The 269,862-nt window shown below is 42.8% G+C and overlaps 9 protein-coding genes and 2 non-coding genes across 17 annotated transcripts; 6 read left to right on the forward strand and 5 right to left on the reverse strand.

Annotated features, from left to right (window-relative positions):
- Window positions 1–314: 314 nt before the first annotated feature.
- Window positions 315–25,118, forward strand: swt1 (SWT1 RNA endoribonuclease homolog). 5 transcript variants are annotated; one of them, XM_026146061.2, is made up of 17 exons: window positions 315–386; window positions 770–842; window positions 2,818–2,891; window positions 3,019–3,676; window positions 5,854–5,974; window positions 6,509–6,610; window positions 7,010–7,201; window positions 7,910–8,003; window positions 8,446–8,687; window positions 8,941–9,089; window positions 9,308–9,446; window positions 11,629–11,768; window positions 11,962–12,092; window positions 12,401–12,547; window positions 15,138–15,204; window positions 15,320–15,387; window positions 24,608–25,118. In XM_026146061.2, the coding sequence occupies exons 2-17, from the start codon at window positions 774–776 to the stop codon at window positions 24,705–24,707; spliced, it is 2,493 nt and encodes an 830-aa protein (XP_026001846.1). In that variant the 5' UTR covers window positions 315–386; window positions 770–773; the 3' UTR covers window positions 24,708–25,118. The 5 variants fall into 5 exon arrangements, with proteins under 5 accessions (XP_026001846.1, XP_026001844.1, XP_026001843.1 ...); XM_026146059.2 differs by having other exon boundaries at window positions 341–477; XM_026146058.2 differs by having other exon boundaries at window positions 358–554.
- Window positions 25,119–26,443: 1,325 nt separating this feature from the next.
- ivns1abpa (influenza virus NS1A binding protein a) lies at window positions 26,444–38,287 on the reverse strand. 2 transcript variants are annotated; one of them, XM_026146062.2, is made up of 15 exons: window positions 38,102–38,287; window positions 33,320–33,609; window positions 32,983–33,117; window positions 32,533–32,702; window positions 32,364–32,439; window positions 32,087–32,260; window positions 31,367–31,492; window positions 29,833–29,943; window positions 29,169–29,310; window positions 28,832–29,056; window positions 28,549–28,670; window positions 28,198–28,324; window positions 27,973–28,104; window positions 27,716–27,889; window positions 26,444–27,621 (listed from the first exon to the last, which is right to left on the reverse strand). In XM_026146062.2, the coding sequence occupies exons 3-15, from the start codon at window positions 33,091–33,093 to the stop codon at window positions 27,359–27,361; spliced, it is 1,953 nt and encodes a 650-aa protein (XP_026001847.1). In that variant the 5' UTR covers window positions 33,094–33,117; window positions 33,320–33,609; window positions 38,102–38,287; the 3' UTR covers window positions 26,444–27,358. The 2 variants fall into 2 exon arrangements, with proteins under 2 accessions (XP_026001847.1, XP_080147823.1); XM_080291697.1 differs by having other exon boundaries at window positions 32,364–32,702; window positions 38,102–38,286.
- Window positions 38,288–59,539: 21,252 nt separating this feature from the next.
- On the forward strand, window positions 59,540–159,472 carry hmcn1 (hemicentin 1). Its single transcript, XM_026146195.2, has 107 exons — window positions 59,540–61,666; window positions 85,366–85,436; window positions 86,766–86,924; window positions 87,011–87,133; window positions 88,710–88,881; window positions 90,805–90,911; window positions 94,825–94,945; window positions 95,086–95,349; window positions 95,458–95,602; window positions 96,189–96,310; window positions 100,627–100,896; window positions 103,496–103,637; window positions 103,741–103,868; window positions 103,999–104,112; window positions 104,279–104,437; window positions 105,176–105,367; window positions 105,455–105,550; window positions 107,239–107,366; window positions 107,473–107,617; window positions 108,503–108,615; window positions 109,686–109,845; window positions 110,158–110,323; window positions 110,832–110,959; window positions 111,315–111,566; window positions 111,683–111,778; window positions 112,237–112,431; window positions 112,527–112,657; window positions 113,391–113,538; window positions 113,907–114,033; window positions 114,127–114,281; window positions 114,830–115,108; window positions 115,419–115,700; window positions 116,795–116,903; window positions 116,986–117,155; window positions 117,347–117,501; window positions 118,659–118,782; window positions 118,911–119,012; window positions 119,476–119,652; window positions 119,845–119,996; window positions 120,236–120,359; window positions 122,188–122,363; window positions 122,518–122,614; window positions 122,835–122,957; window positions 123,059–123,214; window positions 123,405–123,686; window positions 123,791–123,958; window positions 124,580–124,693; window positions 124,965–125,051; window positions 125,166–125,357; window positions 125,463–125,636; window positions 125,734–125,847; window positions 126,941–127,086; window positions 127,164–127,314; window positions 127,476–127,673; window positions 127,760–127,873; window positions 127,963–128,150; window positions 128,339–128,435; window positions 129,588–129,749; window positions 129,863–129,976; window positions 130,064–130,266; window positions 130,395–130,476; window positions 130,598–130,729; window positions 130,835–130,984; window positions 131,187–131,346; window positions 131,429–131,553; window positions 131,640–131,823; window positions 132,037–132,134; window positions 132,286–132,564; window positions 132,654–132,850; window positions 133,391–133,472; window positions 133,691–133,827; window positions 133,907–134,048; window positions 134,139–134,283; window positions 134,388–134,515; window positions 143,470–143,626; window positions 143,746–143,867; window positions 144,008–144,172; window positions 145,337–145,444; window positions 145,595–145,732; window positions 145,806–145,940; window positions 146,090–146,359; window positions 146,769–146,959; window positions 147,070–147,283; window positions 147,375–147,509; window positions 147,596–147,786; window positions 147,869–147,950; window positions 148,042–148,311; window positions 148,444–148,614; window positions 148,707–148,877; window positions 149,304–149,474; window positions 149,578–149,748; window positions 149,842–150,012; window positions 150,142–150,312; window positions 150,388–150,531; window positions 150,673–150,810; window positions 150,900–151,021; window positions 151,490–151,727; window positions 151,824–151,886; window positions 152,026–152,145; window positions 152,222–152,356; window positions 152,443–152,556; window positions 152,658–152,783; window positions 153,499–153,627; window positions 154,606–154,974; window positions 155,122–155,241; window positions 155,367–155,493; window positions 155,738–159,472. Exons 1-107 carry the CDS (start codon window positions 61,372–61,374, stop codon window positions 156,102–156,104), a joined length of 16,911 nt encoding a protein of 5,636 aa, XP_026001980.2. The 5' UTR covers window positions 59,540–61,371; the 3' UTR covers window positions 156,105–159,472.
- Window positions 90,007–90,088, forward strand: trnas-aga (transfer RNA serine (anticodon AGA)). Its single transcript has one exon. It is a non-coding gene; the product is annotated as a tRNA-Ser (tRNA).
- Window positions 116,533–116,614, reverse strand: trnas-aga (transfer RNA serine (anticodon AGA)). The gene has a single exon. It is a non-coding gene; the product is annotated as a tRNA-Ser (tRNA).
- On the reverse strand, window positions 158,881–163,297 carry arpc5b (actin related protein 2/3 complex, subunit 5B). Its single transcript, XM_080291698.1, has 4 exons — window positions 162,988–163,297; window positions 161,869–161,950; window positions 161,396–161,572; window positions 158,881–160,878 (listed from the first exon to the last, which is right to left on the reverse strand). Exons 1-4 carry the CDS (start codon window positions 163,125–163,127, stop codon window positions 160,816–160,818), a joined length of 462 nt encoding a protein of 153 aa, XP_080147824.1. The 5' UTR covers window positions 163,128–163,297; the 3' UTR covers window positions 158,881–160,815.
- A 6,120-nt stretch (window positions 163,298–169,417) lies between these two features.
- On the reverse strand, window positions 169,418–191,643 carry pla2g4ab (phospholipase A2, group IVAb (cytosolic, calcium-dependent)). The gene is made up of 19 exons (XM_026147326.2): window positions 191,316–191,643; window positions 189,383–189,496; window positions 188,139–188,220; window positions 187,812–187,960; window positions 187,161–187,274; window positions 186,264–186,301; window positions 185,629–185,761; window positions 181,977–182,113; window positions 181,395–181,617; window positions 181,010–181,124; window positions 178,828–178,965; window positions 178,507–178,596; window positions 176,620–176,682; window positions 175,304–175,434; window positions 175,072–175,180; window positions 174,497–174,681; window positions 174,235–174,424; window positions 173,535–173,692; window positions 169,418–172,153 (listed from the first exon to the last, which is right to left on the reverse strand). Exons 2-19 carry the CDS (start codon window positions 189,404–189,406, stop codon window positions 171,995–171,997), a joined length of 2,238 nt encoding a protein of 745 aa, XP_026003111.2. The 5' UTR covers window positions 189,407–189,496; window positions 191,316–191,643; the 3' UTR covers window positions 169,418–171,994.
- Window positions 191,644–192,732: 1,089 nt separating this feature from the next.
- On the forward strand, window positions 192,733–197,233 carry ptgs2b (prostaglandin-endoperoxide synthase 2b). Its single transcript, XM_026147501.2, has 10 exons — window positions 192,733–192,893; window positions 193,093–193,209; window positions 193,302–193,445; window positions 193,584–193,727; window positions 194,008–194,189; window positions 194,276–194,359; window positions 194,455–194,701; window positions 195,043–195,329; window positions 195,432–195,579; window positions 196,162–197,233. The coding sequence occupies exons 1-10, from the start codon at window positions 192,797–192,799 to the stop codon at window positions 196,572–196,574; spliced, it is 1,863 nt and encodes a 620-aa protein (XP_026003286.2). The 5' UTR covers window positions 192,733–192,796; the 3' UTR covers window positions 196,575–197,233.
- Window positions 197,234–223,423: 26,190 nt separating this feature from the next.
- pdcb (phosducin b) lies at window positions 223,424–227,661 on the forward strand. Its single transcript, XM_026147502.2, has 5 exons — window positions 223,424–223,575; window positions 224,467–224,539; window positions 224,698–224,759; window positions 225,956–226,104; window positions 226,288–227,661. Exons 3-5 carry the CDS (start codon window positions 224,714–224,716, stop codon window positions 226,801–226,803), a joined length of 711 nt encoding a protein of 236 aa, XP_026003287.1. The 5' UTR covers window positions 223,424–223,575; window positions 224,467–224,539; window positions 224,698–224,713; the 3' UTR covers window positions 226,804–227,661.
- Window positions 227,662–235,441: 7,780 nt separating this feature from the next.
- Window positions 235,442–257,573, forward strand: tprb (translocated promoter region b, nuclear basket protein). Its single transcript, XM_026146500.2, has 50 exons — window positions 235,442–235,630; window positions 235,995–236,099; window positions 236,210–236,283; window positions 236,840–236,936; window positions 237,040–237,143; window positions 237,259–237,423; window positions 237,622–237,714; window positions 237,834–237,914; window positions 238,344–238,431; window positions 238,556–238,696; window positions 238,865–238,968; window positions 239,097–239,294; window positions 239,424–239,531; window positions 239,646–239,872; window positions 239,982–240,145; window positions 240,497–240,639; window positions 241,737–241,885; window positions 242,047–242,209; window positions 242,327–242,461; window positions 242,551–242,691; window positions 242,786–242,954; window positions 243,331–243,497; window positions 243,864–244,016; window positions 244,105–244,221; window positions 244,404–244,607; window positions 244,694–244,881; window positions 244,976–245,123; window positions 245,228–245,365; window positions 246,835–246,966; window positions 247,095–247,225; window positions 247,325–247,535; window positions 247,698–247,844; window positions 247,962–248,160; window positions 248,284–248,477; window positions 248,722–248,795; window positions 249,105–249,301; window positions 249,426–249,710; window positions 249,811–249,965; window positions 250,060–250,140; window positions 250,399–250,587; window positions 250,675–250,824; window positions 252,343–252,436; window positions 252,802–252,965; window positions 253,064–253,155; window positions 256,001–256,110; window positions 256,192–256,290; window positions 256,471–256,612; window positions 256,764–256,885; window positions 256,975–257,070; window positions 257,347–257,573. The coding sequence occupies exons 1-50, from the start codon at window positions 235,480–235,482 to the stop codon at window positions 257,391–257,393; spliced, it is 7,026 nt and encodes a 2,341-aa protein (XP_026002285.2). The 5' UTR covers window positions 235,442–235,479; the 3' UTR covers window positions 257,394–257,573.
- Window positions 257,184–263,910, reverse strand: prg4b (proteoglycan 4b). 2 transcript variants are annotated; one of them, XM_026146502.2, is made up of 14 exons: window positions 263,826–263,910; window positions 263,640–263,719; window positions 263,191–263,307; window positions 262,917–263,039; window positions 261,880–261,939; window positions 261,372–261,431; window positions 261,069–261,287; window positions 260,354–260,866; window positions 259,884–259,970; window positions 259,527–259,663; window positions 259,284–259,440; window positions 259,023–259,130; window positions 258,149–258,277; window positions 257,184–257,690 (listed from the first exon to the last, which is right to left on the reverse strand). In XM_026146502.2, the coding sequence occupies exons 2-14, from the start codon at window positions 263,704–263,706 to the stop codon at window positions 257,587–257,589; spliced, it is 1,881 nt and encodes a 626-aa protein (XP_026002287.2). In that variant the 5' UTR covers window positions 263,707–263,719; window positions 263,826–263,910; the 3' UTR covers window positions 257,184–257,586. The 2 variants fall into 2 exon arrangements, with proteins under 2 accessions (XP_026002287.2, XP_026002286.2); XM_026146501.2 differs by having other exon boundaries at window positions 260,354–260,869.
- Window positions 263,911–269,862: the final 5,952 nt, after the last annotated feature.

Consider the following 269,862-nt stretch of genomic DNA (forward strand, 5'->3'; position numbering starts at 1 on the left):
CTCCTTAAAAAAATCGTGGAGGGGCAGGATCATTTGGTCTCAGATGGCCAACCACATCCTCTAAATAAGAAAGAGTCACAAGCTCAAACTAGTCAAAAACAACAGAGCAGGGGATGGAGACAGAGGGGGCAGAGATGAGAGCTTTTTCAATAAAAAAGAAAAAGAAAGACACATAAAACATTAGGTCGTTTATGAGAGGCCTCCAAACAGCCAATTTGTGGAGCATGGCATTAATCTTTTCACGAAACGCTCCAGGAGCAACAAACGCACGCGCAGCTCTCCCGTCCAGTCTGTGGCAGTCACGTAGCAACTGAGAAAAAATGTTCGCAGTAGAAGAAGAAAAGCCGGAAGCGCTGCGGATGTTTTGGAAAACAGTCGGCTCTGGGGTAGGGAAACTGAGCTGTGTAGGAATGTGACGTTTGCTCACATTTGACTTACTTTATGTCCCTGAAACAACGAAAGCGACCTCTTCAGACAGTAAGGACGACATGTAGCGTGTACGGCTGCAGTTTGCTGCTGCTTCTTCTTCGTGTACGAGATTTAACGAGCTAACGGTAACATTTAACTTTAGACTGCTGTGAGTTACGAGTTTAACACTCGGCTTAACGCGGCAATATTTTATAGTATTAGGACGCGTTTAAGAGAGTAAAATGCGTCTTTTAGTTTAGTTTCGTTTTATGTCAGGGTGACGTGTTGCTTTAAATCAAGCTTGATTTTTGTGTTTATATTAACCGGAAACGTTATTTCCTCTTTAACATCGCCTTCCCAGGAAAATGCCTAAAAAGGCCAAAAAGAGAAAGCACAAGAAGTCGTCTTCGTCCTCAAGTGAAGAAGACGAGAGGGTAAGGTTACAGCGTTTGTGTACTGTAGTTGACTTTGCTGCTACATGACATGAATACTGTCCAGTCACAACAATGATTTATTGAACACACGCGTGGGAGATGTATACAGTGTCATCCTCTGCATAGATCTCAACTAGGTAGCACACAGCATACTGTTTTTATATATCAGGGTTCAGCCCCTTCATAAGCATATATCCTAACATGCATCAGTTGCACTTAGATACACTTCCTTTATTGACAAGCTTCTGTAAGACTTAAAGAGCTGTCTCAGCTGTCTTACACTTCAGGTGTTTCCCGCTGTGCTGTTCTCTTCATACTCATCTGTGGCACATCCTGAGTACATACTGTACTAACCTTTGCTGAGCAGGCACGTATGCAAGTTACAAGCAGAACGTTTCTTCTAAGGCCCTAAGCTTTGCACGTTCAATAGCTTCTAGGTTAATATGTCACTAATAAAAGCCCTGTTGTATAAAAATATATTTTCCACAATACGTGTGTGTTAGTGAGAGGGATGTAAGAGTGACGCTGGATGAGTTTACATGCCTGGGTTAACCATCCAAATCGAGGGATAACGCACAAGAGAGGTGAAGAGAGAGTGCAGAGAGAGTAAGTTTGAGTAAGAAATAAGATAAATAAAAGTAGTCCAAACTCATTTTGATTTAAAAGCCAAGGAAGCCATAAAAGTGGGTTTTCAAAGGGTTTTGAAAGTGTCCAATGTTGGGGAGGTCCTGATGTGAGGGGCAGTTTGTTCCACAGTTCAGGAGCAGTCACAGCAAAGGCTCGATCTCCTCTGTGCTTTAATCTGGACCTTGGGACAGCTAGGAGCATTTGATCTAACCCTGATGACAGACTGACGCCAGAGTAAAGACTATTACAAAAGTCAAGGCGAGATGAAATGAAGGCATTAAGGAGGGGAGAAAAAATAACTTCACCCAGACTGAGCTCCTGATGGGAGAGCAGTTTGAGAACATGTGTGTGGAGCATGTATTCAACTCGAGAAAGAGAGAGTGCCCTTTCACCTCTTTTTAAGAAAAAGTCAACAATCCTGAAGTCGACGCAGGTGACCTTGAGGAAGTAAGATGATGAGGCAGAGCCGTCTTGTAATCTGGGAGAATTTGTTGTTCCAACTTTGGCCCTGAAGCTTCCAGCTGGTGAGGGGAGGCAGCATGAAGATAGTGGGTGTTTGGGTTTGGTTTAGGGCGACGAAAACTGCATCCCAATTCCCAGTGGCACTAGGACAAGACAGGAGGCGTGGCTGGAGGTGCCAGAGTTAAAGGTTCCTAAGATTTTCATCGGAAGGGATAAGAATTGGAACTTCAACATTATGCACTACATACTGTACATTAATGCCACTGTTTTGCACATGTCTCAACTCTGTATATATTTTATTTATTGTTGACTCTATTTAATTTGTAAAATATGTGTATACACACACACACACACACACACACACGTAGAAAAACATTTAGTATACACATCCAGAAAAAAATTTTTTTGCATATACTATTATATATTGTACATATATTTATTAGTTTCAGATTTAGCCATTCGTATATTTTGCCTGTTTATGTTATTGTATTTTGCACAACTCTGTTGCTTGTGAAGCTCGCACACAAGAATTTCACTCGCATGTGCTGTACCAATGTACCTGCACATGTGATGTGACAATAAAAGTGATTTGATTTGATTTGATTTGAATTGGGAAGAGTATATCAGAGAAACGGCTCAGGTTGAGCAGTTTGGAGACAAAATTGGTTTCGACATGTGCAGCATAACTAAGCACTATCATGACAAAAACGTTCAGAATAGGAGTGACAGGGCACTGGAATATTACAAAGTTTTCCTAAAAACAAGAAGTCCCTCATGTAAAAAATATCAAGAAAAAATAAAAATTTCTTTTATTGCTTTTATTTCAGCTGTAGTCTGCCTTAATTGTTGCATTTCACAAAATGTTTCATGTTTTTTATGTTATCAGATATCCAGAGGACAATATGCAAGCAACAGTTACAAAACCGCCAAGAGGAAAGAAGTTTTAAAGAGTCAGAAAAGGTTTGATGGAATTTACATAACCATTTATTTATTTCTGCATTTTTTTAACTGGAAATTAATCGTGTTTTTATATTATTAAAAAAAAAAGTTCTTACAGCATCGTTTCTTTTTATTCTTCAAAATCTAGCTGTAAAAAGGACAAGGAAAAATCCGTTTCTTCTTCTGTTAAAGATGACTCCCAAAGCACCCGGCAGATCAAAAAACCTGTCTACAGACTGGCAAAAACACAAGCAACAGAGCAGAAACCCATTAATAAGGACAGACAATATGCAAAATCCAAACCAGACTTTGTGGCATTCCATGGGGATCATTGCTCCAGTAAAGCAAAGAATTATGTTTCAGGGAAAGATAAAACTGTCACTGGAAGCGACATTGTGGAAAGAGGATACTCAAAACTCAGTGCAGGTGCAGTCCCTCAGAGAACAGAAACGAAGTCTAAAGGTGGGTTCGATGAAAAGTCTTCCCAGAGGAGCCAGTCCAAATTAAACAAGCCTCGAGTGGGTCCCAGTTTAGTTTCTGCTGAAGTGAAAGAACCAAGGCAGGATGTGCAGAAGAGGAACTGCAGAACTGAGGACCCACCGAGGACTGGAAATCACAGCAGGTATATCAAGACCAGCAAACCTACCTCCTCCACCTCTGCTATAGAGATGTGTCAAAAGCATGAAAAAAAGGAGTTAAAGCCCCAAAGAAGTTTCTATAAAGATGATGCAAACACGTCTTCTGCCTCCATCTTAAAGAAGTCTTCCACTTCAGCCAAACACAGTGCCTCGGAAAGCAGCTCAAAGGTAAATTTCACATCAGTGTCCCGTGGTAAAGTTCAGTCATCATCAATTCCAAAGCAAATCCTGGCACATTATCGAGAACCATTAGAATGTTTTATTAGGCTCAGATATAAATACACCATCATCTGCATATAGGGCCACTTCGTGGTCTTCTCCACTTATATGAATACCTTTAATACTTTCTCTCTGTCTTAACCATTGTGCAAGTGGCTCTATATATAAGAAGAGGAGCAGACATTACAAATGCTTATCACTACACTGTTGATCTTCCCTGAGATTACTATATGCCTCCCTTCTTAATAGGCCTCAGAAATGTACTCAAATTGTACTTTTTGTGATGTTAATATCACAACTACCCTCATCAGTCCATTTTTAGAAGACGAGTAGTATGCCCTTTTGTAACCCATTCTTTTCAGCTTCTCACGTTCTGATGCTGCACGTTTTATTTTCGATAATATCTTACTTCTTTAACCAGACTTGAGCCCCTTTTACATTAAATGAGACCATCTTGATGTCCTGCATGATCGTATGGTGAAAATGTGCTAAATGCTTTTCTTTAAACTTGTGCATGGACAGTTTCTCTCCCTCAGAAAAAATAATGAACTCAAACATTGAATAAAAACAGAGATTAGGAAAAATACAATAAAAACAAAAATAGTCCTTCCAAGAAGAAACGAGCCTTCTACACCCTAACAAGTTTGTGTCTAACATCCTGACTCAGGATCTAATTTTTGAACATAGTTATATATTTTTAAAAAACTCCACAGTTATTACAAATAGAGAGAGAGAAAAGAGAAGTAAGAAGCCGAGTTAACGACTCTACTAAGTAATGTGACCATAACCATGATGTAATATCAGATTTGTAAAACAATCTGAACTCTTCAGTCGTCAGTATCTCTCCTGAACATCCGAAGCTTCTCTGCAGCGGATGCGTTGGCTTTCTTGCGTATGATCAGGCGTCACTCCGGCTTGGTGACCGTGCGCCAAGCGGACGGCAACTGAATCTCTTCCTGCTGTCGGGTTGCTGTGGGGTTTTCGCGCGGTGATATTCGTTGCGTCTTTTGAAGACCTCATTAGGGTAGTCGTGGTCCGCAAAAATCGTACCCTTCATAGAGCACCTCCTTCTTCTGCCATGCGCTCCAAAGAACATCTTCTTTCGTATGGGAGTCCCCAAACTTCACAATGGATCGGGGCTTTTCGCGGTCAAAGCGCAATGTGCTGTCTGGTCACTGGGAAAGCCCAGCGTGTTTTTCAATTAATTGTCCAAACATGTAATTATGTCGGCCCTTTCTTAATCTTCACATATTCCATATATCCAAAGGTTGTCTCTGCGCGCTGCTTCTAGGCTAGCTTGACGTCCCGTCTCTTATTTAATGACGATGCCGCCGGTAGCGCCGTCTCAGTCTCTTCATTCGTCCCTCTGCCTCTTCCACTCTAGCATCAACTCCTCTTAACTTACGTTTAATATCCGCCTGTTGTTGGTTGTTGTCTTTTCTGAAGTCGCGTAGCTCTTTCAGGATATTCAGGAGGGTGGGCTCAGCTGTATCCATGCCCTCCGTGGCTAACCTTGGGTCAGGAGAGTAGCTCCAATCCACGTGGCTTTTCTGTTTCCTCATCTGTCGGAGTTGTGACTCTCTTACTTCTTGTGACTACCCCCGTTTCCATATTTAAAAGCAGTCTCCACTATTATAAGAAGATTAGCCTCGTTTAAACCATACAGGGACAAAACAAAACAAAGCCTGTCGTTAAGAACCGGAAGTTCTTAACGATTAATTCTAGCTATGCAACGAACCCAAAGTTGCTCAGATCTTAAACCAAGGTTAAAATTTGATGGCAGGCCTTCTGGGTATGGGCAGCTCCCGCAGACACCTGATACCAACACTGACCAGGTAACATCACTCATTTAATGTTGATCCATGCTCAGTCATCTGGACCTAGCGTCTTCAGTGGGAGTCATCCAAGTGACTTCTTCAGTCTCAGCCGACTGCAGGTTTTCCCAACCTTATCAACAGTACATTTCCACAATAAACCAGCCCACCGAATGAACAATCGTTCAGTGGGCTGGTTTCAGTTCATATTGTCCACATGAACAGAATCAGCCTTTTGGGATCACTCATTTAAAACAGTAAGAAAGAACTGAAGGATAGATGTTTGTTTTTAAATGGATGGCTTTTCCACAGATACAGGTGGTTGAAGAGCTTCATCTTGCCCGCTCTGAGAAGAGATTGGAGGTGAATGTCCTGAAGAGCTACGGGGAACTCACCGCTATGGACATAGATTGTCCCGAAGAAGGACCTGCAGGTACGTAAGCGTCGTCTCTTTCCTAAAGACGTCCCAATTTTGTACACTCATCATGTGTTAAATTTTAAATCACACTTTGAGGAGTTTTTGGTTATTGTTTCAAAATTTCAATTAAGTATGTCAACTTTCAACTCACTAATTCAAACATCTGTAAGTGACAAAACTGAAATAAAAGCCCAAACTTTCAACTTGTGGCAGAAGCAATTTAACACATCTAACCCACTCGTAACTTGATCCATGGTTTGACTTTTTTTAATTAATCCTTGTGTGACACATAAAGATTACGATATAAGCATCTGATTTATATATTTTAACATCTGACTTATGGATTTAGTTATTAATCTAACAAAATGGATAACTGATAAGACAACTGAGATGCTCAGCTCAAGTTAGTCTTAAGTAGTTTCTGAAATCGAGTTTCCACAAAACAATTATGTGGAAAGTAATATTATTTTTTGTGTTATTTATTGTTTTGATCATTTAAAAATAACCAAGAAATTACTTGATTCAATCCAATGTTTTTTTTCTTCACAGGCAGAAACTCGTCTCAGCAGGACCTAATCCTTGTTCTCGACACAAACATTCTCCTCAGTCACCTGGATTATGTGAAAAAGATCCGCTGTCATGGCCTCGGAGGTGTTTCACGCTATAATTTGCTATTAAAGCAGTAACTAATACTAACGGTGTTTTGTAGAATGATTTATAATATTTCATGTTGTTAAGATTTTTTCAGTCATGAGTTAAATGCTTACGTTATCTTCAAGCAGTGTATTTAGCCTTTTATCTTGAAAATTGTCTCCATAGAACAGCGTATTGCATTTTTGCTTTCCCTAACATAACATAATTTAGTTTTTAGACTCTATGATCACGCATCTGCTCCAAAAGAATGATTTCATTCCAGGATCAATACAGTTGCAAGAGAAAATTTTAATTTAAAAAAACGTTATGATCGCTTCCACATTGTCAGATTGTATTTTTATGGATAAACTAATCAGTACTGTCTGCTTGCTCTGTGTTTACTTCATGTTCTGTTAGGCCTGGGCTTCCCCATTATCGTCATCCCCTGGGTGGTGCTTCAGGAGATGGACTCCCTAAAAATGGGAAGAGGCCTGTCAGGCTCCGTGGCCCACCTGGCGACTCCAGCCATCTCTTACATTTACAAGTGTTTGAAGAGCCGGGAACCTCGGCTGTGGGGCCAATCTATGCAGCAGGCCGCAGAGAGCAGCAGTGAGTGGAAACTTTGTCTCTATTACACATCCATTAGCCCATGTGAGAGCTGCCTGATAGGCTGTTGGGTGAATTGTTGACTTGATAAATAAATAAATGTCACCGTCACCCTCAACAACAGCGAGCACATGAAAACCTTCTATCCATTACAAAGGAACGTAACCGTTCCAATGTTACCAGCATGACAAGCAGATCCCACCTGAGATGTTTTCCACGTGCCACAGTGGAGGAGGTGCCCTAACTTCTTCTTGTTGCATGATGAAACTCCACTTGGAACCTTGTTAACATCCAACCATGCAAAATATGATTTTTTTGCCATTTTTCAAGTGGTCTGAAACTTTTGGTCGGGACTGTGTTTTGTCATTGCTTGACTCCTCTGCACAGACACTAGGTGGCACTAATGCTGAACTCTTTCTCAAGAAATTAGTCACCATAATATACATTGTAAATATCTCAAGGGCACATTGTATCCGTGCATTCATTGCTGTGTCGATATTTTGTTACATTTTAAACAAGATCTGACAAAGGAGATGAGGAAGAAATGTTTTGGGTTTATTTTGGAGCCTCTACGCCTTCAGTATCTCTTTTAAAACAGGCATGAATTCTCCATCTTGTGTTTTCATTGTTGAGTCCTCCTGGTGTTTAACAGCGTCATGTCTTGTCCTTCTGTCCCTCTCTCTCTTCCTGTCTGTCTCCCCTTGTATGCAGATGGTCTGACTGCTGAGAATAACGATGACAGAGTGCTGCAGTGCTGCCTGCAGTACCAGAGGCTGTACCCAGAGTGTGCTCTCACCTTATGCACGTGAGTTATCCCTCCTCCCCCCCTACAGTAAACTGCTGCTGCTGCAGAGTGTGTCCTCTGCTGATAATGCACATGCATGTGACTGTGAGTGGGTCCAGCCAGATAGTTCCAGTTGGGATGAGAGAAAGAAAGCGAGGGCCAGACAGCTATTGGCAAAGAATAGATGTGCTGAGCACGGGAATGTGAGTTTAGTTTAGCAACTTATTGGCTCCGATTTTATGACGCAGCTATTTTGTTTTGTTTTCATCATTTTGACCTATTTCACGGCGCTGTTTCCTGCTGTAGTCATCGATTGTTTTGCTAAATCAAATTAGCGGGCAGACAGCGCTTCAGTGTCGCACAGTGAATTGATAATGAGTGTGGATGTCTGTGAAAATAAATAGTCTTAATGCCTTATCACTGCCCCCTGATTAAAAACATGCTTCTATTCTGTCATCTTCAGCAATGATAAGAATCTGTGCAGTAAAGCCCTCCTGAGTGGGGTGAAGGCACTCTGCAAGACTGACTTGGAGGCAGAGGTTGGGAGATCCAGACATGGCCTTCAGATCACTGGAGGCATTCAGGCTTCTGTGCCACCGAGCAATAACCCTCAGGTCTTATCACCAACGCTGAGCACGAGGTGCCCACCGGTTCAGCCACATGGTCAAAAGAAAGCGGGCTTTTATGTGGGAGTCCTACACAAAGGTGAGCTGGAGGTTAATGTGTTGCTTCATCATCATGCAGTAGTTAATGGCACATACTATCTATGTACTAGGAATCCCCCGCAACACATGCACTTCCTGTTTTCCTTCCCTCCCTTCTTATATTAACTGTACACAAGAAGTACACAGAGTTAGTATTACAGATGTTCATTTCTAGTCATTTACTCGTATGTGCTCTGTATCTACTGCCTAAAATCACTCAAACATATAAAATACTTGTATGTAACTGATCACAGAAAGCAAGCAGCTCAGTGAAGGAGACGAGGAGAGGACACTAAGGGACCTCAGCGGATGCATTTCTGCATTAGAAGACTGTCTGAGGGAGGTGCTGTCTGACGTTTTGCAAGTGGAGATGAAGGCTGCTTATGATGACCTCTGGCTTGAGGTAAAATAAATAAATATGGGGAATTTCACATCACTGACACTAAAAACACAGGTTCATTAGTTAAATGTTAGGTTGTATCAATATGCTGTTATAATATAAGAAGTTACTTTAGATATGGGTACGGTGATTGATGAGCTCCTCATAAGTGACACGTTCATTCTGTAAATAAAACTGTAATGTAAGTAATTGGTTCATGATATCATTCTTTGCATTAACAGATCGTTTATTTAAAGCCACCGTGGACACTTCAGGATGTCTTACAGTGTATAAAAAAGCACTGGATTGCTGTTTTTGGCCACCTCACCCATCGGAGGAAGGAGCAAACTGTTTTAAAGCTCATCAAATTTTTCAACTCCGGTAAGCACAAATATAGGTGAAAATATACTCTTATATACTCAGTGGTTACGAATAGTGAGTCTGTTATTAGCCTTATTTTGGAGTCTTGTGTGGTGATTTGAAGATTTAACAGGCAGCATTGTTGTGAAGGACATCACGTCTGTTTCTTGGATCTCGCAGGCTTGATAGAATCAGACATTCTAGATGAAAACATGATGACGACAGTTTCCTAGGAGCTTGTGTCCATATTCCCCTGAGAGTAAACAGCAGAATTTAATGTGTATAAAGGCAAATACTATATAATTATTGTAGCTCTGTAGTCATTTCAATGTTATAAACTGAAGCTTCTGATAGTCAGTTTGCCATATAAGCAATGTTTGAAACTGACGAGCTGATTATTAGCTCATCAGTTATGCAAAAAGTTACATTGTTAGGCGATGAAATGTCCAATTTCCGATACTCTGCATTATTTGTATAGAAAACGGTGCTTTCCCTGCACCTTGGCAGAGAGCGGTGGTGAAATACTGAGTCATCCCTCGAATGTAAGCCGTCCACCGTGGGGGTGTGATGTTGTCCGCCCTGCACTGTGCTAGAACCCTAAAGAACTGCGTGCAGAATCAGGTCATTTGCTAAAGTAGGAGACGGAAATGTGGGTCAGAAAGATGCTGAGTCGCCCACTGCAGCACTTCTGGGTCTTACTGCTGGATCCCCTTTGTGTATTCTCACAGTGCTGAATGTGTGTGTGTGTCTGTGTGTGTGTGTGTGTGTCTCTGTTTCTCATGCTCTGTGTCCACCTGTGTTTAGCTGCCCAATAATTTTTAATCCAGGCAAGAATGTTAATAGATTAAACAGTGTGGTTTTGTCCTTGCTGTGTGTTTTTGTGCGTGTTTGTGTATCCTTGGTTCACATGCTTGATTTCTTGGTACCACGCAGCCTGGCTCTGTGCCAGGAAGCTGAGAGAAGGGCGAGCAGAAGGAGGAAGTGAAGGCTGGATGGACTGTATCTGAGGCTAAGAACAAATCTGGGAGTGGAAAAGTACTGCATGTGATTTTGTGGTATCCCCTAAGAAGGCTGTGTGTGTGTGTGTGTGTGTGTGTGTGTGTGTGTGTGTGTGTGTGTGTGTGTGTGTGTGTGTGTGTGTGTGTGTGTGAGCGTGTATTCATATCTTTGTGGGGACCAAAAATTGGAAGTTTAGTATACTTGGGGGGACCAACAGCTGTTATGGAGACCAAAATCCTGGTCCCCAAAATGTGGTTTTAGTGTCAGGGTTACAATTGGGTTGTGGTCAGGTTTAGGGAAAGCATTATGGTGATTAGATGTTTGTTTTTTAAAAACAGCTGTGTTTGTGAGGACAGACTGTCTTCATACACATCTGTAAGGTAACAATATTCTCACTGTTAGGGCTACAGCTGGAAATGGAAGGATAAGCGTCCTGATAGATGTGTAGCTGTTGCTGTAAAGAATTTACTTTGTTTGTTTCCTTTGCTGTCCATACACAAATGCCAAGTTAGGTAAAGGATTTTTAAAAGAACAAGATAAATAAAGATAAAAAATAATGGAAGATAAATAAATGAGTACAAAATAAGTCAGGGAAGACAAGTGTGGAGATGTTGATGTAGATGGATGTACACGGAGCTTAATGTGCAAAGTGTCTGATATGCAAATTGCAGTTGAGGTAGGTCAGCTGTTCAGGAGTCTGACAGCAGGGGGGAAGAAGGAGCTGTTGAGTCGGGACGTTCTGGGTTTCACACTCCTAAACCTTCGTCTGGAGGGCAGAAGTGTGAACAGTCCGTGTTGGGGGTGTGTGGGGTCTTTGAGGATGGAGGCGACGCTCTGCTCTGCAGAGAGGGCAGCGGAGTCTCTGACTCTGACCTTCATATTTATAGAAAATAATGTGTTTATTGTGTAAAATGTTGACGTGCTGTAAACCTTCTTCTATGTGTGGATGTATGTTTTCTTGCACAGTATGTGCACATGCAAGCTCCCTGTCAGTCTGCGCGTCTATAGGTTTCCACCTGACTATAACAGGAACACAGCAGCTCTGCAGCAGAGCTCACTTTCATAATAGTTCAGTTTTTGTTACGTGACGTAAAACAGAGTTCATTTAGCTTCATTCATTTAGCACATTTTAGTTAGGTGAGATTAACCTTTATGTGCAGTCAGCTGATGGGCAGACTGCATGCATGCGTGCGTGTTTTCTCAGGTGAAACGGTGGAGCGTGAAGCCATCTCAGAGGTCGTTCAAGATGCCAAAGAGCTTGTGAACGCTTTTTCGAGAAGTTCAAAGCGCGTTCCACGAGCAGTCGCTGTACTGGACGACATTTTGAACAAGCTACGACCTCAGGTCAGCTCGAGCGCATTTGAAGACTTAATGGGTTTTTGTGTATGTTGTATCGTGGTTGTGTCTGTTTGTGTCACATATATTGTAAGGGAAGTATTTTTAAAGTCTGATAACGAGCTAAGCATTACCATTTTCTTATTAAACATAGCAATTTGAGTTTTTTTGTTTGAAACGTATTTTTCGTATTGTTTCTCAGCCAAATCCTCCTACGGGGGGAGAATCTCCCGCCTGCGACGTTGTCATGAATGACGATGACGATAACGGAGACTCTCACCAGGAAGTGTGGGCCGTCTTTGAGAGGATCTGGTCTCACGTGTGTCAACTAAGGTGGGCATGTTTGTTATTGGAGTGTTGGGATTATACTGCAGGTGCCATATTAGGATTACTTACTAGCACATATGCTTGGATTTATTTAAATAACTATGTCACCATCAGTTCAGAAGTTAGCGTATTCTGCAGCAGCACCGTACTATGATGATAGTGTGAGAGCCAAGTGGTTCCAATTGTGGAGGAATTACAAAAAGTGTGATTTTGCCAGGACAAAAACACACTTTGGAGTTTATTTTGAAGTGTGTCTTGTTTTTCTTTCCGTTCTGCCGACCCCCTGAAATCTTTTGCTTTCTGTTTTGTTTTAGCTTGGAGGTGTTCAAAGCTCTGGGCTTTGACCCTCACACCAGGCAGTGCCTTCAGCCAGAGGGAGCTGCTCCACCACCACAGGATGCCTTGGCCTGCTTGCACAAACTGTCCTCCATGGTCTCGCAGCTGCTCCAAGCTTTCAGCAGGTATGTCACGTCAGTTAAAAAAATACCGCTGGAGGCCCCTTCCTGTTGCTTCTTTAGATTTTAGGTGTGTGCGTCACAGTCACCGTTTCACAAATCTTACAGGTACATCTGGATCCGTGTCTTTCGGTAACCTCCACAGAGGAGTGTGATCTTGCTTAACCTGTCACGCTTTCCTCATGTTTTCACAGGTGTGTCTCACCTTTGCCTCAACAAGTAGCTTTTCGAAGAAGTCCTTTAAACGGCCACCCCTCTCCTTCCTGTGCGCATGTGTTTTATGCTGTCATTGCTCTCGGGCTTCATTCGGCACCGTAGCGCAGGCTGTAATCTCCGTGACCTTGTAGCTTTGCCTTATCGCCTTTCCCATGACGCAGCAGCCTGTGCTTCAGTGTAGCGGGAAGTTTCTGGTACGAACTCTAAGAAAAATGTCTAGAATGCACTTCTTGTGCCTGCATTGTCAGCGTGTGGTATGTTCACATGTAAGAAGCGTGTTCTTATCGCACTGGGAACGACCCGAGTCAGTCTTTAGTTTGTTCTCACGTTTACATAACACGAATCATCACAGTCGTCTGCAGCGATGCGGCTGCAGTCACGTGCTTTTAATTTGTTTTCCATTCACTCGGTTCCACTCGGAAAATTCAACAACAGCGCTTTTTCACGGAAGACATTTCACGCTGTGCAGTAGGAAGAGCTTGTGGACATAACAAAGTTAAGAATCGCCGATTTCCATTTGACCGCTTCCGTTTCCCAGAGTTGTGACTCGTAGCTCGGTGTCAACCTCGTTAATCCCACCTCGCTTCTGTGCGTGGGACACAAAAAGTGACAATTATTTGTTATCTATTTCCCGGACAGCATTCAGTGTGACATTTGGGTCTCTTTGAGGGAAGGTAACAATAAACCGCTGCCATCCAAAGGTCGAGGTGTCTCCTGATGTTCAGCCTGGTGTCAGATACAAAAACAGTGTAGAAAAGCTTTTGCTCTGGTAGTGACGCGGTGTTTGTGGTGACATAAAACAATCTGCTGTTTTAAAGTATATGAAACTTCTCACAGTGCGATATCCTGAAAGCCCCTCAAACCATTTAACCCTCCGAGCTCGTCTGTTTTTATTGTTTTTGAATGGTGGGACTTCGTTACCAGATATTACATCACGTCTAATATATGATCTGGTGAAGCTGCAGATAACATTGTACAAAAGCCTCCTGACACGTTGTGCCACAGCGGCGTCCTTTTCGAACACTCCGATAATCCTGCTTTCTCTCGAGTTTGCAGCTGCGGCGTCCGTGCGTACCCATGGGCGTGTGCGAGGCTAATAAGAGCCACTTTAAATAGATAGTAAAGTAAACACACAGTGAATTCATCAGATGGGATACTGTCTGTAAACATCTAAGAAGGACATACCAGAATATGCATAATGGCCGAATAACACGAGTGCTTTCAGTCCAGAGAAAAGCTGGAAACAAAAATGGGAACTTCTGTCACACTGAGTGATATTGCTGTGAATGCATTTCCACATTAGTGTGAAGCATGTCGAGTCAGGTCACGATTAAACAATCTTAAACTTGATGTCTGCCAGCATGACAAATATTATAAATATGAATCACTGCAGGATTTGCATTCCTGTGGATTATTATTAGCAGGAATCTGCGTGTTTGTGTGTAAATCTGCGCCAGTCCGTACGCATGCATGTGTGTATTGGGCTGCACGAACATGGTTGCCTAGGAGACAGCCGGGCTCATTTTCATGTGTTTGAGCAGAGCTATGAGTCATTCCATGCACGCTATCGCGCCGTCTTCCTCTTTTTCATTTTTCTCATTCTGCAGACACTAGATATGGATAATTTAGGACACTGTCATTTCCTATCATTTTCTCCTATTTCCTATCCTTCCACCCTCGTTGCTCTGCTGCCGTTCCTTGCTGTCTTCTTGTTTCTCGCTCTGCATTATCCCCGTGTGCGTCAGAGTAATGCACTTAATGACAGTGCGGGTTTGCATTTTATGCAGATGCACGGTTGTGGATGAATGCGCGGATAATACATGGAACTGCAAACTCATTTTGTCTGGCACAGTTTTAATCTGAGCAAATTCGTGCAATCGCAGAAGAACATTACACACCGGTTAAAACCATCCTCCAAATATTTGGTGGTCGTCTCCCTTTGGCCATAAAATCAGTTCAAACCTGTCAGAGACGAGCGCTGGGCCTTTGGGTTGCGCACACAGTGTTTCTGGGGGGCTTTTTGTGATGGTTCATGAACCCGAGCGTTTGTTTTTCCTTTTGATATTTAGCCTTTATTCAGATATTACTTTGTTGAAATCATGTAACGCGCTGTACAGGTCCAGGGACTCACTGCTGTGTGTGCTTTATAGGCTGCCGTCGTGAAATAGGGGTGTGTGCTGTGGTTTCCTTTCACAGCCATGTGAACGCATGGACGGTTAACTCGTGACACTAAATTGTGACAGCGCTGCTGCCTCTGTGTTAGAGGACAGACTCCAGGGCCCCAACCCTGAGCTGGCTAATCAAAACTGAAACGTATCGATCCCAGTGGGACTTTCTTGTAACAGAGATCAGTTCTAACATTGTGTTTTTCTGTTTTCAGTGTCTTGTTATCAGCTCCCGGCTTAGAAGAAGTCCAGACACTGCTCAGCATCATCAACTCCAACAATGTCAGTGGCATATGACAATTATTGGTACACAATTAGATGCACTGGACTTTGCCATGCTAAGCGCTTCTTAATGTGCTGTTTTCTTTTAGCTCAGATAAACTGCTTTCTGTTTCAGATAGTAACTGAGAATTCCAGGTTAACCGCCAAAAGCCTGCTCGACTGTTTTTCACAGCCGGACTACAGGTAGGGAATATTCATCTACATAACATAACTGTATTTTTATTGTTAAATGTAAATGGCTGCTTTGGAGCTTGGTAAAAGCGTGACGTGGCTGCGCACATACTCAGTGATGCGTGCCATTAGCTATAACTTTCTTCTTACCAGGTATTGTATTCAAGCATGTTCTCGAAATTCTTGCGCTCTTTGTTGCAGCGTGTCCAGGCGAGTAGCTGTTACAATGACTGTGTCATGCCAACATTTCCAAACAGTCGTGCAACTCATTGTTAATATATTTCCTTGGGGAAAAATCTGTTAGCCATACCTTAGCAACCACTAAGCTGCTAGCTTATCGGTGCAGTTAGCGTGTCCTTGTCAGTTGCAGAGCCATAACTACACGCGTCTCACAGGGTGAAGCCTTAACAGGAGATCAGTGTTTAGTAACCCGGCGGCTTCATTTGAATCTTGGAGATGTAGCAGTGCTCCTGTGCAGTCTCATAGAGTAAAAGAAGGGTCACAAGTGAATTGAGTTTTGTGTCACCTCATTAAGCTGCCTTTGGATTCAAGAGCTTATTTTAACCTGAGCTCTATCTCACTGTTATCTGTTGAGATGTAAATTTGAAGTAGGTCGGACTTTCAAGGAGCCTGATGAAGTGCTGAGCAAAGGGCTAAGTTCAGGACTACGCACAGAGCAACCTCTGCCCTCCTTTTATATCGTGTAACGTGACACATGAGCTTTACATTTACGCTTTCTCTGAGATTATCTCATCAATCTTAAATGCCCATCATAAACTGTTATAAAGGGAACATATTATAGGATATAAATGTCATCATTACGTCACAGATTTTGGACCGTTTTTGTCTGCTTGTAACCTTCAACGTGGTTGAGAGTGTTTAAGCTGTGAGGTGTCTTATACACACGTACATTATTTTATCACTATGTCAGATGGATTTATTCAACTTCTGCTTGTATTTTTAAAGTTTTAATAAACAGACTTTAATCTTACGTGAAAACTCAGCCACAGAAACAAGCAGAATCACTACACCCGTCAGTCCATTGTGATGTCAGCTACCATGGAAACAAGCCACAGTTTTACGTATTCAACCGTCAGTTATTTGTTTAACACTGCTGCCTGACTCTCAAAAGGTTTCTCAGATCGTGACATCACTCCAGCCGTCACTGTTATTAGGATTGGTTTTGTTTGTCTTCAGTCTATTGAACATTTATGGATCAGGGGAGGGCCGGTGTCCTGCAGGATCTCACCCTGGGTCAGCACACCTGAATGAGATGATTAGTTCATTAACAGGCCTCTAGAGAACTGCAAGACATGGGGGGGTCATTTAGCCATTTAAATCAGCTGTGTTGGATCAAGGACACGTCTAAAAGCTGCAGGACACCGGCACAGAGTCCTGGAGTTCCCCACCCCTCATATAGATAATAATAATAATAATAATAACAGGGCTCTAGACTAACTTTTTGCCATGGGCGTACCGGTACGCCTAACTTTAAAAAGTTAGGCGTACCGGCACAAAAGTTAGGCGCACACAAATGTTATAATAATTTATATAATATAATGTGTTTTTCTGGATACACTGTGCTTTTTCAGCATTCAAAGATTGATGACACCGTGTCAGAGCACTGGCTATGAATTTCAGACGGATCAGGCCTTAACTTAACAGAAAAGTTAGCAATAGTTCTTTTCCTATTACAGCTACATCCACTTCTGTCGTGCCTAGGCGGCTCACTAGGGCTGCGTATCATCACTGATTTCTATAATCCATTCGATTCCGGTTTTCAAAGTCCCGATTCGATTCAACTTAGCCTCAGACAGTCAGAAATATTATAATTCTGATCATTTATCAGCACTGACTTCATCAGAATTGTGAACATCACAGCAGATGCCTTTGTGTGAAAGTAACTGAGAATAAAACACAGAAAAACATGAAGGAGATTTTCCTCGTCTGGCTTTTTATAGCAGATAACCTTAAAAACATTCTACAATGTTCTGCATATAAAGTTTAAATTTCTTCAGTATTGAACAACAGAAAAAATAGGCTTTCTTGTCCGAGGTCATTTAAGTGAAAAAGAAAAAGAAAAGAAAAAGACAGCAGCCGACAGCGCTGTAAACAACGGTAGACTGGTGGGTAATAAGCGAATGAATAATACAGAAAACAGATTGGAGACGAGAAACTGTTCTTGAAGTACAGAGAGAGATCGAGAGAGAGCTAGCTGTGCATGAAGTGTGATTTTAATAGTCGTGGAAGCAAACCAGCAAAATTCATGATGACATTGATCAAATGTGAAGCGCAGTTTGCTGCTTCTTTTGCTGCTGGCTCGGTGGATTTTGGTTGGAGAGACAAAACCTGCAGCTCAGAATCAGCGCAAAAAGACGTAATCACAGCGCGGACCGGACGCATCAGAATCGCTGAGCTCCGACAGCGTGTCCGTCTGCGGGCCGGCGGGTGAGAAAGCCGAGAAAGACAAAGTTGATTCTGATGCGTCGGGTCTGTGTTTACGTCTTTGTGTGGAGTCCGTGTACCTGCTCTCATCTGCTGTTTGGTTGTTGTTGAAATAGTTTTGTGAGCTTTAATCTGAGAATCTGGCGTTTCTGGCAAAACACAGTAATATTTAAAAGTCAGGATTTAATGAATTGATATCGCTTTATTCAAGCTACTCACCTCCCACTTCCACCTGCACTTTCAACTGGACCACGGCCAATCAGAGAGGTCCCGCCCCTTACTATCTCTGATTGGTTTAGTCCACGATAGGGGCAAAATGTGTGTCTGTTGTTGACCACAGGGAAGGTTGCAGATTTTTTTTATTTTTTTTTTTTTGCTACCTGAACATTTGGTCGCACAGGTGCAACCAAATTTTTTTTTTTTAGTAGCACCACTGAAAAATTTGGTCGCATTTGCGACCAAATTGGTCGCACTCTAGAGCCCTGAATAATAATAATAATAATAACTTTATTTATAAAGCACTTTCAAACAGTGCTGTACAACTATTTGAAACTACAGAGATAAATAAAATAAAAGCGATACACGGCAATACAAGTAAAAAACAGTAAAAATTTAAAAACTAAAAGCCATAGAATTAAGACGTAAGATAGGGTGAACAAATGTGTCTTCAACTTAGTTTTAAAAACCTCCACACAGCATGCCTGCCTAATATCTTGAGGGAGGTTGTTCCATAGAAACGGGCATGAAAAGAAAAAGCACGCTCTCAGATTTTCTGGCTCTAGGAACCTTTAGAAGGCCAGAGTCCTGAGATCGGAGAGCGAGAGAGGGAGAACATTATATATAATATATACATTAGGTGAATGTGCAGTAGTAGCATGTATGCAGCAAGCAGGTGATTTCTGTACATCATCTGGATGGCTTGGGGATAGAAGCTCCTCTTGAGTCTCTCTGTCCTTGCCCGGAAGATGCGGAACCTTCTACCAGATTGCAGAAGTTGGAACAGTTTGTTGCCTGGATGGGACGGGTCCTTCAGTATCTGCGCTGCTCTAGTCCGGCATCTCCTGGTGTAGGTGTCCTGAAGCGGGGGGAGAGCAATCCTGCAGCAGCGTTCTGCTGTACGGATCACTCTCTGGAGAGCTTTTTGGTCCTTCACACAGCTGTTCCCAAACCACGATGTCATGTTCTGTGTGAGGATGCTCTCCACAGCGCCTGTATAGAAGATCCTGAGGATCTCTGGAGAGACCCTGAACTTCCTCAGTTGTCGTAGGTGATACAGGCGCTGCCTAGCCTTTTTGGTCTGGACCTGAATGTGGGCAGCCCATGTCAGGTCTGAGGAGATGTGGACACCAAGATACTTGAAGGATTCGTCTGATTCTGGCTATGTTCCTCAATCTTTGTTATCTCTTTTACACGAGACTCAATTTATGACACTATCATCAATTTTCAAGATGAGATTTTGGGACAAGTGCTGAAATTTTTGAGGCCGAGATGACTCGAGGTTTTTTCGTTTGGTTTTTTTGATGTTTGGTTTTTTTGCCGTCAGAATTGTTGTCTGAAGGCCAACAAGGAGACCCAATGGATTTACTTTACCAAGTGGATCATCACGGCCTTACTGTATTGATCCATTTGATCGACCTTTGTTGTTATTATTTATTTTATTTTATTTTCAGTTGTTACAGACGGGACAGACATGACTGAGGGATAGGAAAGGGAGAAAGAAAGATGAAGGAACAGAAAAACAGAGGGGAAGTGGGACAGTGAGAAAGGAAACTTAAAAAAAAGAAAAAAAACCTCCTGGATCACCTGTTGAGAGAGAAAAATGGCTCGTTTTGTGATCTTGCTTATTGTGTCATCAGAGCTGAGAGCATTATCAGATGACTTTCCTGTATTTCAGTGACTTTCTTGCCTGGAATAATCATGTGAAGTCAGATGTTTTATTTAGTGTTTAAAGGCAGCTTGTGCCGTGTCACTTCCCAGAAGAGCTCTGCAGGCACTTGGCAGTCGCATCGTTCTGGCTTTTGTTGCCACAGATCGTCACTGACAGGCTCTTTGTTTTGATCCTAAATGTTTTATTTGTTACATTCGCCGTGAACCAATCTAGGACTTCACTTAGCGAGCGCAGTGTTAAATATTTGATTTCTTTGTTGAGTGCAGTGGTATTATGTCACGAGTTATATAAGGCCTTGGGAGGCGCTGGTTTCAGCTGATAAGATTTTACTGTGTCAGGTTAAATAAAACGTGTTCTGTGTTGCTTATCGTTCTCGATAACATACTTTTTATAACACTATAAAACACATTTAAAAATAATCAGTGATAGGTCTGTTACTCTGCACTGGCACAGAAGCACCAGGAATAAGGGTACTGCTTTCTGTTATGTGATATAGGAATGCCATTGTGTGTTTAGTAAGAAAGGATATTGTGCAAATCGAGCACAGAGCTTGTGGGCAGTCACATGTGCTTCTGAAAGACATCTAGATTTTGAACAAAGAGGCAAATGTTTGGCAGATTTTGAGCTGCTGGTAGCGTGGGAGGATGCAATTGAGGAAGCATTTGAGTGCTAGTTGACCGATGCAGCTGTCTCAGGGCCTTAACACAAACCAGTGACGCACTCTGGGGCCTGATCAACCCTGGCAGGGCCTCCTTGGATGAGGGTGTCTGGCGATAATGGCCGAAACACCCGATGAATCCAAGGTCCGCTACTGACGATGTGTCCCACATTTTAATATGATAATCTAGATCAGATCTCTAATCCCTAAAGCTAACCAAGGAAGGTAAAAATGGCAGATTATTTTGGGTGAAAGACCGAAACACCCTGTGAAGTTGAGGCACACGACGATGTGTCTCGCTGGTAACGTTTCTGGGCTGCATTTCCTCATAACAGCAATACCTGAAGACCTTCTCCAATTATCAGGGATTGTAACTTCCAGTCCTGTTACTGAATGAATGTGATGTCCTGCGACTCAGCTCAGTTTGCCTTCTGTTGAAATCCACTCAGCTCCAAGAAATATTCAAATCCACACAGCCCTGCTTCTGCTCTTGTTTGAAAACATCTGTTTTGTTTTCATGGAGTCATCGGTCTGATGATGACACCACACCTGGATAATTTTTCACTCGCAGACGTGCCGTCAGGTTGATGCCCGATGGCTTTTAGTGCAGAGCAGCGTGCCTGTTGGTTACCGCAGCTGATAATCGAATGACTCTGTTATCACAGAGTGCTTGTTCACACATTAGCCACGTCCATGTTTAACTTTCATATCGTTTCTGGCATAATACGCTGACTCACTCGACAGATTTAGCGGTGGCTCCTTCTGGCGTCGTCTCATGTCATGAAATTTACACATTAGTTTTATGTAACTCGGTCACACGGAGCATCCAGAGGGAAACGCCGCTCTGCCGTTTCGTAAGCCTGTGGGGAACAGCACATCGTTCAGCACAAGAAAGCCTCGGGCGTTCCATTAGTTAACTTTCTGTTCATTATACTCGAGTGCTGCTGTGTGTCTGATAAGGCAGATCGGTCTCCTTCAGTAATAGAAGCTTTTATTTCGCCCTCTCGTGCCTGATGTTAGTGAAATATGAATCTTTGTTTTCATGTGTTGCATTAATTTGAACGCACCGCCTTCGCTTGCTCTTTATGTTCATCGGACACTTTAAAAAATCTTCTTATTGATCAGTAATTAGAATTCTTTGTCCGCATCACAGTGACAAAGAAAGATTTCTCTGTGCTTGTTGGCAGGACCGGTGAGGGGAAAAGGGAAACATGGATATAAATGCAACCATTTTCGTCTTTATTGTTACTGTTGTGATGCTTTTTGCTCAGATGCAAGATCCTAAATGTTCTTAGCGCCATCAGAGGGGATGGAATACAATCGGAGGCTTTCTGCTCCTGCTAATCACATGATGCTCTGCTTTAGAATATCACATCATCACGTGGTCCTATTTTCAGTTGAGTGCAAATCATTAGTGTCTCCCGGGGACATGCATTAACTACCTGTCAAACACATGTAGGCCGTTATGTAACACAGCAGCCCTTCCCTGTGTACACACTGTCGATGTGACAAACGTGTCGCAGTAGTTTGTCAGTGGAAACACTTTGAGGGAAGCTTGTCTGTCCATGGCGCGCTCTGGAATGCAAAACCAGCCCAGTTGCCACCAATCAGCACATCCTGGGAGCAGCCTGTACCCATTTCCACAGGCTCCAAAAACACACAGCTGCACCCTGGGGTGAGGGACGGGAAGTGGATGGATAGCAGTCAGCAGATTCCTCTCCTTCCTGCAGTTGCACAATCATCTAGTGAAAACAAAGAAAAAAGGCCAACGAGCAACAAGCTCCCTCAGCGTCTCCGCTGCTAAGCAGCTGTTGCCAAGATTTCAGCAGCCAGTTTGCATGTCTGTGCATGCCGAACCCTCGTTATGTGCGTTTGCAACTGCCTGGATGTGCTGTACTGTAGCAGTGTTACCAAAAAAAATTAGCTCAGCTGAGGGAAATGTGCTTAAATAGCTGCCAGTGAAATCCAGAGCTTCTGGAAGCTGCCGTGTACACAGAAGCAGGATTGTCTGTTGTGAGTGGCGAGTGCGATCAGCACATCCAAAGTTCAGTGATCAAACTGTTAGCGTAGAAAAGTCTGGATTCATCCACACGGTGCCATGTTCGGTTTCATTTTCAGGCATCAATTCAAGACGACGTGTTGATTATTTCTAACTTCAACTTTCACAGTTTCAAAATTACAAATAGGAAAAAGAGCCTTAAGCAAACGTTGGGGCACCTCGTGGTGTGTGCACGGCACCACTCTGTTAGGTGACTGTCAGCTTTTAAAGGTTTTGAGTGCCTTTGGGTTATTTAGGGGTTTTTTGGGGGGTGGAGGGCTGCAGTGCAAAGACTGAAACTAACCCACTGAAGGAGCAATGTGAATGGTACTCATGGCCATTGATCAGTGGTCTTTGATCAATGGTTGCTGATCAATGATCATGACAATTTGCATATTAATAATCAAGGAACTGACCTCAGAGCCCATTGTTCATTCAGTGGTGCTGGTGTCAGTCAGTGTGCAAATGTCCTGTTTATAAGGTTGGAAACCTGCAGTCAGCTGAGACTGAAGACGTCACCTGATGATGATGAAACGTTCTGCTGGTGGACGGCGAGGACGTGTCTAAACCTTTAGCTTGTGTTTCTAGAGACAACACCTTGTGAATTATCAGGTTTGGTAGGATCATCCGTAGTGTTGTGATCAGAAGTGTTTAACTGTCGTTGTTTACCTACAAACCATTCTTCATCTCACCACTGAAATGTTCCCTGTGCCACTTGCTGCAACGTCTTTACTCAGGGCCCTTAGAGACTCCTGTTGTTTAGTTCATCAGTCCACAGGCTTGTTTCGATGCTCATTTGCAGACTTTTATGGGGAGGTCACAGGAACAGACTTTTCCCAATGACTCTTCCATGAAGGTCATATTTATGCCGCAGATAAGAACGGTGCAGCGCCATGCCCGACTGTGCTTCCAGGTCTTTTTAAGTGAAACAGGTTTTCCTTTCTTGCTGTCCTGTGAGCAGTTTTCTTGAAAAGTGCTGCGATCTTCCAGATCTCAACTTGACCTCCATTCCCATTGACACGATCAGGCTTAAAACATTTCATTAGCCACAGGCTTTTTGGAGATTAGATCGTTGTCCGCTCTCAACTCCTTGTCGCACACTAAGAGACATTTCTGGAGCGGGGTTCTCAGGGTTTTATGTTTAAGTTGTTTGTTGCTGATTTTTAGTTTGGTTTTTTTGTCTTTTTGAGAGCTGACGCAGTCTCTAAGGGGATGGGTTTAGGGGATAACAGGAGGAGGGAAGCTGCAGAGAGGCATTGAAGACTGCAACTCTGCTTTCTGCTCCCAGCTCTGGATAGTCACATTTCGGGGGTTTTAATAAATTTGGCCAGATTTCTAGAAATGAGAGCTGCTCCATCCAGAGTGGGATGGATGGCATCTCTCCTGAGAGAAAAAGTGTCACACACAAGGTTCCTTTTGTAAAGCTTAGCCCATCTTAAACACTGTGTACTGGTGGAGAGTGCATTCCTGTGACCAAAGTGCCGTACGTTTGACACCTTTCTGTTGAAATGTTCAATTCAATTTTATTTATACAGGCGCTTTATATTGTAAGGTCGACCCTACAATAATACATACAGAAAAAAACCCATCAATCATATCACCCCTATGAGCAGCACTTTGGCGACAGTGGGAAGGAAAAACTCCCTTTTAACAGGAAGAAACCTCCAGCTCAACCAGGCTCAGGGAGGGGCGGGGCCATCTGCTGTGATTGGTTGGTGTGAGAGAAGAAAGACATGCTGTGGAAGAGATACAGAGGTTAATAACAAGTATGATTCAGTGCAGAGAGGTCTGTTGACACATAGTGAGTGAAGAAGAAACACCCAGTGCATCATGGGACTCCCCCAGTAGCCTACACCTGTTGCAGCATAACTAAGGGAGGATTCAGGGTCACCTGATCCTGGTGGATGTTCTGCACATCCTCCAGTTTCACAACACTGAATGCTTATCTTATAACTCAAAATTCACTCATCGATCTGTTTTCCATCCCAGCCTTTCAGTCTCCGTGTACTTTGTGTAAAAGCCGAACGACAGGAAAGTGTAGTTGAAGGGTTAATATCTGCCTCTGGATTATAAAGTGAACAAGTCCGCTTTAGTGGCTCTATTAGTGGATCTAATTAAACCATACAGGCAAAGCTGTGTGAGAGAGGTGGATGCCACTCCCTTCTCTGTACTCATGTCTTTCTCTGTTTTCTCGTATTCCCAGGGAGAAGCTCAGGGTGGGAGGGACCAAGTTAATGGAGCTTCAAGAGGCCTTGGAACACTGTGTTCAAGCTGCAGGTCAATACACGACGTTCCCCACGTAGCACCGTCAGGAACGTTGCTCATCAACCAAACTGATTCCTCGACGTGACAGATTCTTAACTTGAACTCAAAGCTGTCGAGTTAAAGGCGCATCTGCTCGTGCTGTGCCCGTTTCTGCCTTTGTTCTCCATCCATAAAGCTCATGTTACAGAGATAACGCTGTTTTCTGAAGGTTTGTTTAATGCTGTAACAGCTGGTTTGTATAATTCAGCAAGTACAGATTTCATTATTCTCTAATAGCTTTGCACTTGTGTCCTGAATGAGTTTTGGTGAGTTAAGGTGAAATTTAGTTTATAAATATTTAAATCTATTTTAAAAAAGCATATTATTTTGTTTAGAGTGATTAGTTAAATGACAAAACATTTTTACTTGAAATATTTTTTTAATAAAAATAAAACATGTACCATTTGTTATTTAAAGGCCTGCATTTATTTAGGTTTGTTTTTAAATCATTTCTGATTACCTGACAGCTTCTTACAGAGCTTAATCTGTTGACGTTGTTTAACTCACATCGATGTCGCTCTCATTCAGTATGAAGCTGACGCCTGAACATAATTCTTTAATGTAGATCAGGACAAAAACCCTTTCATGATAAACCAGCAGGTCAGTGAACAGAAAAGGACCGTTTTCACCACGAGGCTCAGGTTACATCCATAAAACACTATTTTTCTTATGAATGTTGAGATTGTTCAGTGCATTTTTTTAAGAGCCCATTTTGACATCTAAACTTATTGTTGGCTAAATTGTCAAGTAAAGAACTTTTTTTTTTTACTGTTGCTTGGTTTTGAATCACTAAAGAGACGCGTCACGTTTTCTTTCCCGAGGTAGCGTTCGCATGTGCAGAGCGCTGCTGTGATCGTCAGCCCGAGCGTGGTCATGCGTGTGTGTGAAGGGTGACTAAGGGGATTATATGCCTGTGATGCCAGCAGACAGGCTTAGAATACACCTGCTGGTAGTGTGACACAAGCAGAGGCTGAAGCATCAGACACCATGCAGGGAGAGGTGGAAGATGGTGAAAGGACAGGTAATGAGGACCCCAACTTCCTGTCTCAGCTTAGTCATTTAGAAAAATGTACAGAGCCTTTCTTTTAAACTTGTAGCTGTCGAGGGACCTCGCTGTGACGTAATTAGAAAATGACTGGAAGAAAAACTATCAAAGTTATAATTGTAAATGATCAGGTAAGAGTTTAAAATGCTTCAACACATGTCGATGCTCTCAGCTCTTTAGTCATGATCCCACTTTACAATGCAAGAGAAAAGTGTACAGCCACACATACTTATACTAGCCCATTTACCCCACCATACAGGTTACCAGTGACCAAGTTGTGAATTGAGTGCAGGGCAGGGATTAAACCAGCTCCAGCAGGCAGGCAGTGATACGAGGTCAGGCAGTCCTCTTTCAACACTTCCACTATCCAGAATGACTGTCGTCATCCCTTCCTGCTGATGTCTGTTAGCCAGCTTAGCATAATCTCCACTAAAAGACACTTGGGAGGGGGGAAAAAAAAAAAAAGGCTTAGTGTGGTAGTCACTGTGGAAAATGGTGGCAGTGAAAGCTTAGCAGTGAACAGGACACAGCAATTACTCAGGAGCAGAACTAGAGGAAGATGAGGTGGCAGCAAAAGTTAGGGTCACGATACAGTCTGTTATCGAGCGATACTTTGTTAATTACTTGATTAATGTCAGAATTTGCAAACTGATGATTCATCTCAAATTATGACACATCACGCCAAAAGAATCTGGTTTAAATGATTTATTAAGAAATGTTACAAATGTGGTCATTTTCTTGCTCTAACAATCCTTCCAGAAGAATCTGCCAATGCCTGACACTTTAAACCCAAGACGGGAAAAAAAAGAAAAGATTTTTAGTAAACTGCATGTCTACATACATCAATTTCTTAAGTCACAAAAACAAAAATGTAGTTAGCAGAAGCATGGTTTGTGCGTGTGTGTGCACGTGAATGCAACTAAATCTGGCACTGGTTAGAGTCAATGACTGAAGCTCTCTGCTACTACTATTTTTTTTATTTTTAAACTGGTAAATCAGCAGTGTATAAAAAAATATAAAAAAAAAGGCCATCATTTAAGATCCAAAAAGCAATCCAGCTGGTTTAAAATGACACAAAAAGCCATGATAGGTGTTTATCTACTCGCACTTTTGAGTAAGGCTTCAAACTACTGACCTTTAAATGTGTGAGCAAACTTACATTTCCCCCAACAGAAATATTCTTAAATGAAAACAAAACCACTCCATACAGCCACCTTTTAAGTAACCAAAAGTCGAACGTTTCTGTGAAAACCTCAAAGGTGACAAACCTTTGAAATGTAAGGGGGGAAAAGAAGCACTAAATGTGTTGGCATATGACAGAAATGAGGAAGAAACTAAATATATACAGCACAAAAACCATTGTATGCAATATGCAAAGGCGTCATGTTGCTTTGGGCAACAACCCCCCCCACCCCCCTACATATAAGTCGATCTTCACTGAAGACCCCTCGCCCGTCCCCCCACCCCCACACGTATCCGCTCATACACACAGATCATCACGAAACACGATTACGTCACTAAGCCTGTTAGTTTGGGGGGAAAATAAAAATAGGTGAAGCACTGAAACGCCAATCCCCTGCTCTCCCTCCTCCCGGTCTTCCCTCTTCAGTCAGAGAGGGGAGACGGGGCTTTGGCGCAGTCGTACCACTCGTCCATCTCGGGGTTGTATACCTCCACCGTGTTAAGGAACTCGTTTCCGTCGAAGCCGCCCACGGCGTAGATTGTGTCGCCCAGCATGGCCACGCCCGCATTGCTGCGAGACGATGTCATGCTGCCCAGCATCTTCCAATCGTTGCGGGCGGGGTCGTACATCTCCACACAGCGAAGAGCGTGGGTGCCGTCGAAGCCGCCGACAACAAACAGTTTGCCTATCGAGAGCCAGAGATGCCAACATCAGGGAAGTCTGACCGAGAACGGATCAGTCTGAAAGGCAGGTCTAGCTTTTCGTATCTGTGGACTCACCTGCATGAACGGCGACGGCGGCCCCTCTGCGAGCCACATTCATGGGAGCTATCAGAGTCCAGGTGTTGTTCTCGGGGTTGTAGCGCTCCACGGTGTTCAGGCAATTCCACGACTCTGCCCCTCCGATCGCGTACATGAAGCCGTCCAACTCGCACACTGCTGCCTGGTGCCTCCCTGAAATCATATTCGCTTAATGAATACAGCTTTTCATCTCACCTCAGGCTGCAAAAAAGTCAAAATCCACTGTGGATACACACTGATGTTGAGGGAGGCACAGTTGGTCCAGGTTTTGGCCACAGGGTCAAAAGCGTCACAGTTCTTCAGACCCTTCTGCCCGCAGGGATCCGACCCTCCCACAACATAGAGTTTGTTGTTCAAGGAGCAGACGCCTTTAAGAGAGATGAAAGCGACGAGTTGAAGACTTCAGACACTTTTTTTCCTAGACATGGAAAAAAAGTTACATGCATGCACAGTGGACCGACCTGCGTTGCAGCGATTAGTCCTCAGCTCTGGTACTTGAGTCCACTCATCAGTGCGAGGATCGTATTTCTCCCCACAGCTCAGCTCATCAGAATGTCCGTTTGAACCTCCAATCACGTAAAGCTGACCCTGCAAGAGGTCATTAGACCCTTTCACACTTCCAATTTTTGCAACATCAAGTGCCAACTAACAGAAATGTAACAAACATATTTGAACACGAGGAGTAGAGAAATACTTAAACAGGACAACTAATCCTGTTTGAACAGGTGCAGCTACGCTCCCGGGCGGATATTAAAATGTCTCTGTAATCCAGAACAAATGAACCTGAGATAAGATAAATGCTAAAACTCTACCATGAGCACGGCCATCTGGAAACGAGCCCTCGGAGTCCGCATGGGTGCGATGAAAGTCCAGCGGTCCTCCTTGGGGTCGTAACACTCGACAGTCCTCAGACACTCCTCTCTGTTGTAGCCCCCTGCAGGAACACAAAGAGGCACCACAGTCAATAACTCCCTTATATAAACTCAAAATATTAATCAGTGCAAAACCTACATGTCTGTCCGTGCTGCACTATAACCTACAAATACACACCCCACCGACAGAGAAAGCAGTAAGGCTAATGGATGATTTGCCAACCTGCTGCAATGAATTTTCCATTCAAGGCTGCGGTGCCCAGGCCGGAGCGAGCATAATGCATGGGTGAGAGCGGTTGCTCTTCGAGCTCTTCTGGCTGGGCCTCGAAGCTGAGGCTCTTCATCAAGCAGGGAGTGGCAGAGGGAGATGTCTGAGGGCTGTTGCGACCGTGCAAGAAGATCACACACAGCACACCGTCCAGCACAGCCAGACACAAGTAGTTGTTGCCTAGGAGTAAGATTAGAGATGGTTAGGCAACAAAAAGTTTGCTTTTCATGTACAGCATGTGGCGTTTATTCCACCCAAAGGCAAGTTCTGATCGCACAGTTAATGGACTTACTTGCGGTCTTCTCAGAGGCGATGTATTTCCACTCTCTCCTGGCGGTCTGCTTTGGGGCGTTTGCTGCTTGGTTGGAGGGAGACAGGCTTCCTGAAGAGCTGCAGCTCATCTGTCGCTGGTCGCTCTCCCGTACAGGTTTCTTCTGCAAGAGTATATTGCAGCTACAGAAACCAAGCTTGCACCACAGGCCCCAACAGTGGCCAACGCCAACCAATTCCATCCCAGCCTACTCTTTGATCCAGCTGCTCTAACGTAGACGTAGCATGATCTTGCCGGAGCAAGTACCAAAATCTCACCTCCCCATATCTGAAGCCAGCTACAGCAGCTACTACAGCAGTGTCAGACCACCACACAATTTAAAGGAGGCCGATAAAAACCTGAAACAGCAACTGTCCACGCTCAGCTGGCTGAGATTAGCTTAATAAACACAGAGAGCTTTTAACATATGCTCAACAGCACTGCCAGGCCGGCATCATTGGTCATGTTCTACGTTACATTAGCTCTTACATTGTGGCTAAATTATGGTACAAATGAGCCATATAGACTTTTAGCCAGAAAGGGACCATGTAGTTCTTTGATGCATGGTCAGGCACAAGCTGTATGCCGCACGCTGCCAAGCAAAGTGTGGTAGAGGCGGTGAAGCCAGGCACAAGCTGTTGAGTACCTGCACAAACTGAAGGTGGTCCTCCTCGCCACCAAACACCTCACTGTGCCCCTCAATCACCAGCCCTCCATCCACCAGCTTATGGTCAGGTGAGTAGTACAGCGTTTGCACCTGAAAGACAAACAGGAACAACACACCCATGTGGCTGTCTCCATGGCAACACACTGAGAGCCCCTTATAAGGGGGGAGGGGGAAAAAAAAAAAGGGGGGGGGGGGGGAGGAGAGGCAGTGCTGTAAAGAGGAGAGGGGGGAGGGACAGAGACCTGGATCTTCTGCTGTTTGAATAGAAAGGCTTCCTTTACAGACACACATACCACCAGCACTGCACAGAGTGTGTTAGGCGTTCAAGCGCAAGAAGATATCGGCCGAATGTGACAGAGCATCTCCTTAATTTCCATCTATGAACAGAGGGAGTTGGTAAAAAAAAGAAATAATAAAATGCGAAGCTCCATCTGGAAAGATCTTCTGTGAAGAATGAAGAAGAGGAGCTGCGTGTGGCACACTTCCCACATCAGCTGCTTCAAAATTCAGCCTCTAGTTGAAGTTGTTACTGTGACAGCAGCCACAACGAGCAGGCAAGTCCAGATGCCTAACAACAGTGCAGGTAAAACAACTTTGCTGGGACATAACAGATTAAATCCACCAGGAGACGCGAGCAGTCAGATGTATTCTGTCGGAGCTGCTGGAGTCACTCAGCTGCCCATCTTTAGGGCATATAAAAATAAAATAAAAGGCAAAGGACTGATGTGTGTGTATTTTAGAAAAGTTTAACATGAATTTATGTGCAGTAACGGGGTATTCAATTGCATGTATCGCTTGCGAGGGAGATGATGAACCATGTGTTCTGATAAATGTGGAAATGGGATTCATGTGCATGTATGCCATGGACAGATGGGGACACAGTGTTGTTTGGCTGCAAAGAGAAGCTGCTGAGGGGCAGTTGTGCTCCTCTCCTCCCTCCCTTTTCTCTGACTCATTACCCTGGTGGCTCAGTCCTGGCTCCTCAGTCTGGTCTCCTGCTGCTGCTAATAAACCTACAGGAGATATAAATCAACGGGGAGGAGTGCCTGTTAGTGCTGCAGCAACAAACGTGCACCTGTTCAGATAGCAAAAAGTGAAAAATCAGAATCAAGGGTCAGACCTTTGAGTGTGTGTGTGTTCATAGGAGGAGAGGAGCACCGTAATACTCAGATGGGGTTGCATGTAATCCAACCACATACCCAAAAGAGAATATTGGAAAAAACAAACAAACCAAAAATATAAAGACAAGAGCAGACAGCAGCTCTTTTGGGCTCACCTCTAATTTGTAGTAGGGTTCAGGGGTACAGAGTTTCTTACTGCAAACACTCCAACAAATCAGAGGGAACAAAAAAAGAACAATGCTGATAGAACAGCATGAAAATGGCATGCCATTTCTACTTCAGCCTCCTAATGACTTCTTAATGTCAAAAACAGGAGGAGTTAAGAGGGAGGGGAAGGGGGAAGGCAAGAATGCAGATTAGTATGAGCCGAGACGGCACACCCGGATACTGACCTCCTCCATCAGTCGTTCCAGATGGTCACCGTTCTCCCACAGGCTACGCTGCACCCAGTTGAGAACCTTCGAGTAGAGCTTGCCATTGCTGGGCAGGGTGAGGTTGTCTTCTAGCATTACCTCCAACTGTAAACACAGAGTGAGGAGGTGAAACAGGAGGCGTGCACGGCAGAAATGAAGTGAGCACGTAACAGAAAATGAATACCACGAGCTTTACTGGGTAGCTGGGAACCTCATCTTACTGAATGATTAGCATTTTGCCATTAGTTTGTTTAAAATGCCAATTTCAGCTCTTCTCTCAGCATAATGCAATCCTACAATAAAGGAAATCACATGCAGGTTTATATTCCAGCCTTACAAAACTGGAGAGGCTCACTTTGACTCAACCACGGGGTTAATTCAGTCCAGTGTGAACAAAAGCCTCATGTTAGCCTGCTGCGCTTCACGTCCCCCACACTCAACAGGATTTGAGTGTAATGATTAAAGGGCGCACGTTCATACTGTAAGTATCGTTAATCTTGCGTTAGAGTCAGAAAGGTATAAATGTAAAGCTTAATCCTGAGTTATTTCACTAAACACTAACTGTAGCTACAGAGACATAAGACTGTTAACGGAGGCTTACAATGTATCACTTCTTCATTACAGAATGGCTCAAATGCACTTAAACAGTCAATAAATACTTAAATATTTAACTACATGTGTGATCCTTTATGCCAGTACCTTAAGGCGGGGAAGTTTAAGGAAGTCCTCCTGTTCAGACACTTCCAGTAGATGGTCTTGGATGAAGGCATCTACCTGGGACAAAAATCTAGCATCTCCCATAGAGCTGGCAAAGTTTCGAAAGGAGATGGCATTCTGGGAATCCAATTTAGACAGCAGGTAGTCGCCACAAATCTGAAGTGAGCGGAACACACTGGGATTAACTGAGGAAATAACCTTTAAGGATGATGGGGGAGAAAATTGTGACGAATGGGGCCGATGAGGAAAAAAAACATACCTGTTTGACTCGCTCCATTTTGAACCTTTTGGCTGCAGAGTAAACTTCCTTGACCAGCTCCTTGTCTGCCTTGAGTCTATCACACAGAAAATGCATAGTCGTTATCAACCAAAGGTTAAGAATCATAAAGAGATGGGCGTAAGGGTCAAAGGTCAGAGTTGCTACTGACTGGGCAGTATAGGCGTAGTTTAGCAAGATCTCCACAGCCTCTGGGTCCAAGTCCTCAAAAGTGACATGTGAGACTCCATGAGACTCAATGTCACTGTTAAAGATCTCAAACAGGTAGGGACTGCAGCAAGCCAGAACTGCACGGTGGGCCATGAGTTCGTGACCACACACCTGGGCAATAAAGAGAAAGAAGGGTCACTCAATCAGGATCGGGGGGGAAATGCATAAAAGATCACAGTGGGTAAAACTAATAAAGTTAAAATGAAAAGCAATTGAGTTTTGTTTTTTTTTTTACAACATGTATTTAAAGGTTAATCAGTGGAGTAAGTGGTCATTTGTCCTCTAGAGCACACCCTGCTCCACCTCAGCTCATAGAAGTTCACAGAATAACTCGGTGGCTTTTCTGAGAATGTGCAATGGACCATGCAAGTGTTTCTGCAATAAAGCATACCTGCAGCCTAACGTCACAGAACTGCCCGTTTTTCCTCAGGGCATTCATTTTGGCCACGGTAGAGTCCAGGAAACTTTCATCCTCAAAGATCAAATAACCGTTTTGAATCATCTTGGAAAAATTTTGACAAATTATCTAAGGAAAAAAAAAGAAAAGAGAACAAAAAATATATGCATTTAGTCAAGCACTAATGAATATCTTCTGCAGTGTGAGACATGCTTTCAGGTATGCAGGATCATAAACGCTGGCTTATTTCATTGACGACTACACCGGATTAGGATTAGGCGTCTGCAACGTGCACTGTCAATTATAATCCTTGCATTAGTGGTTGTCTTACCTAATAGAGAATAATTCAAATCCAGGGAAGCACCACTGCTGAGAGCAGAACAGGAAACAAACGTAGGCACCAGGCAAAGCAGACTAAGATCCCTGTGAGAACTAAGTCTTCTTCACCCAGGGAGAGGGATGGGAAGTTGTCAGAAGAAATGCCAGCTGACCACTGAGCAGAATGGAGAGGGGAAGCAGCCACAAGGACAAACTATCAGGCTTGAAGCGACTGCAATCGAGTCCTTGGTATCCCGTTGGCTATAGAGTAGTACTTATTCTGTGTTTGTTGCACATTATAACCTGCATGGGGGAAAAAAGAAGGAAAACAGGGAGTTACGTTCTTGCTTGGTTTTTAAATGGATGCTGCATGTTCTTGGCATTCAGGCAATGTGAGCATGAGTCAGTTCCACGTGGTAAGAAAGTGAGCGCTGCAGTCCCTTCTCTTTGGAAACAAACAATCACGCAGCAGAGCTCAGTTTTCCTCAATAGTCACAAGACTGCTTACAAAATTCAATAAAAGATAAATCAGACCAGTCAATCCCATCACGTTTAAGAAACTGTTATCCCAATATCCTGTAAAGCAGGGGTCCCCAACTCCAGGCCTCGAGTGCCGGTATCCTGCAGGTTTTAGATCTCACCCTGGGTCAACACACCTGAATCACATGATTAGTTCATTACCAGGCCTCTGGAGAACTTCAAGACATGTCGAGGAGGTAATTTAGCCATTTAAATCAGCATGTTGGATCAAGGACACATCTAAAACCTGCAGGACACCGGCACTCGAGGCCTGGAGTTGCCTACCCCTGCTGTAAAGCATGGAGCCTGCAGCACTGGTAGCCAAGCACCATACTCCTCCCTTGCAACACTCCATTTGGCTCTAAATCTCCACACCTGCTGATAAGGCCAAGCAAGACCATTTAATCCATCTCATGTCTTCAGCTTCATCTCCCCTTCTCTCCGAGGCAAGGCTCCATCAGCTCTATGTTACATGACAGGCCTACTCGGCTAGCTCCTCCCTATATGAACCTTTATAATCAGGCACTGACCTATAAGAAAAATGCAGGAGGAAACGACTTGTGACATGTGAAGCTTCATATAATAATAATAATAATTTTTTTTTAATTTAAAAATAGCGCCCCTCAGAACACCCAAGGACACTGTACAGCAAATGCATCATATACATGTAACCCTAGTGCACAACCCCACCTACAAATCACATCACACCTAGTAAATCTCCAAAAGTTGATTCTGTTCATCTGGACGTAGCGTTTTGTGGGAGAAACGTTTTGTCACTCATCCAAGTGACGTCTTCAGTCTCAGCTGACTGCAGGTTTCCCCAAATCTTATAAACAGCACATTTGCATAATGACTGAAACCAGCCCACTGAAGGAACAATGGGCTGGGAGGTCAGTTCCGTAATCATAATTATGCAAATTCTCATGACCATTGATCAACAACCACTGACCAAAACCCACTGACCTAGTAAAGATCCTCCCCCTCAGACATTTCGATCCAATACTAAAAAACAAATTTAGACTTCACCAAAAAGTAAAGCAGAGGGATACCTAAACTGACCCCGAAACACACGATTATCCCAGTTTAACAAAAAGATTTTAACAGAAGTAAATACAGCTGTTCTACGTTTGACTTCACTGCTAACCCGATAAAGAAACAGCAAAAGACCAGACTGACAATGAGGCAGACAAACAGCATGGTCTTTGTAAGCCGCTGCTGAAATAACAACCATGTTATCCGCTGTCAGATAGTTCAGAGGAAACAAACACATTCTTTCCAAGCCAAGGTCACGTGTGAATGACACATTTGTAATAAAGGAACAAAAAGGAGAGAAAACTATTCATTTGTACTCTGCTTTTTAAAAACATTTATTTTCCAGCTAACTTTGAATAAAGTGCATGTTTGTTTTTACTGCAACATTAGAAAAGGATCAATAAAAACGGTATGAATACATAAATCAATCTTAAACTTCTATCCGATATCATTTACAATCACACTCGCAGAGCAAGTACACACATGTACTGAGCCAGATCAACAAAGTAAAAGTACTCAAATCCAGTGACCTACTAAACTCATAACCATACTGTTAGCAGTTTTATAAGAAAGTAATGGAAGGAGGATCTATTCTAAGAAGGGATTACTGTGCTTCAGGCTGTATCCAACAGTTTCTTTACCTCCACTGCAACCCACAAAGGGACGTGAATAAATTGGGACAATTCAAGTCTGAGGGACAAAATGATCATGATTAAAAAAATAATAATAAAAAAGATTAAAAAGTAATGCATTTTCCTGAAAAAGCATTACACTACTTGTCAGTCACTACTGGCTTTATTTTTTTTGCAAGTGCTGGAGTGATGCTACTTGCGTGCAGTATAAAAATTAAAGCCAGAAAGCATCAAGATGTGCCATGTTGCGCAACTGTTTTGTTTTTGGGAAAGAGCTCATTGGCAAATATGTGAACCTGCCAATAATGTGTGCCAAAGCACACACTGAAAAAAGCAAAGCTCGGTGGCACATTCTAGAAAATAGGCTTTTTACAAAGCAATGAACAGCACACACAGAGAGACTGGCACAGAAAGCTATAATTCAGCCCGTCTGCGTGTGGACGGAGGGCACGCTGACCTATTTTTGAGTCGTTACGCAACATCTGGCAGAAGACTCCCTGAGAAGGAACAAATGCTGTGAACTCCTCCACAGGCCTGGGTCCACCACACTGGCATATTGACTCGTTTCACTTCCCTTTTTCCCACCAAGCACTTTACGCGAAACTCTGGCAGCCAAAAGCCACACCTTCAACTTTCCAGGTAGTTCTTTAACAGAGTTTCCATCTTAAACCCAGCTTTCCTGACACAAGGACCTGGTGTATTTGGATAATTTTAAACCACTGACAGTTATTCTGGGAACCAGTAAATGTTTATTGTCTCAGGCTTAACAGAATATGTATGAAATTGTTGCCTGTGGCTGTCCTTTGGGGCACTTGTGTGAGCACAAGTCATGATCAAAACTTGTATCACATCAGACACTGAGCAAGCAGTAAAATAAGAAGGGGGGGGGGGTCGGGGCGCATGGTTGATGAGCTTCAAATGCCGTTGTACAGGCAGGCTTGAAAGCCACTAAACAAAGGAGGGAGAACAATAGCCTGGAAGAGAAAGAGTGACACTGTTCACAACTTTGTCACAGAGGACAGCTCTGAATGGATCCTCTCTCCGTTTTTCCATCTGATTAAACAGGCACAAAGAATGCTGGTAGGAAAGCTGAACAATTAATGCTTGTTAGGCAGCCCTCTTGTGGTGAAAAGAGGCACTGCTTAATATTACACCCAGTTTTCACCGTGTGGAAATTTACCGCCTGTAACACGTCGCAAAGGGAATCTAATAAGGGTGAACAACAATAACAAAAAGCACTATACACCCAGCTGCCTCTGTAGCTTATTAAAACACAGTCCTTCCTACGCTGGAACATGTCTGTAGTTGAAATCCATTCCAATAAGCTACAAGGTGAGGAGGCCGTCAAATGCATGTAAGGAGCAAACCAACCCCCTCCCCCAAGTCAACTACTGGCCATCTCATTAAAATAGCACGTCTGCAAATAAAAGTACTAATGCCTGTGAGCACAACTGATCAGACTGCATATATACGCACACACTCCATTTAGCACATACTGGACATACATTAAGGAACCCGTTAAATGTTTATTTTTAGCCCTTTCATTAAATCAGTGTGTTACTAGGGAATTTTCCACGTGACTGTTAGCTTCAGAAACCGATTAACAGCACAGTAGGTCAAATACTACCATGGCGTTAGGCAGCATGCAGCCAATGAATACCAAATGATCAGTGGCAAAAACGGGGCATCAGTACTGTGGCAAGACTGGTCACAGCCCACAGAATGTGGCTAAACTACATGAAGGGTCAGTAAAGGACAGCGTGTCCCACCCTAACTACCTACCATTTCTCGAAGGGTAAATCTTGCAATTTGATTTAAAGTACGTATGTTTGTCTCGTCGCTATTATGCAGTGCCATTCAATAACCCCCTCTCTCCTTCACTCTAGCGAGAGGAAACCACCACCAGGGCCATGATGTCTGGCGATGATCCAGAAGTCATATAGCCACTAAATACAATCCCGCCACCGGAAACTGAGTCGGGAAAGGGACCCCCCCCCCCACCCGCCCTAAAGTACCAGATTAGGTTAAATCGATTTTTTTTCTCCAAAGACTACAAAGGAAGACTATACAAATACCTCTGCATTTACGCGACCTAGGCATGGGCATGCAGGTGGAATGAACGGAATGAGCTAGGAAGTCACGGAGAGATGGATCCGAGGGAAGCGCATGTTAGCCTTTTTTTAAGCTAGCAACCGCTTCCTAGCTCGGTAACCACGGGGCAGCTACACCAACAATAAATTCAGACACTGTGTTTTATTCAGTAATTACATCTAAAATAACAATACTCTTATGTTACCGGTCAGTGTTAGCTTATTGTAGTCATCAGTAACGCCAACCTGAAAGCTGAGGCCGGGGTAAATTGTCCGCGACTCTCCGCTACGAGGGAGCATTGCGCGGCATTTTCAGCGGTTGTCGCACAAACCCGATAAATGCGAAAATTGCCATTTATCTTAAGCTCCAAAATACACATCTAAGAGTCGTTTTACGGCCGTGCTAGTGCCCAATAACCCATACAACGGCTTCACCACGCGTTAACAGCTGACTACACGTCGAAGCCATCAAGCAACATCAGTTCATCTCTGAATTATTTTTAAGAGAGAGAACAGTCTTACCTGAGGCGTTTGATAACAAATGATATGAGACATATTTAATGCGAATTCAGACTTGGTGGAGTCGAGCTGGAGAAAAGACGCAACGCGGCTACAGGCACGGCGTGTGGAGCTAACGGTAGGTCTTTTCTTCCTCAATAAAGGACCGTCGACACACAGTCAAACTTCGACTGTCTCTGTGCCAGAATGGCCGAGCAGCGCTAAAATGAGAACGCGCGCTCCCGAGAACCGCCACTCCGCCCCCCGCGTCACCGAGAGTGGGCGGTCCTTAACGCCCACTGTGAAAATGATGAAATCCAGGTTGTAGCGAAGCGCGGTGGATTATTAGAAACACACTGAGAAAGACGGTTTTATTTATTTTTATTTTATTTATTCGTTATTAATTTATTCATGAAACATTTTAATATTTCTTTAATAACTAGTCCTAAAAACTCTTTTAAAAAGGCTCATTATAATTAACTGTTGCGTTTAAGGTATTTCTAAGCAACTTTTCAGAGTGTGGTTGCTATGGAGATGATGACCTTTGTTAATAAAATTTCCTCAAAATTGAATCACCTTACAGTATATACCACTCCTCGTATGATCATCATGGAAATGTGTTCATTTTATTAATTCGCCTGTGGTTTTTCCTACGTTTATCTAAACCTCTTTCATCCATTCATATCAGCAAAATAGAGAAAGTAGTAAAATATCTACAGTGAAACGAGATTAAATTGGCCTTATAGTGTCCTGTTTGAATAGGATAGTCTTTTATCTTCTCTGTCTTTTGAATGCACCTGCCAAAATTTACTTGCTATTACTAATATACTGATCCTATGAGTCATGACAGCAAGCTCTAACAATTACCACAAGTGATGTCCATTAAAAAGGAACATCCAAACTAAACCGTGGCTGCTACTGCAAGGACGTCATTGTAGAAGAGCCCATTCACCTGCTGTGACTGAATGGAGCTTAGTACAAACTCAGTGCGTCAGTAATTAGATTAGAGGATAGGAATCACTTCCATAGCCACGTGTCAGTCAGTCAGTCAGTATCTGCACTGTGAGCATGTCTATTTGTCTGCAGCACAAGAGCATATGTTGGTAACCGCAGCGATAAGAGCCGCAGTCAGAGTTTAGCCATCACATATAAGGTATCAACACAGCATAGTCTATTCATAACAGCTCTTGTGCTGGTATTATTACCACAACACGCGGTACTTCCATCCATGTAGGTTAACATTCCTGACAAGGTGAGATAAGTTATTGCTGGCTAATGTTCAAGAAAATAAATGAGTGAATGACAAAGATGGAGCCTGTTTAATATTTGACCTCTGAATGTTTTTGCAGTGATGTGTCTCTGGACTGCAGAGGAAGCTTCTCCACAGACAGCTAAGGAAACCAAGCAATTCCAAAAGCAAAGCACCAAGGACCTAACAGAACAACCTGACCTTCATGCATCAGTGATACATTTCTCCCTGTCACTGTTAAAACACTTGTATGAACATTTAAACATGACGATCAAAGTTAAAGTAGCATAAATGTTTGAACTCCACCCTAACAAAGAGAGACAGTCAACCATTCACACCTATGGCCAGTTTTCAGTTTCTCCCACTGAGAACGCTACATCCAGACAAACACAATCAACTTTTTGGGATTTCCTTGCCTGGATGATTGAGCATGCATTAAGACACATGATGTGCTCACTATAAGCTTTCTGTTTGCAAAATCACTTTCATGCCCGTGTGGAATAGGGAATGAAGAGCTCTTGGCAGGCAACACAGTGCCTGGAGCTTCAGACACACACACAACGATTATAGCTGGAAAGCAGCCACACAATCCAAACAATCAGTTAGTTTCTTAAGGAGGTGTTTTTAGCAGTCGGCTTGAAAGAAGAGAACTGAGTAGCCAGAGGGATACATTTCCAAAACATCCCCGATATTAAGAAAAACAGCCCAAAACTTTGTATTTCAAATATTCTGTTTTAGCTTAGTTGTGTACAAAAGCTGTAGTCATTTCTGAAGTGTTAGTTTGCAGTGTGACTTATATTTTAAGTGTCCACAGGACTTTATTATTATAATGCCTTTTATTGGAATGAGCAGAATCAAATCAACGTTAAATTATAAATGATAAAAGCTACAACATCAACCCAAACAAAGCATGAAATGTTAACCAGATGGAAAGCTTAAAATCCCAGTTGTTAGTAGTGCAGCCTCAGGGGCAGACAAGAAATACAGATAAAAGAACATCTTATGAGCACTGCAGAGCGTCCTGTGAAAAACTAAGGGCACCCTTACAGCTTCCAATTAAGAATAAAGGTTTTAGGTTGCAGCCGGATGCTGCTAATTAAACCATTGATTAACCGATCCTCAGCACGAGTGACATCTCTATAAAAGCAGACGTTCTGGCAGCTTGCTGGTCTGGAGCATTCAAGTGTATATTAGCACAGCTGTTCAGAAATAGCAAAAACAGCTAAGAGCTACATCTCTTGGCTGCAGGCCTCAGTTAGCATGTTAAAAGTTCAAGTTCAGGACATCAAAATTAGATAAACCTGAACAAGTATGAGGTGTTTGGTTTTTTTTTAGAGAGAAGAGGTTGAAAAGGGAAGATGGAGGAGTGATGATCTGAGTTTGCTTTGCAGTCACAGGACTGGAGCACCTTGCAGTCACTGACCATGAACTCCTCTGTTTACCAAAGTATGTTAGAGTCTCATGTGAAGCCATCTGTCTGACAGCTAAAGCTTGGCCTGAATTGGATCATGCACCGGGACAATGATCTCAAGCACAGCAGCAAATCTAATGATGTGGGAGGGGGGGAACCAAGATGTCAAAGTGCAGATTTCAACTTCACTGAAATGCTGCGGCGAGACCTAGAGAGCTGTACATAAGAGAGGAACGTTGTAAAGTAAAGCGGGCCAAGAGTCCTCCGCAATAATGTGACAGACCGATAAGGCCACATAGAAAATGATTACTTCAAGTTATTGCTGCAAAATGTGGTCGCGAACAGTTATTGAATCACGGGCTGCACGTAGTTTTTCACAGGACAGCAAAGAGTCCTGCAAAAGCCTTTTTACATGACAGTAATTACACCAGCTGCAAATGTGTTCGTTTAAAAAATGATGGTATCCTATATATTCCACTTTCATGAAAGGTCCTTCTGTGGTTGCTTTACTGTAGCAAGCAAGCGTACAAGTGAAACAATGATGACATTATGTAATCCAAATGTATTTATGTGGTTATCTGTCATTGTTCACTGTAAAGCAGATAAAGCTGCATCTCTGTGCTGTATAATTCCTCTCAGCTAATCTCCATATGTCACTGCGCTTCTCTTTTGCACAGTACTTGTTACTAATAGTATTTCTTATTTTGTGTTACTTTGTCTTGTGTATATGGCATTTATAAAAAAAAGATTTTACTTTGTCGTGAAGATGGGTTTTATCTCTGACGTTTGACATTAATTATTGAACCAAGTCCAAAATAATAATTTTAAGTATTTATTGCCTGTTTTACAATGCCAGCACAACGGACGCAGCCCTTACTTCACTGAGTCATCTTGGCGCCCGTTCTTTCTACAGAGATTTGTTCACTGGAGCTGCATAAATGTGTTCTGACAAGGACACTATGAATATTTTAGGTATCTGAGCCCGGCTGTAACACGTGTCTGATCCTTGCGTGTATGAAGTTGAATACAAGCAGGAGGATGAAGTCCTGTCAGGAGTTTAGAGAGGCTCTGCAGTGTTTGGAAACTTCCCCACATGAAAACTTCTTTTGAAAGCAAACCGCTTCGTGCCTGCTGTGGTCTTACCAACCATTTGCAGCTGTCTTATTTTGCAAAATATGATGCGGACTCATTTATTATGGCGAGCTCTCTATTTTTCTTAGGATACCGACTATATCATTCCCCTGGATTTAATGTGCTTCAGTTCTCCTGTCATTGTGGTAAATTGTAGTTGGAGCATCAAACGTGAGTGTGCCTTTCAGAGTCACTAAACTGTGCAAAATGTAGAGTTTTGTTTCTAACGACATCCTAACCCTTCACCCTCTGGGCACGGGAAAAGGAGAACAGTGCCACGTGAGCTGGAGTCACGCAGTCCTCTGATAAGGTAGATAAACTGCAAAACTCTACAGTGTACATTTGATGACGGGCTGAAGATACTGGCAAAAAAACCCCTGGGTTTTCAGTGGGTCAAAGGTTAGATTTGGTTGTGTGCATTCTGTGTCCTTCTGTGTTGAGAATCACCTGTATTCACTTCCTAAAACTCCGCCCTGTAATCTTGTGTTAACGCAGATATTTTGGTTTTCTTTTTTTAAAGCAGTGTTGTTCTCTCAAAGGAGACACTCAGTGTAATGAAATTAAATCCAGTGCATTATTTCCGTGCAGGTTTTCCAATGCTTGCTGGATATGTTGCGCTTTCTCCAAATGAAAGAACAAACCCCTCAGTTTGTGATGCCGACGTTGCAGGTAGGTTTTGCTTTGCTGCAGCTGAGGATGGTTTGCATCAGGAAAATGTGAAGGAGGCCGTTTTATAACTTGTCCTGCTGATAAAAACCTCCCCGATGGCCATTCAAGCTACACCAAGGTAAATAAGTAAAAGTAATTTAATGAGAGAAAAGTCTTGTTTTTTTCACTACTGTGCAAATTTTAAAGGCGAATTAACAAAAGACTTTCTGGGCAAGAAGCTACCAGAACTATTTCTGTAATTTTACACATTTATTTGTTAAAATGTAAGAATTTAACCTCTATGTTACAATTTAAGCTCATTTCTACAGCAGCATTTCTTTGCCACCTAGAAAAAAAGTAGATGTACTATTGTAATTACAGTTTTTCTTACATTAACTGTGCAGTTAAACATCTTTACACCGACAGATAGGAGTGTTTCCTTGGTCTGGGTCTTAGACACTTATGTATGACTGTGGTATGTTAGCTATATTACAGCGGTCATGAACCTTCAACCTGAGCGGCATCGTCTCCTGCCCTTTGACCTCTATGTTGAAACAGTGGCAAGTGAATCAGTGAGTGTCTCTTCTGCCTCTCATGAAACTACTTCTTCATAATTAACAGAAGCTCATAGTCACCATCCAGCTCTTACTTATTAAACGGATTGTTGACTATGACACACAAAGTATTGTTGTAGTAAACGACCTCTTTTATTTTTAACCACTGAACTGAGCCGCTGTTTAAAGGGGGAGGAGTCTCAGGCTTTTTGACCCATGGATATATACAAAACCACTCACATGCTTCAGTGTAGTAACATGACTCTCACTTTTCCACTTCCAACATTTCCCACACAAGGAAGTGAGTCAGTCTTGTGAAATTAGAACCACATACAAAAACAAACATCCACAAGGAGGATTTTGTGGGAGAAATCACTCTTATTTCTCTCTGGAGTCACACAAAACATACCTGTCTATCAGAGAGCAACTTGGCATCTTGCTCAAGGATAGTTGGAATGGAGACTGGAGCAGCTGGGGATTGAACCAGCAACCGTCCAATCAAAAGATATCCTACAGCCAATAGAGATGGGCAAGGCAAAGTGGAAAAATGCATGAAAAGGTGCTTCTGCTCACCTTTTTTGTGTGCTTTGTTTTTAAGCCAAGAGGTCATGAAACCAACTACTCAAAACCATCAGTCAGTGGATCCCTTCAAATAGTCGGTGACTTGGGAGAAAATCACATCAAGCTCTGAGGTTCGATCGGTGCAGCTGTGGCAGAAGCAATTTGAATGTTACATAAATGACTGAGTCAACATTTGGATGCTTGTAAGGCTCCTGTGAGCTTATATGGCAGCAGTTTAAAACCATGCAAATCTGTAGACTCACATGTGACAGTTTGTTTTAGATCATTCCAAACACTGCCTGCTCTTTTCCCCTCTGTTCCTCCCTTTTTAAAAATAATAATAAAAAAACCCTCCCCTCTCTCTGTGAACAAAGCTCATGCCCAGAGCACAGACACTTAGATCTTCATTTCTTTGAAACACATAAATAACCTCAGTCATCCTTTCTACTCTGTATTCCTCTAGCCAGTATTTTTAATCGGGTGCCGTCTCTCATGTCTATTCCTCATGACTGTTAAAATGGGATTATCTCAGCTGAACTCATAAAACATCGCTATTTTATTAAAATAAATAAAAAAACAGAGCTCGGAGCAAGTATGCTATGATTCAGGGAATTTTACAACAAACATCAGTACTGGAGCCACATGAAAACCCGTAGTCAATACTGGAGGAGCCAAAAAAAGAGAAGAAAATCTGGCTTTAATGTCTATTTATTATGAAATTCACGAAACAAGGCTGCAGTTCTTCCTACATGCACAGTAGTTTCATCCGGGTTTTGTTGTTATTTAAGGACACACAGCAGAGTGAGGTGAGCACACAAATATATAAACATGACAGCTCCATTATGCATTAGAAAATACAGCAGTCCTCAAAAGCTTCTAAAATCATAAGAAATGAGTCTTTCTTCTTAACACGTCTCACCCACACTGACAGTGAGAAGCTGCCAGCAAAAGCCAATTAGTTGCATACCAGTGGTCAGCTCATCACACCGTGGTTTACATAATGAGCTAGTTAGCAGCATATCCCCTTTGAGGATGATACACATTAGAGCAGTGGTGCCAGTGGTGGGGTGTTTCTGAGGCCAAGGTGAACGTTTGAAAAGCACCTTCGCCTTAGAGCCTTCTCGCTCCCTTCAGCATCATTTATCAGTACTTTCTAATCTTGTTCCCTTCAAACATTTCCATACAAATCAACTGCTTAAGTAGCAACACAGAGATTTTTACCTTCAGCAGAAAATGAATCTGAATAACTATGACGATTGAGGGAACCTGGATTGCACCGTGCACGCAGTTAATCATCATTCTGTTCACACTTGAGGAAAGGGAATTTTCCGCTGCTTAAGGTAGTAGGTCAACCCCCCCACCACCATCAATCTGGGGGCTTAAAGCAGAGCTGCTGATGCTGCAATAAGACGTCTCTGTGTTAGACCTATTGGGCCAATTAGCCCTAAAGCAGGCGGACATAAAACGCGACCTACAAATGTCATCGGTCAAACTTCAATGAGTGGCGAAAGGCGCCGTGGCATGTGGGCAAACATTGAAAAAACGCAGACACATCCGAGTACACACATAGACACGCACAGTGGCCGCAGGCTATCAGTGATAATCTTTGTAATCAATCAACTATTAACCAGTCTGCTTCCAGTCATGAGATCTTACATCATTTTGACCCCAGTAATATATCCAGTTATAACCGGAGTTTAATTGGCAGCTCAAACTTCCCGTCTCGCAGTACCTGCAGTACTTTATTATTTGCTGAAAGGCACTCATGAGTCCACAAAGCATCCAGCGCACCCGGTGCAATAAAAGCTCAAGCCTTGTTTGCACGGTTACATTTTACAACCTAATTGCATTCATAAAGTGGTTTTAAGTTCTGTTGCACTTCAGATTGAACCATGTATCTGCGAGCCGAGCAGCTTAAAGAACCAATAAATAAATGGATTAGATTCTGCGCCGATTAACGTCGGACAAAGAGTTCAAACACGAGTTCAAAACCAACTAAAGTGAGACAGCAAATCTAGCTTAGATTATGTCTCGGAATGTGAAAGTCTTCATCTCGGTGTTTTGTGCAGATGTTTCAGGAAAATGTTGAGTTTCACGTTAACTGACAGGATGAATGAGACTCAGATGTCAAATGGATTTTTGCAGTAAGTGCTTGTAATCTACTTCTTTCACGGTCTTATCTGTTAATATAAATGGGGGATTAACTGAGCAAGTATCATATTGAATTACATATCCAGCTGAGGAGAGCTGTAACAAGAGAGGCCATGGCACATACAGAGCGCGGGCTCGAATGGGTAAAGTAATGGAGCGAGACTGCGGTGCTAATGCATGGCTGTGTGCTCCTCCTTCTCTTTCTGGCATCCACTAATGTGTACGTTAAAGTAGAGACACAGTCTGCATTTAGAGCTTTATCATCTCGAGCTTTCAGCATTTTCTTGGAAGCCAGTTCCTGACTATTTATAGGTAAAAAGTACCGTTGATCTTTCATGTAATTCATCCGGCCCACACACAACAAGAGGCGCCGGTGGTGTGTTTGCGTTTGTCTTACGCATGGAAAGAATGTTCTCATGTAGTGGGAAATTTACTTGTCACCTTCCTTGTTGTTATGTTTTATCATTGCTGCACGTGATTTGTTTTGTTATGGCGCCAGCAGCAGATGCAAGCAGGCGCGTTCTGCCAGGGCAGACCATAATATTTACGTCGGGAACTGACTCATCACAGTTGCTGTGGATAGCATTAAATGTGAAAATAAATAATAATACAAATATTGTAATCAAGGATCAAGTGTAAGGGATATCTTTATTATTGCCCAGGCGCGATGCATTATACAGTCTGCAGAGATGAACCAACCAATGAGTAATAAATACACAATAAATGGAAAATACAACAGCAACAAAAAGCAACACTGAAAACATGGTGAGAATAATCACAGCATTTTGGCTTAAATAACTACTAAAAAATATTATTATAATGTAAAAGTTTTAATTGTAACACTTTCTAAACAAAAGCTGCCGCTTCCAGTTTAACCTCTGTCAAAACATTTCAACATTACATTTCCTAACATCAGCTCTGACCCTTTGTGCGGGTGTGTTAGTAATGTAGCTCTTTCAGTGCCACACTATGACCCAGCTCTTTGTTTATTGTTGCCAATGTCACATATTAGAAGTGAAGAACAGCGTTTGTATTTTGTCCACGACTTTGTGTTTTGCCCAAAACTCCAGTCACCCACTTCCTAGAATCCTTCCTAAAGGTGTGACCTTGCTCTTTTCATGCTAAATAAATTACACTGTAAATAAAAACACTTTAAGGTTGAGGACGAGTTTTTCGCCTGAGGTCGTTGCCTTCTTTAGTTCAATAATAGGGGGTTTTACTAAATAGCATTAGCTTTTCCTTTGTGACCACTTTAGTTAGTATCGAAGAAATAAAGTCACCACTCGCATTCACTGAATTAAAACTGAAGTTTTCCTTCTGACTACACTAGCTCTCCTCCTGTACAGGGTGGGCTGTTTTAATAATATTTAACCCAATAAACTAGGTATTTATGCAAATTACATGACACAAACATAAAGAGATAGGGATTTCACATTGAGACAGGTAAGCTCCTGCCTTGTGCCCTCACCCAGCATGTGGATACACAATCTGCACTGCACACATTCAAATGTTAAGACAGCGGCTCACCTTTAAAGCTGGAATGGAAACAGCTATGACATACAGATACTATACAATAAAGATAATATACATTTAAGTAGATAAGTGTTAGCTTAATTATTTATTTATTTATTCATAAGCAAATAAATAATTAACATCTCGAAATATCTGTCACTGTAAAAATATTGCCTGCAGGAAATGCTCCACTGCGAGGAGAAGATAAAGATCTAGACTGTTAGAAACGTTTGTTTGGTCAAAGCTGCAAAATGTACTGCAAACCTGGTTAGCGGTTACTATAGCAGCCAACTCAAGCAACTGCTGTTGACAGATAAGGTAGTAATAATAGCTCAGTTTGATGTACACACAGAAGTAACGATGCAGTTAGTGTGTGTTTTGCACAGACTGTACATAAAAGACAGATGTTTTTCTGGGTCTGAATAGTTAAGCCGATACAAAAAGGCCTTAAAATTGCATTATTTTCATTGGCCAGCACTGCAGCAGGCAGCTCCCTTGGCAGGTTTGCTTATCGTAGAGCCTCCTAATGCCATCTGCAAAATTAGTTGTGCTTTCCAAAAAAAAAAAAAAAAAACAGGGTCCTGAGTCCAGGTACCATCATATTTTAATTAAGTCCAGTCACACAGAGACTCCTTGGTCTTCACTGTTTACTGGGGAAAATATTCCTTCATGCCAAACCGAGGAAATAAAAATTTGAATCGCAGCTGTTTGTTGGTTGTTAGAGGTTACAAAGATTATGACTTGCCAGGATTTTAGCAACCAGTATCCAGGCCTGTGTGGCTGGCGCCTTAATCCATCCATTTCCTTAACCACTTATCCAATATAGGGTTGTGAGGGGGCTCGAGTCTTTCATACCTCATTTGAGAAAACTTCAACTTCAATCGAATGAATGATTCGGTGGATTTTTCCTGTGTCCATGCTGCACCTCTCAGCTGACTTTCATGAAGATTGTCATGGTTTTGCATAATCCTGCAGTCAGATAAACTGTGAAAACATCATGTCCTTGGGGAAGGCAAATATGTCCTGACCCATAATGGTGTTATAATGAGGAGACATACCCAAAATGTAAATGGGCATAATACACTTTCAGTGTTTCTCGTGTCACATGTCTTACAACCTCGGACACGTGCGACTACACGTTACATATCTTAAATAAATGTCTTCATTTAGAAAGCAACAAGAAAAGGTCACCTGCTTCACACCACGCGTACAGCAAACACACACACACACACACACACACACACACACACACACACACACACACACACACACACTTTCTCTCATACAGGAAAACCTGCAGTGACCTTGTGACCACCTCTGCCCACAGATAAATCTGCCTCAGAAGCCTTCGCTTGGTGTGTTTGTGTTTCCATGGTGAATTATATTAGTAATCTGAAGCTTGTCCACGTGAGTTTTGTTGGTGCCACAGAGGAAGGCAGGGCTGGAACATAAATTTGTTTTTAAAACAGCATGTAGTGGTGAAGATGTGTCCTGAGTTTGTGTGTGTGATTATGAGTTGTGTATTTTTTGCCTAGAAATGATCCAGTTCCTCTGTAGTTGAACATGCATTAAAGACAGCCTAAAGGCTGGATGTGAAGCAATTATGGGACCAAGATCCCAGTGCATGTGTGTTATAATAGGTGAGGCATTGAAAAATAACAATACTGATGCAAATACCAGCAAAATGGGAGACGCGATGAACTGTCACTATCATTTTGTTTAGCACAGAGGATCCTTCTGTTCAGAGGAAGTAGGAAACTATGTAGTGAAAACTCACATGACTGGATCATTAAAATCTGGATTTTTCTCAAAGCCTCTAAAAGATGTGCAGTTGCTGCACGTCAGTCCGTGTTTTGTGTTTTTCTGCGTTTCAAACACGCAGTCTGAGCATTTTGTCCCGTGTTCTTATAAGGCAAACATCCACAATTCCGCTTCCTCAAGGCTATGGGAAGTGAGACTTTCTGCTTCTTGACTGACGCATCCCTGCGCGAAGACAAAACGTCCCTCTTCGCACAAAACACTGCACGCCTGACACAAATATTGACGCCTTCTGTCAAGCATACGTGGGCCGTGAAAGACTTTATTGTCAGAAAGTCGTTTTGCGGTTATAGCAGACATTCTTTCGAGAAAATAAGTTCGGGGAAATGTTTTGAGAAAATGCTCGTCTGAGAAAAGATGAGGCCTTCTTTCTCACAATATTCCTGCTTCTGTCTTTTCTATGACCGGCGCACAGGTTCACGCGTGAAGAAGGGAGGAAAGACCAACTGGTGATCAAGAGAATGATGGACGTTGTGTCTTCATTGCATAAGACATTCATTTCTTCACCCACATCCTCCTCCCCGCGTCTCTAACGCAGTGCTTACCCTTAATCCTCTTTTTGATGACACGTTTTGTTACTGTTGTCCCACCGCGTCTTCACTTCCACAAAAAAGGTTGTAAACATTCACGCTCAGCAAAAAAAAAAGGACAGAAACGGATTAGCGCAGACGATGACCGTCGACTGGTCCATTTATCAGAGAAGTAGAGAGGAATTGGCAATTACTCAGATCCCACAAGTCATATGACTGACCCAAATCTACACTGCAAAGGCCTAAATGTTACATTAGCTTTTAACATCCACAGTTTCATATCCTCCTAACAGCTCCAGTACTGCTGTGCAAAGATTTTGCGTACAATAAGAATCTGTAAAATCTCCCGTCATGTTAGTCATGTGGTAAAACACCTTGCAACAGTTTCCAAACAGCACGACACGAGTTCCAACAAACGTGGTTGAGGTTCACAGAAAAAAAGAAAAAGTTTTGTTTAATGTGACTCATGATGTCAAGCTTGTGCAAAAAGCTGCAAAACTACTGAGGTTTATAGCTGTACCACTGCGCTTTTTTTCATATTATTGGAGGGCTTCTTTTAATGTCGCAACTTGTTTGGCCTGTTTCCGGTCCTTTCTGGGGTCTTCAATTGGCACGATCTTGTGTCCATGACAACACAGCGAGAGCCGCAGTGAATTGGGACAAACGCGCACATCTTCCAGTGTAAATAAGAAGTCATCTGACCTTACTAAGTTACAGCTTGTTCCGGCTCGCGCGCTCCTTCCTCACGCTTCTCTCGCCCTTGTCTGTTTTTTTTCCTCCTTTCTTTTTGTTGTTGTTGTACTCTCTCTTTCACTTTCCGGCACGCCCATTTATTCACATGCACGCACACACGTACGCACGCTGTTCTCGAAGCGTCGCTGAGTTCCTGGCCTGTGAAAAACAAAGCCGAGCATTTAATTATGCAACCAGCTTTTAATGTGGGGTTTTTGTAAGGGAAGAATGCGCAGATCAAATAGTGCCAGAGCCCAGATTCTTGAACAGGGAACAAATGGGATCCCGTTAGATCTGACAGAGGGAGAAACTTCTTCTTTGCTTGTTTGTCTGTTCCAGCACTGCCTGACTTCCCGGATGAAACAATGCAGTGCAGCCTGTCTTAAAAACAACTATCAGTGTCTTTTGTACTCATGCGTAAAGTCTGCCGTACCTTTAAACGTAACGTTTCAGCTAAATTCCTTTATTGCGTCTCATCTCTCCTCATGATTTGAACTGACTATAATTAAAAAAAAAATAGCTAACTAGGAAAGAGGAGGATATATTCTTATCACTGCACACTGTAGCCTGCGGTTAGAACGAGGGAATGAGGACAATTGTTTGTGCTCCCAAATGCTTATACTCGCATGGTTACCCATGTCTATACTGCACACAGTGTATGTTTATGAAAGGGATGAACCCAGAGTGGGAAAAAGAGATAAAAGAGAGAATAGGGACGGATTACAAAGGGTATGTTGTTGTGTGTGCGCGCAAAACCAGTGAGCCTCATTGGCCAAATGAGTTGTGTTCACTACAAAGGGGGGACTTTAGTGAGATGAGAGGGAGTAAGCCCGGGGATTAGGTCTGTCGGGCGACAGAGCACCAGGCCTCAGGGCGGCCTTTCTGGTTGGCTTACTGGAATGATGGAGCGCATGTGTCATGCGGAACATGTTTGTGTGCTAAAGTCACACTTGTCCCGGCAGCCTGCATTGAGACACAAGCATGCGCAGAGACAGTGGCTCAGCTGGTTTGTGCGCGCTGAATCTTTCCAAAGTATTATCTAAACTAACGTTTACTCGCTTTGACTGATGCAATCATAGTCATCCATTCTAGCACCTTCTAGCAGTGCAGGCAGGTATTAGTTATCAGAGAGAAACTGTACCGTGCCTTGGCACTGTGCTTTTTTACTTCCTGTCGTTACCTCAGTGCTCAGCAGAAGTTTGAAAGTTACTAACAAGGACTCCATGTGTTACTGTTAACATCATGACTGTATCTTGCTTTTATACACTCTGTTTCATCCAATATATAATCAACAAGCTCACATTTGTTCAGTTTGTTCAGTGATCTTAGTTTAAGTAGTAGTTAAAATATTTATTACAGTTTTAAATTTATTAAAGTAAAAAGACGACAAACTCTAATTTTGCAGGACTGCTCGTGGTAAAAAGAGGAGTTGTTTACTGTTCGTAATAGAAGAACATTGTGTCTTGTAATGCCCCAAAGGCCTGCTCTCAGCCAGGAAAACGTGACATTGGTATTGTGTGCACTCTCCACTTACCTGCATGTATGCAGATTTACAAACCAGTCATACCTCATTGTTTGTCATAAGAAATCTCTTCCCAGCATCATTCTGAAAACAGAAAGCAAGATTTTAAAAAAGATTTTGTAGATAATCGTGGGAAACAACAACACAGCACAGTACAAAAACGCTGCAGCTACAAGGTGACTGCACTTTTCTCACTTCCTTTCCGATCGTGGCTCAAGAGTTGGGAGTTCGCCTTGTAATCGGAAGGTTGCCGGTTCGAGCCCCGGCTTGGACAGTCTCGGTCGTTGTGTCCTTGGGCAAGACACTTCACCCGTTGCCTACTGGTGGTGGTCAGAGGGCCCGGTGGCGCCAGTGTCCGGCAGCCTCGCCTCTGTCAGTGCGCCCCAGGGTGGCTACAATGTAGCTGCCATCACCAGTGTGTGAATGGGTGGATGACTGGATGTGAAAAGCGCTTTGGGGTCCTTAGGGACTAGTAAAGCGCTATACAAATGGGTCATTCCTACTATTCGGTGCCATTTCAGTGTGATCACTCTTCATCAAAAAATACAAAATTTTGAATTATTTTAACATTTCATCTAAAAGAGGGATTTTCAACCTATAAGAAAAATGTATTGGTCCAGCTAAGGATATTATATTATAATATTTTTTAAAATCAAAGTCTTTACCATGACGTGCCAAATGTCCACCCTGTTACAGGACATTCAATTTTCTATTAATAACTGTTTTGAATGCACAGTTATAGTAATATTTACATTTTCTAAAAGCTACAATGTCCCTTTTTAAAATCTGCAAGGAAATTTCAAGGAAGTATTTTAAACAAGCATTATATTGAAAGAAGACAGGTTCAGTTTTAAGACACAGTGTAATTTCAAAAGATTGTTTTTAGATTCAAAGGGAATATTAAAAAAAAATTGGCTCCATTTTTAAGTAACTTAATTTTGCTGATTCATTCCCTCCCAATAACCAAAGAGACATGCATTATGTTTGTTGATTTGATTTAATTAACAAAAGAAACACACAGGTAACAGGGTGGACAGAGGAGAAACAGGGTGGACATAACATCAGTGACAAAAAATACCACCTTAAAGAAACTTCAAAAATCTACATGTAGCAGACATTCATCGTTTCTCAGATTTTCTCTCAGTTGTCTGTAGGCTCTATACTGCCATCGGATATTAAAGACGTGCCGCCTAAATCTGAGTAGTCCGTCATGAAATTCCCCTGCAAGTGCATCCTCTGTTGTCATGACAGTTGTCTTCACTGTAATTGTTGACTTTTTACCAGATACCTCTCCATCATTTAATTTTTCATTCTCTTCTAGAGACCACTTGGTAAAGGCTATCTCTGTGTTGTTAGGAGGTCTCAAGAGTGTGTGTGTTGTACTGAAACAGTCTTTGCACTCACCATATGCACAGACTTTGGATTTAGCATCACACATTGTTGCATCTACCATCTCTTCAATGTGTTTTGTTGCTGACAGACCTTGGACATACAGGGCATTGGCCATGAACTGTAAGTTCTCATGTGTCCTGCACTGACAGGTTTCACGATCAGCTTCTGTGGGCACCACAACCCAAAATGGTCTTAAGGTGCAGAAACAAGAATATGAGACCTGATGCTCAGTTTCTGAAAGAAACTTATGGTGCAGATTCAGTGAATCAGTTAGCAAACGTTTCTGTTTTTTTATTTTCTTTTGAGTTAGTTTGCTTTCGTCCTGTTGTCATCCGACTGACGTCATCTCTTAAGAAGAAGGCCTTTATTTTCTGCTTGCAATCAACTGGTAATCTATTGCTTTCCTTTCTTTCAAAGGTTATGAGCCCTCCATCTTGTCTTTGACCACGCTTTTTTGAAAAGCCTAGAGCTGTCTGTGCAGCCCTCTGTAGCCTGTATTTCTTTATAATTTTTCCTATTGTCGTTTTTGCAATAATTTGCCTCTCTCGTTCCTTTTTGGTGTTTTTGTATTTATTCCTGATTTCCTCAATGATTGATTCCTGCAGTAATAGTCTTTTCCTAATTGTGTTGCTAACTGTTTCATGACGCAGCAGTGCATCCACTTTAGAACGTGGGGATTTTTTTTCCCCACCCAAACGCTGGCACCTCTTCTTGTATTTTTCTTTTTTCCTCTTTTCCTTTTCCAACAAGGCCTTTAGCTCTTTAATTTCATTCTTGAGTCTCCTTCTTCCCTGTCTAATATTCCTTCGTCCAACAATGTATTGCCTACAACACAGGAAATATTGTCACAATTATTATATATATATATGTTTAGATAAATGTTTAGATACAGTATAAGATAGACGTTGGATGTATTAGGCAGGTAGACTCACACACACACACTCACTCTCTCTCTTTCTCTCTCTCTTTTTAGGGCAAAATCACGTTTTATCATTCAAATACAAAATCTACCTAATCAGCAAAGCATTGAACTGTCAACTCTTCTTCTAACCTTGAGGGTCCTGGTTGCGGGGCATTTTCTGGCTCTAGGGAATATTCTGGACTTAGGGGAGGAGTATTCATAGCCTCAAATTCTGTCCTGCCTTTGGCACTAGCCCTCTGCTTTCTTTTCCTTTCTCGCCACTGCTTTCTCTGTGCTCTCTTCTGTCGTTCACTGAGATCTGCCACTTTCTTTTTTTTCCCCCTTCCTCTCTGTCCTTTCTCCACTTCTCTTTCTCTTTATTGAGATATATCTGTCTTCTCTCAGGGTCAGCATCACGACGTGCTCGGTAGCGCCGCTGCTTCTCCGCAGCAGACATTGGTGCCATTCCCTGAAAAATGTATACTATTCAAAATCTTCTAAAAGTATATATATACAGGTTAATAATAATTACCAATACACACTTGTATAAATAACCCTAAACACTAAACTTCTATCATCTTACGTCCCCCCTGTTACCATGTGTCCCCCCTGTTACAGTGCATAGCAATAACAGGGGTGACGGTATCGGGGGGAGATTTTATGCTAAACTTAGCCATTACTACTAGTATGATGAACAACAAGCTAGTACATGGTGACCACTAAGAACCATTTTTAACATGTTTATTAGCCATATTATAAAAATTACAAAAAAAAAATTGTTTCCACTATTAATAAGCGTAACAGGTTGGACGTGTTATGCTTTGCCACATTACAAAATCTTGCTAAAACATTGAAAAAAGGGTTGATTAAAGAGTGGTACTTACTCGTCTTCTTCTTGAAAGTTTTCCCTCCAAAATATGTTACATCCGGGAGTGTCATGTGACTAAAAGAATAATCAGGTGATGTGTTCTATGGAATTCTTATCAGAGTAACAGGGGTGACAGTTGATTCAGGGACACAACATTTTTTAAAGATTTTAAGTATTAAACATGCATTAATAATAAAAAAGAACATTTGATGAGGAACATTAGAAATAAGCCAATCCAGAAATGATGAAAAATCTAGATTTTTTTTTTTTTTTTTAAGTTATATTTGTAACTGAAGTCGAGCAAGCATGACTGGGGACATAGTACTTTAGTGACTTGTGCTAAAATAAAAGTAATTTACTTTTAATGTATTTATCCTGTGTATATATCAATGTGTTCTATGGTAGAGGGGGGTTAAACATACAAGAAAATGGTTTAGAAATAAGCATTAGACAAGTTTTACACTAAATATACCATATTATGTCATTAGGACTCAAATGGCACCGAATAGTAAGAATGACCCAAATACAGGCCATTTCCCAGGTCTCACTGCTATATCATTTGGAAAGTGCCGGTAGAGTAATTGAAAGCGGTAGTATAAAGTCAGTGCGTGTGTTAGCTTTAGATTTCTTGTGAAACTATAAAGGAAGTTGCACAACTTTAACTCGGAGTCCATTGAACTGTTTGGCTTTGGCACGTTTGGTAAATCTCTGTCTCGGGCGTCTGTACTCCTGCCAAACCTCCAACGCTTGACAGAACCTGAAACAAACAAACTGGTTGCCATAATGAGTCCTGTTAAATTTTAAACAGTGATAAAAGAAAGTGACGTATTGTTTTTCCACCAACGGCTGACAAAGGAGGGAATGCTTCAGTTTTCAGAAGATGTTTAATCATAAGATGAGAGGGCATCAATAAAAGAAACGTATTTGCTGTAATGTACCGCTGGCTTTTTTCTTCTTCTTTTTTTAAATGTTCTACACTTGTGCGCTGAACCCTGTTCAACACAATAAAATAAGCTTTTGCTATCAAGGTGATGTTTAACTCAAAAACCGGTGTGAGTCACACCAAAGACGGGACGTGACTGTGAGGCAGGACGTGTAACTGGTCCAATGACAACACGGGCTCCATGCCTGCTGGTTTACAAAGTAAATCATTAATTCTTTGTATTTAGATCAGAGCTGTGGTGGCTGTATGCTCGGGACAGTTGTTGTACAAACTGACCTACTTCCACTGTTGTGTTTATTAAGTAAATCTGTGCAGCTGTGTCACCGTTAAAACAACAATCACAGAAACAGTTCAGTTCAATTCAGTTTTCTTTGTAAAGCCCATCATCACATATAGAGCTTCAAAAAGCTTCACGGGCATAAAAACATAAGAACCAAGGTCACCTAAATATTAAGCAGACATTTAAATAACAAACCAACCTCGCGGAAATAGAAACACGGAAATAGAAACACACAGGAACATACAAATAATACATTAGTAAACACTGATGAAGAAGCTCTGCTATGGTTTCTATCTACCTGATTGCTAAATGTCGTTGAGCTCAGTAGGTGCGGCTGTATGGTCGTTTTATTGTTGAGTGGAAGCAAATATCAGCTTAAAAATGCGTCCTTTTAACAGCTTCTTGAAATTCTCAGTAAGGTTTGCTTTGCTGATTTTTTTAAGGGAGGCTCTCTGTGGCGCATTCAGTATCTAACATGTTAGCATAACCCTGCAGCAGAATTCTAGAGAAGCTGCACAGTAATGAGGATTTTTGGGGGAAGTCCAGCAAAAAAGGGCACTGCAGTAATCCAGTCTACTGGGAACGAATGCATAATGCATACATGAATGACTTGATGCGTGTTTAATCATCCAGGTAAGGAAATGCCAGGAAGTTCATTCTGTTCATCCGAAACATTTTTGAAGAAGTCACCTGGATTAGTGACGCAATGTTTAATGAACAGACTCAACTTCCTGGAAATGCACGATGGAAGTTTTCAGAGTCACGACGGTTCGGGACGTGTCGTGTCTTGGCATTTCCAGAGATGGAGCAGGACTTTCTTTCTGATAAATTCTTACTCTGTCAGCTAGTGTCCCCACCTTATGGACGAACAGATCTCGTTTGATTTTAAGGTCCAATAAAATAATTTCAATTTTGTCTTAAGTTTTAAAAGGTTTGCAGCCACGTCATCCGGCTCTATAGAAACACATAGCTGTGTAGCATCTGTGTAACTATGGAAACAAATGTCATGCTGTCTGATAAGGTTGCCAAGTGGCAGCATGCATAAGGAGAAAATTGAGGGACCCAGACGGCTTCCCAGTGGAACCCCACAAGAAAAACAATGAGTGGGTGATACCTGATCTCCACAGGTGATGAGGAATTTCCTGTGTATACGTAGGTGAAGTTAAATGAGGACAGCAACCTTATTACAGAGATAAGTTAGTCTGAGGTCATTTCGTATATTGGTGAGGTCCGTCTGTGTGCTGTGATTTGCTCCATGGCCAGTACAGAACCTAATTTAACCTTTAAGCACTGATTTGCATTAATACAGTTTTTGTTCTTATACTTTACTTAAAAGGTTTTATGTTTATCTGTAATATTAAGATTCATTCTTTTCTAACTGACTGCCACATCCTTTTTAAACATTTGCCCTTTTGCAGTGTCAAGGTCAGAAAGGTTCATGTAAACTTCTGCTCGCTGGACTGTATTGTGGAAACAAGTGCATCGACTTCTACAGAACTTAAACAACGTTCAGCTGTTTGTCATGGCCCTATCAGCTAACCTAATGTGGTGTTTACCTTAAAAGCAAGTCATAGCACATGTCAGTGCTTGCAACACAGCTCTTGTGTGTTAAATAGTAGATACACTTGTTTCCAGGGAATGAAGGAGTGTAAATTCACAGTGTGCCAACACGTTTACTTCTGCAGATTGTTTTGTGATAGGTTGATCATATTGCTAGAAAGCTGTGAAATTGGAATGTGCTAACGATCCCCTTTAAGATGTGATTTATATATACAGAGAAATGTGTTGTATAATCACTGCCTTGCAGACACATTTCTCTGTACCCAGTGCATTTTCAAATAGCTTTAACCTCCCTGTTTGTTTGCCATGCAAAATTCTCACAGGCAGCTGCTCTCCTCCTACATGGTTTTAGCAAATCTTGGTTAGAGAGGTTTGGATTCTTATTTGAATTTTTCCGTGTAACTTTCCACCCACATCCTCCGCTAAAGACCTCGTGAAATTATCCTTGGAAAAGACAGGCGATTAATGTCTCCCATCATTTTAAGAGCTACATTTATTTTTGATATATGCTATAAACGTTCTGTTGTTTGTAATCAGCGACACTGTTTACAGTACTAATCACCCCCTCCCGCCCCTTTTTTGGTTAAATTTACAAAAAAGCAAAAAGAAAGAAAAAAGGCAGGACGTCTGTGGCTGACTAGCTCCACCTAGTGGCCAAACAAGGTAATCATTTACTGTTGCCATTGATAAAAAAGTTTCCACTTTTAAAGACATTGTGATCCTTTTACACCTGATATCTCACACAGTTCTGGCCCTTAATGGGCAAAATGGTTTAAAGGTTGTTGGCCTGGGACTGAAGCTAGAAACTAAAATAAAACTTATGAGCATCGCAGTGGTGAAACAGAAATGTAAACCTGTAATGGAGACTCTCAGAGGTCTTTATTTCCAGATAGTAATATCATGAGTGCACCAACTGAAGTTTGATCCATCTGAAAGTCTCAAGAACTTCAACATCAAGAGTAAACAAATGAGTTAGTTTCATTTCGATATGAATCAAAACTGTCTAAACATTCATCAAAACACATTTGACATGTTAGAAAGAAAACAGGTGTGATATTTATTGCTTAAGAGATTTATTCGATCACTTGTCATAAAAAACACAAACATTATTGAAATCTGCCAAAACCTTTTAAAACTTAAAATTCATTACATGACTTATCTGACAACTCAGTAATTAATTTTCTGTTTAAGAATGCAAGTAAATAACTGATGTTTGGCATCTTAATCCAATAATAATAATAAGTGTTGTAAAGACTCACCTTTCAGCACACTCACCTCACCAGATGCACCTTGTTTCTTTTCCTCACCGTTGATTGGGTGTGGGGCTTGCCCTTGATTGCACTCACCTGTCACCTGTTATATAAGGACCGCACTCACCTACAGCTCTCTTTTTCTTCACTCCCACATGGGGCGGCAGCTGAGATGAGTTTCTGTTTGAGGCTCCAGAGTTCATGCATTATTTTAACTTACTGACTTACTTAAATCACACTTTGTTTCCTTTCAGAGTTAGCAGTTCATGCGTGTCTTTCCTTTAATGCTGATTATTCAATAAAACGAGAAACCTGCAAGTGATTGATGACTGTTCATTCTCATCCTGACCAGATGAGCCCATGATGGTAACTGTCTCCAGCCTCCTCTGAGCCTTCCTTCATAATAATAATAATAATAATAATAATAATAATAATAATAATAATAATAATAATAATAATAATAATAACAATAACTTGGTGAACACCCGCTGTGAACACTCAAAACTGATTAAAGTTTGCAGTAAGGGTCCTGGCTTGTTTTTTCAGATGTACATGAAGAACTCATCAGAGTGGCTGACATGGAGGTAGTTGAGGACTAACGGTACCTGGGGGTACACACTGGCTGTAAACTGGACACAGACGCTGTCTTCAAAAAAGGGCAGAGCCAGCTTTTCCTACTGAGGCGGCTCAGGTCTTTCAATGTTTGTAGGAAAATGCTGACCATGCTCTATCACTCTGTGGTAGAGAGTGCTGTGTTCTTTGCAGCTGTGTGCTGGGGCAGTGGGGTGAAGACAGCTGATGCTGAACAAGCTGGCTGGTTCTGTCCCGGGTGTCCGACTGGAGAACCTGGTGGAGGTGAGTGAGAGGAGAATATTAAAATAGCTTCTCAGCATCATAGACCATCCCTCTCATCCCAGGAGCCATCGGAGCACAAAGACTCATCGCCTCTAAATGCAGAACTGACCGCCACAGGAAATCCTTCCTACCAGTGGCTATGAGACTGTACAACTCTTCATCACTCTGTAGGTGACTTTATTATATTAATCCTATAGGATTAATATGAATGCATTTTATTCCCACAGATTGTGCAATATTATTACTCATCTGTATGTTGAATGTTTTTTTCATTCCCCCATTACATGCTGCTACTCTTTTATTCATTGCACTTTTAATTCTTATTCTTATTTTTATTTTCATGTCTATTTTAGCGTAATTTATGACAGTATGTTTGCACTGAAGCACCGCAGCAATTTCCTAATGTTGTAAACCTGCTCAACATTTGGCAATAAAACCCTTTCTGATTCTGATTCTAACATGTAACTTGTCATAATTACTCGCGCTGATAATTATGCTATTTTATTTTTTCTGCACTAACTTTTCCTCTTGCTGCATTGAGCATGTTTATGACAAAAGAATTTCCCTCGGGATAAATAAATTTCTTCTCATCTTAAATAAGAGCAAATTAAAATTACTTTTGCAGTCATTTTTCTGCCGTTAATGTCCCAATAAAAACTTCTGATAAACATTTGATTTTCTTTCCATGCAAAACGATCTTCAGTTTTGATACTGACAATGAGGGTTTTTTTTTTAATTATTATTATTACTATTTTTTTTAAATAAAATGGGCCTTTTATTAAAAACCTTTAACACAACTGGGTTAACACAAAATTTGTGTAAAAGCCAAGTTGCAGTCGCTAGATGGCAGTAGTGCTCAAAATCCCCAATACTGCAGACCTTCATTTATTTCAGCTCGTTTCACTTTAGGTGAGCGTCCCAGGCATGTCCAGTTCATGCCCCGGCGTCAAAGCTTACACCGGTATTTAAAAAGAATCTGTCAAAAATGAATTATAACGACAGCTTTTAAGAAATAATCGTACTGTGGTACTTTTGTGTCGTTGCTGAAGTAAAGGAACTCACCCAAAACATCTTGTCCAATCATAGCGCTGCTATTGTGCATGGGAAGTAGTCTGCGCCTTGGAGACTTTCTGGCCAGCTGAGAGGTGGTCTTTGTATGACAGAGCTGAACAGGGGCTCTGACTCTGCAGATCTGAGGGAACAGGGGCTGCCACAGCTGCTGGGAACAGAAGTTAAGCTTGAGCGTTGAGAGGAAACAACAGACTGCAGGAGAACCAAAAAGTAGGCGCTCGAAAGCTGCACCGGGAGATTCCCGTGTTTCTTTCGCTGATGCTGGGAATTTGATCAACTCTTATAAATTTTCAAAACTTTTTGGTGAGAGCCAGATGTCTCTGCCTCTATCTCGAGACTCACTCTGAGTTTCCCAATGGCGAAAACAAAATATCGTGAAACAATGACAGAGAAGACTCCTGGATCACTGATGTGGCTTCCGCTCGTCCTCTCAGTGGCGCTGGCCGCAGGGCAAGACGCAAACACGGGGGCCGTAAAGGAGGACATCCCGGAGGGCGCATCCACCCTGGCGTTCGTCTTTGATGTGACCGGCTCCATGTACGACGACTTGGTCCAAGTGATAGAGGGCGCATCCAAGATTTTGGAGACATCCCTGAGCAGACCGAAGAGACCTTTGTATAACTTTGCCCTGGTGCCCTTTCACGACCCAGGTAATGTAATAAGAGACGAAGAGATGGTTTGATTAGGTCAATTCTGCTTCTTTTTTCTTGTTTTTCTTCTCTTTAAATGTGATGATTTGGTGCTTACTCTTCGCAGTCTAAACAAAAGCAGACAGAGGTGTGACAAATGTGATAGTTTGCTCACAGGCCGCCCTCTGACTGCCTTAACCTCCTCACACCTCCACGGGAGGCACTTCTGGGGCATTTCATCTCGCACAGATGTTCAGCCTGGCGGTCACTGTATCATTAGCATTCCGCCAGGGTTACTGTGTGGCTTTAGGTTTGCAGTGCAGCTTGATGATTATCATCACTCGTGGGTGCTCTCTCATTCTGAAAATTAATGCCTAGGCTGTATTTTATTGGGCAGTCAAACAGTATCCCTGGCTAGTATTAGTCTTCAGAGGTGCATGGGGAGGGGGGGGGGGGGGGGGGGGGTCATACAAGATAAAAACATTTCCAAATATTCAACACACACATCTGACAAGAACGGAGTCCTTGTGAAGAGTAATGTAAGACTGAGGACATCAGTCTTATTGGTCTTATTGAACAACAGCAGATTAAAGTCATCATTTAGGGTTTGAATATTTGGGTGGTAATGTTGACTCACCTTTGTCTCTTTAATTGGAGATTATGTATCGGAATTTCAGGAGTGGGACCACGCCTCCAAACACGCTCTTTCCGATTGTCATCTATATAGGTTCCCTCAGTTCTGCAAGCTGTTCATTCTCGTTTACCTGCCCCACCCTCCCTCCTTGTTCTCAATTCTTTAACTTCTTCACTTCTATTTAGTGCATGAGGATCTGCTAGACTGTCACCAGTCCCCAAACCGCAGCTCAATTCATGTCCAAGCATCACCTTTACCTACTAGAACGCTGTCAAAACTAAAATGAGGACGTGGGCCCAGCTAGTGGAAGCCCCTTTCGTGATTATTTCATTCAAAACAAGGAGGCTCAATGGTTACTTTTCACCAGCATTTAAGTGTACCACAATTCAATTCAACTTTATTTATACAGCGTCAAATCACAGCAACAGTCGCCTCAAGGCGCTTTATATTGTAAGGTAGACCCTACACACAGAGAAAAACCCAACAATCACATGACCCCCTGTGAGCAAGCATTTTGGCGACAGCGGGAAGGAAAAACTCCCTTTTAACAGGAAGAAACCTCCGGCAGAACCAGGCTCAGGGAGGGGCGGGGCCATCTGCTGCGACTGGTTGGGGTGAGAGAAGGAAGACAGGATGAAGACATGCTGTTGCATGCATTTAATGTTTAGTTTCCATACGTAGCATTCTGCAAAATGTGCTTCGTGAATATTACTTCACAAAGTGCATGAAACACAATGCTTTCGTATTTTAATGTTGTATGTAGAGTACCTACATTTTTTCTAAATGCACTCGGAGCAACAAACATTCCAGGATCTGAAGGATGGAAAGAAAAGATGAATAGACGGAGGTGATCTGTGAGGTGAAGACACAGATTCCTATTCCAGATGTTTTTTTTCTCTTTTCAGTTTCAGCATGTCACAAATTCTCATGAAGCACATTTCTTCAATCATTGTTTCAGTCTGCTCTGTGCCTAGAATAATAATTATATTCAAGGAGGAAAAAATGCACAGTATACACAAATCTTACAAATGATGAATTCATTAGTGCGTGCCTCTGTGGGGAAAGTAAATCTTAGGTGATTAGCGATGCTCTTGGACAGAGAGACAGTAGTGAAAGAATGCTGCGGTTTTAACCTGTTTGTGTAACTGAAGGGTTTAATTTAGAGGAAATGTTGACTTCATTGAGAAGTGATTATAAGATTATCCTTTGGTAGTGAAACACAACAGCTCGATTGAGCGCTCCAGCGTCGACTCCTCTCTGTGTTTGTGACGTTTGTCTGCTTCTTAAAGTGTTTACGAGGATGTCAGGATGTGTGCTCCGACACCCCCGGCGGAATAGAGGAATGATTACTGCAGCGCACTGCAAGCAGGGGTAGCAGAGCATTTTGCCAAATGTTCTGACCCCGTCTCTCTCCCACTTTTTGTCCTTTTCCAACAAAATCCCGGCTCCTCGGAGAGAGTCGGTTTTGTTTTATTAAGGGTTTGCTTCATTGTGCCGCGGATCCATTTTCTCTGCTTTGCATCCAACGTGGTGCGATAACGCAGTCCCTCCTGTTTGACTTGGCTGCTTTTAAATCAGAGCTTCCCTTTTTATTTACACTGCAATCCGACACTGTAAACAAGAGAGTGTGTTTGCAATCTTTGTGTCTGTGCGTGCTTGCCTGAACGTGTGTGAAGCTAAAGAGTCAGGAGGATGCCTGGATATTGGGGTCAGGCCTGTGTGGGAAGATCAGTCAGGAAGCCTCCCCCCTTTCCTCCATCCTGCAGGCAGAGAAAGAAAGAAAGGCACAGGATCCTTCACAAGTCATTCTACCACAGTGCAAGGGCTGTGTGTTTACCGCTGAAGTCTGCCTGTGTTCTTAACAATACAATATGTCATTACTCTTGAAATGGGCATTCGCTTAATGAGAGAAGTGGCTGTACAGAAGAGTCCTGGACAGCTACAAACACGAACATCTCGCTTCTCTGGCTGCAGTCTGACGATCAATCTGTCAATAAGGACTTCAGGCTCATGCAGAGAAGCCAAAGGTGCGTTGCAAACAGACTCGCTGCACTTCTGGAACATTTATTTGAGAGTTTACAGACAATTAAACTCATTTCACGATGCTTCCGTTCTTCCCGAGCTACGAAACGTGGCCTCTAGCCCAAGACTAATGCCAGTTTGTGCATTGTTTCAATTAAAGAAACAAACACTGCATGACAATGACAGGAAATAAAATGGTAGACACTTATCTGTCTGCATGGCCCTGTTGGCATCCTTACATACACACACGTCCATGTAGCTACTACCTCGCTGTGAGAGGATGTGTTTGTGAGTGTCTGACGCTTGCTCCTGTTAATGTTTAACCGTCCAAGGTTAAGACGGATCCAAACCCAGCACCTGGTTCCTAACGTGCCCAGGAAAGTCAGAGAGCCTTTAAACCTTGACACTATGTTGTAGTGCACACTCCAGCTTAATGGAGGGTGTCTAAGGCGTTTGGGGGTAGCACCGTCTTCCACTTTAGAGGACTTAAATAAACTTGCAAAAATGTACACAACAGCATAATCGGGTTTAATATTTGTTTGCAAACCCTTTGCGGTCAGTGACGTCTATGATCTGCGGTAATGCTCTACCAGTCCTATCTTGCATTGTTGCTGGTTTTGATGGTGTCGACACACTTCCAGTAGGACTGAGGATATAGTGAAAATGACTACACTTTCATTGAGTGTGGATGAAACACCGTTATCCTTAAAACTGATAGTTAACACCTAAACCTAACACTTTTTCTATTTTAAAGATAGATGAGCTAGAGTAGGGTTGCCATTGTGACTTAGGGTTCTTTGATCTACTCTGAAAATATATGATAAAGACTTAAAAAGATCTACGTTAGGCAGAGAGTATCATTAATCACCGTAATGTCTTTTGTCTCCCTACAATGAATGTGTTTGTGGAAGCTAAAGTCCAAACAGAGAAAGGATGAAAGATGGACAGATTTTACTGACTCATGCCTGCGTGACATCAGCGTGAAGGTTTTGAAAATGGAACAAACCACCGACGTGTTTCTTGGAGTTTTGCTTGTTTTATTCTGCACGTTCTTTGTGTTTCAGCTGCGAGATCTCGGGGTTGGTTCCAGTAAATTGTTGGCCTTCCTTGCTAAAAATTTCCATCCAAGTTATCTAAGTTAGAAGGAGATCGACCAAAGGAGTGCGGAGTGATGGGAGGAGATGATGGAATAGCTTCTGCCTTCTCTGCAAGATCAAAGGCCGTTATCACAGAGCCCTCCATGCTGGCGTTCGCGTCCTTTTCTACCCCTCGTCCCTTTGTTTCCTTCCTTCCAGAGTAGCTTTTTTTTGTCTGAATTGCCCCGCCCGTGTGAGATTACGCGCAGCCGGCGTTTAGCTGGACAGAGTCAGTAATGATGCTATTAGGCAGGAATGCCAAAAGAGAGAGGTGGAGGTTCGGGAGAAAATAGAGGAGGAGAGAAAAGTGTGGCAGACTGAAACTGTGTCTGTGAGTTTTATGTTTTAATGGATGCGGAGTATTAAAATAGGTATTAACTTTTAGGGCTGCACCTCATGACGTGGCCCAAGGTGCTCGTAGTTCAGTGGGTTCAACTCACGACACACGAGTGGAAGGTTTCCAGTTGTCACTGAGCGACTTCTTTCATCTTGGACGCTCATCCCCGAAGACTGCTACAGAAAACCGCGTCACACTTTATCCTTTATGTTTAAAACTTCGACAGCTTTACAGATCCTAAGGTTCAAGGATCTTCTTGCCTTTTAAAAAACAGTCACATCTAGATGACCTTAGGATCCACTGGCCCACATAACCCCATGCGTAGTAAGTGGCCCATTCGTGAAGTATTTGTCAAACATTTTTCTCTCTCTGCTGTGTGAACTTGTTTTCTAATCTCCACTGGAGGCTCATCAACCCGAGGTTCAATGTCCTTGTGACCTTCTAGACTCTTTGACATCACTGTCTGGGCTCCTGCCAGTATCCCTTTGACCTTTTGTAGCTCTGCTCTTGTTTGTGTTTTTTGGATAAGTGTCTGGCTGTCAAGACATGAACCTGAAACAGAAAGCAGTGGTGAAACAATTTCATATAAAAGATTTTCCACACACGTCATCATCTGGGAAGGAGCGGTGCTGGACAGTGAAAAATGTGTGAGCTTGCACTTCTGTATAATTACATTGTTAAGTAAGTTGACGGGTTAGCTTGTGACTATCATGACCAGACGTAAAATATTGTGTAAAAGTCTTGAGCCATCCCTTTTCTTTTTCTTTTTCCAGTAAAATCAGAAATAGGCGTTTTACTGAAATGCTCAAACATACATAGAATTACAGCATATAAGGCAAAAACAGAGTTTGCACAAGTCTAGAAAGCTTGAAAGTCAATATTTGGTATGATCACGTTTATTCTTAGAGACAGTCTGAACACTCTTAGGAAAGCTTTCTTGTCATTTCTTCAAGTAGTCTTTAGGAAACGTGCTCCAGGCTTCTTGAAGGACAAAGCTTTGGCTGTTGGCTGCCTTTTGTTCTGCTCTGTGTCCTGATGAGCCCACTGTTTCAGTAATGTTTCGATCTGGGCTCTGGGAAGGACGGATCAGGGGCCGATCGTGTTCCACTGCTTTTCTATCCAGGTATGTTTTTGATGCTGGTTTTGGGATCATTGTCATGCTGAAATATGAAGGTGCTGTCACTCAGATGCTATCCAGATGGTATTGGATTAAAAGTCTCACTGCAACCCTTTGACTAAATCCCCAACAGCATGAATGAAGCAGTGCCAAACATGACGGAGCCTCCACCGTGCCTCCATGGCTGAAGACTCTCACTGCTGTGCCTCTTTCGATGTTTCTTTAGTATTGATTTTCAGTCCAGTTCTTGTTCTTGCCTTGTTCTTGGCACATCTCCGCCTTTTTTCCCTTCATTAAGAGCGGCTTCTTAAAAGCTAACCTCCTTACTGAAACCATTTCTGATGATGCCTTGGTGGACTGTACATGGAGGAGCTCGAGGCCCAGATGCATCTCTCAGGACCCAGCAACACACCCAAACGTGTCAAGTTTTCAGCTAACAGCTTTTGAGAATCACTATGTTGATGTAAAATACTGTGATCGTTAATATTTTTGTAGATTCAACTAAAGAAATGGGAAACAAATTTGTGTCTTTTGTGCGAGGCTGCTGGTTCATCCCCTGAGTTAAGTGTCTTGTGTATGTTTGAATAATTCATAGGTCAGTGGTAACAAACACAAAAAATATTCCTCTGAGAACAGCCAGGTGCAAGGAATGAAAATGATGTAATTTTACATGGTCTGTCACTTCACTTCAATTTTATTTTATTTATACAGCGCCAAATCACACAACAGTCACCTCAAGGCGCTTTATATTGTAAGGTAGACTCTACAATAGTAGATACAGAGAAAACCCAACAATCATCCCCTATGAACAAGCACTTTGGCGACAGTGGGAAGGAAAAACTCCCTTTTAACAGGAAGAAACCTCCGACAGAACCAGGCTCAGGGAGGGGCGGGGCCATCTGATGTGATTGGTTGGGATGAGAGAAGGAAGACAGGATGAAGACATGCTGTGGAAGAGAGACGGAGATTAATAACAAGTTATCTATACTTGTGTCCAAGTTGTTGCGGTGCCTAAACGTTTCCTGATTGTGAAATATCTAAGAGGGAAGACTTGATTTGTTCACCTGTGGCAGTGGGCCCAAAGACACCTGAATTTAAAAATTAAAATGTGTGGCCAGTACTTTTGTCCATATAGTGTAGCTGACACTTTACCAGCTAAAAAGATTAGCAACTGGCTAGCTGTTAATGTCTTTTTCTGTCTTTGTAGTGCACATAATGGTGGTACACAGAGTGCTTATCAAAGCTGAGGCTGAGATTAGGGAAAGTGACCCCCCCCCCCCTTGCTATTAAAAACTGCAGTGCTGAAATGAACTCCATAGTTGACTGATGATTCTCTGTGAGCTCACCTTTTCTGCTATTTCTCTCCTGCGAGTTAGAAATACGTTTTAAGTTTTAAGGATTCAGAGCTATGTAATCACGTATTAAGCTAAATTATACCACTCGTGTCCCAAACATGTACTCCTGTGCATGTTTGAGAGAACTGTTCAACTGCAGACAATATGGTAGCCTTGATCAGGCCTTGATTTTGGAAGACACGCATTGCTCTTGTAATATCTCACTTGGTCCACACTGAAATGTTACAGATGTTGCACCTAAAATGTACTAACACTCAGTAGTACCGTGTACAATTTACACACTAAAGAATAATAAATCACCGCCTTGGAAGTCACAGCCAACATGAGATCATGCCATTGCAAACCATGGGAATGTTCAACTTTGGCGTCAGGTCTACATGAGAGTAAATCTAACGTGTTCCAAATGAGTCCTCCAGACTCTAAGTGTATGATGCAAAACAATGAAATCAGATGAATTTGTTAGCTAAAACAATCCTTAGAAAAGTAATTTCCTCAATAATGTAGTCTAGACATCAACTGATTATGCTGTTTTAAAGACAGCCTCAATGAAAGGGCAACAGTAAAAGTGCAGAGGCTGGGCTTATTATTATGAGTAATAAAGCAGTAAAAATGCAGAATGGCAAATACTCAACATACAACATCATACATGTGTGCCTGCAGCTGGTATAGCTGGCACCAAGCAGCTGGAAACTACCCATTTGGACTGTGTAGTGGGGCGTTTGAAAGTGTGGTTTGGACCAAAAAACTAATGTAGTCAGAACACGGCAGCTAAAATGAAAGAAGCCTTTAAAAGCCCCCAACCAAGAAAAGACAGCCAGCGGCAGCTGTTATCAAAATCACCTGATATCCTCAAGGACTCGGCTCTCCTAAATGAAGTTAGATGACTTGCTGCTCAGACCCAGAACACATGGTAAGAGTTAGGGACAGGTCAGATAAATATGTCTGACCCAGAACAGGAAAACAGTAACCTTAGACGTGTAGCAAAACCCTCAGTTTGTGGAACAAAATGGTCAAATTCCTCTGAGATTTTCTTATAAACCACGTTTTGTGCAGCGTTTCATATCAAATTTAATGTTGCATCCCTCTGATGCAGACAGTATACATACAATTAGGGTATAGTGAGGTCTATTTATTATAATACAGATAATCAGGTTATCAGAATAAGTAAATGTAAAGCAAATAAACTCTCCAGACCTTCTGAAGGTCTTTGAGTTTTTTCACTAATTTTCATTTCAGTCCTTGGGCTTGGCCACTTTGTGTGTTTGTTAAGTTACTTAACGCTGAACTCTGAATCACCCAAGCATGAAAACGATGCCTAACTCATGAAACGAATCTGTCGTCACCAGACAACTTAGCAAAGAACCGATTTTAAATTGTGTCTTCAGGCACTTTGTTACTAGCAGCCTGGTGCACAATCACATCATTTGTTCCAATTTCTTAGTTGAATCTTTCACACACAAAACATCACAGAACAGTCTCGACAGGCGTGAAATCATCTGCACCAGGAAGTTGAACAAAACCACCTACAATGGATGAATAGTATCGAAAATCATGTCCTTAGGAAATAGGAAAGAAATCCAGCAAAGACCTGGCACAGGACACAAGAGATAAATCTGGCCGCTCAGTTGATCCATCTACTGTTCACTGAGGCCTCATCAGAAATGGTCTCATTGGATTTGGCTGTCAAGAAGCCTCCCCAGAGCCCAGACCTGAACGTTACACGGCAGTGGATGGAACAACATCCAAAGATGATGTCCTTCGAGAATCCTGGAGAACTATTCCTGAAAACAGCCCAAAGAAACAACGAGACAGCTTGCCTAAGAGATGTGGTTCGCAAATAACAATGGTTGCACCAAATGCTGACTTTCAAATTCTGCTTTTGCCTTATTTGCTGTATCGTGTGTTTCCATGAATCACTGCACCTACTGCATTTCCCATTTTCTCAGCAAGAGATGAAGAAATGAGGGCTGGCTCAAGACTTTTGCACAGTACTGTGCAAAACACTTCCAGTCTCCAAATGTTCTGTATCTACAGGATGTGTAATTAGGAACAGTAACTCACCACAGCCACTTTATAAAGTGATAATATGTCAGTATTATGTTTATAGCTTGTTAACTTACCTCAGAGTGGCCAAAAATATGGTCTTCCTGTTTTATTTAAATGTTGTCTACCTTGCCAGATTTAAATCTCCTTAAATTGAGTCTTTACATGCTTGTAAAAGGTTGCTGATGGCATAATAGTGGGACCATGAAGCTGTACCTGAGCAAGTTTAGTCAGCGTCAGTATATGAGCATGGACAGAAACATGAGAGCTGAGTTTGTGGTTTATTTTGCATCAGTGAAGCCTGATCACTGTATAATTGTTCTATGGTGTGTACGGTGGTGCTAAAGCGTTTCATAATAAGCTCCACGGCTGACGTCTCATTCACTACAAGAAGAAAAGCCAGAAGATTTTAACTGTGTGGATTTTTGCTACGTATGTATCTCACCATCAGCATTTAGGCAGTCTGTGCTGGGGGGAAGTCATATATCACAAAGACCACCTTAGCCATAACTAGCTGTGTTTGTAGACCTCTCCCTTTATAAAGTATGCATCTATGTTGTGTTATTACCTCACAATTAAGGATTTAGGGTGAAGCCTGAGCTTAATCTGATGGTTTGGTACACGGTATCCTACGTCAAGCTGATGAGAAGCACATGTCGAGCTCACGGCCAGTTTTACATTTTCAGCAACACAGCTGGACAAACCTTTGTGCCATGGCACACCGTTTGGAAATCACCGCTGCAAACATCTGAGTGTGCATCTGTGTGTGGTCGACAGCGCTGATCTGCTGCATCTGAGGTTTCTCTGTCTGCTTCAGCTCAATTAGAATTTCCCCCGTTAAACAAAAGAGCCATAGTGAACCGAAAACGCCGCCGGTCTCTTATGAGCAGGCGTAATTACAGTCTGTCATAAAATACTTATTCATGAGCTTTGCAGTTCTGTGGTTTTAATATTGAAGTTGTTGCCATTTATTCTTAAGCCTTCTACTTTTTGTTTTGTTTTTTTAAAGAAAATGAATGCAATTACTGCAATTAAGAAGCTGCATTTAGCAAAGAGAGAGTAAATTTTAAAAATCAGGCCAACCAGCTGTGAGTGCTTTGACTTTTCTATAATGGAGACCAAGAAACATCACAAGCAGCAATGTGTTTGTGGCCTGTGCCAGTTTTCACCCTTTCTTAAAAGGCATTTGCAGCCTTAACTGTCACAGTGAGACACGTGAAGAAAGCCGTTCAGTTAAGGCTGGAAAACATTACGAAACAAAAGGCAAAGGCGAAACTAAACAATAACCTAAACTGGGTGAACTAAGATTAAAACATGAACTGCCATGGATACATAGAAAAACCTGGAAATATGACATGAACACAGCAGACGACCAGACGAGGAACAAATGAAAACACAGAATGAATGCACACAGGAGGTGACCAAGGGAAGTGGAAACATATGGGGACACAGCTGATTCGAATGAGCGTAATGATGTCACAGGGAAAAGTAAAATTGAACACATTGAAGATAGAAACCAAGAAAACAACAGGAAGTATGGAGAGACGTAGACATGACAACACAGGCTTGACAATATGGAACCCACAGACATAAAACACATGACAGACTAGACAAGAAACAAGACACAAAACCGAAGAGACAGATGCTAAACTAAAACTCAGCTACGCCCTAAATAAGAAAAACTTATAGGAACTTATATGCCTGTGAAGGTTCTCAGTCATCCAGGTCATTGTAGTCAAAGGAGCTTGCAAAGAAAAGCGTCTGGACTTCTTTAAGTTGCTTGAAGACGTTTCACCTCTCATCCGAGAAGCTTCTTCAGTCCAATGTAGAGGTCTGGGCAGGAATTCGCATGATAAGGTGGGGCCAGGTTTCACAATGAGCTCACCCGAAACTCTGGCTGATTGGGACCCACACCCAGTTTCACACCTTGGCTCATGTGATTAGAGGATCATCAGGGGGTCCTTTATCCCTCTGTGGGGGGAAACTCCCACTGGGTTTAAATCTGGGACTCTCCACCATTTGACCTTAGAACTGAAGAAGCTTCTCGGATGAGAGGTGAAACGTCTTCAAGTAACTTAAAGAAGTCCAGACGCTTTTCTTTGCAAGCTCCTTTGAATAGGAATTTATAATTAAACCTCACATAAGAAACTCAAAAATACAGAATAAGCTCAAAGTGCTGGGTCACAGACAAAGTCCCCGACACTAAACAGAGGCAGACTTGCTGCTCTGGCTCATCAAGTCTGCACCTTTGTCTTCTTTATCCTTCTCACGAACGCTGCTTCTTTCTAATGTGCTGTCGTGGTGGTTTTGTAAAATCCTGTTATGACCATAAAAAAGCATCCACGGGAGTCATAACCACAAGTTTTTTTAATATCTTCAGTTTTTCATAGGTGAAGCTGATAGAAGGAACATTCATCAGAGCCTGATCCAGAGACTTTTATGTCCGTTACTATTGATCTGATGAAGTCACAGACACTTTGTAAGTGAAAACATACAGAGCACCAACCATTTGATCATAAATCAGACCAGAACTCTGTCAGTATGAAGTCATGTGTAAAGAAAGGCTTTAGAGGACTGTATGCAGTGTAAAGTAATAAACACAGTCCATTTTTCATTTATCTAAAAATCTATCCTTCAATTATAGACCAATGTGACCTCCTCTTGCAACCTAAGCCATGTGTTTTTCTTCTGTCCAAGTTTGCATTAATCTTGGAGGGATTTCCTTTACGTACTTTCAGAGGTTTTTGGAATTCAGATCCAAGAAGATCCTCTAATTGGCATATTTGGAGTTCCAATGATCCCTCTTAATATATCTCCCAAGCAAACTGATGTCTTGGTTTTCTGTTCCCTTCTTCTTAGACTGTATTTTACTTCTTTAGAAATCTCTTACGCCTCCATCTGCACCACTATGGGTTAATACTGTCTGGACATTTTTGAGAGTGGAGAAGATCTCACTCACAGTGGACACCCTTTGTGGGATATCTGAAATCTTCCCTTCTCAGTATTTAGAGCAATGCATTTTACCCACCCTGTGACTAAATGGAAAAGATTTGTGATTTCCTCTTATTTAATGTAGACATAGGATTTAAGCACCCCCTTTCCCTGTTTTATTTTTATTTAATTTTTTTCTAATTTACTTAGTTTTTCCTTAACTTTCTGTTCTTGTGTAGGTATGATGTTTTTCATATTTTACTTTGTTTTTTGTTTAAAAAGAAAAGTTTAAATGTTTGAAAAGATCTAATGTCATATAAGATGATACAATGTATATAAGTTTGTATAATCTCTCTTTAAAAAAAAAGATGTGATCACATTACTGATGATGAATTAATCGAGTGCATTTGAATAGCAGCTAATGAACGACTGCTACTTACCTTTTTAATTCTTGTGGAGTACTTTTCCTCAAGCCTGTTCTTTCTGCAGAGTTACTCACATGTATACGATTTGTCTTGAAGTGTGAATGTTTTAAAGCCAAACCAGATTCTGAAAACAAAAGAATAAAATTGCAGTCAATCTAAAACACCCCTAAATTGCAGATTTGTGCTTCCACAAAGCATTTAGTCAGATAGTCAGAGGATAGCGAGACGGCAACATTATTTACTGAGTTTAAAAAGTCTGTTATGGTAACATCTGGTTTCAAAAAGCGCTGTGGCATACGTGGCTCGAAATGTCTTTTATATTGCACAGTGAAAAACAAAATTAAATTCCGAAATAGTTTAGAAAGGTAAATGCGCTCCAGATGGAGCTTGCTGTTGTTTATGCTTTGCAGACCGTTGTTGAACACAGCTGACAAACTGTAGGGGTCAAAGGTCAGCATTGAAGACAGGGTCAGGGCGGGCTCTGAGAACATCAGCTTTAAGGAAAGATCCGGATGCTTGCAACTCATCTGAGTACTTCTTAAAAAATACCACACATTCCCATAAATGACAGTGATAAATTTGCATAGACGCTCATGCACATGGGACACGTTTATAATAATAATGTACACTTTTATTGATCCCCGTGGGGAAATTCTTCTCTGCATTTGACCCATTCACTCAGTGAAGCAGTGGGCAGCCACCAGTGCAGCGCCCGGGGAGCAGCGTGTAGGGATGGTACCTTGCTCAAGGGTACCTCAGGGTAGCCGTTCAGGGGATTCGAACCCCTGACCTTCCGATCATGGGGCAACCGCTCTACCTACTGAGCTATCCCAGTTTAATTACTGTGAGCCGTACCCTCGGGTCTCATCCTCCTCTGTGCTGTGTCTCCAGCACATGTTATCCTGTCAGATGGATAACTGACTCTGGATCAGGCTTCTCGTGGGTCTGTGCATCTGGGAGGGATTACACAGTGAGCATCAGTTTTTATTTATTTGTGCGTAGCATCGTCTGATCATTCAGTTCCATTAATAGATATCTGTGGTTTCGGGGCCCATTGTCCCCAGTCACATTCAATTACAAAGACTAACGATCACCAGGAGAGGCAGGGCCACAACTGCCTGGTGCTTCTTCTCTCTTAGTTTACGTCACAGGTTTGATGTTTGGTGCTTTGAAATCCTGCGTGCTGACAGCTCTGTTGCTTCAGGGTAACGTTCAGTCATTAGATGTAAATTGGGGATGGTATGCAGAATAACAAGATATAGATTAAGAGATTAGAAAGGAAACAGAAAGACAGAAAGAAGAACTCTGGGCCAACAATGAGCAGTCTTCTGCTCAGTATCTTCACTTAATGCATTGTCTTTGGATGTAGAGTGTGTGAAATGGTCTGCAGAAAAACACTGGATTGTGCCAGGTTAATGTTTGCCCTCTGCAAACGTCGCAGATGCATGATGGAAATAAAATTGAGCACAGTGAGGCGTCAGAAGGAGACTTCTAGGGAATCACTCAAAGATAGCGGGAGCTGCTTAGAATTGAACTTGACCCTAAAAAACCTGACCAGCCAAATTTACCAGAAGAGGTTTTTCCTTTTTATTGATAGAGTCGTGTCTCTTTTAATTCAGACGCCATATTTTATTTAGTTCTTTTCTATTCTTTTCTTCTTCTACCAAGTAGAAGTGTTAGCGCTTGTGCTTGAAGTGTGGTTATTGCTCTGCAGCAGTGAGGGAAAGAGTCGCGTGACTGTCAACACCAGAAGTAATGAAATGTTATTTGGAATAAATGGACATTATTATCCTGTCAGACTAACTAACCACTTCCTCTCCACAATACTTTCCCCCCATTTAAAACAGACACACATGAAGTTAGTAAAATGTAGGAATTAATCTTTCTCAAGATTACAATTTCCTATTTGGTAAAGTCTTTCGGGCTGATATCACGCCTGGTGTCGCAGTAATGCTCGCCAATTTAAACAACAAAGAAGGAAAACAATTTGGCGCTTCTGTTCTTTTCTTCTTTTTTGGATGTTAGTCTTCTTTTTTATTTGTTTTGTCCTGTTTGCATGTGTGCACTAGTGATGCCTATTAGAAGTGATCGGTACACGTTGGGGTTGTTGCAGAAAACATTGCTGGAACATTATATGCACCGTGTTCAATGTAAATGATTTGTTACCTCGAGAATCTGCAAACCTGTTTGCTGTTATGTGTATAGTTTATAGTATGATTTCTGGACACTTTCCTCACCGACACACTGTAATTGCCTCGTGCTGTGCATTTCCCCGTGGAGCTGATTAGGTGAATTAAACTCCAAACCTGACAATGAAGATGACAGCCACTCTTATTCTAGCAGACTTTGCTTTGAGTCAGCAGAATGGCAGATATTTGTGTTTATTTACAGCCTCTGCTGCTGTTAAGTGCTATAACAGCTACATGTTGTGTAACCTGTTGGATTTTTGTTGGATCAGAAAGCCACAGAGAGTCTCCTACATGACCATTATTTAAGAAAATAACATATACAGTACTGTGCGAAAGTCTGTAGCCAACCCTCATTTCTCTTTATCCTGCTAGAAAAATGGGAAATAGTTGGGATTCACGTGGAAATAAAGTATACAAGGCAAAAATAATTTAGCCTAACAGGTTTTAAAGTCAGGTGGTGTGACCACCTTTATTCTTCAACACAGTCTGAACTCTCTTAGTCAACTAAGTAGTCTTCATGCTTGTTGAAGGACATCCAAAACTCTTCTTTGTATGTTGTACTCTTCTCTGTCAAGATGATCCCACACTGCCTCAGTATTGTTGACCTCCAGGCTCTGGGAAGGTCATGACTGATAGGGTTCCACTGCATGTTTTTCTATTCATGTGTGCTTTCACTGCACTGGAAGTGTGTTTGGGATCATTGTTATGCTGAAAAACAAAGCTGTTACCAGTCAGATGCTTTCCAGATGGCATCACAACTTGACTGTACTTTTCTGCATTTATAATTCAGCCGGTTTTGACAAAATCCCCGACATCAGCCAATGCTTTTGGGGATGCTCACTGACAGCAACTGAACCAAACATTTCTAATTTGGATTCATTACTCCATAAGATCTCTTGCCACTGATTTTCAGTCCACTTCTTGTATAATTTGGCAAACCTCACTTTCTTTCCCCCCCATTTTCCTTCCTTAAGAATGGCTTCTTGACAGCTACCCTTCCATTCAGGCCAATCCTGATGCTGCTTGAGGAAACAGTAGATGGATCCAGACGCATCTCTCAGGCTGTGCGTCAGGTCTTTGCTGGATTACTTGCTGATAAAGATATGACAGTTTTTTTAGATAATAGCTTTTTGGGAATCACTGTGTTGGTACTATTTTATGCCTGCAATTAAGTCGTTTAGCAAACAAAAACATTTCTGTGAAAATAATTGAAAAAGCAGCCAATGTCCAAAGAAAAACCTGGAAAACTGATGCTCACGACAACTTTAAAAATAAAGAGAAATCTGGCTCCTTGGAAAGAAAATATAAATAAATGAAGGACGGCTCAAGACTTCTGTACAGTACTTTGCATGTACTGCACACTGTGGCTCGCTAATTCATTTTGAAACAATAGGCTCAGTGCTAATGAGTTGTTAATATAAATCTTGAAATCTCGAAAGTTCTGTTCACCGAGTAAACATAACCTTCGATGGCATTCCTGAACAGAAGATACACTTTATGTTGTGTCTTTTATTGTTAGGAAACTGCATTTCTAAGGGCTTGGTTGTTAAGCTTTTATTAGCAGTACGATCGTGAGCTAACATCCACTTCTTTGACCTCAGGAGTGGAAAAGAAATGAAAACCAATGTGGACTATAAAAGTGCATAAAGCTGCATAAAGTCTCCTCACTGTGGCAAACAGAGAACTTTAAACCTTTGAACCAAACAATTATATGACATCATGGTCATAACTCATTAGCAATTAGCTCTAAATTATACAGTTCTGACAATTTTCAGTCATAACGCAGCTTTCCTCAGAATTTCCCATGCGCTGGCTTTGAAATTCCTTGTTGCTGCTGGTGTACAGCGAGATAAGCTCACTGCACAGTAAATGCTTCTGTGATTCCTTGCAAATTACTTCAAGCCTGAATGTCAGAGGAGGTAAAAGTGAGTTTGCCTTTGGACAGTTGCCCATCCCATTAAGACTTCTGTAAGTGTTCGAGCTTGCATGTGGTTTGCAGATGGATGCTTTTTAGAGCAGGCAATACAGGTCAGTGCTCCAGAATGCTCATATGAAGGCTGGAGTGTCTCGTTTTAGTTATTTATCTCTAGTTCCCTTTTGTCAACAGTGAGCAGAACTACCACATTAACGCCACCAAAAAACACCTTTTTGTTTAGTTTTTGGCGGCCATTTTTTCTCTTTTGTTGCCTGTTTGTCAGACTTTTTTTCACTTTGAGCTCATTCGGTTGGCTGCATCCATAGCCTTTATGGGTTCATCACTGAGAAGCTATTTCCTCTGTGGAAACCAAAGGTTATGTTTCCCTTGCACATGAAGGTATAGAATTGGGATTACTGTGATTCCTTTTGTTGTCCAATTTTATTTAAAATTCATAAAATACTAAATAAGTAGGAAGTTTCACATATGAAACTATTTCTATGACCCCCCCCCCCAAGAAAAATGTCCTTTTGAAATAATGGCACTAATAATATGTCTTTTCTTAACTCCTCTTAAGGATGCCCCGGGTCAAAGCACTTGACCCCTAACAAGTGTGCCTTTGCATCAAAGAAGGTATTTGGCTATTTGGTATTGGAAAAGCACACAGTTTCTCTTTCAGGCTTCCAAATGTAGACAAACACACATTTAAAGAGAAAAGTAATGACAAACAGGAGTGGCAGCATCATCCTGACATGTAAAATTCAGAGCTAATTAAACTAGAAGAGCTTGAAGAGTTGAATCTTTTATGTCTCATGTTGCTTAGATGTCACGAGTATTATGGTTTTCCACTCTACAGCCACGGCAAAGAGGGCAGCGGTGCTAAAGGGCACCATATTCAATGCTAAAGAATACTTACAACAGCTACGGGAACTTCTCCCATAAGGAAAGAGATGTCAACTTTTCCTTCTATGAAAAGTTTGGCTGGAGATCCATGTTCCCTTCAGAGCAGCCAGAAACATTTCCATGTTAGTTTTTAAAAAGCGTCTCTGATCACTGCAAATGTTCCTTCGCTCCACCTTCAGGAGTTACAGTGATGCCAAAATCTGAGTCGTTTGGAAAAATTACTTCTTGCTTCTTTGTGAATATTGTTATTGAAATTGAAAGTGCCTGTGGGCTGTGTTTCGAGAAGGAGTGCAAGGTGATGGCAGCTGTAAATGCAGAGTAGATAATGGATCATCATCTCAGGCAAAATATGAATATTTAAATTTGAACTCATTTGAGTCAGGAGCAGAACTGAGCAGGGAGTGTGACTCTGCTAACCATTCAGCAGAGTTGAGGACTGTTGCAAAACTGTATCTGTTTTCAAACGTCTTTTGTAATTGTCCTCTCTTCAACAAGGGGACCAGTGTGTGCGTGTGTGTGAGTGTGTCTGTGTTTACATATCTTTGTGGGGCCCAAACATTGGACATTTACTCTACTTGTGGGGACCAAATGCCCTTATGGGGACACAATTCCGATCCCCACAAGTTTGAAGGTATTTTGAGACTAAAAATGTGGTTTTAGTGACAGGGTTGCAATTTGGTTATAGTGTGTGCGTGTGTGTGTGTCTTTTTTGCAGCCCCTCAGTCTCTTTCCACAGCACAGTTGCGATGGCTGAAGTTACACAATTTGACTTGAGAAGATCAAGAAGATGCTTAGCAGCTTATTAATGGACACAACAAAGTAATCTGGTCATGTTGTCACCATGTGGTAAAGCTCCAGCTTTTATGAGACAGGCCTCTTTATGTCATTTAACAGACAAATCTTGTGTTGTTTTTTTTTGTTTTTTTTTTTGCAGTCAAACAATGATTTATTGAGTACATGCGTGGGAAGATGTATACTGCAACACCAGCATCGATCTTCACCGAACAGCTCAATTGAGAATGGTTTTATTCATGTCAGGGTTCAACCCCTTCTGCGTCACAAATGAACATAATATGCATCAGTTACAGTAACTAATCAATTAATCGACTCTTTTAATGAGCAGAACATGCAAATGTGTATACAATGATTATAGCTGCACCTGTAATAAAAAGGTTAATATGATACCAGTAGCTTTAATAAACTGTTTAATGCAATGTTAATGATAAAGAATATATGGTAGCAGTAAAATAATTTCTGTATCTCCACAGCACCATGTCACAAAACCCTATATGAGAAATAATATGAACACAGCTCTGTAAACCTTGCACTTCAGTAGACACTTGGTAGTTGAATATTTTATGATCGGACAGGATCTGAAGCAAACCAGAAGCAAAGCAATATTTCCTGACATGAAACTTGGTTTCCGGATCAATGGAGGTGATAGATGTATTTGTGCTTTCTTTTTTTTTTTTTTTTTTTTTTTTTTTTTTTCGGGACAGACTTGACTGGGGGAAAGAAGGGGAGAAAGAAAGAGGGAAAGAGAAACAGCTGAGAAGAGGGACGGGGGAGAAGGGCAAAAGACAAAAACCAACCGAACGGGCAGAGAAAAAAAAATGCATATATCAATCACCTGGATCACCTGCTGAGAAAGAAAAAAGAAAGCAAGCAGAAGAGAACAAGAGTAATAGAATAAACAACATCACAATGATATATGGGAATATGACAGTAAATACTAAATGTTAAACATTATTGTGCAGCACATAAGATCAACAGAACACAGTGTGCTTTGAGGTAGGAGCCAAAAAGGGTGTAGTTTGTGGGTGTGATCACCCGTGTGTACACCTGTGAGCATGGACGCGCTTGTTTTTTGTTTTTTTAAAAGGTTCCTTCATGTAATAATCTGCTAGAGGGTGTGGGGGGGCCACAGCCCCGTCCTCCAGGGCATGAAGCAGGTGTGGAGGAGATCAAAACTCCAGACATCCAGAGGCCCCCAGAACACAAGAGACCATGGAAGACCAACAGAGGGGCAGCCGCGCCACTGTCCCAGTAAGAGCTGAGGAGAGTCCCAGATGAGGGCTCACTCAGCAGCCGCGGAGCAGAAGCCAGGGGGAGTTGCAGTGACGCGCCCGTGAGCTCCGCCGGCAGCCAGCTGCGCCTGAGTGACCGAGCCCCAGGCCGAGAGGCCGGGGGCACCCCACCTCCGAAGTGGCCCGAGCGAGCCCCAGGCTCCAGGCCCCGATAAGCGGCCGCCAAGGAGTGAGCCGGTGTGTACCTGGACGCCCATCCCCGGACACAAAGAACCACCAACGCACCGATGTCTGAGGGGGTCCGCCACTGGCAGGGGAAGTGGTGGTAGGGGGAGATAGGCCTCCAAACCTTGGAGGGCCTGAGATGTCCCCAGAGAGGTGGCGCCTGACACCCAACCTGACATATAGACACAGACATACAGGCACACACAGATACAAACATCCATTCCCACCCTCATGCTCTCATATGCACTTACTCCACACTCAACCAACGTGGAGACAGACATAAAGAGACGTTGTACACACGATCACACTCCCCAAGCGTACTCTACAAACCGGGTCTAGGTGCCCCCGCCCCTGGAGGGGGGAACTGCACCCAGACCCAGGTGGTGTTTCCCTTTTCCCTGCGGTGGGGGGAGGCAGACCGCCCCGACTCCGCAGCAGCAGGAAGGCTCCACACTCCAGACCGCAGTCGGACGGCCAACTCCTCCTCCTAGCCCCCCTGCTCCAGCAGGTCGCAGAGAACGGGGGTGAGAGAAGACTCCAAACCTCCCTCCACCCGCTCATTGTAATGTTGATGCATGTGTGTTCTAAGGTGCATTTAAAACCCAGGAGGGCATGGAGCTACCTGCCAGAGAGCAGCAGGTAAGCGCATGGTCCCTCCTGCTAGCCCTCAATGTCTACGTGTATTTAAAATTGAGAGGTGGGCAACGATGCCAGGGGTGAGGTGTACACCCTGATGGTACTTTGGACTCCGTGTATCGTGCCCACCCCCAAGATCCTATATGTATGTGTAATGAGAGTGTGAGTAATGTGAATGTCTAAGTTGTGGGATAAAATTGAGGCAGAGGCAGCCAGAAGGGGACAGAGGGGGGGGGGGGGGGGGGTAGCCTCCTCTGCACCCTGGTGACATACCCCTACTCCAAGGCCCTGCATGTGTGGGTGGTTGTGGTGGAGCGGGAAGAGGGAGGCAGCTGGAGATGGGGAGGGAAGGAAGGGAGGGGCAAGTGACCCCTCCCTGGGGCCAGCTCCCCCGCTGACCCCAGTAGGCACCCCCATACTCCGCGACCCGCCAGGGAAAGGGGGCCCAGGCCCATCCAGACCGGGCCCAGTGCAGCAGCGCCGCCCGGCCCCACAGAGCCCGGGACAGTCCACCCAACCCCACCACAGAGAAAACTGCACCCACCCCACCATCCACTCATCTTCCAGACTACATAAGACAATAAACACCCAGGCTGAGATCTTCCTCCACCTCTCCTGTATCTCCCCCTCCTGCAGAGAGAGTTCCTGAAGAGAAGAAAGCTCCTGCAAGATGTGACCATCCCCCCCACCAGTTGAAGAGCCCCCCAGGTGGCTCGACGCACCGGCGGCACCCTGCTCCAGGGCCGGGCCCCCATGCACCCACCCGCCCACAACCCCGGCAACACACCAACCAGGACCCAAGCCCCCGAGGCCCAGTCCGGGTCCCAGCCCAGAGACAGAGCGCCCCCAGAACCTCACGCCCATCCCGGACCCACCCAGGGCCAGCCAGGCTACCAGGTCAGTAACCCACGTCCGTCAGCACAGACCCTCCCCTAGCCCCGCTGCACGCAGCCGCGAGGAAACAGTCACCGGAGAGCCAACAGAGCCCCTAACCGGACATGACCGCTACCCCGGGTTGAGCCCCCCAAGGAAGATGCCTCCGGGGAACCCCCCGACGCCCTAAGCCTGTCCCTACCCCCACACCAATCACAACAGTGAAGGCGGGACCAAACTATGACCCCCCACCCCCACTAGGTGATGGAGCTGATCAAAGGAGCCCAGAGCAATTGATCTGATGTGGTGGCAGAGGCTGTGTCAAGACTAATGTAATCTAATAGATAATTTCTATATTGGTTAGAATTAAGATTATTTTTATTTTTCCAGTTCAAATCTTGTGTGAACAATGACTTAAAAAAAACTAGTAAAAACTGCTTCCAGAAGAATTCAGAGGGTAAATAGCAGCCAGGTACATTTTATGCAACAATCATCAGCAATTGTGACCGACTCTGTAAAAGCATGTTTTGGAGTTAACACGGTGCCACAGTCTTTCCAAAAGTGGATGTCCCAGCAAATTCTACCTAATGTCAGATCATGCAATGCAAAAAACCAAGGAGCTACATCTCAGACTCTACAGGCCTCAGTTAGCATTTTAAATGTTGATGTTCATGAAAGTACAATTAGAAAAATACTGAGCAAGTATGGCACATCTGGAAGATTTGCCAGGAGAAAGCAACACTGAACAAAGAAAAGCTTATGTTTGCAAAAACAAACCACAAGACTCCTGGAACGGTGTCCTTTGGACAGATGAGACCAAAGTGGAGATGTTTGGCCATAATCCACAGCAACACATTTGATGAAAATCAGACACAGCATATCAGCACAAACACCTCATGCAAATGTCAAGCATGACGATGGAGAGTGATGATTGGGGCTTGTTCTGTTGCCACAGCACTAAGCAGCTTGCAGTTATTGAGTTGATCATAAACTCCTCTGTATATGACAGTTTACAGGAAGGGTATGCTTTCATATGAAAGTCAAATGTGAGACAATCTGTATGACAGTTTTGCCGACTTTCTGCGATTTTGTCCATTGAAAGAAAAAAAACTCTTATCTGATCTCAAGTTGATCACACTTCCCTTCAGATTTGTCTCCTTGTGCATATCTGGCTCTTATTCTTCATTTGTGTAGCTCCCAGGAAGAACCATTTCTGGACAACCTGTCCTTGAAAACTGTTGAAAACTGGTTAGGTCATTTTAAACTAAAATTTTTCTTTATGCAGATATTTGAAGTTCATTGTGAAAACCTTTTATTGTATCCTGTACAACGAAAGGAGCAGTGGTTAGGTGATAGTAATTTAACTATTTTGATCACTTTTTCAAACTTTCCAGTGTGCAAACATTCCCTTGTTCAGCTTCTGAAATGTGAAAATGTTTGAATGTTGGCCTGTTGGTTTCACAAAATGATCTTTTTGGTCCGCGACAAGCTGTATGATTAATATAAAACATAATTGTGGATGAATTGAAAATAAAAACAGTTTTGCTTGTTGTGGCTAAATGTAGAATAGTGTTGCACAGTTCCACTCAGCAAGCAAAAGGTTGCTGGTTCAACTCCAGCTGGAGACATAACACTTTGGGAATGTAAAACTCTGTGAAGCAAGACATGTGGAGATGTTCAGGAGAAGGCTCAAGCTTGCCATGAACTAGAAACTGCTGGAACACCAGTGTCATTGTCCACAGTGATTTTAACGTCTCCAGGAAGAAGCCCCTGTTCCACTTTCAAGTTTGAAAGCTTGCTTTATGGTCAGAGAAGCTGTTTGGACACAATGACAAGATGTATGTTTGGAGGACTTCAAACTAATCAATTTAAATAAATTAATCAATTTAAAGAAATTAATAATTCTGCCCAGAAGAGAGGTCAAATATCCATCCAGAATTGCACCAGAATCTTCTCGCTGGCTATTTAAAGCATTGGGTCGAAGAGAAACTTGTTGAGGGGACATTTAACCAAATCTAACCAAATTTAGTGTATGTTTATACGTGACCCTGTGTAGATTAAAGCAAATCCAAAATAAATTCATACTTTTTCTTTTGTAAAGACATTAAAGATTCATGCTGTACAATCATTTCCTCCTAGAAGAAGAACAGTTCAAAGAAATGTCTTGATCCATGCTCAATCGTCCAGGTTAGTAAATCCCAAAAGGTTGATTGTGTTCATCTGGACGTTTTCCGTGGGAGAACCAGGTGACTTCTTCAGTCTCAGCTGACTGCAGCTTTCACCAACCTTATAAACGATACATTTGCAAAATAACTGAACGTAGCCGACTGAATGAACGATGGGCTGTGAAGTCAGTTCCTCGATCATTAATATGCAAACTGACCTCACAGCCCATCGTTCAAAGAAATCATTAAAAATTGTCACACCCATGATGGATGTTTGCAAACTTCTGACCACAACTGTTAATAGAGTCCAAATATGATGAGCAAGCCTCTTCTTTAATACTTGGTTACTCACAGTATTTTTTGTATGATTTCTCTTTGCTTGCAAACCAAAAATGGTAGAATGAATAAATCCTGTGAAATTGTAACAATACTGCTTCAACTGTTTTGATTACATACTGTCTGTATTAGAATTTCTTCAGTTTTTAAAAACCTTTGTATGAATCTGATCTGTGTTTTGAAACACTGTTCGTTCGATCTTCATTTACCTTTTCTATTATCGATCTGTATCTTCTTCACATTTCCTTCTTTCCCTTCCTCGGTTAGTTAAATAGCTTTTATTTCCTCACTGCGTTTTAAATTGTGACATTTTTATCTGGACATCCGCAAGCTCTTGCCAAAGCTAACATTTGGCCCCAGAGCAGAGTTTACGAAATAAAAATGCTTTCAGTTAATCATCAAACTTGAGCCTGTGGCCCTATTAATCACACAGCTTCTTTTGTGTTTGCAGAGATTGGACCCGTTACAATCACAACAGACCCAAAGAAGTTCCAGTATGAGCTGAGAGAGCTGTACGTTCAGGTGGGTTCAGAGTTCACATCTATCAGTCTAAGGAAACCGAGGCTGAAGCCTGGATGCTCGGGTCATCTGGCTTTGATAAAGGCAGCAGGCTTTGCTCATGTCTGATCTGCTGGTAGAACAACTTGCTGAGCTTATTAAGAAATTTTATCATTCATACAACATCGGATGATGAAAGAGCTTCAATTAGTGTTTTCATCTTAAGCGGATGCCTATCCTTCATGTAACTGGGGCCATGCACCTATTAAATTAAATGATCGTTTGCTGACTTTGATGCACAAAAGCCCCGAAACTTCACCCCATTTTTACCTCCCCTGTCATTACAAAGAAATGCATAAACAAAAACATACAATGGATGGACAGCAAGCTCTGCATATTTCTGTAATTAGTTTGGTACAAAAGGGAAGATGAGTACCATTCAGAGGCCCTTTGAAGAAAGACTTTGGCGAGTGTCTGTGCATCCTTGGCATGTCCTATTGTTAATCTGGTGTGCGAGCGCATAGCATGGAAGGGATCCAGTTTCCTCTCTCTTGCTGTTTCATTCCTGAGTCTGTTTTTCTTCCCCTCACCTCTTCACCTGCACAACTCCTGAAGAGGCTTTGGCCAAAGAGCGTGGAAAATATACTCTTTGGAATTGATATTTTTCTTAAAATTGAAAAATGTCTGTCACGAAGGCAGTTGTGTTTCAGAAGGGAGAAAAAGTCAGGCCACACTTCAAGAACCGACATGCGCTGGGGTTTGGCTTAGCCTTAGTGTTTGGGACAGTGGGGGAATGTGGGAGTGCAACATTGTCCAGAGGGGAGATGGTGGAGTTCAGAGGAGTAAGAGGAGTCCTGTCTCTTTACCTACCACCCAAATCCCCCCACTGTGGCTCACTCCGTTCCAGATGTTACTCTTGGGGGTTATGCATCCTAGCTTGGTACTGAACCCTGGAGACAGACAGACAGACAGACAGTAATGTGTCTGCTGGAATGCAGCAGAGAATATTTATGTTTGACCCCACCGACAAGCCAGAGAGAAGAGTGGAAAGGACAGAATGAGCATTCATACATTCCCCTGCATATTTTCTATTTGATGTGTCTTTCACTATATTCTAGATTGTAGAGCTACAGTCACTAGATTTTATCAGTGCTTTGGATTTTTTTCAAGACATATATTCCACACAGTGTGGCTAGTGGCCAGTTTCACTGCATATAGAGTCCAAATCAAGCAAACGTTTTGCCATAAATCTCATTTAAACGCATTTAAAGCTCTGTTGGAGGTTCACTCACTCACACTTAGGATACTTAAACTCATAAACTAGTTTTTGATGGCTGCCTTTTTTTCTCTCAGGGAGGAGGAGACTGTCCGGAGATGAGCATCGGTGCCATTAAGATTGCCTTGGAGATCTCCTTGCCCGGATCGTATATCTATGTCTTCACTGACGCGCGCTCTAAAGATTATAAGCTCACCCACGAGGTCCTGCAGCTCATTCAGCAGAAACAGTCACAGGTTTGGATTTTCTTTTTCTTTCTACACTCAGTAATATCAACGAGCTCAGATTCAAAGTGACCATGTTTTTCTTACCTTGTCTGTAGGTGGTGTTTGTGTTGACCGGAGACTGTGACGACAGGACTCACATTGGTTACAAAGTATACGAGGAGATTGCCTCTACAAGCTCTGGGCAGGTCTTCCATCTAGATAAGAAACAGGTCAATGAGGTGAGAGGAAACTTTTTAGCACGTACAAGCATTCAGGTTTCAAACCATTTGTGGTTTCAAGAGGTAATTTGGTCGTAGTGATCGAATCATTTAAACTCATCACAGGTTTTGTTCCTAAGCTGTGTACTGTAAATAAAATGGCAGCAGAAGGTTTTACAGCCTCCTCGTGTATTTCGCTATGCCCACGCTCGATCTGGTCTCCAGATCAAGTGTGCAGGAAACATTTAGTTGATTGATGTGTACCGTAGCTCTTTTTAACTTTTCCAAGAAATGTAAATCATCAGTCTTGGATGTAGAAACGACTCGAAGCCTGAGCTTTAAATGGTATTGCTGTTTTACTACTGTAAGATAAGATCCCCTGCTAGGGAACTGAGACGTATAGATTTTAAGCAGTTTCATATTAAAATTCAGAAATGCTTCATTTTTCTTTCTTGGCTTGTGAGCAGCATTTTTTGTCAACATCAAATGCATTCTGGTCTGGAGGTGTGCAGAGGAATGAACGAGTAAAGTGGTTTCTAACTAGCTGTCATGGTTTCGAGGGCAGGACTCAGTCGCAGGACTCACGCTGGGTAAAAGTCAAAAGATGGTTTATTTACAAGGATGACACCAGGTGAAATATATACATATATACAGTGCTGGGAGGGAAACAGCGGGCCCGGGGCAGGCAGGGAAAGGTCCAGGGAAGATCCAAGCTCCTCTTCACACAGCCAGTGACTCACAACAACCCACAATCCAGTCTTGTCCAAGCTCACTCACTGTCATCCACTCGGGATCCACGAGGAAGGGAAACAGGCAAGGGTCCAGGGAATTCTGTACACAGGGAGAGAAGCTGATGTTAGAAAGAAGCACTAGGAAATCACTAGGCAAGCTGGGTTATACTGACGGAGATTAGCGCAACAATCCAGCGAAGAATCAGACTCCACTGAGGCCTTAAGTAGAGCAGGAGTAATCGTCGGCGATGGATGGCAGGTGAGTAATTATCAGTGATCGAGGACACGCGAGGACGAGAGCCAGACTCCGCCCCGGTTGGGAGTAGTGAAAACATTCGATCATCGTCATAGATCAAAGTCAGTTAAACTTCAGGCATCTCAATCCGCCCAGTTAGGAAACATAAACCATTGTAAATCAGTTTCGCCTGCTGTGGTGCAAAAAGAAATGACAACATGCTTACTGGAGAGGTAAAAATGAGGCAACAAGACTAAATTTCAATCAGATAATGCTTCCCCATGCAGTCATCATTTTCCTAAGGCCTTTTTGAGATGAACGCTCTCACAAGCGCATGTTCCATCACATGTCCTGGATAGCGAGACATGTGGGTCACACACAGTATGGCTTGAGTTCTCCACAGAGACTCAGAGGAAGGAGGCAGGACACGGAGCATCGTTAGAAACTTCCAGATCAAAGCGTTCACGTGTTGGGAAGCTGACCTTGTATGCAGTTTGTGTGTTAGTTTTCTATATCACTTAAGTCTCCATTATATTTTGTCAGGTGTTTGAATACAGATTCAGGGTCCCAAAACTATACACCATATATGTGTAACTTACGCATTCTTCACATTTCCTTTCCATCGCTGTAGGTTCTTAAATGGGTGGAGGAGGCAGTGCAGTCCTCAAAGGTCCACCTGTTGTCCACTGATCATTTCACTGGAGTCAGCAACACGTGGCAGATGCCCTTTGACCCCAGTCTCAAGGAAGTCACCGTGGCACTCAGTGGCCCGGCACCTGACATTGAGATCAAGAACCCCCAGGGTATGATGAATGTAAACCACATGTCAACATGTTTCCTAAAAAGCTTCGTTTTTGATGTATTTTTTGCATTGTTTATAGAATTCACTAAAATGTGTATAAATTATGTATTCATTCATTTAAAATGATGAATAATGAATAATAGCTAAATTTGTACAGCATTCAATATTGTGCAAAAGTACTGAGTCATTGCTCGTTTCTTATATAAGAGCAAGTGAAATAAGTGCAGAGCTGTTGTAACATGTGCAGCCATGTATGCAAATACAATATAGAAAGCAAAACTAGAGTTTGTACAACTCTGATGAACTCGAAAACAAATATTTTCTATGGCCACTTGTTCTTCAACACTGGCTGAACTCTCTTAGGCAAGCGCTCCTGTTTCTTTCAGTAGTCTTCAGGAATAGTTTAGGCTTCTTAAAGCACATTCAGAGTTCTTCTTTGGATGTCGACTGCCTTTCTTCCTTTGCCTGTCTGATCCCACACGGCTCCAGTATGTTGAGATCTGGGTTCTGGGGAGACCAGTCCATGACTGTTAGTTTTCCATAGTGTGTGTGTGTGTGTTTTTCTCTCTATCCGGGGATGCTTTAACTGCTCTGGTAGTGTGTTTGGGATCACTGTCATGCAGAAAAATGAAGCTTTCCAGATGATATTGCACGGTGGATCAAAATTAACGACTCCAAAGAGCAAAGAGGGGAAATACCACAACAAACATGCACAAACATTTGACCCACAGCATGCATTTAAGTCGCATGAATCTAATTTCTTTACTGCCGGTTAGGGATGGTTGTGATATCAATAAGAAAATCGGAGTCGCTAAATTCTTATCAGTTATCCCTATCCATGTTCATAATTGTGTCAATTTTGACAAGATCCCAAAACCACAGTTTGAAATGAAACCGTGACAGAGCCTCCAAAATCAGCGTTGTTTCTTTTTTTAGTTTCTCTGGAATTTAGAGGAGATTTCTCTATGTGCAGTATGTAAAATACACACTCTGCTTTCTAGCTTTGCCAGAAGCCAGAGAGAAGCTACAGTGAAGTGACAGGTGTCGGTGTCCCATGTGGCGCGCACACACGGTGCAGATAGCAGAGTCAGCAGAACAGACGAGCGTCAGCTCAGATCTCACAAGAGTTGTCGTGGCCGAGTGGTTAAGGCGATGGACTAGAAATCCATTGGGGTCTCCCCGCGCAGGTTCGAATCCTGCCGACAACGACACAATGCTTTTCTCAGCCGTCAGACAGTTAAAGAGCAAACCAACCCTGACAGGCTGTAGTCGCTGATTTTCTGAGAAGACATGAAGGGATAATCACATAATCAAAAGAGAATACTGCAAATATGAATACTAACTGAGGGACCAAAGCATAAACTTACGTCTTAATGCATGCTCAGTCATCCAGGTAAGGGAATCTCAAAAATCTCTGTTCATCTGGACGTAACAGTTTCAGTGGCAAAGGTTTCAGGTCCCACTGAGATCTGGGAAGACTACTACTACACCTACTGGTAGTAATAAACCAGGACTAAAAGCTAGAATAGAGTAAATATAGAAACCAGTCACATGATGCTAGAGTAATACATAGATCAAAACAGAAATCCTAAATTGAAAACAACAATTTAAAAAAAGGACTAATTATCTAAAACAGCAACTAGACGATACTAACACGTAGGAACATATAATATAGTAACTTAACTACAGTGTTCGAAAGCGTCTTCTTTTCTGTCTGCCATAGTAAAGACTGCAGCAACATCTGGGATGCATACATTGCGCACATGTTTTAATTACAGTATCTTGGCTAATGTATCAAAGACATCTTGGATGATTTATAAGACGTGCATCCATCCAGCAGCAAGAGTTAAGAATTAGGTTGTATAATTCAAAGCTGTAGAAAAGGTAAATAATTATCTCACGGTCCATGTCTATGTTCCTCCAGGGAAGCTTGTGGGGAAGAGTGATGGCCTCACTGAGCTTTTGCACATTCCCAACTCTGCCAAAGTTGTCAACATCAAGGATCCACAGCCTGGGATGTGGTCTATCAAGGTAAACAATTCATTCTTTAGCAGAAAATGTGTGTAAAATAACAGCCTGCTAACAACTACCATCGCTGGACTGCTTTTAAGACCGCTTACTGCAAATAGTTGAGTGGTGTAGCCTTGAAACGAGGTAACAACGTAGACCCCAGGAGGGAGCCGTGGCCTTGAAGAAGGTTCAAAACTTGAATTACTGCAGTAATATATCAGCATGCTGAGATACAATGATATGTAATCAATTTGACATGCACGCTGTCTGGTGAAGGCATCTCGGATTCCCAGTGAATCAAAGCATGATCAGAAAAACACACGTGAGCCCTGAGATGGATTTTAAAGCAACACTGAGGATCGAGACAATGTTTAACATTCAAAGCTCTGCTCCTGTCTAATCTTGGCACCCAGCTGTCACACGTTGTCACTGCTGCTGTCAAAGCCAGATGTTTTGGATTTTGTTAACCTGAATGATTTGTCGGCGTTGTGTCAGTGTTGCCTCTGAGGCCCCCGGTGGTGCACTCATCTCTGCATAGAGTTAGATTTTTGTTGCGTGTGTGGAAAAAATGTCGACTCAGCGCTTCCTCTAATAAAAAAGTGTTCATCAAACTCTGGGAGGTGCATATGAGCGATGAGAGAGCATTAATGGGTGGAACATTTGTATTGCTGTAGCTTTTTCTACATGTTGGTGCGATATTACTCTCTCTGGCTTTTATATTACATGATATTCCACAGTATATACGATGCTTCTATTTTGTAGTTCTTTCTTTTGTTTTTTAGGCAAAATAGAAATTAAAACGAGTCCTTTCCAGCTGTATCTGCAGCTAACCCACAGGTTAAGCCACTGCTGGGGTCTGTCTCTTTTCAGATTGTTTCCTTATTCCTTCTGTGTGACAGAGAAAACACTCCCTGATACACAGAATTACCTCTCGTGAACCTTTCCAGGTTTTAATATGTTGCTTATATTTGTTTTTCTCTACTGGGGGTACTGGTAAGTGAAACTCTGAGATTGAAATATGCGCTAAGGTGAATCATCTGTAGTGTTCTGTTTTATATCTGCTTAAAAAGCTCTCAGGAAGCTTTGAGTTCTGTGCTGACTTAACTCATCCAATGTGATCTGTGTTTATAGAAGTGCTGATGGATATAAACAGACACCAAAAAAAGAGAGACAGCAACTTTCTGTCTTAATCATGTCATCCAGTCGCCTCTGCTGCTGCCCCCTTCCCGACTCTATCATTCACTCCCTTTCTGTCACTTACTGAATATTCCTTCCTCTTTCCGTCCTTCTCCCCTCCCCAACACATTTAGTCCTCTAATTCTCTCCCTCAGAGACTCAGGGATCCGCTGCTCAGCTTAAACTCCCAAAACATCTTGTTTTTCCTTTCGGAAAGTGGCTTTTCCCCACATCACTCTAACAGGCTTTTAGACATACATATCTCCTTGTCATCTGTAGCTGTATTTCCCAGGGCACCCAAAGAAATGTGAATAAATACTTGAGGGGGATTTAGCTATTCTACCATGCTGGGTTTCTGTAACGCTAATGGCCCATGACATCCCAGTGTAACACCCAGACCACAGATTTTTGTGTGAAAAGGAATTTGATCCATTTTAATCTGACTTTAATTGGATAAAGTAGTGATGTGTTGAAGCCAGGTTCACCCAATTATCAGCACCTGCTTCTTCACATAATTCTTGCAACATTAATCTCAATTTTGTTTAATTGAATTTAATTATTTCACTGTAAGGTAAGATCATGTACACATACTGTAAAAAAATTCAGTTTGCACTAAAAGCAAACTTCGCCACCTCTGTACGCACATAAGGTAATCAAACTGTGAGGTCGCTGTCATTCACAAGTGGCTAACCCTAAGCTAAAATGCTTTAATTTATATGTCTAGAGATATATCTAAAGCCATCACCAGCAGTAAGGAGCTCCAGCATTAGAGCTCTGTGGTACAGCTGTCTGTCAGCACCACATATCTACTGCACAAAAAAGGGATCTAGGGATATGAATTACAGTGCAGACTTTCCATATGCTTACTTTGAAGAGTGTGTTTACAGAATTTTGTAACCCATGATAGGAATGATAAAGTTTTAATTTGAAAAGCATGTAAAATAGCTTAAAGCCTCCCCAGGCACTTTTTTCCTAAATTGGTGTTTCATTAAAGTCATTCTGACTCATTTGCTTGCAGTATATCACAGGACTCGCACAAAGAAAATAAACTGACATTATAACCAGATGCAGCTACTAAGAAATTATAGGATGCAACAAAGGCATACGCTCAAATTATACTGTTTTTTGTATAGATGCATGCTTAAGGTAAGGAAATCCCAGAGAGTTGGTTCTGTTCATGTGAACGTTGTTTTTAATGTCACTCACCCAACGACTTCTTCAGTCTCTGCACATTTGCTTTAGTTTTTCAATGAATTAAAGTCGTAACCAATAAAAAAAACAATTAAAGCTCTGCGTACGAATCCAATCAGTGATTCTCCAGAAAACAAATAAATGTCTCAGCACAGATCTGATTCAGCTAAGCGCTGGTGTATTCAGGCCTGGACAGGTCAGTCTGTATGGGTGGGTGTGAAATTGGGAAATGGGAGTGGTTTTAATTGCACTCACTGTTCTTTGCCTTTTCTAAAGGAGTGACCTTTGAAGAACCTCTCTCCTAATTATCCCCTCAGTTACAACCAACTAAAGACCAAGTGTAATGCTGTGGCAGCCAGTAGGGTGGGTTTAATGCAGGCATTAGCCTTTGAGGCTGAACCAAATCCCCTCATTATCTGAGCAATTTCACCTATAGTTTCATAATTGTGCTCATCTTTGCCTGCAAGCTCTGCACTATCCTATTTGGTAGTTTTCTCTTTACTGTACGTCAGATAGAACGTAGTCATTAATAAATGCAGCAAAATCACAAACTCTCTTTGATTTCAGGCAATTGCAAATGACAGTTTAGGTTTGCGTGCCTTGTTTTGCCCTGTGACTCAGTGTCTGTGACACCACCGGCGTGTTTCACCTTAGGTGAGGGGTTTCCACCTCTCACCAACATATACTTCATTGTAATTACTCTGTCTCTATTTTTCAAAGCTTCAAATCACCTCCACATGATGAGGACCACATGAGCAATTACCTGCTCTCTGATTATAGTCGTTGTGTTTAAAGTGATTCTTAGACCAAATAGGTCATCTCCCGATTGAGATGTAAGATATTAGGCTGTTAGCAGTGGCTTTGTCAGTGGCGTGTCTGTACATGTGGGGGATTGTTGGCATACAAAAGACTCTTCCCAATGCTGTGTCTGTCATTTACACCACTCAGCACTGCCTTTGATGACCCACGCCCTCTTCATTTGTTTGAATCTGAGCTATTATAGTTTCATGAGTTCTGATCAGCTGATCAGGTTTTCCAAATTCAATAATTAGTTTTAGTCGTTTTATATTTTTCAAAAGCCTAAAATGTTTTAGTTTCGTTTTAGTTAACTATAACAGCCTTTTGGTGATTCCTATAAATCAGCGCTCCCCAACCTTTTTTGCGTCACGGACCAGTTTATGTCCAATAATATTTTTACGGACCTGCCTTTAAGGCGTCACGGATAAATACAACAAAATAAAACCAGTACCAGTACCAAATGTATTCATAACACACAGGAAAAGACCCAGGCAAACCGAGTTAAAGATAAAAACGATAAAATCCCTGTTAACCATAAATTTCACACCCGAGCTTCAACTCTCGCGGCCCAGTACCAAACAGATCCAGTACCGATCCGTGGCCCGGGGGTTGGGGACCGCTGCTATAAATCATATCGCCATTAAGGATCAGCTTGGATCAAACATCTGAAATTTAAGAATAAAGGTTTATCCATTAAGAATTCTTGGTACCTCAAAGACAGTATCTGGTAAACAAATGGACCTAAAACACTTCTACCTTTTTAATACAGACCGCAAGTGAAGGAAGGCACTCAGTCCGTATCTCAGGTCTCAGTACCATCGACTTCCGAGCTGGGTTTTCCAGGAAAGCCACCATGGACTTTAAAAAGACATCCAGTAGGCCAGTTCAAGGTCGGTAAAGGAAACATTTAAAAACTTTGGAAACAACAGGATGTGATGTTTGTTTGTTTTGTACTTGCTGGTTTTTTGCTTTCATCTTTTGAGATGTCAGAATATTCCACATGAGGACACAACACATATTGATTTTCCAGGTATTCCCACCCATATCCTTCTGAACACCACTGGACTCTCTCCTCCTGCTCGACCTGACAGGCTGGAGCTCCTGTCTATCTCTGGCACAGTGATCAAAACTTTGCCAATCCGGTACTACCCGGACCGTCAACCGTACAACCTCTGGAACATCACAGAGTTCATACCACCCAACGAGGCCTTCTTCCTGCGAGTGACAGGATATGACCGCGACGGTTTCTTGTTCCAGAGAGTCTCGAGTGTTTCCTTCTCCAATATTGTACCTGGTCAGTGATGCATATTATTAATCATATTTAGATGGATATATAAAAGGTTTCCTACCAATTTGCTTATTAATTTTCCTGACTTCATTTGCTTCTTTATCTTCCCGTTAGATGCTCCTAAGGTGCTGATGCCAGCCAAAACTCATGGTTACTACCTCCAGAGAGGGATAATCAAATGCCAGGTAGAGAGTTTCATCCCTTTCACACTGCGCTTCAGCAGGGATGGAGGAAGACTTGGGGTGGACCAACTTTTCAGGTGAGCAGCAGCTGTCAAAATAATATAATATCATCTATTAAGTGTTAAGATTAACACATTCTGCTTAGGACCACTGTGATTCAAAGAAGACTGATTTTTCAATCTGTTGTCGTTTATATTTGGAGTCATGCTCTTTTCTGCAACCTATGAAAAAACCCTAAATTTATTCTAATGTTTGCCAGACCATATGCTTACTCAGATCTCAAAACTGGTCATTAAGGGACAGGTGACCTCTGAAAAGTCATCTTTATTGGGGCAAGCGTTAAAGACCTAAACACCTTCAGGGTGTTTTTATGAATCATTTTGGCTATGTGTGGCTTGTTGGTTATGGTTAATGTCTTTAATTGTTACTACATTTCCAGGCTTTGTAAGAAAAGGTATAATGTCCTCAACAGATGTATTATAATGGACATGCTGGAGGATGTAAAACTATTATATTTTGTTTCCATCTCGAGATTAAATTCAGTTAAATTTTACAGAGATGAGTTGATAGAGTACCAAAAGGATTCTTAAAAAGCAAAAAATAAAGTAAATCTGCTGGTCGTTAACACTTTTTCACAAATTTCCTGTGACTCTGTCATTCTAGTGAGTCTGACAGTGCATTATGGGAAATAGCCGAGGTAACTCTAAAGGACGAGGGTTACTACGAGTGCATTGCCATCAGCAGCGCTGGAACAGGGCGAGCTCGGACCTTTCTGGATGTATCAGGTAAACAAAAGTTTATTGCACAAAAATCATGAAACACCAGCTCCAAAACATTTAACGTTTTCTAGTCGTTTAAATAAGACTTTTGTTTTTAAAAACTATGATCTGAGTCTCTAGTTCATGTTATGGATTACAAATTATAGAAGTAACATAAATGGGGGCTCGTCCGGGATCTTTTGGGCTCACCGTCAGAGATCTCAGGCACAAATCACGGACAAGCCTCCAATTTTCACAAATTTGCTTTAGATGTGTGACAAATAATGAGAACCTAGAAGATTTTTGTTTAAACAAAAGAGAATTCACAACACAAACACAAAAGAGAGTCGAACCAAGGTGGAAGCGAGAGATGGTTAATCCGGGCCAGCTTTTATTGCCTGTAAGCTAGTTGTTGTCTAATGCAAGTATAAACTACCTCTAGCAGTGTGGGAGAGGCATGACAATAAAACAAAATGATAAACTAAGTTAAAGTAATTCTCAGAATTTGTGTTGCTGTGTTATTGTTATTGTAATTATTAGTGAGCTACCCTCCATCACTACATTAAATGAGCCATGGCTGCTGGCCAGGAACGCTTGCAGGCTGGGGAGCATTAGACTGTCAACAGATGTAAATGAAGTCTGATCGATCTGCTGGCAGGGCAATGTTTAGAAAACAACACGTTATTACTGAGTGAAATGGAGCAGCAGGTATATGTCATGCTTAGCAGGTTTACACACACACACATGTTGGGTATTCATATCTTGTGGGGACATCTAATTGACATAATGCTTTCCCTAGCCCCATGCCCTAACCCTAACCCTTACCCTAAACCTAACCATAACCTAATTGTAACCCTAACAGAGCCACATTTTTAGTCTCAAAAATGCCTTCAAACTGATTAGGACTGGGATTTTGGTCCCCACAAAGATATGAATGCACACATGCACACACACAAAAGCTATGGACCTATGGCTGGAATCTATGTCGCAGTCAACATGGGCTAAAGTTTATAGTTTCTCCTGCAGTCGAGCCCATGCAGAGACACTGCACGATGGCAAGATTAATGTAACTTAATGGAGCGTAAAACATGATGCTGTAATCCATGCCTCAGTGCAGGTTTGTAATGGAGCCTATGGTATGGTTTTTGTGAGTCATTTGTAAAGAAATGAGCTGTGGCTACAGTGTAAGATGAGAAAACATAAAGCTGCAATTAAGCTGCAGGATGTTCAAGGAAAAAAACATCCCACTGATGGTTTGGTTTGGTCACTGACTTGGATGCACAGTTTTGATAAAGCAGCTGAGCCACAGAAACTGACTGTTATCCACAACGAGAAAAAAGATCACGTAAATCATTTTTTGGATGATAATTTTATCACTCTAAGCCCTGAGCAAGGACAGAACCAGAAGGGATCATACAGTGATTTACAGTGGGGCAAAAAAGTATTTAGTCAGCCACCGATTGTGCAAGTTCCCCCACTTAAAATGATGACAGAGGTCAGTAATTTGCACCAGAGGTACACTTCAACTGTGAGAGACAGAATGTGAAAAAAAAATCCATGAATTCACATGGTAGGATTTGTAAAGAATTTATTCGTAAATCAGGGTGGAAAATAAGTATTTGGTCACCTCAAACATGGAAAATCTCTGGCTCTCACAGACCTGTAACGTCTTCTGTAAGAAGCTTTTCTGTCCCCCACTCGTTACCTGTATGAATGGCACCTGTTTGAACTCATCATCTGTATAAAAGACACCTGTCCACAGCCTCAAACAGTCAGACTCCAAACTCCGCCATGGCCAAGACCAAAGAGCTTTCGAAGGACACCAGGAAAAGTATTGTAGACCTGCACCAGACTGGGAAGAGTGAATCTACAATAGGCAAGCAGCTTGGTGTGAAAAAATCAACTGTGGGAGCAATCATCAGAAAATGGAAGACATACAAGACCACTGATAATCTCCCTCGATCTGGGGCTCCACGCAAGATCTCATCCCGTGGGGTCAAAATGATCATGAGAACGGTGAGCAAAGATCCCAGAACCACACGGGGGGACCTGGTGAATGACCTGCAGAGAGCTGGGACCAAAGTAACAAAGGTCACCATCAGTAACACACTACAACGGCAGGGAATCAAATCCCGCAGTGCCAGACGTGTTCCGCTGCTGAAGCCAGTGCATGTCCAGGCCCGTCTGAAGTTTGCCAGAGAGCACATGGATGATACAGCAGAGGATTGGGAGAATGTCATGTGGTCAGATGAAACCAAAGTAGAACTTTTTGGTATAAACTCAACTCGTCGTGTTTGGAGGAAGAAGAATACTGAGTTGCATCCCAAGAACACCATACCTACTGTGACGCATGGGGGTGGAAACATCATGCTATGGGGCTGTTTTTCTGCCAAGGGGACAGGACGACTGATCCGTGTTAAGGACAGAATGAATGGGGCCATGTATCGTGAGATTTTGAGCCAAAACCTCCTTCCATCAGTGAGAACTTTGAAGATGAAACGAGGCTGGGTCTTCCAACATGACAATGATCCAAAACACACCGCCCGGGCAACAAAGGAGTGGCTCCGTAAGAAGCATTTGAAAGTCCTGGAGTGGCCTAGCCAGTCTCCAGACCTCAACCCCATAGAAAATCTGTGGCGGGAGTTGAAAGTCCGTGTTGCTCGGCGACAGCCCCAAAACATCACTGCTCTCGAGAAGATCTGCATGGAGGAATGGGCCAAAATACCAGCTACTGTGTGTGCAAACCTGGTAAAGACCTATAGTAAACGTTTGACCTCTGTTATTGCCAACAAAGGTTATGTTACAAAGTATTGAGTTGTATTTTTGTTATTGACCAAATACTTATTTTCCACCCTGATTTACCAATAAATTCTTTACAAATCCTACCATGTGGATTCATGGATTTTTTTTTCACATTCTGTCTCTCACAGTTGAAGTGTACCTCTGGTGCAAATTACTGACCTCTGTCATCATTTTAGGTGGGGGAACTTGCACAATCGGTGGCTGACTAAATACTTTTTTGCCCCACTGTATATGTTTAGTCTCACCACTGGGCAAAATAAAAATTATGTTTCCAAATTTCTCTGCAGAGTTTTTATTTTTCAGACACAACCTGTCCTGTCGTAAGATACCAGAAACAAACACACATGAGTCTGAATTCATTCCATCTTTTTTTGTCCAGTTTTTTCTTTCCAAGAAACTTTCGTCTCTGTGGAATTCACAGAGCTTCATCTGCATGATTATTGCCAAGCTGGGTGGAGAAGGTTGAAAGACGCTTTGTGAAACAGAAGAGCAAAAGAAGAAGCCAGACAGGGTCCTGTGTAATATATGAGCGTAACTCATTGCGCTGACTGACCTGCTGTGTTTACAGTTCAAAGTTGCGGAGGTAGCTCAGTGCGGCTAACTGTTGCCTTTTATGATGTCCCTAAAATTTCATGAAATAAATCCCCTCTCAGCCACAAGTCCAACCTTTGTTAGTGAGCCAGCTATACTCTGAACAGGATGACAGGGCCCTGTTTTTTATACACATGCAAACACATAATACCGCCCCTGCTGCCAAACTTATGTCATCCTAATCCCAGAGAGCTATTCTGAAATCCCCAGCATCCTCCCTTTATCAGAGCCAAAGCTTCCACCGCCACATCTTCCATTTCTTTTCTACTTTTCCTTTTATTACCCTTTTCTCTACTTAGCTGTGGTTCCACACTGAGAAAATGATTGATGACACGGCAAGGCTCACACGATTTCTGTTTTTGACATGATGACGCGACAAAAGACGGACAACAGGCAAGTTTGGTGGATATAAGATCTGACAAACTTTGGACATCATTTGATGTGCGAGTGCTTCAAAAGATAACAAAAAACCTATTTCAGAAGAAAATCAGACTGAGCAAATGTTGTAAACAGGCAAACAATAAATTATTGCTCAGGCGTGTGAGGACATCAAGGAATACATTTCCAGAGGCTAAGAACAATACACGTGTACATCCTGTATTATTTGACCGTTAGAAATATATGAATTTCTGTAGTTTTGGTCTATCTGTCTGATCTGTAACTCATATCTCGTTTGGTTGTTTGGTTGTTTGCAAACATTTGTGTGTTTCACAGCTTCTGACCAGTCGACCAATAACTCTTAGTTTGTGCACGTGCAGAAAATTTAGGTTAAAAAACTTGACTCCAAAAAAGTCAGGGCAGTTTCCATGATTGGATTCTTTTTGTCGCTACTTACGTAAGTGTCACAAAGAAAGTAACCACTTGCTCTGAACTGCTGTTTATTCTATGATGTCACGTTTTTTCGATTGCTGCCAACAACCTTCGTTCATCCTGCTCTCACACTCACACAGAGCCCCCTCCAGCCGTCACAGTCCAGGGTAACGTAACTGCCTCCCCGGGCTCCCGGGCCGTCCTCACCTGCCACGTCGTTAGCACCGTCAGCTTCAACCTCACCTGGTTGAGAGGAGGCCAAGACGCCCGTCTGGACCCACGCGTGAACGTCCTCGCCAACCTTTCGCTGCAGGTGTCCGCCGTAACCCCGGATCATTCTGGCTGGTACGAGTGTCACGCTGTAAATGAGGGAGGGGTGACTGCAGAGCGGCTCTACCTCACTGTACAAGGTGAGGAGCGTGTGTTTATGTCTTTGTGTGTTCTTAGGTTTTAACCTGCTGATGGTCTGTGTGGCTTTGTACCTGCACCTGCAATTCTCAGCGAACACAACCACTTTTCTAAAATATATGTCTCTTAAGTGCCCCTGCCTCCCTTCCCTCCCCTGCTCCCCATATTTCACTCTTTCGCTTTATGAGATGTGTGAAAATTATTTATGGTTGACTCTCAGGCAACACTGAAGTAGAGTTTTCCATCTCCGGACTTATAGTCGTGTTCCTAACGCTTCACTGACATGAGTCGGGAACACTGTTGCATGGATGAAAGAGTGCTGCTATCTATCTGGCCAGCTCCACAGAGCGTCTGCCAGCACCTGGGCAGGAAACAGTGATGCGGTACAGCTGCTAAAATCCACTTATTAGCACAGGATCTCAGCCAGAAACATTTGAGAAAGGAATTGAGGAAGTCTGAATGAGTGAAGAATTTTTCTTATTTTCTTTCCTTAATTCAATCTGTCCAGATGAACATCCTGTGTTTGCTTGGCTATACGACCAGAGAAGAAGAAAATTCAAAATCCATATGCTGCACGATGTTAGCCTAAATCTCTCCGCATGCTTTACTTCTTGGGCTTCAGTGGTTTTAAAAGAAGACAAATTGGCGTTCTTCTCTTTTTAAATGAGAAGGAGAGCCGTTTACTCAAAGTGGCTTTTATTTTCTAGACCTAAATTTAAAGTGTTCTTGTGATCTTACCTCAGAGCAAATTGTTGTCTTTCTAAGTGAATATTTGAAGCCGGCGCTTCAGGCAGGTTTTGAGAGGAACTCTGTCATTTGGCTCGTCTCACTGAGTGACGACCTACACAGTTGACCCAAAAACTGTTTAACTGGATACTTTTTCTCTTTTCTTTAATATCTCCACCTGCTTGTTTTTTGTCACTAGTTTATTTTAACCTGTTTATTGCTATTTGTTTTACTCCTTTTGCTTCTTTCTTTCTTTTTTTGCATATTATTTTCTCTGTAAAAAAAACCAAACAGCTGTTAGCAGGCCCTGGGGGTTTCCTAATTACTCCTGTACAGACCCATCCTAGTGATTAGTCTCACTTTGAAGTAAGCCAAGTCTGCTGACAGCTTACAACACTTGGACGCTGCACAGTGGAACTTGGGAGTGTGTCTGTGCCGTCTGCCTTAATTTAAAATGTCTTTTCTTCTTTTGATTTTTCTGTTGTGTCTCCACAAATTACCTGTTTAAATGGCAACATGTCACACCATCCGAGTGTTGTTTTTAAGCCTTATTCAAACGGTTCTTGTCAGACAAAGTTTCCAGCCAAAAATAGGGCTTTTAATGACTTCTTTCCACAGCTGTGTAGCAGTCGTCGCTTTGTGGTTGTTTAGTCGTTGGAGGACAGAGATAAAGAAATATGTGGGCGAAGTGTTCGTGTGTCCAGCTTTGTGAGTTGTGACTTACAATACTACTCTTTGTAAGTTGGATGTCTACAGTTTGGATACTGCCAGTGAGTCATTAGCATACATGGCCTTTTCAAAATTAGACAGCCACAGATGTAGTCATAGTAGATGCAGTCTGACAGAGGGGTCAGAGGAAGACGTGTAAAGAGGAGACTCGGGATAAATACATCGTGAGAGGGCGTGAAGGCAGATGAATGACGCAGAGGTGGGAGAGGATCAAGGGACTGCTGGAGACAAGCCTCTCCCAGACGTATCACATCTGTTGCTGGCTCGGGAGAGGCTTGTCGATATGGTTGTCCTAGTTTCTCTGCTGTCCCCTGTCCCCGGTGACATTGTGAGAATAAGAGGCAAGTGAAGACAGAGAAGAGGCCTTGTAGTTGTTCTGGCACGCTTTCCTTTGATCTTGTGTGTTTTCCAGTCCTTAAGATGTTTTTCACAATGGAAAGTCAAATTGTTCTCAAGTCAAAGTTCTAATATGTATAATATGGTAAATGTGCTGTATACCTTTTAAAATGTGGTGATTGAAGCACCCAACGTGTGTGTGTGTGTGTGTGTGTGTGTGTGTGTGTGTGCCTTCATTTTCTTAAGTGTATTCCCTCAGCTAACCTTTCATAAAGTAATTTATTGATGGCGCACAAGCCAGAGCAAGTTCCTGGCAGGGACGCAGATTTGATGTTTCAGAAAAGTCTCTACATTAGGAAGTCTTAGACGGATTTTCCTGAAGTCGGAAAGGTCGGAGAAACTGGACGTGATCGTAGCAGCGGGAATAGAGTAGAGAAAACACACCCTTAAAGAGAAGAGTTACACATCGTAAATCAGTTGGAAAATCTCTGTATAGCCAGCTTCTCTGGGTCCAGATTCAGTATTCCCTCCTGTGTTACCAATAAAAACGAGAATGTGAGGGTGAAAGATGTCCTGTGAAACACTAATGGTTGTCATATCAGCTGTCACTCTTCTCACTACGGTGACAATAAAAGTTTATGCACTGTTACGACGTCTGACTGAAGCTGGACTCATTCAAAGCGCAAACTGCTTTCCTTGAATCTGTCCACGACTGTGTTTCACTGCAGACAGTGCAGCCAATCGCTCTGCAGTAACGCCTGCGACTGAATAAGACGGCGATTCATTTTAGCAACTTGTCTTTTATTCTAGAGGTGCCCAGAGTGTCAGTAGAGCCGCGCAATCAGACCTTTACGGCAGGAAACGATGTGCAGATCAGCTGCTCGGCTAGCGGCTATCCTCCACCTCGCCTGGTCTGGACCCACAACGGCATGTTCATCACGGCGTCCAGCAGGTGAACTGATTTCCTCTCGCACAAACAGAATCAATCATTCGTCTTTATATTAATTATACAACTCAGATTTTTCAGCGCATAGAATAAATGTCGATCTTTTCAGACACAGGATGACTCCCGGTGGCTCTCTGGTTATAAAAAATATGGAGAAAAAGGATGGAGGAGCGTATGGCTGCCTGGCCAGCAACCCGGCTGGGACCCACTCAGTGACCTCCATCCTCACTTACATGGGTGAGCGCACACATTCACAGACACTGGAAGCAAACACAACATTTACTAATATATTTTATGTATCACGTGCACTGCATTGCCCTTGATTCTCTTTATGGTACTGATGTTTTTCTATTTTTTGTTTTTCTAGAGTCTCCTGTAGTGTCTGTGGCATTCAGCGAGATTCTTATTGGTGTTGGAGAAGCCACTGTGATGGCCTGTTCAGCATCTGGAATCCCCCAGCCTGAGATCTGGTGGTACAAAGGTAGCATCTCATAGGACGTGACAGGTTTAGAAAATAAAGAAAAATGGAAACCGTCAACATATTCCCACAATCAGTTTGGATTATGTATAAGTTCAACGCACAGAAAAAGATTTTTCACCAAAACACTTGTTTTTTGTTACGCTGCTGTACTTGCTCTGTTTTGTAGGCCACACAAAGCTCCGCCCATCGTCCCTCTTGGAGGTGGACACATCGGGGGGGACGCTGACCATCAAGGAGACCCAGAATGCCGACGCTGGAGATTACACCTGCTTGGCTGTCAACGCTGCTGGCACCGCATCAGGACGGATCTCTCTGAGCGTTGGAGGTGAGAGCGGGACCAAGTTCTGTTTCCTGTGCTGCATGTTGCTAATGTCGTGCGACTGAGGTTTTCTGTCTTTGCTTCTGTTTTCAGCTTTAATATTTGCTTTAAGGGGGAATTGTTTTTACCATCCAGTCCTATTGGATAGCTACAGCTCTTACTTTCTTTTCAGGAAGACTAACAAAAGTAAATTGAAATCCAAATCTGTTAAACAGAAGCAAACTCAGAGGAATTGTGGGTAGTCGTCTCTGTTTGGGACTTTATCCCCTCGGTGAACTCGTGCAGAACTGCGAAACCTTTTTCAGGGCCAGATGTATAAATGACATAAGCACATGTTCCCTGAAGATGGTGTTGTTAAAATACTTGTACCTTCACACATATTTTACACTATACACACGCTTTACTTAGATGACCTGAGTGTGACATATCTTCATGCCAAAGACAACAATAGAAGCACCGATTGAATCCTGGCAACGCTTTATTTGGAGCCTTGAAACATTGTCTTTATGTGCTATATATGAATGCGCTCTTTACCAGACCAAGAACAAAAAGTGTTTGGTTTACACCTGCAGTTAAGAAGGTTGTACAGAGGTGGATTCACATGTTTGCAAGGTTAATTGTGCAAACTGTCCGCAGTAGCTGTACGCTAGAATCGGTAACTAACCCAAAACATGCAAAAAGCACGGACAGACTGTCTTTAACGTGGATCATCTTCTACCCTTTTTGGTCTCTTCACCGCTCTAGCTGCACCCAAGTTCACCGTAGAGCCGTCGGATGTGGCTGTGGACATCGGCTTCAACGTGACCCTGCCCTGTTATGCCCGAGGTTACCCTGAACCAGAGATCGCCTGGCGGAGAGAGGACAGCTCGCCACTTTTCAACAGGCCTCGCACACATGGCACTATCTCACAGAGCAAAGGGCGTCTACAGATCACCAGTAAGATTTTTTTAAGCTGTATATGAATTTACAGATGACTGAAACAAATACAGTTATTTTATACCTTAATGTCCCTCTTTCCTTCAGACCTATGGGTGGGGGATGAGGGGGTTTATATTTGTGAGGCCCAGAATCAGTTTGGCAAGATCCAAACCCAGGCCAGCGTCGCTGTGACTGGATTAGGTAAGAAAAGCTTATTAAATTTCTCATTTCTTTGATACTATTATATTTTTCTGGTCTAGCACCGTAACCTCCGAATCGCTCAGTTAGCTCCGTCGCTCTCAAAACACACACATATCGGTTTCATGGCTGCTGAAGCTTCCTGTGCATCTTGGGAGTTTGTTAGAACCTTGTAAACTCTCTAATTCTGTTTCACAGCTTCTCTTTAGTGGAAAACACACTGAGCTCTTATATGTAGGCCAAAGGTTAGAAGGCAAAGACCCACCCAGATGTTATGCAGCTTCAGCTACTGCAGCTTTTCCCTACTGACAACATGCCTCACAACATTCATGGGATAAAAGAAAGTACATTCTTAATGCTTCCACAGAATGTGAGGGGAGAGGTAGCACTTTATTACCTGATCCTATAAGTAAGTCTGAGCACCTCTATAAAATCAGAAGTCTTGGCAGTTTGCTGGTGCGTTCAGGTGCGTGTTCTTCTGAGGAGTGGACTTCCCAGCAAATTCATCTTGAGGTCAAACTGTGCAAAATTCAGAGAGATTGCAAAAAACCCAGAAGCAACATATCAGACTCGGCAGTCTGTATGTTAAATGTTAAAGTTCATGACAGCACAATTAGAAAACCCTAACCCAGAGAAAGCCTCTTGTCTCTAAAAAAAAACCTGTCAGCACATCTCAGGTTTGCAAAGTTGCATCTAAACAAACCACAAGACTTTTGGATGTCCTCTGGACAGACAGGGCCAAAGTGGAGATGGCCATAATGCACAGTGCCATGTTTGATGTAAACCAAGCAGCATATCAGCACAAACGCCTCTTACCAGGTGAAAGTGGGCAACAAGACAATGATCCCAAGCACAGCAGCTACAACAGAAGAAAAGAAAAGAATCAAGGTGTTGCAATGACCTCTGTTTTCTGTTCCTTTAAGTTAAGAAAGTTTAAAGCCATCCATGCCTTTACATCATCCAAACAATCTAGTGAACCCCTCAGAGGACTCACAGATTTGCGTTTTAGTGGCAGGTAAATCACGTGTTGCAATGACCGTGAGTCCAGACATCAACCTGGCTGAAATGCTGTTGGACTGTAAGGCAGCTGTGCCTAAACAAATGCCTGAACTGAACACTGCGTGTTCCAGAATTCCTCCACAACCATGTGAGACACTGATAAAGTCGACAGAAAACACTTACTTCAGATTATTGCTGCTAAAAGTGATTCTTCAAGCTACCGACTGGTGGCGTGCATTCAGTTTTTCTCAGAAATGCATACAGTCCTGAAAACCTCGTTTTTTGCTTGGCTGTATACCAAATGCAGATGTTCGGCAGTTTCTTTTGGTGTGTCCGCTGCATGTACGCGTTCCCAGGCTCATCAGGGTGGTCGTCAAATTCCCCTCACCAACACCCTGTTGTCCATCTCCTACAGATGACGTCACCACTGATTGTGTTAACACCCCAAACTGTTTCCACAAATGTGATGTTACAAGTTTGTATTTATACACATACAAAGGCGTGTGCGTGTGGTTCTAGCAGCTGTATAAACACTGTACTTACAGTATTGATGATGCAGTTGCAGGAACAGTCACTCCCTGTCCGTCATACTGTACGCACACTGAACACACCTTATAAACACTTATTGCCATCGGCGTCCTTGATTTTTACTTCTCATAACGTCCGTAAACTTGTCCAAATGGCGTCCACAGTTTCACCCGTCATCGCGATGAGTCCGGCTGTGCTGAGCGTGATCGAGGACCAGCCGATGACTCTTCCTTGCGTGCTGCTTGGTGGGAATCCGCTGCCCGAGAGGCAGTGGCTGCACAACTACGGCCTGGTGAGGACACAGAGAGGAATTAGATTTTTAAATTGTTTTCCACATCTTGCACACCTTGATTCTTGCCCTGGGTTGAATAAAGAGGATTTCATTCAACTTCTGTCAGGTGACCTCAGACCAGTATGTGTCAGTGAGGAGGGATGGCAGTCTGCATATCGAGAGAGTTCGGCTGGATGATGCCGGTGACTACACCTGCCTGGCTGAGAACGCTGTCGGGGCCGCCAACCACACCACCGCTGTCAACGTTTACGGTAGCAAACATTAGAACGCATAAAATCTCTACACAGATAAGCGCATGTTATCCTCCCACCTATCAGACATCTTTGAGGTTCAGCATTGAGATCAGCTCTAACGGGAATTGAAGAAATTGAAGAAATGCAAATAACCGAACCAAGCCTGGGCTGATATCATTAAGCACACCTGGGCTGTTTCTGCATTGATGTCTCTAAATATCATTTCATTTAATGTCTCCTTTCCACTGTGAAGGCTCTTGTGCTCAGGAACAGGAATATCTAACCCAGGAGCTGCTGAAGGAATTGTAGACTTTGAAGCAAAGTGTGTGAGAGAGTGAAACGTGTTCTCCATTTCTACTAAAATCAGCTGCTGGTAGATTCTACCGACATAAACAGGAACAGTTTGCAGCATGTATATTAAAGCAGCGGCTCCTTTAAATTAGTGGGGTTAGGTCATTTTCATGTAGGCATGCACAAATCACTTGTATTGATCTTGCAGTAAGTCATGAGAAACTGTGCAAAGTGTGCAGCCAGAACACCATGCTGTGTCTTGTATTGTGTACACTCCACGTGATGCAGTTGTTTAGCTAAATCATGTTTCCAAAAAATGTTACAAGCCTCCGAGTGATGATCTCTTCTGCAGAGTCCTTGGAGTGACAGAGTCACAAAAAAAGAGAGCGAGAGGGGAAAAAAGCACAAAAGTAAAACAGGAACATCTGTACTGAGCAGTGCATGGACAGCTTCTTTCCAGATGCTCGTGAGACACACAGGAAATCAGTGGTGGCAGTGATGTGGAGACATCCAGGCACAGATTCAACGCAGAGCTCAAAATGCATGGAGTAGATTCTATAAATGCCCGATGATGAAATTCTTCCGTATCTTCTCTTGCTTTCATTTTTGCAGTGATTCCCACCATTCAGCATGGCCCTCAGGTATTCAGCACAATCGAAGGAACGCCCATCTCCCTCCCCTGCCGTGCCGCTGGAGTACCGGCTCCTGATATCACCTGGACAAAGGTGTGCATCTCTTCTCTTGAAACAGCCAAAAAAAAAAAGCCAGGTCTCTTTAAATGCTGCCAAATAATTTTCAGTGCCACACACAGAGAAGCCATATGACACAGGGATGAAAGACACAACTAATAGTTAACTGTAGCTGTTAACTAACACTTAATATTGCTCAAGTTGCATCGCAATGTCTCACCTGATGATTTGGAAGGAGTAAATAATTCCCCTTTTCCTTAAATAGCCATTTTCCCTGATTCCCTCACACTTAAAGGATCAGTTGACTCGCGTACCCGTGCACAGATGAACCTCTTTATTCTCCTGTTGGCTGTTTTATGGCTAACACAGAGAGCATTTGTGTTTGTGCGATTTGGTTGTGTGGTTTTGAACAGCGATGAGCTCAAGTTGAAACCTTCCAGATGTGGATGCATTGTTTTCCACTGCGAAGGAACAGGTTCCTGCATTGTTTTGTGTCAGAGGTCAGGATTGCACAGAGACAATAGCGCTCGATTGGAAAATGGCTCTGTGAGGGTACATGTGCATGTTTGATGTGCTGCACTATGGAATCTACCTGCGTCCATTAGCTTGCACGGTGTCTTCAGCCTTCGAGCGCTCACATTTTGAGCCAGTCTATGCATGTGGACAGTCCCTCCCTCTTTTCAGTCTTTTACACTCGTTCCTCCGAGTTGTAAAAGCCTTGCTGTTAAAGTGAACAGGGCTACAGGGACATATGAAACTAGAGCCTACTAAGTTCTGCACCAGCTGTTAAAACGTGATTCCCTCTGATTCCTTTGCTGTTTTCTATAACATCAGTCAGATGATGGCATGTTAGTGACTGCAAGGCTGAAATATGACACACTCCCGCTGCACTAACATCACACTGGCTTTGTGCTTTGGGTTTATATGATTTGTGCATTTGTAATAATTACTTCATAGTGCTGCTGCGTAACAAGCGGGCAAAGAATCTGCTTTTATATTTAAGTATTTAGTGGGTCAAACCACACTTCTTTGTCTTGGACAACAAATCGAGTGTTAAAGCTGAGCTGATGAAGTAAAATCCAGCCCTGCTGTGATTTGTGTTCTAGGGTGGGGAGCTAGTGAACTTGGGTGGTTCGGCCTTCTCGTTGAATCCTGACGGCAGCCTCCTTATTACTTCCCCTTCTGGAAATGAGACTGGAGAGTTCATCTGTACTGCTGCTAATGCTGCTGGCCATGCTTCCAGGAAGGTCCAGCTCACGGTCTATGGTAAACCTCATCACCAGCTGAAGGCTACACATAGTCTGTAAAGAAGCACGGGGGCTAAATGTAGCATTTTACGTCAAGAAATTATTGCTAAATTAAGGTTTCTGGGATCACACTGATCATTTTTTACCAAGTCCACATTCTGTGCAAACTCTAAAAGATGATACCAACAAATCACCCACATTCAAAGTCGCTTAAATCTCCTTTCCTCCTCGTGTGATGCTCAGTTTGAACCTCAGCAGGTCAGCTTGACCATATCTACATGCCTAAATGCTAGCAGCGAGGAATTAAATGTCTGTGTGTTTGATCGCCCAGTCCGACCGAGGTCCAAAGCTGGCGATGACGAACACTCAGCAGGTCCGACGAAGATGTCGGTGATCGAGGGCGAGGATGCTGTTTTGCCATGTGATGTCCACAGTGTCCCGCCTCCCATCATCAGTTGGGCCAAAGAGAGGCAACTAATCTCTCCGTACTCTCCCAGGTAAACACATACACATGTACACGACTTTATTCTGCCATTTTCATGAAAGTCACACCAGACAAAATCACCTTCTACACCCGTGTCAATGACACATTTGCTTAAGTTTGGCTAAAATCACATTATCTTGGTTTTAACCTCAATGAGAGAGCTTGATTTGTTGTTTAAAGGAGAACCTACATACACTGTAATCTACAATGGAGTGCTTTGTCAACCGTTTATGACCTCAGGGCATAGTTTGTGGTTTTCTAAGATGACTGAGTAATCATACTCCTCCCTGTGATCTGTTGCTCCTACTATGCGCCTGGCAAACTGACTATAATTATGGTTGATGGTGGATTAGTAAGAATTACCAAAGTGTCTTTTTTTATGTAATAACCGAATAAGTCACTGAGTGGAAACTGTAAGTGTGTGAGTGCGTTTGAGGTTTCTTTTCTTAATATTTCTAAATTTGCAGCCATGCGTTTCACCCAGACTGTTTGGTTTTTAAGTATGTTCTTGTTTCTTCCAGACATGCAAAGCTTCCCTCTGGGTCTATGAAGATCTTAGAGACCAGGCTGTCAGACAGTGGACTCTATGTGTGCGTTGCTTCCAATATTGCTGGAAACTTAACGCAATCCATTGAGCTGAGCATTCAGGGTAAGTTTAGAAGATTAAAAATCTATGATGAGTGTAAAGATTCCTGATGTCTAATGTAAAAACTGTCAAAATATCAGAGTGAACTATGCAACCACCTGCATGAAAATAGATAACTGAACATATACAGTGTGTGATATCCATTTCTCAGATTTCAGACAGTCAAACTACTCATTCAGTACTCACAATTACCTAAATGAGAGGTGCAGCTCAGACATAATATCACCTGGGATTACATAGTTCACAGCCACACACATAATCTATAGTAACTCCTGGGCTGAAGTTCCTGCACTAAATATCATGCAGCTTCAGGTGAGGCAGAAGAAAAGCTTGGCAAATCATGTCCTTTCTACTGCAGTGCCCCCGAGTATTCATGCTGGCCCCCGGGTAATGAAGGTGCAGGTGGGTCACCCTGTGGAGCTGCCATGTGTGGTGAAGGGATTCCCAAAGCCCGTGCTAATCTGGACCAAGGATGGTAGAAGATACCCGGTGTCACCTGATGGCAGTCTGGCCTTGACCAATGTGGGACTGGATGATGAAGGAACCTACACTTGCGCAGCGACCAACACTGCAGGCAGAGATGAGGCTCGAGTTCAGCTTGTAGTTCAAGGTTGGCAACTTACAGTTTTACTCTACCGCTCAATTTTAAGACGCTCCATACTCAAACTGTTATAGATGCTTTGGAGTGTGTGTGATATGTTTGATTGTGTGTTTGCATCTTTTCAGTGCCCCCCGTTGTTGAAGTACTGGAGCCCCCCTTCAACAGTCCTCTGCAGGAGAGGGTTGCTAATCAGCGTATCGCCTTCCCCTGCCCTGCCAAAGGTGCCGTATTACCATCTCTTAGCTTTCAGTTCGCAAACAAGGATCACAACCAAATGCAAATGAAAGCACGTCTGTTCATAATGAAGCAACAAGCAAGGCAAGGGGCTGTGGTTTAGGGTTCTTCCTGTTAAAAGGACGTTTTGACTTCCCACTTTCCCCAAGTGATTGTTCATAGGGATTTGTCAACCTTTCTCCCTATTATTGTCGGGTCTTTGACTTTCAATATGAAGGTGAAGATTGTTGTGATTTGCTGCTATAAAAATAAGTAAATTGTATTGAACTGAGGGCCCGGGCCAGCTCGTGAGCCCGGCACCTGTGAGAGTGAATGACAAAGTGCATGCACCAGTTTGGTGCATTTATTAAAAAGAGTACAGTGCAGATTTTCTGTTGCAGGAGCGCAAACACAGAACAACTTTGGAATTCTTTTGCGAGTGTTCCTGTCTCCATCCCTTCTTCAGGTCTTCCCAAACCAGTGATTCGCTGGTTGCGTAATGGCCAGGAGCTGACAGGTAATGAGCCTGGCGTGTCCATCCTAGAGGACGGTACGCTGCTGATTCTGGCCTCTGTTTCACCGATGGATAATGGAGAGTACGTCTGTACCGCTGCCAACGACGCTGGATCCACTGAGAGGAAGTACCAGCTCAAAGTCAACGGTGACTGACCTGTTCTTTAAGTATTTTGCACCTCTAGTTCAAAAATAAAATTCCTACATTTCATAATATACTCATTACCTTTGGCACCTCCACAGTACCCCCAGATTTCCGTGACAGAGAAACATCCGGCAACCTGTCAGTGGTCCTGAGCCAGCCCACCAGCTTGGTGTGTGACGTCACAGGAACTCCAACGCCTGTCGTCACCTGGTACAAGGATGGAGCTCCTGTATGTGAATAATTGATTATATTGAATGGAAACAAAGACATATATTATTTTGCCATGTGTGTAAAGGTTACACCTTTAAAAGACAGGTACATAAATCAAATACACACACTGAGCGCTTTAAATTGCATGAGCCAAATTTAACCTGGGGTCATGAGACTGTGGTCTCTTTTTACATGAGAACAAGTAATGAGAAATTATAATGATGGAAGCCTTAAGCCTTGAAAGACTTAATGTGCTCTGATCACAGGGTGCGATGTCCAAGAGAACAGACTGTAAATGTGTGTGGAGCCTGTGTGCGTCCATGTGTGTGTGTAACAAAGACCTGCCAAAGAAGCCTTGGTTTCAATATGCTCAAAGCTGCAATGACAGAATAATAATGATAAACTGAGGGGAGAACAGAGCATCATCACACACTTTGCTGTCACGTCCCAGTTAGTTGGCTGCTTTTTGTTCCTTTGGCTGCTGAATGTTTTTCCCTGTCAGGCACAGATGGTGAAATCAGAACTTTAATCCACTAATTACGAGTAATCTAAATCTACGCTCTTCTCTCCGAATGTTTTCTTGAACTGCACACTTTTTGTGTTTTGTATACATTTTAAATTAGGTTTGTCTCTCTGTAGACCGCAGCCACTTTCAAATCTGCTGAGAAACGTATCAGCAGCTCGTTTTTTGTTTTTGTTTAGATCCTATTACAACGACGTTACACTGTGATTTTATTTATGCTGATCGACAGGTAGTTGCAAGTAGTGACATTCAGATTGCTGATATGGGAAAAACTCTGAGACTGCTGAAGGCAGAAACAGCAGACGCAGGCAGCTACAGCTGTGAAGCCATCAACGTCGCAGGAAACGCCGAAAGAAGCTTTTTTTTGGATGTGCTTGGTGAGTAAAGACAGTCGGTGGCGACGCGCAAAGACTATTCTGTGCTGCAGGTTAATGCAATCCTGTCTCCTAGATTTACCCACAATTCTCAGTTCGGTACAATTAATTCAGAGCTGCGTTAAAAAAGTATTTAGACCAAAAACGAGAGAACATATGATATACAGTGCTCTCTTCCTGATTGTTACTTTCTGAATTTTAATATACTTAAAAAAATCTTTTTGATAAGTTTGATAAATCTAAATGTTAAAATAAGAGCTGCTCAGCTTGTGGACGTGCAGAACTTGTCAGATATTGGCAACATTACTGCAGCAGAATAAGAAACTTGTAGTTGTACTATTAAAGCCATTTTTTCTCTCTTGGCTCCTTAGTCCCACCAACAATTATAGGTTCGGGCTCTCCTCAAGATGTTTCAGCAATTATCAAACAAGCTGTCTCTCTTGAGTGCGAGGTGCAGGGAATCCCTTTTCCTGCTATCCAGTGGTCCAAGGACAGGAAGTAAGCGTGCTCTGAAATGAAAAGAAATGAAGTTGGCTGAACATTCATTTGTCAGTACTTCCTGTTCTCATTCTTATTCTTAATCCTTTCTAGGCCGGTGTTTCTCGGTGATCCCAATCTGGAGGTCACAAACAGGGGTCAGGTTCTGAGAATAAAAAGTGCCCGTCTTGGAGATCAGGCCCGCTACCAGTGTAGTGCCACGAATACAGCTGGGAAACAGTCCAAGGACTTTAACCTTAGTGTCTATGGTTAGTGTGTAATCCTAAGCAAAGTAAATTTTCTAATGTAAATACAGCACCGTGTCTTGTCTTGAGCCACCCATCATTTCCAGAGAAATAGAAAATAGGTGGATAGATGCAGTTATTTATGGAAAAGTGTGCAAACATACATGGAAGTACAGTATGTGGGGCCAAAACGAGCTTCAGGAATCACCCTGGCGCTTTAAAAATACAGTTTTATGCTGTCAAACTGTGGAATTTTTTTTTATAGTTTTGTTGCTAAGCTGTCTGTCGTGTGTAGAAATATGTGTATAATTCAGGGTTATGTGCCTTGGTCGTGTACAAGGACTTGACTGAAAATGAGTGAAAAAGCAGCCAAAACTTTGAAAGACCTTCAGAAATCCTGGAGAACTGCTGCTCAGGAAAATCAGGCTCCGCAGCAGCAAAACGTAAAGAAACGAGTGGTGGCTCAAGACTTATGCACACTACTGTATACTGTGCATAAATCTTTTAGCACAATTAACATGGACAAACGTAGCTGAATTACAAATTTCAGTATGTTTATATGTTTATTTCAGTGCCCCCCTCCATCAAAGGAGGTAATGTCACCACAGAGGTGACGGCACTGCTGGATACTGCGGTAACTCTGGAGTGTGAGGCACGTGGGGTGCCGCTTCCCTCCATAACCTGGCACCGAAAAGGAGAGATCGTCCTGTCCAGCCGTCAGGCTCAACATGTAGAGCGAGGCCGCTACTTGAAGATCGTTCGTGCACAGGCCTCTGATGCTGGACAGTACACGTGTAAGGTGACCAGCGTGGCTGGGAGCGCTGAGAAAAGCTACACGCTGGACGTCTACTGTAAGAGCCAGAAATGATATCGACACACATCTTTGTGTTCACTGTGTTTTGTGTCAGCTTAAAGTAACAGCTGTTAAAAATTAATTTAAATGATGTTGTTTACAACAAGTCCAGAACAAGTCCTGGAAATGAAAACTGCCATCATCTCTGTGTTTAGAAAACCCTTTATTGGCTCTGAAGCTTAATTTGGTGATTTAGCATAAACCAGATGTAAGTTCTGCCTGATAAAAGCCTGAAATGTGTCAAATGCAAATAAGATTTTAAACCTTTGTCACGTTCTCTTCTTTCCGTGGCGGACCTCCCTGTGCAGTGCCTCCCACAGTCACAGGCGGGGATAAAGGGCCCATCAAAAGGAAAGTGGTTCTCAGTAAATCTCTGATCCTGGAGTGTGAGGCTGGAGGACACCCTCCACCTTCTCTTACGTGGCTGAAGGATGGAGTCCCTGTACGCGATGGGGCAAGTGTCCGTGTGCTCGAGCAGGGAAAGAAACTAGAAATCCCCTCGGCCGCCGTCTCAGACTCGGGACACTACATCTGTGTGGCTACGAGCATCGCCGGGGAGAAGGAGGTCAAATATGATGTCAGAGTTTTAGGTATAAACACACAGAAAATCGCTGATTTCTGGTATAACTACATCACTTTCCATTTTCTTCTTAGAGTGCTATCCCAGCTGTCATTATAGTGATTTTTCACAGATCACCCAAACTACAGCTGATGGGGAAACACCTGGGATATTTCTATCCATCCAAAATGCACACAATGCATTTTTAAGTCATGCACATGATACTGTTTGTAGGAAGTTGACCTGCTTGTTTGCTTGCATGTTATCCCAGGAAGTGTTTGGTCTGGCTTTGTTGTTCGTTCCACACCGATTTCTTTACTATATCCAAATTAGTGTTTTTGCTTTGAGAAAATTTAGTCTACTTAAGGTTTATTGGTAATGGAATTCAACATTTAATTCTGACAAGTAGAAACATCACAGGAAAAAAAGTGTGATCTAAACTGGCCGCTCAGTTGCATGTGTTTCATAACTGGTAAGAACGAGGACTAAGTACAGTCGACTTACCGACGTGATGCTGTCATTTATGGAGTAAATGTAAATGCCTGTGAGAAAGACATTCATCTCCTCTGGGTACCAAACAAGCGTCATTGCACAGCTGTGCCTTTAATAGAAATGCATTATAGCATTATGTAGCTTGCTATCGCCAGTGTATGAATGGGTGAATGACTGAATGTAGTGTAAAGCGCTTTGGGGTCCTATGGACTAGAAAAGCGCTATACAAATGCAGGCCATTTACCATTATTTCAAAGACGCTGCTGACAGGAAGTGTATTTTCTGAATTTGTACTTGCTAACAGAAAATCGGCGACTGCAGCCTGTCAGGTTTGCTCTTTAACTGTCTGACAGCTGAGAAAAGCGTCACGCCGTTGTCGGCAGGATTCGAACCTGCGCGGGGAGACCCCAATGGATTTCTAGTCCATCGCCTTAACCACTCGGCCACGACAACTCATGTTGAGCCGATGCTCTCGTGTTCTGCTGATTCTTATCTGCAGTGTCCTGTCACTTCACTGTGGGTTTGATGTATCTGGCCTCACATATGCTAGAAATATTTGTCAGAGTTTATTCTATTGAGCATAAACTGAAATGTCAGGAAAATGAATTAAAAAAAGATGATTTTCACTCCTAGTTCCTCCTTTCATCGATGGATCTGATAATGTGACGGTCACCACAGTTATACTTAACACACCTTTGGAGCTCGAGTGTCACACCGCAGGAACACCTACACCTGTAATCACGTAAGAGCTCGTCTATTGCTCACAGTTAAACAAATGCAAACAGGCCTTATTGAAAGTCACTGTAAAGTTAATTCCTTCCCAGGTGGCATAAGGACGGAAAGCTATTGCGACAGGGTGAAGGATTATGGATCGCAGCCGGTGGGCGACGCCTAGTCATCTCTCGCGCTCAGGTCTCTGACACAGCTCTCTTTCAGTGTGTGGCCACCAATGAGGCAGGAAACCATAATAAGGACTTCAGTGTGGTTGTCCAAGGTAAAACAAAGAAACTTACTTTAAAATTAAAAAGACCCATCTCAGTATCTTTTAAATGTAAATGGCTTTACCTAAACTCTAGTTGCAAGCTGCAGCAAAATCTCGCTTTACCTTTTTTAAATTTCCTGGTTCCTCATTTTCAGTTGTAAAATGTTTCCAAGGATAAAAACCTGCCCTCTGTACCTCTGCAGTTCCTCCATCCATCCGTACCAATGGACCTACTGAACGTTCAGTGATTCTCCACAAGCCCGTGAGTCTGGACTGTGTCTCCAGTGGAATTCCTCCTCCAACCATTACCTGGCTTAAAAATGGACGACCAGTCGACGCAACTAGTGAGCACCTGCAGGTTGGTCCCTTAATTGTCTGACATTTTCAAGCTATTCACTTTAAAATCAATCATCACTGAAGCATGAACTTCTTCAGGTGAACCACAGATCCATACATGCTGTATATCTGCAGCCAAACCTAGATTCTCCCTCTCTCCTTGATGCAATTCAAATTATTACTTATTTTTATACACAGTGCTTTCAGTATGGAAACACAGCTCATTTCTCTATATTTTACTTTTGAGGAGCCAGACTTTCTTGTAATTTTGTATCTATATGTAACAAACAAAGTAGTAAACAACCACTTTGTAAAATGTATCTTTATAACTTTGTTACAAGCAGCCTGAATCTGCAACAAATGTCAAAAACAAGTTTTTGAGTATTTTTGCAAAAAGCAACATCATTACCAAAGAGTTCTAATCTGAAAACTGGACATATCTCAGAATATCCTCAAAAATGTTTGGAAACTAGACAAGAACTGTCAGGCTTCACAACTATCCACAACAGATGAACAGTATCCGAAAGTTTTGTCCTAAGAAACAGGAAGAAATCCCACAAAGAGCCGACACAGGACCTGAGAGATGCATCTGGCTCGTCAGGTGATCCGTCTGCCTTCATCTTTTGGGGGCTGGTGTTGGGGATCTTGTCAAAACTCACATACCTTCTCGAAAACATGTGATTGGCAACATTTTCATCTGACAATGATCCCGAGCACATTGTCAGTGCAGTGAAAGCAGACCTGGACAGAAAAACACACAGTGGGAGATTATCAGTCATGGACTGGCCTCCCCGGAACCCAGACCTCAACATTACTGAAGCGGTGTGGGATCATGTTGACAGACAATCCAACAAAAGGCAGCCAACATCCACAGAAGAGCTTTCAAGAAGCTGGGCTATTATTCCTGTTATGATGAAGAATAAAGCTGGTCACACCAAATATTGACTTTCACACTCATTCGCCTGCTTTTGCTTCATATACTGCATTTCCATGTATGTTTGCACATTTCAATAAATCACATATTTCTCAAATTTCCTAGCAAAAAGTAAGGAGGTGGGGCTTAAGGCTTAAGAGTACTAACAGGTTAGAAGAAGAAGAAGCAGAAGCAGCAGAAAGCGATTCATTCTTATTCTTCACTGCTCAGTAATTACCAATCTGAATTCTCTGTATCTGCCACAGCTGGAGTCAGCAGGCAGGACACTAAAGATTACAGAGGCAAGACTGGAGGATTCTGGGAAATTCACTTGCCTGGCCACTAACGCAGCTGGTGAAGCTCAGCAGCACATAAGACTCAGCGTCCACGGTAACTTACGTATGGATATACAAATCACTCGCTCTGCATGTTTGTCTCGCTTATCTTCCTCCTCCTATATCCAGAGTTGATAATAATAAGCTGTTGTTTCTGGGTGTAATTCTGTTTGTGTCCCTCAGAGCCTCCCAGTATCCCGTCCTCTGGAGAGACCATTAACCAGACCATTCTGTCAGGCTTTTCCACTGAGCTCGAGTGCAAGGCCGCGGGCAGCCCATTACCTGGTAAGACTGTTCACTAACAACCTCCTCAGTCCCACTGTGCGCACTCAAAGCCTTTACAGTGTAGTTTTCCTACAAACAGCTTCAGCTTCTTCCCTCTCCTTCTTTTTCCATTTGGATGATCTAAACACTCAAAGATGTGCTACATATAAATTCATGTGTAACTAGGTTCTTATTGTAAAATCACTTTCTTCATTGTTAGAGGAAGTGTTACAGTACAGCAATTTAGTATCTATGTAACCATAACTGGGCAACGGAAATTCTTTATCAACTTTAAAAATTCTAAAAAAAATGTAAAAATTACAATTCTTTATAATAAACTTTGATTTTTAGTCCAACATTTATTTTATTTGCTATTGTCTTCAGATTTTAAATAAACTCAAACCCTCATTAATCTCTTTTAAGCCTAGTTTTCTGTTTAATAGTTCTTTTGCTGAAAGTATTTTTGATATCCTTCGTGCCTTAGCTATCACTTGGTACAAAGATGGCCGACCTCTGACCAGTGCAGCTGGTGTGACGTTACGGAAGCGTGGCCAGATGCTGGAGATTGAACGAGCACAGCTGTCCGATGCTGGCATATACAGATGTGTCGCTGTGAACCTGGCTGGAGCTGCTGAGATATCTCACAGACTTCAGGTCCTCGGTGGGTGGCTTTCTCATTAATTAAGCAGAAGTATGCTGAACTTTTTGGTTGTTCGTGAGTAATACTATCTCTATAAGTTAGAGATTAGTCGCTGACAGATGATGACAATATGCGGATAGCTGAAAAACAAAAACAACTCCAGTGGCGTTGCAGATCGTCACTGACTGAGTGCTTTATCCTCGTGCCTTGCAGTGCCCCCGGTCATCTCCAGCCGAGGCGGTACGGTAACTGTTGTGGTGAATGAAGCCGTCAGGTTGGAGTGTGAGGCTACAGGGGTTCCTGCTCCCAGTATCACATGGCTCAAAGATGGCAGCCCTGTGGCAAGTGTTTCACATGGCATACAGGTGACATCACTACATTCATGCTTAGTGCTTTGTGCCGGATCATTCCAGAAATCTGTTGTGATGCAAAATGCGAGGTGACGTTATCCTCAGGTTATGTTGAACATTGCAGGTGTGCGGAAGCTCTGTGTTAGATAATAATAAAAGTCTTCTGCAGACCTTTTAACGACTGTGTGCTGTGAGTCTGTGCGTGAGCCGAGCACCGTGACGTGACCTCTGCTCTGTTTCCGTCGGCCTGTCAGGTGTTTGCTGGTGGCAGAGTGCTGTCCCTGGATAGCGCACAGGTTAGCGACACAGGCAGGTACACCTGTGTGGCTGTCAACGCTGGAGGAGAACAGCACAGAGACTATGACCTGAAGGTTTATGGTGAGAACATGAACAGCTGTTGTTGCATACATGTACCTATATGGTATCATATGGTAAACAGCATGTATAGTACTTTTTTTTTTTTTAAATCCTTTATTCGTTTTGTTTTTTTTAGAAAAGTGTCTGACATCATTTGCAGTCCCCAGCTTAGGTTAACTGGTGGCTCTAAATTTGCCATCGGTGTGAATTTGTGTAACAGTCTGTGTTAGCTTTGTGACACTGATGACCTGTCCAGGGTGCATACTGCCTCTTGCCATATGGCTCCAGTCCCACCATTAACCTGAATTGGATAAGCAGAAGATGATGCATGATGAATGCATGTTCATTAGGTTCAAATAAATGCATATCCATGAAATATGAATCGATTCAAATAACTTATTGTTTATACTAAAGACACAAGTATCTGTATTTTACCGTATAAATATAAAATAGTTTTAAAAACAGATTTATCCGTCCATCCATCCAAGGTTTTGACTTTCACCTGTTTATTTGTGGATCACTAATGTTGCCTTTTTAAAAAGCTTTAACATCATAGTGCACTCTCTCGTTACATGCCCTGGTTCTTCTCTTTAGAGTTTAATCGTACTCATGCATGTTACGGCTGCTCCTTCTCAGCTGCTTTGTTTTGCTAACTAATGGTTATGACTGACTGTCAAATGTCTTACAGCAGAAACCAGACTGAGCACCAGGCTGTGAATTATAATACAGAAACAATATCTGGCAAGAGCCTTGAGCAAAGCATGTGCGTGTAGAGGAAGTGCGGCTTGACTGAGTTTAGCGTTTCAATAAACGCTGTCAGCCTCCTGAACAGAGCCGAGCTTGATGGCGACTCAGCTGTTATACAAGTCTAATCAAAGCTAATGTCACTGAGGTAATAGGAAACATGTCATCTTACATACATGGGATTGTAGAGTCTGTGTTTGGATCTTTGTTCGTATATGCATGCAGAATGCAAACATCCACATGATGCGAGTTTCCTCGCAGAGATCAAAAAGAAAGGAGGGAAAAAGAACTTGTCCACTGAAGTGAAGGCAGATTTGTTGTGGTAATTGGTACCATTCTTCAGCTGATAGCCTATTCCCGTCCTTCTCCGATGACTTGGGCTCTGTCTGAACAGCGACCACAGTTGAAGGGACATTGGCCTGCTGTCATTTTCTAAATAAGAGCCGACTGTCTTCTGAAAAACTTGTAAACAGAGGCTTAAACAAAACGCCTTTCATCTCATATATTCTGGGATTTCTGCCTCCTGTTAAAATAATTACATTATTATTCCCTGAGAAATGATTTCCTGAGCTACTTCAAAGTCAGTTCATTTCATAGGCGTGTGCTTTCGTTGCACAGATGCTCAGTGGCAAATACACATCCTGTCCAGAACTTCTTGAAATTGCTGGAAATCAAAGCAACGGCCATCCAACTGGTATTTTTTAATCCCTACTCATTTTCCATCTCAGTGCATGTTAGCAATTCCCAGTGACGTTAGCTTTCATAACCTTCTGGGAAACGAAGAAACTCAGATTTATAATGTCACTAAAATATGTTGAACTGGTTTAATGATGCCGTCATAACCCAGGATGCAATTGGAGCTTAAAGAGCACCAGATGCACAACAAACAGCGCCTGTGCTGCTCAGGAAGCAATTATATTGTTTACCCATGAGGTAATCTAACAAGTTTAGTGTGCTTTGTGGGACAAAGCAGCACTTTCACAACAGCGCACCCTTAATACAAAAGATTTACTCCGAATCATGTCATTTAAATGATTTCATCCCAGAAAGTATTCATTCGATGACAGAAGCCTTTTCAGGAGCTCGTCTTCATGTTTTGCCACAGTGCCACCAAACATCAAGGGCGAGGAGGTGAATGCTACAGTGATGCTCGGTCAACCCGTGGAGCTGCACTGCCAGAGTGATGCAGTCCCCCCACCCACCCTGTCCTGGCTCAAAGATGGCCGCCCTCTCTTTAGGAAGCCTGGTCTGACTGTGTCAGCAGATGTTAGTCTGCTTAAGGTACAGTTCATCATACAACCATCATATAGCTAAAAGACAACTGGAAAGGCTAACTTTAATCTTAAGAGGTCCCTTTTAACGATGACCGTCTCTCCTGCTGTTAGTTGCATTTTTTCTTTGGCCAAAACTCTGTTCTCTGTCTACAAACTGGCAGATCAGCAGGGTGCATGTGCAGGACTCAGGCAGATATACCTGCGAAGCCACAAACATTGCTGGCAAAACAGAGAAGAACTATAACCTCAATGTGTGGGGTAAGTTGATCTTGTGTCACTGTCGTGCATTTGGACTGACCTGAAGAGATTTTTCAGTCTTTCTTGGACTGTTAGACAAAACAGAAACAAAAAGCTTTTTGTTAGTAGATTTTGATCTTTCTTTGCAGCCCATCATCACGATGATTTATGCATCGCTCATTTACTAGTACTAATGCATGCAGTGTGACTGCCTCCTTTTGGCGTCCCTTTGCTATTACAGTGTCTCCCAGTATCCGAGGCTCTGAGGAGGCGTCTCCTCTGACGGTAGTTGAAGGCAGTCTCATCACTCTTATGTGTGAGTCCAGTGGCATACCGCCTCCCAGTCTCACATGGACGAAGGATGGTAAGCCAGTTTCTGCTTTGATCAAACGTGGGGAGGCAGTGCGCATGCGCGGGTGGCGTGCTGGAACGCCTCACCTATCCTGTGTTTTGTTTATATTCCAGGTTCTGAAGTGAAATCTGACCAGCGGGTCAGGATTCTGTCAGGAGGTCGTCAGCTGCAGATCTCCAGCGCTGAGAAGACAGATGCTGCTTCTTACACCTGCACAGCCTCCAGTGCAGCTGGCACCGTCTCCAAGGAGTACAGCCTGCAGGTTTATGGTGTGTAAACACCACGAATTCATCCTTTTTTTTTTCAATTGCCTTTTTGCCTATAAAGGATACAGGCTGTACAGGTGTTGGTTAAATGTTGTCTCTATGGGGGAAAGAGTTAAGGTGATAAAAACAGTAAAAAGCTTCTCTCATCTCATCTTTTTAATGACACACCACTCACCCGCTTTTCTCACTTCAGTCCGTCCTTCCATCAGACGCACCGAAGGCGGCGCTGATGAGGTCACTGTGATAAAGGGAGGTGATGTGACGCTACAGTGTGATGCTGAAGGTGTGCCGCGACCTGCGGTCACGTGGCTGAAAGACGGACGGCCGATCACAGGCCAGCATGGTGCAAAGGTCCTGAACGAGGGGAGGCTATTGCAGATTAAAGATGCCAAAGTGTCAGACACGGGACGCTACACGTGCATCGCTGTTAACGTGGCGGGACAGGCTGACAGCAAGCATGACATCAGCGTCCACGGTATGAAACAGGAATTGCTTTCAGATATTAAAGTTTTTTGTGTTTTCATAATGATCAAAGAAATCATCTTTGTGTCCATTTACCTCCTTTTCTCTCATCTTCAGTCCCACCAAGTATAATCGGGCAGGTGCAGTTTCCAGAAAATGTGAGTGTTGTCATGAGGAACCCAGTTGCTCTGATCTGCGAGGCCTCCGGCATCCCTCTTCCTACCATCTCCTGGTTGAAGGACGGTCAGCCAATTAAAACGACTAGTTCAGCGCGCATCCTTTCAGGTCTGTTCCTGTTTGACTTTTCGTGACTTTTCAAGCTCTTAGTCTTGATTTTTACTTCCCAGCTAGGTTTCAGAGGTTTCAACATTTGCAATGCACTGCCACTAATAATATTATGGAATGACTGCGACCACGGCCAAATGCAGACGCCGGTTCTGTGAAAAACCAGCAGAAAAACAATTAAATTGTGAAGCAAAAGAATGTTAATATTAATTTGAAAAGTTGGAAATGGAAACTGTAACAAAGTGTGAGTGAATCCTAATGACACTCATGTTGTCAAACCTGGAGTTGTTTCAGTAACATGTCATTATTTTTCAATTATTTTCTCATTAACTGTGGCAAAGCTACGCTGTTGGCTGTTGAGACTGACATTAGTCTGAAATATCATTAAACTCTGTCCTAAATGTTTGAACAGCTGTGGTTCTAAGAGTTCAGCTTCTCTGTGTTGATTGATTTCAGTGCTCAGAAAGGCTAATGTCATTTCAACACGTTTAAAAGCCTGTTTACGTGTTCTTGTCATGTTTTATTTCTGGGGAAAAAAAGTACTTTTCTTCTGACCTAGCTTTTAAAGACATTACACGTGGTTATAGAAACATAATAATAATGGACTTGTTTAACTTCTAGGTGGCCGCAGCCTGCGTCTGATGCATGCTGCAGCAGAGGATGCTGGGAGATACACTTGCATCGTGTCTAACAGCGCTGGGGAGGAGAGGAAGACCTTTGACCTTGACATCCTTGGTGAGAAAATAGAAAATTTATTGTATCATGTTTTGTTTTGTTTGTTTGTTTGTTTTTGTTTTTAGCTTTATGCCATAATATTGTCTAACTAAAGTGACTGTGCATTTACATATATTGTACCATGCTCGAAAAGGTGGAGGAGGTGGCTGAAGACAGGGAGGTGCAGATTATGGGTGCATGGATGGATGAATGGATGGATGTTTATTTTCCACTTAATGATAAAATGGACTTTGATAGAAAATAATAACTATTTAACTGATTTTTCCGACAGTTCCCCCGAGCATTGTGGAGGAGGGAACTATGGTGGATACTAAAGTGAAGGAGAAACACAACATCACTCTCACTTGTGAAGCATCAGGTATTTGAGATAATCTGGTAATGAAATGTTTGGATCAATCCTTACTGTAAGTTCCAGTCAAGATAATCTCTGTGCTTTGGAACAATTTTCTTAAGCCCTTTTACAATTTCCCAGGTAATCCTGTACCTGAGATTAAATGGCTGAAGGATGGACAGCTGCTGGTGCCTGACGGGCATTACCAAATTCTGTCTCATGGCCGTTTCCTCCAAATCTCTGGAGCCCAAGTCGCAGACACTGGCAGGTACAGCTGCCTGGCCTCTAACAGTGCAGGAGACCGCAGGCGGCATTACAATCTTAATGTCCTGGGTACAAAGACAACTCTTTTTCCATTTTGGAGACTTTGAGTTCATTACACGTGGAATGAAATCATATTACTTATTTGTCTGTTTTTTCCCCTCTTTTCTTGACCAGTTTCTCCCACCATTGCTGGGTCAGGCCCTGACATTTCTGCAGAGGAGGTTACAGTAACCCTGAGCAGCCCCACCTCACTGGTGTGTGAAGTCCAGTCTTACCCTCCTGCTCTGATCATGTGGCTCAAAGATGGCACTCTGTTTGAATCCAGTCGCAACGTCAGAGTCCTTCCAGGTTTGCAATGACGTGCACAATGAAAATAAAGAAGCAATAAAGGGACAGAAGGAAAATGTGTTAGAATCTTTGAATCGTGACTCTGTGGCTGTTACAGGTGGGCGAACGCTGCAGATTCTCAATGCTAAACAAGAGGATGCTGGGAGGTATACCTGCGTGGCCACTAATGAGGCTGGAGAGACACTGAAGCACTATGAGGTCAAGGTTTATGGTGAGACCCCTTCAGCTTTGGGAGCATGCTGCAGCATAAAATGTTTTATGTGTGTTCAGTTCTAGCATAATCTATTGCACATGCTTTCTTGTACAAGTAAATATAATTTACAGCTCCTTGTCAGAAGTTTACATCCACTCATCATGGACATAAATGTCATGGTAATTTGGGGTTTCAGTGATTTATTAGAACTGTTCATTTTTCCAGGGAACCATGATTATAAAGCACACATCTTTATTGACTTTAAAAAAAACAAGAACAGAGTGCACAAGTTTGAAATTATGTTGGATTGTCTCTCACCCACATGGGGTCAAAAGTGCTGCTGAATCTTCTACAATGTCTTTTAACTTGACAGGATCGATTTAATTTCTCATTAGTGGTCATGATTGACTACAACTGGTCGTTCTCAGCATAAAAAGGATTTGTATGACAGTAATCACTGGATTGGCCATTGCTCAGAACAATGGGAAAGTCCAAGGAAGTCAGTGAAGGTTCAAGAAGGAGAATTGTAGAGTTATACGAGTTGTGAAAGATTTCTAAACAACTGCAAATCCCAAGATCATCAGTTCTAACAACTGTATGTAAATACAACTCATTTGGATGTGTCACCACTTTGCCACGGTCTGGAAGAAGATGCAAACTGTTACCCTCAGATCAGGAACAACGGAGGAAAACTAGGCTCAAGTCTGGTATGAAATGGGGTTTTTTCCACAACGATGCCTCTTGTACATCGTCTTATTATCTTTTGGGAGACGCCTGCGTCACTTTCCGGTCAAAAAAAAGTTGCTGGTTGAATAAAAGTAACTTTAAGTCAAAATTTGCCAGGAGTATGAATAATTATAGGCTTCACTGTATATATTAGAGCCTGCATGTATCCAAAATAAATAAAACTTGTGCCCCTCATTCTTGTTTTTGAAGGGCAGTAAAGATGTATACTGTACAATCCTTCCATCTTGGACAAAAGAAATCATTAGAAGAGATTCATATCAATGATGAGTGGATGTAAACGTCTGACCACAACTGTAAATTACTGATAAGAATTACCAGTAATCAGATTTACATTAAACATATTTTAACTTGTTTTTGTCTCCAGTTCCTCCACAGATTAATAAGAATGACATTCCCGGGGAAGGACTGGCCCCTAAAGAGGTCAAAATCAAGGTTAACAGCACCCTGACTTTGGAGTGTGTTGCTCAGGCCTTTCCTACCCCCGCACTGCAGTGGTATAAAGATGGACAGGTAACATCTGGGATATTTTCACAGTTTTTTAAAGCCGTGGGATTAAAGGCTTGAAAAAAAGTTTTTTCTCTGCACAGATCCTGCAGTCAGATGACCACGTGTCCATTACAGCCAACGGGCGGATCGTTCAGATCAAACATGCTCAGGTGTCAGACACTGGCCGCTACACCTGTGTAGCCACTAATATAGCTGGAGAGGATGAGAAGGACTTTGATGTAAATATACAAGGTGAACTGGGTTGACTAATGCAGATGTGTGCACTGCAACTATTATTTAATAAAGACACTACATAAATGCACAACCATGCGCCTGATGGCGTTTCCTCCTGTTAGTAATGTAATGCGTGAAGTAAGGTTTTAACGTCTGTCCTCTTTTTCCCCGCTGCTCAGTTCCACCTAATTTTAACAGGCCTGGTGCAGATGGTGATACCACGTCTTCCTCAGGCTTTGGAGTTGATGCACGAGACGTGATACTCAACAATCCCATCTCCCTGTACTGTGAGACCAACGCCGTCCCCCCTCCGACCCTCACTTGGTACAAAGACGGACATCTGCTGACATCGAATGACAAAGTTCTGATCCTGCCAGGTGAGACAGATGACGAAAACTGTAAGGAAGAGATGAAATGTGAAGGATATTTAGTCCATACACATTTTCTACTGCTTTAATCTCAGGTGGGCGAGTGCTACAGATTCCCAGGGCCCAGATTGAGGACTCAGGCAGGTACACATGTGTGGCTGTCAATGAAGCAGGAGAGGACTCCATCCAGTATGATGTTAGAGTGCTATGTGAGTAAAAACACCCTTATTTCCTGTGGGACAAGTATCGATCAGTTTAGCAGAGAACGGTTCACATGCATGTATGTGTTCTGCACTAGTACCTCCGACCATACGCGGAACAGACAGCGACCTGCCTGATGAAGTCACAGTGCTGGTCAATAAAACTGCCCAACTGGAGTGTCACGTGGAGGGAACCCCGGCCCCCAAAATTAGCTGGTTTAAGCACAACCAGCCAATCACCTCCAACAGCTTGCACAGAATTCTGTCCAATGGGAGAGCGCTTCAGGTAACAACCAGGAAACACAGACTGATTAAATTTGTATTTTTAAACCTCCCATACCCCACACAAGGTACGATGTCTTGACAACAATGAAAATAACTGTAATTGTTCTTTTTACTTCTTTTACTTGTTTATGTAAACATGTCAGTATCAATGCACCTCGGGTAATATTTACAACATTTTTTCTCCATCAGATATTGACGGCTCAGGTATCGGACACAGGGCGTTATGTGTGTGCAGCTGAAAATGTGGCTGGAAGTGCAGAAAAAACATTTAATCTCAATGTTCATGGTGAGTTACTCCCTTTTCCTTTTCAGCTTAAATGTGTCACAACCAGTGTTGGTCAAGTTACTTGAAAAAAGTAATCAGTAACTAATTACTGATTACTTCCCCCAAAAAGTAATCCTGTTACTTTACTGATTACTTATTTTCAAAAGTAATTAATTACTTAGTTACTTTTTAAAAACACGGTTTACAACCTGAAGAGGTGATAAAGCGATAGATCTTTCAGCCCAATTCTACTTTTTCTACATAATCCATCATACAAAATGTAATCAGATGGAAAAATCTCTTTTTAAAACTTGTTTATTAGTTTTAATCTTTTAACTTTATGCATCAAGCAAACATTTAATTATATGCAACGTTCTCTGACGGGAAGAAATTAGTTTAACATTTAAACCTATTTTCTGCACATTCCAGCACATAAAATAAAATATTTTGTGTGTTTACACTCAGTCTTTCAAATAGATGCAAGTAAAACACAGCAGAAAATAAATAAAGTCAAAGACTCAGCGGTCCTGTTGCTCTATTTTCACCTGTAAAGCAGGAGTGGGGTAGGCGGAGGGTTACCCTGGTGCAGGTGTGCCGCGGTCAGTGGAAGAATCCGCGAGTTTCTCTGTGAGTTTCCCATTACGTCGTAGCTACTCGGTGCTTGTTTGGAAGTTTAGGGGTTTTTTTCGCTGTAAAAAGAAGTTTTCTTCCCACGCACAGCGGACACTAATGTTTTTGTCACTTTTTATGGAATCAGACTCAAAGTAAGGTCAGTACTTCCACGCTTTAAACGCTGCACGCTCATACTCTCTCTGCACTGATATATGATCCATTGTTGATCTGCACACAGCTGTTGTCACTAACGTCGCACTCGCTTACGTCACTGTCATGAGACATTCTCGCAAAAAATCAGGTTTTAGTAACGCAGTAACGCAGCGTTCCTACGGGAAAGTAACGGTAATCTAATTACCATTTTTGCAATAGTAATCCCTTACTTTACTCGTTACTTGAAAAAAGTAATCGGATTACAGTACATTTGTTCATGTTCTGCCCATCTCTGGTCACAACATGAACAAATGTAGTAAAATACTTTTCCCTCATGTGATCACAGCAAATTAAATATTTTTGTCTTCTGCCTGCTTTATTGAACGTTCCTCGTCTTTTTTCGTTAAGTGCCTCCCACCATTATCGGCCCGAGTTCTGAGAATGTGACGGTGGTTGTGAACAACTTTGTGGCTCTCTCCTGTGAAGCTACTGGCTTCCCTCCTCCAACACTGGGCTGGCTCAATGGCAGGGGCCCAATTCAAGCTAACACCAATGCACTCATCATGCCAGGTACTGTGAAGGAGTTACTTTCACCTATAGACTCACGATATCAAAAATACCTTTATGCAGACGATAAAATGACATGAAAATCACTGTTTCTCTGTGTCTGCGTGTGCCTGCAGGTGGACGCACTTTACAAATCCTGAAAGCAAAAGTGTCCGACGGAGGAAAGTACAGCTGTGTGGCCCTGAACGCAGCAGGAGAGGCTCACAAACACATCTACCTCACTGTTTTCGGTCAGATTGTTTCTGCAATGGTTTTATTGCACAGTGTAGCTCCGTGTGTTGTCTTCAATTGATGCTGATTTACCTCCTCCCCCGCAGTTCCTCCCAGCATCCGAGACAATAGCGGGGACTCTCCTGTGGTGGTGAATGTGCTTGTTGGGAAATCTGTAACTCTGGAGTGTGAATCCAATGCTGTGCCTCCTCCCGTCATCACTTGGTATAAGAACGGCAGAGTGGTGACAGAATCAGCCAACCTGCGTGTTTTGGCTGAGGGACAGATCCTCGAGATCAAAGGTTCAGAGGTGAGAGACGAATGGAAACCAGCGATGATGTGTCGTGTCCCTCTGCTGGATTAAAAGCACCTAACCAAAGTGTTGAATTAACTATTTATATGTTTTTTATCTGTTTTGCATCTGTCTGTATTTTTCAGGTGTCTGATACAGGACAGTACGTTTGCATGGCCACCAATGTTGCCGGGCAAGTGGACAAGCACTTCCACTTGAACATCTATGGTAGTCTTTCCTAAATATTTACATTTTTACAAATCTGAAAATGCACCAGGAACCTATTTCAACCAGTGTCCACCTGCAGAATATTATTAAAGATATGTCTTTAAATTTCTTCTTTCTCCAGTACCTCCCAGTATCGATGGCCCAGCAGAGGAGACAGTTGTGGAAACCATCAGTAATCCGGTCATCTTTAACTGTGACGCGAGTGGAATCCCTCCACCCACGCTCACTTGGCTGAAAAACGGGCGCACCATAGGTAAACCTGTGTGCAGGTTTAACTGAACCACAAAAAAGGTTTTTCATCTGTTAATGTTGTCCTTTTTTTTATTAAAAAAACACACGAACTTCATATTTCCTTTAGAGAACTCAGAGTCTTTGGAGATGCACATCTTCTCAGGGGGCAGCAAACTGCAGATCGCACGCTCGCAGCTCTCTGACAGCGGCACTTACACATGTGTGGCCTCCAACGTGGAGGGCAAGGCCTACAAGAGGTACCGCCTAACCATACAAGGTAGATGGACATCTTTATCTTTAAAACCCTGCTAATGCCTTTCTAGATACACTATATTGCCAAACATATTCGCTCATCTGCCTTTATCAATATGACCTTGAGCTGCATCCCATTCTTAATCCACTGGGTTTAATATGACATTTGCTCACTCTTTGCAGCTATGTTACACACAGCTATGCTAACCCGGGTAATTTGCTCTTAGTTCCTCCCAGTATCTCTGGATCAGAGCTACCCAGTGAGATGGGAGTCCTGCTAAATCAAACCATTCAGTTGGTCTGTCAAGCTCAGGGAACCCCAACTCCGACCATCCAGTGGCTGAAGGACGGGGAAGCCATCAACAGTACGGGAAGCAAGGGGCTCAGGTAAAGAATAGCACAATGTGCAATACACACAAAAATACATATACAAGACATATATTTTACAAATATATGTATGTATGCTCAGGATCAGTGGAAATGGCAGCAAACTCACTGTACTACGAGCTCAGACTGCTGACGGCGGCAAGTACACCTGCGTGGCCACCAACGCTGCAGGAGAAGAGGACAGGATATTTAATCTGAATGTGTATGGTGGGTTCAACTCAGGATTCAAACATAACGCATATCTTTGGCGCAAATATTCTTTTATATAACGGATCCTGCCTCCCGTCTCCCAGTGCCGCCTGTGATCGTAGGCAACAGTGCGGCTGCTGAGGAGCTCGCAGCAGTTCTGGACAGTTCTGTGAGCATCGAGTGCGTCGCAACAGGCTCTCCCCTGCCTCAGCTAAACTGGCTGAGGAACGGCCTGCCTCTGCCAGTCTCCTCACACATACGTCTCCTCTCTGCTGGGCAAGTGCTTCGGTACGTCAGCAGACAGTGCGCGGAGGATGAATTTCTTTCTTTTGAAATATGCAAATGTATTAGTCTGAAACATTCTTATCTCGACTCTGGCTTTAAAATCTCCCAAATCATCAAAACAATGTCGTCATTGAAGATTGAAAAGGTTTGAAAAATGGGGGATTGGTTTAAATAGGAAACCTCTTAAATTTACACATCGTACAAATTTCCTGTCAGGGTGGCGCGCACCCAGGTGTCTGATGGTGGACGATATACCTGCGTTGCATCAAACAGGGCAGGAGTGGACAACAAACATTATAACCTGCAGGTGCACGGTGAGTCTGAAAACTTGCTACGTCAGCAAGAAACTGCAAGCGGCCGCATGTTCTAGAGTTGTATAGCTTTCATGTTTATTCATACTTTTCAGATATCCTCCAGGCAAACTGAGAAACAAAGGCTAACGAGTTGTTAAATTACCCTCCTCAGTCCCTCCCGGTCTGGATGGAGCAGGGAGCACAGAGGATGTGACTGTGGTCGCAGGAAACTTGGCTTCTCTGCTGTGTATTGCTGATGGGACCCCAACGCCCACCGTTTCCTGGCTCAAAGACGGAGCGACTCTAGTCCCCGACCGCCACGTCGTTCTCCTAAACTCGAACACCAACCTTCGTATTAGACGGGCTCAGGTTGGCGACACGGGACGCTACACCTGCGTGGCTAACAACACTGCTGGTGAAGCGAGCCGTCACTTCAACCTGAAAGTTATGGGTGAGTGCAATCAGACTGTAGCTCTCCATTATCCAGCTTCAGCTGCTGATGCATGGACGACTAAAAAAATGTTACTTGTACTTTCTAAGATCCTCCGCGCATCGAGGGCTCTGGTGTACCTGCAGAAGTGTCTGTGGTGGTTAATAATGTCCTGGAGCTCCACTGTGAGGCCACGGGTATACCTACGCCCTCTCTGACCTGGCTCAAGGATGGACGCCCGCTCCCACAGACAGACAGCCTGCGCCTCCTCCAGGGAGGAAAGGTGCTCCGTGTGGCCTCAGCACAGGTCAGAGACTCGGGACTGTTAAAGTGAAATTTTGTTGCTCATACAGCATCGTGTGATTTTTATATAAACACTCACTGGAAACTTTATTAGTACACCTTGCTAGATGTTTGCATCCCTTCTGCCTTAATAATTCTTCATAAATTCAACAAGGTGATGGAATTATTCCTCAGATTTTGGTCCATGTTGACATGATAGCGTTGTGCAGTTGCTACACATTTGTCAGATGATCCATGATGTAGTTCTCTCTCCAGACCATCTGGCACTTCTCCTTTGCCCCGATGCTCAATGGATATTTTCTCTTTTTCTGACCATTCTCTGTAAACCGTAGACATGGTTGTGTGGAAAAATCCCAGTATTCCCTAATCTGATGCTCAGTTTGAGCTTGACTGCGGCTAAATGCACTGTGCAGCCATGTGATCGGCTAACTAGATATCTGCATTAAATACCAGTTGAACAGGTGTGTCTAAAAGAGGCCAGAGAGTGTACATGAATGGTTTTTGTGTGTTTTTTTTCCACTGTTCTCACACTTTTGATGCTCAGCTGGAGGACACAGGCAGATACACCTGCTTAGCAAACAGTCCAGCGGGAGATGATGACAAGGACTTCCTAGTTCGAGTGCATGGTGGGTAACATAGACGTTTAGCGCAAATTGCAATATGCAAACTATTTAAATTTATGGAAATTTCAATTAAATTGGTTCCATTACAAATACAAAAGGGAAGTTACAGTGTTGCAGTTATTGAATTGCTTAGAAATGTTTCTCGTTGTCATGCACATGTGTGCACAGTTTGATTGATCGTGGGCTACAGATGGTTAGAGCTCTTTTGTCTGCCTTTTCAGTTCCTCCTAACATTGTGGGAGAGAGTACACCTCGGGATGTTTCAGTGCTGCAGAACAGACAGGTGACCTTAGAGTGCAAGTCTGATGCTGTTCCACCTCCAACGCTGACCTGGCTCAAAGATGGCCAACAACTGCAGGTCAGAAGTCAAACAAAAGAAGAATAGCAACACGATGATACCTGGTGAGGTAAATAACCTTATCTGCCCCGTTGTGCAGGCCTCTGCTCGTGTGCGTGTTCTGTCTGGTGGCCGCTACTTGCAGATCAACATGGCAGAGCTCAGCGACAGAGCTCAGTACACCTGCGTGGCTAGTAACATCGCTGGCCAGACCACGCGCAAGTTTAACCTGACTGTCAATGGTACGCTTATGTATTTATAGAAATAAATTCCTCCTTTATTAGTTATGGAGTTAAGTAAAGTTCAAAAACCAGTAACACCTGTCCCTTCAGTGGCCCCAGTTATCAAGGACGGACCCCAGTCAGTGTCGGTGCACGTCAACAAGCCAGCGGTGCTTGAATGTGTAGTGAGTGGAGTCCCACCACCTCAGGTCACCTGGAGGAAACATGGAGCAATATTGGCAGGAAACAATCCCAGGTAGGTTCCTCGTCTCAAACTTTTATCATAGTTCTTCAACCTTCACAGAGATATTTCACATTGGCAGATTCAGGGTTTCACTCATGTTGTGAACACGTGTGCAGGTACACGTTTGCTGAGGATGGGTCTTTGCGCATCAACTCCACTCAGGTGACAGACACCGGTCGCTACCTGTGTATGGCAACCAATCAGGCTGGAACTCAACGCAAGAGAGTGGATCTGCAAGTATATGGTGGGTGGCAAACAGTGTTGGGGAGTAACGGAATACATGTACCGCCGAGTAACTGTATTCTGTTACAGTTACCGTTTTAAGTGGTATTCAGAATACAGTTACTTTGTTGAAAGTAAGGCTATGAACTCTAGATTTTGGGTGTCCACGCCGGTGGCAACCAAACAAAACGCGCATTAAGAGGCTCTCATGTCTGTGTCTCAATCTCGCGGCCCATGTCACCTCGACTTGCGGCCACATAATGACGTAAAGAAATATTAAAAAAAATTATTCACAAAAATGATTTAATATGAAGGCAACAGGCAGAGTGTTGCAGGCATCGCTCTAAAGAATGTAGCCTCATGGGTAGTGTAGTCCGTGCCGCAGGGAGAATGGACTGCCATACCCGTGATGTGTCTGTGAGCGAGGGAGGGAGAAAAGGAGTCGAAAAGTACGAGATGTCACCGAGCAGAAACGGGAGATGGAAACATATATATATATATATATATATATATATATATATATATATATATGTATATGTGTATATGTATGTGTGTATATATATATGTGTGTGTGTGTATATATGTGTGTGTGTGTGTATATATATGTATAAAAAAAACACCCAGCACGCCCCTGCGGGCGGTTTATCCTTCAAGCTCGGGTCCTCTACCAGAGGCCTGGGAGCTTGAGGGTCCTGCGCAGTATCTTAGCTGTTCCCAGGACTGCGCTCTTCTGGACAGAGATCTCCGATGTTGTTCCCGGGATCTGCTGGAGCCACTCGCCTATCTTGGGAGTCACCGCACCTAGTGCTCCGATTACCACGGGGACCACCGTTACCTTCACCCTCCACATCCTCTCGAGCTCTTCTCTGAGCCCTTGGTATTTCTCCAGCTTCTCGTGTTCCTTCTTCCTGATGTTGCTGTCATTCGGAACTGCTACATCGATCACTACGGCCGTCTTCTTCTGTTTGTCTACCACCACTATGTCCGGTTGGTTAGCCACCACCATTTTGTCCGTCTGTATCTGGAAGTCCCACAGGATCTTAGCTCGGTCATTCTCCACCACCCTTGGGGGCATCTCCCATTTTGACCTTGGGACTTCCAGGTTATACTCCGCACAGATGTTCCTGTACACTATGCCGGCCACTTGGTTATGGCGTTCCATGTATGCCTTGCCTGCTAGCATCTTGCACCCTGCTGTTATGTGCTGGATTGTCTCTGGGGCATCTTTACACAGCCTGCACCTGGGGTCTTGCCTGGTGTGATAGACCCCAGCCTCTATGGATCTTGTGCTCAGAGCTTGTTCTTGTGCTGCCATGATTAGTGCCTCTGTGCTGTCTTTCAGTCCAGCTTTGTCCAGCCACTGGTAGGATTTCTGGATATCAGCCACCTCCTCTATCTGCCGGTGGTACATACCGTGCAGGGGCCTGTCCTTCCATGCTGGTTCCTCGTCTCCCTCCTCTTTCTTGGGTTTCTGCTGCCTGAGGTATTCACTGAGCACTCGGTCAGTTGGGGCCATCTTCCCAATGTATTCTTGGATGTTCGTTGTCTCATCCTGGACTGTGGTGCTGACACTCACCAGTCCCCGGCCCCCTTCCTTCCGCTTAGCGTACAGCCTCAGGGTGCTGGACTTGGGGTGAAACCCTCCATGCATGGTAAGGAGCTTTCTTGTCTTTATGTCAGTGGCTTCTATCTCCTCCTTTGGCCAGCCTATTACCCCAGCAGGGTACCTGATCACGGGCAGGGCGTACGTGTTGATGGCCCGGATCTTGTTCTTACCATTCAGCTGACTCCTCAGGACTTGCCTGACCCTCTGCAGGTACTTGGTGGTTGCAGCTTTTCTAGCGGCCTCTTCATGGTTCCCATTCGCCTGCGGGATCCCCAAGTACTTGTAACTGTCCTCTATGTCTGCAATGTTGCCTTCTGGTAGTTCAATCCCCTCAGTTCTGACTACCTTCCCTCTCTTTGTTACCATCCGACTACACTTCTCCAGTCCGAACGACATTCCAATGTCATTGCTGTATAGCCTGGTAGTGTGGATCAGTGAATCGATGTCTCGTTCACTCTTGGCATACAGCTTGATGTCATCCATGTACAGGAGGTGGCTGACAACTGCTCCGTTCCGTAGTCGGTATCCGTAGCCAGTCTTGTTAATGATCTCACTGAGGGGGTTCAGGCCTATGCAGAACAGCAGTGGGGACAGAGCATCTCCTTGGTAGATCCCGCACTTGATGGTGACTTGTGCTATGGGCTTGGAGTTGGCCTCTAGTGTTGTACGCCACATCCCCATTGAGTTCCTGATGAAGGCTCTTAGGGTCCCATTGATCTTGTACAATTCTAGGCATTCCAGTATCCAGCTGTGGGGCATTGAGTCATAGGCCTTCTTGTAATCAATCCAGGCAGTGCACAGGTTGGTCAGTCTGGTCTTGCAGTCTCGGCTGATTGTTCTGTCTACCAGTAGCTGGTGTTTTGCGCCTCTGGTATTCTTGCCAATTCCTTTCTGTGTCCCGCTCATGTATTGACCCATGTGACTGTTCATCTTAGCCGATATGATGCCTGACAGGAGCTTCCATGTAGTACTGAGGCAGGTTATTGGTCGGTAGTTGGAGGGGACCGGTCCCTTCTTGGGGTCCTTGGGGATCAGGACCGTCCGGCCTTCAGTTAGCCATTCCGGGTGTATCTCGTTAACTAGCAGCTGGTTCATTTGTGCTGCCAGACGCTCGTGGAGTGCAGTTAGCTTCTTCAGCCAGTAGGCGTGAACCATGTCGGGCCCTGGTGCTGTCCAACTCTTCATACTGGAGACCCTTTCTTGGATATCTGCCACTGTGATGGTTACTGGACCCTGTTCAGGGAGGTCGCTGTGGTCTGCCCTCAGATCCTCTAGCCACTGAGCATTGCCGTTATGGGTTGCATCCTTCTCCCATATGCTCTTCCAGTATTGCTCCGTCTCCAGCCTTGGTGGTGCTGTTCTCTTATTGTTCCCTTGCCACTGAGAGTACACCTTTGCTGGTTCTGTGGAGAACAGCTGGTTTATTCTCCTGCCTTCTATCTCTCTGGTGTACCTCCTCAAGCGGCTGGCCAAGGCTGTGAGTCTTTGCTTGGCAGTTTCCAAGGCCTCAGGTATGGACAGCTTGCTGTATTTCTTAGGCACCTTATTCGTCGCACCTTTCTGCAACTCCGTTAGTTGGCTAACCTCTCTCCGTGCTACTTTGATCTTGCCCTCTAGCCTCCTTCTCCATGGAGGGTACTGCCCCTTGTGGCTGTTCAACTTGTAGCCAAGCATCTCACTGATCACTGCTGCTGTATTGTAGATCAGCTTGTTAGTGTCGGTAATCGTGGTTGTAGGTATTGCCCGTAGTGCTGCATTAACATCATCTAGCAGACCTTCTGAGGGTACTTCACGTAATCTTGGTAACCGGCTACGGGGGATCCAGGTTTCAAGCTTGGCCATGATCCTATTTTTCAGGTCAGTTCCTCTCGCACTCAACGATCCTTCTCCTATCACACTTGGGGCTATGTACCCAATCTCAGGTGGGGGTGATGATATCTCCCCCCTGACCTGGCGTCCTGACTCCTCCTTGCCGTAGCATTTGTGTTGTACCTCGTCAATCTCTAGCTGTGAGAGCAGTCCCTTCTTTCGAATGTTGGAACACTGAGCTACTAGTTGTTTCGCCGTCATTGTGGATGTTGGGTATCGAAGAATCCATAGGTCCCTCATCCTATTCATGTAGCCCCTTCCGCCGGGGTTACTTGCGTAGTAGCATTCCAACAACGCCCTGTTTTCGTCCCTTGCCCACCGATGCCTTCTTGTTCCAGTAGCCCACTTTTCGTCAGGGTGCCCTGGTTCCTCAACACCTGACGCGGACCTTGTTGATCCGGGCGACGTCCGAGCCGGCATGCCTTCATATTTATCTGTCTCGCTCATGTCTGCGGTAGGCTTGCTTAGCATAGGGGGTCTAGCCTTAGGACCCTTACTGGATACAGACGCCCCAGGCAGGAATTGAACTTGCGATCATGTTCAGATGTTTTATGGCTAACATGAAGCCTTCACTATAAATGCTAAGATGGACTTAATTTATACTGAATATAAGGTTGCGATCCTCTGTTCCAAAGGCGTGTAGTCTAACCACTACGCTATCCAGCTATATATATATATATATATATATATATGTATGTGTATATATATATATATATATATATATATATATATATATATATATATATATATATATATATATATATATATATATATATATACACACACACCAGGGCCCGACATGGTTCACGCCTACTGGCTGAAGAAGCTGACTGCACTCCACGAGCGTCTGGCAGCACAAATGAACCAGCTGCTAGTTAACGAGAGACACCCGGAATGGCTAACCGAAGGTCGGACGGTCCTGATCCCCAAGGACCCCAAGAAGGGACCGGTCCCCTCCAACTACCGACCAATAACCTGCCTCAGTACTACATGGAAGCTCCTGTCAGGCATCATATCGGCTAAGATGAACAGGCACATGGGTCAATACATGAGCGGGACACAGAAAGGAATTGGCAAGAATACCAGAGGCGCAAAACACCAGCTACTGGTAGACAGAACAATCAGCCGAGACTGCAAGACCAGACTGACAAACCTGTGCACTGCCTGGATTGATTACAAGAAGGCCTATGACTCAATGCCCCACAGCTGGATACTGGAATGCCTAGAATTGTACAAGATCAATGGGACCCTAAGAGCCTTCATCAGGAACTCAATGGGGATGTGGCGTACAACACTAGAGGCCAACTCCAAGCCCATAGCACAAGTCACCATCAAGTGCGGGATCTACCAAGGAGATGCTCTGTCCCCACTGCTGTTCTGCATAGGCCTGAACCCCCTCAGTGAGATCATTAACAAGGATCGATATTCGTATCGATATTGAACCGTTCGATACAGTGCTTTCGGTTCGGTACGCATATGCTTGAGGGTCCTGCGCAGTATCTTAGCTGTTCCCAGGACTGGGCTCTTCTGGACAGAGATCTCCGATGTTGTTCCCGGAATCTGCTGGAGCCACTCGCCTAGCTTGGGAGTCACCGCACCTAGTGCTCCGATTACCACGGGGACCACCGTTACCTTCACCCTCCACATCCTCTCGAGCTCTTCTCTGAGCCCTTGGTATTTCTCCAGCTTCTCGTGTTCCTTCTTCCTGATATTGCTGTCATTCGGAACCGCTACATCGATCACTACGGCCGTCTTCTTCTGTTTGTCTACCACCACTATGTCCGGTTGGTTAGCCACCACCATTTTGTCCGTCTGTATCTGGAAGTCCCACAGGATCTTAGCTCGGTCATTCTCCACCACCCTTGGGGGCATCTCCCATTTTGACCTCGGGACTTCCAGATTATACTCGGCACAGATGTTCCTGTACACTATGCCGGCCACTTGATTATGGCGTTCCATGTATGCCTTGCCTGCTAGCATCTTGCACCCTGCTGTTATGTGCTGGATTGTCTCTGGGGCATCTTTACACAGCCTGCACCTGGGGTCTTGCCTGGTGTGATAGACCCCAGCCTCTATGGATCTTGTACTCAGAGCTTGTTCTTGTGCTGCCATGATTAGTGCCTCTGTGCTGTCTTTCAGTCCAGCTTTGTCCAGCCACTGGTAGGATTTCTGGATATCAGCCACCTCCTCTATCTGCCGGTGGTACATACCGTGCAGGGGCCTGTCCTTCCATGATGGTTCCTCGTCTCCCTCCTCTTTCTTGGGTTTCTGCTGCCTGAGGTATTCACTGAGCACTCGGTCAGTTGGGGCCATCTTCCCAATGTATTCTTGGATGTTCCTTGTCTCATCCTGGACTGTGGTGCTGACACTCACCAGTCCCCGGCCCCCTTCCTTCCGCTTAGCGTACAGCCTCAGGGTGCTGGACTTGGGGTGAAACCCTCCATGCATGGTAAGGAGCTTTCTTGTCTTTATGTCAGTGGCTTCTATCTCCTCCTTTGGCCAGCCTATTACCCCAGCAGGGTACCTGATCACGGGCAGGGCGTACGTGTTGATGGCCCGGATCTTGTTCTTACCATTCAGCTGACTCCTCAGGACTTGCGTGACCCTCTGCAGGTACTTGGTGGTTGCAGCTTTTCTAGCGGCCTCTTCATGGTTCCCATTCGCCTGTGGGATCCCCAAGTACTTGTAACTGTCCTCTATGTCTGCAATGTTGCCTTCTGGTAGTTCAATCCCCTCAGTTCTGACTACCTTCCCTCTCTTTGTTACCATCCGACTACACTTCTCCAGTCCGAACGACATTCCAATGTCATTGCTGTATAGCCTGGTAGTGTGGATCAGTGAATCGATGTCTCGTTCACTCTTGGCATACAGCTTGATGTCATCCATGTACAGGAGGTGGCTGACAACTGCTCCGTTCCGTAGTCGGTATCCGTAGCCAGTCTTGTTAATGATCTCACTGAGGGGGTTCAGGCCTATGCAGAACAGCAGTGGGGACAGAGCATCTCCTTGGTAGATCCCGCACTTGATGGTGACTTGTGCTATGGGCTTGGAGTTGGCCTCTAGTGTTGTACGCCACATCCCCATTGAGTTCCTGATGAAGGCTCTTAGGGTCCCATTGATCTTGTACAATTCTAGGCATTCCAGTATCCAGCTGTGGGGCATTGAGTCATAGGCCTTCTTGTAATCAATCCAGGCAGTGCACAGGTTGGTCAGTCTGGTCTTGCAGTCTCGGCTGATTGTTCTGTCTACCAGTAGCTGGTGTTTTGCGCCTCTGGTATTCTTGCCAATTCCTTTCTGTGTCCCGCTCATGTATTGACCCATGTGCCTGTTCATCTTAGCCGATATGATGCCTGACAGGAGCTTCCATGTAGTACTGAGGCAGGTTATTGGTCGGTAGTTGGAGGGGACCGGTCCCTTCTTGGGGTCCTTGGGGATCAGGACCGTCCGGCCTTCAGTTAGCCATTCCGGGTGTCTCTCGTTAACTAGCAGCTGGTTCATTTGTGCTGCCAGACGCTCGTGTAGTGCAGTCAGCTTCTTCAGCCAGTAGGCATGTATATATATATTAGGGGTGCAACGATATTCGTATCGATATTGAACCGTTCGATACAGTGCTTTCGGTTCGGTACGCATATGTATCGAACAATACAACATTTGTAATTTATTTTATCAACTTTCCTTCTGACGATGCTGTCTGTGTTGAGCGCTCAGTGAATCTGCGTTCGACTACTCCGCCTAGCGCAGATCCACTGAGCGCTCAACACAGACAGCATAGTCAGGAGGAAGAGCGCAGGGCAAGCTAGCGAGACAGAAGTTAAGCTCTCCTTGCAAGATGGACCTCCCCCACCCTCATTCAGATCTGGCGTTTGGAATTATTTTGGTTTTCATGTGACGTATGACCCTGAAGGTAAGCGAGTCATGGACTAAAGTAAAACAGTATGTTGGATGTGCCATGCAATGCTTAATTACATTGGTGTGAACTAGTGTGTTAGCGCAGTTAGCTCGTTAACGTGTTGGCCGTCTAGCCCCATGCACGGGGCGATCGGCGGTAGCTCGTTAACGGAGATTTGCCGTGTTGTGGCGTTAAGGTCATTTCAACGAGATTAACCTGAAAGCACTAGCGGGAACACAACGAATATGACTGCACATTTACGCCGACATCATCCTAGTGCAAAGACAAAAACAACAAGCATGCTACTAACTTTAGCCGAGTCATTTAGACAGCTGTTTAATATGCTGCTGAGAATATAGCCCAGAAGAAGCGGATAGTATAGCTTTTATTTTGGAAAGAGCCATTTCTCTGTAATAAACTCTCTTTTCCAAAGATGAGTGATTCCTCAATCAGATACAGGGCTTGCAAAATCGCTAGCCCGACGTCCCGGAGCTAGCGAAAAATCTCTCTGCCCTGCCCGTCGGGCTATTGTAGGAAAAATATATGTCAATGCTTTTGCATTCTTTCAGAAATGTAGCTGGGTAATTATGTCATTGGCATCGGTGAGCCACTGTCAATATGTGACATATTGAAATCGCGTTTGAATTTGCGCTTGTTTTTTTGCTTTCACTTTGCAATGACAGCACTGATCTGTGAGTGATGATAATTTGTGCACCAATTCCTCTGACATCGTCTTATTAATCGTTAGCTTACTATGCAAACATGACAAGTGAAATCTCCCGCAGCTTAAACATGTGAGAGGTTGATCGCGCAGAGAATCGCTGAGCTTATGTGAGTCCGTGTGTAAAAGCAGCAGGATATATATTTGACTACGATGACCTGGATGACTGAGAACCTTCACAGACAGATATATATTTTAGTTCTGCTGAGCCAAATAAGACAGGTCAGGGTGAAGAAGTGACAGCCAAAGAAAAGCTTACCACAAAACGGAGAAGTTATGACAAATCAGACTATAAGGCAAAAAGAAAGTGCAGCTTTATGGTTTCATGGACAAAATAATTTCTGTGGCTGCAATATGACGAGCTAAATAACCAGGGCTGCACATAAGTGGTCCGCAGGTGCGCATTCGCTGTCAAAATAAAAAACACGCACAAGGGTTAGGGTTAAATTTAAAAACTGTACTTTTGAGTTAAAATATATATTTATAATTTTAATAAATGACAAATTAAAAAGGCATGAACATTTTTTTTGTATCGAAAAAATATCGAACCGTGACACCAAAGTACCGAACCGAACCGTGAATTTTGTGTATCGTTGCACCCCTAGTTGGTACGGAGAGTAACCTTCAGTAAAAGTAATAATTCACACAGCAATAGTTCATTCATGTAGTTGTAAAAAGCCTGACAGTATATTAAGTAATCCAAAGTATTCAGAATACGTTACTCTCATTGAGTAACGTAACGGATTACGTTACAAAATACATGTTGGGCCATGTAATCTGTAATCTGTAGTGGGATACATTTTAAAAGTAACCTTCCCAACACTGGTGGCAAATATGTACCATAGATGTATTCAAATGACAGTTACTTTACTACTGCTTCCTGTCTTTTAGTGCCTCCTTCCATTGCTGATGGTCGCACCAATGTCACAGTTATAGTCAACGTTCAGACCACTCTGTCTTGTGAGGCTACAGGCATACCCAAACCCACTGTCAGCTGGAGGAAAAATGGCCGACTTATAAACACAGACCAGAACCAGAACATATACAGGTCGGAGTTTTCTCCTTCTCTTTCCTAGTGAAATATATTCAAATTTGTCTCAGAAAAAAACAAAACCGGCTCACTTTAAGTGTATAGAAATACTAACGCCATCTCTTAATCGTTTCCAGATTACTGTCATCGGGCTCACTGGTAGTTATAGCGCCCACAGTGGAGGACACGGCTGTGTACCAGTGCGCTGCCTCTAACGAGGCAGGTGAAGACACCAGATCCATCAACCTGACTGTGAACGGTGGGTAACACAACAGTTATTTACAGATTCCTTTTGTTTTGTGTTAATTAAGTTAATTTTCTTTCTAATAAGTAATGGATCGTTCATCTGTGCGAGTTTATTCTACATTGTGGATTTTCATATTGCATCTGTTCCTCTAGTTCCTCCGTCAATAGCAGATGAACTCACAGAGTTAGTTGTGACCAGGCTGTCCCCGGTGGTCATTCCGTGCACTGCGTCTGGCATCCCGGAGCCCACAATCCACTGGAGCAAAGCTGGCATGAAGCTGCCCATAGAGGGTCTGGGATATAGCATCCTGGCAACAGGTATGTTTTAAATATACCCACTGCTGATGAACTCACCAAACCAAAGTGTCAGTGAAGGTTCTCTGTCATCTAGGTCATCGTAATCTAAGGAGCTCGGACAGAAAAGCGTCTGGACTACTTTAAGTTTCTTGAAGACGTTTCACCTTTTTCAGTTCTGAGAGCAACTGGTGGAGTCCCAGATTTTAAGACCAAAGGGAGTGTCCCCAGGAGGGTCCTGGACCCCCTATTGATCCTTTGCCTAATCACATGAGTCATAGTGTAAAAACGGGTGTGGGTCACAATCAGCCAATGTTTGGGTGAACCCATTGTGAGACCTAGCTCCATCCTATCGTGTGATTTACTGAGACAAGACAGCTCCTTGAAAAAACAGAACGAGCTCACTCACTCAGATTTTGCGCTCTGCCTCACCGTCACATATTTTAATTACAACAAGGATTTTACAGACAAAACATGGCTGTGCAGTGGGCTCCCTGGTGTCACCTATTGTAGCCAAACTTAACATGGAGGAAGTGGGGAAAAAGTCTCCCATACAGGTATGTTGATGACACCTGGGTCAAAATCTAAATCCAGGAAGTAGAATCCTTCACTGCTCACATCAGCTCAGTGGATAAAAACATAAAGTTCACCTGTGAAGACACAAAGATGGCAGTTTGCCATTCCTGGACTGTGCCGTGGGCTTTGAAGGGAATGGAAACCTCAACATTGAAGTTTACCAGAAGCCCACACACATGGACCAGTACCTCCACCCTCTGGAACACAGACTTGGAGTGATCAGGATCCTACATCACTGGGCAGAACATGTTCCCCTTTAGCCAGAAGGGAAACAAAAGGAACACACGCATGTAAAGAAAGCTCTTAAAACATGTGATTATTTCCTCAAGTCAGCAAAGATGCACAGAAAAGGTCAGAAGCTTAAATAAGTCCAGACGCTTTTCCCCCCCGAGCTCCTTAGATCACCGAACCGAAGTTTGATTAAAACGTAAAATTCCCTTTTTAATGGCCTTAAATTTGACTACAAATACAACAAAAAGTAAGACAAGCGTCTCCTAAAGGGCACATGTCAGGTTACTTTGTGTGTATTTTAGCTGTAGATAAGATGTCGAGGAGGATTTTGATGCCTGTCTTTAAATATTTTATCTGCTGTTCGTGTCGATCTGCATTCAGGTCCGATAGAGATCACCTCAGCCGAGCTAACTCATGCTGGACGCTACTCATGTACAGCTCAGAATGCTGCAGGCTCCACCCACCGCCACGTGCAGCTCACAGTCCAGGGTAAAAAACGAATTCTTCAGGGTTCACCGCTTAAATCATTTTTATTTTAGAGCTCTTGATTCTGATTGAGAGGCTTGTTTTTTTTTTGTTTTATTTGGAGGTTTATTCTTTTGTTCTTGATCATCACTACTTTCCAAACCTTCTCCTCAGAGCTTCCAGTGATTGAGTCCCATCCATCAGCACTGGATGTGATCCTGAATAACCCCGTAAGTCTGCCCTGCAGAGCCACAGGCTCACCCACACCTACCATTACCTGGCAGAAGGAGGGCATCAACATACCCACTACAGGTAAATAATTTTGTGTTTTTGTCAGTTGGTGTAAGCAATCAGTCGTGAAATTTTGGCTCTGGCTTCGTGCTAGGTGGTAGGTCCACTATACTCCCTAATGGAAGTCTGCAGATCTCCAAGGCATCACTATCAGACTCTGGAATGTACATATGTGTGGCTCAAAACCCTGCTGGCACAGCGCTCGGCAAGACCAGACTCAGAGTGCAAGGTAGGTACTTTTATGTTGAAATTTCAACCTCACGATCATAATACCAGTTGTGTACAAAATGCACCCAAAGTCACTGAAATTCAGGTTTCCCACGATGTCAACAAATATACTAATGTACTAACCCCACACATTTCTCCTTGCACCTGAAGTCCCTCCAGTGATCAGCTCAGACACTCGGGAATATTTGGCACCTGTGGACTCCTCCGTGACGCTGCGGTGCCAAGCTGACGGCTCCCCTCCCCCCTCGGTCACGTGGCACAAAGACGGGCGCGTGCTGAGTGAAACCGTACGCCTGAGGGTTCTCAGTTCAGGATCTCTGCAGATCGCCTTCATTCAGCCGAGCGATGCCGGGAGATACACTTGCACTGCTGCCAATGCAGCGGGCACTGTCAACTTGGAAATGAGCCTTACTGTGCAGAGTAGGTTCCAGTCATTGAAATGACGTGATTTGACACATCACACTACATTTGTGGTGTTAACGTTTTCTATAAAGATGGATGGGTGATGCATGGATGGTTCCAGTAGTTCTGCTTCTTCAACACAGCATCATTCAGATTTTATACTCACATCCAGACATATAGTCCCAATCAAAAGTTTAAGACCACTTGAAAAATGGCAAAAAAATCCTATTTTGCATGGTTGGATTTTAACAAGGTTCCAAGTGGAGCTTCAACATGCAACAAGAAGAAATGGGAGTGAGATAAAACATTTTTTGAGCATGCAATTTACTGAAAACGACGCTTAAACTGGTTTTAAACTTTTAATCGGGAGTGTATAGCAAAGCAAAGATAAAAAAGGGTGACTTGGTTTTATCCTAATCTCTTGCAGTTCCTCCGTTCATTCGTGGTGGAGAGCAGGAGGTCGTGGTGGTGGAAAACAGTCAGGTCCAGCTTGTGTGTTTGGCAGAGGGCGTCCCTCAGCCAAAACTGTCCTGGGAAAAGGACGGTAGTCCTGTCAGCGAAAGCGCGGGGGAGTATACGATCCTGCCATCTGGTGAGCTGGTTATTGACAGTGCTCAGGTAAAAAATAGAAACACTGAATAGTATTTTGTTTTGATCATATTTAACACACGAGTTTGACCTATATGCTCCTTTTCCCTTCACCCTGCCCCCGCCTTTTGGTGAACCAGCCTGAAGATGCAGGAAGTTACACCTGCGTTGCCACTAATTCAGTCGGGCAGGACAGTTGGACCGTCACCCTGTTGGTTCATACTCATCCCATCTTCACTGAGCTTCTTGGGGATGTGGCCCTGAACAAAGGAGAGCGCCTCACGCTGTTCTGTGGAGTCAGTGGCATCCCCCTACCCAGAATCACTTGGGCCTTTAATAACAACATCATCCCAGGTATGAATCGTTGTAAACGGAGAGGTTTCCTTTCGTTATTTCTTAATCTTTGTCATTTCATTTTATTTCTTTTCTGCCATTGATGCTTCAGTTCACTACGATCAAACGAACGGTCACAGTGAGCTGGTGATCGAGAGAGTGAGCAAAGACGATGCCGGCACCTACACCTGTGTGGCAGAAAATGATGTGGGAACCATCAAGTCGCTGGCCTTGGTCTATGTCAAAGGTAAAAGCATGCTTTCATGAACTATTTTGATGCTGTTGCATCTCTCTAAGCTGCTCTACACTCGACCTGATCTGCCTGTTCTTCAGAGCCTCCGATCATCGATGGGGACCTTCACTCCAACCGCATTGAACCCCTGGGCGGGAATGCAATCCTGAACTGTGAGGTTCGAGGAGACCCGCTGCCAACCATCCAGTGGAGCAAAAATGGAATAAACATCCAGATCAGCTACCGAATCCGTCAACTGGACAACGGCTCCCTGGCCATCTATGGCACAGTGGTAGGAAGACAGCTCTTTTGTGTAAGACAAAGGTGAGCTTTGGAAAAGGTCACGGTGATTTCATTTACAATGTGTGTGGCAGAGTGAAGATGCGGGAAACTACATGTGTGTGGCGACAAATGACGCTGGTGTGGTGGAGAGAAGTGTCACACTTACCTTACACAGTGAGTGTTTAACCGTGTCAGGATGCAGCACTTTTAATTATAGCGTTTTTGTAGCAGTGATAGATGTGATAGAAGCACGCTGCTCTTCCAGGTGCACCCGCAATCATTGTAGAACCCGTGGAGACGGTGCTGGATGCCGGAACCACGGCTGTGCTCAACTGTCAGGCGGAGGGTGAGCCTACGCCCATGATAGAGTGGTCTCGCCAGGGGCGCCCCCTTCTGGGCAACAACCGCTTCTCTGCCTTATCTAATGGCTCCCTCAGGATCATCAGTGCGCAAAAGGAGGACACAGCTGAGTACGAATGCGTGGCAAGAAACCTGCTTGGATCAGTGCTGGTCAAGGTCACTCTTACCATACGGGGTGAGCAGTTTTTAGTTTATTCTTACATCTGCATTCAGAAATGGCAAAATCGGTCCATATGCATGCTTTCAATATTTTGGTGTCTAAAGGGACCTAACGCCAAGTGCCAAAGTTAATTAACGTTCTTGTCAGTCCATGGCGGCTTCTCGGAGTGGGCAGAGTGGGGTCCTTGCAGTGTGTCATGTGGTGTTGGTAACCAGAAGAGGCTCAGGCAGTGTAACAACCCTTTACCTGCCAACGGAGGCCGCCACTGTGCAGGATCAGACACAGAGACACGCAGCTGTCAGGGGAAACCCTGCCCAGGTGAGACTGAAACAGGGCCTAGAACCAAGTGTTTACAAAGGAGACCGTGTGCAAATGTCACATGCGGAACCAAATCTCTCGTCCCTCCACAGTGAATGGTAACTGGTCAGAATGGTCTCTCTGGGAGGAGTGTTCACGTACATGTGGTGAGGGCAACAGAACCAGGGTCCGGACCTGCAGTAGTCCTCCGCCTCAGCATGGAGGCAGGCCGTGTGAGGGGAAGGCAGTGGACGTGGTCATGTGCAGGGTCAGGCCATGTCCAGGTGAGGAAATGCATTTGCATGCGCAGGCACACACAGTTAAAAACAAGAGAACCACTGTCATTAAAGAGAACTTTAATTTGAGGGTGTTTGCTAAAGTATAAATATCTTAATATTCTAGTTTTTGATGAAACTCCAGCTCTTTGGGCGTTTGCACACATCTTGACTTGTTACCTAATTCTACTTATACTTCACGTAGCAGGCTAGCCTGTGTGGACAAACAGATCTAATAATATTCATGAAACAAATATGAATGTTTTTTTATGTCATTTCCAAATTTAATTAAACTTTCTTTTCTGATTTCCATGAATTTTTCCTGTTGTTAAACTGCAGATCTGTTGGGGTTTTTTTTCTAGCAGCACTGTGTTGCTTTATTCTGCTGTGTATATACATATATGTATGATGGACTGTAGGTTTATGCTCTTATAGTGGGAGGTAACTGGGGTTCTTGGCTACCGTGGAGCCCATGCAGCGAGACCTGCGGTAGGGGCGTGCAGTCCAGGATCCGTCTCTGCAACAACCCTCCTCCAGCGTTCGATGGGTCACAGTGTGTGGGCACAGACACCCAAACACAAATGTGCAAGGAGAAGCCTTGTCCCGGTAAGGACGCGATTATGCTTCGAGAAAAATCTCCGCTCCAGCCTGGATTTAGGAATTCGTTAAACGAATCAGATTTCAGTTTTATACACTTTGTGTCCTCCAGTGGATGGAAAGTGGTCGTCCTGGGTGAGCTGGGGAGCCTGCAGTGTTTCCTGTGGGGGGGGTACTAGACAGAGGACACGCCTCTGTGCCAGCCCCGCCCCTCAGCACGGCGGCAGACAGTGTGAGGGCAACGACGTGCAAATCGACTTCTGCAACAGCGACCCCTGCCCCAGTGAGATACCTGAACTGCTACTGACTGCTTAGATACGCTCATTTCTGCATCTTTTCTTTTGTGAATCTGTCATTTTGCACTTCTGTGTGTTAGTCAGTGGTAACTGGGGTCCATGGAGCAGCTGGGGCAGCTGCAGCAAGACATGTAACGGAGGTCAGATGAGGCGCTACAGGACCTGTGACAACCCCAGACCCGCCTACGGTGGGAGAGCTTGTGCAGGTGCTGATACACAGATACAAAGATGCAGCACCGTCAAGTGCCCCGGTGAGTCAGCCTGCGGCACGGTCAGGCGTGTGTTATTGGTTCCCTTGTAAGACTAAATTACCCCTACGACTGCTCCATTGCCGTGATTTGTGTGTTGATGTGTACACCTGTACTGTTTGTATTTTGCAGTTGATGGTACCTGGGGTTCATGGCAGCCATGGGGAGAATGTTCTTCTTCCTGCGGAGGAGGACAGAGGACACGTGTTCGGCTCTGTGACGGTCCGTCTCCAAGTGACGGTGGTCGGCCGTGTCCAGGAGACTCTACTCAGCTGTCCAGGTGCAACACTCAGGCCTGCCCAGGTAACGTATCTCTTAAAAAAAGCTTCTGTGTTCATTTGCTGTATTTACATTTAAAGACACGTTTCTTTTGATCAGGTGGGCCCCTGAAGGCCCGAGGAAGCATCATAGGGAACATTAACGATATCGAGTTCGGCGTCTCCATCCTCAATGCCACCATCACCGACAGCTTTGGCAGCAGAATCATCAAAGCCACAATCTCTAATGTACCGAGGACGTTAGGTCAGTTTTCCATTAGCTCGTTGGTTGTATCACTGTTCTGCTTTTAGATGTTGTATGATGCTCTCTAATTCCTGCCTCCATCTAAAAGTCAGCTGTTTTCTTGAACTCCTAATAAATCTAAGACCTTTAAATTGATTCAAGGTCCTGCAATGAGGAAGCTCATCTCCATCCTGAACCCCGTCTACTGGACCACTGCGCATGAAGTAGGAGAGGCGGTCAACGGCTACACGCTAACAGGAGGTATCTTCAGGCGGGAGACGCAGGTGGAGTTTGCCACAGGTAGGATTTCATGGGTTCAACACGGAGGCATGAAATCTTTGAACAGCTGTTTATATGTAAAGATATGTGACGCGACTGCGTGTTGGCAGGCGAGATCCTGAGGATGACCCACATCGTCAGGGGTCTGGACTCTGACGGCGCTTTGCTTTTGGACATCGTTGTGAGCGGACACATCCTGCAGCTGCCTTCACATGCTCTCATTGGCATCAAGGTACACAAATAGGCAATGGGAATATTATGAAGCCAGCTAATAAACTAATATAGGGACTGAAAGAAATATGCATATGCTTATCAGCCTGTTTACAACCAAAACACATCAGTTCATGTATATTTACAAAATGGTTTTATTGCATTTCTGGAAATTTAAACCATAGAAAAGACTGGAAATCGAATACAGTGAACGCCTCTATTTTAGAAAACATCAATTTATCATTATTTGTTTCTCTCTCTCTTTTTTAGCCATATGTCATCTCTAAGCTTCCCACCAGCAAATCAAGTCCCCCGTCTTGTATACCTCATAGATTCATATAAACGCACAATAACTCAGTTTAACCCAATAAAAACAATTTAAAGTCTAATGTCACACATTGCAAGGAAACAAACTAAAATTAAGGTCCAGCTGACAGACGCCAAACTGAATAATAAAAATGCACAATGTTCTGTTGTGTTTTTTTCCCAGGACTACACAGAGGACTACATCCAGACGGGACCGGGTCAGCTCTACGCTCTGTCCACTCGCATGTTCAGCATCGACAAGGAAAGTGTGCCCTACACCTGGAACCACACTGTCTCCTATGACCCGTCCAAGGGGAAGATGCCCTACCTGGTGGAAACGCTGAGGGCCGCAGCCATCAGTGCACACTACCACCCACTGGAGGAGGTGTTGGAGTACAGCATACAAGCTAGTATCTCCAAAGGTGAACGCAAAAGATGTTTCAACTTCTATTGCCTAATACTTTGTTGCACTTTCACCAAACATAAGCGAAATTTAAAGTTTGTTAACGTGACTCCAGGTGATCGCAGTAACCAGTGTCCTCGTGGCTTCACTTTGGTGGCTGCCGGGCCTTACTGTGCAGGTAATGCTAATCACAACACACGTATACTTACCCCCAAACCACGAAAAACTGCACCTAAAAATGATGTATTCATGGATTCATAATTAGAACATCTGATCGTTTCTTATTGTTCGTATTCGTGTTTATCTCTGTGCTGCAGATGAGAATGAATGTGAGGTTGGGAATCCGTGTTCACATGCCTGCCACAACACGATGGGCACCTACTACTGCTCCTGTCCCCGAGGCCTCGCCATCTCAGCCGACGGGAGGACGTGTCAGGGTACAAAACTCTCCGCCGCCTACTGACCCGACGCGGCAGCAAATCACCGTTAAGCCTCTTCTCTCCTCTCTCCTAGACGTCGACGAGTGTTCGCTAGGTGGGAATGTGTGCCACGACGCAGAAGACTGCGAGAATACCATCGGCTCTTACAGATGCGTCACGCGCTGTGGGCGTGGCTTCAGGAGAACAGCTGACGGCTACAGCTGTACAGGTTTGATTGTACACGTAAAGGGCATTCCTTTCCTTTTTAATCGATTTGACTTTCTAATAATAGTGGGACATGTTTGTGTTGTTCAGATGTGAACGAGTGCCTGGAGTCAAATCCGTGTAATCAACGTTGTTTGAATACCGTCGGTAGTTACCGCTGCGCCTGTGAGCCAGGATTTCATCTCAGGAACAGGCGCTGCATAGGTGAGAGAGGCGCTCCTCTCCATTGATGTTCTACGTAAAATAAGACAATTTATCACTAAACCTGGAGCCACAAACTTCCCTTTTTCCTCTGTTCACCGCAGATATCAACGAGTGCAGGCAGAGGGTTTGCCGCTCTGATCAGCAGTGTAAAAACACTCGCGGTGGTTACATCTGTATTGACCTCTGCCCCAGTGGTATGACCAAGGGTGGCAATGGAACATGTGTGGGTGAGTGCTACTGAAGTACTGTAGAGTAGTTACTAATACGCTGTTTAGAAAATGTAGAGAAACACATCTATTCTCAGTGGGGGGAAATAATCATGCAGCATATCTGTACCGATACAGACTGGGTAATGTGTTAGGAGTGGAAGGATCAAGGTAGAGGGCTGAATTCAAGCCTGGAAATGAAAAAATTCCACACAAAGTAGCAGTTTCCTGTCCCGCTGATGGGTTAAGGATCTTCTACAGCCCTGTCCAGCTCTCCCAGGGTAACTGTGTGTCTCCTGGATTCTCCTCCATGCTCTTGAAACTGAGCTGGGAGACTCTGTAAATCTTCTGGTATCTTCTGTGTCGTCCTGGAGGAGCCGGACAACAATGCAGCCTCTGCAGGGTTCATGTATCACGTCACGCTAACAGCAGTGACACTGACCCTAGCCAAACGCAAAACTAGTGAAAAACAGTCAGGAAATATAAGGAGGGGGGAAAGTCAGAGGCCTCCATGTGTGAAACCCTTCCTGTTTGCAGCTCTTGTTAATTTCATTAAGACCAAAGCTGCTGAGACTGATTAACAACCCCCTCTGCTATGTAACTGACCACATCGATAGCCCAGAAGTTTAACCGACTAGATGCCAGCCTCTAATTAAAAGGTGTTTCTTGCATTTTTTTGATTAGCATATTGTGATTAATAAGATGATGCATGTTCGTCTCTTGTGGCCTGTTGCAGACGTTGACGAGTGCAGAGACGGTACCCATCAGTGCAGATACAACCAGATCTGCGAGAACACCAGAGGCAGCTACCACTGCACCTGCCCCCGTGGTTACAGATCCCAGGGAGTAGGGCGGCCCTGCGTCGGTACGTGTCTCTGCCTTGAATTGAATCCAGTGCGGTATAACATCAAACCCTCATTGCTGCTGTGTCATTCTGATTACTTTGGGCTACTTAGCCAAGCATGAAACATCCTGAGCAGTAAAATAAAAATGCAGTGCTCTTTCCTTATGTTTCGCATCAGCTTGCTTGCTTCAAGAAATGCACTTTCTTCTTTCTGATGCTGACTCACTCACTTCTGCAGAAAGCCTAAAAAGCTGCTGTCATCATATCGCGCCACTGCTTGCTCACATGACCAAATGCTTCACTGAGAACAGCTGATTAACTCTTTCTATTAAACGCAAACAAAAAAAATATCTTGCTTTTTGTCAAGAAACAATGCTGCATGATATCAGAGGCTTTGCCAGCTCAAGATGATGCTACGGTGTTAGACAGCTGTTAGGGAAACAGGAAGGAGGGAAAGGAATACATAAAACACCAACTGTAAAAAGACCAGCACCGTCACCTCACAGCTCTGTCTGTCACTTCCTCCTTTTCATTCCCTCCAGTTCGGATCTATCAAAGTGTTTCCAGCACCTTTATGTTTGGGGCTGGCTGTTTCCTGGCGTCGCTTTGTGATGGCGTATGTACCCTGATGCTGCTGGGACATTAACACTCTGTCTGAATGAACTGGGAACGTTTTTTTAACATAATTCATATCTGATGTACTTCTTCAGATAAAATGTGAAAATTATGATTTTGTTATTTATGAGATGGAGTGATTCTCTCATTCAAATTAAACCTGTAGTTTCAATACATTTCTGTGTCCCTGACATGAAAATGTATTGTTATACAGCGGGGTAACTTGCATATCCCCTTTTCTCCCCTCATCCTTCTCCTCTTTCATGGCCTGCACCTCCTCCTGTGCTCCTCTCATCACTCTGTTCTTTTTTCTTTACTTCTGCATCATTTCCAACCTTTTATCCACCTTTTCTTGGTGCTGGTCTTTCTCTGTGCCGAGGGCAGATGTAAATGAATGTGAGCGGCTCCCGCAGCCTTGCGCCCACCAGTGCATCAACACTCCCGGCAGCTTCAAGTGCGCCTGCCCTCCTGGGCGCCACCTGCTGGGGGACGGCAAGTCCTGCGCTGGGCTTGAGCGGCTGCCCAGCTACGAAAGTTACTCGTACACTTACCGCACGTCTCAGTCCGCCCCCGGCGGCGGCTCCAGCCAGATGCTCTACCACAACTTGGCCTCCCAGAGCTACCACTCCTACGCAGCCCCCGCGTCGGGGCGCTACAGGAGTCGGAGCCGCAGAGAGACGCGTGTGCATTCCTCACATCAGGGCGTCCTCGCTTGTCAGCAGGGCTTTGAGCCCAGGGGTCACCGCTGCTTAGGTAACTATGGAGAAGAGGCAGGGTTGAGATGAGGGAGAGGAAAGTTCAGCATTTCATTACTGCCTGAGAATTTGCAGTGGGGTCTGGAAAACTGATGTTCTGTGTATCCCTCTGTGGCTGTTTTTGTGTGTGCATGACATCAAAAAGACATCAACGAGTGTGAAGTGAGGGACACCTGTCAGCACGAGTGCACGAACACACCAGGAAGCTACAGGTGTCTCTGTCCTGCTGGTTACCGCCTCATGACCAATGGCAAGACTTGTCAAGGTGAGAACCTCGGTGTGCTCGCTTTGTCTACCCGGCAATCCACCTGTTCACTGGAACTCATGCAATTTACCCTCAAGCGAGGTGTGACCTGTGCTTACTGTAGCTGTTTGCTGTATCTGCCGCAGACACAGACGAGTGCCTGGAACAGAACATCCAGTGTGGAGTGAATCGAATGTGCTTCAACACGAGAGGAAGCTACCAGTGTATTGACACCCCCTGTCCCCCAAACTACCAGAGGGACCCGGTCACAGGGTAAACCTGCACACATACATGAAACCTGATCATTCTGAACTTTGAGACAAAGTGATCATATTTTATCATATCCTACAGATATAAGTACGGGGGCGGGTTGTTTTCTCTTCAAATTGTAGCAGATTTCTGTGTAAAACCTTCTTCTTTGGGCTTCTCACATCGCCTTTACACCAAACCTTTGTTTTCTGCCTCCTGGGCCCACCAGCACCATATTCAACCAAAATTAACTTTTTTCTTTTTGTAGGTTCTGTCTGAGAAACTGCCAGCCAAATGACCTGGAGTGCGCACTGAGCCCGTACGCCTTGGAGTACAAGCTGCTGTCGCTTCCCTTTGGCATCGCAGCCAACCAGGACCTCATCAGGCTGGTGGCCTACACACAGGATGGAGTGATGCACCCCAGGACCTCCTTCCTGGTGGTGGACGAGGATTTCGCGTTGCCGTTTGCTCTGCGAGATGAGAACCTAAAGGGAGTGCTGTTCACCACGCGGCCGCTACGAGAGCCCCACACGTACCGCATGAAGGTCCGAGCCCTGTCCTACAGTGAAGACGGAGGCATCGAGTACCAGACGACCTTCATCGTCTACATTGCTGTCTCTGCCTACCCCTACTGAAAACACTTTAAATGACCCGAGTGGCTGCGTCCTCTGAGTGCAGTGCTGCAAAAAGTGGCATGGTGAGAGTTAGTGGATGCGACCGCATCAGTAAACAGACTGGAAAAAGATTATCGAGTGTGTGCGAGAGGCCAGCGGGTGCATACGGCCCCGAAGGTGTAAGGAAGTAGGACGCCTGATGTTTACATGAGGAAACTTACCAACTATTTATCAGCTCTAATCCCTGGAAACCTCCCAAACCTCTCAGTCAGTCATCTCCTGACTCTTCAGACTTATTTATAAGACACGTTAGATTCGACTCTTCCAAACCGAAACGCCACCGGTTCAGAGAGTACAACATATTAGCTTCTCTTTCATTTACATCAACCTATTATTAACTTCTTTGGGAAGGGCTCGAACACGAAAAATGGAAGACGGGTCCCACTTTTGCGCCATCAGTTGCCAAAGCGGAGGCGTCACTGTTCGGGTTTGGTGCTCAGGTACTGGCGCACGAACGCCTCAGGCAGAAACTCACGTCACCAGCGCGATGATCCACCCAACACCTGGTGCCAAGATGTATTTTTTTACGATTTGTACATATGTTTTTCTCATAATGTAATGCCACACTTGTACGTACCGTATCCGTTTTGTAATAAAAATCGAATATGAATAGATAAATGCTGATTTTACAAATTATATATGCGTGCACAGCACTGCTGCACAAAACATCCCCGATCTTGACGGAGCGTGCCACACGTGGACCCGAGCGCCGTACGCAAAGCTTCTGATCACAGATACACTCGAAGGCCATTCAGAGATAAGTTTTCTCCGTCTGCCGTGAAGTCTTTAGATTCTTCGTATCCTTATCAGTTAAAGAAGATTAATGATAATCATGTGCAATATCAAATAAAAGTAATTATTACATCTGAATTATTACATTTACAAATGTTTGATAGTGTAAATCATTTTGAAGCTATGCTGTTGTTGATTATACACCCACACCTTGTTGATAATAGGTTGGACCTGCTTTTACTTTCATAACTGTCTGAATTCTTCAAGGCACAGATTCAGGAGTGCCCTGGAAATCTTCCACAGAGGTTTTGGTTCAATTTTATTTATATAGCACCAAATCACAAAAAAAGTCGCCTCAAGGTGCTTTATACTGTACAGTAGATGCAGAGAAAAACCCAACAATCATATGACCCCCGATGAGCAGCACTTTGGCAACAGTGGGAAGGAAAAACTCCCTTTTAACAGGAAGAAACCTCCAGCTCAACCAGGCTCAGGGAGGGGCGGGGCCATCTGCTGCGACCGGTTGGGGTGAGAGAAGGAAGACAGGATAAAGACATGCTGTGGAAGAGAGACAGAGGTTAATAACAGATATGATTCAATGCAGAGAGGTCTGTTAACACATAGTGAGTGAGAAAGGTGACTGGAAAGGAAAAACTCAATGCATCATGGGAATCCCCGGCAGCCTAATAAACACATTCCAGTTTATTAATAATTCGAAAAACAAGTTATGGGTACATATTTGCATAACTTTTTAGGTATATGTACAAGTAGCGGTAATTACAAGTACAAAACATGTACTGTGCTTCATAAATGAGTAACAAATGTAGTACATAACAATAACCTACAGCACACCAGAAAAATGGATTCGGACTACCTTTCAGGCTCAGGTGCAGCGACAAGGCTTTAACAAGAAGAAAAGTCAGTCATTCACCATCTTTCTCTTCTTCCTGCGCACTGAAACCACCAAAGTCCTCTTCTCCAGTGTCGGAAACGAACAGGTTCAGGATGGCTACGTCATCCACTCTCAGCTTCTCTCCTTCGTTGTCACTTTCAAAACCAACCAAAGAAATCCTCGTTGTCAGAGTCGAACACCCTCAGAAGGGCCGTGGCGGTGTCCTCCTCTCCATCATGCAGCAGTCCAGCCCTTTGAAATCCGTTGGTGATCGTGGATGTTTCCACACTTTTCCACGCTGTCAGATTCCACCGGTGGAGTTGAGCATAACTTGCTTTTCGCAAGTTTATCGCCGCTCATCATCCACGCCTCCCACTGAACGCGTAGCGCTACTTTGAAGTTTGTTTTTCGCGCTACTTGTACGGCACTATGTTGCCTGGCGGATGGAGATGTGACCAACATACCACTCTTGAACCCCGATACTGTGTGTCTGATCACATGCCCTTCCGCCAGGCAACGTAGTGCCGTACAACAGCGGAACAAACAGAACAAATCGTCTTACGATATGACAAAAATCACGGACAATCCATAGAAAAGCCGCACCTGACTAAAAGCCGCAGGGTTCAAAAAGTAGCGGCTTATAGCCCGACAATTACGGTACTCAAGAACAACAAGTAGGCCTGCAGAGCGAGAGCGAAGTGCTCTAATAGGGTGATATGGTACTACAAGGTCATTAGGATAAGATGGGGCCTGATTATTTAAGACCTTGTATGTGAGGAGCAGGATTTTGAATTCTGGATTTAACAGGAAGCCAAAACAGGAGAAATCTGCTCTCTTTCTAGTCCCTGTCAGGTCTTTGATGTCAGGTTGACATGACATCATCATACAGTTGCTAAATTGTTGACTCTGGGCTGTTACAATGTGATAAAGTTTATATTCTGCTGTAAAGCATCATCTATCATGTTGTACAGTCACTCCAAAGTGTCTCTCAGACGTTGTGCGCTAATTTCTGTACCTGTACGGTTCAACCGTTGTCTTTATCTTTGACTCAAAAATTTAACTTTGGTCGCTTAGTTGTGACACAATCCAAAATAATCACAACACAGCTAAGACTCAGCATTCACACATTTTAATTTATTGTTGTTTTTCTTCCAAAAGCACAAACATAAAAAAGGAACATTTGAATAAGGCAGTTTGTACATCAGTTTGGTGCGCTCCATCATCTTCTCACCCAGAAGAGCATCGCCGACTAGAAATACACGAAGCTCATAAATCTAGTCATTACTGCATTAGAGAAGGTGTCTGATGTCCGGATGCATCGTCACTGATGACAGTATTCAAACATGACAACCCATGTCTAAATATCAACCGGTGATGAAAAAAAACACAACTGTAGTGACTTGTGTTTTATATTTAAAAAAAAAAAGAACAAATAAATAAAAATCTATGAGTAACTTTAACTCCGTGTTTGAAAACGAGCAGAAAGGAACCGAACGCTGGAGCTATCATCACGTCTGCACTCGGAGCAAAGCTCACGCAACACGCGTTTCTTTCATGCTCATATATACTGCATGGTTTCAAAATAAAATGTAATAAAATCCACCACTTACTCTCTAAACACACGAGCTCCGAACTAAATCCCAGATGTAAGCAACGTTATTCCATGAAAGCGAAAATAAAACATTTGGCAACATGTCATCTACCCAATAAGGTGGATGAAAATTATGTAAAATGTGTTGGAAAAGTCTTATTATTATTAGACCAACTCTCAGGATAAATAGAAAAAAAACAACAAGAGGGGCGGAGCCTGGCTTTTATCCCATCAGGGAGTCTGATGATGGAAACCAAACAGTTTCCTCACAGACAAAATTCCTGAAACCTTGGAAAAACAAATGTCAGGTATGAAATGCTAAAGTGAATACTGAAAATACATCATCTATTCTTTAAACTATTAATTCCCCGTCAGTTCACAAAAAAGAAGAAGAAGAAAACGCATCATCGTACCGAACAGCGTGTCAGGCCTGCAAACGGTGTTTTTAACTGAGTGAGTGGAGGCGAAAATAACGTCACTCAAAACAATAAAACAAAGCAGATGTTTGATCCTAGATTAATGTTTTTCTGTTAAATAGTGAAAAAGTTTTTTAAACAAAACAAAACCGTGTGAGCGCACGTTCTCTGGGTGGCGCGTTTTCCAGAGACGCTGCGATGAACAGTACCAGCAGAGCTGCATCAATGCCCTGTTCAGTAGCAGAGGGGTCACAAGCAAAGTGGGATTAATAGAGTGGCGATGGAGATGCATCGTGGGTAGTATAACCCTTAACTGGGGCAGCACGAGGGGATAGATGGATGAATCCCCCCGGCCCCTCCTCCAGTGCAAATCCACCACCCTCTGTGCGTGACTGTGCTTTTCAAGCAGCTCTCGCTGCTCAAGTGTTACAGCGAGAGGGGCGGAGCCCGGCTTTTATTCCATCTGGAAGTCTCTGACGATGGAAACCAAACACTCAGAGTTTCCTCACAGATAAAATCCCTGAAACATTCGGTGGACGATGGAAAAACATGTTTGTTCCTATGAACGTGTGCGCGCAGCGGTGCCACCCGACCTTTCTGACCAGCAGGGAGCGCTCTGGTTTCTACTGGTTTTGACCAACAGCCCTGCTTTATGCAATTCAATCATGAGCAGTTTTACTAACATTTACCTCTGTAAGTTGGGAACCGCTGGGGGCACAGTGCACAGGAATGACCTAGACATAAAGGTTAACAGGTCGGGGAATCAGCACAGACACACGGGTACAAAATGATCTGTAGCGCCCTGTGAGGAGTACGATTTAAGCTATGACCGTGCAGGGACTCCACAGGAAAACCCATTTTTAACTTAATACGAGCCAGACTGTACTTAAAAAAAAAAAAAAAAAGGAAATAAAGTCTTGGCTTGAAAACATCTCATTGGGTTAAAAATCTGGTTTTCCTGTTAGTCCCTGTGCCATCTGTTACATAAACAGAGCACCGCCCCCTCTCTCTGTCAGGGATGTGGAGTGAGCTGCTCGTCTTCTACACCGTCTTCCTCGCCGTCAGTACCCTGACGATGCTCCCCACTCCTCCAGCTGCCAGAGCCTGAGAACACAGAAAGAGAAAAACTGTTTTTGATGATCATAATAAACCAACTAAAATCGTTTTCTTACACTTAAGTACTGTCGATTTGTTCGATTGTTCTGTGCTGCTTTCACTGCATTGCAAACCTCTGCAGGTTTGTCTTCTGAACACTGAGTTTCAATGTAACGCAACGTGCGATATAAACATTATTGCCACCACGTCCAGGCTGTAGCGCATGTGTGAGAATGACTTGGACGGCTTGGACCATTTATTAACCCCTAATTTACGTGCACATGAACCTGCTGTATCAGACAGAATAATGACCCAATCTGTATGTTTTTAACCCAAGAAGATTAAGAACATGAAGTTTAAAGCACAACGTCTACAACTGTTTGATTTAGAAGCTGAGAAACACAGTTATCTGACCCTTTGGGTGTTTTCAAAGTGGAACGAGTATCATTGCGGGAAAAGTTGAACTTGTCTATTGTTTTGGCTCAAGAAGACGCTGGAGATCCCACAGTGAGGTGGGAATATTTACCTTTTCGTGCCACTGCAGCAGGACCGCGCTGCTGTTCTCTGACGGCCTCTCGAAGCCTTTGTAGATGTATTTCATCAGCAGGTCCACGCCGTTTTTGTCGAGAGACTGAACGCCTTTCTCGATGTCACCGCTCTTGAAGGAGCTGAGCACCTTCAGCACCAGACCCTCCGCACGGTCCTGGCCAGGAGAGAGCAGACGGCTGAAGGCCAGAGTCGCTACACATTCCAGTCAGTTCGTATACCTGGCTGTGAAATCATCGACCACTGGACCTTGAGCCGCACACACCCTGAAAGGACCTCAGCTATAAGGTGCTGAAGATCTGCTACTTTCTGCTGTATTGTTTAAGTTTGGAGAGCTTAAGAAGAACCAAATATCACTGCTATACTACAAATCAAGAACCTGAAGTTTCTCAAAGTGATGCATTAAAATGTGCTGGCGCTTGAAGCTTTACTGACGAGGAAAACCGAGCTCACCTTGACGTTCTGGTTCTTTGTGTTGATTGGTGGGTTCTTCAGTACTGCGTGTAAAGCCTCCGTGAGATTTCCTGTGCAGGAAAGGTTAAGGAAGCAGCACAGCAAAGACTCACCCTCCATCACAACGGATGTAAAGAAAATTAGAAACTAGCCTTTGCCTTCGTCTCTCATAAAGAACAACAAGCTGCACAATCAGTGCAGTCCAATTTTAAAAGCACAAAGTCTTTCAGTTAAATCAGCTTTATGAGCAGTTCACTGCCTGAATAATACAAATGCATTCATGCCCCGCAGCTCTGTTAATCATGAAAAATGTATTAAACACCTTCCACAGCTCCATTTCCCCCCAAATAATTCTGTTTGCAGCATTGCTCAGTCTCCTGATTGGTGGTTTTCTACACTAATCAGCCGTAAGTATGCTTCATAAAGACGCTCGACCTTATTGCAGTCCATGGTAGCAAAACTGCTCAGGCACAGGGGAAACAGCACTTGTACGAATAAGTGACTGAAGCCTGAGTGCTTCCACAGTGACGCTGTTCAGGTTCCAGTCATTTACTTGAATGTGCATATTGATCCCTACAGACACAGACGGGGAGATTTCTCGCGTGACTAAATCAAGAGCTACCGTACCAGCAAATCTCTGTTATACAGCGATTGCTCAAGATTGCTTGACTGGGTTTTGCTTTGATGTTTTGAGTTTTCGCTGTTGTAACACGCGCTGGGAGGAGTTGCTCAATGGGGAAGTGGAGCGCCTTCGAGCCCTATATGGCCTACAAAGCTCTTTTGACCCTCTGCGAGATGCCGGGTTCACCACACCCTAAAATGCACTTGCAGCATCAGGGAGAAAGCAGACCTGGGCAGGAGGGTGAACTCAGTAAAAGTGATGCACGCCCGCTTGTTCAATCTTGGAGCGCAATCCCTGGAATGTGACTGTCAGGCAAGTCGGGGCAGTGACTGGCCTGCTAGCTAAACGCCCATCCATGCAGCTAGCATCCCCGAAAGCTGAGTGAAGTGTGCGGATAAATCTGAGCCTTACGGGCACACTGCACAGGCCACCGCGGCACTTTCATTCAGCACGCCGTGTAGGCTAACGGGCGGGCTAGCTAATCTCGTAAAGGATATTGTCTGATGAGCGAGTCCACCTCTGCCTCGTCAGGACCCATCTGATTTTCTCCTCCGTCCTCCTCGTCCACAAACTTGTTCTCGTCGTATTCGTCCACGTCCACTCGCCTGAAGCGGGCGGACACGGTATTCTTCGACATGTCTGCGGCGATTCGGGTGATTTATATTAAACCGAAAAGCAGAAGCGTTCGCGCGCAAATCCTTTTTAAAAAAAATTATTTCTGCAGTGCTTTTTTCTGATGTGGGCTGTCACTGGCAGACAGGCGACTTCCGGGCCTCCCCCTTCTTTCCTCCCTCGCCGTTACTTTGACTTCCGCTGACTCAATGCCGCCCCGTGGCTGCAGTTTCTGTTCTCACCGCCAGAGGGAGCTCAAACCAAAGAAATAGTTCCGCGGTCAACAAAACTAAGCAGGCTATGTTAAGATTTTCAACTTTAGTATTTAATTAATTTGCATCACTTTTTGTCACAGTGTACTATGACATTGCAAAATAAAATGAAATTCTGCAGCTATTTATTTTATTTTGAGCAGTGGAATAGTCTTAATTTCTAAGTCAGCAAAAATAATTTTCTGGCACAACTTCACCTGCTTCCAAGGTGCATGGAGAGGATAAAAGAATTCACAAAGCAGGAGCTCCAGCAACACTTGAGGGAAGATGAACAACTTTAATAATAGACCAACGCGTTTCCGCTTGTGGCCTTCATCAGGGTCATAGTAAAACATTTTAAAATTGCTTAAATACAAGACAGGAAACAGAAAAAAATTTCAAATTAACCAGTACCTACCTATTATATGTCAGCTTACCTATCTATGAAGTTTTGACTGGTTAATTTGAAAAAATTTTCTGTTTCCTGTCTTGTATTTAAGCAATTTTAAAATGTTTTACTATGACCCTGATGAAGGCCACAAGCGGAAACGCGTTGGTCTATTATTAAAGTTGTTCATCTTCCCTCAAGTGTTGCTGGAGCTCCTGCTTTGTGAATAATTTCTAAGTCAGTAAGCTGCAAAGTCATCACTATCATCATTAAAATTCTACGTTTGGACTTGTAGGTTATTCCCAGACAGTTTGGACTAAACCAAACTCATTTTGATAGATGAAACACATTTGTCTGACAGCCAAAGATAAATACATCTGATATCAGGTGCTCTCTTTTTTTGAATAAAAGAATTGTAGTTCACAACCCCGGGGACAGTTGTAACCGTCCCTCGTTGCAGCTGTCCCCAGTCTCCCCTATAAACTTCTCCACAGTTTACCAGTGTTTACAGCCCTGATTTTATTTTGTTTATTTTTATTATTCTCTCTCTTTTTTAATCTTATCTCATATCTGAAAAAAATGATGATGAAGAAAGAAAGAAAGAAGTTGAACGTTCAAAAAAAGTAACATGTAAGCAAAACAAAGTGAACAAAAACAGGTGTACCTAAAACGTCGCTTTTTAGGTACACCTGTTCAGTGGTTATCACAAATATCTAATCAGTCAGTCACATGGCAGCAACTCAGTGCATTTGGGCATGAAGACAGCTGGCATGTACCTGAAGTTTGAACTGAGCGTCAGAATGGTCATTTAAGTGACTCTGAATGTAGCACGGTTGTTGGTGCCAGACAGGCTGTATTTAAAAAACCCAAAACTGCTGACCTACTGGGATTTTTCTGCACAACCATCTGTAAGATTTACATGGTCAGAAAAACAGAAAAAAATCCAGTGAACAGCAATTATCTGACCTACGTTTCATCACAGGTCAGAGGAGACTGGTCAGAGTGCTTTGAGTTGACAGGAAGGCAAATAAAGTTTGTCTGGATACACAACATATCAAACCTTTAAGCAAATGGGCTTCAGCTGCAGGTAATCATAATCACAGTATTGCTATTTGTATGTTCCATTTAAGAAAAAGAGCATTAACAGTAGCATCAAGCGTGAATGTAATGTTTTGAAGATACGCATAAATGAACTAAAAACCTTCTTAAAAACACGATGTTACATCTTTATGCTAATGTGATACAGTTGAATCAGTGAATCCATACATGAAAATTCTGGATTGCTGCAGAATTCAGATACCTGTGTCATTCACCTTTATGATTGCACAGGTTTATTCTGAATATTCTGCTACGATGCGGAAATGTGGGAGTCTGGTGAGCCCAGTACTGTGTGCGATGAGTCAGAAGAATGGAGTCTGAATGGATTTGTAATCAGGCCTGCGATCCATGGGGGCTTTCATACGTCATATGAATGTGCATTTTTTCAGTATAGGAAGTAAGACCAAATTTCCCATGTTACTAATCCCCGCACTCGTCTCTGTTTGCATCACAGAAACAGTTAGAAATAAACCCAAACTGAAGTATCTAGTTTTCAAACTGCATGACGCCTTGGGGGTGGGGGAGTGTGGCTTTGTTGCCTTTTGAAAACCACATGAGCTCATATTAAATTTTGGCTTATCGTCCCGTGATGTTTCCAGGGATAATGGGCAGGCATTTTCACTGCGAACCAAAAGAACGTAGTTCATAACACGCAGATCTTTTCTGGGAAAGCAAGTAACTAGGGCACACCTATGTTTCATCAATGCCTTTTTTCCCTTTAGAAGTGGGATCTTTTTATTTCCTTATCTGGCCTGTCTAGACTGCCCCAAGAGTAAAAAAAAAAAAAAAAGATAAAGTATATCACTGCCTTTTTCCTTACATGCCAACCTACACAGTGGGAGTATTAGAAAACAGCGATGACTGCACCAAAAAAAGGAAAAGGTCAAACAATTGCAAAACATTGAACCCTGCCTCTGAGAGGCTCCTCACTCACACATTCGTCCATGAAAAACATACAGAGACGTTTTCTTTTCCTTCTCTTTCCCTGTGATTTTCCCACTCCCTCTTATTGCTGCACACATACACACAATCTGGCGTGCATTGGTCACAAGTGGCCTCATTGCAGGCTTTCTGCAGTGCCCCAACCTGTCCGTGCTATGTTGCTATGTGAATGACTCAGCACACAGAGGGTAAATGGCCTGTACTTGTATAGCGCTTTACTAGTCCCTAAGGACCCCAAAGCGCTTTACACTACATTCAGCCATCCACACATTCACACACTGGTGATGGCAGCTACATTGTAGCCACAGCCGCCCTGGGGCGCACTGACAGAGGCGAGGGTGAGGATACAGCCTCACAGAGGGCATTTCTGTTCATCTGCCAATTAACAAACCTGTGAAAAAGTTCCACATGGAGTCCCTTTTGTGCTGTGCTGGCTCTAAGGAAGAGGTGAAACTTGAAACGTTCTCTGAAAAGATGCCGATACAGAGCTTTTAGACTCTGGGCAAATCTGTTGGGAATCTGGCCAGGTGCTTCCGTGCCAGAGGAAAGGACTAACAGAATAGCAAACTATCCTAAGCACTTAATTAGTACTCTCACACAAGGAGAATATTGCTTTTGGATGAGGATTTAATTGGGGAATGTAATAATTTAGCGGGGGCTTTGTTGGAGCAGGTCTCCAAGTTTTAGAGGCTCTGTGTGGTTTTCTTTATCATGCAGGTCAAAGGGAATCGTTTTGTCACGTTTTGTAACATCACTACTTTGACATTTATTGGTTAACATCATTCGATATTTGGTACGGGTCCTCAAATCACATTTTCAAATCAAAACAGTCCTCTCTGACTGAAAAACTGAGATTTAAAGGAAATCGCTGCATCGGTGTGTATTCCCCTCTTCCTGGAACCAAATATTCCCATTGCATTAGGTAATTCTTTCACATAGACGATTTCTTTAGTAAAAGGAAGTCGTGAGCAATCAAGGAAGTCTGGGACTGGCCACTGGTCTATTTACCTCCACCGAAAATGATTAATCTCACATACTGTTAGGTAACTATTAACAAAGCAGAGATGTAGAGATGTCATTGCATTTTATAAACTACAGTACTTACCAATGAGTCAAAAATGGTTCTTACAGATAAATTATTACAAAAAACTGATTTAAAAAGAGGGACATTGTTTTCTGTGATGTAAGAGACTACGTAAGCATCTGCAGTTTTTAAAATTCACGAGCCTTTTTTGTACCTTTTTTTTTAATTTCAGATGTGTAATCTCCAAGCCCAAATCAAGACAATCCTATCTGATTTGGGCTTGTAGAAATAACACAGATTGTATTATCTGTTCTCAGAAGTTAGAACACTGGCTCCAGTTTTTCAAAGGGTGTGTGAGCACTAACTGATCTTTATCCATCCATTTGTTTTCTGTCACTTATGTGAGTTCGGGTTGTTGGGCAGCAGTCTGAGCAGAGGAGACCAGACTTCCCTCACCCCGGAAACCTCTTGCAGCTTGTCTGAAGGAGAAACCAAGTTGTTCCCAAGCCAGCTGAGACATGTAACCTCTCAGGATGCATCCCAATCAGCATTTGACATCAGTAACTGCTCATGCCAATTGCAGCGGTTCTACTAGGAATCCGTCTCTAATGACCAAGCTCTCCCAATCTCTAATGGACAGCCCAGTCACCCTTTTGCAGGAAACTCACTAATCAGAGCTCTTGACCACAGGTGAAGATAGGAATGCAGATTGACGATAAATCAACAGCTTCACTTTTACACTCAGCCAAACCATTGCAGTCGTTGCTTCTGGATAAGCTCTTCCATCGAGGCCTGCTGATTACACTGACCACGTATCACGCTGTTGCCGAGATGGTCACGAAGGGACACTGGGAAAATCTGATGCAAACAGTGCATTTGGAAGACCTCGAGCTTGTTGAGGTCATGTTTGAGGATGACCCGGGTCAAAGATCCATAGAGAAGAATGGGCAATACTAGTGTGTGGGACAGGTGGATTTTGATGATGAGGGTGACGTTTGTCTTCTTCCAGATGCACCAATGGAGGTAGGCGAATGCTGACACCGATTGACAGCTGTTGAATCCACTTTCTTTTCCTGCACCAGAGAGCCAAGGTATTTGAATTGTTAGATTTACATGCCTTCAAGATACACGGTGGCTGGCGATCCACCAGTAGTAAGGACTTCTGTCTTCTCAGCACTGATCTTGAGGCCATATGGTTGAGCATATTGGACAACGTTGCATAGGATGTCTGTAGCCTTGTAATGCGTGAACATCAAGTCAGTTGAAGATTGGTCATCGGCGAACTCGATTCCACGGCGGCGGCCGTTGAAGGTCCTGCGCATAATTGCATCGATCATGAGGTTGAAGAACCGACTGGATGGGCGAACCCACACACACTAACAAATATCCTTTAGAGGACAAAGAGCAGGTCCACTGTTCCACGGCCAGGACAAAATCCACAATGTTGGTCCTACATCCAAAGTCTGGCTAGTGGATGGACAATGAACTGGCATGGTGCAATCGCCCAATAGTTGAAGCACACCCTCCAGTTACTTCTTTATATGGAAAATAATACAAATGCATTCCTTTTGGTTTGTTTAACATGTCACAGTTAAAATGCTCTATACTGCTGAAAACGGTCTGTTTCGTTAGGATTTGGGGTTTCTTGTGATGCCAGTCAATACAAGCTGATTTTTCAGGTATTTACATACCCGAAGGCAAAATTTTGTAAATTCCTTGAAATCAATATGGTGGTATAATAGCTACACATTTTCATTACACTCTTTGTATATGACCACTTTCAGAGGAGCGCAGCCCGTTCTCATTCTCGAGGCGTAATATAATGACGATCTGGCGTTCCCGAGGAACACAAAAGGTGACCGTCCCCATTCTTATGCTACGCGCCGGGTTATGGATGAAATCCAGTAGGATGATGCTCCCGCGGTAACACAGATTCCAGCCATGTATTCCAGCCCTAACCCTCACCTTATCCCTAACCTGAACCAGCACTTTAATGACGTTACATAGTGTTTTCCAAGCGATTTAAGTAAAATGAATGTACATGTATAGATTCATTTCAAACGGTTGTCATGTTTCCTCATTTTTTCAATCTCGTAATCTAGTGACGTGTTGGGTGCCCGGAAGCGTAATATATCGATGCTTTGGGGGTGAGAACACGTTGTATCCGAAGCCGAAGTTAATGACGCTGTGTGGGATCATGTTGACAGAGGAAAAAAGACAGCCAACATCCAAAGAAGAGCTCTGAACATCCTTCAAATATTCCTGAAGACTACTCAAAGAAATGACAAGTCATCTACCTCAGAGAATTCCGTCTGTGTTGAAGAATAAGGCGGTCATATCAAATACTGTATTTCAATTTAATAAACTGCTGAACCCATTTTCAATTTGCCTGACAACAAATAAAGAAATGAGAGGTGACTCAAGACTTTTACACACTCCGACATCCACACACATTAATACTCTGACGCAGTTCTTTTTAAATACAAGCCAAACTAAAGCAGGTCATGGTTGAACCCGAACCTTGAACTTTGACCTCAGCTGCTGTGTTTTTTCAGGAGGGGGCTCACGGATGAGGAAAGAGTCTCAACTATTTAAACAGAAAAGATTACACATGAGATAAATTCTCTTTTATTAATCTCATTTAACAATGCACATAAACATTATGTATGTTATGTTTTGCCAGTCATAATACAGTTATTAATCACAGAAATGTTTTATACACTACAGCTGACCATTTAGGATCTTGTAACATGTAAACATGGTCATAGGTGGCCGAATATATAGTAGAAATAATCAAAGTTAAAGTAAAACAATATGTAAAATATGAAAAGGTTAATGGCAGAACTCGACAGGATGTCTTCATAAGATAGTCGATGCTATTTTAACATTTATGGGGAAACACAATCACTCACTTTCTTAAGTAGCCCTGATACAATGACACCGCATTCACCCTATGGTTATAGCCAGCAGCAGGTTAGCTTCGCTTAAATTAATTTGACATTAATCTGCAAAAAAACCCCAAACCTCTAAACAAGTTTTATGTAAGGCTTTCGAACAAACAACTCTTATCTTGTGGCTCACTCTCACAGCTCACTTTGCAATCATCTCTGCTCTTACCAAGTAGCTCTTTTTTAGCAACAACAACAAGAGATAAGCACCCATTAAAAACAGGAACAGCAGAGTGATAAGCGCCAAGAGGAACAGGCTTTTTAACACACGCAGAGAACATTTAGCAGCCAGAAATGTCTCCCAGGAGTTGGTAGAGACACAACAATGATGGTGGTAGTATCCACAGTCCCCTGGCTCAGCAGTTCAGTAGTTATTTCTGGACTACTGAACAACTGAAATGATTTAAATGAGTTAGACCAAACCCACTTTTAGAAGTTGGCCTTCATTTTCATTCAAGTGTTGGGACTAAATCATAGCTGTGAAGGTAACACAATGACAAAGTGTCCACAGACAGACACACACTTTGCAATAGTTTCTCCTACAGTAGGGATCACCAGAACCAGATTTAGCCTTGATGTGACGCACTGCCAGGTCAATGGACTCTGTGCTGAGGCAAGAAAAGCCATCCAGCAATTACTAAAAGCTCAACAGTTAAGTAACTTTTTAGCCCATTTTCTGTCTTTGTGCTGTGTTGTACCTGACTGCTAATTATTCACTTATAAGCCTTTACAGTACATAAATATAACGCTGTCAATCTTCTCATCTGATTCAACAAGAGGAAGTAAAAAACTGCTGCTATCCAAAACCATTTTTTCTAAAAGAACAACAGAAATGAGGAAATGCTTACAGCTATTAAAAAAATGCAACTACACAAACAAACAGGAAAAAAACACCTGATAGAAATCAGCTAAAAATAAAAAAAAAGCATGTTGCAAAAGTTTCGTGGTTTCATCTTGCAGCAAAACTGCAAACGACTGTTTTGTTTTCTCGGTTTCTTTCCAACAACCTCGGCTGAAACGTAAGAGCGTGAGGGCCGGAAGTGTCCGGTGTAAAATTCCCCTGCTCCGCGTGCAGCCTCTGGGCCCCTGCAGGTGTAGGTGTAGTGTGTCTGATTTCAGGCCTCCACTGCTGCAGGTGAAGGTGTAGTGTGTAAAATTCCACTGGGTGCTGCCACTAGGGAACACCTTTCAGCTGTGGGCAGGTCTCGTGATCGCGCCCTCACTTTGACCTAAGCTGCACCTCACTGTTGAAAAGATCCGGCAGCAAGCTGGGTTTGTTGGGAGGCGGGGGGACAAACACTGTGTTTAAAAAGAAAAAGCACCCTGAAACCATGGAGTCAGGACACAGAACCGGATGAGAGAAGGAGCAGGGCCGTTTCCATGGCATCCAGTTTTGTTTTTCCAAAATGGCTTTAATATGAGGCACTCCCTAGAGGGGAGCAGGGAGTGCTCCTACGCTGTAGGTGGGTAAACATCACTGGGATGTTTGAGGTATCCAGAGGGGGGTGCACTTGGAGTGTTTAGAAGTTGCCATCAAACAAAACCAATGGTTACCGATAATATCCCCATCCATGTTTTCAAACAAGCTTGCATGTTTAGACAAGCCATCCGGTAATTAAAAAAAAAAAAAAAGAGGTGATTTGCATGCTCTGTTGTCACACGTTCAGTGTGGAAAGAGCTCAGCTCACAAAAAGACGCAGTGCAGGAACGGCTTCCTGCAATGTGTCCGTTCACACAGCTCAGTGTTTAGAAACGTCCACACACGGCTGTGAGATCCAAATGCAGTCTCCTCACCGACATTTGGGAATGTTGCAAGAAAATGTAAGTGAAGTGAAGTGAATGAGCATGTGAGTTTAAAACAGGCACAATAAACAAAATTGTAGTTTGGGTTGCTCAGTGGATATGGAACCAATTCACTCACATTGCACTGTTTGGTTCATTTTCTAGTCTGTCTCTCACAGCCTGCAGGGAAAGCACCTATCAGCTGTTTGTGGCCAGCAGTCACTATAGTGCACGTAAGCCCAGGTGAAAGCTGTATATGAATGAAATAATATCATATCATGTAACATCCAGCTTCCTTGCAGTAGCCCTTTATCAGAAATCATATCAAACCCAGAGCAAATCAAAAGCATCTCTATTACACAAAGAAAAGATCAGCATGAGAGCATTTTCCAAAAAGAAAATGCTTCGTTCTAAGGTGAAAACATAATCCCCCAAAAGCCCTGAAGTCTTAGACCGAAGCTACTGGCTATTATTCCCAAGGTGATTCACAGGCTTTCCTTGATGATCTCGTTTGAGAATCTTCTTTTTTGGGATCTCACTGAGGTTGAAAGGACGAGAGACGCTCGAGGGATTGTCCTTACGAGACGCGATGCAGTCCTTGATGGCTTCTTTAATAACCTGCAGGGAGGGGGACAAAGTCCATATTGTAATCTCATATGGAACAAATGCTGCTACATTAAATTCAAAGAGCGATATTTAAAAAAGGTTAAAAAGTTCAGATAAATATAATGTTGGATGAATTTTGAATAACATCATGCTGGAAGGTAGATTTCCATATATTTGTATGGCTACCATACTGTCCTGAAATCTAATACACGTTGAGTCATTCAGAAAAAAAGCTGCTCTTCAACACAGCAGCACTTTGAATTAAAGGGTCATTATTTAAATGGTCGAGTAAGATCTCGTAAAACATTTAACGTCAGCGCCACACTGCAACCAAGTGACATGGAAGGTACAACATGAAGATATGTGAGCCACATAAAAAGAATAAAACCCAAATAGCAGAGGGAGTAATGTCTGATGAGCCAGTAAGGAGTACAAAATATAGTAGAGTAAAAGCAGCATGACACGTAAATACTTGAAAGATGTAAAAGTACATTAAAATTCAGCAAAGTTCTATAGCGGTGGGGGAATCATATTTTGGGGGGCTGGTGCCACCCCATGCCCACCTTCTGGATACGCCCCTGACAAGTGTAGAGTTAGTATTTAACCCAATTATTTGGGAAACATCATCATTTAGTAATTAGTTAATATTTGTCAATTAATAAATGATCCAAAGTTAGTGGATTACATAGGCTTAGGTTTATTACCGATTTATGTTCACTAATCATTTCATCCCCCCAACTGTGTAAACCTGTATGAGGTTCTCACTACACATCCCCAGAGCTCAGCTGGTGACACTTTAACGATGTAAAAACGAGTAAGTCCAGGAAATTTCTGTCTTGCACTTTCATATGAATCAGTGTCGGTGGGCAGATTTGTTTTATATTAACCATGAATGACAGAGGTTTTATCAGTACGTTTCCAAATATTAGCGCTGCTGGCTAACTGGGCTCAAAATGCTGGAGCCTAGCATCGGAACATATCTTGAGTGGCAGCGTAAGTCTGTCTGCATCACCTGACCACCCAGTGAAATCAAAGAGGCTGAACCCTTACTCAACATAGTTACTCAGAAGTTAGCAAGTGAAAGTCAGCCTGACGTCACATAAATGACACACCTTTAGAGAATTAGTTTAGGCCTGTACCATCCGGTTTTGACTGCGATGAAATTTCTAATGTTGCACAATCAAAATGTGAGTAGACTCAATCCAAAATTTCCCCTCTGACAACACTAAGAATGAACAGCTGAGGAAATGAAGGAACAGCAGTTGGCCAATAACAAACCTGTTCATGAATCACTTAATCTACCGATGCCTGTAAGCCTTATGAAAACATCCACAGTGATAGGCTCAACAGGTAACACTGTGCTACACCAGTTTTGCAGCAGCGCTAAACTGACCTCCAGGTTGTTGAGAGTGTTGAACTCCATCAGGTCATGAAGCTGGATGAAAGCTTCGTTGGAGTATTGGAAGTTGAAGGTGGAGTATGGTGTCTCGGTGTCGTCAAAAATGTCAAAATCGGCCAGCTCCTTCTCCTTCTCAGTCTCCCTGGCAACGCCTGATATTTAACAACAACAAGAGTTGGGGCACTTTTCAGTTCAACCATGTATGTAATACTGTTCATTGCTGAACTGATACCGGATGTAATAGTTATGGTATACTGCGATTCTTCTCCGTTTGAGTGCAAAACCATAAACAGACTCTGTTTATCTGAATGGATGACCTATTTAATGTAAAGGACGTGCAGTGGAGATGAGGTGATAGTGTTTGTTTGCATGGCTTCTGATATATGACCTGTTTATACATATGGTCCGCCTACTGAGGCGAGAGATTTCCTTCTAGCACCTGACTCCCCCAGGAACCATATTTCACTTGGGTCATAAAAAAGACGGAATTCGTAGTTTACTGTAAGCACACACATACTCAAAGGGAGGATGGGAAGATGGTTTCTATTGGGGTCACTCAGAGGAGGTGCCTAACATCTGGCTGCTGACTGAATATGGTCAATTTCCCCCAGTCCAGCTTTGACGAAGAGATGCCTCATGTGCCACAACAGTGAAATTTTACCCCCACATAACCTCCACATACAGTCATACTTACCAGGCGCTTTGAATTTCCTGAAGTTGATGTTGACGAGGACAAAGTGGATGACCGTCGGGCAGTTCTTTTCACCGCTCTTTGGTTTGAAGACGTAGCATTCCTTCAGACCTTCACGGTCAAAGACTTTGGGGTCGATCTTGGGGAATGGCAGCTTGTTCATTCTAGCCCATTTCTCAGCGAGGAGAAGCTCCTGTGAGATGCAAATCCTGTTAGACTTGCTGTTTACATGAATCATTTATGACCACAAAAAGTCCCGTTTTACCTTGAACGGAGGGCTTGAGTCACTCGGTCGAGCTGAAAAGTCAAAGGAGATGATGAGGTCGACGCCGCGCTGCGAGCGCAGGATAAGGGGGTAGGGAAGGTTGTAGGTCAGGCCGCTGTCTACTATGTGGATCTTCTTGCTCTTCACATCCAGAGGCTCGTAGATTCGATCGAACTCATCGGGATCTGAGCAATGATAAATTTTATTCTTCCTGACTCACCGAGCAAATTGTTTCGTTTGGTACTTGTCCTTTACTGGAAGTAGGACCGCATATTTGTTTTCATACATTTACAAATACAAATATTATTTGAATTAAACAACTTAAAGTGACCGTTTAAGCCACGAGCTGTGAACTGTGAAGCTTTCATTAAATTTATTTCTATAGACAGAGATGTGTGATATTTTCAGCAACCAAAGATATTTGTGCAGTTTTCCAAAATAGTTTTCCAAAAGTTATGATGGAGATTGGGTGAAGTTGAGTCAGTAGAGAAAGTATACTAAGGTTATGTTTGATTACAGCCCTCACTGCATTAACATACACATTTATTAAACTGTGATCAATGTATTATTCTTGCCTGTGACAGCATCCACCTCCTCTTCAGGTGTCATAGCGTGTGTTATCTCAAGTAATGGAGAGAATGGCATGTTGGTGTTCAGGTTCAGGCCCAACATGAAGTTATGCACCTGGAAAATGATGACAAGGAAGGATTAGGACAGCGAGCGATGCAAGGCTGTTGTAACTACTAACGCAGGAAGACTCGACTCACGCATACCTGTATGCATAATGTATTGAATATATTCGTGTACCTTTCCAGCACGACCCTCCCTTGTGTTGAACAAAGCAGAGTCGCCCAAGACTGACGTGAACATACGCTGAACCCAGCTGGCCTGAGCGGTGCGATGAAACTCCTCCTCTGCCTCCTGGTTTTCTGTCCCACCTAAAAACCAAAGTAACCCCAGGTGGAATATGCAAAGGTGGTTAATCTAATGCATAATGTCCACAAAAGTAATTAAAAACAGATACATTTCAACAAAATACATGATTTTGCATTGTTGCATAAATGTGCTAAAACTGTGTTAACATGTTGCACGAAAAGTACAAAAACATTTTTTTTATGGGTATTGATTCATTCCAAATCTGGAATTGTTTTAAATGTTCTTGTACGCACGACATCAATTGAAATTTATTGATGCAGTGCCAATCAAGGTGCTTTTCACTGTAACATAAAGACCTTACAATTTTAGAGAGAACACCAACAATCAGCACTGTCCGCTTGGCGACAGTGGGAAGGAAGAACTCCATTTTACAGAAGCTGCTCCCTGAGCTTGGTTCTGACGTGCTCAGAGAGGGGCAGCGGGAAAGATTTCAGACCTGTTTTTCTTTTGTTTTGCACTTTTGTATTGTTAAACCCAAGACAAGCATTCTTTCCACCATTCAAAAGAAAATGAAACCCAGTAGAAAAATACGTCATTAATGTGTCAGAGCAGCAAATATTCAATAAGCTGAAATATGTAAAGGAATATGGACACTTAAGATGCTTGTAGGGACTAGTAAAGCGCTATATAAATACAGGCCATTTACCATTTACCATTTGTAGGCAATTTAAAAAAAACTATCACAACATCTTTCTTATCTAGTTTTATTTCATCTTCAGTGTCACTTGAAACAAACACTGTTGTTGGTTTTGTTTGTACCCTTATAATCCACCCACCCATTCTCTCTCCGCCTCTTCCTCTTTGTCTATATATAGCTGTTTCTAAAAATTCACTCAGGGCGTAGTGCAAACACTTCTTCAAGAAGGAACAAAAGGCAATTACGTGAATATTTACATAAATGTTTGGCTTCAATCATCAAAGTCAGACCCTGAATAAAAACAAAATAAATAAAAACAATGCAAACTCTGGCTGTTGGATAGCGGCAGAAAAGCACGCCGATCAGCACTTTATCGCGATATGACCTCGGCAGCTGCTCCCATGCAGTTGCAAAACACAGACAAAATTTGCACCATTACCACAAACTTTCACAACGTCTCAAGGGGTTCAACTTTTGCTCAAACATTTCAATGTGTCAACCAGTGTGCTGAACCTAATTTTTTCTCCATCAAAAGGAACGCCGAGTTCACCTTTGCGTGGCTCGTCGTCGTCCAGGGTGTCTTCTCCAACGATGTGCTGTGGTTTGATCTGCTCTGTAGGACACGAGGCAACATTTGTTAATTTGATTCATATACACGGCAAAACTGCATCTAAACTTTTGTTTAATCATGCAACTTTACAGAACTTAAGTCAAACAAAGAAAGACCTGACACAAGCGAGCACCTGTTACTAATGCATTCTTTAGTAAGGTGGAGACGCTTTTGCACAACCAACACATTGTGAGAGTGCGTCTCAATGTAAAAGGTCACCCTAACATGTGCATTCAAGCAAACCGAGTCATCTCACCAGGCAAAAGAACCCGATGCCTTTCCGCTGTTGCGTTAACATTACATAAACACTCAAAGAATCCCATGATAAATAGTGAGAAAAAAATGAGGTTGGGAATACCTGCTAGGTGTGAGAAAATAATTCTAAACAAAACAAATTCAAGTGTGACACATGACTGTGACAATAGGCTCTCAGACATGACTGAACGCCTGTGTCAGTGGGAGACTGCGCTGTGGAAGTTATTTCAGCAGCAGATGCTCATACCAAAACAAAGAGATTATCTAAAAAATGAAAACATAAACTAATGCAAAGTAGCCAGCTAACCATGACTAAAAGCACCAATTTCAGATTACGTTCAGTAAATCTGTATAAAATAAGTAGCGTGTTTTCCTCACTTTTAGGCTCACTTAAAATCCTTTAATTTTCTCAAAAATCGACAGTGCTTATAATCCGCTACGAAGCTGCACCACTTGACGGATTGTCGGAGCATTACGGCTGCCGTAGTCAGGAGCCTCGCGGAGGAATCTGGGTCCTAAACTCTGCTTCAGGTCCCAAAGTCAATCGAACACTGCAGCATCACTGAGAGTTAAAAACTGTCTAAATTCTTTCATCTTTAATAAAATGATCAGCGTTGCTGCTTTACCAGGTGTAATAATTAAGTTTAACATCCAGGCATCCATGAAAACAGAATTTATTACATTTAACAGAGTTAGAAGTTAGCAGGAAGTTAGCTCGCTAGCTTCCACCTAAACATGATATAGCATGTTCTGACTGAGAGATTTCTGAAAAATTCAAACGTACAGCTCTGTTATCACTTCCAACATAAATGAAGACAGAAAACTAAACAGCAGTGACGTTTGTAGAGTTACTGAAGTTTGGCTAGCTGCTATATAATGATGTGCTACGTGATCGCTAGCGACACAGCTATGTTAGCATAGCATAAACACAGTGAAGCTGGAGGTTGAACGCTAACTTTTTTCCACTCGATTAAAGTTAACATGAGGGTTCCTGATGGTTAGGGACAAATGCAATCGCATGGCAGGATGCTGTAAACGGACCAAACATCAGTCAGGAGAACAACTGAGATAATCCATCCACAATACGAGGTTAGTCATTAATATAGTGCAACAACATAGGAATAGAGCAGCTGCATAGAATTCAACATTAATGAATCAAAGGTACGGAAGTGGAGGAAGCAAGAAGAATGAGCTGAGTAAAGTTTGACTTATCTGACTGTTTTGTTTTGATTAATGCGCCTTCTGGTCCGAAAAATACGTCACATATACTGTGTGGACGATTTGTATTTCATTTCTACATGGAAGCTTATGCTTTTAAAATAAGAAATAACATTTCGATTCTTATCGTTTCTCGAGTACTCCAATTTTTACTTCTTTTATAATACTTGATTTAAAATAAGTGCTTGGAATGTGCACATCTACAATTAAAATTTTGTCTGCTGACTAAACCCATTTATTTGATGCCCTCTGATCGGCAGATGAATCTGCCTTGCGGCAAAATTATCGGGTCACTTTCTGGGTTTTTTAGCACTTGTATTGTTCAGTCCAAACAAACAGAATGAAAAATATTACCTAACTCCTCCTCCATGGTGCTGCCACCAGCTCTGTCCTTGACCCCTAGCACTCTGTTGAACAGAATTGAGAAGGCACTTCCCCACACACCTAAAAAAAACATAAAAAACATGTCAGGTTTGAATCTTGTATCTATTGTATCTACTTGTACCTGTTGCTCCTGAACGCTTCAGATCAGAAAACCTCTGAAATGTCTGCTTTTATAGATGTGCTCACATTCGTTGACCCTTTTATTTCCTCGGGAAGCAATAAGGGAAGCTTGTAAGTCCTGTGGAAAACCTTTCTTTTTTGTATGACTGCAGATGAAAACATGTTTCTCACCCATCAGAAAATGAAGAGGGTTTTCCTCGTACTTCTTCACAACAGTTCCCATGAAGAACTTGCTTCCAAATAGGTCAGGGGTCATGAAGGTGCCATACTTTGCCATCCCAATTTCATACGGGCTAAACTCCACCCAGTCTGCAGGTTGAAATCCCAGTGTTATGGTCACAATAAGGAACACACAATAGTAATACTGCATTGCATAATTGCATTGTGCACTCTGACACAGGCTACATTGTTGGATAAAAATGTCATGCATGGAAATAAACCTTACATATACTTGACAATGCCTTGCTTACAATTAACAGAACCAGCTGCCAAACAATTAATACTGTCCCTGCGTCACGCTGCCAACACATCCGATGGGAATTTGACACAGTTTACACAGTTTGCTGCCCTTTAAGAGATGGCCATCTTTAAGTCACCGCTCAGGGATAACACTTCCCAACGTCAACAGGAAAAAAAACATGTTCGCTTTGCATGTCTGCACATGTCAAAGTCGCACGGTCGCCCACACACCATCTCTCTCACAAAAAGACGTCGTCAAAGATTAACACACAGTTCTCATTTTGAGCTACTGGTCATCAACAGTAGGCACAACTTCCCTTTCCTGTCAAAACATCTCAGTTTATTATATCACTGACTTCACATTATATTGGAACATTCCTGTCAGAATCTGGTCCATGTTGGTGAGACTGCAAGAGATGATTTCCAAGGTTTTACAGAAATGATGCCACCGTTCTCCTTTTCTACTCAAAGATGCCTGAACATGGGTACGTTCTGGCCGTAAAGGGATGTGCATGGATGAATACTCCAAGAGTTTCTTGAGAATGTCTGTGGAGTGATTCTCGGTATTACAATAATCTTTCTCTGAGCTTGAACCTGTCTGGGCATTCTGCTCTGAACTCGCTCATCAACAGGATGCTTCTATCTGCATTTACTGGATGGGTGTTGTTTTCCTATTGCTTTTTGGAGCCAAAACCAAAACTAATTTTGTGCCCCGGGGCCCACAAACCCCGCTTTGAAACAGACTCGGGAGAGGAGAGACTCTTCATGGCGTGTTTATACACCAACCTGATGTAACATGTCGTTATGACATATTGGTAACTGCTTTTACAGACACGTATTCGCCCATAAATAGCCACTGAAGGGAACACAGACATACAAATGGACGCATACTCTCACGGTGACACTACTCAGACCTCGGAAACCTCAACAATCGCAGCTTATTTCACATCTTGCTTCAGTTGGCAGCCAGGAATTTTCTACTGAAATTGTCATTGGAGATTTTAGATGAGCAGATAAAAGAGAAAAACAAGTTTTATCTTACTTTCAATCTTACTTTTAAAGATCTGATAAACGACTGATGATGGAAAACACGTAAATCTAGACTGGCAGCAGGTTTGGCCTTGCCCTTATGCGTATCAAAGTGCCACTGAACAATATATTCATTTTTTATAAACCTGCTGTAACAAACGACGTGGATGTAGTCGGTTTCCTACACACTCACACACTGAGATGCCGTGAAGAAGGCTGTCTGTGTATGTCATTGTTTCCTGCCTGTGTGGACCGCTGAATGTATTTATTGTTAAAATAGCCGAAAGGCAGTTTGTAATCCAAAACTCAGCCGCCCACGACAATTTAGATTTGTGAAGAGAAGCACAAACATTTCCTCGATAAACAGTTTGACGGCGTGATGGAATTCGGTGAACGCGGATAGGAAGAGTTTGTTCTTGCTAAGCATCAGAAAAGTCTAAACTTGAAAGCGAAACATGATCAGAATATTTATTTTCACAGTTTTATTTAGAAGAATTTCAGTGTTTCAGGAAGTTTTCTGTAATACTAGTAGAGAGAGTGTATATTCAGAGATGAGTCCAAGATTGCGTGGGAGCTATATTAGAATTTAGGAAGTACTGTACAACATTTTGTACTGTACAAACTCCCACGTCACTGACCACAGGGCTTTCATTAGATGACAGCCAACCACATCTTGCCACATGTTCTTTATGGTAGCAGACAGGGATTATATGGAAATGTACCGCTCACTTATTTTGCATGTGGCTTCAGTCATCGTATCATGTACTCATGATATATGGATATGCAAAATATTGTTTTGAAGGATTTAGGATACATAATGTAACGTATGACACCTGCAGGTGTCAAACAGAAGAGACATATTTACCTGCAAACATGAGCTCAGAAACATCCGGTTTGACATGCAGACATGTGAAAAGAGGAAGCGGACACTGGGCTTGGTTTATTTTCTCCTGGATGTCGCTTAGCTTGATGCCCATTCTCTTGTAGGAGAGAACACTCAGTGTTAATCATCTGAACACCAAGTTTTACACGTCAGTCATAAGATTCAGATTTCTATCTCAATATGACTGCACAGTTATGTGACACTAAAAGAAGAACGATAAACTCGGATGGCAGTTCGAAGAAAAGAGAAGAAGTGGCAGATGGATTTAAAGGGAAGGAACTGACTAACTTACTGGTAAAAAAAAATCAGACATGGGAATATGGAGTGTTGTCAGCATTAAAACAAAGAGCACATACGAGGTTCTTACCGAGGGTATAAGTGTCTCTCCTATGAGCATACCAAAGATATCTGCAAAAGTAACCGGCTGTCCTGAAGCCTTTTTGGTCCACAGGGCCTGGATATAGTGGGTGATGTGCTGGGGCATCAACAGCCTAAGTGGGTTACTGCTAACTCTCTTCATCAACTCACTGTTGATGTCCTTCGGGCCCTTATTTGGAAAGTCAGGGTTGGAGTAGAGAGTTGACATGTACCTGCAGGAGTAAAGAGGGAGGAAGTTAACACAGATGCCATGTCAGTTAATACATGTTTTAACAATATACCTCTTTATGAGGTTTATGCAGGTACTTTACTTGTAAGGAAGTTAAATCCACTAAGTCGTGGAGACAGAAATAAGCCAGAGGTGCCTGCTTGAAGACTTCATACCAGCAGGGGAAGGGTGGAAAGTTTGCCAGAGCAGGGAGGAGCAACACCGAGGAAGAATTAGGAAATAAAACGAGAGAGAAACGTAGCAGTGGCAAAAAATGTGTAAAAATGAAAAGGTGTCTTTAGAAATAGGTCAGACAGAGGCAGGGTGCAAAGGAAACAAAGAGGAGGTGAAATAAAAACAGACCATGTGGATCCAGAGAGGCCAGCAATATATGTGGTACAGTCGAGGACCCCGGACTCAAACAGGGCCTTCATAACGCCCGAAAACCCCACCATGGCGCGGAAACCGCCTCCTGACCCGGCTATGGCTATCACTGGCACCTGTAAAATACACACACACACACACACACACACACACACACACACACACACACACACACACACACACACACACACACAGTAACAGTCATAAAAGGAAGGAGACAGGGCCATGCTTACTCACACCTTGTTACAGAATAAATGACAGCAGCTATGAGTCTCAACTTCATTCTTTCATCTTGAGTAATTTCCTTTTGCCGTCTCTATGGGCAGCAGCTTGCTGATTGCATCATGGCTTTGCAGCGTTTTCTGACTGGTAGATTTGCAGCTTTTCAAAACTGCAATTGTGCAACATTGCTTCTTTTTCCAGTCTGCATGGTCATTTCTGAATTACAAAGTCACTGTGGAGGAATTGTTGTGGCACGGTGGAAGGCATGGAACTGGATATCTCATTCCTCTGGAGCTTCCGTCACATGTTAGAAACATGAACAGACGTGGCCCTAAGGCATCGAGCCAAAACCACACCACTGGGAAAGCTAGTGCAGCTCAGAGTATTGGAGCTGTATGAGGCTTGTCTTTTACTTCCTGGTGTGAGAATTGTTGAGGTGTTATTTTAAATTTGAGAATGCAGCGTGTCAAAAGCTGCACCACGGTCATGAATTTAGAAAGCCAGCAGATCTGAAAGTCAGCACCAAGCACGAATACCCTCCCTAAAGTCAGCACACTCACCACGCTTTGTGCTATTTGGTACTAATGAAACCGACCTCAAGGGAGGTAACAATTGCACAATGAGTCCAGATTTCACATCCATCATTCCTATCAGCCAAAAATATATAATTGGAAATAGAATAGAATAGAATAGAATAATTCTTTAACTGTCCCACAAGGGGAAATTTGGTTGTGTCAGCAGAAAAAACACACACATATAAACAGAACAGGACACAGAACAGAAACACATTTTTTACATATTTACATAATGGATAATAGTTACCAAAGCAGAGTACTGTACAGTTATTAAAATTAGAGTACAGATAAGTGGCAAACCCAGGTTGTAGTGTGCAAACAGAGCAGGATACTGAAAGATGTTTAAATAGTTAAGAATATTTAGAATAACTGGAAATGTGCAGATTGTGCGTTGTACCTGTGCATTAAAAAGTAGACATGTAACTTCCAATAAGTTAGTGTATATATGAACTGAGAAAAGTAATGTGCAAGTTATGACAGTAGAACTTGTTACAGCACTGATGTAAACATCTATGTTTGTTGGGAGCAGTTTTGATTGTACAGTCTAACGGCTGCAGGGAGAAAATGTCATCTTACAGCAGAACACTGTAGAGTAGGGCTGTGCGATATGACCAAAATCTCATATCCCGATATAAGAATTCTATCGTCCCGGTAACGATATAAATCACAAAAATGTAACATTTTCTGTAAGTTCTGTGAATCTCGGGCAGCTCGACTTGCATGAAGTGTTTCCAGCTGCGCGTCATGTAGCTGGAGTCGAGTGTTTTAACCGATGCATGAAACTATACATTTTTAGACATAAGTTGTAACAGCCGCCGTTTTCTTTGTGAGTGTTTATTACACGGCGTGCTGCGGGGAAAAGCCTGTTCTAACGTCTAAGGTCTATTTTTTAGCACCTGGCGGCTCTTTTTTACTTCTCATCCGTAAATAATCTGCATACTCTTTCACGTGATTCCATTTATTTTGAAAAGTCTCAACAGGATCTTGAGCTTTATTGTGAAAGGTTTATGTGGAACATACACAAGCGGACACGCGATGGTTTTACCGTCGTTGTTGCTAACGACAACGCATAAAAACAGTCGCTTGTTCGTCTGTAGTGTGGTTATATTAAATATAAGAGAAAGAGAGAACTTTAAGAAATTAATATAACCACTACAGTGAGCATCAAAACGATGAACAAATATTGCCGTAAACAGTTTATTTTGCGACACCACGAAACAAACGATAGCGTAAAATGAAACATAGACGTTTTTATATCGCCATCCGATATATATCATTATATCGAACAGCCCTACTGTAGAGATCCCTTGAACGGCAGTTCTCTGAGCCAAAATGACTGGTCGGATTGCTTTGAGTTGATGGGAAGCCAACAGTAACTCAATAACCAGTCGTTACAACCAGTATGCGCAGAAGAGCATCTGCGTATAGACAACACGTGAAATCTTGAAGCAGATGGGGTATAACAGCAGAAGACCACACTGAGTGCCACTTCTGTCAGATAAGAACCGAAAACTGAAGCTACAATTCAAATGGGATTATCAAAATTGTGGGGTGCCCCAGGGCTCAATCCTTGGCCCTCTTCTTTCTCCATTATACCTGCTCCCTTTGGGGTCTATTTTTAGAAAACACGAAATATCCTTTCACTGCTACGCAGACGACTGCCAAATTGATTTGTCTTTAGCACCAAATGGCCCAGGCTCCATCCAAATCCTTTTGAACTGCCTCGAAGATGTCAAAGCTTGGATGGCTCTGAACTTTTTGAGTTTCAATGAGAGTAAAAAGGACTTAGAGGCATTATAATGTTAATAATTTCCATTTATGTTTTGAGCTTGCCCCTCCCCATAAGACACTCAGTATAGCAATGTCTTTATGCAGCTCGATCATCCAGGTAAGTAAATCCCAAAAGGTTGATTCTGTTCATCTGGACGTAGCGTTTTCAGTGGGAGAAACGTTTTGTCATCCGAGTGTCTCAGAAGCGAAAACGCTTGTGATCCTGTATGTGACAGGAGTATCGAAACATTTGAGACACATTTCTAAACACTGTGTCTCTGTGGCTTTTAAACCGCAAAACACACTGCACCAAAAATTGGTCCACCCCAAGGATTGGTTCCCCTGACACAAACAGAGTAATGCAGTGTACGCTGTTAAGTACCAGGCATGATTTATACATCGAGGAAACCAAGGAGGCCATTTAGGTGAAAAGGGAAAGACCATCTCTGAATCGAGGAGGGGGGCCTAAGGGTGCATTTCACCATTGTACAGTGCTGTGATTGCAGCCATTTCTCAACTCTCTGTGAATGGTACTCAAGGCCATTGATCGGTGGTTGTTGATCAATGGTGATGACAATTTGCATATTAATGATCAAGAAATTGACCTCCCAGCCCATTGTTCCTTCAGTGGGTGGTTTCAGTCATTATGCAAATGTACTGTTTATAAGGTTGAGGAAACCTGCAGTCAGCTGAGACTGAAGAAGTCACCTGGATGAGTAACCAAACATTTCTCCCACTGAAAACGTCCAGATGAACAGGATCACCTTTTGGGACTCAGTATAGCGTGTACACAGTGCTGAAAGTAAACCAGAGCATTCAGACTGACACTGAGACTGTGGTGGGTGCAGATTTTGAAGCATCATTAAGCTCCAAACAATTCGCTGCCATAATGAAAAATATGATCAAAGTAACTATATAACAGCTTCACTTCATTCCAAAAGGTTTTTTTGCACACAAATGATCAAGACTAAACATCAGGTTATTCCACAGTTCAGCACCGACACTGTTTTACTTTTAGCAAAGTTTGCATGTAAAATGTGTGTTAAAAGGACTTTGATCCACACCTCTTCTGGGTGACAAGGATCCTCAGTGCGTAGCAGCTTCTTGATGCCGAGCATCACCTTTTCTCGACGGGCTTCTCTAAATTGCTTCTCCTTGTCACAAAGGGTGTGGCTGAACCGCAGGTCCAGGTTTGTACTGCAGATAAAAGCAACAAGAGGGAAGATCACCAAAGCAGTCCCAGGGAAGCAGCACCGGAAACACGTGTTTCAGTTTGTATTTAGAGGCCGAGATAGGCTGTGATCTCTTAATAACACTACTGATAATGCTGAAACTGATGGTGATGTGATTTGGGGGATATCTGATGGAGAACACAACCACAAATAGTCATGGCCTCAAGGAATTCATTACACACTCTTTTTTCACTGAATTTCCTCTCAAACATTCAATTTTTTCTTTGAAATCCTCCCACAATTGTGCGATCAAAATTCTCATTAATCTTATTGTTAGAATGACTCAGCTCACATTTGCTGAATCGTGCTGCACCTACTTTCTAGTTTTAACCTATGGTATGCTTCAGGGGAGTTTCTGCAGTTTCAAACCTGCAATAATTCTGAAGAGCTTAGTTTGATTTTAGGTTAAACAGTAAATGTTGCTGTGAAACAAAATAAAACTATTTGATTTTGAAGGTATTACATACCAGATCTCCAGTGACATCTCTAAGTGCACTTTGGTTGCCTGTCAAAATAATTAAATAAGTGGTTATTATACATTATTTAATTGTGGTTGAGGGCAAGAAATAAACACAGAAACACAACTGATCCCTTTAAAGTCTCTTGGAAATACATATTGTACTTTTCTATTGTGATTTGTAACAAAAAAACCTTACAAGGTTACTTTGCTGATACTTTGTAGCCTCCATACTTGTTTAATGCGAAATCTGCCTCTGTGGCCATACACTGACACTTCTTTTAGGACATTAACAAAATATCAAATTAAAATATTAGGTCCTTATCTTCTTCCAGCAGCTTTTTTTCAGTTAAAGGGCTGATATGCTCTTCAAGGCAGTCTTTCTGTGGATCTCTGGACCACTTCCAACACTCACGCTGCTTGTAAATTACTCTATGGAAATTTAGCTATGTCTATATTCATGTGAAGAACATAGAGTTCAAAGTTGACCCGTAAGCGAACGTGAAGTCCTGCATCAAACTTTTTGTTTTCAAGCAGTTTAAGCTCAAAGAATCCAACTTTTTCGAGGTGCACAGAAGACACTTGTCTTTAGCTGTGCGCACAATTAAATTAGATTAGTGTAACAATGAAAGCTTTTAGTGCAAACTTCTGAGGCATGAGGAGCAGAAAATTGAGCCAGACTATGTTTTTTGCTCTACTTGCCACTTCATCCACTTCCATGTGGTCAGAACAAGACTTCTATAAAGTAATGTAGACATAGCAGCCGTGCTGAAAAAGATCTAGAGGCGCACAAGAAGATGACCCTAATTCAGATTGGGTTTTTTATGTTTTTAGACGAACCTCTTACATGATTGCTTATAACATAATGACGATAAATAATGAAAGTCGGACAAATTAACTTTCTTACTTTGCCAATGAGGAACACCTCCGTCTTTGTCTGGCCCACATTGAGTTTGGAGATTTCAAAGGATGCTGTCCCAAGCGTCTCATCCATCACGTAGTTGGCATCCATTAATGTTAACTGTTGGGCATAAACAACAGCAGTTTATACTCAAATAGAAATTGTGGCCGGTGTTCACGTCTTCCAACTGGCTAGTTTTGTCGATTAGTTAAACTGATTATGACTTAGACGTTATATGCCGATTGCCTTCACAAACATGGAAGGACCTCACCGACTTTGAGCGTAGTGCTGTAACAGCGTCGGACCAAATTGTGCCAACTGTAAACGGTGTTATTAGAAAGTAGAAACATTTAGAAACTATGGAAACTCAGCCTTGATGTGGCAGACCGCATAAAGTCACCGACCTTAGCAGTCGACTTTAAAAGTCACCTCATGACATGATTTTCCATTAGTCATGGATGTAAATATGTAGGCAGCTTGAGTAGCTTACCCCAAACTAACACTTGAGTCAGTCAAAGGCTAGATGTTAGGATAACATTAACATATCACCTCATGGCGAGCTACAAGTGTTAGGCTGTGTTTATGTGGGATTGCGCTCCATGACATCACTTCTTGTCATCCTGTGCTGCGCTCTGTTACAGTAAATGCAGGTCTAACCTCCAGAACGTTGTGCTGGTTGGGGTCTAATATGAAATGAAAGGTCTCGTTCCATTTTGGATTGATGTCGTTGTCTACGTGCTTGGTCCTCCTTCTGCTTTCAGGAGCCGTCGGGATGAAAATCTCCACATACGGGTCTGGAGTGTCCACTGGGCGCACAAACAAGTTCCACAGGGTTACTACACAGCCGAAAACCAACCTCAAAATAACCATCATCAAGTGCTTTTGTATTTCTTTTGCTGTAAATGTACATGGATTAGATTCCAACGATATGAAGGAAAGCATGGTAATATGTGACTGTAAGGCAAAATTGATATGAGCACTTACGCAGGTCGCCCAGCGCTCCCTTGGTGACGTTCTGAGCTCGAACTACAGTCACTGTGAATTTGTGAGAAAACTGCTGCTCCACCTGCAATTTGGACATTCAGAGTTCAGTCTCACTTCATTGCTTCATGAGAAAAAAATCACATCAGCCATGCTGAGAATGAAAAATGAACACATCCAGATGACACAGCCAAGCAGTTGGCTGCACTGCAGCATGACGTACACTGGTTCAGTGAAGTCTGGCGTGCCCCAAGTGAGAGCATCATTGAGAACATCTGGATTTTTTAGAACTCTCCAGTTAAGGATGCACTTCCCAGCTGTGTTCACACTGTGCTACGACAGCTTTCTCCTTATATTTTGACAGTACTGCTAAATTTGTAGCCCTTTCCCAAATACTGTGACTCTAATACATACTGATGAGCATTTAATGGGCCCGTACTGTAAACCATTTATATATTTTACAGCAACCCTTTCACCTCAGCTTCCCTTTTGCTACATTGTCGTATCCCTGAAAGTTTGGTCGCACACTGAAATGAAAGTTAAAGTATTGGATTCTGTTCAATACGACTACTTGAAGGTCCCAACAGTGTTCTTTGTCATTTCTAGATATCAGATATCTCCAATCTCACAGAATAGATTTTGTTTTGAATTTCTGTGTGTTGCAGTGCAGTTTGATATTGTGACTATTTAAGATTTCCTGTTTCTGGCAGCCTTTTACACACTTTAAAATTATTTTTAAAAACCCAAAAAGACAAATAGTTTTCAACGACATTTGCAAATCTCTAAAACAGGAAGTGCTGTGAGACTTTTTTGCGGCTTTAAAATAGCTCCCCTCTCACCCCTTCTTGTTGAAAGGGCTGCTTGTTCAGTTTTTCCTCTACAACACTGTGAGCTTAATTATTTTATGATTATGGTGCTAAATAAATGAAATTTACCTGGAATTACGTGATAAAAACTCAGACGTCACACTGATCAAATATTATGCATATTTTTCCTTTAAACCAACCCTTTCAAACTTGTCTTCCACCAAAATAGAAATGAAAATGGCCTTGACGTTGACACGCTCATTGTTATACTTAGACCCAAGGCTGTGGCTTGCGATAAGAGGGAAATTTTTTAATACCAGTGAACTAAGAACTTCCACAGAATTATTTGTGTCACAGTTGATGCCAAAGGAATCTGTCCACTTTTGTTTTGGCCTCACTCTTATTTACAGTTATGTAAACACGCACTGTGTCGACACTCACAATTATATTGGAAGCCATTGTCATGTGAGGTGAGCAACTCGCAGGAAAGCCTTCGTCAAGATGTGAACTTTAGGTCAAGGGAACATATCTGTCACAAACTGCAGCACAGACAGCCTGAAATATGAAACAAAGAAGTGCAAACAAAGGGTTAGAGTTTGAACAGGCGGAAAAAAACATCATATTTAAACTGTGATACAAACGACAACAAAATACTGGCATAATTACAGCTTTACTTTTAGCCAGAGATGCAACAAATGGACATATTATATGGCGTTATTTTTGTGCCACGTAAAAAGTTTGCAGGTGCAAGTGTTGCATTTTGTGTGTGTGTGTGGATAATAGCAAGCACTGAAATACATTTTTTGCACGCAGTAATGAATTTTGTTCACTCAAATTCAGCTTTTCTTCGGTCAAAATAAATTTCTCCTCAAAATGCAACACTTGCACCTGCAAATTCTTTTTACGTGCGCTCAGAATAGTGACACAAAAATAACGCCATAATATGACAGTATCTCTTAAAAGGGTGCCTTTTTTAAAAACAAGTAGCTTCGCAAATACCAGTGAAGTCTTTTCTTTTACATCTTGGCAGGGGTAAAGGGAAGTGTGCTGAGCCACAAAATCCCGATAAGAGGACCGGGCCAATAGAAATGGTGTGTGTGTGTGTGTGTGTGTGTGTGTGTGTGTGTGTGTGTGTGTGTGTGTGTGTGTGTGTGTGTGTGTGTGTGTGTGTGTGTGTTCACCACAAGCGTATGTTAAGAGAACGAGAAAATATGACGGTAAAGGGAGGAGGGTCTTCCCTGAATAAATGCGGTTCGTTCAACATGCTGGACGACAAAATGTAAAGCTTAGTGCGCATTTGCAGAATAGGTGGCACGGTGGCTATTTTTAGCAACCCCAACTCTTTCTCTGTGATGTCTGAAAACCATATCTTGATAAGAAATTTGCATAGATATGTGCATGTCTATGTGTGCGAGTGTACAACTGATAGCATATGAAGGTCACCAGCCTTTTCTCTGCTGCTCACCAAAGTGTGTAATTACTGAGAGGACTGAGAGCACGTAGAGCGTCTGTGTGTTCACAGAAGCGGTCACGTACTTTGCATCAGTGGTCCAACTTCTGACGGTGCCAGTTCACGCTGCCCTTGTTCCGCTGCTGCATACAATAGGCGCATGCAGAGCTCTGCAAGTGTGCCAGCTTCAGCAAAGCGCCGCGTGGCAGCACATTTTCATATGAGGATGCAGAACGTAAGAGAGACTTGCAGCAACGGACTATAATGCAAAACAGCTGCCGCAACTGTGGCTTTCAGCGGAGCACAGTCAGGATCCTCCTGAGGGAGTGTGCTCACCTGAGCCACACAAGGAGCAGGTCGAAGACTCACTTCAGTGAATCACTGTGCGTGTCTCCAGAGAAAGATTACGTCGAGGAGTCACTGCAATTTAATTCTTATACGGCTTAGAGGCTTCACGCAAAACTTATCATTAGGCACTGCTAAGAGGCTTTACATTATTCTTATTAGCCCGGCAGATTAAGGGCAGATCAAACAAGGATCGATGATGTTATGAGTGCGCTACATGCGATGCTGAGTAATGTTAGTCCTACTAAGGCAGTAAAGATGTGGTGGATACTATGAATTTGCACTTATATAAACATGACACATGATATAAAATATCTATGAAGGTAGTTCATAATAAACATGATAATAATCATTATTAAATTCAGTTTTATTCAGTTTTACTTGTGTATCCCTGCAGTGATCGGTCCTATTTAAACTGGCCTGTGAGTTTCCTTGTCTTACGGCGTTGCGTAAAATGTAAGCCTTTGCTGTTTAACCCATTCGGAGCAAAGGCTCAGACCTCCTCCTTTAAACTGCGCCCACACCCGTTTGTTAAAACACAACAATGTGTCTAAAAAAGGAAAGGAAATATCCACGTACCTCAGCAGGCGCATGCTATCAGCTCACAGTAAATGTCTCATACTGTAACGCCAAAAGCTCAGGAGGTGGAGAGGAGGTGCTACCGTACCCGGCAGTGAGCGCTGTCGTAGCTTGTTACGTTCGCGTCGAGAGAGACAAAAAACTACCGGAAGACAATAAAAATACAGCGGGGTTCAAATGACCGCTGGATTTAAAGAGTGATGGTCAGGATTCTTTCAATAGGAAATTTCCGAGTAGCAGTCAGACTGTCTGTGACTCAGATTTTGAGACTTGAGCTAGAGCTCTCCAAATGTGCACGATGAGCAACCGCAAGGTGGCATCTGTGGCTGAAGCTCAAGAAAGTTTGTGAAAGAGACCAACTTCATTTTTTCTGTCTTTTACATTTTTCCGAAGATGTGCTTTGAGCCATGTGACTATTTACTGATTTAGGTGGTGATTCATTTAATCCAGTGAAATTCAATTCAAGGAAAAAAAAAGAGTTTTATATGTTCACTTTTTTTTTTAAAAAGTACAAGTTTGTGAATCTCTCTGGAGGTGATTCACAAACTTTTAATTTTTTATCAATCAAAGAGTACTCGAGTATTTGTACTTATCATTTCTCCATGTTTGTTCATAGGTTTTATAGAGGCTATAGATATTAAATAAGATAAGATAAGATAAGATAACCTTTATTAGTCCCACACGTGGGGAATTTGTTTTGTCACAGCAGGAAGTGGACAGTGCAAAAGTTATGACGCAAAAATTAGAATCCCCCCTGTCGTGGTAATACGTTGTGTAAACCAGTAAATATTATTAGACATTAATTAAAATCACAGCTTCCGGTTTTTATGGGGACAAAAAACAAACAAAAACGCATACAATTAGTTAATTTAAGGCTGTAGCACTGAAGGAGTGAGAATAGAAAATAAATATTCTGTGGATAAGAAAGCTTGTTTCTCCCAAAAATGATTTCTGGCAGAAAGAAAGAAGGAAAAAGATTGTCTACTTGTTACTTGTTGTCCTATAATCTGTGAAACTTAACTCATGAAAGATATAAAGTTATTTTGACAAAAAGAATGTTTTCTGCAATCACTTTTTAGCAAAGTGGTTTTTATATGTCCGTGTTTGATCCGGCTAAACAGTCTCATTGACATTAGAAATGTTTTTTAAAGAGTGATGTAGCCAAGGGTGCATCAGAAATTACAACGCGTATAACATATTGGTTTTATAAAGATATTTTAAGTGGCCAAAAAGGACTGAAACGATCATAATGTAGGTAGAGTTACCCAGAGTCATAAAGACACTCGCAAAGCAGGTGATTCATAAACTCTGCTTACTAAAATCCCTCTTTGTCACAGGGTGGATGGGTGAGTAGTGAGGGTGATAGGAGGGGAAGGAAGGAAGGAGGAAGCACCGCCCCCCCCCATACAAATAAAGCTCAACCTCGCTGTGGACGTTCTTAATTTCAGCGTCGTCGTCGTGCGCGAGAGGGAGTTGCAGACATGAAACAAACGTGGATCTCACAGAGTCTCCGGAGCATGAACAAACTCACCTTGCCGCTTTTCCTGTTGGCCCTGTGCTTTCTCGCCGGTGAAACTGGTAAGCTGCGGAAACTGGAGATTATTTCTTACAGTTTTTCCATTTTATTTTATTGCTACAGCCCAAATCACAGCAACAGTTTAGAAGTCGTGATTTCTTTCTATTATTATTATGATGATGATGCCTAATAAGATGTCTTCTTGAGAACTGATTATTTTTTATTAAACAGACAGTAAGTGTCCAACCGTATCTGTTACAGTTAACCCATGTTGCTCAGAGCCATGCCAGAACAGGGGCGTCTGCACACCACTGGCCTCAGAAAAATACGAGTGTGACTGCACACGCACGGGGTACTATGGGCAAAACTGCACAACAGGTAAGTGTGAACATCGCGCTTGGAGTGAAACAAGGTGCATCTCTGGTGGTGACTTGATGGCTTGATTCACGTGCTCTCTTGGTCTCTTACAGCTGAGTTCTTCACCTGGATCAAAGTGTCTCTGAAGCCAACACCCAACACAGTCCACTACATCCTGACCCACTTCAAGGGTTTCTGGAACATCGTCAACAGCATTTCATTCCTCAGGGATGCCATCATGAGATATGTGCTGACATGTAAGTCTCTCTCTGCTCGAAGGCAAAAATGAAAAAGTGGATTGGAAAGTTTTTCACAGTACATTAAACAGTTTGCGCAGGAACTTGTTGTAGTGTTTATACTAAATGAAGGACTAATATGGGTTTTCCTTTCTCTAGCCCGATCCCACATGATTGACAGTCCTCCAACTTATAATGCTGATTACGGCTATAAGAGCTGGGAAGCCTACTCCAACCTTTCCTACTATACGCGCTCCCTCCCCCCTGTGCCGCAGGATTGCCCAACCCCTATGGGAGTAGTAGGTGAGTACACTCTCTACCTTTGGAGAACCAGTTTTCTTAGATTCTTAAGATACAAAACCGTCTTTGTCGAATTACATCATAGGAAGCGCGCACATTGGAATTAGCTTTCCTCTTAGATCAATTATAAAGTGTCTGAGGCAACATGGAAAAACCTCCCCCTACAAGCCCAAACCAAAGAGATCAAGTTATTTTTTGCGTCAGAAGTATGAAACAGACCCAAAGAGCTGTGATTTTCCTATCATACTGTTATGTGCTCATTGAAGTCTTCTTATTCTTCCAGGCAAAAAGGAGCTACCTGATGTTAAAGTTCTGGCTGAGAAGCTCTTAATGAGGAGACAGTTTATACCAGACCCGCAGGGCACCAGTTTGATGTTTGCCTTCTTCGCACAGCACTTCACCCACCAGTTCTTCAAATCTGACATGAAGAGAGGGCCTGCTTTCACTGTTGCTAAGGGTCATGGGGTAAGTGGAGCTGAAGATCCCGGCTTTTGAAAAGCAAACTCATTTTAATGTGACCCAGTTTTAATTGGCGTGTCTTGTGCTGTCAGGTGGACCTCAACCACATCTACGGTGACAACCTGGAAAAGCAGCACAAGCTGAGACTCTTCAAGGATGGCAAGCTGAAATATCAGGTATGGGGGGGAAAGGTAGCTGTACTCGAGGCAGTCAAAGAGACCAGCTCATGTGCGTTTCTCACAGCAGTTTCCTCTTTTGCGTAACTCCGCAGATGCTCGATGGAGAGATGTACCCCCCTACAGTTAAGGAAGTGGGTGTCACGATGCATTACCCCCCTCACGTCCCAGATTCTCACCGCTTCGCTGTCGGCCACGAGGCATTTGGCCTGGTCCCTGGTCTGATGATGTACGCCACCATCTGGCTCCGCGAACACAACCGTGTGTGCGATGTGCTGAAAGAGGTCCACCCATACTGGGATGACGAAAGACTCTTCCAGACCGCACGGCTCATCCTAATCGGTAAGACAAAAGAAGTCCAGATACCAGCTGTGACGTAGTTGGGATTTTTTATTAAAAAGCTAATAATCATATTGTTAGCAGGACTTCTTATTCACCTCCCAATGATGTTGCGCACAGTGGAGCATTTCATTTCAGGAACCTGATTTACTGAAAGACTTGAGAATTTCTTGTAAACATCAGAAAGAGGAAATGTGTTTTACTCTCAGGACTCCACTTTGTGCTTACCCACACTACAGACATGCAAATGAAGCATCAATAAGCACGATTTATTCTAAAGCAGAGTGGCTTTTAGCATCTAGAGTGTCTTCATTATATAAACCGTCACATTTCTCATCTGGCAGGTGAGACCATCAAAATCGTGATTGAGGACTACGTGCAGCATCTGAGCGGCTATCACTTCAAACTCAAGTTTGACCCCGAGCTGCTCTTTAACCAGCGCTTCCAGTACCAGAACCGCATTGCATCTGAGTTCAACACCCTTTACCACTGGCACCCTCTGATGCCCGATAGTTTCCACATTGAGGAGACAGATTATAGCTACAAGCAGTTTGTCTTCAACACCTCTGTCGTGACCGAGCACGGCATCAGCAACCTGGTGGAGTCGTTCACCAATCAGATTGCCGGACGGGTACGAACTCTTTAAGCTCCGCAGCAGCAGTTAGACTGAAACATACAAGACCAGTGTTGCTCTAAGGATGCAGAATTGAAATTTCTTTTTTTTGTAATTTAGGTTGCTGGTGGTCGAAATGTCCCCGGACCCATCTTGTATGTGGCCATTAAATCCATAGAGAACAGCAGACAAATGCGTTACCAGTCCCTCAACGCCTACAGGAAACGATTCTCCATGAAGCCCTACACGTCTTTCGAAGACCTGACAGGTGAGACAGATTCAGCACTTCTTGAAAATACCTGTATGCTGAAAATGTGACAAAAACAGGTTCTTGTAATTGCTGTCTCAGGCCCAGCTATTGATAGATTAATATCTTTGCAATGCGCTGATTCTTATTTTCACAAAGTGTGACTGAAAAACCTGCAGGCTGCACAATACGGTTTATGCAATAGTTTACCTGATATTGAGGAAATGCCTCAGAGTCCCTAAGCAGCTGCTGGCAGTTTTGAAGGTTAGGTATTTATTTCCATGACTCTGAGAACCAGATGGCCATTTCATCTTAAGGTAGAGTAAGCAGACTGTCATGACTGCAGGCGAGATATAAACAGACACGGGGAGTCCCTCTACTTTAAAGAGGAAGATTTAAACTTTTCAAGAGGTTTAATGTCGATTAAAAACTAACTTTGACTTGCTGTATAAGTGAAGGAAAAAATGGCGTGCATGCTAGTGGAAAGATAAAAATCAGGAAGTAAAGACATATGAAATCTGTCAAATCGCAGTGACCGAGCCAGTGGGAAGGACGCCAGATTGTGTTACTGACCAAAACCATTTCCTTGTTTGTGTTATTCAGGGGAGAAAGAAATGGCTGCGGTGCTGGAGGAGCTGTACGGGCACGTCGATGCTGTGGAGCTCTACCCGGGCCTGCTGGTGGAGAAGCCCAGACATAACGGCATCTTTGGGGAAACAATGGTGGAGATGGGGGCTCCTTTCTCCCTCAAGGGCCTAATGGGAAATCCCATCTGCTCCCCGGAGTACTGGAAGCCCAGCACCTTCGGAGGCACAGTCGGCTTCGACGTGGTCAACACCGCCTCGCTCCAGAAGCTGGTGTGCAATAACGTGCGGGGTCCCTGCCCCGTGGCGTCCTTTCATGTGCCCGATGTTAAAGAGACCGGGTCCATGATCATCAACTCAAGCACGTCGCAGTCGCAGGGCAGCGACATCAACCCCACCATTATTTTGAAAGAAAGGACTACTGAGCTCTAATTTTATTTAAGCGTGTTGTTGTTGTTGTTGTTGTTGTTGTTGTTTTTAAAAAAACACAGTTTTATTTATTTATTTATTGGTATATTTATTTTATATATTTATACTGTAAAATAAAACCAGAACAAGTGGAACAAATTTTTATATTTGTGATTGAAATTAGAGTAAGTAATTTGTATTTATTTTGTACACTGTCTTCTTATACTGATAACCTCAGGCACTGCAACTTAATACTTGAAGGTCAGTTTACAGTTTCATTAAAACAGTAAGTTACTGTTAAATGTTTCCCTGGATTACCTGTTGCCTCTCCATTTATGTTCCCATAGTTGTATCCCAGTAATAAACAGTGATGAGAGTTTTAAAGGGCAGTGCTCCGGTGCAGACTGATTGTGACTATCTGCAGTTCACGTTGTTTTAGTGATTTCATTTTGACCAGTTTTCGTATTAGTCAGAATAATATGAAATGACAAGTGTATGTTGAATCCGCACTGTTTTTTTTGTTTGTTTTTGTTTCGTTTTTGTTTTTTGTTTTTTTATTTTTTTTATTTGTATTTTCAAGGAACAAACAAATATTCTGATTGTACAGGCTTAAAATAGTGTGTGCCTACGGTCTTCAGAGTATTAAACTGAATAAATGATGGAAGTCATACTTCAGAAATCAACTGTCCGTGTTGCTGTTTTCATGACGTCACTTTGTGTTCTTGTATAAACTCTGAACTGGCTGTGACAGCAGGATAAGACACTGTTATCTGAACATAGAGCGCACACATATCAGTTCACATGCTCCGACTGAAATGCAAATGGCTGTAACTCTGAGAAGTTGTTTCTTTCGACACACTCAGCGGCCGCTTTTTCTAAGTAGGCTTTGCTAGGGCTGGGTTGGACCTTCCTTCCTACAAGATACAAAACTAACAAATGTGTTCAAATGGCTGGAGACCTATTGACATTTAAATGATGTTCTGTTGGTGTTAACGGGGCCAAAGTGTGTCAAGAAAACATCCCCCACATCATTGCGCTGCCACCATTAGTCCGAACTGTTGATAGAGGACAGGTTCTCTGCTGGACTGAGACCGGATGACTGATAAATCACACAAATATATAAACAAATAACAAAACTCTGAGATAATGAACTCACAAAAACAACCAAGAAGCAGAGACCACAGCGTAATGTAATTACTGAAACTGTCCGTTATAATAATAGTTACAATGTAAGAAACTGATTTACAGGATACATTCCTGTAAATCAGCTGGACTCAGAGGTAAAAAGATCCCCGTCTGTGAATAAACTAGAAAGGATAAAGTTTAGGTATATAACGTCTCAGTCTAATTAGCAAACCAAATCTCACATCAAGCCTTTTCTATACAATTTAATTTAATTTATACAGCACGAAATCACATAATAGTCGCCTCAAGGTGCTTTATATTGTAAGGTAGACCCTACAATAATACATATAGAGAAAACCCAACAATCATATGACCCTGTGTGAGCAGCACTTTGGCGACAGTGGGAAGGAAAAACTCCCTTTTAACAGGAAGAAACCTCCGGCAGAACCAGGCTCAGGGAGGGGCGGGGCCATCTGCTACCAGTTGGGGTGTTCTTTGAACAAAGAGAGCGAGAGCGTGACCTTGAGTTAAGTATCAACTTCACATTCAAACTTGACAGCAGCAGTCCCATTCTCTCGCTGTGTGTGTAAACACTCTTATCTGCAGGTCTGAAAGTGCAACGTAGCAACATTACATTTCACATACTACTGATGTCATAAAGTCTGAGCTTCAATCAAGATTCCCTGCGCGACTGCTATTCTCTCGAGTGCACTTTGTAGCTGAAGAGTTTTCACTTTTGTAGAATAAAACAAGTCTATACTTGTTAAGCTTAAAGAAGTTTGCGTGCTGTGAGGGAGCCTGGCAAGATCTCGTGCTTCGTGTGAGATCGCTTTAGAACGTAAACGATCCGTTTTGCATTAAAAGAATACAGTTTCACCAGTGCATGTAAGGGTGTCTTTGGGTAACACAAATCTTTTCCAGGTGACAGTTTCTATGTGCTGTCTCAGTTTTTGTATTATTTTAAGCTAGAACTCCACAGACTGCATGACTAGTAGTAAAAAGAAAGTGAGGAGATGACTGTATGCTGAGGCATTATGCATATCCCTAAAACTTTCCAATGGTTGTTACACACATGCCAGGAGAAAAAAAGTAGTTTTACTGTATGTGGTGCGTGGACTAGCACTCAGTTCAAAAGCATACAGTAAACCTAGCCACAGTCGTACAGACTGGCAGTATTACAGTGGAACAAAAGGGTTTTTTTAGGTTATCCAGTCCAAAACAAACATAGTGGAAGGAATGTTGACGTGACTGGCAGCATGGAGCGGTGAGTCAGACCGCCAGGCAGCATCCTTTCTAAACACAGACAATGACAAGCTAAACTTTCTCATCCATTCACGTATTTCGCACAAATGACAACGAAATCACATTTGCTCTCTCCCCTCACACCGGGTGATTAAAGTTTTAAAAAACAAAAACTTCTTGTGCATCAGCTGTCACCTTAACTGAATGTCATGAGCAGTTAGTCCTCCATCGCACAGTCTTTGTCCCGCACTTCAAAGCGAGAGGCGTAGGAGTCCCCTGTCAGAGGGACTTGGAGCATCACTGCATGAAAATGACATGATTGTGTGTGCATATTAGTTGTTTCCCCCATATTGTCAGGGGGAGTTTTATCACTCTGTTGTGCAACAATGTGTGGCATGGTCAGGTCTCGATCTGCGACATCGAGCAGGGGAACGCATCTTGCTTTGTGTGAGTTTAATGAGAACGAGCGGGCCGTGGGCCCTGATTCGGGAGAAGATTAGGAGAGTGCTTTCTCTCTGACCGATTCTGGACCTCTCTGGAGTCGGACCCTGTGTGGAGACTGTGACCAGGACCCGAGTTACGTGATGCTCTGCAGGTGGCAGTGACTGGGGTCAAATGGGAGCTGGCGCAGGCCGCCTCGGCCCGTGAGGCACTGGCACTGAAACCAAATGACTTGACTGAAATGATTAATCCCTGATCAGATTATCTAATGGTTTATATTCTTTATCAGTCAATCCATTTTATAGTTTTCACTGCCAACTGTTTCAACTGAGCGATAATGTGTTGTAAGAAAAAAGTGTGTTACTACAACAAAGTCTAAAACAATGTGGCAATTGTTCTTAATGACCTGAGAACGGTGTGTGAGGAAAACAAGTGAAGCAAAACTATTAATCACAGTCTACGTGACTGCAGCTGAAGCTTTGCCTAACCCGGCTCACGTGGATGCTGGTACGAGGAAGTTATTTCCTTGCATCTAATGCTGAGTCTCCACGATGACAAACACAAATCTTTTCTTGTTGTTAAGGCAACTTTGCTGTCACAAGGAAGATTTGTCACTATCATTCTTTTTAAATGGTTATCTTTTCATCTGACAATGTGCACCACCTCACACTTTAATGAACAAACTGCAGTTGCGACCAGTGTTGGTCAAGTTACTTGAAAAAAGTAATCAGTAACTAATTACTGATTACTGCCCCCAAAAAGTAATCCTGTTACTTTACTGATTACTTATTTTCAAAAGTAATTAATTACTTAGTTACTTTTTAAAAACACGATTTACAACCTGAAGAGGTGATAAAGCGATAGATCTTTCAGCCCAATTCTACTTTTTCTGCATAATCCATCATACAAAATGTAATCAAATGGAAAAATCTCTTTTTAAAACTTGTTTTATCAGTTTTAATCTTTTAACTTTATGCATCAAGCAAAAAATTTAATTATATGCAACATTCTCTGACAGGAAGAAATTAGTTTAATATTTAAACCTATTTTCTGCACATTCCAGCACATAAAATAAAATATTTTGTGTGTTTACACTCAGTCTTTCAAATAGATGCAAGTAAAACACAGCAGAAAATAAATAAAGTCAAAGACTCAGCGGTCCTGTTGCTCTATTTTCACCTGTAAAGCAGGAGTGGGGTAGGCGGAGGTTTACCCTGGTGCAGGTGTGCCGCGGTCAGTGGAAGAATCCGCGAGTTTCTCTGTGAGTTTCCCATTACGTCGTAGCTACTCGGTGCTTGCTCGGAAGTTTAGGGGTTTTTTCTTCCCACGCATGATGGACACTAATGTTTTTGTCACTTTTTATGGAATCAAACTCAAAGTAAGGTCAGTACTTCCACGCTTTTAACGCTGCACGCTCATACTCTCTCTGCACTCGATATATGATCCATTGTTGATCTGCACACAGCTGTTGTCACAAATGGTGCACTCGCTTACGTCACTGTCATGAGACATTCTCGCAAAAAAATCACGGTTTTAGTAACGCAGTAACGCAGCGTTCCTACGGGAAAGTTACAGTAATCTAATTACCGTTTTTGCGATAGTAATCCCTTACTTTACTCGTTACTTGAAAAAAGTAATCAGATTACAGTAACGCGTTACTGCCCATCTCTGGTTGCGACACACTTTCGTATGAACCGACCTGTGATAGGCTGCTAACGCACGATACCTGATCACATTCACATTGAGAATGCTTTGTTTGGTTTATTAGGATTGACCAATTACTGCTACAATTTTGAAAAAAAAAACAAAGAGGAGAAAAACAAACCTCCAGGTTCATTATGACATTTATAAAGAGAAACTTCACAATTATAATTTACAACTGAGGAATGCAAGGAGGTCCTACTTCTCTGACATCATCACTAAAAACAGCCATAATGCTCGGGTCTTATTTTCTACAGTTGACAGGCTAACAAACCCTCCTGTGTCAGTGGCAGCTGAACTTCATTCGACCATGGCCTGCAATGACTTTGCCAAATTCTTCACTGAAAAAATCCAAAAAATTAGACAAGCAATTGGTACATCAACAGCAGATCCAGGATATGTACTGTGTCCACCAAAAAACTGTTTAAACACCATGAAACAGTTTCAACCTATTAACAGCAAAGACCTGGAGGACATCTTAGGTCAACTGAACTCCTCCTCCTGCTGTTTAGATGTCCTGCCAACAAGTTTTTTCAAAAAGGTCTCAAAGACTTTAGAGTCAGACCTGTTACAGATCGTCAACTTTTCTTTATTATCAGGTGTGTTTCCAGAATCACTAAAAACTGCTGTAATCAAACCTATACTGAAAAAGGACAATCTTGACAAGACACAAATGAACAACTACAGGCCGATCTCAAATCTCCCGTTTTTAAGTAAGATCATTGAAAAAGCAGTTTCTCAACAGCTCAGTTACTTCTTAAAACAGAATAATTGCTACGATGCCTTCCAGTCAGGTTTTAGACAGAACCACAGCACTGAAACCGCTCTGACCAAAGTGTTTAATGACATATGTCTGAATACAGACAGTGGAAAAATGTCAGTCCTAGTTTTACTGGATCTCTGTGCAGCATTTGATACAGTTGACCACAACATATTACTCAAACGACTGGAGAACTGGACAGGTCTTTCAGGAACTGTACTAAACTGGTTCAAAACATACGTAGAAAACAGGAAATACTTTGTATCAATAGGTAACTTCACATCTGAGCAGACAAGTATCACATGTGGAGTTCCCCAAGGTTCCATCTTGGGACCCCTTCTGTTTAACATCTACATGCTCCCACTGGCACAGATTATAAACAACAACAAAATAAACTATCACAGCTATGCAGATGACACACAAATATATATCACAATGTCACCAGGAGACCGAGGCCCTGTACAGGCTCTTGGTAAATGCATTGAGGAAATCAATGACTGGTTGTGCCACAATTTTCTCCAGCTAAACAAAAACAAACTGAGGTAATAGTCTTTGGCGCCAAAGAAAAACGATTACAGGTCACCAGAGAACTTCAATCTATACACCTAAAAATCACAAACCAGGCGAGAAATTTGGGTGTAGTGATGGATGCAGACCTAAACTTAGAAAAACACATTAAGACAATAACAAAGTCAGCTTACTATCACCTCAAGAATATATCAAGGATCAAAGATCTGATGTCTCAACAGGACCTGGAAAAACTAGTCCATGCATTCATCTTTAGTAGGCTTGATTACTGTAACAGCATCTTTACAGGTCTACCTAAAAAATCAGTCAGACAACTACAGCTCATTCAGAACTCTGCTGCTCGAGTCCTCACTAAGACCAAAAAAGTGGACCACATCAGTCCAGCTCTGAGGTCTTTACACTGGCTGCCTGTCCGTCAGAGGATAGACTTTAAAGTTCTGATGCTGGTCTATAAAGCTCTGAATGGTTTAGGACCAAAATACATCAATGACCTCCTGACCCAGTATGAACCTTCCAGATCCCTCAGGTCATCTGGATCCGGTCTTTTATCAGTTCCCAGAGTCAGAACCAGACACGGAGAAGCTGCATTCAGCTTTTATGCTCCTTATATCTGGAACAAACTCCCAGAAAGCCTCAGATCAGCTGAAACACTCAGTTTATTTAAATCCAGGTTGAAGACTCACCTGTTCTCAGCTGCATTTGAATAAAGCACCAAATCCACACTTTAAGCTTAAATTTCAAAACTTACATTTAACTACTGATTTTATCTACTGTTCTGATTTTATCTGTTTTGATTTTATATACTGTTGTTTGTTTGTTTGTTTGTTAATTAGTTAGTTAGTTTATTTGCTTGTTTTAATCAATTTTAAATCATGCTTTTTATTTGTTCTTGTTTCTAATGTCTCTGTAAAGCACTTTGAATCACCTTGTTGTTGAATTGTGCTATACAAATAAACTTGCCTTGCCTTGCCTTGCAAAATAACCTCCAGTAGGCCAATGGTGTGAATGTCTCTGACCAAACAATCAGAAACAGACTGGATGAGGGTGGCCTGCGGGCCCAGTGTCCTCTAGTGGGTCCTGTGCTCACTACCTAGCGCTGTGTAACATGATTGCCATTTGCCAAAGAATACCTGAATTGGCAGGTCCACCACTATTACACTGTGCTTTTCACAGATGAGAGCAGGTTCACCCTGAGCACATTAAGAGATTTGAAAGGGTCTGGAGAAGCCGTGGAGAACATTCTGCTTCCTGTAACATCGTTTAGCATGAGTGGATTGGTGGTCGGTCAGCGATGGGCTGATTTGATATGCAGAACTCTAGAGACTAGGCAACGGCACCCTATCTGCCATTAGGTATTGGGATGAAATCCTTGGACAGATTGTGAGACCCTGTGGTAGTGCAGGGTCAACCTATAACTGTACAGGATTAAAAGGAAGGAAGGACAATATGAGGTTTCACCCAAATCTGCATATAATGAAAGATGGTGCAGGTAAGAGGCAGACAGGAAGGACAGCCCTGATGACTCATCTTCATCAGTTGACTGTATGTGTGTGTATACCAATTTGCATCTGGATTACTCACTGTGACGTTCCTGAGAGATAAGATAAAGGTTATTTCAACTGTGGTAAATCATGAAAATACACCTTAATAATTAAGCTTAAAGCTGTCACTGTTTACACAGAGGCCATCCATGCCGCTCCGCTGCTGCTACTCTTAATGAGAAAGAGGCCACTGGATTACTTTAATATTTGTGTTTGCTGTTGTTTCCCTGCTGGCAAATGCTCTGTTTGTCGCAGTGACTCTCAGCGTGGAGGAATGCACGTATCTGACTGTTTCCATTTCCGATCAAACTTAGAGTATCAGTGGATGTGTACGTTACAGGAGTGTCTCTTACACAGAAACTCCCCACTGCGTATAACAGCCTTTTAAGGCTTCTCATCGACAACACGACAGTATGCTACAGGAGGAGAAAACACCAAAATAAAACACAAAACAGCTGTTAGTACACTTTATATCACACAGATGTGCAGTCATATCATGTCATCAGTGCATACTCACTGGTTTCACCTTCCTTACTCATCTATGAGACATTCATTGCTTGTATGTAAAATCATCTGAGGAAATGCAGTGCATGACATCACCCCCAGGAGATGATTGCTGTTTATAAAGTTCCACTAACAGATTTTGCACTGATAAGAATCACTCTGTGAAACCCGAAACACAAGAATTTCAGGTATGTTTATGCAAGCCTGGGCATGGTTTTCTGAGAGGATACGCACTCAGACACAGACACTAACGTAATCTTATTGATGTGCATTAAAACACTGCAGGTTGGCCTTGTATGTAAAAAGGATATGGGTCAATCAGCGGCCATTATTTGTTCCACAACACAACAGAATCATTTTACGTCTTTTAGACATCGGTGTCAAAATTGGCTTCCTCAGTACAAAACTGGCAAAATACATAAAAATAACACTTATATTATGTATAACATGGCACTGAAGTATAACTAAATAGCGATGTATACTGTGGCAAACAGCAGGGCTAGTGCTCCACAGCCTGTATATAAAAGATAACCACAGTGACATCACCCATTGGTTTATTCGTCATTCTTTTGTTTCAGTTTGTCTGTTTATTCACAAAAATGAGGCCATTGGTGTGAGAGTCACTTTTGCAACTGCTACATGTTCTAGACCCAGAAGCCTCATTCATCTTTTATATAAAGGGCATGTTAGAGACACCTACACAGACATGAAGGTAAGGTTCTTATGTTTGGTGAGCTTTAAATAGTAGCACTACATTCTCTGTTGATCAGCCAGTCACCCCCCCGACCCTGATCGTGCTACAAAGAAGCTTCCTACTTTTACTTCCTTGTTGCTTTTAATAAATATTCTGGTGAAATGGCTTCATTTAAAATGAGCAAATGTAGTTACTTTTTAACCAGCAAATAGCTTATTTGCTTCGTTTTTCTTCTATCTATCATCTTCTCATAACTTCGAGCAAGGAAGTATAATGCTATATTTCTCAAAATGTTTAGCTAATGTTTGACCCTGTGAACAATGAGGAAGTGATGGCTGGTAGGGAGTCTATTTGTTACCATTTTGACTGTAGATTGTGGCCTGTATTTGAAGCGGTAACACTTTGTTTTTGCACTTCACTAAAATGTAACTATTTAGCAAATACGCTTAACTAAGTTAACATGAAGTTATCTCAGGAAGGAGGCAGGTATGGACTAACACAACATTTAAACATAACAGCTAACAGGGAATTGTGACATAATGTATGACTTGTACACTTCTATATGTAGTACATGAGTAATTGTGGCTCGGAAGAATGTCGTTGGGAGGCAGGAAACCTCAAGATATAGAATAAAGGCTAGAAAACGAGGAACCACCTCAGACTCTTAAAAGGAAATCATGTTACACATGGTTGGTTGTGTAACATGTAGGTTTGTTGGCAATGCTTTTTTATGGTGGTGAACATTTTGAGCTAGGAAAGCTGTTCAATAAAAAAAGAATAAGAATAACTTTATTTATCCCGAGGGAAATTCTTTTGTCATGTACATGCTCAAAGCAGCAGGAGAGACAGAGGAACAGATGAATAAGATATACGATATACAATATATACAATAAGAATAGTAGTGTACAGTAATATACAGTAGGATAGTGCAAGACATAGTATCGGATAACTCTAACGAAGTAATATATATAACTATATCCTGGTGAATAAATAACTTAACTATCAGTGCAGGCGATTCTAGAAAGTGACACAGTATTGTGCAATAGAATTCCTGACCGCTCCGACTATCCACTTTTCTCCTTTTTTACTTATTTTTTGCTCTGGTTTACGTTCCAAAATCCTCTAGTTTTATAGTATAAAAAAAATAATAATTTGGTTACATTTCACTGTGTGTTATACTTGTATAACTATGCATGTGACAAATAAAGAACCTTGAACCCTTAAAGGTGTTTCTGTATGAAATATGAAGATGATGCCATCATTATGCTTTTCCCATGTTCAACTACAAAAGGAATTACTGCTGCCGCACTGTGTCATTCGCTGTTTTGTCACCGTCACCTGTTCTCAGTCTCTTTCTCAGACATCATCTGTAATGACTAAGGGTCTAAAGTTGTAGAATGTCAGTTATGTGACATGCTGTGTTTTCCATGTTAGTAATTGACGTCTGGAAGTCGGTGACACGCCTTGAATCTGTCACATCTACGTGTTCTGCCCTTTCATGGACTCTTCCATCTATACAGGATATAGTAATTTGCTTATGTAAACATTACTCTAATTTCAAGCAAAGAAAAAAAGCTGTTACACTAAATAAACTTTAAGTGAGATGGCAGCTGACAAAAATGACGACAATGAACCAAATGAGGAAGCATTAAGTTATAGAAATAAGAAAACCGCAAGATTTTCTCTGGTTAGAAGGCCAATCAGTACATTTTCACATTAACAAATGCAAAGTATCTCATTTAATCTCACTCTGGTCGTCTAAATGAAATTATCTTTTTGTCTTTGTTGGAAAGCTCAATGAAAAGACGTCACAGGGATTCAAGATTTGGCAGGACATTTGCAGAACACCCAGAGTTTATTTGGAAGCATATTCAGCAACTCAATCCCTAATTAGTGTCCAGATTCCAACTCAGATGAATGTGTGTGTGTGTGTGTGTGTGTGTGTGTGTGTGTGTGTGTGTGTGTGTGTGTGTGTGTGTGTTAATTAAGATGCCACCTCTACATCAAACTAAAAGTGAGTTCAGGAAAATTCCAGAAGCTTTTAATAATCTAATTATTGTAAATAATTGCTCTGCTTGTTGTATTTCTGCTGTATTTCCTTCAACTACCTGCTTTCTGGTGTTTCTGCTCTGATAAAAAGGCAACAAAAAAATGAATGAGAATTTAAATTAAATCTTGAGTTAGTTGTACAGGACATTACAGACAGATTTCAAGTGTGTGTCTGCTGAGAAATTCAGAATTTACATGGTGCCCTTCTAAGATATTGCTCAAAAGCAGTCTAGTCATAACCAGAGATTCGCAGTAACACGTTAAAAGTTACTGTAATACGATTACTTTTTTCAAGTAACAAGTAAAGTGAGGGATAATTGTTGCAAAAAAGTAATTAGATTACTGTTACTTTCCTGTAAGCACGCTGCATTACTGTGTTACTAAACCATGATTCTTTTTGAGAGCGTCTTGTGACAGTGACGTAACCACGTGCGACGTCCGTGGCAGCAACAGACGTGCTCGGGTCAACAATGGATAATATGGCGTGATGCAGCGTTTAAAGCTTGGCAGTACTCACATTACTCTGAGTCTGATTCTGTAAAAAGTGACAAAAACATTAGCGTCCACTGTTCACTCTGCGTGGGAAGAAAACTTCTTTCTACAGCGAAAAATTAAACTTAAGCTCTGAGCGAACAGCGAGCACGCTGCCACGGGAATGTGACATTCACAGAGAAACCCTGGATCCTCCCACTGACATGACCTCTGTGGACAAACCTCCACCTGCCCCACTCCTGCTACACAGGTGACAATAGACTTAAGAGCGACAGGACTCAGTGCTGCTGAATCTGTGATTTTATTCATTTTTACTGTGTTTTACACATATATATATGCTGGAATATGGAGAAAATAGGTTTAAATGTTAAACACATTTCTTCCAGTCAGAGACTGTTGCATATAATTACATTTTTGCTTGACGCATAAAGTTTAAAAAAAAATTAAAACTAATAAAAAGTTTTAAAAAGAGACATTTTTTTCATTTGATTCAATTCTACATTATAAAATATGCAGAAAAATAGAATTGGGCTGAAAGTTCTATTGTTTTATTACCTATTCAGGTTGTGTATCACGTTTTTTTAAAGTAACTAAGTAATAAAGTAACTAATTACTTTCAAAAATATGTCATCAGTAAAGTAACTGGATTACTTTCTTGGACAAGTAATCAGTAATTAGGAACTAATTACTATTTTCCAGTGACTTGACCAACACTAGTCATGGATGAAGGTGTTGCGTCCTCAGATACTTTCAGTGGAAATGTTCACACAACTAGTTTGAAATATTCTCGAAGGACTTCTGGTCAGGAGAGGGTTTTTTAAACACCGTATCACAGCAGGTAAAAGCAACTTACTGCAAAAAAAATGGATTGTGGCAGTCACAGCAACCCTGCCGCCGATTTCGGAAACAATAGGTGCATACAAACAAAAGGTCTTCTAGAAGTTTCCATGACATGTAATCTGTACTGTTGTCACAACACGTTAGTTGACAGGTAACAAAGTAGAGAACGCTCTGCTCAAAGCAGGTCATTACTTCAAAAAGAGAACAGTGGTTTTGGTTTGCAGTACAAAGAAGATGTAATATCATACAATTTTTTGACATTTTGAATGTAGCACACAGTGGAAGGAAGCAAACAAAAAACAGTCATTATTTTCTCAGAGTCACAAGTGTTAAATGGAGGGAATGCGTCAAACTTTGCTGAGGCCACTTTCAAAGGAAACGGTGCCTTTCAACATCAAACATAGGTTTTCTTTTTGGCCCACGGTTGACCTCTCAGCCAGCTTTCGCTAAAGATCAAGATTGGTGTCACGGTCCCGGGTCATTTTGACCCAGCATTTTCAGTTCTTACATTCCTTTTGTTTATTAGTGTTATTCTATGTTCTTTGTGGGGGGTTAGTTCTTGGGTTGTGTCTCGTGTTTAGTATAGGTTCAGTTCAGTGTCAAGTCTGTGTCTGTTTCTTGTTTCCTGTTTTATTGTGAAAGGTTGTGCCTCATGTCAGTGTGTCTAGCTTTGCGCCACGCGTCTCGTTAGCCCAAACCCTCTCAGCTGTGTCTCCCTCCTGTTTCTCAGTCCTCCCTCAGTGTATTTAAGCCCAGTGTGTCTTTGTGTCAGTGTAGCGTCGCTAACGTCTGTTCACCCATACCTCCCTGTGTGTTCTGTTTGCCAGTTTAGTTATTTTCCAGTATAGTTAGTTTTCTGTTCAGTCACCCCTGCAATAAAGCTGTTTATTCTGAACTCACTTTCGCTTCCGCGAGTCCTGCATTTTGGGTCCTTCCTCTCTGCCTGCCTGCACACAGCCATGACAATTGGGCAGAGTGTAGTGACACCGGAGGAATAATAACCACATTTCCCATCATGCACTCAGCATTTCATCTCTGCTCATTCCCTGTTTGTTTTACTCCACTTAATCATTAGTTATTATTCATCTCTGTCTCTCTTCCACAGCGTGCCTTTGTCCTGTCTTCATTCCCTCACACCCAACCAATCACAGCAGATGGCCCCACCCCTCCCTGAGCCTGGTTCTGCTGGAGGTTTTTTCCTGTTAAAAGGGAGTTTTTCCTTCCCACTGTCACCAAAGTACTTGCTCATAGGGGGTCATATGATTGTTGGGGTTTTGATCTATTATTGTAGCACTACATCAATAAAACTTGAATTGAGTTGAATTGAATCATTTCAATTTCAACTCTGAGCCCACCTGAGCCTGAACCACATCAGGTTATCATCCTAAAGCTTCTGTTTCTTTCATCATCACATATTAGGTCTTTAATGAAGTCTGACTTTTCAGTCACACTGCCAATAAGGGTTGCGTTGACTCCAGTACGCCAGCATTCCAGGTTCATTTAACATTCACGTGAAGGATTTCCTAATGAAATATTTGTGGACTGTGCAGTGATTTTTCTTAACTAGGCTAAATGATTATTTGTTCATTATTGGTTTGTTTCCTTCATGTAATTTGTTGACAGTAGGTAAAATAAGATTATTTATTTATTTTTCCACTGTGAATTTGATCACCCTTCATACAAAAACTAATTATAACATAATGAGCTTATTAAACTGTGAAAGTTCTGTTTCCACTCATTCATCTCAGGATTGTGCTGTGGCCTATCCCAGATGGTGTCATAGGCTTTGTCAATTCATTAACTCCATCCATTCATCTATCCATCAATTTTCTTCCACTTATCCAATTCAGGGTTGTGGTGGGGCTGGAGCCTATCCCAGATGGTGTCATAGGGTGGGTGCAGCTCTTAAATAGTGTTATTAAAGTCCAAAATAATATTACTATTAATATGTTTTTTTTTAATCGAGGCAACTGACTCAGTAGCTTTTTGAGTTTTCTCAGCTTTTGTCTGCAGTTTTCACAATTCAAATGTTCATGTTTATCTAATTAAAATACACATGTGAGGTTAATGATGCCATTCTAGCTTCAGTTACATGTACCTCTACCTTCAAAAAACACACAAACTCCTGTTGAGTAAACAAAAAACAACAACATTGTAGCGCCAGTAATTTAAAACTTCACCTTTACAACTTTCAGCTGATCCCTGCAACCCTAATTATGTGGGCTTGGGTATACAGTTACAGGACCACGGCAGTTTTGGTGTATGTGCTTACGAAAGCAACCTAGAGCAGGTAATTTGTGTATTTATAGTGGATGAATCACTGTCGGTCAGAGATTACACGTAAATACTACCGAAGAAGCATGAGACAACAGGAAGGGTGGAGATATCGATGTGTGCGCGTGCACGAAATCTACCTGGGAGATGTACCTGGAAAATAACAAAAGCCTTTATTCCAGGAAACTACTGACTTATTACCTACAAACTGCAATATTACTATATAAATATTCACTATATTAGCTTTTTTCATTCTTTGGCTCAAATGACATTTGAAGGTTTATAAATCATCACTTTTAAGTAGAAATCTTTCAGTTGAAGTTTTAAGTTTCATGATTTCACCGTGCAAGTCGTCACATGCTGAATCATTTCCAGATACAAATTTTCCAAAGCACTTGAGCAAATGCATGATTATGAATGGATTAATTAATGAATTAATTTGAATAGTATTCATCATTTTCTGATTTAATAACTGTCTTTTCCTGCATGTTTTACTGACAGTAAATGCCTCTTGTGCCAGACTTTAATTGTCTCCTGGGGATAACAACTCTCTTGTAACACAGAGATCTGCAGTTACAAAAAGAAAAGTGCAATACTATACTACAGTTATAAATAGTGCTGGGATATCCTGTCGCTCCTGTTCTTTTATTGGCACAGATTCTAAATCAGACTCACGGTTAACCTTCTTTCTCGTAAACAGTGAAAGAGGAGGCTTGTACTCCTCAGCAAACGTCCACAGTCTGTTGTTGTTTCCTTGCTGCATATATAAACAAACGTTGCTCAAATCGAAAACGACCGTTCCTGGTCATTTGCCTCCGTTTGCTTTACGTATCTTTATTATATGTCTTCCTGTATCATGACAACTTTCAGCAATTCCATTTAAGAATCAAATCAAAACTAGGAAAAGCTGAGAAAGAACAGAGAAGACGAGTGAGGGTTATGAAGAATTCAGCTAAATTTAAAGCTTTTATTAAGCTTTAAAACCGAGCGTCTAAGCAAACTTCTCTCTTGTATGTGGCTAATAATGGTATAGAGATTGTATGCAGATAATCTACTCTGGGAATTTTTTGCAGTGGTTTCTGAGATTCTTATTATTGGAGTTGTGCGTCACACAAAAGGGTTGTGGCTGAGGAGCGGCCTTTGTTGTCTGTGATTGGCACGTTTCAAAACCATGAACGCACTTAGAGCTAATACTCTAACATGTATTTGTTTATCCATTGTAACACATTGCCTTCATCATAGCACATGCCATTGTTTCAAGTATTGACATTTGCTTTTTTATGTTTTTTGTTCTTGTTTTTATCTAATTATGGAAATCAAATTACTTTTGCTTTCATGCTAATGCTATGCAGGTTAAATATCGTTCAGCTTTTCCTTTCAGGACTGAATTTCATCCAACTTTTCGCTTCCAAAGTCAGACAAGAATATGCTTATACTTATCCCATCTTCACCAAGTAGCCTCTATAAAAATTTAAACACTTCTGTGGATGTGCCGTATACTTGCTGGACACTTGCTAGTACTGGGCTGGATCTCCATTCCTCAGAGGTTCTGGTCCATAGTCATATGATAACATCGCATAATTGCTGCAGCTGTACATCCATGACAAGAATATTCCTGTGTCACTGTATCTCAAAGGTGTCATCTTCAAAAAAAACGTTTGAACTTTAGCAGATTGCCTTGGCGGTGTTTACCTGCTGAAATGAAATGAACTGAGCTGATGTCTTGTGATTGGCTGATTACAGCCAGTAAGTCTGTAATTCAATGACAAATTTTTTTAAATTGGTTCTGACCCTGTATGGTTATTTCGTTTTATCCAACATATATATATACACACATACATATATATATATATTATGGGTGCAACGATACTCGTATCGATATTGAACCGTTCATACAGTGCTTTCGGTTCGGTACGCATATGTATCGAACAATACAACATTTTTTATTTATTTTATCACCTTTTCTTCTGACTGTGTTGAGCGCTCAGTGGATCTGCGTTCGACTACTCCACCTAGGCTGCACTGTCGAGCGCAGATCCACTGAGCGCAGCGCAAGCTAGCAAGACAGAAGTTAAGCTCTTTGTAACATGGCAAATTGAACCTCCCCCACCCTCATTCAGATCTGGCCTTTGGAACTATTTTGGTTTTCATGTGACGTATGACCCTGAAGGTAAGCGCTTCATGGACAAAAGTAAAACAGTATGTCGGATGTGCCACGCAATGCTCAATTTGTGGGAACTAGTGCGTTAGCGCAGTTAGCTTGTTAAGGTGTTGACGCCGTCCAGCCCCACGCACGGGATGATCCCGCGGTAACTTGTTAACGGAGATTTGCCACGTTATGGCGTTAATGTCATTTTAATGAGATTAACGCTGACAGCACTAGTGGGAACACAACGAATATGACTGCACATTTACTCCGACATCATCCTAGTGCAAAGACAAGTGGAAGCAGACAAAAACAACAAGCACGCATGCTACAAACTTTACCCGAGTCATTTAGACAGCCGTTAGCACATGATTCTCCTTATGGGGACCTGATATGTTTAATATGCTGCTGAGAATATAGCCCAGAAGAAGCGTATAGTAGAGCTTTTATTTTGGAAAGAGACATTTCTCTGTAATAAACTCTTTTCCAAAGATGAGGGATTCCTCAATCAGATTTATTTTTTTCTTGTATTTTGTTGTTTCAGCAACATTAAATTTAAAAACTGTACTTTTGAGTTAAAATATATATTTATAATTTTAATAAATGACAAATTAAAAAGGCATGAAAATTTTTTTGTATCGAAAAAATATCGAACCGTGACACCAAAGTATCGAACCGAACCGCGAATTTTGTGTATCATTGCACCCCTAATATATTTATATATATATATATATATATATATATATATATATATATATATATATATATATATGATGCCTGCATCATTATGGTAAATTTTGGCCATTTCAAAGATAAATTTAAAAAAAACTGGCCAACACTGGCATTTCAAGTCTTTCTTTTCCGTGTGCTCTGTGAGCTCCTCCCAGCAGCAGGTTAAAACACACTTAACGCTGCTCAGTGGTTTTAAAATGTGTGTCACTTTTTCCCACTGAAGTCGAACAAGCGAAGCGCAGCTAATCGGATGAAAACAGCATAGCTTTGTGATGAGTAGGTGTGTAGTAGTTATGAATGTAGTAGTAGCAACAGCGATAGACACAAGAGTCACTCCCTTTCTTCCTCTCTTACGCAAACGATTTCACAATACTTCAACACACACTCTGCATGCACGTGAATCAGGGGGCTTCAGTCAATCCAGCAGATTAAAAACAAAGCTTCGTGTGCTATAATACTTTGCCCTTTTTTCAGGTATAACACTGACAATGAAAGTGAATATAAAAACTAAAATGTGGGAAAATACTGTCCACTTCCACAGTCTGAGCTTAGATTAACACAAAGGCAAACATTGGCTCCTGCAAAGCCAATTTCCACTCTCAGGATCGGGTGTGAAGGTTTCTTACCCTGGATTTCATGTTACAGAGAAAGGTTTCACCCGAGTACTCACTCACCCTTGAAAAGCTGAGTTGGCTAGAAAGTGTCAAAGCTACGCAGAGATCATATCTGACATCATATGGATTTGTTTAAGGGCGTTGAATGGTCTGAAACAAACAAGGCTTTTGATTCTCCAGCGACACTGTATTCACCTGGTGGTTATGACAGCACATTATTATCTTTATTATTCATTAGAATAGAATAGAATAGACTAGAATAGACTAGAATAGACTAGAATAGAATAGAATAGAATAGAATAGAATAGAATAGAATAGAATAGAAAACTCCCGCTTGGTGCATCATTGTCAACATTATTAATTTATTTGTCTATGAAAAAATTACACACAAGAGTCTGGAAAGCTTTGTGAACTAATTTTTACTTACAAACTCGGGATCCTGCGCTGGAGGCAGCCACACCTGCCGCTCTGGTCGGCGCTGGATCCTTGAGTCTCACTCGTTAGTACAGCTGTGGACTTTGTATGAAGAAACCCTCGCTATTGTGGATGATCCTGCTGTGTGTGTGTTGCCAGGAATCTGTGAGCAGAGCGTGTTTCTGGAGTTGTGACTTTTTCACATTCACGGACACTTGCACTGTACTTCTTTGTTCACTGTAAATAAATCCACTGTCCTTCATCATTAGAGTTCTTCACTTTTTGTCCTCCTTTTTCTGCAACTCTACGATCTGCCATCGAATACCGCGACCTCCTCCTGGTGGGACATGCCCAGAACACTTCACCCAGGAGGCATCCTTGTCAGATGCTCAAACCGCTTCAACTCAGCTGGCTCCTTTCGATCCAGAGGAATAGCAGCTCTACTCCGAGCCCCTCCCAGATGGCCGAACTCCTCACCCTATCTCTAAGGGAGAGCCCAGCCAACCTTCGGAGGAAACCCATTTCTGCCGCTTGTATCCGCGATCTCGTTCTTTCGGTCACTACTCACAGCTCATGACCACAGGTGAGATCAAATCATTTTATATAAATACTGTTTATATTTGACACAAACAAACAATTTGAATGAACATTTTTGGTTAAATTAATTGTTGATGTAAAAGACCCAGTGCATTTTTAAAAGAAAAAAGGAAATATGTCCTCTTTGGTTTCAAGCCAAGGAAAAGTTTATTTCTACAGCACGATTTGAATAACCTTAGTGACCAAAGCTCTGCACAGGCTATACAAAATATACGCTAACTAACAAACTAACAGTAAAAATACAGTAAAAATCCTCAAATAAAACAAAGTGACTGAGACTGTGCTCGCACACTGAAAGCCAGCGTGCCCAGGACACCGAGCAGCAGTTTCATTTTTTTGAATAGACATTTGTGTTGTGGTTGTTTTGTCATGTGTGCCATGATCATTCTTAAATTTCACACACAGAAAAACATTTTGCTCACAATGAATCACTGACTCAACTAAGCTTATTTTCAAACTTTCTCCGTAAGATCAACCGACTGACTCCCACATTCCCAGTGAGATTCCCTGCGCTCACATGCAGACTGTGGGGGACTCATTCAGGCATAACCTTCTAACCAAAGTCTTTCTGGACTTGATCAGACTTTCCGTCCCTCTTTAACGTAGACTCGGTGTATTAAGTAATAATTTGGTGTAACTTACTGTAAGTGAGAGCAGTGGAAACAAGTGTGGTAAGAAGACGTCGGGTTCATCCAGTTCATTCGAGCTTTAAGGGGTTCGTTCAAAGCAGAATTTCTATTTTCCCCCGTAGGGAGGAGACATAATAACTCTAATTTTCAGAGCTATTTCCCAGCATCTCTGTGCAACTGAGCTGATAGCAATACCATGTGTGCTCAGTCAAATTATATATATATATTTTTTAAGTGTAAGGAGTCAGTTTACCAGAGGCAGCGCAGTGGCGTGGTGGTTAGCACTGTTGCCTCACAGCAAGGTCCTGATTTGACTCTGTGAGCCATCAGAGGCCTTTGTGTGTGGAGTTTGCTCTCCCTGTGTTTGTGTGGCTTCTACTCCAGCTTCCTCCCACAGTTAATTGCAGATTCTAAACTGCCCATCAGTGTGAATGTGAGTGCGAATGGTTGGCTGTCTCTATGTGTTTACCATTCGACAGACTAACAACCTGTCTAGGCTGTATCCTGTCTTTTGCCCTATGGAGCTGGGATAGGCTCCATCTTCCCGTGACCCTGGCGAGGATAAGGAGAAGAGGATGAATGGATTTGTATTGTAGTTACCTTGGATAATCTTCACTGACGAACTGATATAATGTTTGTCAGATATTTTATTTTATTATAACAGCCTCCCTCAGTTTATAATTTATATTACTTTGGTTTATGGGGTAGGAGAGAGTCTTATTTAACTATATAATGGCACGAGTTCCTGACCCAAGTGGAGGAGTTATCTCGGGGTCTTGTTCAGTAGTGACAGTAGAAGGCAGATCGACAGACGGATTGGTGCTGCGGCTGCAGGGATGTGGACGCTGTACCGGGCCGTCGTGGTGAAGCTGAGTGTGAGAGCTCTAAATTTACCGGTCCCTACCTCACCTCGCCTCGCCTGTGAGTAGTGACCGAAAGAACGAGATCGCGGATACAAGCGGCAGGAAAGGGGTTTCCTCTGAAGGGTGGCTGGCCTCTCCCTTAGAGATAGGGTGAGGAGTTCACCCATCTGGGAGGGGCTCAGAGTAGAGCTGCTATTCCTCTGCACCGAAAGGAGCCAATTGAAGTGGTTTGGGCATCTGACAAGGATGCCTCCTGGGCGCCTCCTGGGTGATGTGTTCTGGGCATGTGCCTGTTACGACCCCCTCTGCTAGGCGACAGGGGAGGAGTAACATACACAAGCCACCACACAAAAACTGAGTAAAATAAAAGGTTTTATTTCAAACTTTAAACAGAAAACCGGCAGGGCTGTTCAGCAGGCCACCGGGAAACCAACTAACACACGTAAAGCAAAACACAAGTAAACGTAAAAGCTAAGGGATAACTAAAGCAAGCTAGCAGCTCAAAACTCAGGCTAAGTTCAAGCATGCACCAAGGTTTGACAAAGTTCAGCATTACAAACAAGTTCAACAAAGATCGAAGAGGGAGGCACGAAGGGCAAACTTCACGTTCAGTCCTAAGCAGCAGCCACTGAGTGAAGGACCTCCAGCCTTTTGTAGCCACAGGTGGGCACGATCAGCCACTGATTGCCTCTTGGAGCATCACGGGATCCCCGGGCAGCCAATCGTCCGTGTGGTCTGGCACACTTCATTCTGCATAAAAGTGGGCTGGCACGGGTCTCCCAGTAACCAATCACCCACAAGTCATGGCACACATGGATTTGCATGAACACAAAAGGGCAGTCTCACTCCCTCCAAGGCCCAGGGCCATAACAGTCCCACTGGAAGGAGGCCCGGGGCGGACCCAGGACATTATATCTCTCAGCTGGCCTGGGAACACCTTGGTGTTCCCCCAGACAAGCTGGAGGAGGGGCCTGGGGAGAGGGAGGTCTGGGCTTCTTCTCTGCCTAGGCTGCTGCCCCCGCAACCCGGCCCCAGATAAGCTGAATAAGATGGATGGATGTATAGCTATACATAGTTACAACTATATGTCCTGTAAGGTTCAACTAATTAGACAGGCAGAAAGCAGCATTAGTTCTTTACAAATAAAAAAAATATTTAATACAAATATTTATTGGATTTAATCAAAGAAGCTATTTATTTGTCAAAGCCTGCAGTGAAGAAGAGAATGAAGCGAAGAAAAATATTTAACAGAGAAATGAGCAGACCAACGTGGAAATAAGGGGAAAAGTGTGGATCTCTGTTTATTTTCACTCCTGCATACCAAGAGGCTGCACAAGGCTGGACTCCACTTTGGGAAATTAGGTCGGAGCAGTTTGTGAAAAGCAGATCATCATTCACAGCAAAGCTAAGTGTCTGACCTCGGTTTGGAAAATGGGGGAAAAACCTCTAGACTATGAGCAAACAACACCTAGTTTAGAATCGCCTGACGCATGTTCAGTGTCTCATCTTTTTTGTTTTTTTTACTCACCATCATGGAGCCGGATGAGACAGCCGGTAACAGCCAGTTTGTGATAACGCTTCAACTGGAAATGAAAGTTCCTGAGTCAGCGGTTTGGATTTTTTTTGTGCCTCGAGTAAAGCAAGGCTGGACTTTCAGACTTTCTCCTAAGCACGTAATAGCCCACAGTTGTCATAATATTGGAACACTGCTAGGAATGACCTCTTCACACCAAGAACACAAACTAGGTCTAATCGCGGTCAGGGGAAACTTACAGAACCACAAATGTTTTCCTGTTTTTACAGACCAAAAGACCGAGCAATAAAACACCCAAAGGTTTGCTATAGTGGAGCTCAGTAAAATATATACTTTTTAATAGAATACTTTTAATTCATGGTAAATGGCCTGCATTTGTATAGCGCTTTACTCAGTCATTCACACACTGGCAATGGCAGCTACATTGTAGCCACAGCTGCCCTGGGGCGCACTGACAGAGGCGAGGCTGCTGGACACTGGCGCCACCGGGCACCACCAGGCCCTCTGACCACCACCAGTAGGCAAACATGGGGTTAGTATCTTGCCCAAGGATATTTGGCATGTAGCCTGGGATCAAACTACCGACCTTCTGATTAGTGGCTGACCTGCTCTGCTCACAGCCACCCAACATAATATAAACATTTGTCATGAGCTAAAATGTTTTAGGTTATGAAAGTTGTTAGAAATGGCAGCAGGCACTTGGCACTTGACTTACACTTATGTCAAGAGCTAAAAACAGCAGAGTAAAGCAAACTTCTCTTTCAAGAACAAATCTGTCATTGTCGCCTCTCCAGCTGATGAAAACATCATTTTTGCTTTTAACATATAAATGGCCGGTAGCCTCGGGAAAAGCCGTTGCTTCCTTCCTATCGCAGGAATGCAAACATGACTGAGTAACCTGAGTAATATGCAGGTAGAGGGACTCCTTTATCCCACAGCACCGGACACAAGAGAGATCTCTTTCATCTATTACATAAAACCAGCAACACTCCACACCTTCATGTTGCTCTTCATGCCTCAGTGATACGTAAAGACCACGTTACTGGGAAACCGCAGCACAGAGGTATGTAAAGCATTAGCTGAAACCATGCTGCGGTGGGAGAGGCAAGATGACGCATACGATCGTTTTGTTTACTCCTGGTCTCTATTTTATTATTTCCCCACCTGCCACTGAAACCTAAAAACATCAATCTGATGTACCTTTTAAATGACCCGGCGCCTGGCATGCTGGTAGATGTAAATGCGTATTTATAAACCAAACAAAAGCATGGCGGCTTTGGCGCGTCATCAAGAAATAAGGAGCCAGGATGTTTCTGGAGTTGAACTGTGAAGAGGTTGGTGTCACAGTCTGGCTGGGGCAGACTGTATGTGTTCATGTGTCATAAGACCCAGGACCGTGACAGTTGGGTTTTTTGTTAAATTTTTCAACATTTTCATTGTTATTTTACCAAACCGCAATATCACAAAATACAAAATGCGAGAGGACTGGGCAAAAATAAGTCGATAAAATGTTATTCTGCATTAAATGCAAAAGAAATGTAAGGGTACTAGGCAAAGAAAATCTTTGTTAAGTAAGTGGGTGCATATGCAACTTTATGTGCAGCTGTATATGCAACCTATGGAATCTAAAACCTTATTTTTAGTTCTCGGAAAAGTGGGTTACGTTATTTACTCTTCTAAGACTGCAATGGTGAAGGGGAACCAGCTGTGCTTAATGATTTGCCTGTGTGTTAAATACACATTTCAAATATCGACAGAAACAGAAATACTCTTTCTGTTGGTCGTAAGTAAGAAATGCTGTGAGGAATTCAGCTGGAGAAAAAGCTAATGAGAGAAACTGTCTCCATCCTTACAGGCTTTGAAAGTCAAATGAATTAGGATGAAGGCTGACCTCTAGTGTTCAAGGGCTGTCTCGACTTGTCTTGACCTTTTACAGCCAAGGGAAGCGATCGAATTACCGATGATATAACAGAGCCACGTGCACAGTTACATCCCTGGTAGTGTTCAATCGCCTGCTCTTTTAACCTCCCATTTGATAAGTGAATTTTTTTTATTAGTATTTCAGTATTTCATATTTTAATTTCATATTTAGACCATGACATCAGATCCCAATTAAGGGATCTGATGACAGTGGAGGAGATTTCAGTGGTACAAGCACGATGAAAGAATACATCATAGCTTCCTGCTCAGTGATCGTATCTACTTCCTTTTCTATCCCTTTGAAGAAGTGAGGCTCCATAAATATTAAAGAGGTAAGTATTACTTCTCAGCTGCAGTGAATAGATAGAAGAAAATAAACTTTAGAAAACTAAACAGAAGAAAGAAGAAGAGAAATAACAATTTTAACACAAACCAGTGACACACTGTGGGGCCTGACCAACCCTGGCAGGGCCTCCTTGGATGAGGGTGTCAGGTGATAATGGCCGAAACATCCGATGAATCCAAGGTCCACTACTGACGATGTGTCCCAAATTTTAATATGATAAGCTTGATCACATCTCTAATCCCTAAACCTGACCGAGGAAGGCAACCTGCTCTCTCCTGTCGCTTTCAGTTTGCACCTTCTGCCTAAGTTGTAGTCCCCCCGGTGTGCACCTCCCGACACTCCTCTGTCACCCGATCTCAGCTATTGCTTTGGTTTTCACAAAATCCACGACCACCATTTCTCTCCCCAGCACCATACATACCCAACAGCCCCTAATCACCCCTGTTCCCTTCACCTACACATTCATCTTCTGATCCAATCTACCAGTCAACCATGATCCAGCCCAACACTCTTCAGTTACACGACTTTATTCATGTACCGTTCCTTTAACGTTACCCCTACTCCAATTCTTCATCTATGCCATGATGAACAAGTTGACTCCACCTCCAGAGCTCGCACCCTTGCTCCTCTTCCACCTGGTCTCCTGCACACACACCTTATCTACCTTCCATTTCTCCATCATATCAGCCAACGCTCTCCTTTACCACTCATAGTCCCTACATTTAAAGCCTCTAGTCTAACCTCCACACTCCCGCTTTTCTTTCCCTCTCTGTCTCTGAATCTTCTTCCATTACTCTTATTTTGTCTTCGGCCAACAGTAACACAGTTTACACCTTCTAATGTGGGCCAACAACATCAGATGCAGTCATTGTTAACTCTTCCCCAGCCGATCCAGTATGGAAATCCTAATCTTCCATGTCGTAGTTGGCAAAGATTTTCCACCAGATGACAAAACCCTCCACAATTATCCAGGCTTGGACGCAGAGCTAGCAGTACACTGGCAGTATGCTATTATGTTAGCCATTACACAATGAGAAGATCCATTTGGGTCACTTGTATTTTTCATTATTAAAATGAGAAAAAACACTAATACATATAAGGTTTGCAGTGGGCTGTTTGACCTTGTGCTCATTACAAGAATTCAACTGAAAGCACATTTTCTCACAAAAGTTACTAAAACAACACATTAAAAACAGTTGTTGACGTTAATAATAGTCGCTGCTCTTTTTTTAGAACCTTCAGACAGATAGATAGCTGCTGCTGACAGACAGTTTTAGCACAAAAGGTGCAAAATATTCAGCCGAATTCCACTGTAAGCAACCCGGGCTTTACGAGTGACTGAGAATAATGGAACCCCACCTGACATGCATGCTCTGTGTGCCTAAATAAAAAAGTCCAGTAATCCCTTAAGCCAATAAAGACAGGACACAGACGCAGAGATGAAGGGCAAAAGCCAAACACGGTAGCAGAAAATATCGTGTGGGTGTGGCGAGCATTTGCCCTTCCTAAATGCGCTGCAGTGATTCAGCACTCAGGGAACGGAAAGCTTGCAGTGATGCATGAAGGCAACGAGTGCAAAGAGGGGATTCCTTCTCGCACGTAAACTTGCGAAATTGTAAAACTTGAAAGGTGCAGTTCCTGCATTTATGTTGCTCTGAAGGGAAACAAATACCTGCTGTGAAGATAATGATATTCAGATGCTTTGGGCAGATGAGCAAAGTTCAACTGCAATGGAAAGTAAATGTGTTTACTAAAATACTTTTTCCACTTAAAGTGTTTACCATTTTTACGTCACTGTGTGCCACCAGTTTACTGCGTAATGTTGTTGTTTAAGGATCAGTAACAAGCACTCGTATTTGGGAAAATATAAAAACAGGAAGGGATAAAATTTGCTTTGTTATCCATATAAACGTCCTCCTGATTAGTAATATTAGTTAGTTATATTTTAATATTGAGGAACAGATGCATACATTCTTAAACCAAAGGAAATCACGTCTTCCTCTTTTGTCGCTTAAAAGCGGAAATTCTTGAGCTGTGGAGACATGCAAGGAGACAACACGCATTACATGACAAAACTATAACAAGAATTTAGGTTTTATAAGCTCGTGCTGAACTCTGTCTTAACTTGAAGAACTTAATTACCTAACCACACACAACTTTCACAGTTGTCTCTGCTTTGTTCTTACTACTTGTGTTTCTTAATATTCTCAGTATTTCTTACTTGGTTATAACCAGTGAATAAAACAGGATCACATGTTGACATTGTTTTGTTTTTGTTTGGTTTTTTTTTTACCTCAAAATAAAATTTTACATAATTCTGAAACGTAACGACCAATCTACCTGTGAGGGAAATCTAGGTTTTAGAAATGAATGAGTGGGATTTTTGTGTGGAAAACAGTCGGGAAGCACATGACAAAGCATATCACTAGATATTCCCCACCCTTAGCTAGCGGTGTTTTGTGTTTTGAAAGATTCCCGTCATGTGTTTCGTGTGAAGCTCTATGCCTGGAAGAACTTTGAATTCCAGACAGGATCACTTTATTTGAAAGTTCATCTTGGGGATATGGTGCTTTTCCTCGAGTTAACTCTTAATGCGCTGCTCATAAAAAATGCAACACAGTGGCTCTTGTGTACTGCTCTTGAATAGGGATGGCTTTTATCAGCTGCCTGATCAAGTGATGCATTAAATGTGCGATATGGGAGAAAAAAGAAAAGAAGCTTTTTAAAAAAGAAACGTTTTTCTTTCAGTTTTTTGTCATTCTCTCTCTTTCTTCGTCGAGTGTAGTCAGGCCTTTATCAAGTCGAGTCTTCTAATTGCTGAAGTGAAATCCTCTTAGGATCTGCGCTCTATTTCTGTTCGGCGTACCGGGTTGCTTTTGAAATCTCCATTAGACCAATTTCATTGGCTGGAATAGACACACACAAGCACGCAAAAACACACACCGTCCAGCAACAGATAGCTCAGTGAAGTGACTGAGTGGAGATCAGTGCAAGGTTATCTGCTGCTACAAAGGGAGGACCTCACTGTGACCGTGGGAGGTAAGACAACCTTTGTTAATAATGCAGTAAAAAGTCACACAGGCGGGTTTAGAAATGTGAAGTTGAGTTTTGAACGAAATCATTTAAAGTATACGAGTTATTTGGTCAGTGTGTTTTGCTTACATACACAGACTTTGGGGCCTTTTTTATGTTTCATGTGTATAATTTACATTATGTTGCCACGTTATGTATCCAAGGGGCTGTTTTTGTTTATTCTCATTTCGTTTCTTTGATGACTTAAAGTAAAAGCTTCTGCGCAGAACACAAACAAAGAGTTCATTCTGACAGTGCTGAGTTTAGTCACGGGTCTGTGACTAATTGGAAGTCAGATGGTTACGAGACGTCAATTTCTCACCAACACACAGAGAAACAGACCTACAATAATAATAATAATAACAATAATAATAGTAATAATAATAACAAGTATAGGCTGTTTACCTAGCTCCATTTGCTAATGCTAGAGCTAATCACAGAAAATTACATCTTGCAAACTGTGACCTTAGAGGAACTTAGACCTGCCGTCATAAAGATCATTACCCCAGATGAGCATTGTGACTGCATACAGGAAGCAGGACTGCAGTACCTGGAACCCTGGGGACAGATCATTTAATGCAATCAGATATTGGCTACAGCATAGAGGTGGATGTAGGCCAACCTACCTGTGCAAACAGCAGCATCACAGAGACATTAGGAAGCAGTGCGAAGGTCAAACGTTTAGCAAGATGGTAATTTTACCAGTATTTGCACTAAGAATATATTTGCAATAAGAATATGCTAATGCATCTAAATGTGTAGTTTCTGTTGCATTCACACATCTGTTTTAATCACTAAATTTGCAGCATCACTGTGATTTTGTAATCTTGTGTTTATGATTGCGTTTCATGATTTTAGTGACCACATTCATCAGCTCATTCTTCAAGCAGTAGCTTTAAGGACTTACAGCAAGCACGCAAGTCTGCCGCAGGTCAGTAATCCTCTTAGACTGCATTAATTTAATTAAAAATCGTGGAAGTCACCGGATATCCAGTAGCAGTGACTCTAAATCTGTTGCAGTGACAACCCAAACATTATCTAAATCATTAATGGCGCCATGTCGGCATTTTCTCGATTTTCGTCCTCCAGCTAACCAACCAGGAAAATGTCTGAGCGACTGATTGACTTGGAAGAGACCGCGACCCAAACAGGTGAGGCGACATGGCGTTTAAAACCTCACACAGGAACTGACACTTTGTGTTTATGGTGTTTTCACAAACACTATGAGATTGTTCATCAAGAAAATCGTTTTTAGAGTAAAAAAGCAGAGCGAAGTGTAAATCTGCAGAGTCTGGGCACTTCAACCTCACGTCCACCACTTCATCAGCAACCTGACAAAGATTAGGGCCAGGCTGTGGCTCAAACACAACCTAACGCAACCTGACATGGGTTAGGATGTGTCTGAGTCACATGGTAAACAAGCATATCTTAAGAAATTAGGACAAGCTACTGTTCAAATTAAATCTCAAGCATGAATTTTGGCATCACAGTTCTCCGGTCATAAACATTTCCAATCTACCACACGGACGATTCTATAAAACTGGGCCGTGTGTGTTAAACTGAAGTGTAGAAATAGAAGAAGAGTTTGCTGACACTCTTGCACATCTTTTTAAATAAAATTCTCTGTGGATGTTTTTTATTGTTTGAAAATCAAAGCTTTAAACAAGCCATCAGTACGGTGGCCCTGAGAGGCCAAACGGACTGGAACTTAAGAACACACCAGCAATAAGAAAAACGCTGCAAAAGCACACAAAACACAACGGATTTAGGAAAAAAGAAAACAAAAATAGGAAAAAACTGCAACTGGTCCGTCGAGTTATTGTCTCCCCACAAACACTTCCCTTGTGCTTTTGGAAATCTGTTTTTTCCTATTTCCGTTTTTGTTTTTTCTATTTCTGTTTTCTTTTTTCCTGTTTCCGTTGTGTTTTGTGTGCTTTTGCAGCATTTTTTTTTTATTGCTGGTGTTTTCTTAAGTTGCAGACCGTTTGGCCTCTCAGAGCCACCGTACATCAGTGACCTGGAGGATTGTAAGACGTTAACAGATGCTAATCTTCTTTTTATTATGCAACACGGAGGTAACTGGTACACTTCCTTATCCATAAGCGTGACCAGTGGTTTCAAACATAAATATATACGACATCACTGTTAAAACCAAGACTTGTATGACTGCTGCTTTATAAAAGCACAGCTCCCACACGCAGGACTGACAGACATGAATTAAATCCTGTCTCTTGAAGCATCTGCCTTCCCACTCCTGTTTCGTTCTCGCCACTCTGCGTTCATAAATAGTTTAGCACAGACATTAGTAATTTCCCTGAACACAAACAACTATCTGCTTTCTCCGTAGGCCCCAAAGGGGTGATCAATGACTGGAGGAGGTTTAAGTTGGAAAGCATGGACCAAGAAAACTTGAATCCTGCAAAAAGGGAACTGCTGAGACAAATGTCATCCCCCAGCAAAGCAAAAGATACCTCCAGAGGAAACCTTAACCGCAAGGTATGACACAACCCAGTTCCCACAGTGCTAAACCAGTTCTTAACTCCGATGTGCAGGAAATTGTAGAAATTCTCAGTTAATTTAGAAAACTTTGGCCTCGAGCAGCAAATGTTTGCCATTCCAAATGCTGCACATAAATATCAACCCAAAAATGTAACTACTGTTTTAATACACTTCCTTCAGATGAGTGTCCAAGAGTATGAACTGCTTAAGGAGGAGGATGAAGGATGTCTAAAGAGCTACAGAAAGCGGTGCATGCAAGAGATGCATGACAAGCTCAGCTTTGGGCCAAGGTTTGAAGGCGTGTATGACCTGGACAGTGGAGAGGCTTTCCTAGAAGTTATTGAAAAGGAGCATCACAGCACGGTTGTGGTTGTGCACATCTACAAGAATGGGATTAAAGGCTGCGAGGCACTCAACAGCTGCCTTGACTGCCTGGCCACTGAGTATCCCACCGTAAAGTTCTGCAAGATTGACGCCGTCGCCTCCGGTGCCGCCGAGCGCTTCTCGGATGAATATTTACCCACGCTGCTCGTGTACAAAGCTGGAGAGCTACTGGGAAACTTCCTGTCCTGCACACAGCATCTAAATGAGGAATTCTTTGCTACTGACGTGGAGGGTTTCCTCAACAGCTACGGCCTGTTGCCAGAGAAAGAGCAGCCTCAGATGGAAGACGATGAAGAGAACAACATAGAGTAAATGAAGAGTTTGGCTGCTGATGAAGAACCAAAGGAAGAAAGATCTAAGAAAGACAGTTACATTAAAATATGAAAATATTGAGCTGGGTTTCAATAAATAGGCAAGCGTAACATCTCCACCAGCGCTCTAGTGTTTTGGGATTGTTGTCTAAAGGAAAAGATTGACATCCAGTTGATGACGAAACATCAGTGACCCAGATATGGGTGCTTCAGAATATGGGCGAGACAGTTACAGTAATGTGAGGAGAGCAGCTTCTATTAATACAATATATATAAATATATATATTTAGAGAGAGAGAGCAAGAGAGAGAGAGCACAACTCCCCTCACCACTACCCCGATACAAGCCAAAACTGTAACACTGACTCCAACGCTGTATCTACTTGTAAAAATAATGATTAACAGGGTTTTTTTGTAGTTTTTATATTCGATTCAATTGAGATTTACACAGGCTGCTTGTAAAAAATCAGGGTTTGTACAAACAGACATCCCCAAATGTGTTACACGTGTATGTTTGATGTATCCCGGGTGCTCTGACAGCATTTAAAAACAGAGGAAGTAAGAAAAAGATCAACGTTTCGCAGCTTCATTTTCATCACTGTGATCATAGACGGGTTCATTCATGTCTGCACAGGTCATACTGGGAATTGGAAACAAATGGAGGAAGTCACAAAAAAGGAAATGGTTAATGTTGGGGTTCCTGTGTGTAATCTTACCCCACAAGTCATGACTCAGCACAGTGTCAACATCATCGCATTTAAAGTTGCTCACGCCAGGTTTCCCTTTAACCTTTGTATTAGTATTTAAGTAAACATACTCCTGTCAGTCATAATAACAATAATAATAAAAAATCGAATGTTTGCCATTGCATTTCATTCATACACGATATAGATTTGGGGGTTTTAAAGGCAGGGTGAGAATGTGGCCAGGAAGTCGCTGATGGAGTCCACAACATCTTGCATTAGTAGTTCCTGTTCAGGTGGTTATAAAGTAGTGAGTTTGGGCTTTTTCGGATTGTAGAAATTGCACGTTTCATTTGCGGCTCAAAGAGGAAGTAAAATTAGGATTTCAAATGTGTTTAAGCCTTCGGACAGAGCGAGGCTTTTCTCCATTTTCCATTCATACTTAGTAAAACTAAAATACAGTGAAATTTCACACAATTTCACACATATTTTAAGTCTATATTGAACCTAAGCAGCAGAGGATCACTTCAGAATTTGCCAGGAGATGAAGCCAAGAATTTTACTCTGTCATCTGACGACTTTTTCCTTCACTCCCACCACCTCTGTCTACACTCCACACACTTAAACCCTTTCGTTTAAGTGTGCGTACTTTGCGTAGATTAAAAGGCCTGGTGTAAATACTCTCGAGTTTAGTAACTCATCTTGAAATGAAGTAAAATTTTCAAAAAGGGATCAGAAAAAGAAAGTTTTCAAAAGTTTGCATAAGGTTACGGAAGAAAAATAGTGTGCAGACGGATGCTGTCGCGTGCATGATAACTTCATCTGTATCGAAGCACAGACTTGACTCACCCGTGACCCCCTGAACTCCTGGCATGCTGAAACCACAACTTAATTTTTTGTTTTCCTTTTCAGTGATGACTTGCAATAACCCACAATTTAATTTGCAGTCAGCTAAATCAAACAGCCTGTAGGAAACAAGGTTTGTCATGAAGTAGATAATAGGATCATATAAATTCTTATGGAAGGTAAGTGTTTTTGTGTTATTATGTGTGTATTTTCGAGACGCAGTTCGCCTCTTAAAGCTCAGACAGCCTCCAGACAGGTTTCCTCCATCTCGTCGTAAATTTATCAGAACTATATTATCATACTTACTTTGTTTAACTTATAATCAAATCATTAAAACCACATTTTGGGAACAACACTTGAGAAAATAGAGAAGCTTTATAGAAATAAGACACATTTACCGTTCATGCTTCCTTCTTCTCAAAAGGCCGTCCTTAGTTTACTGCTTTTCTTACTACATTTATCGTTTTCATTTATCAGACTTGTTTTTTAATCTTCTGTCCACCAATGATTCGACAATCTTCAGCTTGACTGAAAAGCAGGAGTGTCGGACATTATTGCTCAGTGACGGGCACGCGTGTATCTGAAAAGGCTGCAGTTTTATGTGTTTCCGGGAAAGTTTATCCGTGTGTTCTCATTTAATGCGATGCTTCGACTCCATAACAGTTTGAGAAAAAGTTGAAGAGGTCCCCTGGAGGACTTACCCAGGTCGTCAGAGTTGTGCACTGACTCAGAGGCACAGTTTACCTTTGGACTATGAAGCTCGAATATGCTCACCAAGTGCCACCACCGGTCCCAGTTACTGGAGTATCGCACCAAATTGTCGTGAATGAACTCAAACACTAAAATGGTTTAACAGCAAACACCTTCTATTCTGTGTGAATAGATGTGTGACATCTAACAAACAAAATAGACACAGCATATCTGCAAAAACACTTCCTGCTGACTGTGAAGCATGGCGGCGCAGGGGTGATGAGTTGGGTTTGATTTACAGCCACAGGACTTGGGCACCTTGGAGTCACTGAATCATGTATGAAATCCAATTTCATGTCCAATTTCAGATACAAAATTTAGCTGAAACTGGATCACGTGACAGGACAAATGACCACGAGCACAGCAGTGATGACCATTTCAGACTCCAGACTTCTTGCTGGTAAAGATGGTCCCACAACCTAACGTATCATGGACGTATCAGGTTAATTGAACTGGCAGGTTTCATGCTGTAAGGCAGGGCTGGGCACCTCCAGGCCTCGTGGGCCGGTGTCCTGCAAGTTTTAGATCTCATCCTGGGTCGACACACCTGAATGACATGATTGCAACTTCAAGACGTGTTGATGAGGTAATTTAGCCGTTTAAATCAGCTGTGTTGGTTCAAGGACATCTAAAAGCTGCAGGACACTGGCCCTCGAGGCCTGGAGTTGCCCAGCCCTGCTGTAAGGCAAAGAAAAGGGTTAAATTTGACTAATAGGGGGTCACTTTATTTGTTGTAGGTTTTGTAGCTTTAGTGATTTAGAAATTTGGAAAAGAACGTCCAAGCTTATTTCAAACTTTCTCAGGTGAGGGGGGGTTGTGGCTTCCTTGGGGGGGAAATTACATTAGTCTCTTATATACAATAATTGCCTGTAAGAAGGATTTCTAATGAATATTGAAGCCAGAGCTGCCAAACTGTTACACTCTTATAAATATTCCTCTAAGGATCTACGTGTGTTTGCCATTCCACAGTAGCGCATCTCGCATGACTTGCATAGCCTCTAGCTTTTATTGCATCATTTTTACACCATAGCGTCTCTATCAAAATCTTTTGGATACTTTCCACAGAAGCCATCGGAGCAGAAAGTGGTTCAGGGTGCCCAAACACGTCAAGTCTCGACTACTACAGCACTGTTTGCAAACAGGACAGCCATCGACTTCCTAATAATATGGTGCAATGTTTAAGTCACACTTTAGTCAATCTACAACCATCTATTCCTGGCTTTTGGCCACAAGTGAGTGAGGCAGAAGACACAGTGAGTCATCTTGGAAGAGCTGAGGAAAGATCTTTTTAACGCCATTAAGAAATGAGGGTATATTTTACCTCGATGCTTATCTGAAGGGTCGGCCTCACATGAGCCGAGTTTCCTGAATAACTGCAGAGTGAAGTCCAGAAAAACATTTACACAGATACAGTAAGTCTTTCCTCTTGGAAAAGACCCCATACATGACCTGACTCACTGCTCCACTCAAACAAATGTTTATCTCACTGTTTACCCATGCTCCGACCACCTGATTCCACCCCCATCCTGACATTTTGGTCCCCCCTTTGTTTATACTCCTTCGCTAATTGGAACACTTTTTTGTGCTTTTTTTATGTTTGGAGTCTTGGAAAGCCCATCTGTCACGCTCTAGTTCACCCACATAAAAAACAGTTTAACTGAGGTGATGTCATGACACAGCAGGACACCCGGTTGGAAACACGCTAGACCAAATATGGACACCGGATGTTTGGGAGATGACTTAACTGCCTGTAAGAAAACCTATTTTAAGTAAAGTTGTTTATATATGTTGTTAAGATCCTCGTGACTCATGAAGGTCAGCGATGAAGTGATGATGTGAGTGTTGGGCCTGGTGAGCTTTCAGTACAAACAAGGGGCAACTTTTTGAACGCGTGGAATAAAGTCCAACGCAATGCAACCGCCACAGCAACACGGCCTCACAGAACGTGATTGTTGTTACCAAAACAAAGGTGGGGGGAGCAAACTTTTCAAAGAAATGGGGAAGATAGAGGATGGAGGACTCAGTGGAGGATGAGAATGAGTAACACAGCTGGAACGGCTGCAGAAAAATAAATTATAGTGCACAGCAGGCTCCCACCTCCTACTTTTGGGTTGGTCCTATTGATGTTTCACACGCTAGGCTCACTTTACTGAATGAAAGGACCGAAACTTGAAAAAATGTCAAGGATGGTGTAAGAGATGAGTGGCTAGATTTCCAAAGGATTAACTTCCTGCAAAGTTCTTTTGAAGTACTCTCATCTTTGCTGGATTTAAGTAAATGTCCCCATAACCATGAATCACATCTGTTTAAATTCAAACACCACAGGCTGGAGTGTCCATGCTCCTGCCTTTAATGCTGTTGACAAGTCCTGACAACTGTCGGTATGGTTGACTCAGATTAAGAGGTTTTCACTGTAATGTTGCTGCAGCTTACTGTACACGTTGGTATCCAGGCGTGACGGCAGACTGTCAGAAAATAGCTCCGCTGCCTGCAGCAAATGTTTGCCTTAAAACTTCTCGTGTTCACGCTTTTGTCTCATGGAAGTCTCATTTTCATTATGAACCAACAAGCCACTGAGGTATTTGTCCAACTAGTCTCAACAGTTTCTGAATACCAACAAGGTTTATGTCACAAAGGGACACAGTAAAATGTCTGAAACTGAGACTTCCGAAGAAATTCCACCCAAGAGCACCAAGTGAAAGTGCAAGTGGCTGTGTAACAAAAGAAAGGAAAAAACACACACAGCTGCACACATAAAAAGAAAACATTCACACTTCAACCTTCTACAAGTAATTAAATGTGCTGTGTAATACGGAGCATGAAGTTATGAAGGGTGTAGGTCAAAGATAAGATTAGCTCTGTTGCTCCTGTACGGAGCAGAGGAATCACATTTATAAAGATATTCAAGTTATTACTGTAAATCCATAAGGACACAAAGCAAAACTTGCATGTGCATCATAATAGGCAGCTAGCTAGATCGACAGATACACACATCACATGTACAATTTCAATGTAATTTTGTTATATGAGTGAAATGACTTTAAATTTAATCTATTCAAATATAATCTGTACACATTCAGTTTCCACCTAACACAACGTCCTTAATGATTAATTATTTGAATAAATAAACCTATGATTTCATATGTTTCAGCTGCATTTTATTATCATTATTATTATTTATTTTAAAATTGTTGGTCCATGTTTCTAAGGGCCAACGATTGTTTTTTAAGTGTATAAGTTTAACACTTATCAAGACCCACACCTTTTTATAAATCCATACATCCATCCGCTTCCGCTTATCCTTTTCAGGGTCGTGGGGGCGCTGGAGCCTATCCCAGCTGTCATAGGGCGAGAGGCGGGGTACACCCTGGACAGGTTGCCAGTCTCTCGCAGGGCTAACACACAGGGACAGACAACCATTCGCACTCACATTCACACCTATGGGCAATTTGGATTTTTCAATTAACCACAAAGTGCATGTCTTTGGACTGTGGGAGGAAGCCGGAGTACCCGGGGAGAACCCACGCAAACACGGGAACATGCAAAGTCCGCACAGAAAGACCCCGGCTCAGGACCTTCTTGCTGTGAGGCAACACTGCTAACCATTGTGCTGCCTTTTCATAAATGCAAACAAAAATGCAAACTGAACTTTATACAGAACTTTTATACATACTAATAATAATGGAAAATAGTGATATCCAGTCAAGCAGTCAATGAATTACATAAATAAGCTAGTTTAGGCTTTTATTCTTTCTGCACAGCACTACCCTCAGTATCCTTTAATTATACTACAGAGACTTTTAAAGACAACTTTAGTCCTGTATTGGTTAGTCCAATATACTCCAGTTGTCTTTAAGCCTTTTGCAAATATTTTTTTAATGCCTCATGAGATTTGATTTGATGATATCATAATGTTATTATTATATATTATGCCTCATATATGTAAATATATATATATATATATACAGTGATGGGAATAACGAGTAATCTAACTAATTACTCCAGGTTATACTCGGCACAGATGTTCCTGTACACTATGCCGGCCACTTTGTTATGGCTTTCCATGTATGCCTTGCCTGCTAGCATCTTCCACCCTGCTGTTATGTGCTGGATTGTCTCAGGGGCATCTTTACACAGCCTGCACCTGGGGTCTTGCCTGGTGTGATTGACCCCAGCCTCTATGGATCTCGTGCTCAGAGCTTATTCCTGTGCTGCCATGATTAGTGCCTCTGTGCTGTCTTTCAGTCCAGCTTTGTCCATCCACTGGTAGGATTTCTGGATATCAGCCACCTCCCCTATCTGCCGGTGGTACATACCGTGTAGGGGCCTGTCCTTCCATGATGGTTCCTCGTCTCCCTCCTCCTTCTTGGGTTTCTGCTACCTGAGGTATTCACTGAGCATACATATATATATATATATATATATATATATATATATATATATATATATATATATATATATATATATATATATATATATATAAAAAACACCCAGCACGCCCCTGCGGGCGGTTTATCCTTCAAGCTCGGGTCCTCTACCAGAGGCCTGGGAGCTTGAGGGTCCTGCGCAGTATCTTAGCTGTTCCCAGGACTGCGCTCTTCTGGACAGAGATCTCCGATGTTTTTCCCGGGATCTGCTGGAGCCACTCGCCTAGCTTGGGAGTCACCGCACCTAGTGCTCCGATTACCACGGGGACCACCGTTACCTTCACCCTCCACATCCTCTCGAGCTCTTCTCTGAGCCCTTGGTATTTCTCCAGCTTCTCGTGTTCCTTCTTCCTGATATTGCTGTCATTGGGAACCGCTACATCGATCACTACGGCCGTCTTCTTCTGTTTGTCTACCACCACTATGTCCGGTTGGTTAGCCACCACCATTTTGTCCGTCTGTATCTGGAAGTCCCACAGGATCTTAGCTCGGTCATTCTCCACCACCCTTGGGGGCATCTCCCATTTTGACCTCGGGACTTCCAGGTTATACTCGGCACAGATGTTCCTGTACACTATGCCGGCCACTTGGTTATGGCGTTCCATGTATGCCTTGCCTGCTAGCATCTTGCACCCTGCTGTTATGTGCTGGATAGTCTCTGGGGCATCTTTACACAGCCTGCACCTGGGGTCTTGCCTGGTGTGATAGACCCCAGCCTCTATGGATCTTGTACTCAGAGCTTGTTCTTGTGCTGCTATGATTAGTGCCTCTGTGCTGTCTTTCAGTCCAGCTTTGTCCAGCCACTGGTAGGATTTCTGGATATCAGCCACCTCCTCTATCTGCCGGTGGTACATACCGTGCAGGGGCCTGTCCTTCCATGATGGTTCCTCGTCTCCCTCCTCTTTCTTGGGTTTCTGCTGCCTGAGGTATTCACTGAGCACTCGGTCAGTTGGGGCCATCTTCCCAATGTATTCTTGGATGTTCCTTGTCTCATCCTGGACTGTGGTGCTGACACTCACCAGTCCCCGGCCCCCTTCCTTCCGCTTAGCGTACAGCCTCAGGGTGCTGGACTTGGGGTGAAACCCTCCATGCATGGTAAGGAGCTTTCTTGTCTTTATGTCAGTGGCTTCTATCTCCTCCTTTGGCCAGCCTATTACCCCAGCAGGGTACCTGATCACGGGCAGGGCTGTATGTGTTGATGGCCCGGATCTTGTTCTTACCATTCAGCTGACTCCTCAGGACTTGCCTGACCCTCTGCAGGTACTTGGTGGTTGCAGCCTTTCTAGCGGCCTCTTCATGGTTCCCATTTGCCTGCGGGATCCCCAGGTACTTGTAACTGTCCTCTATGTCTGCAATGTTGCCTTCTGGTAGTTCAATCCCCTCAGTTCTGACTACCTTCCCTCTCTTTGTTACCATCCGACTACACTTCTCCAGTCCGAACGACATTCCAATGTCATTGCTGTATGTCATTGCTGTATATATATATATATATATATATATATATATATATATATATATATATATATATATATATATATATATATATATATATATATATATATATATGATGCATAAAAATAACAGATATTTGCTACCTGTATTTCTATGCTTGCACAAGCGTATTTACCAATGACTGTAAAAACAATCTTTTCTACAGTCATTGGTACATTGGTACTTACATTGACGTCGATTTAGTATGTTTTGGCGTCATCTGCCGGCGGTCACTGTCTGGAGTATCTGTATACACCAGAGGTCACGAGGACGATTTTTTAAAAACTTAGACCTAGTTGCTAATACACGGTATACACATAATTATTTTGTTTGTTTGTTGTTTTGTTTTTACAGCTTAATACTTATGTTTTCAAGCGAGATTTGTTTAGGTTGACTAAACTGCTACCTCGCTTAAAAGAAATACATTTCCCATAATGCTTCAAATTATCAACTGCGCGTGCTCGTCTTGTAGTCGGGAAAAATGGCGGCACTCCTGCAACAGGAGTTGGAGGCTTCCGAACTAGCCAAGCTACCAAAAACAATTCAAAGTAAACTCGAGAAAATTGTTTCTGATCTGCGGTATGAAATCGATTCATTAAAAGCCCAACACGAGCAATTCCGGGTTGACAGCGGTAAGTTATTCCCTGTTATCCTGATAGCTAGCTGTGCTAAAGTGTTTGCTTTGCTTACAGTGCATGCATGCCCGTTTTAAACCGTGCAATGTTAAACCTCAGAAGTTTGAACGTACTGAACATACTAACCGTCCTTTGTTTGTTACTTCATTTGTCCGTCAGGGGCTTTAAAATGTTGATTAAAGCTATCAAGCGATGAACCTGCGCTTTTCCAATAACAAGAACGAGATGCTAGCTAATGCTAGCACTAGTTAACCCTCTGAGCTAACCACTGCTTTTCATAGCAAACAAGATGTAAATAAAGCAAGAAGGCGATGATTCTGTCTTCTTGTCTTAGCTGTTTTTGTTTACCTTCTTGTTACAGAGCAACAGTTCTTCGAAAAAGTTAAACAGCTTTCCCAATGTCAAGAAGACTTCCTGTCTCACACTCAAGAACATCTTAAACTCAAAGATGAGTTTAACAGACTTGGTGAGAATAATATATTTAGGTTTTCTGATCGGACTCGGACTGATTCCACTTATGACTCCACAATGTTGACCTTTATTCTTTCTGCTAACTTTCTTTTTTTTTCCCTGAAGGAGAGGAACTCCAAAGTGTTCGCGAGAAGAACCGAGAATATGAATCTGCACAACAGAGGTTGTCATCAGAGCAGGTAGGGAATCCGAAAATCACCGATAACCGCTTTGTGTTAAAGAATGTTTCTAATTTATTTTAGTCTATCGGGAACTGCAGTGGTCATGTCCTCTGGAGCCTGAGCATTTATTATTGCTGTTGGTGTGAGGTTCAGAGTAATTACGAACAGTTTTAGAACAATCAAGCGTTTTTTAGCAAGAATGTTTGTAAAAACTGTACGTAGGCAGGTGATCAAATCAAACATAACAATAGAAAAAGGTTTAACACAGTTTGACACCCAAGATTTAAATCCTACTTGCGCTTATGCCATAACTTCCACGTTTAATATAAAAGGAGCCCATTCCTTCATTTTCATTAATAACACTGGATTGACCAATCAGATCTCTTAACGTGACCAGCCCCTCCCCTTTTGCACTCATGCACCTTGTAGAAGTTTCTTGATAATGAAAATATATGTGTAAAGAGGGAATGTCTGCGTTACTAAACTGCTTTGGATGCTTTAAGGATTTAAGATGTGCTTAATTTGTAAGTATTATAACACTAAGCACTCTGTTTAAATTCATGCATTTGTTTAGACTGTGCTGTCCAAAGCCAAAGATGAATTGGAGGCAGAAAAGCGAGAACTTGTGCGAACACTGGAAAGGAGATCCTTAGAAGTGGAGAACTTAAATGGTATGAAAAGAACATTTTTATATAACTTCATATGTATTGCATCTATATTGTAAATGTAAAATCTCACCTCTACATAACAGAGTCATTTCTTTTGCTCTTCCAGATGACCTGAGGCAACTCAATGATAAGTTGGTGGAAGTGAACTCGTCAAAGATGACCCTGCAGATGAAGTTGGATGATCTCGAAGCAGCTGAAGTCAACATCAAAGTGAGTTGATATTTTCATGTAGATTTAATATCTTAACACCACCTGCGAGAGAAAGTTGTTTTCTGTTTTCTGCGGTTATCAGCAGATCACTGATTGAAGTTGTCATCTATTCTAGTATAAGGAGAAGCGAATGGAACAAGAGAAAGAGCTGCTGAACAGCCAGACAGCTTGGCTTAACGAGGAGCTGAAGGCCAAGAGTGAGGACCTGCTGTCCCTGTCCCGGCAGAAGGGTAACGAGATCCTGGAGCTGAAGTGTTCTCTGGAGAATAAAGAAGATGAGGCAAGTCCCTTTTTTTGTTGATTTTGGTTTTTTTGTTTTTTCTTTGGGATGTTTATGTCTGAAGAAGTTTGTCGCGATAGTCTTGGTTTGTTACTTTGATCTCAGTGCTCATTGTGCCTTGAGTGTAGGCAGTTATTTATTTTGAGACTGTGTAGAACCTTATTTGACTTGTCATCTGATGCCATTTGTGATTTCTAGATGAAAAAACTCCAAGATCAAGTGACCAGTCTGAAGACATCAAACGAGAACCTTCAGAAACAAAATGAGGAGATGATCAGCAAACTCAAAGAAGTATGTCTGTTTGCAGACAGTAATTCCTTTTTAATCAAACCCTTTGGTATTATGTAAACTTACATTATAATGAAGGCACTCGGAGTGAAAATGAATGGTTGGATTTGAACTTGTTTTAGGCCAAGGAGCAACACACCAGCATGGAGGAGAAGTTACGAAATGAGCTCAATACCAACATTAAGCTTTGCAATTTACACAAGGTATGTACACGTGCAAAATGAAACCATGTGGTGTGGTACCATTATTTCCAAGTTTGCATTGGTAAATGATTACGTTACGTTATGATTGTAGCGCCCGTGATCAACAACTTCTAAATTTGTTACCAGGATTCAAATTCAAAGATTCAAAGTGTTTATTGTCATGTGTCACAAGAGAAAAGTCATTTCTTTGTGCAATGAAATTCTTTCTTTGCTGACCCACAGATGCCGGTTAATTATTGTTTGTGTGTTCTTGGCTCAATAAAATTGTTATAGGGAACTTGTGATTTAAAAACATAATCTTTGAGTGTTTACATATTTAATTAAAATGACAGTGCTTAAGCTTTACGTTTGTAAATGCAATGAATGCCTGCATGTATTTGCTCGGCTTCTTTGCCGGTGTTTGTTATACTTCACCGTTTATTCTGGCAGGGAGCAGCTGCAGATTCTGAGGCCAAAAGCAAAGAGCTGAGTCAGGCGGTGGAGGAGCTGCACAAGCTGCTGAAAGATGCCGGTGAAGGTAAAAGGCTCCTCTGTAATCATGTTTTCTATCCTAGAAGGACAGAAGATGTTCAGTTTGTTTGCTCGTGTAGTTGCAGGTTGTTGGGATTTTAGAGTCTTTGTTTTTCTTCCCTCCTTGACAGTCAACAAGGCTCTCGAGGATAAGTTGCAGGAAATGAATGGCGTCACAGACAAAACTGTCGGTGAGCTAAAGGACAGGATTCAGGGCCTTGAGAAGGAGCTGGACAATGCCAATGAACTGCTGTCAAATTCCAAACTTAGAGGTCAGTGGAGTTGATTTTTATTCCTGTCTTCATTTCATTGACATGCTGATTATTTGTAGGCAATGCAAAATTAATTTTCTGGAACTTCAGCCAAGCCTTGCGTGGATTTATTTTATTTATTTATTTATATTTAATGTGATCATTTGAACTTTCTCTTTGTCTGTCCAGGCCCTGTTGCCTCAACATCCATTCTGACAGAAGAGCAAATGACAACAATGTCTCCAACAGCCGCTGCTATATCCAAGATAAAACCTGGTATGAAGCTGACTGAGGTGCGTACAGCTCAGGGTTAAGTTTCATTACAAATTTCATTACTCTAGAGTTGTGTGTCTTGCTTGTTCGGATTTCTTACCGACGTGTGTTGAACTAACAACAAGATGTTTGATTATCACGTCTTCAGTTGTATACAGCATACGTGGAGAGCCAGGAGCAGCTGCAGTTGGAGCGGTTGGAGAACAAGCGAGTCAACAAGTATCTGGACGACATTGTGCAGGAAGTGGAAGCGAAAGCCCCCATCCTGAAAAGGCAGAGGGATGAGCATGAGCGCATGCAGAAATCAGTGGCCAGCCTTTCTGCCAAGCTGGAGCAGGCTGTTAAGGTTTGTAATGGAGCCGCGTTGTTTGCGTGATCAAATAGATTTTTGCTGCTTTTTAATTGACAAGAAAACCGTAAACAGTGACTGCTAATAACAAGCAACGCTCGAGCTTTCCGTTCACGTTTGTTACAGGAGGTTCACCGCCTGCAGAGCGAGGCCGACGAGGCCAACAAGCGCTCCTCGGTCCTGGAGAGAGACAATCAGAGATTTGAGCTTCAGCTCACTGACATGGCTCAGCAGGTGGGTTCGTCCTTTTCTTTGTGTGGATAAACTTTGTCAGTCTTCAAAATAATGACCGAAATAATCAAATCACTCAAATAAAATTTCTCTACTACCCCTTATCGTTTCTTCTAGGTTCGCGTGCTGCTGATTGAGCTCGAAGAAGCTCGTGGGAACCACGTGATTCACGAGGAGGAGGTGAGCTCAGCTGATGTCAGCAGCACGTCAGAGGTGATCAGCCAACACTTGGTGACTTTCCGTAGTGTGGAGGAGCTTCAGAAGCAGAACCAGCGTCTTCTTGCGGCCCTCAGAGATCTCAGTGAAGCCCAGGAGAAGGAGGAGTTTGAGGCTACCGGCAATAAGTATGTTACAATGTTTAATGGCTTTTTTAAAATGTATTTATTTAGCCAGAGTTTTGCATCTGACCTAAAATATTATCTCACCTTTTTCCCCCACAATGAACTGTCTCAGGCACGGGGAGCTGGAGCAGAGTTTGGGGAAGGCCCAGGCTGAGCTGGAGTCTTTGAGAGAGCAACGCAGCCAGCAGATAAAGATGACCGAGTCCATTGTGAGGCAGAGGGACATGTACCGAGTCTTACTGGCTCAGGCGACCGGAGTCAACTTCCCACAACAAGGTAAGAACGTGAACACTTGCATCTTGAAAATCATAAACGAATACTGTTTATAGAATTCGATACACTAATTTCACAGCAGTTTTACACGTTACACAGAATTTGAATATTTGAATATTTGAGTTTGCATGTTGTTCGCTCTGGCTTCCTCCCACAGTGCAAAGACATGCAGTTAGTGTTAACTGGAAACTCTAAATTGCCGATAGGTGAGAGCGAATCGAATGTCTGCCTCTGTGTTCGCCCTGTGACAGACTGGCGACCTGTCCAGGGTCTGCGCTGCCTCTCCGCCCTCCCGCGACCCTGAAAAGGATAAGCAGAAGGGCACGGATGAATATTTGATTGTTTATCCACCAGGTACACCAACTGAAGAATTCTCCCTGACGTCTACCCCACGTCGTTCCCCCGCGGCCACTCCCACCGCAGGAACACCCACCGCTCTTGTTTCCATGGCCACAGAGTCTGCTGAGGCATTGGAGGCCAAGGCGGCTCTGCGACAGGTGAGCTAAATTTGCCTCACAAGACGGAAACTGAAAATATTTATTTCTTTTATTTTATTCTTTTATTTCTTTTCTTCATTAAAAGCTTGGGACTTTGCATCGTGTTGCTCATGCTGGCCACCAGATGGCACAGTGCCCACATAAAGACGTTTGTAGGTCTCTGAATCACAGACAGCAGTGTGTTTATTGGCAGACTTTATTGGCTTTTAAATGACTGCTTAGATTCTATCAAACGTTGGATGGCTGTAAATTTCCACCAACTCAACGAGGGAAAACTGAAGTCCTCATATGTGCTCCGGACAGATTTGTATCTCAGATAGTGAAAGCCCTTGGTCCGCTTTCTGTGTATGTTAAATCCTCTATCAGGAATTTAGGTGTCACTTTTGACTCGCTTTTTATTATTTAAGAAATGTGGCTAAGTTAAGCCCTATTTTATCTCGCCCTGAACTGGAGATAGCTATACATGCACTTATTTCCTCACGCTTGGACTGTTGTAACTCTTTGTTCATGTGTCTAAGCAAAGGTTCTCTGGATCGTCTGCAGGTTGTGCAAAACGCTGCAGCTAGACTTTTGATAAAATCCTCCAAGTATTCTCATGTGACACCGTTGCTGTTTCAGCTACACTGGCTTCCTGTTGAATTTAGAGTTCATTTTAAGATCCTGGTCTTGACATTTAGAGCCTTGCATAGACTGGCACCAGCCTACATCTCCGATCTGCTACAGCCTTACGTCCCCAGCAGGTCCCTGAGGTCATCTGATCAGGGCTTACTTGCTATAAAACAGACTAAGATGAGAATTAAGGGTGACGGAGCTTTTGCCACAGTGGCCCCGAGACTGTGGACTCTCTCCCTCAGACATTAAGATCTGTGGACTCGGTCGTTGTTTTTAAAAAAAACAACTCAAAACTCACCTTTTTAAAACTGTTTTTGGTTACATTTCTGCCTGTTTTATATTGTCTGTTTTACCCTTTTATTATTTGTTATCTTATGTGCAGCACTTTGTGATTCTGTCTAGAAAGGTGCTATAGAAATAAAATTGTATTTATTTATTTACTAACACCTCTATCAAAGTAAATAAAATGTCTGGTTTCTTTGCAGTTGCAGGACGTCTTCTCCACCTATAAGAAGGAGCGCGCGGAGAGCGAGAAGGCGATGACCGAACAGAACGAGAAACTCCAGGAACAGCTCTCGGAGCTCCGCTCCCAGAATGCCAAGATATCCACACAGCTAGAGTTTGCTTCCAAAAGGTAATTTAAAAAAAGTGTGGGGGGGGGGGGGGGGGGGGTGTAGCAGGAACAGAACTTGGGAGCATGTGAACTTTTCAGGGGAAATGTCCACTGTTAAAATCAAACATTTAATCACAAGGACATCAGTCAGCAGAAGTGACGTCAGCTTTTTACGCTCTCAGGTACGAGATGCTGCAGGACAATGTCGAGGGCTACAGGAAGGAGATTGCTTCACTGAGAGAGAAAGGACAGAAGATGGAGGCTGCCACACAAAAGCTTGAACAGACCGTCCACACGTTGAATGAGGATCTTAAAGAGTCCAAGGAGAAACTCGCCATGGCTGAGGTTTGCCCCGTATCCAGTGTCATATTTGTGCTTCGGATCACTTTGGAGTTGGACGTGTCCCTGCTCCAGGATATACTGAGACACGTACTGTGAACTGAATCTCATCCACCTTTTCAGGGCCGTGCTGAGAACTTGCGTAAGGAGAGAGACATGCTGAAGCTGGTCGAGTCCCGGCTGAGTCAGGAGAAAGAGACGATTCTGAGCCAGCAGCAGAGCCAAAACCTGCTGCTGACCAACCTCCAGGCTATTCAGGTAATCTGAGGTTGTTTTTTTTTCTGTCAGTGTCTGACTGTCACATCTTCACGTAAACAAAATTAACGTTACCTTTTCTGTTCTTTTAGGCCACTCTGGAGCGCTCTGAGGTCGACACACGTCAGCGTCTGAACAGCCAGCTAGAGAAACAGGAGCGAGAGATCTCCCAGCTACAGAAGAGGCTTGAACAAGAAGTGGAGCAGCGCCACCTGCTCAGCAGAAACCAGGAAGTAGGCATCCAATAAAACAGTTTCTATCATCTTTTGTAGGCCAGAGAAGGATGCAGATATAGTGCTAATGATTTTCTTTTTTTCATATGCACAGATTCAGTTAATGGATGCAAAGAGGCAGTTGGAGACACAAGTCGCCTTACACCAAAAAACAAAGGAACAACTTCATGCCGCCGAGTCTGAGCTCAACACCCTCAGGATGCAGCAAGGCAGCATCGAAGGGCGTCACATCCTGAGCTCCCCCTCTACACCGATCGGCAGAGGTCGGCATTAAATGTTTACAGACAGAAGAAGTTAAACTAACATTCACAATAAAATCCAGACACGTACAAACCTAAATTCTTTGTATGTTGTCGGGATGTCATGAAGTACCACGAGGCATGTTTAGCGTCGTCATTCTTTTGGATCCTACGTTCTAGTTTGAATGTTTGAGACGCAAGTAAATTGCTCAGATGTTCCAGTTTTATCTGAACTTTTAAAAGCCTGAGTGTTGCACTCAATGTCTAAAACCGCGCTCCTTTTGAAAATCTGTGGGAACTTAAGCACAGGTTCTTCAAACTTAATTGGTATATTTGATTAGTGCACATTTGCGTCCCCCTTTCTCACACAACCACTTCAAAATGCTTTACTCGCTTGCAGGCCTGCCTGGTTCAGATCAAGACAGAGAGGACCTACGAGGCCGCCTGCAGCTTGCTGAAACGCGGGTTGAAGAGCTTGCAGAGAGCCTCCGGGCCACCACATCCAGCATGGAGCAGTACCAAGCGATGGCTCAGAGCCTCGAGGAATCGCTGGAGAACGAGAAACAGGTTGGGGGCTCGATCGTGAAACAACGTCAGCTCATAAAACATCCAAATAGGACAAAAAATATGAAAGTGGAAAACATTCAAAGGGTTGTTGCTGTTAATCAAATAAAAAGTTGTTTTAGTTTATGTTGACATTGTAACTTTATATGAAAGTACAGACGATACAGATGTGATTCAAGAAGCTTCACAGTCTGTTACTGTATGAAAGTTAAAAAGTAGCCACGAGGCAGCTCAATATTATTTATTATTGGTGTACACAATGATCAGGGTTGAGATCGTCTCAACAATTACAAATTTGGCACGTTAAGTTTTAAAAATCACGTAAATGTTTTGTTTTTCTAAATGTAATGTGACGTGTGTGACAACCAGGTGACGGAGCAGGCGCGCTCATCCATTGAAGGCCGTATGAAGGAGGCCGAGGAGCAGCGCTGCAGACTCGAAGAGAAGCTTCTGCAAGCAGAGAAAGAGAAGCAAGACCTGAAGGAGCAGAAGAAGAGTGTCCTGGCTGCTCTGGAGGAACAAGTACGAAAGCCTTGTTATAACCAGGCACAAGTGAAAAATGCGTTTACTTGTTTCTGTTACTGGAAACATTTTTGTTTGTTTGTGTTAGATAAATGACCTGAAGAGAAGTCTTAGCAGTGCCCAGGCAGACCACCAGGCAGCGCTACAGCAGGTTGCAGTCGTTGAAGCCCAGAAACAGCAGGCTATTAAGGACTGCCAAGATCAGGTAAGCAGTCATAATAAAATATTACATGGAGGAAAATAATCCAAGTGTGGAATATTCTGGTTTGAGGTCACTTAATGCAGGTAAAAATCAAAAATATGAAGTAATTTGTGGGGAGAGGGGAAGAAATGTTGAGAAACTCTGATATGCAGAGATTGACTCCAAACCTTCTTTTGCTCTTCAAGGTTAAACTGGCAGCTGAAGCTCAAGATAAATATGAGCGGGAGATGATGCTGCACGCAGCGGACGTGGAAGCCCTGCAGGCAGCTAAAGCCCAGGTCCTGCAGGCTGCAGAGCTCAAACACCAGCTGGGGGAGAGAGAGCAGAGGATCAGTGCTGAGCTACTGGAGGCCAGAGTGTCATGGGAGGAGCAAGAGAAGATCCTCAAGGTTTGTTTTACATTACATAAATAGATTAGATATGTTATGTTAGATATATTATGATATGTTTTAATTCGTCTTAACTCGTCTGACAGGAGGAGATGTCCAAGATGGAGAGCCGCTATGAGGAGCTGCAAAGGCAGAACACCCTCCTTCATGAGCAGATCCAGGCCATGAGCAGCAAGATGGCAGATAATTTGCAGCGTGCTGCCAGTGAAAGTTCCCTCAACATATCTTTGACTGAAGAGGGAAAATCCCAGGACCAGCTTCTTGAGATTCTCAGGTAACGGGCTTATCTAGCTTACACTGCAGGATGTTCTTGCACAATCATGATTTCACTATTTCTAAGAACGGTTGATCCGCATTGTTCATCACAGGTTTGTACGTCGGGAGAAGGAGATCTCAGAGTCTCGTTTTGAGGTCGCCCAAGGGGAGACTTTGCGTTACCGTTTGAGGGTGGAGCATTTGGAACGAGAGCTGAAGGAGGTGCAGGACAGTTTGAGCGCTGCTCGAGAGAGGATGCAGGTTTGTTTGTTTACTCGTTGACTCAGTAACTTCTGGTTTGCGGCTGTACCGAGCGCGCAGATCACCTACGGATTTTCTTTATCTTACACTTTACTCTGTTTCAGGTGACAGCGAAGACCCTGGCTCAGCACGATGAGCTGATGAAGAAGACGGAAACGATGAGCATCCTATTGGAGACAAACAAGAGTCTGAGAGAAGAGAGGGATAAGATGGAGCAGGAACTGCAGCAAACTCAAGCCAAGGTCAGTCTCACTGATGACTTGAATCTCACATGTTCTCCAGCAGTGCACTGGAGATTAGTTTCTCATTTGTACACTATAACCACTCGATTATCCAAATATTGCAAGTGTTTAAATTTGATGTTGACAACACCCACGAGAAGAGCGTTATTTTATTTTCCCTTTGACGATCAGTGCATGCTACGTGGAGTCTGGAAAGTCTTCTGTACATTTCAAATTTTGCGTTAACATCTACGTATTTTAAGAGTTTTGGTGGTCAAAGGTTATTGTGACCATAAAAATGTCCAAAAACACCAACATGTTGAATCTGAATGGTCAGCTTAATTTATGATCACTATTCACACCTGTAACTCACAGACAGGGTGAGTTATAGTGAATGAGTGCCCACGTATCAGATTTCTGTATAGTCTTACATACACTCACTGTGTTGTCATCTAACTGACATAATGCTTTCCGTAGCTGCTCACCCTAACCATCAAAAATGGATGCCTAACCGTGACCTAATTGTAACCCTGAGACTAAAACCACATTTTGAGTCTGAAAAATGCTTTCAAACTCGCGGGGACCTGGATTTTGTCCCCATAAGGGCTGTTGGTCCCCACAAAGATATGTAAACACAGAAGATGTGTAAAAAATAAATAAATTCAACCGACACTCGTCAGTCCGGTCGATATATTCGCACATGCGCAGACTTTTTGATGGGCGGAGCAATGTAATCATGCACGGATTTGCGCGTTAACAAGAGGAAGTCCAAACATGGACGAACTAATTTCCAAAAAAATTAAGGCTGTCAGCGTTAACGCGGTTAACGATTAAAAATTATTAACGCGCTCAACACATCTGGAGCGCAGAGTGAACAAATGCATTGACGGAGACATTTCAGGGATTTTGACTCAGTCTGCGCACAGATGGGTTAATTGTTAATCGCATTTGTCTTGATGACGGCGCATTAACGCTGACAGCAATAAAAAAATCTAAAGTCACCAATTTGGGATTTCTTTGGCTTTAAACCAGATGAAAGAGGTAAACCTGAGGATGTAACCAAAGCGGTGTGCCGCTTGTGCAGACGTGTAGTGCGAGCAAAGGACTCAAACACGACTAACTTGCATTAACATGTACGTGCTGAGTATGCTAGGCTATCACCAGCTTCTGCAGGAACAAGCATTTGCTCGCAGATGAAACAGGGTGCTATTATTATGTTTTTTCTGTTGACTGCTTCTATTAGCTCCATCACTATTAGCAAACGTACTCATGGGCAAATAAATAAGTCACTCTTGTAAAAACGATCGCCAGTGGGCTCAGCCTATCGGTGATAGTCGACGTATTCGTTCAATCGCCGAACCCTAACAGACACACACAGAGTCTAGACAGACATAAACTGCAGACTTGACAACTCGGTGGAGGAAATCAGCAGCAAAGCGGCAGCTATGTTTGAAATCTTCTCAGTGCGCGAGTATCTCTTGTGTGTTCAGGTGCAAAAGCTGGAGTCGGACATCTTGCCACTGCAGCAGGCCAACTCTGAGCTGAGTGAGAAAAGCGGCATGCTGCAGGCAGAGAAGAAGCTGCTGGATGAGGAAATCAAACGCTGGAAGGCTCGTACTCAGGTCGGTGCAAAGACCCAAATATAAACAAAAAGATTTTATTTTTCATATGAAGGGGAAAAATTACGTTTGTCATGAGACAGACTTCTAAGTTGTGAGATGAATGACTAGTTGTCCTTATGTCGCTCTAGCATTTGGTGAGTCAGCAGAAAGATTCGGATCCAGAAGAGTACAAGCGTCTGCATTCTGAGAAGGAGGCGCATCTCAAACGTATCCAGCAGCTGAATGAGGAAAACAACAGACTTAAATCTGAGGTGGTCAGGTGAGGAACTACATACAGGTGCTGAACTGGGCTCTCCTGGTCTGTTCTTTCTTCCCCTGTCTTCATTCATTTTAGTTTTCTCTTCTTTTCTCTCCATAGGACAAATAATCTTACAGCTTCCCTACAGAACCAAATACAAAGCTTGCGTGACAGTATGAGTAAGATAACCGAAGACAAGAACGGGCTGCAGAAGGAGATTGAGACCAAAAACCATGAACTCCAGGAGAAGATGCGAACCATCGCACAGATCAAGAAGATCGGACGGCGTTACAGGACGCAGTACGATGAGCTTAAGGTGGCGCACGACAAGGTACTTGTTACCATTACAGCTTAAACTTCAATCCAAAGCCTGAAGTTAAAGTGGGTGGTTGTAAAATGTGTTTTAATTTATCACGATCTGGTGATAAATTAGTTCATCAGTAGTACAGTTGTGCTTCCTTGAGGTTAAACTTTAACTCCATATGTACTCCAGCTTGTAGCTGAGGCCGCGGCAGGCCCATCCCAAGAGGAGGAGGCTCGTCAGGCCTCTGTTCAGGAGCTGCAGAGCCTCAGAGATTCTCTGAGTCAAGCTGAAGCTCGGAGTGCAGACCTAGAAGGACAGCTGGAGAACATGAACAAGGTAGGAAAACTTGCTGAATCCCCCCGTTTTATATGCGCTGATAAACCTCTATACTAAAAGTTCTTGGGAGGGTGGGAAAAAAGCAAGTGTTTAGACAATTCTGCACGCTTACCTTAGGTGGTCACGGAGCGCGAGACCGATGCACGTAACGCCCAGGAACAATCATCTCGGCTACAGACGGAGCTGACCAGGCTGCGGCAGGAGCTGCAGGATAAAGCTTCTCAGGAGGACGCGCTCCGACAGCAGATGGCTGAGAAGGAGGAGAAGACCAGGAAAGCCATTGTTTGTGCCAAGCAGAAGATCAACCAGCTCATGGGTGAGGGGACAACCATAAACTCCTGATTTTTACCAGTTACTTGCTCTTCCTCACATCGCTTGGCTCTGCGTAACGAGCATCGCTTCTCACTTCGAATCTGTGACTTTTGCTATTTATGATCAGGCGCTAAAGACCAGTTGCAGAAGGAAAACGAGGAGCTAAAACAGCAGCGTGAGGAGCTGGAGGTGCGAGTGAGCGCTCTGAAGTCTCAATACGAGGGCCGTCTGAGTCGGCAGGAGCGAGAACTCCGAGACCTGCGAGGTCAACAGGAGAGACAAGAGCAGCGAGATGAGCCAGCTGAGGCAGGTCCCAGCAAGGTGAGGATGTTGTTTACTTTAGTCTACTTACACTGGTTCGCTGTGATATAAATATTTTAATGTTTTAGGTATGTGTCACACAACTAAAACACGATTATCTGCAAGCGTTGCTAAAATTGTGTCTTTATTTTATCAGTGTTCTCTATTTTGATGGCTTAACTATGTTGGACTGGAGAAGTACGGCGAGTTTAGTGACCGTTCGGCGTCCTGATTCTGAGCATTTTCTTTCTTTCGGTGCTTTTAGACCCAAGAGCCGCAGAGGAGCACAGAGCAGAGGCAGATCAGCCTGAAGACCACTCCAGCTGCAGACAGGGGCAGGTAGGGGCACTATTTAAGCATGGAGGAGTATTTAAAAAGTCTTACTCAGTATGCATCAATGCATTTCGTGAGTTTTGTATTTGTCTTAATGCTGACTTTATTCATTTGACTGGTGGCTGGTCCACACTTGCACTTTTCTGAGTTTTTGCTGTTTGACACTCGTTTGGTCGTGCCGCTGACTTCTGCAATCTCAAAATGAAATGGCAGTGTAGGTGCCACGTCTGGACTTTGGAGGAGAGAGTATCATTTTCTTAGTGGATCTTTGAGGTCCAGAGAACAATGACTCATCCTAATGCTTGTCTCCGTCAGTGCCAGCACCTCCGAGCCTCCAACCGCCAACATTAAGCCTACACCTGTAGTTGCTACAGCCAGTAAACAGCCCGTCAACCCAGGGAACAAACCCACTCCGAGAGCAAGCATCAGGCCCATGATCACCCCAGCTCCTGTGCCCACTCCTACGCCCACTGCTACGGTCATGCCCACCACCCAGGTGGAGACGCAGGAAGGTAGGTTTAACGGCAAAGCTTTAGCTGAGCTGTTAGCGAGTCCGTGAGTAGGAAACTAACCGCAGGTTTGGTTTTTTTAGTCATGGTAAAACCTGCAGTGTTTGTAATTTTTATTCTTGGACAGTGATGCAGCCAGCTGAAGGGCCACCAGTGGAGCACGTGACCGTGTACGGCAGTGCGAGCGGCTCGGTGCGCTCCGCCAGCCCCAACGTCCAGACGACCTTAGCTAGCCCCATGCTCACTGTGCAGCAGACCCAGACACAGGCCACCGCATTCGTTCAACCAACGCAGCAGCAGAGCATGACCCATACAGAGCCAGCCAATCAGGAGCCACCGCCTGTGGCGATCGAGGCCACGCCTAGCTCGCAGGTGGAGCGGCCGTCAACGTCGTCCTCTGTGTTTGGAACCGGTGAGAGATGATGTTTTTGAAAGCCGAGGCGATATTTTGTTTTAGACGACGAGGTTTTTTCTTAATTCTTTAACCAACGATAGCCACACTTTCTCTCCAGTGTCAGCAACACCGGGGACATCAGCAATGTCCAAGCGTCCTCGGGAAGAGGAGGAGACCGCCAGTGTGGTCACTGACACTGAAGCCACTCAGGAGGACACCTCGCGGGCTCCCATATCAAAGAAGCTGCGCATTATCCAGAGAGTGGGTCCAGAGGTGAGGCTGGACTGATGCACATAAAACTCCATGGTTTTGATTGTTTGTTTGTTTTAAATTTGAGCGAATGTTGATGCGCCGGTTCTGATTGTAGGAAGAGGTGCTGGCCGAGGATAGCGCTGAGGCCGAGGGAGTGGTGCCGACAGACAGTCTAGACGGTGGAGAAGGAAGCCAGGTTGGCCCAAACATTTTTAGTTTTGTACATCAGCTGATAATTACCATCATTTAAATCTTTGCAGTGATTAAAAGTAAATAAATAGACTCAATCTCAAAGCTGCCAATGAGGATTTCATAATGTTGTACCATAAAACAGTTTTCACCATTGTAGCAGTACCATAAAGTAGTCTTGTGATAATGTTGTCACATTCATGCAGGAATTGTGCTGATATCTAGTTTGCATGATGTTTTGCGTTGTCACTTTTTCGCCCTGCAGACGGAGGCGTTTTCCACGCTGGAGGATGGAGATGAAGGCACAGCCTCCCAGTCCCTTACAATGGAGCAAGAGGTTACCCTGAGCCAAAGCGAGACCACGCAACAACTGCAGCAGGAAGTGATCGTTATCGTAACGGACACAGAGAGTGACGAAGAACAAGAAGAGGAGGAAGACGAAGACGAAGAACAGGTACGGCAGTTTTGTTCAATTTTTTTTTTTTTTAAAGACGACATTTAAAACGGTGAAAATTTGTCTTACAAATTTGCCGGTTTCCAGGACTACGATGACGAGGATGAAGAAGATGAAGACGAGGAGGAGGAAGATGACGAGGAGGATGATGATGACGGAGAGATGGGAGAGGAAGGAGAGGACAGCAATGAGGGCAGCGGCGATTGCAACGAGCCCTACGAAGGAGACGACACAGAGGTAAGAGTACCTGCAGCTCCAGCTGTGACCTCTGCCACCCACACGCCGTGTTAACCCTTCCCACTCGCTGCCTTTCCCGCTCACACACTCAGTTTTTCCACACGCTCTCGTTTCACCGTCACTTACATGCTGCCCCTGTGTCGTAACGTCCTGTCTGCGCGCCTGTGTTGACTTTAGCTGTTTACATTTTTACTCGAGTCTTCGTTGCACATATTCAGTAGGATGAGTCAGTGTCTGCAAGGGAACAGCTAACGAGCTTTTTACTTGTAATCTTTGTGTGAGGTTTTGGAATAATGATACACGTGTTATATTCAAAGGCAGGTATCTGAACCAAGTTAAATAGAAACTATTCTCTTTATACACGATAGAAAATGTTAAATAGCAGCACGGATTAAACTATAAAATGTGTAAACAAAAACAGCTTAGTATTACTTGGGTAACAAACATGTACCCACAGTTACTGTCCCTCCATTTAGAAAGACGGATGCATCAGAGTGAACTTCATTCAACACCGACGTCGGGTTTGAATACATTTTAAATTAAAATGTATGAATGCTGTATGCATTTTGTTCATTCCTAAGTTGAGTTGTGAGTCTATACCAGCCAAAATACTGTTTTTGGTTATTAGCATTTAAAATATAAAGGCTCTCTAAAAGTAACACAGAATTAGCTGCCTTTCCAAAAAACCCCAAAAACCTTTCAGAAGTAGTTACGGTTTGCATAAAACCCTGTTTACTGTTTCCCTGCCAGGCTTCTACACTTCTAATGGGCCAACATTTCTACACAGCTAGGATTTGGCACGTTCTTGACAGCGTTTAAGTGCATTTTTAGCGTTTACATGTGGACGGAGATATTTTTCAAAAATGTAGTTTTCAAAAGTAGCCTACGTCCACACATACACGGGTAAGTTTAGTGACGGCAGCGGGGAAAAAGCTGTTTCTGTAACTGCATCTTGGCGCTAGACACCTCCAGAGAAGCACCTGAAATTAACTTAAAGTCATTAAATTTTTGGTTTTATTTTGTTGTATTTATCTGCGACACCTTAAAGGCCGGTTCGTGAAAATATTGTCGGGCACAAACCGGTCTGTGGCGCAAAAAAGGTTGGAGACCGCTGCCGTAGAGGACGGGGCCGTTCTTAAGAATCGATAAAGCCATCCGTAGTACCTGTTTAGAGTACAGGGAGGCTAAGCCGGACTCGCCTGTTAGACCACTGGACCGTCTCACTATCTGATTCAGAGTTTTTCTCTGTGACGGAGGTCAAACTTCTTCTTTTTTTTTAACCTCTCGGCTTCTCTCACGGTTGTTTTAGTGAATCATAATCTGCATGTGATGCTCTGCCAGTATACCCTGGCACTGCTCCGTTTTATGACCTTTCTCTTTCGGCGGTTCCTCTCACTCATCAAAGTTATGTTACTCGTTGGTCTTTCCTTCGTTTGCCAAATTTAGCCTTTTTTAAACTCTGAGTGGTTTTGAATTTCTTCTTTGACTCGTTTCCTTTTATTTCCCCTCGTTTCTCAGGGAGCTGACGTAACGGAGCCGGGCACTGAGACGGAGGAGAGTCTGGGGGCGTCCGACTCCACCCAAAGGCCGGCGGATTCCCAGACACCCAGCTGTAAGCTCCAGGAAACCCTGTCGAATACGTAGCTGTGCCTCAGACTCTGCATGCGCTCACAAACCGTCCCGCCATCCAATTAGTATCCACAGTCTGCGATGACTGAGAAAGATGTCGTGTTGTGTTTTCTGTCTGAAAGCGGGCGTAACAAAGGTCACTGCTAAGAAGAGATTTGCTTTACGGGAAAAATAAGCAAATTAACCCGACTCACTTATGTTTTAGGTAAAAGGAGGTTTAAATGTCACAAGTAACTGAGATACTGATTATAAAGGGAGTTACTTTGTTTACATTTTTGGTGTTTTAAAGTATATTTATCTAAAATCTTATTTTCTCTTGTTCATTTGAACCTTTGAATTCTGTTTTAGTTGAGAGTGGCACAATGGAGGCTTTCTCTGCAGAGCAACCCACAAGTTCTGGTACACGCATGCCCCAGTCGCCACGGAGACCAGTGCATCAGCTGCCTTCACAGCGTATCCCAGTGCGCCGCCAGTCAGTGGGCAGACTTGCTCCCGGTGTGCCGGGCAGCGCTGTGAGTCACATCGAAAGGCTGAGAATTTACATCATGATACTCCTACGAACCTCTGTGTGAAACCTTGACCCCCTTTTCTTCCCTCTTTCAATCTGCAGCAGCACTTTTTCGATGAGGATGACAGGATGGTTCCCAGCACTCCCACTCTGGTGGTGCCTCACCGCTCTGATGGTTTCGATCAGGCCATCCAGTAAGTGTCGCACACATCGGGCCGCAAGTTGGAACACAGAAAACCTTTTAAAGGTTTTAAGGAACTACACGTTTATACAAACAGTGAATCATGTCGAAACTTCTCCTGGTTTCATTGTGACCTGTAGTTTGTGTAATTCCACTGAAAAATAAATCTTGTCAGTGGAAAAATAAATATTTTGCAAATGTAAATTAGGCTGGTTGTATAAGTGCACAGCATTACACTAATACTCTGTTGATGCACCTTTTGATTTGTTCAGTTTTCTTGGGTAGCAGCTGGCGTGATACACCGTAGTGTAGTTTCCCCACTCTTTGTTGCAAAGCACTCAGATTATGAGGACATCTCTGCACCTCCGTCTTCAGCTCACACCAGTGACGTGGCTCCGGCTGGCTCATTCAAAACTTCAGTTTTCTGTTTGTTGTTTTTAAATGTATCCTCGGTCGTGTTGAAAGGGGAAATTCTTCTCCATGTGAACAAACAACACTTTGTTTTTGTGCTAAACGAACTGTTGGACTTGCAGACTAAAAATTAACCTTGGTCTTAAGGTTGGACGAATTTATCACCCATCGACGATAGGGCTGTTGGATATAACGATATATATCAGATGACGATGTGAAAACGTCTATCGTTTCATTTTACGCTGTCGTTTGTTTCGTGGTGTCGCAAAATAAACTTTTTCCGTCAATTTTTCATCGTTTTGATGTCACTGTAGAATTTCTGAAAGTTCTCTGATATGTAACATAACCACACTACGGACGGACAAGCGACTGTTTTATGCGTTGTCGTTGGCAACAACGACGGTAACACCATCGCGTGCCTCCGCCGTCCATTTGATTATTTTTAACATAAACCTTTCACAATAAAGCTGAAGATCCTGCGGAGATCTTTCAAAATAAACTGAATTACGTGAAATATGATGCAGAGTGTTTACGGATGAGAAGCTAAAAAGAGCCGTCGGGTGCTAAAAAATAAACCTTAGAACAGGCTTTTGCCCGCAGCCGTGTAATAAATGCTCACAAAGAAAACTGCAGCTGTTTAAACTTATGTAACACTCGACTCCAGCTACACGACGCGCAGCTGAAAACACTTCACGCAAGTTGAGCTGCCTGAGATTCACAAAATTTACAGAAAATGTAAAATGTTTGATTATATGTCGTTGTGACGATAAATGTCTGATATCGGGATATGAGATTTTGGTCATATCGCACAGCCCTAATCAACGATAAGCTGAGCCGTTCACCGGTCGTTTTTACAAGAGCGATTTATTTATTTATTTATTTATTTATTTATTTATTTGTCCTTGAGTAAGTTTGCTAATAAGGTTGGTTGAAGCTAAGGGGAGCAGTCAACAAAAAACGGTAATAGTGTGCAGCGATTCACTTACTCAAACTCATAACAGAAGGAAAGAAGGGCAGTGGTCTATGTTCAGAAAAAACAAAACATGTAATTTAAATTAAAGAAAACACAGAAGAAAAACTGGCTTTTTTCCATTATAACTGCGTTTATCTGTCTTACGCACTCAACCAAACAACAAATACCAAATTAAACAAGTTAAAAATCAAAAAGTTTCTTCAGGCGAACAGAAATTTAAAAAAAAAAAAAAAATCCCCAACTTTAAGTCTTTTGTGCAGTTTGGTGCATTTCAAAAAAGTAGCTGTATTATATTATTATTATATTATATTAATACTGAAACAAACAAAGTTTTCTAAGCACACAAATCAGTCTGTGCATGACTACGTTGCTCCTCCCCTCATAAAAGTCACCTGCGTGAATATATCACCTATCGTGATTTAATGGACTGATGAATGTTGGTTGGAAAAATTGTACATATAACTTGACCAGATCTCATCAGACAGAAACACATTGTTTTATACACTATCAGTCAAAAGTTTGGACACACCTTCTCATTTAATGTTTTTTCTCTATTTTCATGACTATTTACATCATAGATTCTCTCTGAAGGCATCAAAACTATGAAGGAACACACGTGGAATCATGTAGCCAACAAAAAATTGTGAAATAACTCAAAACATGTTTTAAAATTTAGATTCTTTGAAATAGCCGCCCTTTGCTGTGATTACTGCTTTGCACACTTGGTGTTCTCTCGATGAGCTTCATGAGGTCGTGGTTTTCCAGCTCCTGGAGCATTTATCTGGGCTCTAATCTGAGGTGTTGTTAACTTGTGATCCGATGCTCGGATAAATTCGTCTTGTTCTTCCTTTTCTGGGCCGGTCCTCATGTGAGCCAGTTTCCTCGTAGCGCTTGATGGTTTCTGCGACTGCACTTGGGGAGTTTTCGCAATTTCAAACTGACTGACCTTCAGTAATGATGGACTGTGGCCTCTCTTTACTCAGCTCATTGAGAGAAGGGTTTGCAGCGCTGTCAACAAAGCAAAGAACGGCTACTTGGCAACAAATTTAGATTCCATAGATCTTACTTAATATATGTGATTCTTGAGTTTGTATCTACAGTGTGGAAAGAAGTAAAAATACAGAAAAATGACTAAATGGGAAGGTGTGTCCAGACTTTTGTTTTTGTGTGTGTGTGTGTGTGTGTGTGTGTGTGTTAATGTTTTAATGGGAGGAAAATCTGCAAAGAACTACTGTGTTGTGTGCTACATTATCCTGTAGCATACATTACTGTAGTACAGCACGTGTATAGGCCACAAACATGCAGTCATGTAGAGCTGTCTGACTGCATCTCCTCAAACTGAGACTTGAGTTCGTATAAACCAGCCTTTATTCATTCAAACTTGATCATTTGCTTCTAAAATAAAATCTTAACTGGTCCGTTTTGGTCGCTCCACAGTCGCCTAATTCACGTTCGTGCTTCTTTTGTTTCTCAGCTCGCCACAGGTAGCTGGCGTGCCGCGCTTCAGGTTTGGCCCTTCAGAGGACATGCCGCAGACCAGCTCTTCCTCACACTCTGATCTGGGTCAGCTCGCGTCACAAGGAGGTAATCTACCAAATGTTAACCCCAAAGAACCATCAGTACGCACCACAGTCTCTTTAACTGCAAACTAATTCTTCTCTTCAGGTCTTGGGATGTATGACAGTCCCCTGTTTTTAGCCACTCACGAGGAGGAGTCTGGTGGACGCAGCGTTCCCACCACTCCGCTACAAGTTGGGGCTCCAGGTATTTGTCTGTCTCTGTCAGTCTGATGTGAAGGGATGTGTCCGTTAAAGCATGTCGCACTGCCTTTTCCCGAGCTTCCTCAAAACTATCTTTTCTAGGATAAGTTTGATGAAATTTGGGTTTGGGAGCACTACAAGTTACTGGAAAGTTGAAATTTGTTTTCATCTTTCTATCTTCCAGTAACTGTTTTCTCAGAAGTGGCTCAGTCCGACACAACAGAGCACGCCTCTCAGTCTGTTCCCATGGTGAGCACATCAACACCAGGAGCTGCCGGTGCAGGGGAGGAGAGAGACGACGTCTTCCTGGAGCCAGACACTGATCGGTGAGCCTCGCCCTCTCAGCAGCTTGTCACTCCTCGAACTTCTGCCTCTTTGAAACCTTTCGTTCCACTCGGTTTCAATAACTTCACCAAAATGAGAGAAGTTACGAAGGTCACAGTTTACATAATCCGAGGTGCATTTTGCTTGATTCAGGCCCGGTGCTGAAGTGTCGATGGACCCCGTGGTGTCTCAGGGCGATATGGAGGAGTCGAGCCAAGCGTCCGACAAGAGCAGCCTCCCCTCCACCAGCCAGGAGCCTTCCTCCAGCTCTGCAGGTGCACTGCAGCCTCGTGACTGTGCCGTTCCCCATCTGTTTTGTCTTTGTTGCATATTCAGTAGGTTATGTTTGTTTTTGTTTTTTTAGATACAAGCAGCGCTCCACCAAAACAGTCCCGGCCCGGGCCCAGCAGACAGCTCCAACGATGGCCGGACAGCCGCGGCGGCCGCATGAAGAGAGGAGGTAACGCGTTTGAAAGCTCGTGGTAACAGTGATGTAACACGAACGTTATAATGGGCACAAGACTGAGCAATGATTTTATTACTGCTTTAAATGGCCACTCATAAAGGACTTCAGACATTTCATTCAGGCTTTTATTAATGAAAAGCACGACAGGAAACACGGTACATTCATTGTGGTTATTCAGAACACATTTTACTGTCACCATATTTTTATTTTTTATTAATTTTTTACATCAGTGCAGCAAACCCGTCTAAAAACATGCTTCCATCTCCACAGGTCAAGCTTTTCCGTCATGGAAACAGGGGAGAAGATTCGCCCGATGAAGGAAAAATCAAAGTGAAGAGCCCGTAGTTCCCTTCAGGAAAGCTCAGACTGATCTGTTGTTATGAAGCGTGTTTGGCTTTGATTTAGTTTCATTTTGTTAATGCGATTAGATACTTTCTTGTTATTGGGTCCATCCTGATGTGTTTTATGATGATTATAATAAACTTACAAAGCGAAAACATTTTTGTTGTTTTACTGTGAACATCTGATGAAGTTGTTGGACTGCGGTGATGAGCCGGCCGCAGGAGGAGCGATGACGGGACGTTCACCATCCAACCTCACGTTGTAGGATTTTGCTGCAGAAGCAGAATAAACAGAAAGTTCATTAGACGATTACATTAATAGCTGATACTTACAAAACAATATTTTCCTTCGTGCCGCTCTATATTCAGGTAGACTGGCATGAACGCGGCACAGAGCTGTTTATCAACACGGTCGCTGCTACAGTTTGCAGCTCGTCCACGGACACCCGCCTGTTTTCTTACGCATCACCATTGAAATGGAAATCTTGACTGTGGGAACTGCAATAAATCTGAGCTGCAGGTGAACACCCCTAACACACACACACACACACACACACACACACACACACACGTGGTCCTTGTTAACGACATGCCGACGGACACGTGAAGGACATTCTGTGCTTCTGAAGTTGAGCAACAAAGGCGTGCGTAAACACCACTGCTGCTTTAAACACTGCCAAACCGCATGCTTTTATTCCAGCTCTGTAAACAGTGCGGTGTGTGTGACTTACGTCCTGAGAAGACAAAGTATCTGTAGCCCTCTGGTTCGGCGGTTGTGGGAACAGACACGGCGGCTGTGACGGCGGGCGGGAAGCCTCTCCAGGAAGTCCGAATGTTGATGACCGGTCCTAAAACGGGGGCTGGAAATGAAACGATCCGGTTTAAAGTTGTGCCATGAAGCCAAACCGTACTGGCGTTGTCCAGTGCAGTGTTTTTGTTTTGTGAACAAACCCTTGTTCATCCCATAAACCGTACGATGGGTGTTTGTTTCCATTTTGCAGTTATTTGCTCCTCTCCACCAGCTATGACTCGCTTTTTCGGTGCAGTGTGTGCGCTGCAGCTCGTGTACACGTTTAAGCCAAAGTCTAAGCATGGAGCCAGTCATACGTCTGTAAACACGCTTAACAATAGTGAGGATTGTCCGGGGTTCGCTTCACGAAGTTCACGCACAACTATTGTAAAAGTTAGTGTGCACAAACATAAAGAGAGGTATTAAGTTGTTCTTTATGAGTTATAGAGAAAGGGAAAATGTTCAAATTCAGTGAATGGAAATTGGATTCATACTTGTTGGATTCTACATTAACTTTTTAAAAGTGGAGGCAAAGTTGTTGAACCACAAAAACACAATGATATAATGTGGTGTAAATATTATATCAGAAATGTCGTTATTATTACTGCAGATTATCAGTAAGGAAGCTGATTGAATGCTGACCGATAACTCGTGGCGAAGGGGCGGGATTACTTCCTGCTCTTCTATATGTAACTGAATCAGAACAGGTAACGGTGAAATGTTTTGGCTTTATGTTGTGTAGCTGTGTCTCTTCTTTTCTTTGCTAAATGAACTTTGTATATTGTTTACATGATCGAAATAAACTGATTGGTTACCTGCTTGTCGAACTACTCGGTTGCGGACTGTGTAAACGGCATACTGGACTTTCTTGCCACATGTTGGCCTGACACCAGCCTGGTATGAATACTTCTGAACCATTCCACCTAGAGGAAAAGAAAGTAAACATCTTAAAACCTTTTTATGTGTTCAAAACAAACATTGTACACATTGTTTATTACAATTCTCTTTCTGAAGCAATGAACAGCAAAATCTATCTTTTCTGGTAGTTTAATAAGCTCCGCCCCCCTAATTTTTACCTCTCTTGAAGAAGTAGACTGACTCTGCCCTCCTCTTGTACTGGGGCACCGACAGGGCGGCCGTGATGTGGCCCCGCAGCCCGTCGAACCCCGTTGTAATGACTTTGGGGTAGCCGGGGTCCAAAGCGTCGTTTTCAAATCTCCAGTACTGACTTCCCTGTGAACACCATGCAGTGTTAAACTCTGGGCAGATAAAGGGTAACGCTGTTCGCTCAGTGGTTCTGCTGAGATTGGTCCGTTTACCTTGAAAATGTACGTCTTGCCCTGGCAGTTACAGCGGGTGAACACGGTGTCAATGGGTGACGGGACGCCCCACTCCTGGGTGATGCCTCTGGGTGGACCTGGCACCCTGTTACTATCCAGCAACCAGAAGTAGTGACCTGTAAAAGTGATAATATCACTATATAGGGTTTTAGATAAGCTATTGTAACATTGTAATTTCATTCTCTCAGTTTAATGCTTCATAATAATTTCCCCTCAGTTCTCCCCGTCTTCAATGCATTCCGTTAGTTTCTCTCTTATATGCAAATCCACTGTTGTTGGACTGGGATGACACGACTGATCCTTTTAGAGTTAAACCTGCACAGGAGCTGCACTAACCTCTGAACACCACCATTGTGCCGTTCCTCAGTGTGGTGACTCCACTGACGGGCCGCCCGCTGCATAGGTTTGTATCGTTGCTGTCATCTGGGGAAAGTAAAGACACCCGTGGGAATAAACACCACCCACCACGTAATCCCAGACTGTGTTTCTGGGCGTTGACTGTCATTTTCTGCTCTTTTTGTGAGCTTGTTTTCACCTCTTAAATGTGGCTGAACTTTACTTCCAATTTCGGAGGAATGTCAGATTTATTTACAGCGTGAGGGAAAATGAAAAAACAACTGAGCTCATAAAACTGGTAGCAGCCTGTGATTACACGTAATCACAGGCTGCGATCGTGCCAGACTCGTAAAACAAATTAGATTTTCGGAAATTTTGGTACTTGTGCCCATCACAGAGTGAGTCCCTCAGGTGTTTTCTGCATGTGACATAAAGAATCTGGTCAAATTATTTTTTTTAAACAGTCTTACCTGCTTGGTAATCTCCTGTATCGTCTATATTCCGGGTTTCCAGGGGCTTCGTGTCAGGTTTAGAAGTGGGCTTAGCTGGGTCTGGCTCGTATGGCTCTGGTTTTTCCACAGGTGGAGTCGGCTCTGGTTCTTGAGCCCCGGTGGGTTTGGAGGTCTGCAGATCGTCTGTGGCAATACTCCACGCTGCAGTTGTGGGTGAGGGAGCGTGGGTGGTCACAGCTTCAACCATTGATATCTCCTCAGATCCCACTGAGGAAGCACTGGTGGAAGGAAGAACTGAAGGGTTGCTTGCAGTGACATCCTCAGGGTGGCTTGCAGTGGGTTCCTCTGGGATGGTTGAGGAGGCAGAGGTGATGGTGAGCAGTGAGTTATCTGGTTCATCAGAGGGAAAGACAGCATCCATAATAGCCACTGCTGGTGTCTGCGCGTCCAGCTGTGGGGAGCTGGTTGAAGAACTAGGCTCGACTGAGGGTACTGAAGTTGATGTTGGCTCGCTGGAAATGTGGTCAGCTGCTGCTGTGAGCAGAGAGAAAGTCATATCACTGTAAATCAAGTCTTTTAATCGATTTAATAAAATAATTAAATATCAATTTGCATATTTTAGTTGCAATTTGTATCTTAGTTGCTACATTTGAGGTTTTTTTCTGCAATCTATTGCTAAAGTAACTCACAAAAACTGTATGAATCAAATACCATAAACAGATATCTCACATACTCGTGCTGTCACTCGGGGCCTCTGCAGTGGTGCTGACGAGGTCGTCGTTGTCTGAAGGAGTCCTCGCTGCAGTCGGGGTGGCCTCGGTGGAAATCTCACCCAGCGGGTCGACTGTGGAGAGCTCATAGTCACTGCTGATCTCCGGGACTGGACTGGCCTCCAGATCTTCAGGTTCAGTTTTAGAAAAGTCTTCAGTGGGAAAGATCGGGCCAGACACATCTGTGAGAATGTGACGAGAGCGAGATGAGGTGCGCACTTGGACGTAAGACTTGTGTAACTTTATTGGGAAAGAGCTTTGCTCACCATCAGTGGGATCATCTGGTGGATGTGATGTTGGACCGACCGGAGGAACTGAAGAGTCATCTGTTGGCAGCAGCAGGGTTCACACAAACAGTTTAATCATTTAATCGGCCATCTTTATTTTTCCTACATGTCCTCCTCCGGACTCTGGATGCAAAAGTGTTCAGAGCTTTGATTGAAGAAAACTCCCAGAAAATGTCCTGTCCTCATTTCTGGCATCATTTAGCGCTTTCCTCTCTTGTGACTCAGCCCAACCCTCCCACACACAGTCCACTCACAACAACCTTGTGTTTCATTTGGCCTGTGAGGCTAATGCCCCTGGATTTAGCCCTGAAAATAAACCACTGTGACAAATTCACAGCCATAAACATCGTCCTGACGTATGCGTTTTAAAATCCACCGAATCAAGTTCACGACAGTCATCAAAGTGACTGAGTGAGCATTTGTTCCTGTCATTAGAGCCAAATGTTGGATAGCTTTCTCTAGCAAAGTTCAAAAAGTGCAAACTCACCTTCATCGTTTCCCTCACTGAACGTAGAAAGCTGGTCTGTTGCCTCTTTCAAAGTTTGATCTGTGGGAACGTTCACGAACGAGAACAAAAATCACCATTATTGGTGTAGCCCCCATAAAATCTGCCTTTAACCCCAAATGACTGAAAATCTAGGAGGAATCGAACCTTTTACCAAGAAAAATATACCTTTGGATTTGTTATCATTTACATTATTGCATGAACTAGTCTTCTTTGCTGCTGCTGCACTGGCCTCTCCACTGTTCTGTTCTGCAGCAATTACCAAGACAGAAATTATTGTCAAACGTTGCATCGTTGCAGATTACTGCATGCGCTGCATGCTGCGGTTATACTGCCGTACTGTGCATGCTGGTGATGGACATGCAGGCAGAGTTAGAGTGGGGATGTCACATTCATCCTGGTCTAAGGAGCTTGGAAAGAAAAACGTCTGGATGTTTAACCTCTCAGCCGAGAAGCTTCTTCAGTTCTACGGTCAAATGGTGGAGAGTCCCAGAGCCCCCTTGGTGTGGTAAGCCCCGCCCTCTGTTCAAAGATGGTCGTTCACAGTGGACATAGATGTTTCTGTCAAACCATCTGTCTTCTCTTTCCAAAATGTGAACATTAGCATCCTCGAGAGAGTGACCTTTGATCTTTACCTTTGTCCCCACCATTTGACCCTAGAACTGAAGAAGCTGCTCAGATGAGAGGTGAAACGTCTTCAAGCAACTTAAAGAAGTCCAGACGCTTTTCTTTCCAAGCTCCTTAGACTACGATGACCTGGATGACTGAGAACCTTCACAGACACATTCATCCTAGTATCTTCCTCCCGTTTGTGCACAATATGCGTCACAAATTGCCATAATTATATAATAACAACGTGCATGAGCTGATGGTATATTATATTGATGACTAAATGTAATCTGTTACATAAGGGCTGTATGACTCCACAGATGAACTAAGGATGATGATGAAATCTGTTTAGCATGCATTAAGAATCCCTCACATACACACAGGAGTTGAATGAGCTAGAAAGGACCAACCTTGTGCATCGCAGTGGTTCTTGTAGTCCGGACAGCACTGGTTGTACGTTATGCAGTCAGAGTCACAGCTACACAGCCGGCCTCGTTTGAAGTTTTCTCCACAGCGCCCCTTACATGAGTTTTCTGTTGCGCACAAACATCATAATAGACGCACAAACACAGTGAGACTGCACAGCTGGTTGTTAGACGTTATTATATGTAAGGGTTCAGCAATGGTGACCAAAAATCTCAATTCTGCTGGATGCTACAGATCCAAAGAATGAAAAGGCCTCACTTGTGGTGCACTGAGATTCATAGTCGTTGCAGCACTCGCCATAAGACAGACAGTTATAGTCGCACTGGCATCTGTAACCCCTGTAGTACTCGCCACCGCACCGTCCTCTGCAGCTCGCTGTCAGTAACAGTAAAAGAAGGATAAATGTCAGAGGCAGAGGGTGCAGCGATGAGACGACACGTGCGCTCCTGATGTGTCCCGCTTGAGGGCACAGTCTGTGCAACCCTGCCAGAAATTGATTTCTGCTGTAGTGACAAATACATAAGGTACACATAGGTTCCCCCTCAGGTAAATAATTATTTAACAGAGTAAATATGAACGAGTACAAGCAGAAAAAACCTGAAGCATTCCGGGAAAGGCTTTCATTAAAAACAAATGAAACCAAAGAATATTAAAGAATGGAAACCAGTTTAATGTTTCCATGTTACAGGATGCCAGGTTATACTCACTCTGAGCGCCACTAAACGTCAAAGCACAAGCCAGAAAAATAAGCGCACAAAGTAGCGTGGAAGACATCCTCCTGTAGAATCTGAAAGTAGACACAAAAGCACGCACACAAACTCCATCATATTTCCAGTGATGTTTCTGACTGATGTGCCAAAGAGGGACAACACGGGAACAAAAACGTGGCTTACCTCGCCGGAGCCTCGGAGCACTGCTGAAGGTTCGGCTCCGCCTGCTTTTAAAAGGCTGAGAGCTGCAGTGTGACCTCCCCTGTATCCTGTCTAATTAAATGTGCAGTGATCTCACAGGCTGTAGGGAGGGTCCTCCAGTCCAGACTGCAGGTCCAGACAGCATGATTCGCCACAAACAGCTGGAAGGACATCAAAACACGTGTGTCGGACTTTACACACTTCCGAGCAAAAGAAGAAGAAAAAAAAGAAAAGTGTCTGAACCCGACTGTTCACAAGTAGGAAATTCTTTTAGCTTCATCCCAGACTTTAAAGCTTCCAAATAAAAGTCACATGGACACTCAAATAGCAGCTGGCTGTTTTCTGTATATGTTCTATATATCTGTTTATTGTGAATCTGATTTCCCCTTACAGCTGCCATCTATTTTAGAATAAAGCACATACGCACTAAAACTATTCTTAGACAATTTACATTTACTACATCTTTGTTTTAGCAATTATTAAATTATAGATCAAGAGTAAAATCATATTAAATCCTCTCTCCCCCTGTTGGCAGCTGAGTTTCTTGTCACTGCCAAAATAAATAAACTCCTATATTCACCATTTGTACTGTTAAATATGAGGTTTACAGGTGTTGAAGGCCAAAAAGCTGCAATGACAGTGCAAGAGAAGGAAAACAGGGTTGATTTAACGCCTCCTGACCTTCAAGTTGGGGACATTACTGTAGCATTAGCAGCGTCTCAGTAAAAACATGTTTATCTTTAGTATTTAAAGAGGCTGTGACTGCGTTTGGCTGTAACTCCCTCCACCCATAATCAACTTATTCTCTACACTCTTCCTGCTCTGCTGCTGTAACTGGAATTTACAGTAATTTATTAAAGTTACTGTAAATTAATTCACAGCAAATTCAATGTATTTGAATTCGTCACATGTTACTTTATTTCTCTGTATTTTCATTAATAGAATGTTTATTGTGTTTTCATGTAAACTGTTGCAGGATTAACATCGTTTAAAATGTACACCTTTACCTGTAAAACACAGATAGAAAGAAACCTACAACAATGTAGCTTTATTTCTTTTTATTTGTTTGTTTGTTTGTTACTTTCTTTGTAAGTGGAACAAACAGCATCCTTCTTAACAGACAAGACATTTTAATAATTTGAGCCTCGTGTGGCTGTTGTGACGGACCGTATCATGCATGTGGTATTTTTCCATCATGTCATGGTTCAGTTAGAGGAAAAGGGCTCATTAGTACGCTCCTGTCAACCCAATAATAACAACAGGATCTGGTTGAAGTGGCCGAGCCGACCAAACAGTCGGGTCTAGCAGACATCACAGGAAACATCAGCAGAAATATTTCTCACTCATATACTGTGAAATGAGATTGATTAAACCCGCTGATCTTAATTTAAGAACAAAAAAACAACAACCCAGTGACAGGAAAAGAAAAGAAGTGCAAGCTGAACATTTTAGAAAGTAGAGTAAGCACGCCCCCGTGTGTCTGTAACCTTCAGTGCAGCTTTGTATAAATGTATAAATGTTGAACTCATGTAGAAACCAACTTAATAATAGTTGGATGCAATGCTCCCTCTAAGCTGCGCGCGTGCGCACTGCGGGCACGGTCTCTGCGCACAGAAAATCTGCGTTGCGCACAAAAAAAATCTACCTGAATTGAAATTAAAATTAAAACTTTAACAATTCTGTTTTGCAGTGTTAGTCAGTGAGTGACTGGCTGCTCCCGTATGGGATTAGAGCGATGCCACCTTATCCCACAGTCCAAGCCACAGACGGAACAACTGACGGACAAAGTGTGGACTTTATACCAGTTTTTAAACTGTGTTGATCGGCCACGTAAAACCAGAGTTATGATAAAAATATCTGCAATGTTTGTTTTTCTTCCTGAATACTGTCGTTGTTTATATTTACTGCGGGAAGAAACGGTAAAAACTGCGTTTGATAAGGAAAACGCTCAAAAGCCTGTGAGCAAAAACAAAAACACCCTCCAGCCTTTCCTATTGGTGGAAAAATGTACCATGTGGACCAATCAAAAATGATATGGCAACATGACATTTAGTTGTTTAGGAAGGGGGAAGTTTTAGGAGTGAAGGCGTGTTTGAGATGTGAGAGATTTGCGAAGTTAGCGCAAATCTTGTGTAGTCAGTGTGTAGTGCATTTTCATTGTAAGTGGGCCAAAGCAGTTAATTAAAAGTAGTCTAACATAAATGCAAATGCTGTAATTTGATTATTTTAATAAACATGTAACTTGCATGGATTGGATGCTGGCGTGACCACAGTGCACACGTCTGCTGCTGCTCACAGTGGTCCATGGGGCCGCTCAGGGAGTTTGTGCGTTCGCTCAGACACATGAAACATTAGAGGGAACATTGGTTGGATGGTTAAAAGGTTTCCAGCGTTAGAGATATCTTCTCTTAAACCTTATTTCAGAGTGTGGTTTGTTTTTAGTTTAGAAATGTAGCCCTCCTGCAGGGCATCGAAACCAATGATGTGATACCTTTAAGAACTGAGTAAAAAAAAAAAAAAATTATCTGGATGGGCAGCAAATTAATTAGTTACACCGATGGCAGAGGCAAAGATGCTAAAAGTGAGCGAGATGGATAAGATTAGAAATGAGTATGACGGAGGGACAGCCTGGGTTGAGTGGGGAAAGTGGATATATTAGACAAAGGATGCTAAAGGCTGCTCGGCAGGAGGAAAGAGGAAGACTAAGACTGTAGTGAAGGAGGACGTGTCCTGCTGTGACAGAAGAGGATGGTAGGGATAGGGTGAGATGGAGGGAGAGGATCTGCTTCCTTGTCTCATCCAAAAAATAAGCACAGAAACAATAATACATAAAGTAGGTAAAGTATCCATGAATAGGTGGATGTTCTTGAAAGCAACGAAAGAAAAATGATCATTTAATCTAAGAGGCGTTTTGAGTTTCCTTTACCAACAGATGTCGCTTCCTCTTCACAGACATGAGCAGCCATCTCTCTGCAACACCTCTCCACAGGCCAACAGGGCCCACAGAGAGACACAATCCCAGCCCTGAGGGACAGCCAGACAAAGGCAATGATATCACTGAGACGTGGCACAAGGCACTTATTACCACAGATGGATAGATAGCGCTCTGGGTCTCCTGGGGAGTTCGGAGGACCACTTAGGGGGAAAGAAGGTTTGTTTTGTCTGCGTGTGCTTTTTGAGCAGTGGTCTCCGTCCTCTGTCTCGCCAGCTTTAATTGCCTGCCTGTTCAAGCAGGAGTTAAGCTGATTTGAAAGTGCCTGCTGAGAGCAGGAGCAGGGAGAAGCACTGGAGGAGAGGTGATGCAGAGCCTGTGGCCATACCGTGGACCTCATTCGCTAGATACTAGAAGCAGAGCAGCATCCTATTTGAATGCAAAATAAACAAACAAGAAATAATGCAACAACCGGTGTGTCCGGCCATCACTTTGAGTCTGTTTCAGTTCAATTCCTGTTAAACTCCATTTCAAACAGACCAAATTAGATAGACAGCAGAAAGAAAAATGGCCATGAAGTGACGAAACTCCCTTATGTGCCATCTGAAATCGTTCCAGCGCCTTTAAATATATCCTTTAAAGAGTACTAATGTTACGAGTGAGGACATGTTCACAAAGAGCCTTTAGAGGGAGACAAATGAGAGCACATCGGCCGGTGTCAGAAGCGACAGTCGAGCGGGATAAGAATAGACACAGCAACAGGTGGCAGGGATTGATGATACGTAATTAAATTCAACAGCTCGTTTCATTTTATTTGTGAGATTTTGCCGGGGATTAAAGGCTCTGATAATTATCCCCCGTTTCATTTGTGTTTGCAGATGGAAGAGGAGGAAATGGCAGTCACACTGCTTGCAAAAAGAGCGATCGCACAGCTTCTGTGCCAGCATCCTGCAGATCCTCTTTCTCTCAACACATGCGTGAAAAATGCCCAACGTGATGTACATTTTGTTTATTATGTCTCACGTTAAGACATCTTAAAATATCTTCCGTGACTTTGTGGTTCGCTGTCGACTCGTGCAAACTGTGAAGGTGGAAGTGATCTAATCTAACCATCTCACAGGAAATAGCACTGACTCTAACATTAAAGCTGAGCTGCACTTCAGTGCTTTTGACATGATGTTCTCCTGCACCCGGTGTGGATTGCAATATTGCACCGCTAATCGTTGAATCGAGCATCAACGCCTCCAGCAGAGAAACCCTCACTGCTCCTGTCTTTGATGTATAACAGCACCAGAAAGGGCAAGTGAAGGTGCACAGCAGTGAGTGGCAGCAGCTTTGCATGTGGTGAGGGCATCAACCAAAGCAACGCCACACTTTTATGCATTTCATGCCTCTCGCAGAAATAAGGGCTGCTGTTCCCTGATGCATCTCTCAGCAGGTCTGGACACACCTGTGTATTAAAATAACTCCTGCTCTCCCTGCTTGGCTCATTCTTGCTTGCAGTCGGCTTAATTTGACAAACGTTTCTCCTGCTGCACAAACATTACAGACCCCATGTGAGCAGTGCCATGCTGAGTCTGGACCTGCATTTTTGCAGTTCACATTTATGGGTAGATTTTTTTTTTTAATTGCAGAAGTGGGCCGTGTTGAAATGAGACACAACTACACCCTCATACCATTTTTAACCCTGAGAACTGTATTGAATGTTTATATAATAAAGTTGTGTCCTTATCTTTTGAAAAAAATCAGCAGTCTACTGCTATTTTAACCCTCTCCATCAGCTTCATGTGTATCTTACAGGCCTCACTGAGGAACTGATGGAGAACACTCGTTTTACCTTCTCGCAGTCAGTCAGCCTGAAACCATCACCTGCTGAAAGCCTTCTGTCAGTGTCTCCACCATCTGATTTTCATTAGGAGGCTGGCATGAGGGTTAATATATTTCTGCCACCTGCCCCGCTGAAAAAATATTTTGGTTGCTGCACTCATTCATGCATTCAGGCTGGAAATGTCTTAAAATTAATCTTTCAAGGTTAATTCTTTATTTCATGATCTACTGGCTAGTAAACCTGTAAATCACTGCTTTTTTAAACACTTGTTAAAGTTAGAGCAGAGAATTCTTATTACAAAAAAAATATATTCTCTTTTAAATCACAGACATCATTAACTGTGCTACAGCTAAGATTTACTCTGATGGTGACATGAGATGATAAATGATTGAAGCCCTGAGCCAGTCCTGATTTCTTTACATTTCCATGAAAATCAAAATAGATGCATTGATTTGAAATATAGTGGAAATATATGCATACGTCCATGGAAGTAGAGTAAGGCTGTATGAGTCAGTGTTTGGTATAAGTAGTGTTCAGGAACAGTTTTCCAGGCTTCTTGAAGGACATTCAAAGCTCTTCTTTGGATGTTGTCTGACTTTTGTTCTGTTCTCTGATCAAGATGATCCACATTGATTCAATAATGTTGAGCTCTGGGATCTGGGGAGGCCAATCTATGACTGCATAACTGCATTGGCAGTGTATTTGGGTCATTGTCATGCTGAAAAATTAAGCTGTTGGCAATCAGATGTTTTCCAGATGGTGCAACAGAATCTTAGAATACTCTTCAGCATTCATAATTACATCAGTTTTAATGCTTTAATGCAAGCGCTCCAGTACCACTGGCTGAAATGCAGCCCCAAACCACGGCAGAGCCGCCACCATGTTATACAGACAGCTGCAGACACTCACTCTTGTATCCTGGGCCAGATTATCCAGTGGGTATTCTGGGCACATGCCCGGATGTACCTGATGTCTCTGGTTGATTAAAGTAGTCTCTATTTTTCCACCTGATTCTTTCCCACTGCACTGCTGAGGGTAGTCTCTCCCAAAGTCAGGTAGCAAGTGAATATGGTACTTCAAAAACAACAGAAATAGACGTGGTTAAGGCCTACCTCTTAGGAAAATTCTCATTTGTTTAACCAGTTTGGGAAAATAACATTGCAGTTAACTTGAAAGTTCTTTAGATGTTCAATGAGAATACGTGGAAGTTAATTTGGAGGTTACCTCCCAGTGGATTTATGAATTAAAATGTTGGTTTG

This window comes from Astatotilapia calliptera, chromosome 17 (genome assembly GCF_964374335.1).
Source record: "Astatotilapia calliptera chromosome 17, fAstCal68.1, whole genome shotgun sequence".
Lineage (NCBI taxonomy): Eukaryota > Metazoa > Chordata > Actinopteri > Cichliformes > Cichlidae > Astatotilapia > Astatotilapia calliptera.

Coding starts and splice junctions, on each gene's coding strand:
- prg4b (XM_026146501.2), bottom strand. CDS start 263,706: ATGTCTTCCACGCTACTTTGTGCGCTTATTTTTCTGGCTTGTGCTTTG. Junction 261,940..262,916: donor GAACCACTGCGATGCACAAG/GTTGGTCCTTTC, acceptor ACGTTCCCACAG/ATCAAACTTTGAAAGAGGCA. Junction 259,441..259,526: donor GCAAGACGTACATTTTCAAG/GTAAACGGACCA, acceptor TGGTGTTCACAG/GGAAGTCAGTACTGGAGATT.
- ptgs2b (XM_026147501.2), top strand. CDS start 192,797: ATGAAACAAACGTGGATCTCACAGAGTCTCCGGAGCATGAACAAACTC. Junction 194,360..194,454: donor ATGGCAAGCTGAAATATCAG/GTATGGGGGGGA, acceptor GTAACTCCGCAG/ATGCTCGATGGAGAGATGTA. Junction 194,702..195,042: donor CGCACGGCTCATCCTAATCG/GTAAGACAAAAG, acceptor CTCATCTGGCAG/GTGAGACCATCAAAATCGTG.
- ivns1abpa (XM_080291697.1), bottom strand. CDS start 33,093: ATGATTCAAAACGGTTATTTGATCTTTGAGGATGAAAGTTTCCTGGAC. Junction 32,703..32,982: donor TCTGTGACGTTAGGCTGCAG/GTATGCTTTATT, acceptor TTTATTGCCCAG/GTGTGTGGTCACGAACTCAT. Junction 28,325..28,548: donor TCCAGATGGCCGTGCTCATG/GTAGAGTTTTAG, acceptor GACCTCTTGCAG/GGTCAGCTTTACGTGATTGG.
- pla2g4ab (XM_026147326.2), bottom strand. CDS start 189,406: ATGACAATGGCTTCCAATATAATT. Junction 185,762..186,263: donor GAGATGTCACTGGAGATCTG/GTATGTAATACC, acceptor TTTTATCTGCAG/TACAAACCTGGACCTGCGGT. Junction 176,683..178,506: donor CACCATGGAGGAGGAGTTAG/GTAATATTTTTC, acceptor CGTGTCCTACAG/AGCAGATCAAACCACAGCAC.
- pdcb (XM_026147502.2), top strand. CDS start 224,714: ATGTCTGAGCGACTGATTGACTTGGAAGAGACCGCGACCCAAACAG. Junction 224,760..225,955: donor AGAGACCGCGACCCAAACAG/GTGAGGCGACAT, acceptor CTTTCTCCGTAG/GCCCCAAAGGGGTGATCAAT. Junction 226,105..226,287: donor GAGGAAACCTTAACCGCAAG/GTATGACACAAC, acceptor CACTTCCTTCAG/ATGAGTGTCCAAGAGTATGA.
- arpc5b (XM_080291698.1), bottom strand. CDS start 163,127: ATGTCGAAGAATACCGTGTCCGCCCGCTTCAGGCGAGTGGACGTGGAC. Junction 161,951..162,987: donor GTGGACTCGCTCATCAGACA/ATATCCTTTACG, acceptor CTTCCTTAACCT/TTCCTGCACAGGAAATCTCA. Junction 160,879..161,395: donor TGCTGCAGTGGCACGAAAAG/GTAAATATTCCC, acceptor CTGTGTTCTCAG/GCTCTGGCAGCTGGAGGAGT.
- tprb (XM_026146500.2), top strand. CDS start 235,480: ATGGCGGCACTCCTGCAACAGGAGTTGGAGGCTTCCGAACTAGCCAAG. Junction 240,146..240,496: donor AGTCAACTTCCCACAACAAG/GTAAGAACGTGA, acceptor TTTATCCACCAG/GTACACCAACTGAAGAATTC. Junction 245,366..246,834: donor TGCAGCAAACTCAAGCCAAG/GTCAGTCTCACT, acceptor TTGTGTGTTCAG/GTGCAAAAGCTGGAGTCGGA.
- hmcn1 (XM_026146195.2), top strand. CDS start 61,372: ATGGCGAAAACAAAATATCGTGAAACAATGACAGAGAAGACTCCTGGA. Junction 107,367..107,472: donor GGCTGCACAACTACGGCCTG/GTGAGGACACAG, acceptor AACTTCTGTCAG/GTGACCTCAGACCAGTATGT. Junction 129,977..130,063: donor CATCTACCTCACTGTTTTCG/GTCAGATTGTTT, acceptor CCTCCCCCGCAG/TTCCTCCCAGCATCCGAGAC.
- swt1 (XM_026146057.2), top strand. CDS start 442: ATGTCCCTGAAACAACGAAAGCGACCTCTTCAGACAGTAAGGACGACA. Junction 8,688..8,940: donor TGTGGGAGTCCTACACAAAG/GTGAGCTGGAGG, acceptor AACTGATCACAG/AAAGCAAGCAGCTCAGTGAA. Junction 15,388..24,607: donor TTTTCACAGCCGGACTACAG/GTAGGGAATATT, acceptor TCGTATTCCCAG/GGAGAAGCTCAGGGTGGGAG.